Source organism: Leopardus geoffroyi, chromosome E2 (assembly GCF_018350155.1).
Source record: "Leopardus geoffroyi isolate Oge1 chromosome E2, O.geoffroyi_Oge1_pat1.0, whole genome shotgun sequence".
Taxonomy (NCBI): domain Eukaryota; kingdom Metazoa; phylum Chordata; class Mammalia; order Carnivora; family Felidae; genus Leopardus; species Leopardus geoffroyi.
The window spans coordinates 49795105-50055946 of record NC_059335.1 but is presented as its reverse complement, the minus strand read 5'-3'; the positions used below and the strand labels follow the sequence as shown (position 1 = coordinate 50055946).

Genomic DNA, 260842 nt, shown 5'->3' with positions numbered 1-260842 from the left:
TGCTTACAAGTGACGACTCTACCTGTTCCTCAAGTCGATAGAATTTGGTGATGGGATGTGGATCAGGAGAAAAGAGTCCAAAGATGATTTCAAGGTTTGGGGCCTGAAGAGTTGGCCTTTATGAAATGGGACAAACAGGAAGTGCAGTTTGAGAGGAAAGGTAGAGTGTTAGGTTTTGGACATCATTTGGCCTCAGGTGGGAACCGTAAGTATGATGCTGAATGGTGAGTCTGGAGTTTTATCATTACTTTCGGCTCCTTTCATCTAGGTTAGGAATGACACAAGGTCATGGCTGAGGCCGTGCTGTTATAATGGAGTCCCTGACCCCTGATGCACAAGGCAGCTGGGGGAAGCCTTCCAATGAGTCCTACCACAAAGGACTTGCCTTGTGCATCTCAGCAAGGCCTGCAAGCAGCCCAGTTTAAGAGTCTACTTTCACAGAGCAAGGTTTTACTTCTGTAGCTGGTACAATGATCTTAGCATGAGAATTACCTCCCTAGGAATTAATTCAGAGTTTTGAGCACCTCCAACCCTTGCTGGTGTTTAAACACAGGCTCTAGGAGCACTTGACCGTAGTGATAGATGACCAGGTGTAATTTCAAAAGAAATTTCCATATGGCACATCCCCCAGCAAGATGGTGTTAAAATGAAAATCATTCCCCGCCCCCCACCCCAAAGGAGAGGGTATAGGGTCAAGATGGGGTACTGGACTTCAGGCAACACTACCATTAGAAAAAGCCACAAGAACAATGAGGTCACGAGTGACCTTTAAAGGACTGTTTAGTAGGCTGGGGGCAGAAGCCAGCTATCTGGCCTCAAGAAGACTGGAGATAGAGATGAACTGAAGCAGTAGCAACTTGTCTGGGATTTAACAGGAAGAATAACAAACAGGATGAAAGCTAGAAGAAACAGGATTGTAATTATAAAGTCCTCATTACTTCCTTAAATGGTTGAAGGCTCAATGTGCTATCTGCCGTACTGTGGTGAACAGAAAGGCACGGTCCCAAGCTTCATGGCAGCTCTGATAAATGCTTTGAAGGAGATGTCTGTGGGGTATTGAGAAACTCTAACACACCTAGTTAAGGAAGGTTTCCCTGAGGACACGAGAATCTGAGATCTGAAAGAAGATAGAGCATTAACTAGTCAAAGAAGGAGGGCTTTCCATGATGTAGCAACAAGTGCAAGGGCCCTGAGATAGGGAAGAGCATAGAAAAGGCCAATGACACCAGATAGAGTACAGAAGACTGAAAATATGCCACCAGATGAAGTAGGAGGCAGGCCATACAGGGGTATGAGCCTTATTATGATGGCATTTTATGTAGTCTCAGCCCTACTATAGGATTTTGTATTTTAAGAGTGCTGGAAAGCCACTAAAGTATTAAAGCAAGACTGTAACATCACATTTGTGTTTTTAAAACATGTCTGGGGCACCTGGGTGGCTCAGTGGGTTAAGCTTTGACTTCGGCTCAGGTCATAATCTTGCAGTTCATGACTTCAAGCCCCGTCTCAGGCTCTGTGCTGACAACTCAGAGCCTGGAGCGTGCTTTGGAGTCTATGTCTCCCTCTTTCTCTGCCTCTCTCTCTCTCTGTCTCTCAAAAATAAATAAAACATTAAAAAAATTTAAATCAAATAAAACATCAGTCTGGCTACTCTGTGAAAGAGAATTGGAGTTGGGCAAGGAAAGGTGAAAGTCTAGAGGTTAGCATAGCAATCCAAGAGGGAGACATCCTGGGCTGTTGCCATGGAAGTGGACAGAAGTGAATGGATCCAAGAGACGGAGTAAAATCAACAGGATTTTGCAGTGGATTATATTGTGGGGGTTATGGGAAGGAAAATGATGACAAGGAGGGTGACTCACTTTTCCATTTATACAACTAGATTGATGGTGGTACTGATCCCTGAGATTGATGATCTCCCCCCCCCCCCCCACCGCCATCAGTGCTTCTTTAAAGACAGAAGAGGGAGAGTTGCAGATTAAAGATGTTGGAGAGACAGGAAAGAGGAGCAGAGTCCTTAGCCTTGAAGGAGTCTTGTGGCCCTTTTCTTCTGAACTAGAAGGAAGGACAGGGTCAAGTAAGCTGCACTCTAATTTGTAACTTCTGAGATGTAACAAGAAGAAAAGTCAATTTTCTCATCTTTAGGAAATGAGGTATACAATTGTTGGATGGTACAGGTTCCTGAATTATCCAGACAAGTTATACTACCTACTCCTGGCAATCTGAAGATTTTAGACCTGCACTACCCAATACAGCAGCCACTAGCTACATGTGGCTATTGAGCATTTGAAATGTGGCTGGTTCAAACTGAGATATATTGTAAGTATAAAATACCAGATTTATTAAACTTAAGTATGAAAAAACACTGTAAAATACCTCAGCTTTTTAAAATATTGATTACATGCACCCAGCAATTGCACTACTAGGCATTTATCCAAGGAATACAGGTGTGCTGTTTCGAAAGGACACATGCACCCCCATGTTTATAACAGCACTACCAACAATAGCCAAAGTATGGAAAGACCCCAAATGTCCATCGGTGGATGAATGGATAAAGATGTGGTATATATACAATGGAGTATTACTCAGCAATCAAAAAGAATGAAATCTTGCCATTTGTAACCACGTGGATGGAACTGGAGGGTATTATGCTAAGTGAAATTAGAGAAAGACAAAAATCATATGACTTCACTCACATGAGGACTTTAAGAGACAAAATAGATGAACATAAGGGAAGGGAAACAAAATAATATAAAAACAGGGAGGGGGACAAAACAAAAGAGACTCATAAATATGGAGAACAAACTGAGGGTTGCTGGAGGGGTTGTGGGAGGGGGGATGGGCTAAATGGGTAAGGGGCATTAAGGAATCTATTGAAATCATTGCTTCACTATATACTAATTTGGATGCAAATTTTAAAAAATAAAAAATAAATTTAAAAAGCTAATTTATAAAAAATAAAATATTGATTACACACTATTTTCACCTATTTCTTTTGACTTTTTTTAATGTAGCTATTCGAAAATTTTACAATATTTGTCTCAAATTATATTTCTGTTGTACAGCGCTATTTTAGACAGAAATTTAGACTAGTGATCCATGATAGGACGCCATTCTACTAGTCGAACCAGAAAGTCAGCTTTCATCAGGCCATTTCACCGGTACCGACGCTCCAACACTCTGGATTATTATCGTTTTCTTAAATCTTTATTTTTGAGGGAGAGACAGAATGAGGGCAGGGGAAGAACAGAGAGAGAGGGAGACGCAGAATCCGAAGCAGGCTCCAGACTCTGGGCTGTCAGCACAGAGCCCGACGCGGGGCTCAAACCCTCGAACCCTGAAATCATGATCTGATCCGAAGTCGGACGCTTAACCGACTAAACCACCCGGGCGCCGCAACACGCTGGATTATTAACCTCAGTTCCACAGTCCCCAGCTCCAACCCAGTCGGACTACAAGGGCCAGCGTGCACCGCGCGCCTTTGGGGGCGGAACCTGAAAGACCAGCCTCCTTGTGACATCACGTCCGCTACGCCGCGCTGTTCTCCCTCCTTCCCAGGGCGCGCAGCTTGGAGGTGGGAGGGGAGCATCTGGGAGGTGAAGAGGTAGCGGGGGTAGAGGGCACGCGAATGTGGGAGGCCCCAACCCTGCTGGGTGAGCTGCCCTCGGTCTAACTTCCCCAGCCCATATTTGTCCGAACCGGTTGTGAGGATCGTGTCTCCCGCGTGGAAAGGGCGGCTGGCTTCCCGGAAGTGCCGGTGTCCGCTGCGGGTGGGCGCGGGGTGTGTGACCTCACGGCAGCGTCCAGAGCACCCGAGGAGGCAGTCGCGCGCCGGGGCTCTGCTTCTCAGGCCCAGAGCCTCTCCCGTAACTTCCACAATGGGTGCCAATCTATTCTAGAGCTGACCGAGGTAGGGCCGCGGCCGAGAGTATTGAGGAGGGGGGCCTAAGGCGAAAACCTTTTCTCCCCTGGCAGCCGACTTGCTTTAACTTTTCTTTGAAAAGGAGAATTCTTAACGCTCCGTGCAGCTGTTGTAATGTGCGGTCTTGTGGGCAAAGAAGTGCCTGTTTAAGTGACCTATTGTTTCCTATGAAGTTACTCGAGATATAGGAGAATGTATTTGAATTTTAGTGGACCAAGTTTAACAAAACATTCATTTCAACTACTGTGCACGCTCATCCATACAACCTCGCGAATGAGATGATGCTACAGTTCTGGGCTGCTTCATCTTAAGGAGTTGATGTTACTTCTGGCAAGTTCTGTCTTCCCTGGCTATTATAGTTGGTGGTATGTGCCTCTGGTTTAATTTCAGGTTGATGCCTTGTGATGCCCGTTCCCCCCCCCCCTTCCCACCTCCCCGAAATGAGAGGGGAAAAACCCCTTACACATGGAGGATTCTAGGATCTTCCTTGCTTTTCTTTTGCTTTGGGACATACGTGACATGCTGGATCTCTGACTTAAAAGTTACAATTTATGTTAGTCCCTGCCAGATGATTGTTTTAAATCATTGTGGTCTGATTTACCATGGCTTTTTACTGCAGCAGCAGGCCTCCACATTTAATAGATAAATAAGCATATTAAAAATTTTTAAGAGTTTTTTGGGGCAAAAATCAGTTCCAGTTAGCACCAAACCAAAAATGGTTAGGAGGACTCTGCAGATCAGAACCAGAAGAGAGACGTAATAAAATGCAGCAAGAAAGGAAAGTGTTTGGCCATATTTTAAAGGCTAGGAGGCTGTTTGTGATTGGTTATCTTTAGCATTTTGCTTTTGTAACCTAGAAGCGTGAGCAGGCTTAGACCATGGTTTGCTTACACAGGCCACCACCGCTTTAAAGCTGCATCAATCTAATAGCCTCCTTGTTTAATTAATTTGACCCAATGCAGGGGGCTCATAATTTTCAGAAGTTGCATGCATTGGAACTCAAATAAGCCTTTTTTTTTTTTTTTAATGCTTAACTATATCCGTCACCATATGATCTCATTTTCTACTAAGAAGCTTTTCATACATTTGAGTCTAAATGGGATCATTGAATGAGCGCGGAGTCAAGAGTAAAAGAATATTTTATAGCAAAGTGGTCTCTCAAACCTGACCTGCTTAATGATTTTTATGCATAGCTTTACATTGCTATTACAGCCCCTCTGCTCCCCAAGGAGCTTAGGACAAATCATTTAGGAACATGAAATGTTCCTTTTTGGAATATTAATCACAGTTGACATTAATTATGCTTAATATTGTAGCAATTGCTTTTTTAAGATTTTTTTTTAATATTTATTTATTATTGAGAGAGAGACAGACAGAGCATGAATCGAGGAGAGGCAGAGAGAGAGGGAGACACAGAATCCAAAGCAGGCTCCAGGCTCTGAGCCGTCAGCACAGAGCCCGACGTGGGGCTCGAACTCACAAACCACAAGATCATGACCTGAGCCAAAGTTTGACACTTAACCAACTGAGCCACCCAGGCGCCCCAGCAATTGGTTTTTATAAATATTAATCCTCAGAATAAGCCATAGATCAAATACTACTGTTATCCTTATTTTAACAGATAAACAGGATAAGTCACCTACCCAGTATCACACAACTGGTAGCAAAGCGAGGATTGGAACCCAGATAGGGTAACTCGAAAGTCCACACTCTAACACATACTCCTGCAGAGAGAACACTTGACTGGTGAGAAAGCTCTGCGCTTTGTCACTTCCCCCCTCTGTCTCATAAAACATTACAGGAGAAATTTAAGAGTTGTTTTCTTGATGGCATCAGTGGAGTTTTACCAGAGGGAAGTAGAGTCATTCTGCTGGGAGGTGGGGAGAAGGCAGAGAAAAGAAAAATAAAATGTCTGAGAAAGAAGGTGGAAAAGAGCACCTGCCCAGAAAAATAAACCTTGTGTGATTAGAGTCTGCCCAAAGCCGGCTAAGGTCTGCAATAGTTTACATGCAGATGAAATACTTTACTTTCCAAATGAAAGTTGGAGTAGTGGGGAATACTTCCCTCTCATGTGCTTTTATTTTGAGTAGTAGGTTCAGATTCATAGATTCATGTCAGATATCCAACAACAACAACAAAAAACAGCTTTAAGAAAGAGGGTGTCTTCTGGAGCTGATGGGATTTGGGACTTCTTTGATCTTTCCTTAAAAATGAAAAGGGGAGGGGCGCCTCGGAGGCTCAGTTGGTTAAGTGCTCGACTCTTGACTTTGGCTCAGGTTATGAGCTCACACTTGCTGTGTTCAAGCCCCCTGTCGGGCTCTGCACTGGCAGTGCGGAGCCTGCCTGGGGTTCTCTCTCTCCTTCTCCGTCTGCCCCTCCTACCCTGGTGCGCGCTCTTTCTCTCTCAATAAAGAAACTTAAAAAAAAAAAAAATGCAAAGGGGACAGGGAAGTAGCAGAACGTGACCCATAGAGTTCCAGGCACAGAAACCTCAGCATGAATGCAGGCGGGCCACCCCAAAAGCCTCCTGAAGCACCCAGGCACGTTGTAGCACCTCGCATTGGTTCTCCTTTCTGTACTTCTGATGGTTGTGGTTCTTGATTAGGCTCAGCGCTAACTCAGACCATGTGGACCGCTGATGAGATTGCGCAGCTGTGTTACAAGCACTACCAGACCAGGCTGCCCAAGCAGGGGAAGCCTGAGCCCAACCGTGAGTGGACGTTGCTAGCAGCCGTGGTGAAGATACAGCCTGCCATTGACCAGGCCTGTGGCGGCGCTAACAAACCGGTGCAAGGTGAGACCTTTCCACCTCCAAATGCTCTCTCTCCCTGTCAAAGATGGTAGAATTGTTCCTGGCCGTGCCCTGGCTGGGGGCAGATGCAGTGGTGGGAATGTTCCCCTGCTCTCCACCAGGTGCCGCAGTCCTTCCGGTGGTGGGAGTTGGCCATGACAGAACCACAACCACAGCCCCCGGTTGGGTCAGCCTGTAAGAATGCTCTGGAGGAGTCTGCAGACGTGAAATCTGAGGAGGGGGACCATTCACATTTTGAGAGCTCACTTAATGATTCATTCTTTTCCTCTCAGTGACAAAGGAAGTTGTCTCAGTGGGAACGGGGACGAAATGCATAGGCCAGTCCAAAATGAGGAAGAGCGGTAAGCCCAGGTGGGGTCTGGAAACCACTGTCCATGTTGTCCTTTCCTCTTCTCAGCAAGGGGCCGTATGGCTGAGGTGGCCAACCTTAATGTTCCCGCTGACTGTCACTCCAGATGGAAGGACAGAACTCATTTTTTTTTAAGTTTACTTATTTCGAGAGAGAGAAAAAGCGTACGCATGAGTTGGGGAGGAGCAGAGAAAGAAAGAGAGTATCCCAAGCAGGCTCCACACTGTCCGCACAGAGCCCGATGCAGGGCTCACGAACCGTGAGGTCATGACCTAAGCCAAAATCACGAGACAGCTGCTTAACTGGCTGAGCCACCGAGGCACCCCATAGAATTCATTTAAAGAATGGAAATAAACTGTGAAAGCAAAGGCCTCCAGGAACATACTTTCTGAGTAGATTGAAAGTTGGCCAATATGTTCATGCTCAAACCAGAAGTCCCCCGGACTTAGCCACCCCACATTTTATCTGAAGCCTCCAAAAGCAATCAAATGGAGATTTGGGCACCAGCAAGAATATGGAAATCCCTTAGAGATCTGGCATCTTCACCTTCTGCTTCCAGTTAGCAGATTCCTTCTCAAGTTTGCTTTCCTCATTTTCCCCGCCTTGCCTCCCGGTTCCAGGACCATTATGGATTGAATTTGTTGAGGTTATATCACCATAAGAGGAAGTGTGATACCAGAGTACAAAAGACTTGGACCCCTGTCCTCCAGATATTTTCCTATAAATCAGTAGTTCTTGGCTATGGGGCGATTTTGCCCCCCAGGGGACATTTGGCAATGGTTGGAGATATTTTCGGTTGTTACAACTAGGGGGAGGGGGATATTGTGCTACCTGCCTCTGGTAGAGGCCAGGAATGCTGCTAAACATCTTACATATCCACAGGACAGACTGCCCCAACAAAGAATTTTTTAATCTAAAACGTACAGTAGCATTGAGTTGAGGAGACTCTGTATTGCCTTTAATCGTTGCAATACTTTCTGACAAAGTCCTCCAGGAGCTACGTGGCCATTCTGGCTGCTGGGGAAACCACTGTGTTCTACTTCTAGGAAACAGGGCCTCTCCATGTTCTATATGTCTTCACTAGTGTCCTGTCTTTGCCACAGGAGACATCCTCAATGATAGCCATGCTGAGGTCATAGCCAAGAGGAGTTTCCAAAGGTAAAGCCACATCCCCAGACAATCTGATTTAGCCTGCCTTGGGGGTCCCAGAATGTGCATTTCTAATAAGCTCTCCAGTAATACTGACCATGTCAGTCTGTGAACTACTCTTTGAATAGCACTGGTCTACACAGTGGTTCTCATGCCCAATGTGCATCAGAATTACCTAGGTTTGTGAAAACCCAGATGGCTGGGCCCACCCCTAGAGATTCTGACTCAGCAGGTCCAGATTGCATTTCTAACAGATTCCAGATGATGCTGATCCTGCTGGTACAAGGGCCACACTTTGAGAACCACTGGTCTAGATCAGTCTCGTAATTCCAGATTCCAGTGCCAGTCCCATTGGGCTGCAGTAGCTCTTTCTTTCTTAGAAAATCACCCAGCCAGTCTTTCCCTGTATCTCAGTGATCGGTTGTTCATTCTGATAACATCTTGCACCCCATTAGGTACCTTCTGCATCAGCTCCACTTGGCGGCTGCCCTGAAGGAGAATAGCATTTTTGTCCCTGGAACTCAGAGAGGGCTGTGGAAACTCAGACAAGGCATCTTGTTTGTGTTTTTCTCCAGCCATACACCCTGTAAGTATATTCAAGCCTTTGGATTGATGTTACGTTGTCTTTTTCCTTGTATTTGTCTTATCCATAGATGCATTTCCCAAAAAAGCTCTTCTGGCTCAAGTGTAGCTACAGCCAGTGGACAGTGCCTTTTTCTGAACAGGCCATTGTGCCTAATCACTTCTCTACCAAGGAAAGGCTCAGCTCCCAGTTCTCAGCTCCCAACAGGATTGTGAAGCTTAAACCTCCTCAAGGTCTGAACCCAACAATAGGGCTTAGAAGTCCAAAGCCTTGAGTTCTATAGAGATTTATGCTGAAACTCATTCTATTCATTCATTCATTCATTCATTCATGCAACAGATATTTTCTGCTACTTGTCAAGTACAGTATGATATACTAGATGTATAGCAGGGAATAAGATTAGCCCCTTGCTTAGCCTCATAGAGTCTTTTAGGGAATGTAGACAGTCATGATTAGTTAAGTTAAATTTTGATGAGTTATAAGGGGATTTTCAGGTGCTGTGGTTGTATTAGGCAGGAAAACCAGGCATAGCCTAGGGGTGGCCACTCTTTTTTTGTCTTGAAAATAATTTCTACCCTTTGTAGATAGCAATTCAGGGATGGCAGTAAAATTTCCTTACCCTAAATCCTTTGAAATAAGAGCAGACTATTGTTCTCTGAGTATTAAACTTTAAAACTAACACATGCATTTTGATCAGATACAGGCACTCATTCTAAAGAGCATAGCTGCCAAGATTTGGTCATAATTCAAATAAAAAATGTGATATAGCTTAAGAAAGAATGAGTCTATCAGAAAATAATTGGTTGAGTCAAAGGCCAGAAAAACGACATGCAGAGTGAGGTAGGCAGGGCTCATCCATGCTTAGTTATTAGCAGCAGAAGCCAAAGAACCAAAGGATGTCCAAGAACCAAAGGATGTTTCCTAACTCAGTGCTTCTCAAACAACAATATGCATATGAACCACCCGCAGGTCTTAATAAAATGTGGATTGAAGTTCATTAGGTCTGGGATAAAGTCTGAGGTTCTGCATTTTTAACCAAGTCCCCACAATGCCAGTGGTGTTGGCCTGTGGACCATACTTTGAGTAGCCAGGGCTTGGCTGATCCCAATGGCAGGCGTAGCCTTATTGTGGAGAGAGAAGCATCTGCAGGTCATGGCTATCCAGACCACATAAATCCGTGGTCCACAGGCTGGTCCATAGCCAGATGGGAAAAATCAGGACTATAATGAGTTTTTCAAAAAGCTAATTCCTTTCCATGTGAAGGTTATAAGATTTTTCTTTTATTTTTAATCATAGTAATTAGGATTTTTAAAGATCTTACTTGATGGAATACAAAGTAATCTGTTGATCTTAAATTCTACTGGAAATTTTACTGGTCTGTGAAATCAAAATCTAGAACCACTGTTCTAACTGTCCTGGGCTCATGGGTAATCTTTTAAATTGTGATGTCCACCCATGCATGGTTTGTCTGCAGGAGGAAAGAACACTACCTGGAGAATTTGACTATCTGGCTCCCTTGGCATTTATTCCTCATTGCTAATTGATAATTTGGTGCCTGGGTTAGCTACTTCCGGCCCTTACTTGTGAGTTTGATTAGCATGAGTCAGCCTCTGGAGCTTTCTGAGTGGGAGGTGGGCCCCAGTCAATTCTCCAAAGTCACTGTCACCTTGTGAGACCTCTGGAAGCCTGCCAGCCAGCCTTTCTGGCAACACGCCCACATCTACCTCTTTTGCCTTTCCCACTCTGAGGTTATAAAGACTACAAATGTATTATTTACATGCTTTAAAAAAGCAACACACATTAGGTTAGTGTTTGAAAAAGTAGCTCCTTTTTCACGGGGAAGCTGTGCTTTTTACTAACCTCTGGTTTTCTTTGATTCTGTTTAAGCATAGAGTTAGGTGAGAAATCTCTAACTGACTGCAGGGAAATGCCAGCTATATAATTCACTGCAGAGTCTTTACTGTGAGGACATACACAAAGATCTCCGAGATGGGGAAACTAAACATTTTTGCCAAACGTGTTTAACCATGAAATCAACCTCCCACTTTGGTTTTCCATCTCATGGGATAACATCCCACAAAATGTGCTGGGGAAACTGTGCTCGTTGTGAACCAAGGTTCTTAACTCAGGACGGCTTTGCTCCTCAGGGGACAGTTAGCAACATCTGGAGTCATTTTTGATGGTCAGGCTGGGAGGTGCTATTGGTAGCTAGTAGTAGGTGGAGACCAAGGAGCTGCCAAACATGTAATGGAAAGGAGAGCCCCCACAGCAAAGAATTGTCTGGCCCAAATGTCAGTAGTATGGAAGTTGACAAATTGTGATCTAAACTAGTGTTTTCAGAACTTCCTGGGATGAGAATTACTTGAGATCTTTGTTTAAAGTATTCAGTTTTCCAGATCCTCCCACCCCAGCGTTTCTAACTCACTCGGTCTAGATAAGATAGAGTCGCAGAAGATTCTTACTCAGGAAGTTTGGACAAGTCTTCCTAATACATCTCAGGGCAACTGGAAAATAGAATTAAACTCCATTTAAGACAGTGGTTCTTCGTAGGGCTCCTGGGTCGCTCAGTCTTAGGTTAAGCTTCCAACTCTTGATTGCAGCTCAGGTCATGATTCCAGGGTGATGGGATCGAACCCCTCATCGGGCTCTGGGCTGAGTGTGGAGCCTGCTTAAGGTTCTCTCTCTGTCTCCCTCTGCCCATCTCCCCTGTTCTCTCTCTTTAAAAAAATAAAAAAATAAAAATGAAAAAGCCAGTGGTTCTTAAACTTGAGCCTGCATCAAAATGACCCGGAGAACTTGTTGAAACACACATTGCTGGGTACCACCTCCAGAGTTTCCAATTCAGCAGGTCCACTGTGGGTCCCAAGAATCTACAGCTCTCACAAGTTCCTAAGGGATGTTGATGTGGCTGGTCTGGGGGCCTCACTTTGAGAACCACTGGTTTTTAAGGGGTTCCTTCTCCTGCAGGTGGGGATGCCTCCATCATTCCAATGCTTGAGTTTGAAGATCAGCCCTGCTGTCCCGTCAGTAGACATTGGGCCAATAAGCCATCAGAAGAAGCCAGTGGTAACCCAGAAACTCCTGAAGATGAAAAGAAATATGAAGACCTGGGTAGTCCTGTGACCAAAAAGATGAGGCTTGAACCTGGGATTCCTGATGGTATGACTCACTGTCAGAGTTTGGACAATCAGGAAAGTGGTCCAGTCCCACCAACTGTCAGCAGCTCTAATGTCCCCACACAGGAACTGGCCACTGTCGCCGGAAGGGCCCCCAGTGGTGCCAAAGTGGTGGACATTTTTAGAACTGGAGCCAAATGTGTGCCTGGAGAAGCTGGAGACTCGGGAAAGCCTGGTGCAGCGTATCACCAGGTGGGCCTGCTCCGGGTGAAGCCAGGCCGGGGAGACAGGACCCGCTCCATGTCCTGCAGTGACAAGTTGGCACGGTGGAATGTCCTCGGATGCCAGGGGGCACTGCTGATGCACCTTCTAGAAGAGCCTGTCTACCTGTCAGCCGTGGTCATTGGGAGGTGCCCGTACAGCCAGGAGGCCATGCGGAGAGCTCTGACTGGGAGGTGAGAGGGCAGGGAGGGGAGGGCTCAAGTGGAACAGTCTTTCTCAGAAGCAGTCTGAGAATATGTCCAGAGAGCCTTAAGGACATCCATATGGGGGCGCCTGGGTGACTCAGTCAGTTGAACATCCCACTCTTGATTTCAGCTTAGGTCATGATCTCACGGTTCTTGGGATTGGACCCCATGTCGGGCTCTGCACTGACAGCATGGAGCCTTCTTGGGATTCTTTGTCCCTCTCTCTGCCCTTCCCCACTCACACATGCATGTTTTCTCTTTCAAAATAAATAAATAAAAACTTTAAAAGAAATCCATGCATTTTGTTCCAGTGGTTCCATTGCTAGGAATTTGTCCTAAGGAGATAATTAAGAAAGTGCTCAAACATTTAGCTTTGTGTGTAGTCATTTTTTTTTTTTTTTAAGCCGGATCCACATGCAACACGGAGCCCCAGCGTGGGCTTGAAGTCAACCCTGAGATCAAGACCTGAGCTGAGATCAAGAGTCGGACACTTAGCCAACTAAGGCATCCAGGCACCCCATGTAGTCATTTTTAAAAAAGAAAAGGAAACAGCCAGCAAGAGATTTTTGTTAAAACTAATATTGATGAGGGGCGCCTGGGTGGCGCAGTCGGTTAAGCGTCCGACTTCAGCCAGGTCACGATCTCGCGGTCCGTGAGTTCGAGCCCCGCATCGGCTCTGGGCTGATGGCTCAGAGCCTGGAGCCTGTTTCCGATTCTGTGTCTCCCTCTCTGTCTGCCCCTCCCCCGTTCATGCTCTGTCTCTCTCTGTCCCAAAAATAAATAAACGTTGAAAAAAAAAAAATTAAAAAAAAAAAAAAAACTAATATTGATGAAAATTTGACTTGGAAATGTTCATGATGTTCAAAGAGCAAGTCAAAAGATACAATAAGTTCATTTTGGTCTTTATATATTTATTTTAAAAGAGAGAGCACGTGTGAGCAGGGGAGGGGCAGAGAGAGAAAGAGAATCCCAAGTAGGCTCCACACTGTCAGCACAGAGCCCTACTCAGGGCTCAGACCCACAAACTGTGAGATCATGACCTGAGCCAAAATCAAGAGTTGGGCGCTTAACCAACTGAGCTACCCAGGTGCCCCTGGTCTTAAAGTATATGTGCACATAGAAAAAAAACTGTCAAAGAATATATACCAAATTATTAGAATGATTACCTCTGAGTTGTGATATTATGGGTGTTTTTTTTTTTTTTTTTTTAAGGTGCGTGAAATCTTCTTGTCATTTTCTTTTTTCTTTTTTTTCTTTTTTCTTTTTTATTTTTTTCAACGTTTATTTATTTTTTTGGGACAGAGAGAGACAGAGCATGAACGGGGGAGGGGCAGAGAGAGAGGGAGACACAGAATCGGCAACAGGCTCCAGGCTCTGAGCCATCAGCCCAGAGCCTGACGCGGGGCTCGAACTCCCGGACCGGGAGATCGTGACCTGGCTGAAGTCGGACGCTTAACCGACTGCGCCACCCAGGCGCCCCTATGGGTGTTTTTTTCTTCTTTGCAATTACTCTTGTCTTCTAATTTTCCTGCAGTACCTATATATATATATTGTTATAATTTTTAAAAACGATCAACATCAGTGTTAATTTTTTAAAAGATAAAAGACAAAGCTTCATCACTGAAGTGTGGTCTCCCTAAAGAAGGACAGCCAGACCCAATTAAGGCTGTGGTAACTGAGGGCAGGATGAGGCCATGGCTGGAGGGGAAGCCTGTCGTGTCAGATGTGCTGCTCCCCCGAGGCTCAGTCCAGGGAGCAGCTGCAGGGTGTGACCCACTAATTCCACTCCTGGGTACGTACCCAGGAGAAATGAAAACATACATCCACATAAGAACTTGTACACGAATGTTCATAGCAAGGTAGGTCATAGTAGCCAAAACCTGAAACAGCCCAAGTGTGCGTCAGCTGGATAAACAAAAGGGGGTGGACTGTTATGGTGGAATATTAGCCCCAAAAAGGAGTGAAGGCCAGATACAAGCTGCGACACGGATGAGCCTTGAAAACTTTATGCCAAGTGAGAGGAGCCACATAGTGTATGATTTTATGCAGAGAAATGTCCTAAACGGGCAAATCTAGAAGGGGTTTCGTGGGTGCCAAGGGCTGGAGAAGGGTATGCGGAGTGACTGCTAACAGGTGCAGGGTTTCTTACTGAAGGGATGAAACTGTAAACTTAGACTGTGGTGACGTTGGCACAATTCTGTAAATATCCAAAAACAAAATGTATTTTACACTTTAAGTGGATGAATTTTATGGTATATAAATTATATCCCAATAAGATGTTGGGTGTTTTTTTTTATTTTATTTTGTTTTACAGAGAGCATGTGCGAGCCAGGAGAGGGGCAGAGGGAGAGAATCTGAAGCAGGTTCCATGCTCAGCGCAGAGCCCAGTGCAGGGCTCAGTCCCACGACCCTGGGATCATGACCTGAGCCGAAATCAAGAGTAAGACACCCAACTGACTGAGCCACCCAGGTGCCCCCCAATAAGATGTTTTTTAAAAATAAAGCAACCCAGGGGTGCCTCAGTGGCCCAGTCAGTTAGGCATCGGACTCTTGATTTCTGCTTAGGTCATGATCTCACAATTCATGAGTTCAAGCCCCACGTCGGGCTCTGCACTGACAGCATGGAGTCTGCTTGGGATTCTCTCCCTCCCTCTGTCTCTCTGCCCCTCCCCCCACTCATGCTCACGTGCATGTGCACCCTCTCTCTCTCAAATATATAAACTTTAAAAAGGCAACTCTAGGCACTGTGTGCAAGATATTTTCTGAGTTTCCTGTGCTTTCTCCGTTCTGAGACCTTAAAGTTGCTGTCTCCTCAGTTCCAGAGCAGCACCACGTTGGCCTGTAGATTGTGTGAAACATACAAAAGGAAAAAATGAAACTTTTATATTATAGTATGGTTTGGGTTTCTGGTGTGTGTGAAAGATTCCCTAGGAAACAGATGCCACAAGTTAATATTTCTGTTTAAGGTTCTCACATCTTTCAAAGCCGGTACCAGGAGTGGAGTTTGGAGTCACTAAAGTCACTGAGGGGTGGTGACTCAGTTCATCGTTTTCACTTCAGAGTGGTGGGAAGGGATCTCCCTTCAGCCATGAGGTTCATATGATCTAGATTCTGTTCTGTTATGCCCTCTCGCCGAGACTCAGAGGTGAAGTGGTCCACAGTCCTCCATATTCTCTTCCTCGAACAGAGGGCCTAAACCAAATGCATTTTCCCTCACATTAGGTGTCAGAACGTCTCAGCTTTACCCAAAGGCTTTGGAGTTCAAGAAGTGACAATACAGCAGTCCGGTTTACTGTTTGAACAGAGCCGCGGCGCAGTGCAGGCAAAAAGGGCTGACAGCCCAGGCCGACTTGTTCCTTGTGGCGCAGGTAAGGTATCCTGGTTCCCCTTGCCCTGGAGTGACTTTTCCCCAGACCGTGGGGTGGCCTGGGAGGCACTGCGTCCACCCAGCCTGGGAAGGCAGTTTATTACCTCAGTGGTCAATAGTGTGGGCTTGGGGGGTGCCTGGGTGGCTCAGTTGGTTGAGCGACCGACTTCGGCTCAGGTCATGATCTCACGGTTTGTGGGTTCGAGCTCTGTGTTGGGCTCTGTGCTGACAGCCTGGAGCCTGCTTCGGATTCTGTGTCTCCCTCTCTCTCTGCCCTTCCTCTGCTCGTAGCTTGTATGCTCGCTCGTATTGTCTCTCTCAAAAATGAATAAACATTGAAAAAATTTTTTAAAAAAGTAGCGTGGGCGTGGGAAACACCCACCCTAGGTCAGGTTCATGCTCTCCGTGACTCTGGGCAACTTACTTATCCTGTCTTAGCCTCAAGTTCTTCATTTTTAGGTAAGAATATCATTTCGTAAAGAATCTAATTTTAAAAAATGGGCAGAAGACATGAATAGACATTTCTCCAAAGAGGGCATCCAGACGGCCAACAGACATGTGCAAAGATGCTCAACATCATTAATCATTAGGGAAATGCTAATCAAAACTACAGTGAGCTATCACCTCAGGCCTGTCAGAATGGCTAAAATCAACAACACAAGAAACAGGTGTTGGCAAGGATGTGGAGAAAAAGAAACCTCCTTGCACTGTTGTTAGTAGGAATGCAAACTGGTGCAGCCATTGTGAAACACAGTGTGGAGGTTCCTCAAAAAATTAAAAATAGGGGCACCTGGGTGGCTCATTCAGTTAAGCATGCGACTTCAGCTCTGGTCGTGATCTCATAGTTGGTGAAATCAAGCCCCACATCAGGCTCTCTGCTGTCAGTGCAGAACCCACTTTGGATCCTCTCTCTCTCTGCCCCTCTCTCTCTCTCTCTCAAAAATAGATAAACATTTAAAAAAAAGATTAAAAAAATTAAAAATAAAACTACCCTATGATCCAGTAATCATACTACTGGGTATTTACCCAAAAAGTACAAAAGCACTAATTCAAAGGGATACATGCACTCCTGTGTTTACAGTAGCCAAATTATGGAAACAGCCCAGGTGTCCACTGGCAGATGAATGGATAAAGAAGAGGTGGTGTATAGACACAATGAATATTAGTCATAAAAGAAAATGAAATCTTGCCATTTGCAACAGCATGGATGGAGCTAGAGAGTATTATGCTAAGTGAAATAAGTCAGAGAAAGACAAATACCATATGATCTCACTCATGTGGAAGTAAGAAACAAATTACACAGGGGAAAAAAATGGAGACAAACCAAGGAATGACTCTTAACTATAGAGAACAAACTGATGGTTACCAGAGGGTAGAATGAGGGAGGATGGGGAAAATAGGTGATGGGGATTAAGGAGTGGAAGAAAAGTCTATCATTCTTTATTAGGGCTGTTATGAGGATTAAATGAGAAATTCTATTTCATTCAATTACCTTGTGTCCAGCATATGATAAATGCTTAATGGTTATTAGATTTGATGATGATGATGATGATGATGATGCTGGTGATGAATCACAAACCACTTTATATTACCATATTCTGGAGGCCATCCATCAGAGTGGCAACCATTGACTCTGATGCCATGTCCAACTCTCCTGAGTCTGCAGACGCAGGGAAATATTTTTGTTAAAACACTTCTGATGTTCACAGGAAACTGAATGGTCTTAATTGCAGAATCTTGTCTTTTCATAGCCATCAGCTGGAGTGCGGTTCCTGAGCAGCCGCTGGATGTCACTGCCAATGGCTTTCCACAGGGAACAACACGGAAGGCAATCAGGTGCCTTCAGGCCAGGTACAGCATATTGGGGCGGAAGGAGATGGTGGCTGTGCAGTCCTGTGTTACCACTATCTAGTTCCAGAACGTTTTCATCTCCCCAAAAAGAAACCCCGCACCCCCTGGCTGTCATTCCCCATGCCCTTCTCCAGCCCCGTGAATCTCCTTTATGTCTGTGGATTTGTCTGTTCTGGACTTCCCACTACATGAAATCATACAGTATGTGACTTAACTTACTTAGCCTAAGTTTTCAAGGCTCATCCATGTTGTAACATGTATCAGTCCTTCATTCCTACATTCCATTGTCTGGATCTAACCACTTTTTGTTTCTCCACTCTTCTGTTAATGGATATTTGGGTTATTTCACTTTGGGGCTGTGGGAATAATGCTGCTGTGAACATTTATAGAATCTTTTAGGTGGACATATGTTTTCAATTCTCTTGGGTATACCTTGGAATGGAATTGCTGGGTCATATGATAACCTCGGGAGGTTTTTTTGTTTTTGCTTTTTTTGAGGAACTGCCAAACTGTTTTCCATAGTAGCTGCACTATTTTAAACTCCTACCAGCAATGTATGGGTTTCAATTATCCTACATCCTTTACAACACTCATTATTGTCTCTTTTTATTGTAGTCATTGTGGGTGTGAAGTGCTATATGATTGTAGTTTTGCTGTGCATTTCCCTAATAATTGTTTGAGCTTCTTTTGATGTTGAGCATCTTATCATATACTTATTAGCTCTTTGTATATCTTCTTTGGAAAAATACCTATTCTGATCCTTTGCCCATTTTTTAACTTGGTTTTATTTATCTTTTATTGTTGAGTTTTAAGGTTTCTTGATATATTCCGGGTACTAGTCCTTTATCACAGATGTATTTGAACGTATTTTTTGTCAATTCTGCGGGTTGTCTTTTCACTTTTTGAAGGTTTCCTTTAAAACGTGGAAGTTTTAAATTTTGATAAAGTCTGTTCAATCTGTTTTTTCGTGGGTGGTTTGTGCTTTTAGAATCACAGGTAAGAAACCATTGCCTGATTCAATATCACAAAGATTTGCTTTGTTTTCTTCTCATAGTTTTATAGTTTCAGCTCTTAGGTTGAGGACTTTGATCCCTTTCGAGTTAATTTTTCTATAAGGTGTGAGGTAGGGGTCCAACCTCATTCTTTTGCATGGGGGTATCCAGTTGTCCTGCCACCATTTTTTTTTTTTTTTTTTTTTTTGGAAAGACTGTTCTTTCCCCTGGAAAATGTTGAAAAGAACACTTTCTTGGGCTTTACCACTAGGGATTCTGGTTTCATAGGTCAAGCTTGAAGGCCAAGAATCATTTATGAAGCTCCGGAGTGATTGGCCTGGCAGAAAGGCAACCATGAAAGCAGGACTTTTTGTCTTCATATTGGCTTCGACTGAAATGTACAACATGTAGTCTGCTAGACATGAGACTCCCTGTGTGTTTCAAGGGTCATGCATCTGCCGTACTGGTTTTTCTTCTTCTAAATGCTCAGCAGATCCTACTCTACTTTTCCCTCCCAGTGAGCCACTGGTAGTCTTCAGTAGCCTGTGGGTGGGACAGGCTATAGGGAAATGGCCTCTCCACCAAAGGCATTTACATCTCAGATGGACTGAGCTGCCACTGAGTGACTGTTGTAGGCTTTCTACCTTTTACAGGTATAGTTAACCCTTGAACTATAACCCTGGGGGGGTTATGGGTTCTGACCCCCCTTACAGTTGAAAATCCAGGGGCGCCTGGGTGGCGCAGTTGGTTAAGCGTCCGACTTCAGCCAGGTCACGATCTCGCCGTCCGTGAGTTCGAGCCCCGCGTCGGGCTCTGGGCTGATGGCTCAGAGCCTGGAGCCTGTTTCCGATTCTGTGTCTCCCTCTCTCTCTGCCCCTCCCCCGTTCATGCTCTGTCTCTCTCTGTCCCAAAAATGAATAAACGTTGAAAAAAAAAATTAAAAAAAAAAAAAAAGAAAATCCATTTATACCTTTTGATTGGTGAAAACCTTAACCGCCAATAGCTTCCTGTTGATTAGAAGCCTTACTGATAACATGAACACTTGATTAGCATGTATTTCATATGTTGTATGTATTACATACTGTATTCTTACCATAAAGCAAACCAGAAAAATGTTATTACAAAAGTCATAAGGAAAAGACATGTATAATACTGTATTTATTGAAAAAAATCCTTGTGTCACTGGACCTCGCACAGTTCAAACCCATGTTATTCAAGGGTCAACTGTAGTTCTTTTCACTCTTGAGTTGCTTTTCCATTTCTTTACTATGTCCTTAAAAAAAAAAAATTATAATTAAAGTTCACAGGTGGATTTGTTTCTTCTTTTTAATATGCTTATTTGCCAGCCTCAACACAGACAAAAATAACTTATATAGTTTTAGACCTTAAAAAAGAAGGTTTTGTTCTCTGCAGCCACTCAGCAGGGTCCAGATGGCCCAGTCTGCAGACCCAGACCCTTTCCTGTTAGCCCAGGCTGTTGAATTGAGTGATATTAACAAACTTGTTAGGGGTGGAGGTTTTGGGACCAGTTTTTCCCCCGAGGACCTCCTAACTTCAGGCCACTGTTTGCATCTCCCAAGGGGCCAGCTCTCAGCCACAGACCAGGGTGTGTGAGCAGAGCAGGTGCTGCCTTCACAGGGACCATGTTTCCTGCAGAGTTCCAGCTCTGCTCTAAGGCAGCGACAGGCCCGCAGCAGCTCCCCCTGGCCCCACCCACCTGACGGTGTCTCCTGTTTGTGCTTCGCTCAGGTCTAAATGCTCTTCTTCTTCACTAGGAGTCCACACCCTCTTTTACCTTGAAAGTTCAGCTCAACCACCACTGCCTTCTGGTTGCTGTAGGTCCAGAAGGTCCAGGTTCGCTGCCTCCTGGAACCTCTCTTCAAACTCCTGTAGTGCTATATTCTCTGGCTTATCCCGATATGTTAGTGCTTTCTGTTGATGAGGAGTACCTCATGTTCCCAAGCTCGCTCTGGCTCCAGTTACCCACATGACTTTGAACGAGTCCAGTTGCATTCCGGGCTTCCGTGTGTCCATATCTGTAAGATGAGGATGTTGGAGTAGATGATCTGAGGTCCCTGACGCGTTGTAGGTGTCTCTCCATTTAGGAGGCAGACTCCTTGCAGGGAAGAAGTGTATGGGGGAAAGAGCAGGAGCTTTGCAGTCCAAGAGACTGATGTTTAATTCCTAGTTCCCTTTCTCTCCAGTGTGTGACGCCTTGGGCAAATTACTTTACTTCTCTGAGCCTCCGTTTCCCCAACAGCAAAGCAAGGGTAACTAAGAGTATGTGTCACCCAGGAACGTGGTGAGAAGTGAAAGCGAATGTGGTGCAGGCTCGCAGCAAACACCTTGTTAAGGTTGGTTTCCCCTTCAGTTGCCCAGTGAAGCTTCATGTTATGTGCAGAAGAGTCAGCGTTTCTTTTATTCTAAAGAGTTACAGCTGCTGGGGAGAGAGCAGGTTCTCTCACTGCTCATTCCCAAGCCCTGGCATCCTAGGACCACCTTCTTTACCACCGCGGGGCATATGAAAGCAGACAGATGTTAGAGACATTTAATATGCTAACACAACACAAGAAGAAAATACTTAAGTCTTTGTGTTCTTTTCCAAACAACGCGATGATAACAGACACCAGGTAAAAGACCCTCATTTTCAAGAAGCTTCATTTTGCTCTTTTCCCTAAAGTGGCAAATCCTCATTCCACCCCAGAGCATCCTGGAGAGATCATTTACATGGCTCATTGGATTATAAAAGAAAAGCATGAGGGATTAAAAACAACAACAATAACCCTAAGTGTGCCTAAATATGTTAAAAGATAGGGCTAGATTAAGAACACCTATGTAAACCTGTGTCATCTTTAAGAAATTGTTTATGTATATATAATTTTCCTAGCTCTCTGATGCCCCAACCAGCAATGTCAACCAACTTACCAGGGAGAGCCTAATATCTAAGAACATAATTGTTGCTGCTGAAAGGAACGAGGGCTCCTTGGAGAGAAGTAGCTAGCAGCCAGGAGGATTGTTATGTTCCACAAATGACATGAGTGGTTATTACTGAGTAGGTCTCATTGACAGAGGAATTACGAGTATGGCCACTCTGTTCTGCTGTTAATTAGGTCTTGAGAAAGGCCTTTCTTCTCTGGAGGGAGTTCTTGTTCAGCAGAGGAGTGGTTCCCAGCATCCCCCGTCTGTATAGATATAATACCTTAACATCACTCACAAGGCCATTCACTTAGGCCAGAAACATTCATAAGAGAAATGCTGTTTGTTCCTCCAGAGGGAAGAATGCTGGAAACATTTTCAGAGCTGGTCTCAAGAAGCTGTGAAAGCAATGCCCTTGTCTTTTTTTTTTTTTTTTTTTTTACCATTTATTCATTTTTGAAAGGCAGAGAGAGACAGAACGCGAATGGGGTAGGGACAGAGAGAGAGGAAGACACAGAATCCGAAGCAGGCTCCAGGCTCTGAGCTGTTAGCACAGAGCCCGATGCGGAGCTCGAACTCACAGACCGTGAGATGATGACCTGAGCCGGAGTCGGCCGCTTAACCGACTGAGCCACTCAGGCACCTCGATGCCCTTGTCTTATTCTTGATTTTAAGGACATGAATTTGCTATAGGTTTTTAATGATACCCTTTATGAATGTAAATGCTGTCTTTCCTAGTCCTCGTTTGCTAAAAGATTTTAAATCATTCTGTGGCTGTTGAATTCTCACAAGTGCTTCTCTGCACATTTTTTCCTCATAATGACATTACATTTCTCTTTTAATCTGTTAATGAGATAAGTTTCATTAGTTTCTTGGCTTTGGGTTTTCTTTTTACCATTAAAGGAACCTTACATTCCTAAGCGCCGGCAGCCACTCGGGCCCAGTTCAAGCCCAGGGAGAGTGTGAGGGCTCAGGACCCCCGCTAAGCGATGATTGCTGCAGTGTAGCCTCCGTGCCCGCCAGGTGAGGGAACTCTCTGGCAGAATGTACACGTCCCTACTTCACGTATACCTACTATGGCCACAGGGTCCGAGCTGATGGACAGCTCACATGGACAGTCTGTGAGGACGGGGAAGGGTATGGTGTGTAAAGATGAGACAGCAGCTTCTCGGCACACACATCTGCCTCCTCTGCATCAGCTCGTGAACTGCGTATAGCGAGGAAAGAAGGAGGCGCACACGGTCCAGATCCCGGCAGCCTGGATGGGCAGAGCCAGGAGAGCCCAGTTGGGCTGGTGAGGTATCCGCACTCACTTCCTTCACTGTCCCGAGCTGTGGCCTGCACGAAGCTTCAGGTTAGAAGCAAAGGAAGGCCCACAGTGCCCGCGGGGGAGTCTGGAGGCTCTGCCTCCGGTGCTTGTCCGAGTGGACTTTGTAACCGAGGTTCACGTGGGGAGCACCACTCAAGCCTGAAACCCAGCTTCACTGTCGTGAGCGGTATCACCCGCAGGGCCGGTGCCCTTTGGAAGAAGTAACCCAGCATGGTTGGCAGGGGTCCTGGGGGGAATTTAGTAATCCCACCTCTGTTGTCACCCCATTTGAGACTGTCACCTTCATGATTTCACGGCTGATGACATTTCTTAAGAGGAGATTCACTTTTTTAACCTCACCCCAATCAGGTCTACATTTTCTTCATGTGAAGAACAGGTGGAGGCCGGGGGCGGTGGGGGGTGGGGGGGGGGGCGTTCCTGCACGTTCAAATTTAAGAAAGATACCAGGGGAAGCCTGGTGTCCCTGACAGGGGCCTGGTGTATATCAAACACTCATTAAAAATCTTCTTTGTCTTGTCTTTCCAAACAGATCCCAAATCAGCAAAGTGGAACTCTTTAGATCATTTCAGAAACTGCTAAGCAGTATTTCAGAGGACAAGTGGCCAGACTCCCTCAGGTGACTCTGTTGACCCATTTTTTTTTTTTTTCATATTTAGGACGACTTGTGGTTTAATTCTGGTTTACAAATGGCAGGAAGCTTTGGCAGGAGTGGTGGCTCAATGGGCCAGTGGGCACTTAGTTATCACCCGCATGTGCCTCTGTCCCGATTGCAGGTGCAGATCTGAGGTGTACAGGAGGGGTGGTTTAGTGGTGCAGGGTTACAGAAGACTGGGGGGGAATTGGGGCTTGGTCTGTTCCAGGCCCCCCCTTCGCCCCCCTCCAGGTGGAAGACAGGGCAGACATATGGGGCTGGCCCTATTGCTTAGAGGGCAATAGAGTCTATTAGGAACATCACTCTTCTCTTCCTCTGCTGCAGCTTTACAATTGAAATTGCTCCCAAACAGGAATGTAGAGAACTATAAAACTGTTCCAGGGGCCGGTGGGTGGGTAGTCCAGACACTTAGCTACTCAAGGTCAGTGCCCTCACTTCATATGCCAGATGCAAGCTCCAGGGCCCCCAAGCCCCTCACGCTTGGGACCACTGACTGCAAACTCAGGGGCTCCTGCTACCCCCTTAAGTTCACTAATTCACTGGAACAACTCAAATTCAGGAGTGCACTATACCTACAATTACTTTTTATTCTGAAGAATATAGATCAGGACCAGCTAAAAGAAGGGACACACAGGGCACAGTCTGAGAGGGTACCAAACACAATTCGTCTGTGTCCTCAGGATGTGTCACCCTTCCAGCACATCACTGTGTGTCACCAACCAGAAGGGGACCCAAGTTTCAGCGTCCAGTGTCTTCCCTGTGCTTGTGTTACATACACCTGAATGACTCATTGGCCACATGATGTGACTGAACTCATTCTCCATCTTCCCCTCCCATCAGGAGGTCAGACCAACTCCACTCTGTGGTTAGTCTCTCTGGCAGGGCCAGCCCCATCCAGATCTCTCTAGGGCCCACCAGGAGTCACCTCGTTAAGTATAAACTCAGGTGTGATCAGAGGGGTCCACCATGAATAACAAAGACATTTCTTTTTTTTTTTTTAATGTTTATTTCTGAGACAGAGAGAGACAGAGCATGAGTGGGGGAGGGGCAGAGAGAGAGGGAGACACAGAATCCGAAGCAGGCTCCAGGCTCTGAGCTGTCAGCACAGACCCCGACACGGGGCTCAAACTCACAAACCGTGGGATCATGACCTTAGCCGAAGTCGGTCGCTCAACCAACTGAGCCACCCAGGTGCCCCAACAAAGACATTTCTACCCCTTGGGAAATCCTGGGGGTTTGAAGATTCCCTCCCAGGAACCGGCAACAAGACCGGCCAAATTCTTTATTGTACAGCAGAGGGGAAGCCAAGGTGTTGCTAGAAAAGTCTATTTGAAGAGGCCGACCACTTGTTATCACCGTCATGCGTACTGCTGTTGGTAGTGATGCCCTCCAGTCAGTTTGGTCAGGAGTCACTCTGCTTGTTTTTTTTGTCTGGAAAAATGAATCAAACTGACCAGGAGGTTTCCATACATTTTATGTGTCGGTGAAAACAAATCTGGACTGAGGTCAGGAGAGACTTTACTCAAAAGGATCATTGCAGTAAGAGAGGGGCTGTTAACAGCAGCAGCAGGACTGATGCCATAGCAAAGACACTCCAGTCCTAAGGTCTGTAAGCCTCCAGGGCAGGCGGGAAGGAGTAGCCCTTTGTGGGGAGCAGTGAACAAGGCCGGAAAGAACAGGGCAGGGGGCATGGAATGCGCAGTTGGTGTGATGGGGCGAATAGACAGGAAACATCTTTTCTTGAGATCAGTCAATTGTCAGGAGGAGCCGTTAAGAATAGGTCCCTGCATATTGTAATGCTGGCTCAGGCTGAGGGTGGGTCATAGTTCAGGGTTGGGAGAAGGACAGAAGCATAACTAATGTTGGTCAAGGAAGCAAGAATTTTGTCAAGATTGGTATGTGGATGGAAACAGTTCAGCTAGTCATTATGAGACAGAGAATGGGAGTTTGAGGATCCGTCATAGGTAAGCCAAGGTGGGGCGTCCATGAGTCCTATCTGGGTCTTACAGGGAACGGGAGTGTGCAGTAAGCCATTTCCCAGAACTCTTTAAACCAAAAAGTAGATAGTTATTCTTGTGTTATCTGATACCAGGAGGACCAGACAAGACTAGCATTGTTTATTCTCACCTGGGTTTTTTTTTAATGATTATTTATTTATTTTAAGAGAGTTCACACGCAAGCGTGGCGGGGAAGGGAGGGCAGAGAGAGAGAATCCCAAGTAGCGTTCACGTGGTCAGTGCGGTCAGCGTATAGAGCCCAACATGGGGCTCGATCTCACAAACCATGGAATCAGGACCTGAGGCAAAAGAGTCGGACGCTTAACTGACTAAGCCACCCAGGTGCCCCCTTTTCTCCCCTGTTTCAATCCGTGTTGCTTTCTAGTGAATTTCCTACATTGGAGAGAGAGTAGCTGGTGGAAAGCGTACCAAAATCCTCCCATTCCTAGATCTGTTCCTAGTCTCTGCTTAGACATCTGTCCAGCTGATTGCTCAGTTGGCCACCACGTTGAGCTGATCAGTGAGAACCTGTGTGCTTGGCGGTGTGTGTGCATTAGGGCGCAGAAGCTAGAGACGTACCACGAGTACAAGGAGGCTGCGTCTACTTACCAGGAAGCCTGGAGTGCGCTCCGAAAGCAGGCCTTTGGATCCTGGATCAGAAACCCACCGGATTATCACCAGTTTAAATAAGAAAGGCAAACTGCAAAGAGCTTATTAGTAGCAGAGTGTTTTTCAGCTGCTCACACTGGACAGCTTCTTCCTTTGTGCTGGACAAGTCTTAGCTTTTCTTGTGGCTGAGTCAGGAAAAAAAAAGTCTGCCATCTACCAGAGTGACATATCTCTTCTGGGTAATATGGACAGAGTCCTGAAACATGGAACTATCCATACTTGACTGACGTATCTCTCTCTGCTAAAACATCACCTCCCTGATGCCTTTGGCATCTGTCCTAACGTGTGTTATTGCTTCTCTAAAACATGGAGTAAGAACTTGGAATGTGACGCTTGAAAGGTACTCTGCAGCAGCTCCGCTCTGTGTGTTCCCACATTGATCTGGCAAGTATTTCTTGGGCTGAGATGGTGTCCGGACCTCTGCAAGTTTTAGAGCTTCCCTTGGCATAGTGGACATGTGCCGTTTCTTCCCTCGGAGGGTCATCCTTTCCTGCTCTATCCTTGGCACTTGGCTGAAGCAAACCTCACTCCCCAGCTCTCGGATTGTGAGGCAGCGCCATACAATCCTGGATCTACTGCCAGGGCGAGCAGGAAAGATGCTGTCTTCTCTCGGATCAGAAGCTCCAAGGACCACAGACTCGTGGGACTGTCTGTGGCTGCCTTTGCCTCCACACAGAGGCAGCCAGCTTGAGAATGAAGGCAAGAAAACAGGAAACAGCCAAAAGCATCGGCTCCCGTGACCTTGTTTGGATGCCTGAAGCCAGTGCCCAGCCTGGACTTCAAGTATGTGAGATAAATTCATACGGCTGTTTGGGTTAAGCCTATCTGAGTAGGTTGTCTGTGGCTTTCAAATGAAAAAGTTCTGTCTAAAAGGCCAAAAGTCCGTATAGCAAATCAGCAGCAGACCTAGCTACCCATCCTCTTTTAACCACTATCTAATATTTAACTCTCAACCTCTCTGCTCCTTAAATTATTGATGGAAAGGGAAGTTCTCCGTGTCAGGATTATCCAAAGCTCTTCTCAAAGTCCTTTAGTATCTTGGTATAGCTTTTTTTTCTTTTAAGATTTTATTCGTAAGTAGTCTCTACACCCAGTATGGGGCTTCAACTCATGACCCCAAGATCAAGAGTCACACACTCCACCGACTGAGCCAGCCAGGCGCCCTGTCATTCTTGTATGGCTTTAAATGTTTTTTAGTAACAGCTTTATTGGGGTATAATTTACATTCCATAAAATTTACCCATTGAAAGTATACAATTTAGTGGCTTTTAGTATATCCACAGAGTTGTACAACCATCCCCATAATTGTAGAACATTTTTGTTCTCTGTTAGAGGTGGGGGACCCTCATCGACCCAGTATGTTCCCATTAGCCAGGCACTCCCCATTTTCAGTCAGCCCCACCCTCACCCCAGTCCTAGGGCTTCTTAGGTGATTCTGCGTACTTCTGTTGCACCATATCAAGAGGAACAGGACATCTGGTTGTCCTACTTTCAGCGAGTTCGCAGTGGGCTCAGTGGGCTCAGCTTATCTATCCTGGTAGGAAGTTCCCAGTCACCCTTTCACCTCATGGTTTTAGCAGCGGTGCAAGGGATCCCCGAGACCACCCTCAGGTTTGATGGTTCACTGGACACTCATGGAATGCAGCAAAGCTATTGTAATTATTATTTATTTCAGCGAAAAGATACAGATTTTTTTAATCTTTTTTTTAAAATATTTTTTGGGGGGAGAGGGCAAGTGGGGGAGGGGCAGACAGAAGGGGACAGAGGATCTGAAGGAGGCTCCGTGTTGACAGGCTGACAGCACCAAGCCCGTTTGGGGCTTGAACTCATGAACCACAAGATCATGACCTTAGCTGAAGTCAGATTCTTAATGGACTGAGCCACCCAAGTGCCCTGAACGTTTTTGAGAGAGAGCAGAGCACGTGGCGCACGCAAGCGGGGGAGGGGCAGAGAGAGAGGGAGACAGAGAATCCGGAACAGGCTCTGCTCCGACAGCCTCAAACTGTGGGCTCAAACTCACAAACTGCAAGATCATGACCTGAGCCACCCAGGTGCCCCTGAAAGGACACAGATTAACGCCGGCAGAGAGAAAAGGCACACGGGCACAGTCCAGGTGCAAGACTCTATCCTCCCTGTATCAACCATGTGCTTCTGATGCTTTGACGTCCAGTGCCTTGCTCACCCTGGAGAGACTGCCCACGGAGGCTAGCCAACTCCCAGAGATAGCAAAAGATTGAAACTGAGCCCTCCAGGGGCACCTAGGTGGCACAGTTGGTTAAGCGTTTGGCTTCAGCTTCAGCTCAGGTCATGATCTCACGACTTGTCTGTTCAAGCCCCACGTCAGGCTCTGTGCTGACAGCTCAGAGCCTGGAGCCTGCTTCGGATTCTGTCTCCATCTTTCTCTCTGCCCCTCCCCTGCTTGCACACTGCCTCTCTCTGTGTCTCAAATATAAATAAACATTAAAAAAAGAAAAGAAAAGAAAGTAAGCCCTCCAGAGTTCATACCCAGCCACGTGCTTTATGGGGCTCTCCCACTCTGGGCCACACTTCACCTGCCCTGATCGCCCCAGGTCCAGGTACCAGAAAACCAGGGACAGCCCTTGTGCCTCAGAGACCACTGAAACGAGTCCAACTAGCCAGTCCCAAGTCCGCTTACCCTGCCCCGGCCCTTCCTCCCCTTTACAATAACGGCTGTTGCACGCATGTCCTCGCTCCTTCTGCCTCCTGACCCACCCTGGTGCTTCTCCGTGTGACTCCTTGTGGCCTGGCATGTCCTCTCCTCCTGCATTTAAAAACCGCCTCCCGTGGAGTTGCACACACAGCACTGAATTCCCCCAGAAATGATGTGTGACAGTATGGGCCAAGCGTTGCCAGCCTTGGGTGCTGCTAACATGCTGCAGTGCACAGGACAAACCCCGTAACAAAGGAGTATTTGGCCCACAGTATCAGTAGTGCTGACGCTGAGAAACCCTGATCTAGAGATTGTTTTCAGGTTTCATGAAACACCTCCTTTTGTGGTTACTGCTCCAAATCTGTACACAGTTAACTTTGTTTCACTTTTCTTTTCTTTCTTTCTTTCTTTTTTTTTTTTTTTTTTTTTTGGCGGCAGGGGACAGGGGTGGGGAGGTGGCTTTTTAAAAAACTATGTAAGGGGCACCTGGGTGGCTCGGTGGGTTAAGCGTCTGACTTCGGCTCAGGTCGCGATCTCATGGTCAGCACGGAGCCCAATTCAGATCCTCTGTCCCCCTCTCCCTGCCCCTCCCCTGCTCGCTCGCTCTCTCTCTCTCTCTCAAAAATAAACATTTGTAAAAAACAGAAAACCGTTTCTGTATTTTAAACTATCGAAACAGCAGAAAGTCCTCAGAAGTGGCATTGTACAGGAAGAGGGACTCCCCCAACAGATTTTAGGCAGCTGCGCTTGTAATTCCAGAGGGTAGTCTAACAAAACATCTTCTGAGAAATTTGGCTCTTGAGGGAAGTTTACACTCCAGCATCATTCCTTTGTTCTTGTTCACAAGTGGATTCTAATGTGTCTATGTTTGCATAATTTTTAACTATTTTTCTTCAGACTTTTAAAAATGTGGCTTGATTTAAATAAGTGTGTGTGTATATTCCATGTAGTCATTTCTGCCTTAAAGCACGGGGTGAAATGCCTTGTTTTATGGAGTTTGCTAATGCCAAGCATTAGCTCACTGTCTGGGGAAACGAAGCCGCTACGGAGAAAATGACCCACGCTGGCTGCCAGCTCGGCCTGGAAGAGAAGCAGGCCCGTCTGATCTGGCCGTGTCTGTGGCTGGTGGAAAGCCGCCTCCACCTGGACCTTGGCAATACTTGTTGGCTTTAAGACAGTGTTCTGAGCAAGCCTTAGCCAGAGTTTTCCAGTTTCTAAAACCCGGTTCCCTTGCTAGCTAGTTAAGTGGTTTAGGACAACGCTAACGTTTTCAACTACCACCGTCCTCTTGTGATGCCCGTGGGGAAGCCAGATGAGCTGGTGAGAGGAGGCCCAGTGAGGCAGGAAGGTCCCCAAAACCAGGAAGTGCCTTCTAAGCAGGAAGATGTGCCTGTGTGCTCCCTTTCAAGGGCTCAAGCAGGTCTTCCCAAAGACAGCTGTCCTGAAGGAGAAGCGGGATACAGAAAGAGCCAGGAAAGCAGAGAGTGTGAAGAAAACTTTATTTTCCAAAAGTTCTTTTCGGACCGCATACTGAGGAATCGTAGTTGGCCTTCACATCTCGAAAACGTGAATCCCTTCAAACCTAAATGTGTCTGTACTGGGGTTAAGACTGACTTCCTGGAAGGCGTGGATCCAAAACAAATCTCAAGTAGCACCTGTGGTCCAAATGTGCAGACACACTAAAATGTGTGTCTGACACACTAAAAGTAATCAAGGGGGATAGAAATCAAAGAGTGGTTGTTGCCTGGTGGGGGAAGATGGGGGATGGGAGTTGAGGGAAAAAAGGCCTAAGGGGCCTTTCTGGGATTTGGGGAATAATCTGTTTGGATTGAAGTGTTGATTACATGGGTGTCAATATTTGTCAGGATGTATTAAACTCTCCACTTAAACCCTCTGCGCATTTTATTGTGTGTAATTATACGTCAACTTAAAAATGTAAAAAAAAAAAACCCAAACCAAAAACCTAGTCCTGTTATTTGCTATGGTAGAATAAACTTTGATCTGGATATTTAAGTAATTATGTTTTTTTTTTCATCATCTTTTTTTAGAAGTTTATTTTGAGAGAGCGTGCACTCGCACACGAGACGGGGAGGGGCAGGGGCAGAGTAAAAGGGAGAGAGAGAATCTCAAGCAGGCTCTGCACTGTCCGCGCAGAGCCTGACGTGGGGCTCGTACTCACCAACCGTGCGATCATGACCAGAGCTGAAATCAAGAGTCACTTAACCAAGTAATCATGTTCTAGTACCAACTCTACCATTACTCCTATGTGGGTGTGGGGAAAATATTTAATCTCTGACTTCTAACCTGTCACCGGTTGTACCAAATGGGGTCCCAGCAATTAGGATGCTTAGTTTTTTCAAGTGTGAGGTAGGACTTCTCATAGAAATTCTTAACGTGGTAAATAACGCAAAGAGAAATTTTCTCCAGGAAACTGAACCCATTGGCGCTTTGAGATACGAATGGCCTCAGGCATGTTAGTAACTAGAGAGGGATGGAAATAACTCTGTGTCTTCACCTAGTAACTCGGGTTCTGAATTTGGGTGTGGGTTTTTTGTCTCGTCTACTAACGAGCCAGCAGGGGTAGGAACCAGCTTTTAGAACTAAGCGTGTTCAGCGTTGCTTTCCAGTCTCCAAATTCAGCAAAGTGTCTTAATAGGAAAAAGGCAAAGACACAGTCACTCCAAGTGGGGACCCAGGCTGCCAAATGTTGGTCTCAAGCACATGTTCCCTGAACTTGGGCTTGGCTCCAAAAGGAGAAGAGCTCACAATGGAAACAGTGATGGCTGTTTGCTCAGGCAGCCAAGAGAATGAAAAGCGCATTGAAACCCAGCAGTGTCTCCATGGGGAGAGGTACGGTGGGCCCCTGGGTGGTGAAACCAACCTGACAACAGAGCAGGAGAACAGGGCCCATTCCCAGCAACCCCCTTCAGTTCAACAACAAGACCTTTCTGTGCAACCTCAGGAGATCTCTGAGAAATTATACCGTGGGCAACCCAAGCTTGGCTCGGCAATGGTGCTCACGCAATCCAGTTCACCCGTGGCTTGGTTGAATTCGATTCTGTTATTTGAGAGAAAAGAGCTCTTCTCGATGTACATTCCCTCATCCCTGCCAAGATTTCACCAGATTCCTTTTTTATTGCTACTCCTTATGGACCGTTTTGACCTCCAGTGAGTCCCTTTTCGGCTGGGGTTTTTGTGTGTGTGTGTGTAATTTTTTTTTTTATTTCCTTAAGCAATCTTTAAGACCAACATGGAGCTCGAACTCATAACCCCGAGATCAAGCGTCGCCTGCTCCAACTGAGGCAGCCAGGCGCCCCTCAGCCGATGTTTCCACGCTGTACTTTTTGTTCTTGGTTTATCCAGTACCACTGTGAACCCCCCTCTGTCCTTGGCCCATCATAACTGCCAGGCTGAGAAACCAGCTGGCAGTGGGAGAAACAAGGCTTCAGGGCGATAGAGTGGCCAGATCCAGACCACAGCGTTCACTCGCCTGTGCGGACGCGGGCAGACCAGGCCGTGCAGCCCATCTCTTTGCCTCCTTCACGAAAGAGGAGGGCCAACATGGGTCAGTCTTTTGCTTCCATACAGTTTGGAGGAATTCTGTTCTAAAATGGATGGTGGGGCACCTGAGTGGTCCAGTTGGTTAAGCATCAGACTCTTGGTTTTTCCTCAGGTCATGATCTCACAGTTCATCAGTTTGAGCCCCGTGTCTGGCTCTCCGCTGACAGTGTGAAGCCTGCTTGGGATTCTCTCTCCCTCTCCCTCTCTGCTGCTCTGCTGTTTGCTTGCTCACTCTGGAAAGGAAGGAAGGGAGGGAGGGAGGAAGGAAGGAAGGAAGGAAGGAAGGAAGGAAGGAAGGAAGGAAGGAAGGTAGGTGCATAAACTATGGTGCAATGGTTGCAAACCCAAATATTTCCAGGAGTAGGAAACTTTGTAAAGAAAGTAGGTGCAGTGAGCTGAGAAGTGTATTCCTTGTCCAATGAGGCGCCATTATTTTGTTCCAGCTGATTGTTGTCAGACGTTCAGAATCTGGATGTTTACTTTTATGTCTAGGGGCCACAGAGAGACACAGGCCTTCGATGCGTATCCTCTGACCTAGCAGGGCAAGGATGGGTTGTGGCCATAGACATGACTTGGAACTGCGGCTCCAGGATGTACTGGTTGTGTGATCTCGGATCGGTCAGAACATTCTCAGAGTGTCAGCGTCGTCCTCTTTGAAGCGAGGGCAACGCTGCCCCCGGCAACAGGGTCTCAGGGATAAGATCAGATCACGTAGAACACAGCCATGAGGAGGGCCGCCTAGCCGGCACACAGGAAACACCATCCTTGGTATTTTAGCTCACAAGTGACTCTTCAGTGGGCGAATCCTGATTTCCAGAGCTTTTGCTAATGAACCTAAGAGACTGTCCTTAGGAGGAGCCTACTGGACACGTGTTTGTGGAGCCTCTCGCTGCACACCAGGCACGCACGTTTTCCAGCACAGACCGTCTCCGCTCCACATCTGGAAGCAGCGGCCTCTCTCCAGCTGCCAACGGGGCGAGGAAGCGAAGCTGTTGATCACAGAGGTATCTGTAGATCCTCCCACTAACTGTGGCTTTGCCTCCCTGATGTCAACCACCAGGATTGGGGTTTTCCTCCCTAAGGCAATCAAGATGAAAAGGGGAGCCAATTGTACTTTTTAAAGCGTTCCGACATTTGGTCTAATGAAGAGCAAGCCTTCTGAGAATAAGAAAATTGATATTGCCTCCTTCCAAATTCTCCTTGGAGATCTTTGGGCCACCTTTGGGACTGGTGCCTGGATGCCCAAAGCTGCCCTGTGCCCTCCCTGTGGCCACCGTGTGTTTCAGCCACTGCTGCAAAATTAAGACACGTCAGTGCTTGTTACATAGCCTCTCGGCCCCAGGTCGACCAGCCCCCTGTGCCTTCTGAACACAATCAGCATGGCAGGCATGACGCTGTGCGCCAGAGGTGCAGGGATAGGGACGGTCCTCTTGTTCCTCCTTGACCGACGGGGAAGACGGGCAGGTGCCTTCACGGTGGAACAGCGCAGTGTGAGGGTGGCCGTGATAGAGACCTAACACCCAACTGGGGGAGGGGCGCAAGGCGGACGGTAGGATCACGGGTTAGCGGGCAGAGAGAAATGGTGGCACCTGCAGGACAGTTTGCGAGAAGATCTGAGGTCCAATCACCACATACAAAGGCCAGCGAGGAGAGCAGGGCACGACTGGGCTGGCGGAGTATGAGGAGCTCGAGGGCCACCTGGGGCAAGTCAGAGAGGACTTGGGGTTTTCTCCTGAAGACTCAGCACTTCAGGGATGGTGAGAAAAGGGTGTTGGGATGGAAGCGGCATTTTAGAAAGATCGCTCTCCTCTGCAGCAGGGAGGCTAGAATAGCAGGGGCAGGGATGGTGGCGGGGAGACCACAGATGGGGGGTTACTGGAGTCATTAAAAGAGGAATGCTGAAGCCCAGACAGTAATGGTGTTAGGAGCCATACGGAGAGGACCAAGCAAGAAATACACAGCAGCCAGTGGGGCTGATTGGCTGGTTGCAGGTAGGGGATGAGCAGGAGGGAGGAAGGAAGGAGGATGCTCCCAGGTTACTGCTGGGTGACAGGACAGACGACGGAATGTGGTGCCACGTATCAGGGAAGGGGACCCAGGAAGAGGAGCCGCAAGCCGAGGATGATGAGCTCAGTTTCCGAGTACTACCTCGGGATAAGGACCAGGGGTGGGCACTTTGAAGGGAGTGGTTCGGGGCTCAGGAGACAGATGGACTGCAGACAGAGATGGGGGGGCCATCTATTTCTAGGAAGTCCTTGAAGATGTGAGTTAAGGTAAAATCATCCAGAGAGAATGTGGGTGGAATGAGAAGAAACGGGGACCCTGGCCTGAGGCCATGGAGAGCTCAGGAGAAAGTGGAGAAGCACAGAGAAGAGTGTGACCAGCCAGTTAGTAGCTTCATGGGGGGGGGGGGGGGAATAATCTCTCCTCCCCCACTGGGGGACAAGGTTATTTTTGGCATCCTCAGCAAGTGCAGGGTCAGGGAAGTAGGAGCCAGCCTCTCCTGGGCCGAGGAGGGAAGCGGAAGTGAGGGATCGAGTCCCCCTCGTGCTCTTCCTCCAGAAGGACCCAGTCTCTGTTCTTGCCGGTGTAACTTAGAAACAAAAAGCTACGAAATACTTCAAACATAACCATAAAAAGAATAACACCCACCACACAATCAGTGGTAACCATCTTGCTACATTTGCTTTGTGTTTTTATTTTGTGGAGAAATAAAATAGGACTAGTTGTTTTTGAGCCCCCACATTTACCTCCTGCCTCCCTGAGGCTGTTCCCCTCCCTCTGTTAGGTAACCACCCTCAGTTGTGTGGTTTCTGCTTCCATTACGTACGTCTGCATCTGTAAGTAATACGTACGATTATTCCGCATGTTTTTAAATTTGATAGAGATGATATCATGCTGACTGTTTCTGCATCTCGCTTTTTTCCTTCATCAGCACCATTTTGGGGGTCTGTTTCTGTTGACACATGTAGCCGTAGCGCATTCACTTTACTGCTGTTGTCGTTTCCTTTATATGAATATACCACATATCATCCCCTCTATTGTCCTGTTGATGAATATTATACATGGGTGGGGATATTTCTAGGCTATATACCTAGATGTGGACTTTGCTAAGTCATGGGTTATCTGCATTTTTAATTTCACTGGATATTGTGAAATTGCTTTCCAGTGTGATGGTACCAACTTCCACTCACAGAAGCAGTTGATGAGAATTCCAGATGTTTCACATCCTCCCACCATTTTTATATGCTGCAACGTAATTTGGCCAATTTGAGGAGTGTGCAATGATATCCCATAGTTTGCTTTCCATTGCATTTCCACAGTGCTACAGATACAACCAGTGTAAGATTGCATCTTTTAGTATAGAGCTTATGCACTGAACAACTCTAGGGGGCACTGTTCACACTGTAATCTTTGTGAAAAGCACTCTCTAGAGTTGGTGCAATGTGCCAGAGACACAGTGGCCTTGAGTAAAGTTAAGGATTTTCTGTTGTTCTCCTTTGCCTGTTGTTCTAATTGGGCTGTTATATCTTATTCATTGGAAGAGTTTTTTATTTATTCTGGATGTAAATTTTTTTTTAATTTATACCTGTTGCAAATGTGATCACTCTGTGGCTCCTATTCTGTTATAGTACTTTTTTTCTTGTACAAAAGTCATTTTTTAATTAAAAATTTTAATGTACTTAAAGTTATCAGCTTTTCCTTTTATCATTTGTACTTTTGTATCTTGACTAAGAACTCCCTCCCTAGTCCAAGGCCATAGATATTCTAAACTTCTTGTGGGTTTTACTTTTCCACATTTAGATATTTAATTCCTCTTGTTATTTTTTGCATGGTGTAATATGGGGATTTTTTTTTTTTTTTTTTTTTTTTTTTTTTTTTTTTTTTTTAGTATTTGCTTATTTAATCTCTATCTACACCCAACATGAGGCTCAAACTCACGAACCCAAGATCAAGAGTCGCATACTCTTCCAACTGAGCCAGCCAGGTGCCCCAGGATCCATTTTTTTTCCATATATAGCCAATTATAGAATATAATTAACTAATCCATCATTTTCCCTTTGATTTTCATGTCATATATATATATATATATATGTGTGTGTGTGTGTGTGTGTGTGTGTGTGTGTATATATATATATATATGTATATATAAAACCTTTTTTTTAAGTTTATTTCTTTTATTAGGAGAGAGGGAGAAAGTGTGAGTGGGGAAGGAGCAGAGAGAGAGGAGCAAGTGAGAATCCCAAGCAGGCTCCACACCGTCAGCACTGAGCTGGACATTGGGCTGGAACCCCTGAACCATGAGATCATGGCCTGAGCCAGAGACGGATGCTTAACTGACTGGGCCACCCAGGCGCCCCCGTCACTGTTATGTTTTAAACACAGGTCTGTTTCTGGGTTTCTGTTGTGTTTCCTGGTTTATTTGTCTATCTCTATTGGCATATGGTGCAGTGTTAATTACTTAACTACTGCTAAGATAAGTCTCCCCAGCTTGTTTTTCTCATCACCTCTTGGTTATTCTTGGCCTTTTGCTCTTCTAGTTGGATTTTGCATCAGTTGTCAGATTCCACAAAAAACAAACAAATAAACAAAAACTCGTTGGGATTTTTATTGGAATTGTATTATAGGTTAATCTGGAGCAATATGCATCTTTACAATATTGGGTGTTCTCATCCTCGAATATGGTATATTAGTGTATCTCTCCTTTTGTTTAGGTCTTTCGTGTCCTTCAATAATGTTTTGTCATTTTCTCCATGAAGGTCTTGCATATGACATTAAATTTATTCCTCTGCACTTATAGATTTTTGCTCCTATTGAGAATGAGATCTTTTTCCCTATTATACTCCCTAAGTGTTTATAGCTGGTATGTAGAAACAATATCCATATTTGTAACTCACCTGATATCCAGCAACCATGCTGAACTTTCTGACTTGTTCTAAGTTTTACAGATCCTCTTGGATTCTTCTGTGTAGATTATCACTGTCTACATTTAAGAACAGTTTAGTCTTCCTTTCTGATTTTTGTGCCTCTCATTTACTTTTCCTCTCTTACTGTATTGCTTTTATGCCAGGACAGTGTTGAGGAGAAGCAGAGCAGTGACAGCAGTCTTTTTTACAGCTTTAATTGAGAATATTGAGATAAAGTTCACATGCCATAAAGTTCATCCCTCAGACTTCACAGTACAATTTATATTTGTTGACTGGTTCTTCATTTCTCTCCTGATTTGTCACGCCACCTCTGACGTATGTTTTCTATACAGATCTATTTCTGGGTTCTGTTCCATTAGAGTACTTGTCTATCCCAGTATCAGTACCTATCATATTACCTTATTTACCATAGCTTTAAATATTTGCTGTCAGGGCACCCAGGTGGATCAGTTGGTTAAGCATCTGGCTCTTGATTTCAGCTCGGTTATGATCTCACCATTTATGAGTCTGAGCCCTGCACTGACAGCGCAGAGCCCGCTTGGGATTCTCTCTTGCTCCCTCTCTCTTTCTCTCTCTCTCTGCCCTACCAGAGCATGTGTGTGCATGCACTCTCTCTCTAACTAAACAAACATTTAAAAAATGATAAGTCAGGGGCGCCTGGGTGGCGCGGTCGGTTGAGCGTCCGACTTTAGCCAGGTCACGATCTCGCGGTCCGTGAGTTCGAGCCCCGCGTCGGGCTCTGGGCTGATGGCTCAGAGCCTGCAGCCTGTCTCCGATTCTGTGTCTCCCTCTCTCTCTGCGCCTCCCCCGTTCATGCTCTGTCTCTCTCTGTCCCAAAAATAAATAAACGTTGAAAAAAAAAAATAAAAAAATAAAAAATAAAAAATGATAAGTCATATTTGTAGTCATATTTGTAGATTTTTTATGGGTTCCCTTTATCAAGTTAAAGAAGTACCCTTCTATTTGCTAAGAGGTTTTTTTAAAAGTTATGCATGGATTTTGAGTTATTTCTGGCGTTTTTTTCTTCATCTATGAGATGATCATATAGTTTTTCTCCTTCAGTTATTAATTTGGTGTATTTTTTTTTAAGTTTATTTCTTATTTTAAGAGAGAGAGGGGAGCCTGGGTGGCTCAGTCGGTTAAACGTCCGACTTCAGCTCAGGTCATGATCTTACGGTTTATGAGTTCGAGCCCCACATCTGGCACTGTGCTGACAGCTCAGAGCCTAGAGCCTGCTTCGGATTCTGTGTCTCCCTCTCTCCCTGCCCCTCCCCCACTCATGCTTTGTCTCTCTCTCTCTCTCTCTCTCTCTCTCAAATATAAATAAACAGGGGCACCTGAGTGGCTCAGTCAGTTAAGCATCTGACTCTTGGTTTCAGCTCAGGTCATGATCTCCTGGTTTCATGAATTCAAGCCCTGAATCAGGCTCTGTGCAGCACAGAGTCTGCATGGGATTCTGTCTCTCTCTCTCTCTCTCCCCCTCCCCTGCTTGCTGTCTCTCTCTCTCTCTCAAAATAAATAAACTTTAAAAATTAAAAAAAAAATAAAAAAAATTTAATAAACATTTTAAAAACTTAAAAAAAAAAAAAGCGAGTTGAGCATGCGTGCGAGTGAGGGTGAGGCAGAGAGAGAGGGCGGGAGAGAGAGAATCCCAAGCAGGCTCCGCACTGACAGCAAAGAGCCCGAGGACATGGGGCTGGATCCCACCAACCGTGAGATCATGAGCTTGAGCCAAAATCAAGAGTTGGATGCTTAGCTTACTGAGCCATCCAGGCACCCCAGTTTGGAATATTTTATTCATAGACATAATGATGGACTATATAACCCATTCTTGAGCGAAGCTCTACCTGGTCATGATTTTTTAGTACACTACTAAATTTTATATACTAGTAATTTATTTAGGATTTTTCTCTGTTGATAAATGAGATCTAATTTTTCTCTCTTACAAAGTTTTGGGCATTGAGATTTTAATTCTCAAAATGAATTTGTGATTATTCCCTTTTTCTAATCTCTGCAAGCTTAAGAAAGGGTTAAGGATTCTTTACATAGTTCGATAAAATTCATCTGTAAAATCTTGCTAGCGTATTTTAAGGACTAGAGTTGGGTGAAACTAGATGCTACTTTTTAAAAACTTTTCAAACCTTTATTCAGATGCTACATTTTAAAGGCAAGATTGACAAATCCATTTTTTATTAGTATTACATATAAGACTGCTTTCTTCAATACTTTGTTTCATAGATAATAGCTACTCCTTCCTCTGTTCCAAGAATACTTTCTAATATTGCTCGTTATTATTGATTTATGTATAGGTTTATCCCCACACTGTAAGTTTCTGAAAGACGGGGTAACATTTTTATTCCCGTTTGTGCCTCAGTATCCAGCAGTTTGAGGCATACTGTAAATAGAAAAAAAAAAAACAAGCATTATGAAATGATTTCACAATGCCAACTCTGTCTTTCCTCTTAAATCTCGAGTTTTAAATCTCCTTAACTCTGTCACTTGATAGCAGTGTAGCTGTGAGAATTACACTACCTGTCTCGTAAGTGCTTTTTGAAGACTAACCACGATGATATATGTAAATCATCTGGTATCCAGCGCATGTTCAATAAAAGTTATAAATTACTTTTTTTTAATTAAAAAAATTTTTTTTAAGTAATCTCTATGCCCAACGTGAGGCTCGAACTCACGACCTGAGATCAAGCCGCGTGCTCTACCAACGGAGCCAGCCAGGCACCCCTGTAACTTAATTTAACTTTTCTTTAATGTTTATTTTTGAGAGACAGAGCACAAGCAGGGAAGTGGCAGACAGAGGGAGACACTGAATCCGAAGCAGGCTCCAGGCTCTGAGCGGTCAGCACAGCGCCCGACACGGGGCTTGAACCCATGAACTGCCAGATCCTGACCTGAGCCGAAGTCGGACACTTAACCAACTGAGCCACCTAGGTGCCCCAAATTACTTTTAATTTTGAAGGAAAGCAAAACACAGCTGACTTAGAGACACTTGCTTTTTGATTTTCTTCTTCTCTCTACTACTGTTCATTTGTGGGTTTGTGGTTGTGAAACAGAAACAGGTCAAAATGCCTTTGAAAAGCTATCCCTCCTCCGCTGCTCTATAGTCCTATCCTGTTCACATGGTTAAAATGAGGGTTTTTTACCACTCCTTCCTACCAGTCCCTGCCTCAGGCAGGGATGGGCGAGAAGCTATTTGGTAATTCAAGTGAAGCCAGAATCCTCCTGGGGACTTTTAACATTGTCCTCAGAAGAAATGCTGTCCCACTGGACTTGCAAAGCTGACGGGGCCACTTTGCCATGACATGAGAGGAATCTGCCTGAGAATGAAGTCAACACAGAGGGAAACAAAACCAAGAGGAAAGAGTTTTGATGTTATCGTTTGATCTCTGGTTCGAGCTATGTCTGAAGCCAATGAACTATCCCTGTACAATAAGTGAAATAATAAATTGCCTTTTTAGAGCTTAAGCCAGTTTGAGTTGGGTGTATGTCACTGCAAACAAGATTCCTTTTAACACAGAACTTGTTCCTTCTTTTTACCTTGCCCACTCAGAGGTCAGTTTCTCCCTGTTTCTAGTTTAAAACTACCAGCAAAGAGACTGCAGATTTTATTGGGTCAGGTTTCAGAAAGACCAACATGATGCTTAATGACAAGAGTTTCTTCTGATCCCACCTGGGGAGCTGAGATCAGTAGAGAGCTTTGACGGGTTGCTTATATAACTTGGTAAAGTTATATTTCCTCTGTAGAAAGTTTAAGGCAGTTATTTTAACTACATGTTCCCAGATCGTGGGCTGATACCTAGTTGCTTTATTCTGATTATCTATGTAGGGCTGTAGCCTCCAACACAATCAATCTAAGGAAGATTTGGGAAAGTAACTAAGTTGTTCCTCTTAGATGGTGTGTTGTGCCTCCACATGTATACTAATTTGTGAGAAATCATGCATTTCATGGACATGGAAAATCTAATCGTGACTTTTAGGAAGAAGAGACTGGAGAGCAGCACTAGAAAGAGTGCGGGTACATTTAAGAGTACATTACGGGAGCGCCTGGGTGGCTCAGTAGGTTAAGCGTCTGACTTTGGCTCAGGTCATGATCTCACAGTTTGTGAATTCGAGCCCCGCATCGGGCTCTATGCTGACAGCCTGGAGCCTGCTTTGCATTCTGGGTCTCATTCTCTCTCTGCCCCTCCCCAACTTGTGCTCTGTCTCTGTCTCTCAAAAATAATAAAAATATAAAAAAAAGAAAAAAAGAGTACGTTACGGTCTACAGTTATTGTCCTAACACTGTATAAAATAGTGAAAGCCTGTTAACAACCCAAACACCGTTAATGGGACTAGGCACATAATAATGGTATATTCACACAGTGCAATACTATTTGTCTATAAAAATGAACGAAAAGGCTCCCTATCAACTGATATGGAAAGATCACCAGGATATACTGTTAAATGAAAAAAAAAGCAACGTACGTAAATATATATGGTTTCTTTTGTAGAAGAAAAGAAGGAGTAGTGGGAGCAGCACTTCTCAATGTCTGGCACACAGCAGTGCTGAGATTGGAATGTCTATCTTTCTATAGTTTTTAAAGCTGAATATATCCATGTGGATATATTAACCATTAAAAAAAAAAAAACCCTCTTATGACACAGACCCCTGCTTCCTGTCCTAGGCTGTGCTCCTGTGGGCCCCACAATGCCTCCTGCTGGCCCAGCAGACACAGGGCTACGGCTCTCACCCATCTGTAAGAAGGAAATAAACGACATGGTCACAATGCAATGCCTTTATAAGAGGAAGTTTTATTGTTAATTATTTACCTTAATATTTTCAGAAAGAGGAACAGATAAGCTCAATCCAACATGATTGGCAGTTGGCAAAATCTAGTGAAGCAAGTGTTCTGATTGCTAAGGATTTAATTTGGGTGCTTTTAATACTTAACCATCTTTAACACTTCAAACATAATCCAGAAGAAATGCATCATCTCCCTCCCTTTGACTTTAATACCCCACCTACCTCACTTTAATATGGAAATATCTTCATTAAATAGGATCCCCAGAGGAACAAGTTCCCTGGAGTATAGCCATGAGGACAGTGCACAAAAAGGAAAACTCAAAATAAAACTCTGTATGATAATTTACTAGTCTAAGGAAACAAAACCTTCCAATATATTAAGAAATAAATCCAGTTACAAATGCACTAACAGGTCTACGTGAAGAGGTCTGGTAACTGAAAATGGCCGGCTATTTACAAGATACACAAGCAGGAGCGGCGCACCCAGCCCAGCACTGGCCCTCAGAAGCCAAAAGTGTTCTCTCCACTGTAGGCCACATACAAGAATCCGTCTTCATCTTTTTCCTTCTCGTAAAGCTGTCCCATAGTTAGGCTTGAAAGAGAAAAACAAAAAACAACATTGAAAATTGGGTTTGGTCACTGAGTCTACCCACAAGGTGCCGGGAGCAAGTCGGTTTGAAGATAAGGGACGTGACTACTAAAACAAGCTGCCTGGGGCGTCTGGGTGGCTCCGTAGGTTAAGCATCTGTGCTGACAGCTCAGAGCCTGGAGCCTGTTTCGGAGACTGTGTCTCCCTCTCTCTCTCCCCTCCCCTACTCGCGCTGTCTCTCTCCGTGTCTCTCAAAAATAAATACACATTTAAAATTAAAAAAAAATAAATAAAAACTAGCTGTTCTACCGTACTTTTGGTGGTAGACAAGAAAAGTAATTGAAATCTTAGCACTGCCGTGTGCCGACAATCCAGCTTTACAGAAGGGAAATGGAGCCAGGATAAATTAGGCCTCTGGCAATCAGTAGACAAGACTAGAATCAAATGTCCATTCTCCTGCCCTGAAGCAAGGCCATTTAACCCACCCTCACACCAAGTTATTCCTTCAGAGGCCAGCTCTGGTTAGTACTTGAATGCTTTCTGGATGCCGAGGGCAAGACAAAAAAACTAAGCAAAATTAACAGCCTAAACAGCCCATCCCTGTGTGGGTGGAGGGCCAAGGTAAAGAAGTGTACAAGGAGCGTGCTTCTCCTTCAGGCTTATTTGAAGGTGTATCATTTGTACCTAATGTAAGTACAAGTGGGTTCATTCTTGTAGACGCTCCCCCACCAAAAACCCTGTGCCCCAGAGATCGGCATCAATGCCATCAAAGAGAAGTTATTTTCCTCACACGTAATGCAGAAAGTTCTCAGAATATATCTGGAATCCAGAGAAACTCTGCCCAACCTTCCAAAGAACCCTCCAGAAATAGGTATTGTTTAAACATGTGTGGGTGGGAAAGCTGGTTTTCCCTAAGCCATAAAACAGACTGCAGTACAGGAGACCTAATCTAGTTCTCTGCCATGAAACTGAGCTGTACCGGCTCCAGGGTAAGACTAGTAACACAGGGAACCCCAGGCGAGCTCTGGCCACGTGACTGTTCTATGAGAGCCGAGGAGGAGGCACAGACATGTGCTCAACATCAGTGTGACCACACGCGTGGGGTCAACCAGAACCAGCAGTAAGATACCAGTCTGAGAGCCAGCTGAAGACATCAGAGGTCACTAGCTGGACAGGTCACAATAGGTGCTCACATGCAGGATTCAGTAAAACTGAGGCAGGGGGGCGGGAGATGGAGGGGTGCAAGGCCTCAAGCTGGTGAAACAATCACAGCCCCACCCTGCTGCTGTGTTCCTAGCAGGCCTCATGGGACCTCCATATAAACAGGGATACGGGCCACATTTTTATAAAGGGGAATTTTTCCTTTTCTCTTCTTCCTGCCCAATTGCAAGGTGAGCCTGGTTGCCTGTGTGGGCAGATGAGAATTCTTAAGTAACAAGTGGGGGTGGATAGGTATGAATACAAAGGACCTGTCACCAGCATCTGGTAAACAGCGCTCCCTGTGAGGACCTCCTAACCTGGACTCCACAGAAAGACTTCCTGGAATGGCCCTATCCACTAGTGCTATTTCTGCCATGAGAGAAATGTCCTGTATTTTTGCCGTCCCATACAGTAGCCGCTGGCTACATTCAGCACTTGAAATAAGACTCCCTGAATTGGGATGTGCTGTAAGTGTAAAACATACACACGATTTCAAGACCTGATATGAAAAAAGGATGTACGAATCTCAATTTTTATTACCTGCTGAAATGACATTTTAGATATACTAAATAAGGTATATTATTAAAATTAATTTCACCTGTTTCTCTTTAAATGTACTGGAACATTTTAAATTACATTTGTAATTTAATTTGCACATGCCATTTCTCGACAGCACTGACCTGGAACATGTGAGGACTTGAGGGACGGTGGGTAGAGACAGGAACCCCATCCTGGGGACCCCTAGAGTGTTGGGTCTCAACCTCAGCTACACAACAGAATCTCCGGGGAGCTTTAAAACCTCTCCCTGCCCAAGCCCCACCCCAGACCAATTAAATCAGAATCTCTGGAGGTCGGAGTGGAGCCAGGCATCAGTATGTTTTAAAATGCCCAAGATGATTCCAGGTGCAGCTAGGTTGAGAACCGGTCTCCCTGCCAGAGGAAGACACATGCTGGTCTTTGCCTGTTTGAGACGGTCATCTTTAAGAGCCATGTGATCTGGGACTGGGGTAAGGAGCCAGCGGCTAGCAAAAGGCTTGACATGGAGCTCAGTCTCTCAGGAAGATTCTTACCCTGGTGGTTGGGAATGCCCTGAGGAACCCTGCTTTTCTCTGAGACTCCTTAGAATGAGGCCACAGGGAAAACAGCTACAGTTATTGCCACAGATCTCTTAGCCCCACGTCATCCTAGTATCCAGGATGACCATGACGAGCACCTGTCCTCCCCTCTCCCCACCACCAGTACCAGAGGGATTTAGAGGCAGAGGTCAAAGACACTGTGTGCAGTTCAAAGGAGGCCACCCCTTGATGCCAATGTCAAGTCTGGCTCCATCTGAAGACTAGGTGTGCTCTTTTCCTAGCAAGTTAGCAGCCCTAGTGTGATGGCTCTAAATCCCACTTCTGAGTAAGAAACACTCGAGGAGCTCATAAATACCAGCGGCCAACCCCTGACTCTGCCTAATATGAACAATGACCACCGGAGCCACGCTGTCTAAGGCAGGCTCTGAGACCGAACGCAGAGGCCCATCATCATGCGGCTCTCGTTCCTTCCTGCTTTTAGATTCCATCGTCTTCTAAGTAAAACCTGCATTTATAAATCTCTCTAACCAGTGCCCCGGCAGCCATGGAGGGTGATCATAAATCTCCTAATTATAATAGCACTTACGTGCCAAGCACTGTTCTGTGTTTATATTAACTCTTTTTTTTTTTTAATTTTTTTTTAACCTTCATTTATTTTTGAGACAGAGAGAGATAGAGCATGAACGGGGTGGGTCAGAGAGAGAGGGAGACACAGAATCTGAAACAGGCTCCAGGCTCCGAGCTGTCAGCACAGAGCCTGATGCGGGGCTCAAACCCACGAACTGCGAGATCGTGACCTGAGCTGAAGTCAGACGCTTAGCCGACTGAGCCACCCAGGCGCCCCTATATTAACTCTTTTTATCCTTACAACAATCTTATGAGGCGGCCTAAGTTTAGAAATAATAAAAGTGAGCCACAGAGAAGTTAAGTGACTCACCCCAGATCACACAGCTAGGACACACTCTTACCACTGAGCTGGGCTGCCTCCAAGTGCATACACAGATCCGTTCTACTGGCCGAACGGCAGCATCCCGTAGCTCCCGCAGAGGTCTCCCTGAGAAAAGCGCCTCTCACACACACAAACGTGCATACAAAATCACTGGCACTCTAGTTCAAGTGCCCATCTGGATTCAGTAGGTCGGAGTGGGGCCTGAGATTCTACGTTTGTAACAGCTTCCCAGGTAAGGCCGCCGCTGCCAGCCTCTGCGTCACACAGAGCTCCCTCCTTCAGATCCTGTAACGTGACAACTGTTGTGCCTGGTGACTGCAAGATTCCTCTCCCTGCCCCGCGTGGAAACTTTCTCTGTCACGCAGCCTCGTGTGGAAACTTTATTTAGTTGGCAGCAGCACTGGGTCCCTATACTCGGGACACTACCTTGGGCAGAAACTTGGAAACTCAACGCTGGGAGCTGAACACTCCATTCAGCAGCCTGTGAGCGAATGCCCGGTTTCGAGGTATCGCTGAGCGCCAAGAAAGAAGACTGACACATCTGTACGGTATGATTTCAAAATAGCACTTATGGAATCGGGTGACACACATACAAAGTCAGAATAATTTGGCCTGGAGCCCCAGAGAGCCAGGCCACAAACAGTTTAAATTTTAAGTCCATTAAAAAAAAGAGTTAAATGGAAGTCAGCGAGATAAAACAGCAGGAGGCTGGCACATCAGTTTAGGACAAGTTCCACAAGCCTCTGAGAAGATGTGCTTCCCTCTCAGAGGTCACAGAGCCCAAGCCACACAGCGCTGGGCAGGCTGCCGCCAGAATGCCCGGGGGATCCTCACACGCATGCGCCCGTGAGGCCAAGCCGCACAGACCTGCTGAATGGCCTGATCACTTACGAGCAACACTGCAACTCCAAGGCCTCCTGCCTAAGTCACTGGCTGGGGAAGACACCCACAGATGACCTCCAGTCCCTGACACTAAAGCACACCGCTGTGGCATCAACTATTACATACATGCACCCAACCCAGAAGGGTACCGCTGAGTACCAGAAGCACTGCCACCTTCCAAACTCTTGAGTCTGACCAGGAAAGAAATGGAAAAAGCCAGTGGCAGATTGTAAGTCACGAAGCCAATCTAAGTAAGGTATGGTGATACCCTCAAGTACTGTCACCCACCCCTCCATTCAGAGTCACACAGATCGAGACAAATGAGCCTTTCATAACGGCACCTTTCAGAAGGATCCACATCCAGAAATAGCCGAGCTGCTGAGGGCAAACATTAGATTTAAGCTACTCAAGAGCCTCTGCGCTGGAGGAGGCTGACCTAGAACTGTGTGGGTGCCTGATCCCTGCAGAACCTCCCCCAAGGGGCAAGGGCCAACCAAGGGCAGCTCATGAAGGCTGTGGGATCCAGCTTGACTCATGAACCGGCTAGACTGATGGGCACACACCTGGTCACCCATCTGCTTTGGAGCCCACGTGCTTCCACCGGACCTGGATTTCTCTCTTTCCCAGCAGGGGAGGGCAGATGGGGTGAGGTGGGAGGACAGTGGCCACTGCTATGGACCCTGGAAAGGCAACCACCTCAAAGTGAAAGTTAATTTAGCCATGAAGGTTCCCTGACATTCTACAACATAAAAATTAACTACTGGCTATTCCTTTTATCAGATTTTTCTCTGATATAAATCCCATTACTTCTGGAATGAATCCTGTTCTTGAATAAGTATTTACCTAGAAATGATCAAAAGTGCTTAATTTAAGTACATTTCTAAATAAAGGATGAATGCACTGTAAGATCTCACAACTTCCCTTTACTTAGTATCTCTTTAAGATCAAAAAGCAACTAAGCACCACAATCTTAAACACAGGTTTCCAAAGGTAACATTCCTAAATTATAACATCTTACAGATAGTTTATTTAATAATATACTACTGTTTCTATTTTAAACAGGGATTAAGAAGACTCTGTGTTCTAAACAAAGACCAAAAGGTAGGTGCCACTGCCAGGTCTGGGCTTCCCTGTAAGGCCATGACTGGGAAGCGTGTACGGATATCCTTTGAGTTCTGTCTGCATCAAGGCACAATTCTCCTTCCGTTTCTGGCCTGATTCTGAATGCAGGCACATAGGCAGAGAATTTAACTTTCCAATGCTAAATGGGAAAAAGGAGCGGCGATCCTACCCCCTCTGCCCTGCTTTTTAAAAAAATGGAGAACTTGGGGCGCCTGGGTGGCGCAGTCGGTTAAGCGTCCGACTTCAGCCAGGTCACGATCTCGCGGTCCGTGAGTTCGAGCCCCGCGTCGGGCTCTGGGCTGATGGCTCGGAGCCTGGAGCCTGTTTCCGATTCTGTGTCTCCCTCTCTCTCTGCCCCTCCCCCGTTCATGCTCTGTCTCTCTCTGTCCCAAAAATAAAATAAAACGTTGAAAAAAAAAAATTAAAAAAAAAAAAAATGGAGAACTCAAAGAATTTAGCAAGTAAAACTCTCAGGGACTTGCCTTGGTCTCTATTTCTAGAATCAACACTTAATACTAACTACTCTAAACAATGACCACATTTTTACGACCACAATTTTTAGCTGTGTTATAGAACGCTCTCCCAAAGTTCCACTCCAAGGCAAGAATAACTGAAGTTGCTTCTGCTCCACCTCTCGCTCGCTCCACCAGTGACCCTCACGCAGATCCGTCATGGACAGGGCAGGGCTCCTGCAGGCCTGGACTCCTCCCTTCCCGACTATTCCTCTAGCTGCTCTTGGAAGCATGCAAGCTCCGGCAGAAGGCTAAGGGAGGCCCCACACTTCCTAAGGAGGCTGGAAGGAGCTGAGGAAGAAGCTGCTGCTCAGGTGCCTCAAGGAGGAGATGGCAAAGTTGAGTCACACATGGGCTTCAGGGGGAGACCCTGTGACAGTTCTGTGTGTGCTACCATCAGGTGATTACCGTCAGGATAAAGCCCAATGATGTCACATACCTCTTTTGTTTAGAAACAATTTTTTTTTTGAGTTTATTTATTTATTTTGAGAGAGAGAGTGCAAGTGAGGGAGGGGCAGAGACTGAGGGAGAGAGAGAGAATCCCAAGTAGGCTCTGCCCTGTCAGCGCAGAGCCCAAAGCAGGGCTTGAACTTATGAACCATGAGATGATAACCAGAGCTGAAATCAAGAGCCAGAAGCTCAACCGACTGAGCCATCCAGGCGCCCCGAAGAACAATTTTTCTTAATAAAACCCCCCAGCAAATAACTGCTGCATTAAGCCTGAAGCAGAAAGCCTTTAACTGGGGCCACAGGCCTAGACAGAGGAAGCCTGGTTAGTGACTCTCTAAAATCGGGACTTGGGTCACTGCTGCATCATCTGCTTTAGGGCAGATTCTTATCAGGTTGGAAAGGCAAATGGGACTTGGAGAGAAAATGAAGCAGCCTCTGCTGCCCTGAGAATCACTCTTCATTTCCAATTCTATTTATATCTCAGGGATAATGGAGGGAGGGGGCAGTTGCTAATCTGTAGCCATTTTAATTGCTAGATTAACATGGAGCCCTCAGAGTAACAGTGTCTCCAGAAGCCTACTTCATTTCCTTCAAGAAATATCAGAGGATCAGAATCGAGTAAAATAAATTCAATGCCACAGGTCTTAGTCGCCTACTTCCTCCACCTAAGAAGCCACCTCCAGGAAGGAGGAAACACAGGGTCACTAAAGCTCTACAGAAGCTGCAGGCGGTATGGGTAAAGATTTACCTCCCCCACAGCCTTAAGGGAAGCTGAGTATGACCACAGAGGCCGAGGGCTTCCGCCCCTGATGAAAAGTACACCCAGCACCGCAGTGCCTAGAGGCCTGGGAAGAGAGGCTGGAAGAGCCCCACCAGGTGGCTAGACCGCCTCTGCCAACACCACAGCTTCCCGAACTATAGCTGCGGGAGACCCACAGCACCCAGCAGGCAGGGCTCAGCCTACCTTCTCAGGCAGGACACCGGCCTTACTGAAGAACCTTTCATTTGTCCCCTATCCTGCTTCTCTGCCAAACACAGGAAATGGAGGCAGTGGAGGTTGGGAAAGCAAAAATCAGACCAACAAGTAGCCAGACCTCTCTACTTTTCATAGGAAGAGGAATGGAGTTTGGCTTAGGCCTTTTCTGGACCTTCCAAGGATTTTCAAAGGAAACATACTTTGGCCACACTGGGCTAGTTCCCAGGGCTTCTGAAAGCCTTAGCTTTTAGAAGTGCTACTTTTGGGGGGTAACAAATGAGACTTAGTTTGGGTCGCCAAGATGACACGTAGCCAGGGAACCCACACTCGGCAGAGGGACTAGCATCTGGCTCAGGGTCTAGAAGCACTCAACCAGTAATGGGAAACGACTGACCAGGAATTTAGAATGAGTCCATTTTCTTCTTTCCATAGGCAACTAAAGCTAGGCAGTCAACTACACAGAAGAAGGGAATCGTAATGCCCCTGCCTTGATTCAGGTCCCAAGTTATCCCAAAGAATGCTTCCAGGCAGCCCAAGAGCTGGAGCGAGGGGGCGGTTACTCTGTCAGTGAAAGCAGGTGTGACAGGGAGGTGGAAGTCTGTAAAGAGACCACGGAGCCTTTTGCTGGACAGCAGCCATTTTAGCATACCTGAGGATCAGGCAGCTACACACTCTGACTCTGACAGTGGCACCGAAATAAGTCTGGAGAGCAAGCAGCGGGGTGATTAACTGAAGCTGAGCCTCAGGAGGGCCCACAAGCTCCCAGTGGAGAATGCCAGGACTTATTTCATGGATCATTTGAAGAAAATCTCATTTTAGGCTTCAGTTCTACTGATGGCTTAAGCCTAAGTAAGTCCTCAACTGTGTTAAAGGATTCGTGAGGGTCTGAGGCTGCATTTCTTTATTATTATTTTTTTTTTTTTTTTTTTAAGTCCAACCTTGTTCTGTTTTCTTAACCCAAAGGACATTCCATGTACTGCAGCTCTTTCTTATTTTCCTTGAACTCCTCATGTCACGGAGCACAAAATCCAGATTTCCAGTCAGGACATTTACAAGTTTTCTGACCTTCAAAGTTTTGAGTTCTGTAAGCAGCTAAGCAGATAGCCAATGCCAGTAAACACTTCTTACCTGGACTGTGGGACTGTCTTATCCACAAACAGGAAGATTGCCTTTTCAGAAGGAAGCTGGATCCTTTTCCTGATGATCCACATGAACTGAGCCACAGTGATGTCAGATGGAACCAGATACTTCCGTTTGTCAATGTCAACAATCTGAGAGCCTGAGACTTTTTCCACAATCACCTGGGAAAACAAAGAGAGGTCAGGATTGGGTTTCTAAAGCGAGGCTCTGGCCCTGCACTGCTCTAGCCTTGCCCTGTCAGGGAGCTGATGAATAGTATGTGGGAAAGAGTGGGTGGGAAACTGTACAACACTGGAAAACATGCCCTTGATTTAATAAACCACAAACTCTTAACTCTGGAGGTTAAGAACTGATATAAATGTGTGACAGGCAAACAGTAAGTGCTTTTCTGTGGTCAATTATATTTATCATCCTGGATCTCAGCATGCATGAGAGAAACACAGCCCTTACTTGAAAGCTTTTCCACATTTTGTCTGAGTAGACCTGAGAATATCTGCTGAGACTTTCATCTATAGCCAGTTACTGCAGGACCTCAGAATGGGTCTGCCTTCACACTACAGGGGAAGTATGATCCCAAGGAACACAGGAAACAGGAACGGATAGACTAATGGGAGTGAGTGGCAATCCCAGCCGGCCAAGAACCAAGCTCCTCATTTGGCCTGTTCCTACTCTCCCTGAACTAGGTTTCAAATGTGTCCCTCCTAACCCCTCCCTCAAAGTAGCTATTCAAAGTGCTACAGTAACAGACATGCATGTCCTTTAAAACTCAGTAAGGATTACAGAAACTTTATCTCCTACCACAGAAGTAATATAGGAACGTATTTATTACTGATTAAGGAGAAACCAGGGAAGAAGGGGTTCTCGGACGCTTTTAAGATTTTTTGGTCAGGAAAGGATGACCGGGTCAAAGTGAAGAAAGGCAGCTAGAAGGCAGGTAAAGACAGAGGCTCAAAGTTAAAGATGAGTGTCCTGCAACTAAAGTACCGCTTCGAAGACCAAAGTGACAGTCTTCCCCCATCACTGTTCCCAAAAGTGGCAGTGACCTGTTGCCCTGTCCTAGAACATCGTTCCTTACATAATTGGCGAGGGAGCCCAGAGGCTGCAGGCAGCTCGCTGGCCTAGATCGGGAGATTCAGCACTGAGTCGCCCTGAACAGCACCAATTCAAGACCCTCACGTCTGGGCCCCGGAAGGCCCCTAACCCAGTCTGGCCTGTCTGCTACTATAACTGGGACTGGAACCTCAACTTGTCAACTGTTGAATGGTCCGGGGCCCTGTCACTAGTCCTAGATGAAGGGGTGACAGAGAGGTGAGGGGGCGGGGAGTGCACTCACCGGAACCCGGTCGGGATATTTCGCTCGGATCTTCGCAGATTCCACACATCTGTGTTCTGTGGGAGACACACACCGGACTGACGGTCGCGCCTGCCCGTGGGCCGGTTCCCGGGCCCCCGGCCCCCGGCCCTCCTCCCCCAGCGACCTGCGTACGCCCGGGGCCCTTGTTCCGGCGTCCCGGCGGCCTCGGTCCTCCGTACCGAGCCACCCGGAAAAAAGGCAAAAGGCGGTACAAGGTCCGTGGGCAGCCGCCGGGGGCACCGGAGCCTCAGCGACCCGAGTCTGAGCGCGGCCTCCGCCCCGCCCGGCCGAGCCCAGCCCAAGGCGACCCGAGTGGGGGAGGGGGCCCACCCGCCGCCCCGACCCCCCACCCTCGGCCTCTGACGGAGCCCTTACCCAGCGAGTGGTCCTCCTTGAACATCCACTTCATGGCGGCGGCGGGGAAGGGATGCAGCCGGCTCTCGGAGCCGCGGAGCTCAGCGCACCAACCACAACAACAACGACGGCAGCGGCAGCAGCAGCGGCGACTACACGACAGGCGGGACTTCCGGCTGCCGGAGCCTAGCAACCGGCTGGGGGCGGGGCTTCCGGCGCTCCTAGCCAGGACCGCGAGCCTGCGAGCGGGGCCACACTCAAGGAGGCGGGGCAGGAGGTGGCTCCGCGAGGGGCTACCGGGGGAAGTGGGATGACGACGGTGGCTACAGGACCGTGTTTGAGGGGTTTTGGTGACTGGGAAGGAATTGATGTCGGGAGCTGGTAAAGGAGTGGGGTCTCGGTGGCCGTTCGTAACGGGAAGAGGAGTTTGGGGGTCTGGCCGCTAGAACAGGGCTCGTATAGAGGACTTTTCATGAGGGAAGTCTCATTGATGACAAGGGGAGGGATTTTGGCGGTGTGAATGCCAGAAGAAGAGTCTCTGGTGTTTGGTGACGGCGAGGGGAGTCTGTTTAGGGCATTGACAGTCTGGGAGTATTGTTTGGTAACAGGTTGGGGGCTCCATACAGGGAGTGTGACTAGTTTGAGGGGATTGGGTGAGGAGAGGTACTGATGACAAGCTGCGGGTTCAATATTAGAGACAGCCATACTAGGTTGTCATGGACCAAGAAATGGAATTTAAAGAAATTCCATTTCCTTCCTTTATTCATGAATAAATGTTTGAGTAAACATTTAAGAAAAGGTATCACAATTATGCATTTGAAGGTAACATCGCACTGATCACAAACAGACCCCTGAACGTTAACTGCAGAGGAGTTAGAGGTGATTGTCAGGCTGGGAGAATTCCCCTGAGGGTTGGTCATAAGACAGGTGTCTATGGCAGTTCAGCAATCACAGCCTAGGCTGTGTGTATGTGTGTGTGTGTCACCTGCCTGAGCATATGCCTGGAGGTTCTCCAGTGATGTCATTCCTTTCTTGCTAGCAGAGTCATCAGGACAGTCTGCTCAGGGTCAACATCTGTTTATGAGCTGATGAATATTAATAAGAATATTCATTTAATTGGGCACATGATCCTTGCCATGTGCTTGTGATTCTGATGCATCTGAAAGGCTTGTATGTTTGAACATTGTCATTCAGCATTTCCTGCAGTTGTAATTCCTGATGGGTGCTGTGGGATCTAGCTTCATTCTAGAAGTATTTTGGTTATTTTAAGATTGAATGTCTGAGCAACCAAAATAGATTTTTGTTTGCTTGTTTTCTTCTAATGAAATGAAAAATCCTTTGAATTTCATACCTAGAAATTATTACTGTTGCAAACAGGAGCACTGTTCTAGGTGTTAGGGAAAAGCAGTGAACAGAACAGACAACCCTTCTCGCTCCCATGGAGTTTGCATTCTCATGGGACAAGACAAAAAATAAATGTGTCAGGTAATGGTAGGTGCTGTTTAGAAAATAAAGCAGGGTTGCTGACAAGAGTGATGGTAGAATAGAATGCTAAATAGGTGAAGTGGTTGGCATATTCTAGCAACAGGAAGGAAGCCCTTGTGGCAGGAGCTGACTAAACAAGGGGGGGTGTGTTAGAAAATGAGATCAAAGAGATGTATAACAAAACTGTGTTGAGCTTTGAATTCCTCGTGAAGAATTTGGGATCTTATTTAGAACGAAATGAGAAGCCAATGGAGGGGGGCGCCTGGGTGACTGAGTCGGTTAAGGGTCTGACTTCGGCTCTTGTCATTATCTCACAGTTCGTGAGTTTGAGCCCTGCGTTGGGCTCTGTGCTGACAGCTCAGAGCCTGACGCCTGCTTCGGATTCTGTGTCTCTCTCTCTGCCCCTCCCCCGCTCATGCTCTCTCTCTGTCTGTCTCTCTCTCAAATCAACATGAAAAACAAAAATTTTTTTAACTTAAAAAAAAAAGTCAGTGGAGGTTTTTTTTTTAGCAGAGGTGTGACATGTTATGGCTTTCCTTTTGAAGTGATCAGGCTAGCTTCTTTGTAGACTGTAAGAGGTTGAGAATGGCAGCCAGGGGAACAGATAAGGCTATGGTGATAATCCAGGTAGAAGACAATGTTGGCCTAAACCAAGATGGTGTCTGTGGAGGTGGTGGAAAGCAGTTGTATTCTAGATATATTTTGAAGGTACAGCTGACACAATTGATGATAGATTGGATATGAAGTGTGAGGGAAAGCCAAAGTCAAGCACTTTGCAAGGATGGAATTGCCATTTACTGAAATAGGGTGGAGCCAGCTTCGGGGGGGACATGAGAATCAAGGTTTGGTTTTGGCTGTATTGAGTCTGAGATGCCCAAGAGACACATCCAAGTGCAGTTGTGGAGTAGGTGAATAGATCAATGAGTCTCTCAAGTTCAAGAGAAAAGTATTTCAAGTTATTGAACTGGATGAGATCAGCTAGAGGGTAAGTGGAAAAAAAGTGAAAATACCTATTTTACAAATAGAATTAAACACTGAGGAATGAAGGTGGATGTTCACCATCTGATAATCAGCGAATCAGTGGAGGGGTTAGAAATTAGACTGAAGGGCGCCTGGGTGGCTCAGTCAGTTGAGCATCTGACTTTGGCTCAGGTCATGATCTCACAGTCCGTGATTTCAAGCCCCACGTCGGGCTCTGTGCTAACAGCTCAGAGCCTGGAGCCTGCTTCGGATTCTGTGTCTCCCTCTCTCTCTGCCCCCTGCCCTGCTCACACTCTGTCTCTGTCTCTCAAAAAGTGAAAAAACGTTAAAAAAAAAATTAAGAAATTAGACTGAAGACCCCTGCTTCCTTTTACAGAGCAGGTCATTTTGTTCTAATCCAGGGCCTGCGTATACCATGTTGCACCTGGGAGACCTTAGTGTTTACTTCTTGAGGGAAAGATGCCATCACTCACCAACTTACAGGCATGTAACTTGATGGTCTCACTAATGTGCACTTTCTCTCTTTTAGTTTACCTACTTTCTTGATAATGTCCTTTTCCGGTTCACTATTCTAATTGGCTTCTTCGATCTGCCCTGATGATATACATCACCTTCTTTACCTATCAGGCCATTATACTTAGCTTACGGAATGTTCTGAAAATACTGAATGCCTTCATTGAGGGGGTGACAAGTTGAAAAGGTGAGTCAAAAGAAAAAAATAGGATAAGGAAAATGTGCAATTACATATTAACAGACATATAAAACATGCAGAATAAATGGCAAATATTGGAGAGGTATGTGAACATGAATGTTGAGAGATGGCTAATGCCATGGAGGCCAACACAAAACCAAGTGAGGTTTATCAAGAAAGACTTCACAGAGAATGTGAATCTTATGTTTCAGAGAGAAGGGTACCTTTTCCAAAGAGTAAACTTCCCTTAATAGATAGAAACAAAGGCTGGGTTGGAAGAGGGAATTGGGAAGCAATATAGATAAATACTGGTGAAAGGAATGTTGGAAAGCCTGGAAGCAAGCATTTAGGCATTTGAAACTTTTTCAAGATAACCCTGAATGAGAGCTTCTAGAAAAGATTAGAACATGGTCAAAATGTGTAGTTTTAAGAGAACAACTCTCTTTGTCCTTAAGGTAAAGTGTATGAAACATGAGACAATTAGGGAAATGGAAACTGAGAACTCTGGTCTCAGTTACAAATATATGAAAATGGCACAATATACACAGACCTTGAGCATTTTTAAAAACTCACATTCCTTAAACCACAAAAACTAGCTTCTTCAAATCATGGAATCAAAGAGTAAATATTTGTATCCATTATGATTTTTTTTTAATTTTTAATGTTTGTTTATTTTTTAGAGAGATAGAGCATGAGCAGGGGAGGGGCAGAGAGCGAGGGAGACACAGAATCCAAAGCAGGCTCCAGGCTCTGAGCTCTCACCACAGAGCCCGAGATGGGACTGGAACTCACAAGCCGTGAGATCATGACCTGAGCTGAAGTCGGTTGCTTAACCGACTGAGCCACCCAGGCTCCCCTTGTATCCATTATTAAATACTTTTGCAAAGCTCATGGCATCCCAGGGGAGGTACTTCATACACCTAAATTCTCAGCAGTCACCTCCCTGTGTTTGAGCTGTGACTAAGCTGACACTAGCTACAGTTTGTGTTTCCTTCTGTTGAAAGAAGGAACTTTGAAGGCAAACACCTCTTCCTCAGTGTAGAGCCACCCTCAGGAGGCAACTAGAACCATCTATTCTGGAGTCTTATTTTAATGGTTATTTATTTATTTATTTATTTATTTATTTATTTATTTCAGTGATGTTAACATACAGTGTTATATTAGTTTCAGGTATGCAATATAGTGATTCAACAATTCTATACATTACTCAGTGCTCACGAAGATAAGTGTACTTCACCCATCTCTCCCATCCCCCCACCCACCTCCCCTCTGGTAACCACCTGTTTGTTTATATAGTTAAAAGTCTGGGGGCGCCTGGGTGGCACAGTCGGTTGGGCGTCCGACTTCAGCCAGGTCACGATCTTGCGGTCCGTGAGTTCGAGCCCCGCGTCGGGCTCTGGGCTGATGGCTCAGAGCCTGGAGCCTGTTTCCGATTCTGTGTCTCCCTCTCTCTCTGCCCCTCCCCCGTTCATGCTCTGTCTCTCTCTGTCCCAAAAATAAATAAACGTTGAAAAAAAAATGTTTAAAAAAAGAAGTCTGTTTTTGGGGTTGTCTATTTTTTTCCCCCTTTGTTCTTTTGTTTCGTTTTTTAAGTTCCACACATGAATGAAATCATATGGCTTTAACAGTTATTTAAATAAATGAAAGTCATTCACCTAAATCACAGATATAGTATAATGTCAGAATCATAATATAGATTTCAGCCGTACAATTGCTGTATTTAAGAGCTGTGTTGCCGCCCCAGAAAAGGTTTTTTTTTTTTTTTAATTTTAAATCCAAATTAGTTAACATAAAGCATAATAATAATTTCAGGAATAGAATTTAGTGATTCATCACTTACATGTAACGCCTAGTGCTCACCCCAACAAGTGTCCTCCTTAATGTCCCTTGCTCATTTAGCCTTTCCTCCTACCCAACACCCCACCAGCAACCCTCAGTTTGTTCTCTGTATTTAAGAGTCGCTTATGGTTTGTTTTCCTTTCTGTTTTTATGTTATTTTTGCTTCCCTTCCCTTATGTCCATTTGTTTTGTATCTTAAATTCCACATATTAGTGAAATCATATGCTACTTATCTTTCTCTGACTGACTTATTTCGCTTGGAATAATACACTCTAGTTCCATCCACATTGTTATAAATGGCAAGATTTCATTCTTTTGGATCACCAAGTAATATTCCATTGTATACATATATACATTCAAGAGTGGCTGCACCAGCTTGCATTCCCACCAGCAGTGCAAAAGAGATCCTCTTTCTCTGCATCCTCGCCAACATCTGTGGTTGCCTGAGTTGTTCACGTTAGCCATTCTGACAGGGGTGAGGTGGTGTCTCTCTGTGGTTTTGATTTGTATTTCCCTGATGATGAGTGATGTTGAGCATTTTTTCATGTGTTAGTTGGCCGTCTGGATGTCTTCTTTGGAAAAGTGTCTATTCGTGTCTTTTGCCCATTTCTTCACTGGATTATTTGTGTTTTTGGGTGCTGAGTTTGATTAAGTTCTTTATAGATTTTGGATACTAACTATCTGATATGTCATTTGCAAATATCTTCTCCCATTCTGTCGGTTGCCTTTTAGTTTTACTGATTGTTTCCTTTTCTGTGCAGAAGCTTTTTATCTTAATGAGGTCCAAATAGTTCATTTTTGCTTTTGTTTTCCTTGCCTCTGGAAACATGTCAAGAAGTTTCTGCAACCGAGGTCAAAGAAGTTGTTGCCTTTTTTCTCCTCTAGGATTTTGATGGCTTCCTGTCTTACATTTAGGTCTTTCATCCATTTTGAGTTTATTTTTGTGTATGGTGTAAGAAACTGCTCCAAGTTCATTCTTCTGCACGTTGCAGTCCAGTTTTCCCAACACTATTTGCTGAAGAGACTGTCTTTTTTCCATTGGATATTCTTTCCTGCTTTGTCAAAGATTAGCTGGCCATATGTTTGTGGGTCCATTTCTGGGTTCTCTATTCTGTTCCATTGTGTCTGTTCTTGTGCCAGTACCATACCGTCTTGATGAATCCAGCTTTGTAGTATGGCTTGAAGTCTGCAATTGTGATGCCTCCAGCTTTGGTTTTCTTTTTCAGGATTGCTTTGGCTGTTTGAGGTCTTTTCTGGTTCCATACAAATTTTAGGATTGTTTGTTCTAGTTCTGTGAAGGATACTGGTGTTATTTGGATAGGGATTGCTCAGAAAAGTTTTAAAGCAAGGATGAGTAGTACCAGACCATATATGTCAAAATCTTATGGCTGTTATTGTCATCTTAGACTATGGGGAGGACCCTGGATAGTTTTCCCAAATGATCATGTCTTGACCTCTCAGGTGTCTGTGTTGTTAGGATCTCAGCTATTCTCTTCATCTAAAAGACATTTCTAGGTTGCCTTCAAAATAGAGGCATCAACTACTGGATTTTTCTCTGAACACACTACCTTTTGGAACTGCAGTGTGATCCTTCAGGGCCTCCTTCTGCCATGAAATACTGGCTGGGGGGGGCGGGTGGCGGTGGTGATAGTGGTGGAAGCATTCAATTAAGTGATGAGCCAGTGTCATCTCTGTGGAGGACCCCAGCTTCCCTTAAAACCGGTGGCGAAGCTTGTACCCAGTATAAGGTAATGAAGTATAGCCGAGAACCATGTAGTAATTATCTTTTATCCCTCGAAGATCTCAGAGATTTGTGTCCCGTTTCTCTGTCCTGTTAAGGAGTATAGTGAAAGCAACAAATTTTGGAGACAAAGGGACCTGGCTTTGGTCTTAGCGGGGCCACCGCCAGAACTACAGCCACATTTGTGTTTTCCTGTAATGTATAGTGTGCTGTGACTGATTGGACTTAAGTATGCACAACATTGGGGATTAACAGTTGACACATAAGCAGGTAGTTACTTCAAGTCAACTTTTAGGAAAATCCTGTTTTGCGCAAGTATTAACACAGGGGATGGCGACGATTCTGGGCTCGGAAATACCCTTTTTCCACTTAGCGTTTGGAAAAGGAAAGTAAGGCCGAAAGGAGGTCTAACGCCCACCAGCGGGCACCGCCCCCTCTTAGCCCCACCCCTACCAAGGCCCCGCGTCCTTGCTATTGGTTCCTTTCGCTGCGCCGTCCGTTGCCGTGGAGACCAAGGCTATGGCAACCAGGAGAAGCCAAACTTGGTCCTTCCTCTGGAACCGCGAGGGCTTCAGCACAAGGGGCTGGACTACGCGCGGAGTTCATGGCGCTCTACGAGCTTTTCTCTCATCCGGTGGAGCGCGGTTACCGCGCGGGGCTCTGCTCCAAGGCCGCGTTGTTCCTGCTGCTGGCCGCCGTGCTCACGTACATCCCGCCGCTGCTGGTGGCCTTCCGGAGCCACGGTGAGCTTGCCCGCGGCCGCTGAGCGCACAGTTCCCCGCGGCCCGCTGTGCCGGTGCCCGCCTTCGTGACCTCCCCATTGCCCTCTCTGTCTCAGGGCTTTGGCTGAAGCGGAGCAGCTACGAAGAGCAGCCGACCGTGCGCTTCCAGCACCAGGTGCTACTCGTGGCCCTGCTGGGACCCGATCACGGCGGGTTCCTGGCCTGGAGCACGTTCCCCGCTTTCAACCGACTGCAGGGGGATCACCTGCGCGTCCCGCTGGTTTCGGTAAGTGGTTCTCCCTCAGGCCTAGAGGCCCACCGGGACTGGGAGAGGGTGGCGGGGGGAGGGTGAGCGGGCCCGGCCTGGGGAAGCCCAGTTTGGGTCTTAAGGGTCGTGAACCCACGAAAATTGTGTACACAGGCACATTGGCCTGTGTATATGTTTAATTTCCCGGGAAGTGACTCTGTTGACTCATTTGACTTCAAGCAGTCCGCAACCCCAAGAAAGTTAGCCACTGCTGTTAGCATGTGTCCTACACAGAGACCCGAAGCCTGGGGATAGCCTGTGTCTCGTCCCCGTCATTTCCGTGGGCCTGGCCTGATGGATGAGTGGTCGCGAAAATTCCTTTATGAATCACAAAGGCCGAAAGGTGTTCTTATTAATTACCCCACTTTGTCGCTGCATTTGTGCATCGCCCCAGAGACCGGCAAGGGCATGCATTTTTATTTTATTTTATTTTATTTATTATTATTTTTTTTAATATATGAAATTTATTGTCAAATTGGTTTCCATACAACACCCAGTGCTCATCCCAAAAGGTGCCCTTCTCAATACCCATCACCCACCCTCCCCTCCCTCCCACCCCCATCAACCCTCAGTTTGTTCTCGGTTTTTAACAGTCTCTTATGCTTTGGCTCTCTCCCACTCTAACCTTTTTTTTTTTTTTCCTTCCCCTCCCCCATGGGTTTCTGTTAAGTTTCTCAGGATCCACATAAGAGTGAAACCATATGGTATCTGTCTTTCTCTGTATGGCTTATTTCACTTAGCATCACACTCTCCAGTTCCATCCACGTTGCTACAAAAGGCCATATTTCATTTTTTCTCATTGCCACGTAGTATTCCATTGTGTATATAAACCACAATTTCTTTTTTTTTTTTTAATTTTTTTTTTTAACGTTTATTTATTTTTGGGACAGAGAGAGAGAGAGACAGAGCATGAACAGGGGAGGGGCAGAGAGAGAGGGAGACACAGAATTGGAAACAGGCTCCAGCTCTGAGCCATCAGCCCAGAGCCTGATGCGGGGCTCGAACTCACGGACCGCGGAGATCGGGACCTGGCTGAAGTCAGACGCTTAACCCACTGCGCCACCCAGGCACCCCTAAACCACAAAATCTTTATCCATTCATCAGTTGATGGACATTTAGGATCTTTCCATAATTTGGCTATTGTTGAGAGTGCGGCTATAAACATTGGGGTACAAGTGCCCCTATGCATCAGTACTCCTGTATCCCTTGGATAAATTCCTAGCAGTGCTATTGCTGGGTCATAGGGTAGGTCTATTTTTAATTTTCTGAGGAACCTCCACACTGCTTTCCAGAGCGGCTGCACCAATTTGCATTCCCACCAACAGTGCAAGAGGGTTCCCGTTTCTCCACATCCTCTCCAGCATCTATAGTCTCCTGATTTGTTCATTTTGGCCACTCTGACTGGCGTGAGGTGATACCTGAGTGTGGTTTTGATTTGTATTTCCCTGATGAGGAGCGACGTTGAGCATCTTTTCATGTGCCTGTTGGCCATCCGGATGTCTTCTTTAGAGAACTGTCTATTCATGTTTTCTGCCCATTTCTTCACTGGGTTATTTGTTTTTCAGGTGTGGAGTTTGGTGAGCTCTTTATAGATTTTGGATACTAGCCCTTTGTCCGATATGTCATTTGCAAATATCTTTTCCCATTCCGTTGGTTGCCTTTTAGTTTTGTTGGTTGTTTCCTTTGCTGTGCAGAAGCTGTTTATCTTCATAAGGTCCCAGTAATTCACTTTTGCTTTTAATTCCCTTGCCTTTGGGGATGTGTCGAGTAAGAGATTGCTACGGCTGAGGTCAGAGAGGTCTTTTCCTGCTTTCTCCTCTAGGGTTTTGATGGTTTCCTGTCTCACATTCAGGTCCTTTATCCATTTTGAGTTTATTTTTGTGAATGGTGTGAGAAAGTGGTCTAGTTTCAACCTTCTGCATGTTGCTGTCCAGTTCTCCCAGCACCATTTGTTAAAGAGACTGTCTTTTTTCCATTGGATGTTCTTTCCTGCTTTGTCAAAGATGAGTTGGCCATACGTTTGTGGGTCTAGTTCTGGGGTTTCTATTCTATTCCATTGGTCTATGTGTCTGTTTTTGTGCCAATACCATGCTGTCTTGATGATGACAGCTTTGTAGTAGAGGCTAAAGTCTGGGATTGTGATGCCTCCTGCTTTGGTCTTCTTCTTCAAAATTCCTTTGGCTATTCGGGGCCTTTTGTGGTTCCATATGAATTTTAGGATTGCTTGTTCTAGTTTCGAGAAGAATGCTGGTGCAATTTTGATTGGGATTGCATTGAATATGTAGATAGCTTTGGGTAGTATTGACATTTTGACAATATTTATTCTTCCAATCCATGAGCAGGGAATGTCTTTCCATTTCTTTAAATCTTCTTCAATTACCTTCATAAGCTTTCTATAGTTTTCAGCATACAGATCCTTTACATCTTTGGTTAGATTTATTCCTAGGTATTTTATGCTTCTTGGTGCAATGGTGAATGGGATCAGTTTCTTTATTTGTCTTTCTGTTGCTTCATTGTTAGTGTATAAAAATGCAACTGATTTCTGTACATTGATTTTGTATCCTGCAACTTTGCTGAATTCATGTATCAGTTCTAGCAGACTTTTGGTGGAGTCTATCGGATTTTCCATGTATAATATCATGTCATCTGCAAAAAGCGAAAGCTTGACTTCATCTTTGCCAATTTTGATGCCTTTGATTTCCTTTTGTTGTCTGATTGCTGATGCTAGAACTTCCAGCACTATGTTAAACAACAGCGGTGAGAGTGGGCAAGGGCATGCATTTTTAATGCAGACCGGACACGTGGAAGCCGAGGCGCTCATTGGTCAAGCGACCTCCCCAGAATGTGCTGGGGGCCCAGTCCCGCCTCCCTGGATTTGTAAGGGTGGATGCTGCTCCATTTTGCAGCTGTCCAGGATGAAAAGGAAACATTTTACTGTCTGTAATTTAGTATTTGGTTCAGGATGAGTGTTTCCTCTACATTCATCCCCTTTCTGCTCATTTTCTGAAAACATTTTCCTTTAGAAGTATAAAAATTCTATTTTTTCTTCTTCCAAAGTTGAATCTCTTTACCCACCAAAAATTTTTTAATCTGATTGGACATATGAATAACAACAAACAAAATATGAATTCAGATTGTTTTTTTCTGATTACTTTAAATTTTCATATTTTTTTCTCGTGGTAAACATGCATGCTCATTGTAAAATATTAAAGAATTACAAGTATATATAATGACAAAATTAAAGGTACATGTTAGGCATATGTATACTTGTTAATTAACCTTATTCTTTTTAAAATCTGCATAGTATTTCACAATATGGAATAACTGTAATGGATTTAACAATTCTCTCTTGGTGAATGTTTGATGTGCTTTTACTTTTTCACTGTTAGAATACTGCAGTGAACAAGATTTTGAGTAAATCTTGCACCTTTAAACATCAAATTGTAAGGAATTGGAATACAAGCTGTTTGTTGAAATTGTATCAGTAAACATAAAACTAACCAAGGAAATAATTACTAAATCCAGTGAAATAAAAAGTAAGGAGAAAGGTAAAGGATTTACTTAGTCATAATTATGGGAACACTGAATATAGATTGACTAACCAAAATGAGAGTTAAAGTCAGTTGAGGAGTGGAGGGCAGAAAACTGACCTTTCATCTCTCCTTGTGGCAAGTCAATAGAGAATGCCCAACACTGAGAAATACAGAAGTGCCTGTGTCAATGTTATTTAAAGACATGGAGATACATTTCTACATAATCAGTAAATGAGATGAAAATATTTGCCATGGGGCTGGAAGTCTGCTGCGTTTTGTAACAAACATTGTTGAACACCTTTGATTCTTTAAATGATCAGGTATTTTAAATTAATTTTAGAGGCATCTGGGAGGCTCAGTTGGTTAGGCGTCAGACGTCGGCTCAGGTCATGATCTCACAGTTGGTGGGTTCGAGCCCCACATCGGGCTCTCTGCTCTCAGCATGGAGCCCGCTTTGGATTCTCTGTCTGCCTCTATCTCTGTCCCTTCCCCATATCTGTTTCCAAATTGCATTCTCCCTCTCTCAAAAATAAATAATAAAAACATAAAAAAATTACCAGATGGGATTAAAAAATTGATTTTAAAACATAGAACTGGAGTAGGAGATAAATCTCCTTCAATAACTCCTCACTAATCATTACATGTTGCCCATTTTTATTCTTACTGGAGATGATAATGCCTGTGGAGAAGGGTGACTATGGATGAGAGGCTGTGTCAAGATGTGCTTACTTTTCACTGTATACCCACTGTATTTCTCGTGTTCCACATGCATGTGATTACTTTCCAAAAGTGGAAGCAAAAGCGTTGTTTATTCCAAACAAAAAATTAACTTGCTCGTTTTACTTTAGATTAGTATTCCCTGTCTTTTAAGTTTTTGGTAGAAGATTTTTTTCGTCACATTTGTGTATTCCTCTCTATCATACTCCCTGGTTACTTGAGTCTAAGAATTAATTAGGAAAACTTAAAAATAATCATGAAAACGAGGATACAACATTAGGTTTTATTCATTTGTTCATCCACCAAATGACTGGCTTCCCCAACTGACTGGCTTCCCCGACTGACTGCTAGTTAGTGAGGCTCTTATCTCTGTAACCGGAAACTACTCCCTCAAGAACACTGCTCATGTTCCCCCTGCTTCGCCAATTTTTCATCCACGAAACCAAGACAATCTCTTATTTTTATGGTGCCCAGAACTATTAATCCTTTTTAATACTAGGTAATTTTACACTGTGTAACACAAAGCCAAAGCTCCTTTTTCCTAGTCTTTCTTTTCCCCCCATTCCAGGCCAGTGTCTATAAGTAATCTATGAGTATGTCATCTGTGTTCTTTCTCAGTAAATGATTTGCTTCATTCTAGCTGAGCCCTTGGTTTGAGAATAATTTCCAATCATAAGATATAAATCAATGAGCTGGAAGATATAGTGCAAGTACCGATCTCAACAGCAACTCAACAAATAAACTCATTAGGAATAAGCTTAACAAGAAATGTACAAGATCTATGTAAATAAAAAGACTGGTGAATGACACAAAAGAGATCAAAAGAATGGTGATTTCTGTCATACTTTTGGATAGGAAAATTCAACATCATAAAGATACCTCTTCGCCCTTGGTTAATCTATACTTTCAATGCATTTTCAATGAAAACATAACAGTTTGGAGGGATAGACAGAAACTCTAGGACAAAGAGAAGGGTAATACAAGGAGAATAGCTCTATCAGATAATAAACTATACGTTAAGGCCATAATAAGTAAAGCAATGTGGTTTGAAGAACTTGTATAAAAAGTATAGAAAAGGACTCATATATCATAAAGGTGGCATTTTAAATCAGTGACGAAAGCTGACTTACATAATAAAATGGTGTAGGGACAACTGGGAAGCCATATGGAAAAAGTTAAAATGGAGCCAGGTCTGAGACTCTACACCAGAATTAAAGTCCAGACAGATAAAAATTCAATTTAAAATGTGAAATAAGGGGCATCTGGGTGGCTCAGTCGGTTAAGCCTCCAACTTCGGCTCAAGTCATGATCTCACGGTTCGTGAGTTGGAGCCCCGCGTCAGGCTCTGTGCTGACAGCTCAGAGCCTGGAGCCTGCTTCAGATTCGGTGTCTCCCCTCCCTTGGCCCCTCCTCCACTCATATTCTGTCTTTCTCTGTCAAAAATAAACATGAAAAAAATTTGTAATGAAATAATAAAAGTAATGAAACAAATGGCAAGAGCTTTTATATCTTGGAATAGGAAAGGTTATTCGAAGTGTGACATTAAATCTAGAAGCCATAAAAGAAACTTTTGGGTAAATTCAACTCTATAAAAATAAAAATAATTTTTTAAAACTATTGGCGTGGTAAAACCATAAGCACAGTCAAAACACAAATGACAACTAGGAAAAAGTTTTATTATTTGTATCACTTGTAAAAAGCTCCTTTCCCTAACATAAAGTGCCTACAGATCTATAATTAAAAGACCAAGCACCCACTAGAAAAACAAAGAATGTAAACAGTTCAGAGAAAAGGAAACACATTTGACTCTTAAATATATGAAATCACACGCACGATTAGAGAAATGCAAAGAATATATTGAGATGCCATTTTTTAATCTATCAAATAGGCAAAAATTGAAGTGTGACGACACCGTGGTCAGGACGTAGGGAAGTGTGTGAGCACTTTCGTATGCCACTGATGGGAGTGTAGATTGGAACAACCTCTTTGAAGGAATACATGTCCTTATTTATCAAAATTACAGATGTACAGGCCTGCTTCAAGCCTGCTTCCATTTCCAGCGAGGTACCCTAGGTTTGTGCACACATGTGAAACGAGTTATGTAAAAAGTTGCTTATTGCAGCATTGTTTGTAATTAGGTAAACAACCCATGTAGTAATAGAAGACTCAGCAAAGAAATTGTGGTACATCTGCCCAGTGGAATGTTGCATAGCTTTTTTTTTTTTTTTTAAGTTTATTTAGTTTGAGAGAGAGTTCCTGTGCAAGTGGGGGAAGGGCAGAGAGAGAATCCCAAGCAAGCTCCATTCTGGGCTCAATCTCAAGAATCATGAGATCTTGACCTGAGCCAAAATCAAGAGTCCTAGGCTTAACTAACTGAGCCCAGGTGCCCGGCATAGCTATTTTTTTAAGTTATTATTTTTTTAATTTTTAAAAAATATTTGTTTATTTTTGAGAGAGAGAGAGAGAGACAGAGTGTGAGCAGGGGGAGGGACAGAGACAGGGGAAGATACAGAATCTGAAGCAAGCTCCAGTCTCTGAGCTGTCAGCACAGAGCCTGGCAGGGCTCGAACTCATAAACCGTGAGATCATGACCTGAGCCAAAGTCGGATGCTCAACCAACTGAGCCACCCAGGCGCCCCTAAGTTGTTTATTATTATTATTATTATTATTATTATTATTATTATTATTATTAGAGAGAGAGAGAGAGTGCATGCATGCACACACACAAGTTGGGGAGGGACAGAGAAAGAGGAAGAAAGAATCCCAAGCAGGCTACACTCTAAAGCAGGTTTGACACAGGGCTCGAGCCCACAAACTGTGAGATCATGACCTGAGTTGACATCAAGAGTCAGACGCTCAACGAACTGAGCCACCCAGGCACCCCTAGCTATTTTTTTAATGAAGTGGATCTCTATATATTGAATTACCTCCAAAAGAAATTGGTAAGTACAAAAACCAAAAATTATATATTGTAAGCTTCCATTCATATAAAAATAATAGAAAAAAATAGCAACATATGTATGTGTGGTTGTATACACATATACACACATGCATGTTCTTTCTCTGGAAGGATTCAAAAGACACAACATTGATTGCTCTGGGGAAGGAATTAAGTAGCTAAGGTTAGGATGGGAGAGAAACTTTTTCACTATACCCTTTTACCTTTTAAATTTTGTATGATAAGAGTGTAATACATATTCCAGATATTTAGACTATAACTACAACAATTTTTAAAGGAAAAAATTTAGAAAGTGCCCAAGTAAGGCAAAAACAAACCAAAAACAATAACAGCTGCTAAGTATATAAAGTGACACAGCCGCTTTGGAAAATAGTTTGCAGTTCCTCAAAAAGTTAAACTAGAATTACCGTATTTTCTAGCACCTCCATGCCTAGGTATATGTGTACCCAAGAGAATTGAAGACCTATAGCTAAACAAAAACTCATGCACAAATGTTCATAGAGGCTTTATTTCTAATAGCAAAAAACCCAACCCAAATGTCCATCAACAAATGAATGGATAAACGAAATGTGTTATAGCCATACAATGGAACATTATTCAACCACAGAAAGGAAGGTTCAGCGTGGATGAACCTTCAAAACATGCTAAGTGAAAGAATCCAACCACAAAATAGCACAGCGTATGATTCCATTTATATTAAATGTTCATAATAGACAAATCTGTAGAGACAGAAATTAGGATTCCACAGGCTTGGGGAATTGGGGGAGGGGAGAGATGGGTAGTGACTCATGTGCTTGGGGTTCCTTTTCTGGATGAAGAAAATATTTTGAAATTGGAACTTAGATAGTGGTCATAGTTGCACAACTTTTGAATATCCTAAAATCTACTGAATTGTATATTTTATCATATGTGAACTAAGTCTCAGTTTTGTTTTAAAGCAGGTGGGTGATCTTATGGTAATACACCAGGGAAGCAGTGGTTTTAGGTCAAGGTTTGACCAAATGCTGGGGAGTGGCTTTGTGGTTGCTAATTTGGGAAAATGCCTCAGCAGTCAGAAACGCCCTTGCTTCTCCTTTTGGTCAGATCACCTTGCCCGGCGTCTCTAAAGTCCCTATGCTTTAAATGCTTTCAAAGTCTGAGTTTCTTGTTGTTGCTATTGTTGCTAATGACAGAAGGGAAAAAAAAAAAAAAGCACAGGGTGACCTCTCTCTTCAATAAGGTGAAGGTGACTTAGCTCTTTAAGGCATGTGTGGACCCATAGAATATGGGGGCTGAAGGCTATAAAGGGATTCAGGAAGGTGAGTGGAGAGCATCATGCGTCTGAGATACCCATTTTGTTTTCACATCTCTCAAATCAAAATCTGTCCTCTCTAAGGTATCTTACAATAGCTGCTGCCGGGAGACAGGCTTGGCATAGTCCTCATTGCCTACCCATGTGCAAACATCAGATGTGCCAGGGTCGAAACTTCCAGAAGGGACAACAGCATCTTGAAAGAAAACCCCAGCAACAGTAATTAAACATTATCTTAACCCTGAGAACCAAATGTTGGCCATTTGGAAGGTTCAAGAGGCACTTAAAAATAGGCTAGCTCTACATAACTTTTAAAATTTGTATTTGAGGGAGAGAGAGAGAGAGAGAGCACGCATGTGAGCTGGGAAGAGGGGCAGAGGGAGAGAGAGAGGCTAATTTTAAGCAGGCTTCATGCTGAGCATAGAACCCAACGCAGGGCTGGGATCATGACCTGAGCTGAAACCAAGAGGTGGATGTTCAACTAACTGAACCACCAAAGCGCCCCATAATTTTAAAGCCTGCTTAAGAGCCCAGACCAATGGATTTTAGTTAATTTTTAAAAAATATTTTATCAGAAAAAAAATTTCATTGGGGCATCTGGATGGCTCAGTCGGTTAAGCGTCTGACTTTGGCTCAGGTCATGATCTTGCAGTCGGTGAGTTGGAACCCCGCATCAGGCTCTGTGCTGACATCTCAGAGTCTGAAGCCTGCTTCGGATTCTGTGTCTCCCTCTCTCTCTCCCCTCCCCACTCACACTCTGTCTCTCTCTCTGTCTCTCAAAAATGAATAAACGTTAAAAAAATTTTTAAAAATATTTTACCAAAAGACAAAATTCCATAGAAAAGCATGGCTAACATTGAGTCACAAAGTGATGCAAGAGTATCAAAACGTAAAGAAGTTTTAGGAATCCCTAGATCAATTTATTATGTATATATATGTATATGTATATATATGTATAGTATATATACATATAATAATATACATATATATGTATGTACATATATATATATAAATAAGTATATACATATAGTTGTATTTGAGAGAGAGTGGGTGAGCAGGGAAGAGGGGCAGAGAGAGAGAGAGAATCTTAAGCAGGCTTCACACTCAGCACCAAGCCTGATGTCGGCCCCAATTCCACCATCCTGGGATCATGACCTGAGCGGAAATCAAGAGTCAGACACTCAATTGACCAAGCCATCCAGGTGCCCATATAATAGGCGCTAGGATATAAAGTAACGGTGCATTTTATAATTGTTGGTATCTTAGGTTCATTGAAATGCAGGTAGCAAGGATTTGATGAGTCTAGGGGCCATAAAGTATTGGTCCCTACTTTGCTGGAGACCGAAAGACTGTGCCAAAGAATATTTTCAACATTAAAAGAAAAAAATGAAACACCTAATGATGACAAGTAATACAGGACGATGGACACTGGTATACACTAAGAAATTAAACTTGGGGCGCCTGGCTCGCTCAGTTGGTACTCCATGCAACTCTTGATCGTGAGGTTGAGCCCCACATTGGGTATAGAGATTACTTAAACATAAAATCCTTTGAAAAAAATTAATAAATTAACCTTTGATGAAAGAATATGATATGAAAGAATTAAAAGGTATGAAAGCAAACAGGGGCCTAACAAAATTCCAACAAGCCATCAAATACTATAGAATCTCCGATGGGGAAAATGTTACAAGTTGGAGCCCTCCGGAAGTAATGGCGGTGATTAAATTTACAGCAACTCTCACAGTCAGGTGGTGTGCGTGTCAGTGGGTCTTGTTCCGCTCCCCACCCATCCTCCTCCACCCTGCTTTGTCGTGCTCTCTGAGTTGCTGAAAACCACATCCTCCTTTGCCCACTGGCTCTCTGTGAGGCTCAGCCTGTAGGAGGCATGATGAGCTTACTTCTGGGAGTGGGAGAAAACTTGAAACTGCATCCAGAGGGAAGAACCATTGCCCGGGTTAAGCAAACCGAAGGAAGAAGTCTCCAGCCTTATTGATTCCCTCTGGTGGGTTCTTTCTTCCAGGCTCCTGAGGTCTGGGTCCCAGCTCCTTGAGGTAATGCCAGCCTCTTCCCTTCCTTCTGCAGACCTAGGAAGGGGTCTGCTGCTTCCTGCCGTCACCCTAACTTGGTACTCCCCTCCTGCCTTTCTGATCCTCTAATACCTTTGTTACTAATGAATCCCTGTACTACACTCCCTCTGTTAAAGTTATTGTTTACTTTTGTTTCTGTCTTCCTGATTGGCCCCAGATGTCTCTAGGCACACTGATGAGAATTGACTAAACCTACCAATGCCTGCATTTATTTCATCTAGTATATTTGTATTGATTTCACATATATCCTAAAGGATTATCCTGCTTTAACCACCAGAAATCTTTAAAATTAGGGTTCTTTTTTTTTTTTAAAGTTTATAATGTTTATTTATTTTTTTGAGAGACAGAGAGAGAGAGAGTGGGGGAAGGGCAGAGAGAGAGGGAGTCACAGAATCCAGAGCAGGCTCCACACCATCAGTGCAAAGCCTGACGTGGGGCTCAAACCCACAAACTGTGAGATCATGACCTGAGTCAAAGTCAGATGCTTAACGGACCGAGCCACCCAGGCACCCCTGAAATTAAGGTTCTTGTGGGCTATTGTAGAAGGAGCCCTGAATAGAGCCTGTAAATCTAAGTCCTAGCCCCAGTTCTGTCACTGGGTCCCATACCCTTTCTTAGCCTCAGTGTAATACTGTAAAGAGCTCTTTTTAATTATTGCTAATTTTTACTATAGCTGAGGTATGCAGAGGAATCAGATGGGACAATCAATGGATATACAGATTGCTTCAAATTGCACATATGCCTTGTAAAAATAAGGTACTGGTGTAATTTATGAATTCTCTTAGCCAAACACACCAATTGGGTTTTAGATACTAACCTTGAACTTGTGTTAAAGAAGTATTAGCTCTCTGAATGCCTGCCTTTAGACCTGTTGCACATGTGTTAAGCTTGATTTGAACTCAGTGGAATGAAATGGTGGATGTCATCCGTGGTCCAAGTGCTGGCACAGAAATGCAGCCCACCCTGCCCACCCTGCGGGGGTGACAGCCGGACCTGGCGGCGGGTGCTTGTGGGAGATGCAGTGCATACATCATTCGTTCACCCCCCCGCTGCCTTGGCCTCAGCCTCCACCTCCCTCCTCACCCACTCGGCGGCACTGGCCTCGTCGCTCCCTTAAGCACTGACCCACTTTGCACACAGCGCACAGCGCGGAGCCGGTGAACTTTGTCAGCAGGGATCACTCTTACCCCAGATATTTCTGTGCCTCATCACCTCACTTCATTCCAGCCTCCCACAGTCAGATATTCCTGAAAATTTCCTGTAAAAAATGGCTGTGAAATCCTACCCTGTCATTCTTTCATTTCAGCCTATTTTATCTCTCTTTGTGGCCCTTACCACATTTATTTGTTTATTGATTTATCTTCTGCCTCCCTGGCCGGGAACAAAAGCGCCATTAGGGTAAGGAGTTCATCTGTTTTGGTTGCCATTATATTTCCAGCACCCGACAGTGCCTGGCACCTAGTAGGCCCCTAAAAAAATACTTGACAAAGTAACGTGTGAATTTAACAGGCAGACACTAAATTATTCCCCGGTGTCAGATCCCTGTCCTGTGTGAACTTGAAGCAGAAGTGTGTGCACAGACAGAACACAGACTTACAAACTTTGATGCTGGCTTTTTGCAAAAAGATTTGTCCTACCCAACGTTTTTCCCTTGAGTGTTTGGTTTTTTAAGTCTGGGCGTTTTAGTCCTAGAAAGAGGACGAGATTCTAAGTCAAAGATGAGGTTTCAAATCCAGTCTTTACCACTACTAGCCACACATGACAAACCCCTCCATCTCCCTGAACCTCAATTTTCTCATCCATACAGTGGGGATAATACTCGCTCTGCTTCCCTCAGGCTTTATTGTAAAGATCAAATAAAAAATGCATTTCTGTCCCCCCCACACTGTGCTGGGGTCTGGATTCTTCTAGCAACTCATCCCAGCCACTCTCCTGTCCTGCAAGTGGAGACGTTTGATCTTTGTCTTCCTCTCCAATCCTAAGATCCAGAAGGCAGGGGTCCGCTACATAGAGTTAACGCAACTTTGTCTCGCCAGTCTTCCCAACCAAAGAAAATTCACGGGAAGACAAGGCAGCCTGTTCCCCATCCTACTCAAAATTGCTAATACCTCATTGCCTCAGCGACTTGATCGCCAGCCTTGTAACAGATATCTCTCCCCTACACCTGTGAAGCTGATGGAACAGGACAGAGAAAACAGAATCCGACAGAAGAGAGAGAGGGTAAGCTTCTCTGTCACAAGGCCTAGGATAAGGACATTATTGTCTAGAAGGAAAGACATGATTGAAAGGTCCTGAAAACTGAGCTGGCTTCATCTCAAACAACCGTAGTAGCCCGAAAAAGAACAAAGAATCTCTTCCTTGCATGGTAGTCATGGCAGAAAGCAAAATGAATCTGTTCACAGAGCACGCCGATGAGAATGTTGATATACCATAGTAGAATCTTTCTGAGGACCTACAGGGGAAAAGGGTCACTTGTAGCAACAGGATCCAGAGCCGTGCCAAGGAATCGTGTCACAGTGATCTTATTTCAGTGACCATCTTCCCGGTTACTCATTTTAGGGTCACTATGGGGTGGGACTATGGGAGGCGAGGCCGGATTCTGGTGTTTTTTATGAGCCGTCATTTGCCTTTTTCCTTCCTTAGGTCTCTGTTTTCCCTACTTTCATGTCCGTAATTTATAAATCATCTGTGTAGTTTTAATGCCTCACTGATTTTACAGAGCTTCCTTTTTCATTGTGTTGATTGGTACTAAAAGAGGTACTCAGCTAGCTTCCAAGCCCCGACATCAATGATGAGAACGAAGTCCAGTATCGATAGTCTAAAGCAAAGACGCTCGTGGTTAAACAAAGTATAAGTAGAGCTCGGTGGTTTTCTTCTGAGTCTGTTTGGGGCAATGCGTAACGAGGAAGATTCATTTCTTTTCTATTTAAAACAATTATTTTAATGTTTATTTACTTTTGAGAGAGAGAGCAAGAGTACAAGCAGGGGAGGGGCAGAGAGAGAGGGAGACAGAGGATCGGAAGCAGGCTCCGCACTGACAGCACAGAGCCTGATGCGGGGCTCAAACTCACAAACTGTGAGATCATGACCTGAGCCAAAGTCGGATGCTCAACTGACTGAGCCACCCAGCTCCCCTTTTTTCTATTTTAAAAAGCTGACTTCTAGGGGCGCCTGGGTGGCTCAGTCGGTTAAGCGCCCAACTTCGGCTCAGGTTATGATCTCACAGTTTGTGAGTTCAAACCTCGCGTCGGGCTCTGTGCTGACAGCTCAGAGCCTGGAGCCTGCTTCACATTCTGTGTCTCCCTCTCTCTCTGCCCCTTCCCTGCTCATGCTCTGTCTCTCTCTGTCTCAAAAATAAATAAACATTAAAATTTTTTTTTAAATAAAAATAAAAAGCTGACTTCTAGAGAAGCAGAAGGCAATTCTAATGTGCTATTTAAATATTCCACGTAAACTCAAGATGTGTTTCCAAAGAAAAAAGAACACGCCAGCAGCACAACAAACCAAAAAGATCAAAGGAGACAACGAAAAAAGAAAAATGCCATCCCGGTGCTGTTGATCTTGCCGCTTCAAGCTCCTCTTCAGTTTGAGAAGCACTAGTACGAAAGCTCAGGGGCCACGCACATGGCGTCTCTTTCCCTGATATTGATCCATTTATACCCATTTATTCCTTTGTTTCTTTTGGTGGGGGAGATAAATCCTGTGAATAGCAAAGGAATGGGTCACGTGTACAACAGTGGCTTCTTCCCAGACTCATTAAGGACCAGGGTCATTGGCCCTCTTTGGGTTTCCTAGACTCGAGAAGAAGACAAGAACCAGGATGGGAAAATGGACGTGTTACATTTTAAACTGGAGCTTCCTCTGCAGTCCACGGAGCATGTTCTTGGTGTGCAGCTCATCTTGACTTTCTCCTACCGATTGCACGTGAGTCCATTCCTTGCGGCAGCCCGTCCCCTCCCTTTTGTCTTTTAATAGAACGGAGCCCTCTCCCTGATCTCTAGGAAAACTCATGCTGCAGAAGGCTCTATTATGAGGTGTAGTTTGGGGTTTAATTGAGGCAAATCGAATGCTTCTCATCGGGGTCCTATTAATGTAGGTGAGCTGCTAAGACGCTCAGAGGGTTTTCTGGGCGGGGTGCTTCCTGCATGGCTAACCCTGGTGTTTAAGGGACTAGTAGGCAGCAACCACAGACAGGGATGCTGGGAACGCAGAGTCTTCCGATGTGAGTGAAATGGCTATCGTCTCTCCTTGTGATGATTTCAGAGGATGTCGACATTCGTGATGCAGAGCATGGCGTTTCTCCAGTCCTCCTTTGCTGTGCCAGGGTCCCAGCTCTATGTGAACGGAGACCTGAGGCTGCAGCAGAAGCATCCCCTAAGCTGCGGTGGCCTCGACGTTCGGTACAACGTAAGGGTGCTTTTTACTGTCCACCTCTTTTGTTTCTCTCTGTTACCGTTTCCCAAGTTCTTTGAAGAGGGAGGACATGAAAGTTGGAAATAGCATTTTTCTGTGGGTGGCACAGAAGAGGATTTCTGAGGAATTCTTGCCATGAATTCTTTCAAAACATAGAGACAGATACACCTGTATTTGTATCTAAAAAGAGGGGGGCAATCTGTCTTTAAGAACTAAACTGCGTGTTGTTTTTGGGTGCCCATGTGCACACACACAGCATATTCCAAGCAGTGTTTTGCAGTTCGTGTAAAACACTGGGGGAATCGTACTAACCACCGTTTATTAAGCACATAACATATGCCAGCCCTGTGTTAAGAGGTTTAAATATATCATCTCATTGAATCATGACAGCAGCCTCGTGAGATGCCTGCTCCTGTCATTTCCCAGCTCTCCAGCCTCTTGTCCTATCACGGTCCCCCTGGCTGCTTTCTAGCCACACGAGCCCTTTTGCTTTTCCTCAAGCCTGCAAAAGGAAGTTCCTGCGCGCCCCCCACCCTCCAAGGTTATGCACTTGGCCTTTCCCTCTGTCAAGTGTCCACACAGCCTGCTCTGCTACTGCATTCGGGTCCCTGCTGGAATATCCCTGAGCACAGTCCTTCCCTGACACTCCTTTCTAAAGAGCATTCTCCTCCCTGCCCACCACTCCACACCCAGATTTCTTTTCTGTACTTCCACTGGAAATATTGAAGATCTGTTTTCAGTTCTTTGCTAGCTGTTTTTCCCCAGTGGCAAAAGCACTGACATCTTCTATACTGTCACTCCAGTACCTAAAACAGGGCCTGGCACACTGAAAGCACTCAGACAGATTTGTTGAAAGACTGAACTCTCCTTTCACACATGAGGAAGCTGGGGCGGATAGAGACTAACGAATTTTCCCCAAATCCTGCTGCTTGTAAATAACAGAACCATGAACTGTCTCTCCGGGGCTGGAACTCATGCATATGATCGCTCATGACTAACCTTTCTTTTACCACATGGGGGCCCACATAAGTTGGGCTGCTCTACTTTTGAAAATGAAATTCAGTGTTATCAGTTATTACAGGCATAAACCAGGACTGTTCCAGATAAATGTATTTATGGCCACTTTAGCCATAATCAATATAAGTTAAAAAAAAAAAAAGAAAAGGAGGGGGACTATAAGATATAAACCTTTTTTTTTAAGCTTATTTATTTTGAGAGAGAGAGAGAGAGAGCAGGCATGCACGAGCAGGGGAGGGGCAGAGAGAGAGAGGGAGAGAATCCCAAGCACGCTCAGCAACGTCGGCTCAGCACAGAGCCCAACACGGTGCTGAAGACTGCAGCTGAGTCTGACACTCAACCGACTGAGCCACCCAGGCACCCCAAGATATAAACATTTTATATGAAGGTTTATATAGTAGCATATGTCAACAGGAATGTGATATTAGAAGGCAGGAGATCGTTTCCTTCTTCAAAGGATCAGATGCTTATTATTTGTACTTTATCCTATTTCCATTTCTACACTTAAAAGCGATAAATTACAGAGCATTCAAGGAAGAGCAAGAAAAAGACAAAGGGGTTGAAAATATGGTCTCCTTAAAAAATGTAAGGAATTACTGCTCCCCTTGGAATAGAGAGGGGTATTTTATAACTAGCTGTAAAACCTGTGAAAGGTGGATATTGACCCCTGTTTCTATCCCTGCAAAAGGGAAGACTGAACATAGATGATTTAAATTATTGGGGTGGCTCAGTCGGTTAAGCGGCTGACTTCAGCTCAGGTCATGATCTTGCAGTTCATGAGTTTGAGCCCTGCATCGGGCTCTGTCCTAACAGCTCAGAGCCTGGAGCCTGCTTCAGATTCTGTGTCTCCCTCTCTCTCTCTGCCCTTCCCACTCTCTCTCTCTCTAAAAAATAAATAAACATTAGAAAAAATTGTTGCAGGGGCGCCTGGGTGGCTCGGTCGGTTAGGCGTCCAACTTCAGCTCAGGTCACGATCTCGAGGTCCGTGAGTTCGAGCCCCGCATCGGGCTCTGGGCTGATGGCTCAGAGCCTGGAGCCTGCTTCCGATTCTGTGTCTCCCTCTCTCTCTGCCCCTTCCCCGTTCATGCTCTGTCTCTCTCTGTCTCAAAAATAAATAAACGTTAAAAAAAAAAAAAAAGAAAAAAAGAAAAAATTGTTGCATGGGAGGTCATCCATCCTTGAAGAAAGGGTTACTGATGCCTGAGCAGGCTACCATGCACGACAGGCCAGTCTCAGCTGTGGGTGGGTGGGAGGAGAGAAGGATGAGTGGAAAAGTGGCTGGGGGCTCACTCCACACCCTTCTGCCACATCCCAGGTGTCTGTAATCAACGGGACCAGCCCTTTTGCCCGTGACTATGACCTCACCCACATTGTTGCCGCTTACCAGGACAGGAATGGTGAGTCACGGGTACAATGCATTCAGCTGCTTCTCCAGGACCTTCCAGGTCAGTGGGAACATTGGACAAAACCACAACTGGAGCTCTTGTCATGATAAAAATGTCCAAGCCAGTGACTACTCAGTGATGGGAGGGGGACAGGCTACCCAGGGTCTGTCCTTTTCCTCCTGATCTAAAGACCCCCGCACCCCGCCCCTGCCACCGCTACTCTTAACGTCCAGCAGGTGAGTGCTCATTTATGTCCCATGTTTATTGATCACTAGCTTGATGGATTTCTTTTTTTCTGTAAACGCCTAATTGAGTTGCTCCCCCACCACACCTGTAAAAGGAGCCAAAGACAAATTGCTAACCCTGGCTTTCAGCTAGAAGTAGGGAATGTGACTGACTTACCCCCAAATAAGCAGCTGAAGTAGAGCAGGGGGCCCGGCGTTCTGGCAGGAACGCGGAGCGTGTCCATCCCTCACAGAGGAAAGGCTCTCGGGCCAGTGTGTGTGCTTGACTCAGCACATTGGTCTGGTTGGCCGTCTGAGGTTTCCTCTCAAGGCATCTGAAGCATTACGTGGCAGCCGGACATTGTAGATACCACCCACACACATTTATCAAGTTGTGAGGACCGCAATCCCAGTACTTCTTCCTGAATTTTTGTAATACACTGGTGGCATTTATTCCCAAACCAGAGGAATGTTAAAAACACTCATCTACAGCTTTTCTTTCTTTATTCCTTCCAGTCTTTGTCCATATGCAGATTTTTTTATACAGCTCTTATCATAGTTTATAAAACATTTTAGGATCCAACTTTTTTTTTTGTACTTCGTAATGTAAATATTTCCCCGCGCTACTACAAAGTTTTAATTGGTATTATTTTTAGTGGTAGCATAGTATTCCTTTGCTTAGCCATTCAACAGTGGAAGAACACAGACGGTTCCAAGTTTATAACATAAATATTTTGACAAGTGTTTCAACAAATAATTTGTGAGCAGCTTTGCACAGTCAATTCTCTTTCCTTCTGAGTCATTTTTTTGGGAAAAGTTCTGATGTGCAGAATTTGCATGAGGGGTCAAAGAGTACTTTGATAGTCCTTATCATTTTATTGAGAGAGCATTCATGGATTGATTTAACTCCTGCTTGTGTTGCAGTAACCACCGTCCTGATGGACTCCAACCCCATCTGGCTGGTGGGAAGGGCCGCCGAGGCTCCATTTGTGATTAACGCCATCATCCGGTACCCAGTGGAAGTCATTTCATATCCTTTCTGTTAAAGAGCCATAGTAGCTCAGTTTCAAAAACAGGAAAGTGCCTCCCTTGTCCCAAGAAGGGACAGATATGGGAAGTCTCAGATTGGAAATTGCTTAAATGACTCCGTCTGCTGTTCGTGCAGGGACAGAAAACAAACAAACAAAAAAAACAACCTCATTTCCTCTTCATATCTCTGGATGATTCTTCAGACCAGAATCATCCATATGTATGTATTAATAATCTTCTATCGTCCCTTTTATCATAAGGGCATTTGAAACATTTTTGCCATTTCCTGTCTAAACTAAACCTTTGGCTTAACTTCCACTTAGAAAATATCATCTGTGACTCCTTAACTGGCTGTACTTATCTACCAGGATTCTGGGAAATGATAAAGTTTGCCTGGATCCAGTATGTCAGTATCCTGCTTATCTTCCTCTGGGTGTTTGAAAGAATCAAAAGATTTGTGTTTCAGAATCAGGTGGTGACCACGATCCCTGTCACCATAATGCCCCAGGGAGAACCGTATAAGGAGCACTTATCATAAGAAGACCATTTCTGAGAACTAAGCAGGACCCTGGCTACCTCAGCCTTGTCTTCTGGGAACGGCCATCTTAAGAAATTTTTGCAAAGAGCTCCTCATGGACACGTGCCCGTGCGTGTCCTTTTCCTATCAGAGACAAAGGACAATCCGTTGTAAGTTTTCTCTACGCAAATTCCATGTCTTCTAAGCACCTCCACAATCTTCAGGGACTAGTTTGTGGAAACATCCAGAGGTTCCTGAAGGCTATAATTTGCTTTTTTTTTTTTTTTTTTTTTTTTGCCTTAGACTTGAATTTCAGGAGAAAACTGCAGTCAGTTCAGAACTCTTGGAAAGAGTCCCATCTCTGGTCAAGCAAAGACTTTTCCTCTCTTGAACTGAGAAACATGCTATGCATTTCTTCCCACTATTGTAAACCACATTTTACTCTTTTCAGGCCTCTCTTGTGAGAGATATGCAAATCAGTAGTACTTTCCACTCCTGAGCATCTAAATTTCCCATTCAGAACTTTGGTTTCCAGAACTGAGAGGTCCTTGAGGGGGAGAATGGGAGCGAGAGAAAGGGAGCGCTGGAGAGCACATGCACGCACACGTGTCCGGTGGGCGACTCCAGGACACCGGGACCATCCACCTGCCCTCAGGCTAACAGACAGTGGTCTGTCATCAGCTGGGCTGAGCAGCCCTTTATCCCTGCCCTGCTGTGGCTGGCTTTGTGCCCTGCCTTTTGCCCTGTCTGTGCCCCTGGAACAGCAGGCTGAAGCCAGAGTGCTCTTTCGTTCACAGTCCCCTCCGCAACAGTGGGGGAAGTAAGGATTGTAACAACAGTTTCTTTCTCTCTGGCCCTTACCCAACAGCCTGGACACTTGCCACTCCTCCTCCTTGACAGCCCTCCCCCACTTCTTGAAAAGGACGCGGGTGACAGAGGACCTGTTGTTGGTATTGGCTCCCACTGCCAACAACCACAGAGTTTGTTTGGAGGGCTAGCAGGAGACCCAGCTACTTGTATTTCCCGTGATGAAGGGACAGGGTGCCCGTCAGAGTGAGCAGCTTTGGGGAGAACGAACAAGGGGGTTTACCGAGGGGGTAAAGAGGATGCTTGCCCGCCCAGGACAGCCTAATCCGGCCTGGTTGTTAGCAGAATGACAAGCGGTCCGACAGGATCAACCTCCTGCCTAAGTGAGTGTCATCAGGATGGGACTGCTGAAATGGGCCTCTGTTGCCCACGGAAGGCTAGTTCGCCGTTCCTGGCCTGAGGAAATGAGCTGTCCTCAAAGGACAGATGGATCTACTTTATGATCCCAAGATGTCACTGGCACTGGAGACACGCCTGCTCTGAACCATGCTTCAGGCCCACTCACCCACACACTCCTCTACACGTGTATGCCTCAGTTTACCTTGGAGATTCAGTTCTCATTTCCAAAGCACCTTTTCTTTCAGGCTGACCAAGATAAGAGTTTTGGAAACAGCCGCTTTGAAGTATTCAAGCACAAAACTAGCTTAACACTGGCCCCTCTGCCTTGTCTTTTACTATCTAGGGCTGTTTATATACCTACACGTTTTTTCTTGGGATTTAAATGAAAAATGGTTTCTGGTTTGAATCACAAAAAGGTAAGGAGAAACGGGAAGATAGCTAAAGACATGAATTAACACCGCTTTGCATTTTGTTAAATTATTTTCAGGCAGAACTTGTATAAAGAACCATGATGTTTTGTACCTTTCTAATTAAAATATTCAAAATGGAAGGCTGCACGTGTCTGTTATGAGAAGACTTCGCAAAGGGGGTGGGGATGGGGAGGGCAGAGGTTGCGCACACTTCTCCGAGTTACTCACCGGCAGCCTTCCGTTGCCAGGGCTCTGCCCAAAGACCTTGGAGCTTTTGTTAGCTCTTTGGCAACATCCCCTGGTCCTGCCCCAAGTAAATGTGAGTTTTTGGTGGAATCCACATGGCATGTGGAAACCCACAGGCTGGAAAATTACAACTGTGTCTGGTGAATATCAAATTATTTACGGATCAGATGTTGGTAGCTTCCAAAGGGGAATGACACAGTGTAGTTGGAAGAGGGGAAAGGTGAGAAATATACAGGATTTTATCAACCCAGCTGTAACTCACAGCTAAGTCAAGGTTTGAGACAATTACTCAATATGTGGGGTGTGGCGAGGGGGGGGGAGATCTCTAATTTTGGTAAATAATTTTCCAGTTTCTGTTTGAATCAGGTGAGGCTCCCTAAGGCCCTGCTTAGGTCCCACCATGGAAGATTAATAAGGCAATTCTCTGTCTTCTTTTTTTCTTTCTCTTCATGTTCATGCTTTTTAAAAGACGTCTTGTTTCTTTCTGACCAGAGAAGTTCTAAATGCCTATTGGGGAAAATGTAAAATTACAGAAACCTAAAGAAAATAAGTTGTCTGTAAATGTAGAAGTTATCACGATTGGCATTCTGGCACACATCTTTCTAATCTTTTGTAGTCTTTCTAATTTTTTCATTATCATAAACAACACTTCTCTGAACCTTGTGTATAAATCTTCCTGCCAGTTTATTTCCTTAAGTTAGATGCTAGAAAGGAATTACTAATTCAGAAAGCTTATGGCCGTTCTTAAGGATTTAAATTCATCTTGCCAAACCGCATCCTGGAAAGAATGCACTAATTTATACTCCCAGCAGCAGAGACTTCTTTTAGATCCCAGCACGGATTGTAGGAGGTCAGAATTTTTTTTCAGATGCCTGGACACTGTTGTTATCTGGGCGGGGGAGGGGGACGGACTGCTTTACTTTTTGAAATTTATCTTGTATTTACCCGGACTTGCTACCAAGCCTGTGCCTCTGGGATGAGACTAGAACAGGGAAGGGACGGGAGGAGGGGGCAGCCAGCTCTGGGCTTAGGTCCTGAGGGCCACCTGGCGTCTCGGCCCCTCCCAGCTGGGCTACTGGCTGGGGAGGCTGCGCTGTCCGCTCGGCATCAGGATGCCTTGGACTTGGCTTACTTAGGTCTGAGGCTGGGGGCTTGGGAAAGCGGCTTGGATTCCAAGTCACTTCGCTTCGAGGATGCCACAGAGAGCGAGGAGGGGCAAGATTACGATTTGATTTCCCTCGCCAGGGCCTTTTGTGCTCCCCGGAGGCTTCGCTCTCCGCGACCGGAGCGGGAGACAACTCTTTCGGTCAGCTAGTCGGGTGAGGGGGTGAGCGCCAGCGCCCTTTGACATGCTCCCGCTGCCCCCGGGGCCCACCTGCGCCCGCCCTCACCCCGCCCTCCCGCGCCCGCCCCCGCCCCCGGGCGGCCGCCCCTCCCCCGAGGTGGGGAGGGTAGTGGGAGCCGGGGGCCAACCGGCTCCTTCCTTCCTTCCGTCCCTCCCGCCCCGGCTCCCGCCCGCCGGCTCCGGGACCGCAGCCACGTCTGAAAGCGCCTCATTGTGCGCGCTCTTCTCGGGCAGCGGGCGGCTGCACTGGCGGCGCGGGGCGCAGGGCGCGGGGGGCGCGGCGCCCGGCACGGGTGGGGGGCTCCGGGCAGGGGCGCCCCAGTCCGTGTCTTGTCGTTGCCCCACGACTGCCTCGCACGCACACCCCCCGTTCTTACGACGCCTCTCCGTTTCCAGGACACGCCTGCCCCGTTTCCAGCTTCCCCCCGGCCTGAGCTCCCCAGGTGCCTCCAATATCGAGGCATCTGCTGCCCCCGCGCCCATGCCTCTCGGAGCCTTCTCCCCGGGGTCACTGCGTGCCCCTTAAGAGCCTTGGGAGCCTGCGGGGCACATCAGCTCCCGAGGAGTCTCCCGGTGAAGACACAGCCGGCCGTGGACTGGAACTGGGAAGAGGCGAGGTCAAGGAGCCCCTGCCGAGCCTCAGGAGAGAGGTGTCCGCTTCCCGCCGCGCCAGCTCGGGCAGGGTCGCCAGCTTCGGGGTACGTTGGTTCGGCCTGTCTCCACGCAGGATGCCCCCAAACCGGGGCATTGATCTTGCAGCCGAGGAGTCGGGTCTGGGGAGAAGAGCTGAGGGTGGTGGTTCTAACCGAAGGTGGAGAGGGCATTGCAGCCCCAGGCGCTGGTTTCACGGTGTCTTCCCGGGGCTTCAGCTGCACCGGAGATCGCTACTGGGGATCCCTAATCTCTTAAAACGGGAGTTGCCAAGGGCTTTAATCCAGAAAGCTTTTTCCACGGAACTCTTTTGAGAAAAGCAGCTTGGTGAGTGAATTGAGAACCATATGCAGCTGACCTTGGAGCCTGGCGGCCTCTGTTGGGGCTGCTGGATCTTGGCCTCAGCGGAGGTGCCCGGCCAATGTTAACTCTCTTTTCTGTACCCTCTTGCGCCGGAGGCATGAGGATGGGAAGACTGAGGCCTAGAGAGCAGAAAGGACTTGGCTTCCCTGAGGCCCGGAGTGAGTTGCCAAGTACCAGAGGTAATGAGAATAGTGTGTGGCTGCTTCAGCCCGCTAAGGGTTGGCTGTGTTGAGGGCTCTACAGATTGACTCCTCTCCGTCGCGTGTGGTAGGGGCTGTCGCGGTGTCCTTTGCAAAGGAGCCAGAGGAGGAAGCGCCCAGACGTTAGGAGTGCCCTGCCCCAAGTCACACACCTCACTGGTGCAGAGGCAGAATTTGAACCCAGTCCGGCTTTCAGAAGCCAGTCTTGTAGCCACTATTCACCGTTTTTGCAGTACATGATCTGACCCTGCCTGGGCTTGCCACATTCTGTTCCCAGGGTCACCTGAACCAGATCAGGCTGTTGTCCTTGAGTTTTCCTTATGAAAAGGCTTTCGCTCGGATTCATAGAATATAGTTGTCACCCAGGATTTGGAAGATTTCTGAGCAAATACTAGTGTACTGTGTGACAGACCTTGTTCTAAGTTCTTTATAAATATTAACTCGTTCACTTTTCACATCGAGCCCTGACTTGGGTTATATTATTTCCCCCATTTATTTTTATTTTATTTAAAAAAATTTTAATGTTTATTCTTGAGAGAGAGAGAGAGAATATGCAAGGGGGGGAGGGGCAGAGAGAGAGGGAGACACAGAATCTGAAGCAGGCTCCAGGCTCCGAGCTGTCCCCACAGACCCCCATTGCTGCGCTTGAACTCACAAACTCATGAGATCATGGCCTGAGCCAAAGTTGGATGCTTAAGCTACTGAGCCACCCAGGCTCCCTGAGTTTTGCTTTTTTAATGCTTAATTTATTTTTGAGAGAGAAAGAGAGACAGAGAGATGGAGCGCGAGCTGGGGAGGGGCACAGAAAGAGGGAGACACAGAATCTCAAGCAGGCTCCAGGCTCTGAGCTGTCAGCACAGAGCCCAGATGTAGGGCTCAAACTCAAGAACTGTGAGATCATGACCTGAGCCAAAGTTGGATACTTACCTGACTGAGCCACCCGGCACTCCCATTTTTTTTCTTTTTTTAAGTGAGCTCTAGGGGTGTCTGGATGGTTCAGCCGGTTGAGCATCAGATTCTTGATTTTGGCTCAGGTCATGATCCCAGGGTTATGGGCTAGAGCCCAGCATGGAGCCTGCTTAAGATTCTCATTTTCTCTCTCTCTGCCTCTGTCACTCTCCCCCGCTCATGCATGCTCTCTTGCTTGTTCGCTCTCTCTCTCTCTCTCTCTAAAACAAAATAAACAAAAACCTTTTAAAGTAAGCTCTAGGCCCAACATGGGGCTTGAACTCATGACCCTGAGATCAAGTCGCATGCTCTACCCACTGAACCAGCCAGGTGAATTTCCCCCGTCTTACAGATTCAACAACAACAATTGGCACAGAGAGATTAAGTATCTTGTCCAAGGTCACCCAGTAAATGATCAAATGGAGTTCATCAGCCACTGTGCCAGCACTGCTCCCTGTCATGAGACAGAATCCTGCTTCTGGTCTAGTAAGGGGACATAGGTACAGAAATGCGTGAGCAAGAGTATTCTGCACAGTGATAGTAACATTAACGGTGATTTCTCAGTATCGCCTAATACTCAGGCAAGGTGAAATTTCTCTCATTGCCTCAAAGATATCTTCTTGTACTTGGCTTGTTTGAATCAGAATCCAAACAACATTTACACACTGCATTTGGCTATTCCATGTTTTGAGTAGTTTTCTTCTAAAACAGCCCTTTCCTTTTTTTTTTTCTTATGTGATTGAATTCTAAGAATGATTTGCTTTTCAAAAATAACAAATCAAAATAAAATGTTAAAAAAATAAGCCAGAGAACTTTCCGGATTATCCCTGTAATAAGAGGGCTCTGTCAACACCTGGGGGAACACAGGAGAATGTTCTCAAGGTGCATTCCCTACCCCCCCCCTCCCCTGCATGAGTTATTTCAGAAAAGAGGTGGGAGTCCCCAGACTTCAGGTCTCCCCAGCTGTAAGGTTCTATGATTAGGTCCAGCGCAAAATGCATTTTGAGGATCCCCAAAGTTCAGAGCCAGAGAAAGGTGTTATGTGTTACCTGCTCATCTGCTCTGAAATGCCCCCTGGGGTGGCTCTGAGCCAGGGGGACTTGAGGCTCCTTTCCCAGACAATTTGATTTCATTTCCCAATAGATTCCTGCCGGCAAACCTGTTTCCTCCAGCAGCATCTGGGCTGTGTGACTCCAGCTTCCTTGCCTCTGGCTGATGCCACGAAGCTGCTCATTAGGGCTGGCAGAGAGCAGATGTGGCCAGGGCTTGGGGCCAGGAATGTCTCCCGCCACAGCCTGACCCAGTCCACAGCCCTGAGGCTGAGGGTGGGCTTAGGGATCTTCACTCCTTGCAGCCTCTGGGAGGTAGTTCTCCGTCCTTGCCCCTGTCCTACTCTGGCCAGCTGGTACTCGGGTCAGCCAGGGGACTGATCTGCCGCACTCCCCGTCCTGCAGCGAAAGCTGGAGCAGGCAAGCTCCACCCGTGCCCATGCCTCCTTTAACCAAGTTTATGAGTTTACGATTACCAAAGTAATGCAAGTCTGTCGTAGACCACCTGGAAAACGCAGCAAAAGCACTAACAAGAAAAAAATTACTTGTTATCTGGCCATAGAAGGGTAACTACTATTCAGCACACATCGTTCCAACTTTCTTTCTATGCATTTTTGTGTATTTTTTTAATAAAAGCTCTATTGAGATACAATTCACGTACCCTAAAGTTCACCCTTTTACGGTGCACAATTCACTGATGCAACAGTATACACATGTTGTGTGTTAATCACCTCGGGGTTTATCCATGTTGTAGCATGTATCAATATTTCATTCCTGGGGTGCCCGGGTGGCTCAATCGGTTAAGCGTCCCAGTTCGGCTCGGGTCATGATCTCATGGTTCATAGGTTTCAGCCCCCACATCTGGCTCTGTGCTGGCTGTTCAGAGCCTGGATCCTGCTTGGGATTCTGTGCCTCCCTCTCTCCCTGCTCCTCCCCCACTCACACTCTGTGTGTGTCTCTCTCTCAAAAATAAATAAACGTTAAAAAAAAAAAACTTTATTCCTTTTTATTGCCAGATAACACTCAATTACAGTTGACTCTTGAACTTGGGTTTAAACTGTGTGAGTCCACTTACATGCAGATTTTTTTCAGTAAACACACTGTGGTAGTATAAACGTATTTCTCTTCCTTAAGATTTTCTCAGTAGCATTTTCTTTTCTCTAGCTTACTTTAATGCATATAATATGCAAAATAGGTGACTGTTCGTGTTAAGGCTTCCAGTCAGCAGTAGGTTGTTTGTAGCTAAGTTTTCCGGGAGCCAGAAGTTACACATGGGGGTGGGGGGGGGGGGTGGCGCCTGGGTGGCTCAGTCGGTTAAGCATCCGGCTCTTGATGTCAGCTGCGGTCTTGATCTCGGGCTTGTGAGTTCAAGCCCCATGTTGGGGTCCTTGCTGGGTGTAACACTACTTAAAAAAAGTTGCACGGATTTTCGACTGTGTAGAGGTTGATGCCCCAACTTCCACATTCGCCAAGGGGAAGCTGTGTATGGATGTACCACACATTTTGTTTATCCGTTTATCAGTTGATAGGTATTTGGGATGTTTCTACTTTGGGGCCATTATGAATAATGCTGCTATGAAAGGTGATGAGCACATTTTTGTGTGGACATGTGTTTTCAGTCTTCTTGGATACGTATTTTATTTTATTTAAATGTTTATTTATTTTTGGAGAGACATTGCAGGCAGGGGAAGGACAGAGGGAGAGAGAGAGAGAGAGATTGAGAATCCCAAGCGGGCTCCTCACCGATACAGGGCTCGATCCCACAAGCCATGAGATCGTGACCTGAGTTAAGATAAAGACTCAGATGCTCAACCACCTGAGCCACCCAGGCACCCCTGGATATATATGTATTTTAGAGTGGCGTCTCTGCACCACGTGGTAACCCTGTGTTTAACCTCTCGAGGAACTGCCTGTTTCCTGCAACACCTGTACCACTTTGCACCCCCCAGCAGTGTCCACGGCTTCCGGTTTCCCCACCTTCTCACTAATGCTGCTGATCTACCTTTTTGGTTCTAGCCATCCTACTGGATGGGGAGTGGTATCTCATTGTAGTTCTGATTGCCATTTCCCAAGCGACTAAAAATATCAAGCATCTTTTCATGCGCTTGTAGGTAATTTGTATATCTTTGGAGAAATGTCTACTCAAATCTTTTGCCCATTTTTATGTTGGCTTCTGTGTCTTCTGTTACTGAGTTGTAAGAGCTCTTTGTATATTCTGGCTCCCATTCATATGATTTGCGAGTATTTTCTCCCATCCGGGGCTGTCCTTTCATTTTCTTGATGAAGTCCTTTGATACTGGTGTATTTTTTTTTTAATGTTTATTTATTTTTGAGACAGAGGGAGACAGAGCATGAAAGGGGGAGGGTCAGAGAGAGGGAGACACAGAATCTGAAACAGGCTCCAGGCTCTGAGCTGTCAGCACAGAGCCCGACACGAACCCACGGACCGTAAGATCATGACCTGAGCCGAAGTCGGCCGCTTAACTGACTGAGCCACCCAGGCGCCCCATACTGGTGTATTTTTAACATCCTCGTATGTGTTGGTACTTGTGGTTTTTCCACTCGAAGTTATGTAGTTAAGAGCTCTAAAGTTAGGTGGTGAGGACTTAAATTCTGACTCCGCTGCTGTGTGGGTCCTTTAGGCAAATTTCTTAACCTTTCTAAACTTCACTTCCCTGATCTGTAAAACAGGGAGGGGTATCAGGTCCACTGCATAAGGTTTGTTGTAAGGATTAAATCAGAAGATGGGCACAAAACTCTTGGCACATAGGAAGCCCTCAGTGGATGGTGTTTACGGGTGCTCCGTGTTTCCAGCCCACTGTAAACATTCATCTTCCTCCTCTCTCTCCTTTTCTCCCTTGCCTCCCCCCCCCCTTTTTTTCCCTCCTTTTCAGCCTTCTTTGTAACAGATGCCCCGGGCTCCATTAGAGCTGGCTTGCCCCCCAGGGGTGGCCCTTGATGCCAAGAGTCCGCTGATCCCTCATCTGGGATCTGTTTTCTGTAGCCTTTGGGATTCCTGAACAGGGATGGCCTCCAGCTGATGCCAAACTGAGAGAAAGCTGAGCCCTGGATTTGTACTTAGTATTACATTTCACTCCCTTAGATGCGTTGCCAGGGCTGGGAAGGGCTGATGACAGGACATGCTGCGGAGTCAAGGGCACGCAGAGCTGGGGTGCAGGTGAGGGTTTCCCAGAGAGCTGGATTCCTGGGCTCCAGGTCACCCCCCTCCTGTGGCACACCGTCCTGCCCTCAGGTTTCCCCTTGGCAAGTCAGGTAGAACAATAGCTCCTTCGTGTGTCTCCCAGGCCAAGAAACAGTCAGGGATATTTAGAAGATACTGTCACTTAAAAAAATGTTTTTTTAATGTTTATTTATTTTTGAGAGAGAGAGAGAGAGACCGAGCATGAGCGGGGGAGGGACACACACACACACACACACACACACACACACACACACACACTCTGAAGCAGGCTCCAGGCTCTAAGCTGTCAGCACAGAGCCCGACGCGGAGCTCAAACTCACAGACCGTGAGATCATGACCTGAGCCGAAGTCGGACACTTAATCGACTGAGCCACCCAGGCACCTCTGAAGATACTGCCACTTTAAAATGCTCAGGAGGACACTGCAGAGCCTGCTTGGGACCCTCTCTCTCTCTCTCTCTTTCTCTGCCCCTCCTCTGCTTGTGCTCTCACTCTCAAAATAAATAATTAAACTTAAAAATAAACGCTCAGCAGGAAGAAATATGGGACACGTGGGGGAGTTCCTCCCTTTGGATTTGGATCATAGAGTGTCTGACTTAAGTTAGGCAAATCTTTATTAATATCATCTACTCTTTAGTCTTTGGGACATTCCCTGACATGACACTTACTGCCTTATTCAGTCGGGATTCTGAACTTTTTAATGAAATATAACATACATACAGAAAAGAGCATAAAAATACAGCTTGATGGGGTGCCTGGGAGGCTCAGTTGGTTAAGCGTCTGGCTTCAGCTCAGGTCATGATCTTATGGTCTGTGAGTTCGAGCCCTGCATCGGGCTCTGTGCTGACAGCGCAGAGTCTGGAGCCTGCTTCAGATTCTGTGTCTCCCTCTCTCTCTGCCCCTCCTCTGCTCACAATCTTTCTGTCTCTCAAAAATCAGTAAACATTAAAAAAATTGTTTTTAAATACAGCTTAATGACTTTCCACAAATCAAACACGCTCAGGTACTTAGCACCTCATCAAGAAACATGGCATGACGGGCCTCCAAAAGCTCTGTCCAGGCTTCCTGAGGGTTCGGCCCACACCCCACCACACCCCACCCCACCAACAGGACCCACTTTCCAGTCAAAATGCTTGGTTGTAAATGGCAGAAATCGAACTCGCATTGGCTTGGCTAAAAAAGGGGGTATTTTCCCCGACTGAGAAGTCCACGGGTGAATCTCGCCCAGCTGGATTCAGGTGCTCATGGCTCGGACTTTTTTTTCTCTGCTCACTTCTCTTCTGTGTTGGCTTTATACCCAGGCAGTGTCCCTCTCCCCTGCAGAGCTATAAAACTCCTGGGATTGGACTTGGGGCAAATGTCCATTCCTAAGCCTGTCGCTTGGTTGGGGGATGACGTGCAGAATATACAGATGAACCAGGCTTGGTACACATGACTCCCTACGAACTGGGAGGTGGGTGGTCGGCTCCACGCAAACCACGTGCACTTTGTGTGAGTGAGGGGTGGCTCTCCAGAGAAAAATCTAGAGGCTGTGAGCAGAATAAGGAGGAACAAGTACTGAGTGGACCCAAAGAAACTCTGTCTAGTGCACTCGTCCACACTGATGCCTGGGAACAGACAGTCGTGAAAAAACACAGTGGCAAGGAGGCGGGGGCAAAGTGTCACTCAGGGCAGAGTGGTACCTGGCTTGAGAGAGGCACAGGTGAGGTGTCTTCAGAGGAAGCGGGGATGGGCACTCACAGCAGAGAAGAGAGGAACATGGAGTGTTGCTTCCAGGTCACCTGACCTGTAGGATGCTGGGTCGGAAGTGCGGGAAGCGAGTCTGGAAAGCTGAAGGTTGCTGCACAGGGGAATGACGCGATGAAATACACGGCATAGGTGGCGATTCTGTCTCCCTCTCCCTCTCTGCCCCTCCCCTGCTCACACACTCTCAATCTCTCAAAAAGAAATTAAAACATTAAAAAAAAAAAAAAAGGTAATTTCTACCTTCCAGGAGTGTTGGGAGGATGCAATTCACTCATGAAAACTAAGTCCTTGTCCTGGTAGCTTTCGCACCCGTTCTTAACTTTGAACCCTGAGGTAACTGGGTGTGCTATACACAAGGCTCCTTATCAGGAAATCTCCCACAGGACCTGGTCTTCCCTGGGCTCCCGCATGGGGTAGGGTGTGTCAGTCCCCTTCCTAGTTCTCGAGTTCCAGTAATAAGATCAGATATCAGCTCCGGTATTGTGTGAGTCACTTAATGTCTGGTTTCCTTGGAGTACATCGGCCTGTGGTTGAGACCCTCCCTAGCCAGAAAAGGGCTGGGCTGGCCAGGGCAGCTGTGTTTGGGCCAGACCTCAGGGTCCTTTGCTCTGCAGGGATCCCCCAGGACATGGGAGAGGCCAGCTGCTTGGGATCAGAAAATGCCAGGAGCTTAGAGACGGAAGTCCTGGGTCGGGGTCCCCCTTCCCCTACTATCTCTCCAAGCCTTGGGTCCTTCACCTAAGAAGTTGAGATCACAATGTCTACCAAAGGGGCCATTGAGTCAAAACAGCATCTAGCACTCGTATGTCAGCAAATGCAAGTTGAGTTCCCTTCCTCTCCTGTGCCCTGTTCTCGTGGAGAAGCACATCTTTGAGGAGAGGAGATAACACGTGCAGAGCAGGAAGGCGGCTGCTCTCCTTATGTTCCGGGAGTGAGCGTAGGGTCCGGGACTCGGGAGACAGCGTCGGAGTCAGCAGATGTCAGGTCCGTTGGGTGTCCTCCACCCACTCCTGCAGCCTCTGGATAAGTGGGATCAGCTCACGATTTAGACCCAGCTTCTCCCGGTGGTGATATGGCTGGGGGGTGGGGTGGCTTAGTGGGGAGCAAATACTGTGGAAGCAAGGAGGAGACTTCCAGGCTCCTCCTTCCAAAGCAGCTCATCTTTGAGACCTCGGGCTGTGCGAGCTTGGCTCAGGGTTCCTTTCACTGTGCAGGACAAGAGTAACATTCTTAAGATCCACCACAGGACCCAGGAGTGGCTGGGGAGTAGAAGTGGGCTTGGGAGATGCCGGGATTCCAAATGTAGGTGACCTCAGGGTGTCTCATCTGCGTGGAGAAGTCATCTGCCCCAGGTCTCCTAGCTGCTAAGTGGCACCAGAGGGCTCAATGCCAGCCCTCCCTTCTCCATCCAGCAGGAGAGACCACCCGTTCGCACCCATTTGGAAAAATGTACCCTGCCCCTGGTCTGTGCCCAGCTCCAGGCGGGGGCTGGGCAGCTCTGTTCCACCAGCAGGGACCTTTCGGTCAGTAAGGGAAGGCAAAACCCTCCCCCTGTGCGGGGTTATCTCCTCCGGTGAGACGCTGACCCAGCCTCCCTCCTGCTTCCTCAGGCCCTGAAGAACCCGAGGACATCTTCCATGGATTTGTGATTGAGGTGGGCAGCTCTCCCAGCGGCCCTGGACTACCGTGAGTAACCTCAGCATGGAGGCAAACCATGGCCAGGGGCCTGACTGCTGTCACCTCCTCCTTCCCTGGTTCTGTCCCACCTCCCCCTCAACTGCTTTCTTCTGCACATTCACGCAGCTCCAGAAGGGTACCTTCCCTCTGGAGTCCCAGCATCCCGCAGCACTCTACTCCCTGCAGGTGGCAACAGTTGGTGTTCTTTGTCTCTGTAATTTATTTGTTTACTTTTAATAACAAAACCTGTAGCTGCGTGTTTAAAAGAAGTCAAACAACACAGACCGCGCACTCTGTGGAAAGTGCAAGTTGCATGTTATGGAATTTGCTACATGCCCTGCCCCATGCTCATTCCATTACTCCAATGCCAGTATCAATCCCCTTTTTACAGATGGGTAAACTGAGTCACAGGCAGATTAAGTGTTTTGTCCGAGATCACAGGCTAGGAAGTGGCTGAACCTGGGGAGGGAGCCAAATGACTCATCAAGCTGTTTAGCTAAATAACCTAAAATTGTCCCCCAAAAAGGAATTCTTAAGCAAAAGGTGGAGATTCTGTTTTTAAAAAAGAGAGAGAGAGAGAAAGAAAGAAAGAAAGAAAGAGAAAGAAAGAAGGAGGGAGGGAGGGAAGGAGGGAGGGGGAAGGAAGGAAGAAGGGAAGAAAGAAAGAGGAGTAAGGCAGAGAGAGAGAGGGAGATAAAGGCAGGGGAGGGGAGGAAGTAAGGACCAACATACATTTCCCGCAGTAGTCTGCAACTGGCCTTTGCTCAGCAGGGTCTAGATCATGGCTGATGTCTTAAAGTCCTGTTGCCGGGGGAGCGCCCAACGAGACGGCTGTAGTCCAGGGAGCCCCCCACAGGTCGGGGGGGGGGGGGGTCCAGACCGAGGGCCCGCTCTCTGCAAGCACCGGGCGGGAGTTGGGCTGCGGCGCGGCTAGCGGGCCGCGGTCCCCAACGGCTGCACTCTCCTCCCGCAGGCCCCCGGCCGGCGGCATGTGGCTGCCGCGCATCTCCAGCACGGCCGTGACCGTGCTCCTGCTGGCGCAGACCGCCATCCTGCTTTTCCTGGTCTCCTGGCCCAGGCCGCCGTCCCCGGTGGGCGGCAAAGAGCGGGTGCACGTGCTGGTGCTGTCCTCGTGGCGCTCGGGCTCGTCTTTCGTGGGCCAGCTCTTCAGCCAGCACCCCGACGTCTTCTACCTGATGGAGCCCGCGTGGCACGTGTGGACCACCCTGTCGCAGGGCAGCGCGCCGGCGCTGCACATGGCCGTGCGCGACCTGGTGCGCTCCGTCTTCCTGTGCGACATGGACGTGTTCGACGCCTACCTGCCGTGGCGCCGCAACCTGTCGGACCTCTTCCAGTTCGCGGTGAGCCGCGCGCTGTGCTCGCCGCCGGCCTGCACCGCCTTCCCGCGCGGCGCCATCAGCAGCGACACGGTGTGCAAGCCGCTGTGCGGGCGGCGGCCCTTCGGCGTGGCGCAGGAGGCCTGCCGCTCCTACAGCCACGTGGTGCTCAAGGAGGTGCGCTTCTTCAACCTGCAGGTGCTCTACCCGCTGCTCAACGACCCCGCGCTCAACCTGCGCATCGTGCACCTGGTGCGGGACCCGCGGGCCGTGCTGCGCTCCCGCGAGCAGACGGCCAAGGCGCTGGCGCGCGACAACGGCATCGTGCTGGGCACCAATGGCACCTGGGTGGAGTCCGACCCCGGCCTGCGCGTGGTGCGCGAGGTGTGTCGCAGCCACGTGCGCATCGCCGAGGCCGCCACCCGCAAGCCGCCGCCCTTCCTGCGCGGCCGCTACCGCCTGGTGCGCTTTGAGGATCTGGCGCGGGCGCCGCTGCCCGAGATCCGCGAGCTCTACGACTTCGCGGGCCTGAGCCTCACGCCGCAGCTCGAGGCCTGGATCCACAACAGCACGCACGGGTCCGGGCCCGGCGCCCGCCGCGAGGCCTTCAAGACCTCATCCAGGAACGCGCTCAACGTCTCCCAGGCCTGGCGCCACGCGCTGCCCTTCGCCAAGATCCGCCGCGTGCAGGAGCTGTGCGCCGGCGCGCTGCAGCTGCTGGGCTACCGGGCCGTGGCCTCCGAGGCCGAGCAGCGCGACCTCTCCGTGGACCTGGTGCAGCCGCTCGGCACTAGCAGCTTCAGCTGGGCGTCGTCCACCGCGGCGCACCCCCGACCTTAGCGCAGGCCGCGCAGGCTGTGGAGGCGGGGGAGGGAGCCGGTCACGCAGCGCCCAGGCTGCTAGTGGAGGGGCCCGGAGTTGGGGAGTCTTCCTCCGTAGTAGGAATGGATTGAGTCCCCAAAACTCCATGCTTCTTTCTTCTTGCTTTTCCTTTGAATCCTCCTTAGGAGCTGGGTTCCCGTCGGGTGCACGCTTCACGGAAAGCAAAACTGTGTCCACGCTTTCTGTGGGCACCGCGAATAAGTTCAGACCACTCGGCTGCTACTGGAGTGCTTTCTTCCTAAGTCTCTTTTCCTTTTGGATGCATCATCCAACAGCTGACAAGGGGGTCCCGGCCCTACCTGGGAGTAGAGGGGGCGCTGCGGTGAGCTGGCCCCTCAAGTCCAGCCCCTCCCCCCCCCCCCCACACCCCAGACTTGTTGCCCCCAGGTCCCACCACCACACTCTATCAGAGCTGTTGGCATTTATATTGCTTGTTTCTTTCAGCAAGAAATCAGACAAGATGCCTCTTATCTTGTGGTCTCCCTCTAGCCTCTCTCTGCCCCATCCTCCCAGGAGCCCACATACCCCCATCACCTGCCCTGACTGTAAAGGTCCCACCCACAGAAATAAAAAATTAATGAATCTGTGTGATACTGGAGTTTACAGTCTGTGAAGTTTGACGGGCAGAACACAAAACTGAAGGGACTTGTCCGAGGTGACACCATGAGGAGGATGGAGGCAGGAGGAGGGTTTTGCTCTGAGGCTACAGCGGGAGGTGGAGGGGTGAATGAGGCTTGCAGAGACCTGTCACTTTTACGAAGGAAGGGCAGATTCTCCCGTTTTACTCGCACTAGGGAAGACCAAGCAGCCATGGCTGGGGCCACAGCTGCGGGCTACAGGAAGCGATGAGCTAACCGAGCCCAGAGTGCAGCAGCTAGAGAGCCTGCTAGATGAGGCTGGTGGGACGCCTCGGGAGGCCTGGGCAGCAAGCCAGGCAGAGCATGTGGCAAAGCAAGAAGTTGGCATCAGGATCAGTGCCTGGAGGGCAGGTCACAGGGCGACTGTAACCAGATAAATCTGGCCAGGAGACTGGAAGGAAAAAGCCTGCGGGGTGATTGTCTTCCCTTGTTCCTCCCAGGCCAGGCCCTAGACGAGAGCAGAATACCATTCCTGCCTGCAAGCCACAATACCTGGCTTCGGCTGCAGAGACTTATTAAAGGGATGCTGGGTGTCCAGACGGCTTAGTCCTGAGCTTAGCAAATGAAAATGAGAGTTAGCAAGCACCCAGTAAGTGTTTAAAAGGAAAGGGGGGGGGGGGCGGGGCGGAGCTCACAGACCCTCTGGGAAGAACAGGGCAGCAGATCTGAGTGCACACAAACTTTGGGGCACAGTGTTGGTGTGGGCCTGACAGTTGCCAGAACTTGTGTGCCCATCACCTCTGGAGATAAGGGAGCTGCCCTCACTGTTGCCGTCACTTGCCAGAAGGGGTTCTGGAGGCCGCTAGCTTCTTTTTCTCCGCCCAGGTATGGCCTTGGATTGATGGGACCTTGACTGTGGGCCCCCATCCTTGCTGCAAAGCAGTCAGGCAAGAGGGAATCTGGCATTTTCCATGTCTTTTCTGGCAGGGAGTAGAGACATATTGACCGTGAAGCTGAAGCTTCAGGACCCCTCACTTAAGGAGCCTTCAAGCTGTAGAAGCTTCAGGCCTCATAAAACCTCCATCTGCTCCTTCACAGTAACATGGGGAAGGTATTTAAACCCCCACATTTGTTAGTGGGGATTCTGCAACTTCAAAAGGCTCAGGTCACATAGCTTAATATACAGGACAGACCTCGGGGCGCCTGGGTGGCTCGGTTGGTTGAGTGCATCCGACTCTTGATTTCACTTCAGGTCATGATCTCACGGTCTTGGGATCAAGCCCTGCATCGGACTCTGTGCTGGGAGTGGAACCTCCTTAAGATTCTGTGTGTGTGTGTGTCTCCCTCTGCCACTCTCCCCTGCTCGTGCTCTCTTTATCTATCTATCTATCTATCTATCTATCTATCTATCTATCTATCTATCTATTGGATATTCGATAGATAGGAGAGAGCTCAAACTCGCATTTCTGACTTCAATGCTTACAGTTCTAACAAACTGAACTGGGATGCAGTGAAGGACCCCACTACCAGCCTGGAGAGCCAGATCATTCCCCTGGTAATGACATAGGTCTCTAGGTGTTAGGGAGCCATCCAGGCATTTGGCTGCAAACATCTCAAGGACCTGAGTGTTGAAGGGTATGGTAGGCAGTGGGCTGGGGCATCGGGGCCCCTACTATTGGCCCCTCTTCTCCCTGCCTGCCCCTCCCTGTCCTCTGCCCTGTGCTGGCCACTGGGGATAAAAGTAGCCTGCTGGCCCTGCCTGGAAGGATCGCAGTGCCAAGTGGAGGTGTCAGCCTAGGAATGGTCCTGGACAATGTGGTATGTTCAGGCAAAGAGGGATGAGCAAGATGTTCATGGTACCAGAGGCCAAGAATAGGGAGATACTGATCCCTTGTGGGGCCCAGGAAGGCTTTGGGATGGCTCAGAGCCCAGCCTGACAGTGGCCTCACACAAGTTTCATTTGCCCTTGCTCCGGTCGCAGACCGTATGGATGGCCACCATTAATGGTCTTTGCTCTGTGATTCATCCATTCTGGATGTACACCCCAGATCCCAGAAAGGGGATGACTGGCTCCCAGACCTGGCTCCCTGCATATAGTGTACTCTGGGCAAGCCTCTGGGTGAATGTATATATGCCCGGTGTACCTGGTTCTAAGCAAGGCTGGGGGTGAACCCAGATCAGGTTTCCGGACAAGGACAGGCAGTACCCAATTGAGTGTTTCAATGAGTCAGGACAGTTCAGACCCTGGAGACATAGTGAGGGGACAGAGCTGTCACAGACCTTGCTCTCGTCGGGAGTACAGACCCAAAGTAAATAGTTCCACAGATAAACCTGCAAACATAAATGTCAATTGTGCTCTAAGAAGAAATAATAAGACTGGGGAGAGGATGACCTACTTTAGTATGGGGAGTCAGGAGGACCTCTTTGAAGAGGAAACACTGATTCGAATAAATGAAGGAAGAATGGGAGCTCATCAAGCATAGAATGAAGAAAAGGAGCCAGATTAAAGACAGGGATTCGTCCCCCTTGGAATCAAGTTTCCTTGACAAAATTAAAAACTCACTCGTGGGTCCAGGCTCACGAGATTAGAGAAGTCCCCAGGAGGTGACCAAGTTTTTGTGTCTATAGTGCAGATTCCTAGAAGTCGAACTATTGGATGAAGAAGCATGTGTGTCTTAAACATGAAACTACCAAATTACTTTAAAAATGGAGTACTAACTTAAAGTCTCTGGAATGGTGTCGAGAATGCCCTTACCTTCCTCTCCTACTGACCACCCCCGCCCCCCCGCCGTCACCTGTACAGGGGTAAGTCAGTCATTTTCATTTTTACCTACCCGATGGAATATTATCCAGTGATAAAAAGAAATGAGCGATCAAGCCATGAAAAGACACAGAGGAAACCAAAATGCCCATTACTAAAAGAAAAAAGCCAATGAAGAAGTTGTATGCTATATGATTCCAACTAATATGACATTCTGGAAAAGGCAGAACTATGAAGACAGTAAAAATATCAGTGGCTGCCAGGGGTTGGGCATGGGGAAGGGAGGGATGAATGGATGAGGCATAGGGTTTAGGGTCAATGAAAATACTCTCCATGATACTATAACTATGGGTATATGTCATTATATATTTGTCTAAACCTGTAGCATGTACAACACAAATAGCAAACTCTAAGGTACACTATAGACTTTCGGTGATTATGACGTATGCATGTAGGTTCATCCTTGGTCACAAATGTACCACTCTGGTGAGTGATATTGATAATGGGAGAGGCTACCAATGTGTGAGGGCAGGATGTATATGGGAAACCTCTGTACGTCTCCCTCAATTTTGTTATAAACCTAAAACTGCTCTAAAAATGTTAAGTCTTTAGAAAAAAAAAAAAAAAACTGGACCAAAAACACTGGTAGCCTCAGGAGGGAGTGGGAATCTGCTGAAATGAGAGGGTTTGGCCAACGACACAGAGACTGAAGCAACCACTGCAGAGTGGACTCTGAATCTTCCTGGGGTGGCAGGTCATTCTGCCAATCATGCTTTCTCCCTTGGGGGTAAGATTGGAGAACCTGGCTGGCCCTGCAGTCCTGGTGCCATTCTGATCCGAGTCTTCAAGTCCGCCACACCTCCATTTGTTTGTTCAACACACATTATGAACTGAGCAGTAACCAGTGCAAAAGTAGGGAAGAATCACCGGTATTAGGAATGTGTGGGCATGGGGGGGGGGGGGAGTTGCAATTTTTAGTAGGGTGATCAGCGTAGGTCTTGTTGAGAAAGTGACATGTGAGCAAAGTCTTAAAGGAAGTGAGGCAGTTAATTAAGGGGTGACGATAGGTAGAATGTCCCAGAGCAGGAAAGGGACAATACAAAAATCCTAAGGAGGGAACCCATTTGGCATATTGGAGAACAGCAAGAGGCTAGTGGGTCTGGTCTGGGAGGCCAGAGGAAGAGAGCTAGGAGATGAGAAAGCAAGAGAGAGGGAGTCAGATCATGTAGGACTTTGTAGGCCTTGGTGAGGACTTTGGCTTTTCCTTGGAATGAGATGGAGGGTGTCCAGGGCCACTCTCACTCTGTGGTACTCCTCAGTCAAATAACTGTGCATATAATATCATATATGTATGTAACATGTCAGATGTTTTTTAAACAATAGATCATTGCACTGCCTACGTTAATATCCTTATTTAGTGTATTGGCTAGTCTTGCAAGTTTCTCAACTGGATCGAGTCAATCACACTGTGGCCTTCTTCTGTAACTTCGATTTTCCCCTCACTTTATATTCCACAGACTCATGTTGTTGCTTGCAGCTTTAAGTAACTTATTTCAATGACTGAGTAGTATTTTATTGAAAATTATATCACAATTTTGTTAACTCATTCTCGTCTTGATGGATGTCCAGCTTGTTTCCAGCTGTTTGCTGTTACCACGCTACTAGGAACCATCTTGTATGAGCCTCCTGGTGCCAACGCTAGAGGATATTTATCTGGGAGCGAACTTGCTGGATGGTGAGACTCTTCATTCGACATTATTCCAAAATGGTTGTCAATTTACCGCTCAGGAGTTCAGTTGCTCTACGACGTCACAAACAACTGGCATTTTCAAGACTTCAAATTTTTTGGCTACTGGATGGTTGATAAATGATCTCATCGTGACTTCATTTTGGGTTTCACTGATAAATAATGAGGTTAAGCATCTTTTCCTATTTTTGTTGGCAATTTGTGTTTTCTCTTTGATGAGGTACCTATTCAGTTCTTTTGTCCCTTTGTCATTTTCTTACCTGGGTTTCAGGAGTGCTTTATAGATCCTGGATACGACTCCTTTGCTGCTTACAAAAATATCGCAAATATCTTTTCCCAGTTTGTGGTTTGTCTTTTTGCTGTTTTTATGATAACACTTGAATAACACGTTCTTTTTTTTTTTAATGTTTATTTATTTTTGAGAGAGAGAGAGATACAGAGTGTGAGCAGGGTAGGGGCAGAGAGAGAGAGAGACATACACAGAATCCGAAGCAGGCCCCAGGGTCCGAGCCGTCAGCACAGAGCCTGATGCCGGGCCCGAACTCACGAGCGGTGAGATCATGACCTGAGCTGAAGTCGGACACCCAACCGACTGGGCCACCCAGGCGCCCCCACAAGTTCTTAATTTAAAACAAATTTATCAATCCTTTCCTTTATAATCTTTGATTTTTCTATGTAGTTTAAGAGCTCCTTCACTATTGTGAGGTCATAACTATATTCGACATTGTCTTCTACAAGTTTTATAGTTCTGCATCTCTCTGTAAGTGAAACAAGTGAGATGGTTGGTAGAGTTCTAAAAACGAAACAAGCGAAAATCTAGTTGCTTCCTAATTTTCTTGCAGGCTTGTGTCTCCTGGACTTTGTATTGCCTTTCAGGTTTGGTTTTTTTTTTCCCACTAAGAGAAGAAAGAGGAACTTTCTTCACCCTGCCATTAAAAATTTGAGCTTCTTAACCATTTCGTCCATAGCTTGAGGTCAATTCCACTATTTTTCCTAGGACACTCTTCTTTCTGATCTAATCTGGGGAGGTGGCTGCTAGGACTTAGGCACAGAAGTCAGTCTAACTCTCCAGGTTAAGTCCATGATTTCTTGTTTTGCACATCTTTCTCTTTCTCGGTCATCACTCCTTAACTTTGCCAGAGGACATACTCAGCTTCCTTAGAAAGGGCACATATGGGGTGCGTGGGTGGCTCAGTCGGTTAAGCGCTGGACTTTGGCTGAGGTAACGATCCCCCCGGTTCATGGGGCTGAGCCCTGCATTGGGCTCTGTGCTGACAGCTGAGCCTGGAGCCCGCTTTGGTTTCTGTGTCTCCCTCTCTCTCTGCTCCTCCGTCTGCCTTGCCCTCTGTCTCTGTCTCAAAAATAAACATTAAAATTTTTTTTTTAAATTTAACGTTTATTTATTTTTGAAAGACAGAGAGAGACAGTGTGAGCAGGGGAGGGGCAGAGAAAGAGGGAGACAAAGAATCTGAAGCAGGTTCCAGGCTCTGAGCTGTCAGCGCAGAGACTGACGTGGGGCTTGAACTCATGAACCGTGAGATCATGACCTGAGCCGAAGCCCACACTTAACCGACTAAGCCACCCAGGCGCCCCTAAAAGAATGTTTTTTAAAAGAAAGGGCACATCAAACATACATTTTCTGAGTCCTGCAAGTGTAAATGTCATTTTTTTTAACCTCTCAATTCAGAATTTGGGGATAGACTTGTAAATTCAAAATAATGTTTCCTAATGTGATACACTATTGATTGTTATATAACCCTAAAATAATGTTTCTTCCACTTCTTACACACTCTCATGGTCTGAGAAATGTACCAGAAGATAGCATTAAATATTTCATGACTTTTCTTAATACTTACTATTTCCATTTTAGATGTTTCTTGGTTGATGCAAAATCCCAGTTGCAGTGTTGAGGAATGGACATTAGCTCTCAAAACAAAATCTTCAAGAGGGAACTCTAATAAACAATCTTGCTAATGTTCTTGAATTAATATTATGTAAAATACTATGAACTTTGCAAGCAATGCATTTCTTTAAAATTTGTTGACGTTTATGTTGAGAGAGAGAGAAAGAACAAGCTGGGGAAGGGCAGAGAGAGAGGGGAACAGAGGATCCAAAGCAGGCAGGCTCTGTGCTGACAGCAGAGAGCCAGATGCTGAGCTTGGATTTCCCCAACTGTGGGATCATGACCTGAGCTGAAGTCAGATGCTTCACCGACTGAGCCACCCAGGCGTCCCTGCAAGCAAGGCTTTTTACTTTAAAGAAAGTTAAGCTTTCAAAAAATTCACTTTCCCTCCAAATATTGGAGGTGTTGCTGATGTCTTCCAGCCTCCTTCACCTGGCTGCTGAACCATCGGATTCTCATTGCTAGATCCGTTTGAAATCTACGCGCCGGGTCTGGGGAGGGTATGCAATTCCCCTACTGTCTTATAGGTGGCGCTGCAGAGAAGGGCAGAGCTTAGCACGTCCTACTCTGGAGCAGGAGACACTTGCCCAGTAGGGGGCGTAGCCCGTGGGTGCCAGGTTTCGGTGAGCCGTACGCAACGTCAGGGGAGGGAACAATTCTCGCCCCGCCTCTGCCATCTGCAGCGTCCTGTGATTGGAGGAAGGTCCCATCACTTGGCCGAGCCGTTGAGGTGGGAGGAAGAGGGCCCCATCCGAGGGTGACGCTGAGGAGGTAGAGTCAGAGAGCGCTTTGGTCTGTGAGTGAGAGCGAGCGAGCCTCGGCAGCACTTCGGACGCTCCCCCACATTTCTCTGCGGTGAATGGCGGCGGGATGGAGCACGAGGGGAGCGGCGGCAGCGGAGGGTCGGCCGGGCTCCTACAGCAGATCCTCAGCCTGAAGCTCGTGCCGCGGGTGGGCAACGGGACCCTGTGCCCCAACTCCACTTCTCTCTGCTCTTTCCCAGGTACCGGCCCCGCCCCGCCCCGCGCTTGCGCACTCCGCGCTCCGTCGCCGCCGCCCGGCCGGGGGGCGCCCCTTCCCCCGCGGCGGGGTCCTCTCCGCCCGGCTGTCCCACTTTGTCGGGGCTGTATGCCTCCTGGAAGGAGGTTCCCGCTCCCTCGGCGGGGAGCTGGGGGATGTAGCTCTTCCTCCGTCGCTTCCCCGCCGGCACCTCTGGCGGACCATTCCGACTCTGCGCTGGGGGCCAGAGCGGAGGGAGCGGCCGCGAGTGGACCCGTCAGTGGAGGGAGCTCGGCCTCCACCCGAGCTGATGTTGCTGTTTGGAGTTTCCAGAAGCTCCAGGGTCAGACCGGGACCCGACAGAGCCCCGGAGGCGGTCGCGCCTGCTAGTTAGGGGCTCGAGGCGCCTGGCCCCTGTGGTCCGCGCCGGCCGCGCGGCTCTCGCAGCTCGGACGCCGAACCGTCCCGGCCGGGCTGAGGGGCGGTCGGCACTCCGCGCTGCCCTGGTGTGTAATTTCGCCCCAGCCCCGGGTGCCCCCGGGTTGTCTGCCGATCGCTCCCACCTGCGTCCAAACGCACCCACTCCGCCAGCTTCTCTTTCGAGGAATCACTTTCTGAGACCTGTTGCCGAATTCCCCACTCCCGCGTTCGAGATCTCTGACACAGATGCGTTTTCACTCTCCTTAACGCCCGCCGGAGCTTCTGCTGGGCCTGATGTAAGGGTTTTTTTCAAAATTATAAGAAGGTAGAAAGCTCTCCATGCTCAGAAAACTGAGAGGAGGAGAAATGACTGGGGGAGGCTCATAAAGGCTTTGAGGGGAGGGCGCAGTTCTGTGTTGGACCTTTAAAAGGCCAGGAGACAGAACAGTGACCATGGAAGGGTGAGGTTGGGCTGTCCGGCAAAGGTGACTGGGAGTAAACAATTCGAGAACTGGGCCAGGGACCTGCAAAAGAAGAACGATTGGATTACTCACTGACTGCAGTCATAAACAAGGCACCTGTGATTTCTCTTCCACGGGGAAGCGACTGCCGGGCGCCATTGAGTGGACCTCCGGGACTTGGTGTGTATTTACCTGCCTAGTAGTTTCCCTGACAGCTTTGTGGGACAGCTGATGATAATAACCCGTTGGGGCAGATGCAGATGTTAGTTTGGAACTCTAGCTAAAATGATAATCTGGCAGCTCACGTTGTTTCAAAAGGTACTAAGAGCACATTTGACCGTGACAACAAATCTGTGGCATTCTGGAGACACTATGAAAAATGCAATGTACACACAGTCTGGAGGTTCTGCTGGACCAGATTAGTCTGTTTTTGTTTCCTTATTTAGAAATTTTCAAACATACTGATACATTGAAGTACTTTACTTCCGACTCATTATTAACGTTTTCATTCTTTTGCTTTATCTCTATATGCATATATGTGTGTGAATTGTGTATGTACATACATACACACACGCACACATTTTTATTTTCTACAGACCCATTTGAAAGAAAGTTACCGAAGTGATGATACTTGGTGCCTAATACTTCAGCATGTATCTTTTTTTTTATTTATTTAATTTTTTAATGTTTATTTTTCAGAGAGAGAGAGAGAGACAGAGTGTGAGCAGGGGAGGGGCAGAGAGAGAGGGAGGCACAGAACCCAAAGCAAGCTCCAGGCTCTGAGCTCTTAGCACAGAGCCCGACGCGGAGCTCCAACTCACAGACCGCGAGATCACGACCTCAGCTGAATTCTGATGCTTGACCAACTGAGCCACCCAGGCTCCCCACATAGCTTTTTTCTTTAAAAAAAACCAAACAAACGAAAAAACCCAGATCTAATCCAGGATCACACTGTGCATTTAGTTGCCATGTCTCTTTAGTCTCCGTGAATCTAGAACAGTTACTCCATCTTTGTTCCTTCACATTTTTGGAGAGTCCGGCCTAATTTCATAGAATGTCCTATAATTTAAGTTTATCGATCATTTTTTTCATGCTTACATTCAGATTAAACATTTTTGTTTAGAATCCTATCTATACAGGTGATGTCCACTTCCCAGTGCATTGTATCAGGAGACCTTTAACATCACGGTGTACCTTTACTAACACTGCTGTCAATAATCATTTGGTGAAGGTGGTGTTTATCGGATCTCTCCACTGAAAGGGTACCTTAATCCTTTTGCGATAAGTCATATGTGAGGTGATACTTTGGAGCTGAATATTCTCCAGTCTGTCTATCTTTTAGTTGCCTTTTCTTTAAGATCGAGATAAGTGGATTTGGGACAGTAGTTAGACATTATGTCATAGCAGCTATGACAGCTATGAGAATTGTTTTGCTTTCAGAAAGTATTCTGAAAACAGGAAACTGCCACATGAGTTTATGGGTAGTTCTATTGATATATATATAATTTGGGGGAACTATTCATTCATATTCAGCAAGTATACATTGGGCCCAGTGCAGGCTCTGGGCTTAGGATATAAACATACATGAGATATAGCCCTTGATCTGAAGTTGATCAGAATGGGATGGGTAAACACAGAGCCTCCCTGCTGTGTCTCATCTTTAACTGGACTAATGGATGTCATAGGTACGTGGAGTTTGATCCTTTTTGAGGCACCAAAGCCTGCTTACAGTGAGTTCTATTCATTGACCTGAATCTGGAATTATTTCTGTTTTGGCCTCACAGAAAAGGCTACTTGCACTTTACGACAAGTCAATATGGCAAAATCGTTGCTCTAAAATACTCTGTGGTTTGTCACCATCAGGAAGCTTTGAATTGATTTTTTTAACCTGCATTTGCAATTTAGCCACTTAGATTGCTGCCTAACCCTCCCTATTCCAGGTTGTTCAGATTTCTTTTGTCATCGTTTTTTAGCAAATCTGAAAGGCAGATCTTGTCTTTTAGCAGGAATGATACGAACTTTCTGAAGGTAGGAATTTTTATTAATGGCAGTGTTAAAGCGTGTCCTGTGATAGTTAAACTGAAACCTACCTAGGGTTTGGTTGTGCCGTTGCCGGAGCCAAGAACGGGTCACACTCAAGACCAGTTATTTATTCATTCACTCAGTAAGTATTTACGCAAGTGTCTGTTGCCTGCCTATTATTTTCTAGGTACCAAGTAAAGATGTGTGGTGAGCAAAACAAAGGAGGATAGAGAGAAAATGAAAGTATGGAAAGGAAGAGCTGGTGTTGTCAGACAGGAGGGAGATAGTAAGTGGCAGGTCTTGTGCGTCAGGTGGGGGAATGCCGTTTTACTTAGGGTCATGAGGAAGCTCTTGATGATGATGCTATTGGAGCTGCAATCTGAAGGACGTGAGGCACGAGCCATGCAGCTGTTGGAGAAGCTTCTGGACAACGACACAGCAGGTTCAGAGCCCTGGCTCAGGAGTTTACTTAGGAAACATAAAGAAGGCCACCATGGAGGACGGAACATTGTGGGCAAAGCAGGGAGGAAGGGGTGAGGTCACCTCCCAGAGGGTGGTATGGGAGGGTTTTGAGCAGAGGACGGATGATTTGACCAACTCCTGAGTGTTCAATTCAGTGGTTTTTAGCATCTGCAGAGTTTGCACCCATCATCACATCTAAAGTAACTTTAGAATATTTTATCACCCCAACAAGAAACCTCATACTTGGGGCGCTGGTGTGGCTTAGTCAGTTGAGCGTCCAACTCTTGATTTCGGCTCAGGTCATGATCCCAGGATCGTGGGCTCAGGCCCCACGTTGGGCTCTACGCTGAGCATTGAGTCTGCTTAAGATTATCCATCTTTCTCTCTCTCTCTCCCTCGCTTGTGTTTGCGCTCTCTCAGATAAAAATAATAATAATAAAACAACCCCTCACAATATACTTCATACCCTTTAGCACTGATTTTCTGGCTTTGTGTGAATAGACGGAAGGCCAGATCAGGACCAAGAGGCCGCTGGAGTGAGACAGGCCAGAGGGTTACACTCAGAAACCAGCAGTGAGCAGGCAGTCAGGCAGTGGTGTCAGAAGAGAGGTGATAGCCCGCAGCGGGCAGTCCTGGTGGGAAGGCCATCACTGTTAAGGAGGAGTGGAAAGGTCTCTTGGGGAAAACTCCCTGCTTTCCTTTATTCTCACACTACTCCCACGTTCACCACATTCTGACACCGATCGTAGGGTTTTCTACACGTCTATCAATTCTGTGACACTAGTTGGGTGTCCTGAAGTTCAGTTCCTACTCTGTCTACCTGGAGTTAACACTAGATCCCACAGGTAAAGGGCTCAGTTTCCCTAGTTCGTATGCCAGTTAGAAGTCTAGGTGGTTGGCTGTGCTTCTGACCGGCCGGCTCTAAGTTGGAGGTTCCTATGACCCTCTTCCTTGGTTCAGTTAATTTTCTAGAGTAGTTCACAGAACCCAGGAAAATACTTTACCTACTAAATCACCAGTTTATTACACAGGATATTAAAGGATACAAATGAACACCAGATAAAGAGTTACATAGGGTGAATTCAGAAGGGATTCTGAACAAAGGAGCTTCTGTCCCTGTGGAGCTGGGGCCTGCCACCCTCCCAGGACATAGGTGTAGTCACCAAACCCGGAAGTTCTCTGAACTCCCTGCTTTGGGGATTATATGGGGGATTAATCACGTACACGTGATTGATTATTAACTCCACTTCCAACCCTTCTCCCTTTCCAGAGGATGGAGGGTGGGGCTGAAATTTCCATGCTTATAATCATGGCTTTCTGGTGACCATCCTGGAGCCTACCAAGAGTGCCTTCTGCGAACAAAAGAGGTGCCTGGAAATTCCAAGGGATTTGGAAGTTCTGTGTCAGAAACCAGGGTCAGAGAGTAAATATTAGGGGGTGCCTGGGTGGCTCAGTCAGTTGAGGGTCCTGTCATGATCTCACAGGTGCATGAGTTTGAGCCCCGCGTCGGGCTCTGTGCTGACAGCTCAGAGCCTGGAGCCTGCTTCAGATTCTGTGTCTCCTTTTGTTTCTGCCCCTCCCCCTGCTCATGCTCTGTCTCTCAAAAATAAATGTTTAAAAAAATAATAAAAGACTAAATATGAGAACAGAATATTTTCTAGCACCATTATTTTTTTCTTAAAAAAATTTTTAAATGTTTGTTTATTTGAGAGGGGGGTGCGGCAGAGTGCAAGAGGAGGAGGGGCAGAGAGCAGGCTCCAGGCTCTGAGCTTTCAGCACAGTGCCGGATGCAGGGCTCAAACTCACAAACCGTGAGATCATGACCTGAGCCGAAGTTGGACACTTAAGCAACTGACACTTAGCACCATTATTTAAAGGGTTTTAGGAACTCTGTCAGGAACTGGGGGCAGTAACCGATATATATGTATTTGATTTTGCAGGGGACCAGATAGACCCCATGGTGGGTAGGTGGGGTTCAGTAAGAGAGGGGTCTCACAGTGGGCATTGTGGAGAGATGTAGGCTGATGGGCAATTAGTATGAAGGCAGTCCAGCACTGAGTTGCAGGACCAGGTAGGACTACAGTTCCCAGGTTCCCTTAGAACCCTGGCTTCCGAGAAGCTGACCTTGTTCATTCGGTTGTTTGACCTGGAACATAAAAAGATAGAGTGGGGCCAGCTAAAAGGATGGCTGAGTGCTGAGCCTTACCCTGCCCGCTTGGCTTAGGCTTCTTCTGCTTCTCTGACTGGGGCCTGGTTGGTCTTGAGGCCTTGCTTAGAAATTGGTTGACTCAGTTGTGGAGATTAGATAGGGAGCCAGCCATTACAAACCCTTTCTGTTAATAAAGAACTCACCTAGAGGAATCTGCAGTCTGTGTGGCTTATCCCTTTAACTGAACCGTCTGTCTGAAAAACAGATTCTTAAAGGTAATAAGCTCCTTGTGGGCAGCATGTTTGTCTTGTTTTGTTTCACTCAAGTGCCTGACATAGGGGATGGGCTCAGTAAATACTTGATTGTTGAAAGAATAAACTCTTGGCGCTTGTATTAGTTTGCTATTGGCACAGTAACAACTTACCACAATTTAGTGGCTTCAAACATCGTAGAGTTCTGGAGGCCTGAAATCCAAAATGGGTCAGCAACGCTGCCTTCCTTCTGAAGGTTCTAGGAAGAATTGGTTTTCTTGCCTCTTCCATCTTCTACAGGTCACCTGCATTCCTTGCCTCTCGCCCCCTTCCTTCATCTTTAAAGCCAGAAGCATAGCATCTTCCAAGCACTCGGTCTCCAACCCTCCTGCCTCCTCCTACAAGCACCCTTGTGATTACATTAGGCCCATTTGGAAAAGCCAGTCTACTCACCTATCCCAGGATTCCTAACCTAATCACCTCTGCAAACTGCCTTTGCCACCTATTCATGGGCTCTGGGGATGAGTGTGTGGACATCTTTGGAGCCCAGTCTGTCACCAGTGCTTAATCTGATTGCCCCTTATAATTTTTTGTTGCAGATTAATTTTCTGATTTATACTTCAACATCAGGCAGTGCTAGGACTTCAGCCGTCAGAGTAAGCAAAGCTGAAGATAATGCGCTTGATTTGAAATAGTGAACAAAGAAATACTGTAAGATATGTAGACACAGATTTTTGACAGCATATTGAACCGAAGAAATGAAAAGTACTATATGATGATCCATAAGTAGCTATTACATAGATAGCAAATTAAGGTGCAGTAGGTTAAAGGGAAATCGCTTAGTTTTTTTTTAAGTGTTTTATTGATTGGGGTTTGCCTTTGCTATTAAGAGTCCTTTAATAATCTCATCCATCTGAAAAGTGTTTTATAAACTAGACTACTCACCTAACATAATAAAGCCCTTTTTTTCCTCCTTAATGTGACTTAAGTGATGTTCTATAAGATTTGTAGGCACTGATGGAGCTAATGGATGCAGCTCAAGGTTGTAGGAGGGTGCGTGCGGTATGCTTCCCCTTCTCAGAAACTCCGGAAGTGCTGACCTGCTGTGCCACACCTTGTTTACAAATAGGCTTCTCAGCTTTCAGGAAAATTAAGATGTGGATTGGTAGCCTAGCAGTCCTCCTCAGGCAGGTGCTGTGCACCAGGAAAATAGGGAAGGAGTGAGGGTTGGTGTTTTAGGCTGCTGTAACAAAATGCCATGGGGTGAAGTTTTTTTTTAAACATTTTTTTTTTTAATGTTTTTATTTATTTTTGAGACAGAGAGAGACAGAGCATGAGCAGGGGAGGAGCAGAGAGAGGGAGACACGGAATCCGAAGCAGGCTCCAGGCTCTGAGCTGTCAGCACAGAGCCCGACACGGGGCTCGAACTCACAGACTGTGAGATCATGACCTGAGCTGAAGTTGGACGCTTAGCCGACTGAGCCACCCAGACGCCCCTAGGCTGAAGTGGTTTAAGTGGCTCAGTCCATTAAGCTCCTGACTCTGGCTCAGGTCATGGTCTCACGGTTTGTGAGTTTGAGCCCCACATTGGGCTCTGTGCTGACAGCTCAGAGCCTGGAGCCTGCTTCGGATTCTGTGTCTCCCTCTCTCTTGGTGCTCCTCCCCCACCCGTACTGTCTCTCTTTATCTCTCAAAAATGAATAAACTTTAAAAAATTTTTTTAAAAATAAAAACTTACTTTCTCACAGTTTTGGAGCCTGGATGGCCTTGCTGTGGTGAGGGCCCTCTTAGGCTGCCTTCTTGCTATGTCCTCACATGGTAGGGAGAGAGAGTGAGAGACAGAGAGAGAGGTCTCTCTTCCTTTCTCATCAGGCCTCGATCCTCTCGGACCCACTTTTATGCAGTTATCAATTTGGTATGTCTCTGGCAGATCAAGGCCTCACCTCCCAGCTCAATGCCCTGATGGTGCCAAGGCGTCCAGTATGAAGCCAGGCTCCAGCACCGCCTTGAGTTGTGCAGTGCTTACCTCTAAAACTTGGGGAGCTCCAGCAGGGCCCGAGAGTAGTATCGGCTCAGTGGCGGGGTCTGAAGTCCGTTGTGGCAGCCAGCAGCCAGAATGGCAACTGCTCTGAGTTCTTAGAGGCAGATTTTGCATCCCATTGTCCACCTTGGGACGCTGGCGTTCCTGGTGCCATCATAGAATTTCACACGCTCGGTGGTGGGATAGAAGTCAGAGTCTCCACGTGATTTGGGGAGTAGCTGGTAAGGACTGTGGGATTGAAGATGGGGTTACTGCTTTGGAAGGGGACAGCATGGTTCTGTGCCATGGCGTGGGGTCAAGCTGGTGGCGGTGGAGTACGAGGGGGCTTAGGCTGAAAAGACCAAGCTGCTGTCACTTGAGCCAGGGTGCAGGAGAGGTGTGTGGGCACCAGAGCTCTGGCGGGGGCACACGTATTCGAGGGGCGGTTTCTGGACACTATATTTTTACATATATTAGCTTTTTATGTTACATATATTTAGTTTTTAAGTTTGGGACCTTACTATGTAATCACTTTATGCCCCATATTTCATGATCTAACTTGGCTTAGCAGAATTTGGCAAACCCTGTCAAACAGACCAGTTTCAACAGTATTATGAAATTTTTCTGAAGATAGATCTTGTTCGGCGGGGGGTAAAAAAAAAGTCTCACAAACGGTTTGAAACTTTTTATAGCAATCTGTTTTTCACCAGAGCAAAAGTGCCAAAACACCCTCAGTCGTTTGTTATTTTTAATAAGCATTGAGCCCTAGATGGGGCACACCTGATACTTTCATTCAACGCATGAACTAGGTGTCCTAATTCAGGTATGTGTCGAATATAGTGTTAATTGAAGCTTTAGGTGAGTCAAAATGAGCAAAGAATTAGTATAGCCATCGGTGACAATGCCAAGGGTGGCTTGGGGGCATTTGGCTCCCACCCACAACAAGAATAAGAAATTGGGAAGGAAACATGCACAGCAGTAATTCTTTTTTTTTTTTTTTTTTTTTGAAAGTGAAGCGTGAGTGGGGGAGGGACAGAGAAGGAGAGGATCCCAAGCAGGCTCCGTGCTGTCACTTGGGAGTCCACCTCACGGGGATCGATCTCACGAATTGTGAAATCACAATCAGAACTGAAATGGAGTCTGACGATCAACTGCCCAACCGTCTGAGCCCCCCGGCGCCCCCGCACAGCAGTCATTCTCACGACTGCTTCAGATGCAGCTTCAGATACAGCTTGGAGAAGAGCCCTGGTCCTGCCCTTCCCGCTCTCCATGCTCCCCAAGCCAGTTAGTGCTCCTCGTCATTTCTGTAATTGTTCATTCCAATCCCACCAACCTTCCCAAACTGTTCTTTTGGAAGCAAGAACCTTTTTTCTTCTTTTTCTACTTTCTTTTAATAATAATTCTGTAAAAGCCAGTAAGCAGCTAGAAAAGCTTTTTAAGCAAAATCAAAGTAAAAAGTGAATTGTCATTAGCCCTACCCCAACCTGTCCCACTCCCCAGAAATAAGGCTCTTTTGTAGCTTGCCAGCATGGAGCATGCGTGGGGCCCAATAGGGCTCTGCCCCAGCCCCCACTGGCACTGTGGGCTCTGGCAAGTTCCTTCCCTCCCTCTGCCTCTGTTTCCTCAGCCAAGAGCCAGGGATATCATGTGCCTCACAGAGTTGTTTAGAAGATTGCACTGGTTAAGATTTGTAAAGCACTTAGAACAGCGCCTGCACATGTCCTCAATATTTATTAAGTACACCTACATCCAGACTATTTTCCGAATTCATAGACTTACACACACGTTTGTTTCTTTTGTTTTTATAAAAACAGAGTCTTCTGTACACTCTTCTGGAACTTGTTTTTTTTTTTTTTACTTCCCACTGTGGCTTGGGCATCTTATCCCTTCAGTATATAAAGATCTATCCCATGTTTTTACGTGATAGTATAATGTTACAGTATGTAGGGGCACCTGGGTGGCCCAGGCGGTTAAGCATCCAACTTCAGCTCAGGTCATGATCTCACGGTTCATGAGTTCGAGCCCCGTGTTGGGCTCTGTACTGACAGCTCAGAGCCTGGAGCCTGCTTCGGATTCTATGTCACCCTCCTCCTCTGCCCCTCCCCCACTTGCACTGTGTGTGTGTGTGTGTGTGTGTGTGTGTGTGTCTCTCTCTCTCTCAAAAATAAAAAAATTTTTTTTTAAATGTTACATTATGTAGCTGCACCAAAACATGTTTGACAAGTCCTACACTGATGGACGTACAGTTGGCATCTAGTCTTTGCCATTACAGACAATGCTGCCGGGAACCCCTTGTTATCTCCAGCCTTGCCTGCATGTGTATTCCTGTCGGATGTATTCCTGGAAGTAAAGTCTCTGTGGCAAAGGTGTGCACACTGGACTTTCTTGGATACACCCTTCTAAATTACCCTCCAGAAAGGTTTTCTAGTTTGTACTCCTATTGGGAGTGTAAGGTGGGGCCTGTGAAATAGTGTCCGGACAACCCTTTACTGCTCAAAACCTTTAATGGTACTTTTAGGGCTTTCACACTGAAGTCTTTAGTCTGGCCTTGAAAGCCCACCATAGTGTGACCCCATCTGTCTTTGTAGCTTTTTTTTTTTTTTTTTTTTTTAAGTAGTCTCCATGCCCAATGTGGGGCTTAAAGTCATGACCCTGAGCTCAAGAGTCACATGCTGTACTGACTGAGCCAGTCAGGCGCCCCTATCTTTGTAGCTTTAACTGCTTTTAATCTTATAAACCCTCTGTTTTAGTCAGGACACTCGTTTTTACTCCGGGAAGTTTTGCCCCAGGAGGACATCTGGCAAAGTCTGGAGATAATTTTGGTCATTGCAACTGGGGGGAGGCCAGTACTGGCATCTAGTGGGGAGAGGCTAGGGTGCTGCTCCGTGTCCTGCGATGCACAGGACAGCCCCACAGCAAAGGGTTGACTGGTCCAGATGTCGGTAGTGCTGTGGTCCGGAATCTCTAAGTTTAAGCTGTTGACTGGTCTCTGAAACTGCCTGTTACTTACCTGCTCCTAGCGCAAGGATGGACAATATATTTTATCTCACATGACACCTTCATTGTATCCATGTGGGTAGCTAAGGGGCTATTTTGAGAATTCTGAAGGCTTGCCTGGGTTCACTGAGGGGAATTGCTCTGTCTGCTGTTTACCAGATTGCAAAGTCTTGAGGGCAGGGTGGTATCTCCTCCTTTTTTGTATTTTCTGAGGTGGCTCATGCATAGGTTTTTAGACATAGTTGGTGATCATATATTTTAATGTTGCCTAAATTACAGTCATCTTAAAAGTCAATTAGACATTCTCCCTAGGAACTAGTTGCGCTAACCTGCCCCCTCACTTATGTGCCGTTTGTCTCCAAGGCAGACATTTATATTTTCTGGTATTTATTTCATATCTTAAAGAGCTTTGCTATTCTAAGACGTGATGGCCTGATATGAATTTATGTATGTATGTATATATGTATGTATGTATGTATGTATGTATGTATGTATGTATTTAGGACCTTTATCCGTGGTAACCTATATTAAAAACATTGATCACTTACATGTAACACCCAGTGCTTGTCACAAGTGTCCTCCTTAATGTCCATTACCCGTGTAGCCTGTGCCCCAACCACCTTCCCTTCAGCAACTCTGTTCTTTATAGTTAAGAATAGTTACGAGTCTCTTATGGTTTGCCTCCCCTTCTGTTTTTATCTTATTTAATTTTTCCTTCCATTACCCTGTGTTCCTTTGTTTTGTTTCTTAAATTCCACAGGGGTGAAATCATATGGTATTTGTCTTGCTCTAACTTACCTCGCTTAGCATAATGTACCCTAGTTCCATCCACGTCATTGCAAATGGTGAGACTTCTTTTTTTTTTTTTTGATGGCTGAGTACAAAATGATTGTTGTGGAGTACCTGGGTGGCTTGGTCAGTTGAGCTTTCAGCTCTTGATTTTGGCTCAGGCCATGATCTCATGGCTCATGAGCTCAAGCCCCACATCAGGCTCTGAGCTAACAGTGCAACGCCTACTTGGCATTCTCTCTCTGTCTCTCTGTCGCTCTCTCTCAAAATAAAAAAAATTTTTAACTTAAAAAAATTAAAAAAAAAGGAAATGACTGTTGAATGAATAAAACTGTAAAGCTTTTCCATCGTAGAAGTCTAAAATGATTGATCATTTTAGAGGTTGACCAAGTTCTTCTGGAAATGGCCAGATAGTAAATATTTCAGACTCTGCAGGCCATGTGCTCTTTGTCACTGTTTCAGCTCTGCTCTTGTAGCTGGAAAGCAGGCCTAGACAAGATTTAAATGAATGGGCATGGCTTCGTTCAGTGAGAGTGTATGCACAAAACCAGGTGGTGGCCTGAGGGCCATGGTTTGCTAATCCCTCTAGAACCATCAATATTTAGATATTTGACTGCTGAACCTACCTGGCATCTGGATGGCTTTGAAAATGAAATAAGCGGGTATGATGACGAGCCCTTGGTAATTCCTGTACTAGGAAAGTCTGTGACTTGTGACCTTTCTTTGCTTTTCCTTGTAGAGATGTGGTATGGTGTGTTCCTGTGGGCACTGGTGTCCTCTCTCTTCTTCCATGTCCCTGCTGGATTACTGGCCCTCTTCACCCTCAGACATCACAAATATGGTAGGTTCATGTCTGTAAGCATCCTGTTGATGGGCATCGTGGGACCAATTACTGCTGGAATCTTGACAAGTATGTTAGACATTAAAATACCAGTCATACGTTTCCTATGACTAGTCACTTAATTTCAGGACCCATTTTAGAAACATGTCTGTGTGAAATGAAGAAAAAAGGGTGGCTTTTAACCATGGGCGCTTTCTTTAGCGTACTGTTTTTCTCTTATCTCTAACTCCCGCCTCCCCCTCCTATGATTTGGCTAACATCTTTGACTTCCTAAGTTGTATTTTCTCTCACTGGCTTCAGATAAGCCATGTGAGGCTTTTGAGATGTAGTAAAACTACATTTTGAAATCTAGTAAAAGGTGTTTATCTTTTTGGAAGCTACTGCTCCTTTCTTGTCAGCTATCAATTGACCGATGGCACCGAAAGATTGTTGACGAGGTCCTTCTCCTCACTCAGGATGAATAATAATTTTTTAAGGATGGAAGAATAATTCTAGTTCAGAAAAGTACCTGATTTGAGGCACCTGGGTGGCTCAGTCGGTTGAGCATCCGACTTCAGCTCAGGTCATGATTTCATGGTTTGCGAGTTCGAGCCCCACACATGGTTTGCTGCTGTCATTGCAGAGCCTGCTTCAGATCCTCTGTAACCTCCCCTCTCTGCCCCACCCCCACTCGTACTCTTTCAAAAAATTTTTTTTTTTTAATGAATGGTACTTGATTTGTCTTCTGGTTATTTTTTTCCCCTGTCAAAACTTTCTGAATAAGAATTGGAGGGGCGCCTGGGTGGCTCAGTCAGTTGAGCGTCGGACTTCAGCTCGGGTCATGATCTCATGGCTTGTGGGTTCGAGCCCCATGTTGGGCTCTGTGCTGACAGCTCAGAGCCTGGAACCTGCTTCAGATTCTGTTTCCCTCGGTCTCTGCCCCTCCCCCGCTTGCACTCTGTCTCTGTCTCTGTCTCTCTCTCTCAAAAAATAAATATAAACATTTAAAAATAAATTGGAATAACACAGGCACCTGGGTGGCTCAGTCGGTTGAGCTTGGCTTCAGCTCAAGTCGTGATCACACAGTTCGTGGGTTCGAGTGCCTCATCAGGCAGTGTGCTGACAGCTCAGACCCTGGAACCTGCTTTGGATTTTGTGTCTCCCGCTTTCTCTGCCCCTCCCCGCTCATGCTCTGTATCTCTCTCTCTCTCTCTCTCTCTCTCTCAAAAATGTTAAAAAAATTTTTTAAAGAACTGGAATAACAAATTATAAATTGTTTTTACTTGTTTTTGGCTTTTGCTGATATCATAAGGATGAGAATCAGTTTAGGTCATTTTTAAGCTCATGATTAAATATAAATATATTTTATATAAATTAAAAGCTCCAGAAACCAAAACTAAAAAACACTGCATTATCACATCCCTAAGTGAAAACCTCAGTTTGCATTTTGGTATATGCTTTCAGACGTTTTTCCAGGTGCACATGTAAACATAAATACATGCTGAAAAGATAGAAACACAACATTCCTGCTAATTTGTAATTTTTGTGTGAGTGTGTGCATTTAAGCCTTAAGCTCTAAATGGAACTGCCCCTCTGCCTTTTCTTTGACTTGAGGTTTTTTTTTTTTTTTTTTTTGAGGACAAAGTGGCCTCATTTCTTTGTGTTCTGTAGGTGGTGAAACCTTTGTGATAACAGGAGGAGGAGGAGGCCAGTTTTCTCTTGTCTGCATTAAGGTGTTTCCATAACTGGCTTTATATAGTATTTTTAACTGTATCACCTGCTGCTGCTCTTTAGAGACCCTCTGTTCCAGTTTCCTTATTGGATTACTGGCTCCTAGGAGCTGTCTCAGATTTCTCATCAGTAAAATAAGGATAATTCTACTCTTCTCAGATGCTGTGTGATGATAAAAGGAAATAATGTTTATTTAAAGTACTTAACATAATACCTAACACTTAGGAATCGTGCAATAAATGTGTCCATTCTCTCTTTAAGACTCTGCTGAAGAGAGTCCATTTCCTTCCCATTTTACTGCTCCTCCTGGTTTGCTTTTTTCCGTTGTTCCCTTCTTCGTCATCTAGGCCCCACCTTAGGGCCTACTTCAAGTCTCTTACACTTCTTTCTACCCAACCCACTTGTTTTGGAGCTAAATTATGAAGGGCCCGATGCAGCAGGTGCCTTGCAGATGTTAATAACACAGTACGTATGCATAGGCACTGGAGGTGGGCATTTGAAAGTCACAGATGTCCCAGGCAACCAATACAGATACTGGTTAATTTGCTCTTTCTTCTTCTTCGAATTTGTTAATATGTTTTCATATCACATGTGTAAAATGTGTAGGCATTTGATTGAGATGCTGTATGTTGTCTTGTATTATTCAACATCTTTTTCATGCTGTGCTTTCTCTGTTCCAGCTTGATCTGAGTATCATGAGAATAGGGATCTTAGAAAACATACAGGCAAATACCTGTTTGCAGGAATGAACACACTGACCAAGGAGGATTCTGTTTGGAATGGTCTTTGAGAGGAGGGTCATCTGGGAACTTTGGATCTATTATTGTCAAACTAATGAAATCTTGGCTCTCTCAATACAATGCTGAGTCCCTGTAACAATTCATCTGGGTTTCTAGGGAGGTACAGATGTTTGTGTTTGGTTTACTCCGTTTCTAGAAAGTTGTGGTGACTTAACGTAATAAAGACGATTAATGATGTGGGGAACAGAAAGGACCCCCTTAGCACCTCTGGCCTCATGCCCTTTGAATTAGTAACAACTTCATAAACGTAGAGTCACCCTTTCCTTTTCCCTCTGCTCCTCCTCCGTCCACTTTGGGAGGGGAGCTGAGTACAGTAGAAGGCAGAGCGGGCGTCTCTGGCTTTTTCTGAAATATTTCTTGCTCGGTTTCCCTGGAAAGTTTCATTGGCATTCATTACCAAAATTTTATTAGGTACCTGTTAAATGCTAAGCATGGCAAATAAGAGATGTTTTTGTGATGAGTTTGTAATCCGGTCATGTGGAAATTTGTGATTTGGGTTATGATTTCCAGATTATTTTATTCAGTAAATCCAGGAGACTCCATTTTAAGGACTCACTTTTCAACGTCTGAAAGCACTAATCAGTAATTTATAAGTCTTATGGAGAATACTTAAAATCTAGAGAAAAGTATAGGGAGAATAAGACATTTCTATGATATTTAAATTTTAATGTAAAAAAATCTGGAATATTCTACTTAGGGTAGGATTTTAAGTACTGTATTTTCCTGATTATATTAACCTTGATTTTTTTTTTTTTTAACACTCTTGAATTTTTAAACAGGTGCTGCAATTGCTGGAGTGTACCGAGCAGCAGGAAAGGAAATGATACCATTTGAAGCCCTCACCTTGGGCACCGGACAGACATTCTGTGTAGTAGTGGTCTCCTTTTTACGGGTTTTAGCTACTCTATAGCGAACACCCTTATACCCCGATGGCAAACCTCAGTTTTACAGAATCCTCAAAAAGAATACATTATGGAATGTAGTGTTTTCTTAATTCTTCAAATGGAAGAAACTTGGATGAAGAAATACGTGTGAAGAACGACATTTCAGCCCTTTCTGCGATTTGAAGCTCCAGGAATTGAAGATCTTACCGGACTCTTATTGTTCTCAACCAAAACAAATCAAGTGGTTTTTTTTTTTGGGGTGGGGGGTGGTATTTAAGTAGTTTTACAGGTGCACCTTTACCCAAGCTAGGTCAACAATGCTTCTAGATTGACATCCTTTGCACTGAAATGTATAATAATCTGTGAGAAAATGCAATGTTGCCTATAACAGAGAATCTATGAAAAATACTGGTTTCTTTCCGAACAGAGTATACCATACTAAAACCTTATTTAATCTAATCTTGATTAGAATTTGGCAGACTCTTCTTTTGCTACATCTTCATGACAGTAAGTGCCAAGTAGGTTTTGGTTGAGTAGAGCTTTGAGAACAAATTTGGTGAAACAGAACAGGAAAAAACCCTACAACACAAGTAGTGGCTTCAGTTCCACTGCTGAAAGAAAAAGAAGATGATGTGACATTTTATGGAAAACTATCTTGACCTCTGATTACTTAACATATTTTAAGAGATGTGAATCTATTGTTTTGTACATTTTATCAGAATAAGCTAGCTTACTGAGACTTTTTTGCCTCCCAAGTTCCTGTACCCCTTTTCTTGTCACTTTCATTCTCTTGATTTTGGTTAATTGGAAATAGACCCTATTAAATAGCTTGAGTTCAAAATTTTAAGCCAGATTGGTTAGGATGCTGTTTGGACAGTGAGGTACCAAAAAAATTGTTTTTTGTTTAAACATTGTTACAGTTTTTCTTAGTGACTTTAGTTGAAATTGTTGAAATGTAGCTTAAACTAGGGTAGAGGTTATTGATTTCTTAGTCTTAATATGGTTACCACTTTTACAGTATTGGGGGTCACTCCCAGAAAGTGCCTAAAATTTCATTTTCAGATATACTTCCACATTTTACATTTCCCTTCAAGAGACTCTGTTTCCTTACAGAGAATTAAACATCGTTTCTTTAACCCAATTTTAGCTATCTTAATTTTTCTTCTGCCTAAATTGCTTTTTTATTAAAATGTCTGAAAACTGTGACCTTCAAAAGAAAAAGGATAGCAAAAATTAGATATCTAAATTGATCCTTACCACCTAACTGCGTTGTATGGAATACAGTCATTCTGTTTTCAGAATAGTTTCTGATTCATTAAACCTGATGTTTTTAAAGGTAAGTTTTCATTGTGACAGTAAGGCTAACAGCCCGTGAGGTCATGTACACACAAACAATATCTATTCCATTTAAAGCAATATGCCCTCCAGCTTCTGATTAAAAATAGCCTGGAAGATGAACTTATCAGGGAAAGTCAAAGAGGAAAAATTACAAAGAGGTCACAAAATTAACTGGAGATTTCCTTCTAACTAATAGGCCATTAGACCACTTATCAAAATTACAGTGACATATATTCAGACTAGGTGGAAAATTACAAGAAGACTTGGAATGCCAGCAAATGTTTTTATACATTCCCCAAGTTTTCTCTCCAATGCTCAAATCTTTCTTTCAAGCAAATGTAGCCTTTTTTTTTTTTTTTAAGAGATTGTATTTTTAAGTAATCTCTACACCCAACATGGGGCTCAAACTCACAACCCTAAGATCAAGAGTTGCTTGCTCCACTGGCTGAGCCAGCCTGGTGCCCCTAAGTCTTTAAATAAGACTCCTTTTTCCAGTTCAAGGAGCTGTGATTTTTGCAAAGTAGCCCTTCAATTTAAGACACTTGGGGACAGGGGTGCCTGAGTGGCTCAGTCGGTTGAGTGTCTGACTCTTGATGTTGACTCAGGTCATCATCTCACGGTTTCTGGGTTTAAGCCCTGCTTTGGGCTCCTCACGGAGCCTGCTTGGGATTCTCTCTCTCTCTCTCTCTCTCTCTCTCTCTCTCTCTCTCTTTCTCTCTCTTTCTCTCTCTTCCTCTCTCTCCCCCCTCCTCCCTCTCCTCCCTGCTCTCTCAAGATAAACTCTAAAAAAAAAAAAAAAAAAGTGGGGACATTATATCCTTTATTGTAGAAAGTTATTTTAATCATCTCTCTTGAAATATACCTCTTATTAGAATTCTCACCTAAAACATTTTGGATAGAATTTCACAAGCTAAACATGTGGGCCTATGGTTGGTAGGCCCCTCTTCCTGAATACTAATTTTTGAACATACTGATAGATGATTTAAATATTTGGTTATTTTTCTTTTAGAGCCAAGACACAAAAGTTAGTGCATTTTGAAAGGTGTTTTTGTTCCCATCTTTGTTTGTTTGTTTGTTTGCCATATTTTGATGATCTGCTTTTTTAAAACTTCAAATATAAACTATATCTTTAAATTACTGAATATTTCATCCATCCCCATATGTGAACATTCTACTGTGAATAAATTTCTATAGACCTTTGTATAGATTGAGCTTTGTAGCTTGAGATGTTTTTAAGGAAAAACTATTTGGATGATAAAGAATGTCTATTCTTTTTTGGATTTTTTTTTTAATTTCTAGTCTCAAATACACAATTATTTGGGGGTGGTCACTCGTGGAAAAATACTGGCATTTGTGGCTGAACATTTTATTTTACCATATATAGGTTTGTAGAATTTTTGCCAACAACTGGCTTTCTTAGTGGCTATGCAAACACCCCTTCCCAGCTAGATATCCACTTTTTTTTTCTAGATATCCACTTTTTTTTTTTTTTTTTTTTTTTTAGTATTTTTTATGCAGGGGAAGGAGGCAGCTCGCAGTCATAAAAGCTGGATTCTTTAATACGGGGGCTTGGTGGGGGTGGGGGAGGCATTTCACGAAAACTTAAGTCCATGTACCAATTGCAATGAATATTCCACAAGAAGGATGTCTCTTTGTGCTCTTAACTCATTTTTAAATTTTGCAGCAGAACATTTACTGGAAATGTCTAAACCAGTGAGAAAAAGTTGATGTAAATCATTAAGCCATTCCTTATGTTTTCTAATTTTTTTTTAATGTTTTATTTCTGAGAGAGAGAGAGAGAGAGAGACAGAGCGTGAGTGGGGGAGGGACAGAGAGAGAGGGAGACAGAATCTGAAGCAGGCTCCAGGCTCCGAGCTGTCAGTACAGGGCCTGATTTGGGGCTCGAACTCCCCAACTGTGAGATCATGACCTGAGCTGAAGGCAGCTGCTTAACCGACTGAGCCATCCAGGCACCCCATGTTTTTTAAATTTGGAATTGTATGTTGGCTTTCGGTTTCAGTGTCCTTTCTGACTGCTCTGGTGTGTATTAAGTTCTTACTGCAACTGCAGTGCATATCGACCTTCCCCAAGAAACCGTTTCCTGGGAGGTGAGGCCGGCCGCCATCATCCAGCCCCAGGCAGGAAGTGTGGTGTGTGTGCATTTCTGTTTCGTGCATTAGTTAGGCTGGTTGTCACTAAAATCAGCTTAGCTTTTGTATTAGATTATTTCACCAACTGCTACAGTCCAAATGATCAAATCTTTGTACAACAGAAAATTATTTAAATTTTATTTTTCTACTGACATTTCTAATTCTGGTATAAATGTTTATCAATAAAGAATTTCAATTCTGTGAACTGGGACTATTATTTTTATATTCAGTGGCCAATGAACTGAATCTTGCAGTAACGTCTGACTTAAATTTAGGGAGTTTTAAATAACTTACTACTTAACATATGTTTGGCTGTATTCCTTTTATGTTCAGCGTCTTACTAATTTATGGTAAAATTCTTGTTCAAAGGTGTGATTAAACTGTACTTAATATGTAATCTTGAGTCCTCTTAACTGCACTTTGTGGGCTAGATCTTATCAACTGGAAGCTTTTTGTATGATACCACACTGGCATGGACAAAAGCTGATAAGATGTATGAAAAAGAAATATTTCAACAGTAAATTCACGTGACGAGAGGCTCCCAACATTGGTTTAGTACTCTTCATTGACATTGTAAGTCTTTTTCTGTTCTGCCATTTTCAGCAAATTGGATTGGCCTCTTTGAGTAGCTTACATCATGGGCACAAGATGACCACTGTAGTTCCTGGCATTGTAGACAATGTCTGGCAGTAGACTGCCCATCCATGTCTCTGTAGTTTTTATTGAAGCATAATATACGGTAAAGTGCACAAATCTCAAATGTGTAGCTTGATGAACGTGTATGGGTTCACACATTTATGCTGAATACGACTCAGATCAAGGTACAGAACAATATTTAGCACCCCAGGATAACTCTACATGCAGAGTTTGGCCAGAAGCCCCCAAGACTGTATGGACCCAGGACCTAAGAGGAGGAGCTTGTCTTCAGTTTTCAAAAGGTGATAACCCAAGATTGGACAATGGAAAGAGACTGTAGAAGAGGAGGGGCTGAAGGTGCTGAGTATGGGGGCACCTGGTTGAGCATCTGACTTCGGCTCATGTCTTGATCTCACAGCTCATGGGTTCGAGCCCCACGTCAGGCTCTGTGCTGACAGCTCAGAGCCTGGAGCCTGCTTCGGATTCTGTGTCTCCCTCTCTCTCTCTGCCCCTCCCCTGCTCACACTCTGTCTCTCTCTCAAAAATAAATAAAGGTTCTGAGTATGGTAGAGAGGACCCCATAAACTCTTGCTAAGACAACACCGTAATAATGAACCAGGAATCTTCTAGGGAGTTTGTACTCTGGCCAACTGGAGAGCCCTGTCTAAAGGGGCCAACCATTACTTAGTCCCTTACTTTATGGGATTTTGAGCCCAGTATGTCCAGATTTTCCAGTTTTTCAGGGGAAGTTGGAAATCTAGGTTGACATCTCAATTTTTAAGTGCTTGCAACAAACTTGAATTCACATAAAATGCTTTTCGGGTCAAACAGTGCATGCCTTTGAGCTGGATTTGGGCTCTGTTAAACTATTTGAAATAATGGAAACTAGCTCCTACCCTGATTATCCTTAAAGTGGCTGGAAACTGTGAATTTGAACAAATGCATGGAGTGACAGCTGCAAAGAGACTGGGAGAAATGAGATGATGCTGGGGGAGAGTGTGTTGGAGAATTCTAACGCATCCTTTTCCCCAGGGGCAAAAGGCTACATCCCAGTTTGTCACTGCAGGGTCCATTTACAGTGTCCAAGGAAAGAGGCTGGCATGGTAAACTCCCAAATACTGAGTCCTAATTTCACATCTACTTTTCTCTTATCCTCCCATAAGGACGATCTACCTAAAGCACAGACCCGAATGTAAGAACTAAAACTATAAAGCTCAGAAGAAAACGAGAGTATGTTTTGTGATCTTGAGTTAGGCAAAGGCTTCTTAGATAGAACCCCAAAAGCACAAGGGACCAGAGAAAAATAAATTGGACTTGGTCAAAATTTAAAAATGTTATGCTTCAAAGGATGCCATCAAGGGTGTAGAAAGACACGCCACAGAATAGAAGGAATTATTCAAGTCCTGTGGTTTATAAGAGACGGCTATTTAGAATATATAAAGAACGCTTAAAACTCAATAATAAAAAGACAAATGATGGGGCACCTGGGTGGCTCAGTGGGCTAAGTGTCCGACTTCGGCTCAGGTCATGATCTCGTGGTTCGTGGGTTCGAGCCCCGCGTCTGGCTCTGTGCTGACGGCTCAGAGCCGGGAGCCTGCTTCGGATTCTGTGTCTCCCTCTCTCTGCCCCTCCCCTCCCCTGCTCGTGCTCTGTCTCTCTCTGTCAACAATAAATAAATGTTAAAAAAATAAATAAAAAGACAAATGACCTGGTTTTAAAATGGGCAAAAGATCTGAATAGACATTCTCCGAAGAACATATATCATGGCCGATAAAGACATGAAAAGATGTTTAATATCAGTCATCAGGGAAGTACAAATAAAAACTACAATGAAATGCCACTCACACCCACTAGGATGGCTTTAATAAAAAAGACAAGGGGTTTGGCAAGGTGTGCAGAAACTGGAACCTTCAGGCATTGTTGCTGAGGTTATAAAATGGCACAGCTGCTTTGGGAAGCAACCTGGTGGTTCCCCGAAAGGTAAAGCATATGATTTCCATATGATCAAGCAATTCCACAGGTACATCCCAAAGAGAAATTACCTCCGAAGATGTGTTAAGTGAAAGGAGACAGTTACAAAAGACCACATGTTGTATAATACCATTTACATGAAAAGTCCAGAATAGGCAAGTTTATAGAGACAGATTAGCCTGAGGCTGGGGATTGGGGAGAAACGGGTCAGAGGCTCATTTTTTTATGTGATGGCTGCACAAGTCTGAATTTACCAGAACTATTGAGTTGTGCACTTTAAAGTTTATTTATTTAGGCAATCTCTACACCCAACATGGGGCTTGACCTCACAACCCCAAGATCAAGAGCCACATGCTCTACCAACTGAGCCAGCCAGCCACCCCTGAACTGTGTACTTTAGATGGGTACCTTTTATGGTCTGTGAATTATGTTTCAATTCACTGTTTTTATTTATTTATTTGTAATGTTTTATTTTATTTTTGAGAGCGAGAGAGAGAGAGAGACAGAGAGCGAGCGCACAAGTGTGGGAGGGGCAGGGAGAGGGGGAAACACAGAATCTGAAGCAGGCTAGGCTCTGAGATGTCAGCACAGAGCCCGATGCAGGGCTGGAACCCATGAACCACGAGATCATGACCTGAGCTGAAGTTGGACATTTAACTGACTGAGGCACCCAGGTGTCCCCAATTAGGCTGTTTTTAAAAGTTTGCTGCGGGGCGCCTGGGTGGCGCAGTCGGTTAAGCGTCCGACTTCAGCCAGGTCACGATCTCGCGGTCTGTGAGTTCGAGCCCCGCGTCAGGCTCTGGGCTGATGGCTCAGAGCCTGGAGCCTGTTTCAGATTCTGTGTCTCCCTCTCTCTCTGCCCCTCCCCCGTTCATGCTCTGTCTCTCTCTGTCCCAAAAATAAGTAAACGTTGAAAAAAAAATTTAAAAAAAAAAGTTTGCTGCTATAGTGCCACCACAGTGCCCCTTTTTAACATTTATTTTTATTTTTATTTTTATTTTCAAGCTAGTTAACATACAGTGTGGTCTTGGCTTCAGGAGTAGAACCCAGTGAGTGATTCATCTCTTAGATATGACACCCAGAGCTCATCCCGAAAAGTGCCCTCCTTAATGCCTGTCACCCATTCACCATAATGTCCTTTTAATCACAGGTGTGTTCATCTATTTCTTAGATTAACTCTAGGACTGGGTGACTCAAACCCAGACTAGTATAGAGTAACAATGAAGAGCAATTTTCAGCTGAGAAAAACCCTAAACCTGAACAAAAGGATGTTAATTGTTGCGATCTCCTGTGTGTCTGTTTCTGATTACTGCTTCCCATAATTGGATTCTAATTAAGAAAAATTTTTAATCTGATAAAATGATAGAGACCATAGGTGGCCGTACTTCCATGTGGACTAACTTGAAGGATGCATGTGGGTGTTGTCTGAATTCTAGGATTCAGTTGATTCTCGTTTACAGTACTTATGTTTATAAAGTCATCGTGCACATTCAGTTAGCAATTCAGGGTTGGGTTCCTGTTAGTCTCCGGTCACAATCTTTTTTGTCAACCGATTAATACATAATCTCGTTTCATGTGTGTTTCTGTTCAAGAACACCTTATTTAATACATCTTTCTTACAATAATTATGTGCAGTGTTTTTATATAATAAAACACGGTTTCAATTACAGCATTTTTGTATAACGTCCTCTACAATACTGAGATTGTATTACTTAACTCTTTTCCTCAGTCAGACACACACATGCAGTAATCATGTGTAGTACACGTAGCAAACACACAGTATAACATACAATATTCACATAAACACAGAGTACGTCAACACATACTGTATATTTCACAGTAATGCAAATAGAGTCTGGAAAACGTTAGAGATTTCATTAAAACATTAACTAAAATCTTACTGTTGCTGGAACTGCAGGATGTGTGATGCTACAGCACACAGTGTGGTTAAACCTCTTGACCTTGGTTTGCCCCACGATAACCACGGGGGAGGTAGGTGGAGTTTATTCTGCAGAAGAGGAAGAGGGAAGCATGTCAACATTTGGCAGTTCAACCTCAGGAGTTTGCCTCTCGTGACTTGTTGACGGAGTCGGCGATTTTCCCTCCCAAACTGGCTCAAAAAGTTGGGTCAGCCTTGTCTGCTTAGCTTTTTGCCTCAAATCTTTAAGCATCTCGGCATAAGGGGCAAATGCTGTGGAGGTGAGGCGCTTAAATTTGAGGCTGCGATCAAGCATAGGGTCACACTCTATCATGTCATTGAAAATTCTTTCCAAGGCAGAATTCCATTCTGATATTTTGGTCGCTGTAAGAGGGTCAATTCTTGAAGTCTTAGGCTGACTCTCATCGCCGTCCTCATCACTGCCGACCCCAATGCCTTGTTTTGCCATCTCGTCCAGGTCTTCGTTGGTGGGTTCTACTGCCTTCTCTGCCAAAATTTCCTCCACGTCTTCCTCCTTCATGTCGTCAAAGCCTTCTCCACTTATTTGCCGTGCGATATGCATTATGTTTTCGACGCTGTTCTTTATGCTTTCTGCAACACCTTCAAAGCCTTCGAAATTTTGCACACAGTCTGGCCAAACATTTTTCCAACAGCTATTGATAGTAGCTTGTTTGATGCTGCCCCAGGCTGTCCCAACATAATCAATAACGTTACGTATGGTAACGGACTTCCAATAGTCCATCATGGTAGTTTCCTTGTTGGATTCGAGAGCCTGGAAACCTTTGCTATAAAGCTCCCTGGTATAGTGTGCCTTGAAAGCTTTTATTATACCCTGATCCAGGGGTTGGATGAGAGATGTAGTGTTTGGGGGCATGAAAAGAACTTCTACGTTGGGGTGGGCATTTTTGAGTTCTTCACAGCAATGGACTGGGGCGTTATCCAAAATTAATAAAACCTTGAAGGCAAGGTTTCTGCCCTGGAGATAGCATTCAACTTCTGGTACGAAGCAGTTGTGGAACCAGCTGGATGTCATCCACGCTTTTTTGTTCCATCTCCAATGGACAGGCATATGGTTGACGCTTTTCCCTTTAAGTGTTTGTGGATTCTGGGCTCTGTATAGCATTAGAGGTTTGCACTTGAAGTCGCCCTTGGCATTAGTGCACAACAGCAAGGTTGCATAGTCTTGGAATGATTTAAAGCCAGGGGCTTTGCAGGCCATTTGTGTTATATAGGTTCTTTTGCCAACGTCCTTGTAAAATAAGCCAGTCTCATCAGCGTTGAAAACCTGCTCTTCCACGTATCCTTTGTCCTGTATAACACTCAGCAAATGTTTTTTAAATTCTTCTGCAGCCTCCCGATCTGCAGAACTTGCCTCACCTGCAAGTTTAACATTGTTCACACCATATCGCCTTTTGAAACGTGCAAGCCAGCCAGCGCTGGCGGAGAAAGGTTTAACGTTTTTCTGGCCTTGGGTTACATGACCGTAAATTTCTTTGGCTTTCAGCCTCACCACAATGCTGTCCACCACGCCTTTTTTATCGGTTGTCATCTCATGAATCCACAAATTTAGCCGCTTTTCCATCTTTTCCATAGCTTCCTCACGCACTATAGACGTTACTTTAGCACTTTCCGGAGCAGCCTCACGTACAGATCGGCGAATTTCCTTTTCCTTTTTCTTGATGTACCGGATTGTTGATTCATTAACATTGAACTCACGGCCAACAGCACTACAACTCATGCCTGAACGAAGCTTATCTAGCACACGTATTTTCTCCATAAGGCACATGACAGCCTTCTTGCGCTTAGGAGCACTAGGCACCACTTGACCACTACGCTTGGGGGTCATTTTTAACAGCAAAATCACCAACAAAAAGCACGGAAACGCAAAAAACGTGGCACCAAATAGACTGCAAATAGGACAATTATTTACAGCATGAGAGATGAGGCAAGAAAGCCCATTGTCTGCCTTGTTCAACCTCTGCTAGTACACCGCACCGCTGGTTGACTCCAGCTTTTCATCCCCTGCGCATGTCCGCGAATAACCCCAGAAAGCACCGCGAATATTGATTTTGGGGTTACAGTAAGTTTAAGCAAGTAAGCGATTCGAAAATACCAAGCTGTAAATAACGAACGTCAACTGTAATACCACAGACATATAATTTTGTTTAAGCACATTTATTAAATCAAAGCGTCCAGACAGTTCTGGAGACTACAAGTTCCATCAGGCACCGCTTCCACGCGGAGCCTGTGCTCCGTCAACCACCACAGCAGCGCCAGGCGCTAGGCATTGGCCCGGAAGTGTCGCGTTTGGAATACGTAGCCCTTTTTGCGCACGCGCACACATTGTGGGGGCCGCCCCAGCCGCCGGCTCCCCCACCGCAGCTCTATGGTCTCTCCCTAGAGCTTTGCCGTTGGGGGCAGCTGCTGCGGTCCTGTGGCTTCGTCCGCCCGGTGCAGCAGCAACATGGAGGAATTCGATTCTGAAGACTTCTCCACCTCAGAGGAGGACGAAGACTACGTGCCGTCGGGTGAGCGTTTGGGCCGCAGGCGAGAGGAGGCTTGCCCCGCCCCGCGCTTCACGTGAGGCGTGTTTGGTCCGGCGTGCGTGGCCCGGGGCCCCCGGTGGCGCGGGTCTCGAGCGTCCCCACCGCGCGAGCCCTGCCTCCTCGCCCGCGTGCTTTCTCCGCGCGGTGGTGCGGGGCCGAGACGCGTGCACGCGGGCGTCTCGTACTGCCACTGCCCGCGGCCTGGCTCGAGCCTCCGCCCCTTCCCGGAGCGCGGGAACCGGCACGTGAGCACCACCCTGATCTGGGGACGCTGGCGGTGGCTATCGGTACCCGCACCGCGCTAGTACTGAACTCCCGTGAAAGGCAGTGTGAGCGTAGGATGTTGTCGTCAGACCTTTCGTCCCGAGGGGCTTGCCAGCCGGCACCACGTCCAAGATAAATCTGTCTACTCTCTGCCCTCGCATGGGATCTAGTTATTAGAAAGTTCACGTATGATGCATTTTGTCCTTTTGCGACGTATACCTGTTACTCTCTTTTCAGCTCCCCCCCCCCGCCTTCCTCTTTTTGGCGTAGGTTTGTCACATTTAAAGGGGTCATTCGAACCTACCCCTTCCCAATCCTGCGCCTTCCCTCAGACCGCCCCATCTCATTGAAAGGATCTACCTACACAGTCGCTCCAATCAAACAAAACCCTTAGGACTCATCCATCCTTACTTTCTCTCCTGGTTCAAGCAGTGAGTAAGTGCTGTTGTGTCTACGTGGAAAATCGTTTTCTGACCGCTTCCTCGCCAATCTAACTCACTGCTACCGAACTGCCGTTCTTCGCTGGGATTAAGGCATAGCTTCCCAACTGGTTTGCCCGATACCATTTCCATTCTTGTCCACCAACGTTGGTTTTGTGATGGCCAGAGTGGTTATCTGAAAGCTAGTTTTCGTTTTAATGAAAGTTGTGCACCCACATAAACATAGTCAAATATTTCTAAAAGGCCTGTCTTGAAAACTAATGGTTCCCATCACCCTTCATCCCGCTTCATTCCCCCGCGGAAGAAACTGCTTTCCAGTTTTTAATTTGGTATTTTCATTGTGTGTGGGCTTCACCCAGGCGCGGTAGGTCTTATTTTAATACCCTCTTACTTCTTCCCCCTCATTCCCAACACACACCCTTCCACCATCAGGCCCTCCCCAACTCCCCAGCCTGCCCTTGTTACCATGTCTAATTTTGGTTAGATCAGTATTCCATGTTTACATTTTTGTACTGACTGTGAACAACCCCAATTTTGTACTGACTGTGAACAGCCTGGTTCAGCTCTGAACCAGGTGATAGATCTTGTGATTGCTTTTCCTACACTACTTGCTTTCTGTGGAGTTAATAATTGCCATTTTGCTGTTGCTTAGGTGTCTATGTCCTTACTATTAATTTGACCCTAAATTCTCAGAATTGTATAAAAATCATCTCCCAAGGTAATTTGATTCATTAAATAATCTTTTACTTTCATCTTGAAGTCCTGTCTTTGCCCTCTGACTTCCGCCTTGCCTTGGTTTTACCACTTTTAAACCTAGTATCTTTGTTACCATCACCCCTCTGGGTGTTCCATTCATCTATCTCCTCCCTTTTCTGTTGGATTCCGTTTCTTGGGTCCTGTGTTGTCTTTTTTTCCTTAGCATGTTCCACCGAAATGAGAATAAATCCTCAACTACTTGAGCACGGATGATGCATAGTAGACATTCAAGGTGTGAAAACAGTATTTCTAAAAATAATGATGTTACCCTAAGGCCTAATTGGTGCTTGTTTGGTATAGAATTCTGTTTTGTAATAATAATTCTAGGATTTATAATGATAGCTTTCAATTAGAATGTTAAAGGAGCTGCTTTATTGCTTTCTAACTTCCACTGTTTCTATTAAGAAGTTTGTTTTGCTGATTTCTGCTCATACATGTAAGGTCTCTTTATCTCTAGAAGCTGATAGAACCTTGTCTTTGTTCCTGATTTTTCTGATATTTCACAGCGCTATAACTTGGTAGGAGTCTGTTTTCATCGATTGTGTTTGGCCTCTGGAACTTTTGGGGGGAGGTATTCTCCTTTCTTCATTTTCTGTCATTTTTTGGAAAACTCATTATTCAGATGTTGAATCCTATGTTAGATCTTCTGTACTGGCCCTCTAATTTTTATCCCTTGACTATTTTCTAACCCTTGACTTTTTTCCACTTCATGGGAAATTCTCAGTATCTTCAACTCCTGTATTTTTTCCTTTCATATTTTTACATTTGAGTAACTTTTTTGTTCCTCGAATAGTCCTTTTTTATAGCATCATGTTCTTGTTTCATAGTGCTGAATCTTAGTGCTCTGTGGATATTAAAACTAATTTAAAATTTTTAATGTTTAATTTACATAAAGTAAAATTTAGTCTTTTCAATGTACTGTTCTATCAGTTTTGATAAATGCTTAGAGTTGTGTGACCATCACCAGAATTAACAGTTCCAAGGCCACCCTCACCCTTTCCTCTCCAAATAAAAGAGATTATGAGGGACACCTAGGTAGCTCAGTTGGTTAAGCGTCTGCCTCTTGATTTCTTCTCAGGTCATGATTTCACAGTTCATGGGATCTAGCCCCATGTTGGGCTCTGCACTGACAGCGTCGAGCCTGCTTTGGATTCTTCCTCTGTTTTTCTTTCTGCCTCTTCACCCACTCACGTGTGTGCTTGTGTTCTCACTCTCTCAAAATAAATAAATTAAAAAGAGAGATCATGATGTCTGTATATAGATAGAAGTCATTTTAGTTTTTCTTTTACAATAGGTATGCCTTTTATTTCTTTTGCTTGCCCTTCTGCTCCTGATAAGACTTCAAGTATGATGTTGAGTAGGAGCGGTGAGAGTGAACGTCCTTGTTCCCATTTTAAGAGGAAATTATCAGTGTTTCACTAGTATGTTAGCTATACATTACACGGGCCTTGTGTGTGTGCTTTAAGCACTTTACAGGGACTAACTCATTACTAGCTCAATCACATAACACTAATGAATATGTGCTGTTCTCCACGTTTTACAGACGAAGGAGTTGAAGCACAGAGAATTAAGCAAATTGCCCAAAGTTGTTCAGCTACAGAGTAGCTGAGGTAAGATTTGAACCCTGGCAGTCTGCATATACTGCTCCTTACAGATGCATTTTATCAGGTTAAAGAAGTTGCCTTTACTCCTAATTTGCTGAGAAGTGAATTTTGTCATATGCTTTTCCTCTGTTGAAAAGATTATGTGTGATTTTTCTTTCTGCTAATATGGTGAGTTAGTGATTGATTTTTGAATTTTGAACAGCCTTTTATTTCTGGGATAAAACTCACTTGGTCATCATGTACAATTCTTTTAATACATTGCTGAATTTTATTTGCTTATACTTGTTGAGAATTTTCGCATTTGTTTATGAGGGATGTTGGTCTGTAGTTTTCTTGTAATTTCCTGGTCTCGTTTTAGTAGCAGGTATTGCTAGCCTCAGAATGTGACGAAACATTTCTCTAAGGTGATTTTTATTCACCCTATATGTTTGCTTTTGGCTTTACTAGAAGATTTTCAGTGATTCATAGTTGTTTGGCTCAGATTTAAGCATGGGGGACTGAAAAGGTGATGGGGAGCTCTGTCTTTGGACAAGATGTATTCATTTTGTTCTTTATTATCTACAAGGATGTTATTTGCTTCTTACCCTTTTTTTCTTTTTTGTCATAGTAACTGCATGGGATTTGATCTTTTTGTGTGTATGTATAATTTAAAATTTGCTTATCTCTTATCAGTGAGATTGAGCGTCTTTTTACATATGTAAGATCCAGAGTCATGTTTTTCTACTTGTCTGAGCTGTCTGCAACATTTACCCATTTTTAGGATGAAAAATAACCTTATATTACTATAAAAGGACATGAGCTTTGTAAAAAAAATTAGAAAATTCAGGCAGTTAAGCATAAAAAAATAGAATCATTACATTCCCACCACCCAGAGATTATCAGTATTAATCCTTTAGTGAACGCTGGTCTTTTTCTACACTCAGGTGTAGGTAATTGTATTTTAACCCCAACCTGAAATCATATTTTTTCATGTTACTTTGTTATCTGCCCTTTTCAGTGAACAGTCTCTCCCTGTCCATTCCAGTAAACATTTGACACATCTTCACATACAGACTTTACTCAAATTTTCCCATTTGACCCAGAGTAGACTGTAGCTTGCTTATTCAAATCAGTTAGGTTCAGCGCTACCCATATCACCTAGTTGTCCCATCTTTTAAATTTGTTTTAATCTAGCATGCTCTGTAATGACATTGATTTGCTTAAGAGATCAAGCAGTACGTCCTGCAGAATGTCTGTCCTGCAGAATGTCTTCTAGATTTGTTTGGTTGCTCCCTCCTGGTCTTTTAGGTTGTTCCTTTGTCCTTTGAATTTTCTGGAATTCTGAAATTCTGAAATTTCTGCAAGTTAGATCTAAATGCTGGGTGGGTTCAAATGAAGTATTGTTGGCTAGAATGCATCATAGATGACTGTGTGTTTCAAAATGCCTTAACATCAAAGACACACAATCCAGGTTGGTCACCTTAGTTGCAACTCCTGACTCCAGATGATGAGAGTCTGACCCCTCTATTGTGTAATTGTTTCTTTCCTTTAGGGCGCCTGGGTGGCTTAGTCAGTTAAAGGTCCAGCTTTGGCTCAGGTCGTCATGTGACAGTCCCTTGAGTTCAAGCCTTGTGTTGGGCTCTGTGCTGACAGCTCAGAGCCTGGAGCCTGCTTCGGATTCTGTGTCTCCCTCTCTCTCTGCCACTCCCTTGCTCCTGCTCTGTCTCTCTCTGTCTCAAAAATAAATAAAAACATTAACAAATTAAAAAAAATAAAAATAAAAAAAATTGTTTCTTTCCTTCAAACTGAAGAATTCTGTGTCGTAATACACTTAACTGTTAAAACTGTGTGTTTTGAGAACATTACTTGATAATCTTTGCTTAAATTGCTATCATTACAGCGTGAGAAGTGATGTTTTTCTAATTCTGTGGTTTTTCTACATTTTTTAGTTAATGTTCTTCTGTGATGTATTGCTTTCTCTCATCAACTGGGACAGAATAAATGTTTGCTTCATTTTCCTTAATTATTAACTTCCAAAACAGGGAATAATTTTAATAGTAGCTTAAGTAGTACAAATCATTTTTTGTCTTAAAAATTTTTTTTTAGGGGCGCCTGGGTGGCGCAGTCGGTTGAGCATCTGACTTCAGCCAGGTCACGATCTCGCGGTCCGGGAGTTCGAGCCCTGCGTCAGGCTCTGGGCTGATGGCTCAGAGCCTGGGCCTGTTTCCGATTCTGTGTCTCCCTCTGTCTCTGCCCCTCCCCCGTTCATGCTCTGTCTCTCTCTGTCCCAAAAAAAAATAAACGTTGAAAAAAATAAATTAAAAAAAAAATTTTTTTTAATGTTTACTTATTTTTGAGAGAGAGACAGAGTGTGAGCCGGGGTGGGGGGGGCAGAGAGAGGGAGACACAGAACCCAAAGCAGGCTCCAGGCTCCGAGCTGTCAGCACAGAGCCTGACGCGGAGCTTGAACTCACCGACCGAGATCATGACCTGAGCCGAATTGGACACCCAACCAACGGAGCCACCCAGGCATCCCTATTTTTTGTATTTTTTAAAAATATCATAAAGGGTGTACAGATTTTTATTGATTCACTATATGTACTCATACTTGTTCCTTTTAATGCTCAAGTCGTCACTTTGGCCACTAGAAGTTCTTTCAAGCTGGATCTTATATCCTTTAAATGTGACCCATTATTCTTAAGTAACTACCTTGCTTTCTGACACCGCAAGATGTCCCAGTTTCACCTTGTGCTTTCCTTCCCTCATACCTGAAATTGCCTGTTTTTTTCCCAAGGAGCCCTTTTCATGATGAGTCATATCAAGGGATATAATCTGGACCCTGAATAGATGCCCATTGCTACCAGAGTGACATTGTTTCTGTGCCATTTCAGTGAACAGAGTAAGAAAATATTTATCTTAAAAAGAGTTAGAGTTCATACTAATGTTTTTTAAAGATTTTATTTTTAAGTTATCTCTGCACCCAGTGTGGGCCTTGAACTTATAACCCCGAGATCAAGAGTCACATGCTCTACCTGCTGAGCCAGCCAGGTGCACCCTCATAGTGGTATTTTTTTTTTTTTTTTTAATTTTTTTTTTTTCAACGTTTATTTATTTTTGGGACAGAGAGAGACAGAGCATGAACGGGGGAGGGGCAGAGAGAGAGGGAGACACAGAATCGGAAACAGGCTCCAGGCTCTGAGCCATCAGCCCAGAGCCCGACGCGGGGCTCCAACTCACGGACCGCGAGATCGTGACCTGGCTGAAGTCGGACGCTTAACCGACTGCGCCACCCAGGCGCCCCTCTCATAGTGGTATTTTTAATGCAGTTTTAACATTTGAATTTTCATCTGATTTCTTTGATTTTATAATTGTGCATCATTTCTCTTACTCTGAAGATCTGGATCCCTAACATGATCAGCATAATTACTTGCTTTAACCTACAACATGAAATAGGTTCAAAATACCAACATTGATGTTACTACACGGAATAGAGTTTTTTGTTTTGTTTTGTTTTTTGTTTTTTTGTTTGTTTTTTGTCTTCACGATGGATCTTGCTAAGGGTGTACAGTCAAAGTACTGTGTTTCTGAAGTCCTTGGAATAAATCCTTTCTTTACCAGTTACGTTATTGTTTGGGTGTAGAGTTATTTATTCAAATAAGTATTTGTTTATTCCAACTGTTCTTAATTTAAGGGATTTTCAAAATTCTTCAGAAAGATAAACACAGAATTCTTGTTTTTACCCCTTGCTATCTCACTCTGTTCAACCCTAACCTTACAGGTACCTATTTTCATTAATTTTTTTGTTTATCCTTCCAGTGTTGTGGGTTTTTGTTGTTGTTGTTTTGCAAATACAGTGCAGCTAGGTACCTACCTAGCTTGTAGGTTTATGTTTTTTGCTGTAGTGATTTTACTGGGCTTCCAAGGGAAGCAAAATGACATTTGTGTGTTCAGACTGCTGTCTTAGTCTGGAACTCAGTCCTTTGTTCGTGCACCACTTTCACCTGTCACTTGGGGTCGAATGCACATTCTGCACATGAGAATGCCCACGTGATGGGCTGCTTCTCATCAGCTTTGTCCTGCTATTGTATTTGTAGTTTTCAAGAGTTTTTAAAGTTTTTTTTTAATGTTTGTTTATTTATTTATTTTTAATATAATTTATTGACAAATTGGTTTCCATACGACACCCAGTGCTCATCCCAACAAGTGCCTTCCTCGATGCCCATCACCCACTTTCCCCTCTCCCCCACCCCCCATCAACCCTCAGTTTATTTTTCAGAGTGAGAGAGAGCATGGATGCATGCAAGTAGGGGAGGAGCAGAGAGAGAAGGAGGGAGAGAGTTCTAAGCTGGCTCTGCACTGTCGTACTGTGAGATCATGACCTGAGCCAAAGTCGGACACTCAACTGACTGAGCCACCCAGAATCCCTAGGTTTTTTTAAAGTGTTGGGAAAATGCTGAAGTCATTATGTCGTGATGGGAATACGTTCTTTTATCTTTTTGAAGATTTTATAAAGGCTTTTTTTTTTTCTTACTGTGTTATCTCTGAATGACTTTCATGTTTTCAGTCTTGCCTTTCATATTGGAGTCTTTCCTCAAATGTTTGGTGGTCCTTGGTTCTTTGTGAGTGAAATGTTTAAAAGCTGATTGGATGTACAGGAATATTTAAAACAGTACTATTTGTAGTAGTCCCAAACTGGAAACAACCTCACTGTTCATCAGCAGGAGAATGGATAAATACATCGTGGTCCAGTCATGCGGTGAAACACTACTTCAGAATGGGAGTGAATAAACTGAGCTACAGTAGGTGACCTTCACACAGCATGTTGAGTGAGAGAAGCTGGACACTCAGGAGTCAAATTGTAGGCTTCTGTTTGTTTAAGGGTGGAAACCAGGCAAACCTGATCTGTGGTGTTAGGAGTCACGATGGTCCTTGGGACGGGGTGGTGGCCAATGACTGGAACAGGGCACAAGGGGCCTTCTGGGATGCTGGTTCGTGTTCTGGTTTTTGAGCTAGGTCTTGTTATACAAGTGTGTTCTCTTGTGTAATTTCATTGAGCTGTACAGTATATTTGTGTGCTTTTCAGTGTGTGTGTTATGCTTCAAATAAAAGTTTACATGAAGTAAAAAAACTACTTAAATCTCCATATGGATAGGATTTATTGACTGATGCCTATAGAGCGTGGTCATCCTGGGCATCCAGGTAACACCTTCTCGTTGGGAACCCCTGAATGTCAGTGTCTGAGGATGGGAACTGGACTTTTTTTTTTTAATGTTTATTTACTGAGAGAACGTGTGCACGTGTGAGCAGGGGAAAAGCACAGAGGGAGAGAGAGAATCTCAAGCAGGCTCTGAGCCAGACACGGGGCTCAATCCATGAACTGTGGGATTGTGACCTCAGTTGAAATCAAGAGTTGGACACTAACTGACTGAGCTGCCTAAACATCCCTAGACATGTTTGTTCTTTCTGCTGTGTCTACCTGGAAGTCTTTAGGCCTCTTTTTTTGTCAAGGTCTCTTTTGATTACTTTTTTTTTTTTTTTTTGAGAGACAGAGACAGAGCTCAAGTGGGGGAGAGGCAGAGGGAAATGGAGACACAGAATCTGAAGTAGGTTTCAGGCTGTGAGCTGTCAGCACAGAGCCCAACATGGGGCTCGAATCCACTAACTGTGAGATCATGACCTGAGCTGAAGTCAGACGCTTAACCTGAGCCACCCAGGTGCCCCTCGTTTGATTACGTTTGAAAGATACCCAAGTTGTGGTGGGAACAGTAATTTCTTCTTTGAACAGTACAGTAGTAGAGTTGGAATTTCTATTCATTCATTCATTCATTCATTCATTCATTCAGCAAAGACTTAAACAAGATCTGTGTCCTCATGGTGTGGAGAGCATAATAGATATTGCAAACATCAAATATAAGCAGGTTGACTTATGGAGGGAAATATGGATGATCTGGAGGCCTAGAATAGGGAAGACTTCCCTAAGGAAATGATATTTTAGTTAGACCAAGAATAGAGGAAACTACTAGACTTTATTTTTAATGAAAATGTCTTGTCTCGATGTGTCTGACCACCCTATTATGTGTGTGATTTCAGGTGGAGAGTATAGTGAAGATGATGTAAATGAATTAGTGAAGGAAGATGAAGTGGATGGTGAAGAGCAGACACAGAAAACCAAAGGGAAAAAAAGAAAGGCTCAGAGCATTCCATCCAGGTGATGCTGCCCTCAAGGCCCTCGGAAGTCAGGGGCTGTTGTCACAGCTTTCCTGATGGCTGGGATTGGTCTGATGAGTTCTTACTACCAGGGTTTCTTATCTTTGTCTTTCCAAGGGAAACATTTGGTGACATTTAGGATTAAACACAAAAGACCCCACAAAACAAAGAGTGGCATCCTCTGTGTATGGTTTCTTGTTTTCACTGTCTCACATCTTGCAGGTGGTAGCACAGCAGTACAGTTAGCTATACCTTCTTCTTTTTAGTGACTGCATAGTGTTACGTTAGGTGGTTACACCTTGTTTTAAGCATTCCCTTATTGAAGGACATTTAGATTATACCTTGTCTTTCCTACAGCAAACAAGACTGCAGTGAGTATTCTTTGTTACGTCTTTTTGTACAAGTACATCTGTGAAACAGATCTGTAGAAGTAGAATCGTTTGACCCAGGGTTTGTACAGTAAAAAAAATTTTTTAATAAATATTAGCAAATTGCATTCCATAGGCCTGCTACTGAATTACACCCCCGCCACCACCAAATTATGAAAATTTTGACAGGCTATTTAGCTCAGATAAGAGAATCTTCCATAGAAGTCTTTTATCTCTCGTTGATTAGTATTTATATCTTTTTGGGCATTGAAGCAAAAAAGTAGATTATCATTTATAAAAAAGGGAAAGAGAATTTTCATAATGAAAATTGAAGTCAGAATAGTCTAAGAAGCAATTCACTCTTTTAGGTCTTGGGGCCAGTTCTCTGGTCCTTGAGTTTTTCTGTATGCCAGCTTTCATATTTTCAGAAAGTGGGAAAAAACATGGATTTTTTTTTTTTTACCTCCTGAGAACTCTAGGAAGAAACAGTGCCAATAAATTTGATGCTCTCCTCAATAGAACATGTTCTCCAATTGGAGTATATGTTCTTGGAACACGCTTCCTGGACAGATTGATTCTGTGAGGTGATTTTGGGTGTTTTCTTCGTGAAAATAGCTGGTCCTGATTTAGAAGTAAATCACTATATTTTGAGTCTCAGTGTTTGGGGAAATTGCTAACTGTATGAGCTCAATTCTTTCCTTCCACAGAATCTCAGCTTACCTCCCCTGCCTTCCCCAGGGGGGTGGTGGGGTGTTAATCAGTAGTCCTCAGATTTTAAAGTTTTCTCGGATTTGCAACAGTATGTTTGGAGTCGAGGAGGGGATAGCTGAAATAATTTCACATTATCTGTCTTGTCTTTCCTTTTCCTTGTGACTGTTGGTGATTTAGGAAGAGGAAACAAGGTGGCCTCTCATTAGAAGAGGACGAGGAGGACGCCAACCAGGACTCCGAGGGAAGTAGCAGTGAGGACGGAGATGCAGCTGCGGAGCAGGAAAAGGACATTGGCTCAGATGACGCGAGGAGGAAGAAGGAGGATGAGCTCTGGGCCAGCTTCCTCAACGATGTAGGACCAAAGCCAAAAGTGCCCCCAAATACACAAGTTAAAGTAAGTCGATAGCCAAACGAGGTGTAGACTTTCCGGAAATACCCTAAGTTCCCCGGATAGACTTTTATTTCCAAACTGAGATTTGATGCTTATAGCAGAAGTCAGACCAGATGCCTTTTTTTTCCTTTTTTCCATTTATTTATTTTTGAGAGATTGAGAGAGGCAAACTGCAAGTGGGGGAGGGGCAGAGAGAGAGGGAGACACAGAATCCAAAGCAGGCTCCAAGATGACAGCACAGAGCCCAATGCGGGGCTTGAACTCACAAACTGTGAGATCATGAGCTGAAGTTGAACGCTCAACCGACTGAGCCACCCAGGCACCCCGTGACCGGATGCCTTTTAAAAAGAATTCTAAGCAAAAAGCAAAGCATTCCCTATGGTAGAAAAAGCAAGCCTTTCTAATCAAATACATTTCCAGTAGGTCTTCAGTTTGGAGGTGAAACATTTCAGAATAGCCCAAAATAGCATGTTGGGATGGTTCTTTTAGGTTTCATCCTTATGTGAAACTGTGATGGTATCTCTTACCTTTTTCATAGAGTGGAGGGAAGACTGAAGGGACGGGTTCAAGTAAATTGTTGGTCAGAGCAGAAGAGCTGGAGAAACCTAAAGAAACTGAAAAAGTTAAAATCACCAAGGTGTTTGATTTTGCTGGTGAAGAAGTCAGGTAAGGTGACCGTTACAGACTTTGAACCTAGTTTGTTTCAAAATGAGCATCTTTCTGAATGGTGTTAGACATCTGGCCTCATTCTACTCTATCATCATAATATTTTGGAAGAGTTTTGTTTTCCACTCCAGGGAAGTGGTGGTTCCATGAATTATCAGGGAACATGATGTAGTTGTAGGTATTGTGAAGTGTCTGAGAGAAAAAAAAAAAAGAGTCAAGTATTTGGTTCCATTTATTGCCATGCCTTGTGACTTTGGCTGAGTCATTTCTCGCAAGAGTCATTTCTCCCATTTTCTCCCCAAAATTCATATTGGAAAAAAGAATTTGGCATTATTAGTTTTACAAATTGTGTGGAGCAGAACTTTTTATTTTTTTAAAAATATTTTTCCCCAACTTCTTCTGAAAGATTTCACACAGCATTATGCTACAATAATTAGTATTACAATGAGTACCCGTATACCTCTTATACACATTCACCACTTGTTAATGTGTGGCCTCTGTCTCCATCATCTAGATCTGTATTACTGTCTTTTTGTTTTGGCTGAACCATTTGAGAGTTGCTTGTAGTCATCATGATGCTTCACTCTTAAATATGTCTGCACAGTTTCCTAAGAACACGGGCATTCTTCTTCATGGTATAACATAACTGTTACATCCACTAAATTTCACATTAATGCACATTATTACCTAAATCTGTGGTGAAGGATGCTGATTTACAATTTTCAACTTGCTGCAGACCAATACTCTTATAAAACACAATAAAAAGGAATTGCTAGAAAAATAAATTTAAAAGATATAGAAAATACAAGCCCAAATTTTTAACAATGAGATTCAACAGCTACAAATATACATTTCAATAAATATAGTCTAAATGAACATCAGATAGGAATAGGAAGAGATTTATATAGTTCTGCATGCTGTTTATTGAAGGTGGGAGTATAAATAATTAGTACAGGGAATCACTGTTCTGTTTATACGTTTACATTATTCTATAATAAAAACAAAACAAAAAGCCAGGAGTAAAATATCAGTTCTCAATACTTAACATCTAGATGCACACCTTGAATACATACTTGTATATGTTAATTTTTAGTTTTTAATGTGACAAAATAGCTCATTTCTTTGTTAATTTATTGTGTCTATGATGGATACATGATCGCACTACTGGAGGATAATGGATATGTAAATTCTGTAGGGTTTTTTTTTTTTATGTTTATTTTTGAGAGAGAGAGAGACAGCGTGAGTGGGGTAGGAGCAGAGAGAGAGGGAGACACAGAATCCAAAGCAGACTCTAGGCTCTGAGCTGTCAGCATAGAGCCCGACGCAAGTTTCGAACCCACATACTGTGAGATCGTGGCCTGAGCCGAAGTTGGATGCTTAACCGACTGAGCAACCCAGGCGCCCTGTCTTTCTTTCTTTTTCTTAATAATCCTTATCATAAACCCATCTCACAGATATTTTCATGAGGATGGAAATATAGATTTTAAAACTGTTTCAGTTAAGTTCAAGATTTTTATTTTTACTTTTATACAGAATGAAGTCAGTGATACTGTATTTTCAAAGTTTATCTTTAATGCTTCATCAGTAGCCGATTCCAACAATTTGTCCTGTCAGGTTATAATTAAATTTAAGTTATATTTCAGTGGAAAACAGGAATTCTGCATGCATGAATTCCCTGTGTCTGGCTATTCTTTTGACAGAAAATAGAATTCAGAACTTTCAGTGAGACATGTTAATCTGCAGAAACTCTGTTCTTCCAGGCTTCTGGCTTTCATTTTTATTTATAATTTATTTGCTACTGAAATCATGTTGAATCATTTCCTTGCATGGAAGTACTAAGATTATTAAAAATACAAAAGGTCAGACAAATAAGCCAAGTTATACTGTCTGATTGAGATCTTTAAAATTGGAGACCAACTGGTGTTTTTCTTTTAAAGACACTAAGTTTATTCTGAAGCTCATCTTGTCAACAGCATTTTTCTCTTTCATAACCATTGTACCTCAGCACGCGATATAACATATGTACATTTCCGGTCAGCTTTCAGCTTAACACATATAAAGACAGGCATTGAAAAAATGTAGTGCATTAGCCTTACATAATTTACAATTTTTACTGCTGTACCAAGAACAGTGGAGTTGTTTGTTTTGGTGGCAGGATTTTTCTCAGTGAAGGAAGCAGTGTGTTAATTTTATGTTCTAGCACAAGCTCCTTAATCTAATCTGTTCTCCTGTCTTGCAGCTGTGCCATTAGAACATACTCTTCGATACACTTAAATTCCAAATCACATTGTTAACAGTGCAATCTTAGTGTTATTATACAGATTGGTGTGAGTTAATGTTTGTCAACCAGAAACTGATAAAAGAATCCTTTGCATCACGATCCTCATGTTTAAATCACACATGTATCATAATTTTCATGTTAATAATAACCTGGCATTCTTCAAATGCATTGAAAAAACATTTTGCTAACTTTATTATCATTCTCACTATCATAAACTAGATCTTGAAGCCTTCAAGCTGTGGTGTTATTGGAAAGTTGTACTTGAATCACCTTCTTTATCACAGATTCACCAAGCTTTCCAGGCAGACATTTTCCATAAAGTCTGACTGATGTCTTGGCGGTGGCTCATTCTTCTTTAGTTAACCAAAAGTGCTTCTTTCTTGGAGGACTACAATACACTAATTAACGTTAATGTATGGAATTTGGCACCTGTTTCTATTGGCTTTTTAGATCAGTACTCTTTCTTTCAAAGAATTCTTTTGATTTTGGATTTATGATTTGTATATAAATACCAATGAAGTTTTGATGAATTCGTTGCCTCATTAGCCAAAACATCTGCGAAGAACTCACTATGGTTTTAGCACTACATGATCAAAAACCAAACTCCGTGTATGAGTGCTCATAAAGTAAAAGCAGTTTGACCTTCGATTGGCCTTGTTTCTTTGGAATTGCTTCCATCATCACGTGGTTTACTACTGCTGCATTCAGAAAAGCTTTGTTTTCTTTAGAGAAATACCCAGGGAGGCTTGTTTTGCCATCAGTACATTAGGATTAAGAAAATAATACTGATTTTACTTTTTTTTATATGACAATTTTTTTTTTTTCAACGTTTATTTATTTTTTTTGGGATAGAGAGAGACAGAGCATGAACGGGGGAGGGGCAGAGAGAGAGGGAGACACAGAATCGGAAACAGGCTCCAGGTCCCGAGCCATCAGCCCAGAGCCCGACGCGGGGCTCGAACTCACGGACCGCGAGATCGTGACCTGGCTGAAGTCGGACGCTTGACCGACTGCGCCACCCAGGCGCCCCGACTTTTTTAATTTAATTATTTAAAAAAATTTTTTTTAAGATTTGTTTTTCAGAGACAGAGAAAGAGAAAGCCTGAGTGGGGGGAGGGGCAGAGAGAGAGGGAGACAAAAAAATCTGAAGCAGACTCCAGGCTCTGAGCTGTCAGCACAGAGCCCGAAGCGGGCCTTGAACCCACGAACTGTGAGATCAAGACCTGAGCCAAAGTTGGACGCTTAACTGACTGAGCCATCCAGGGGCCCCGTCTTAATTTAATTTTAAACTATAAATTTAAAAAGTCACACTCGGTTAACAATTAGAATGATTGTAAAAATAATTTATAAAAATAAATGCTTATGTTTTATCACATTTTGGGGTTTTGATAAAATAACCCTAAACTATCACACGCATTATAGTGTTGCACTGTGTGTGACTAATACACTGATGTCACATGTGACCACCTTGCGAGTTTGACAGTATCCAAATTGTTCTGTATTCATTGAGTCCACTAGTCGTGTCTTGAATATTGTGACATTGTCAGATTGCTAAACAGATTTTCAAATACTTACATTTTCTGTACCCATCTTGTCTTGGACCAATAACAATTAGTTTTGTAGCCCACATTTTAAGTAGCTCTATATGCAATACTACTCAAGTTTTTTACCAGTTTTTCCAATGGTAAATTCTTTTATAGCTGTATTTCTTGTTCAAGTCCAATATCTAATCCAAGATTACACTCTGCATTTAGTCTTTTTAGTCTTTTCTTGTTAAGCCCTTTTTTTAAGCCTTTCATTTAAGTATTTCGTGACACTGGTATATAGAGTTGACCCTTGGACAACACAGGTTTGAACTACATGGGTCTGTTTGTAAGTAGATTTTTGTTTCCACTAAATACAGCACAGTACCATAAATGTATTTTCCTTATGATTTTCTTAGTAACATTTTCTTTTCTCTAGCTTATTGTAAGAATACAGTATGTAATACATATGCAAAGTGTGTGTTAATTGTTTATGTTATCAGTGAGGTGTCTAGTTAACAGTAGCCGTTTAATGGTTAAGTTGGGGCAGTCAAAAGTTACATGTGGATTTTGGACTATGTGGTGGGCGGGTAGCAGCACCCCTAACTGCTGCTTTTTCAAGGGTCGATTGTATGTTTTTTTGTTTTTGTTTTTTAATGTTTGTTTATTTTTGTGAGTGACAAACAGAGCGCAAGCCAGGGAGGGCAGAGAGAGAGGGGAACACAGAATCTAAGGCAGGCTCCACGCTCTGAGCTGTCAGCACAGAGCCCGACGCGGAGCTCAAACTCACGAACTGTGAGATCATGACCTGAGTGGATGCCAGACGCTTAACTGACTGAGCTACCCAGGCGCTCCAGCAGTTGTATGTTTTTAAAAGTCCATCTGTTTTGCAGGATGGTCCTTAGTTTGGAATTGTGCATAGTTTACTCATGATAGGCTTCAGATTTGTCACCTAGACAAAAATGCTAGGTGATGTTTTTCTTCCTAGTACATCAATAACAGTAAGTTAGACCACTTAGGCAATATCTATCAGAATTCTCCATTGTAAAGACGCTCATTTCCCTGATAATCAATCATTTTGGGATCCATTAGATAATTCTTGATGATGTGAATTAGTAATGTTATTTTGCTGCCAGAAATCACACTGGAAACTATATATAGAGTTCTCCAGTAGAGGGTAGCAGAACACTGACAGTAAGCCTTTAATGGTTTGGAAATCGTACAAAATAATGCAGAAAGTGTTTGATACACCATTAGGAATATATAAAAAGTTTTAGAACTCTTTCTTGGCTTGTATTATTTCCCATGTGTCATATAGGGTAGCCAGGAAAGATTTACAGCTTTATGATCAGCCCTACACAGGGAGTAAGAAAAGCTGGTAAATAACTGTTGTTATGAGAAATCATTAAATTTTCTGATCAAATAAATTTTGTGAATGTATTAGTATTTATATTAATGACACAAATTTCCTATTTCATTTTATAAAGCAAAGGGATGGGAATTTCAAGTACTGGATAGGTATTTGGGAATCTGCTATTTCTATCATTTGTCAGAAGAGGGCAGCATGATGTCTTTTAAAAAAAAAGAAACAAAGAAATTGCTCAGGGAAGCACCTTTTTTTCCCCCTACAAATGTATACATTCTCATGTATACATTTCATATTCAGAAGTAATGTACATTTTTTACTTAAAAAAGTATATTGCAGAGATACGTAATGGGACAAGCAAACGTTCTCTGTAACTCCTTCCTCCTAAAGAAAATAAAACCCTGTTAATAATTGGCATTTGGCAGGATTTTTTTTAACTTAGATTATTTATACTTAAAATTTAGGTATTGTAAGAAGTCCTCACATAGGAATTTGGGAGGCCTGAATTATAATTGACAGCCAGATGCAAACCTGACATATGGATTTGAGCATATCTTTTAATCCCTTGATGTCATTATTCTGCTTTTTCTTTTTCCCTTTGTATCAAGTTAAGAGCATTGCTGCATCTAAGAAATGTGAGAAAGAGCTAGGGATGACTGTAAGAATTTGTAAGTATAAGCATAAGGTAGTGTTAGCACAAAGTTAGTTTTTTATGTTTAATTATGTCTTAATGATTAAGCTTTGGATTTTTATCTTTTTGTTTTGTTTTCTTTGCCCTTGAAAAATGTGTAGCTTGTAATCCTTTAGGAATGAGGAAAAATTGTTTGTTTGTTTATTAATGTTTATTTATTTATTTTTGAGAGAGAGGCAAAGCACCAGAGGGGGAGGCAGAGTGACAGAGTGAGAGTGAGAGTGAGAGAGAGAGAGAGAGAGAGAGATTGATTGATTCATTCTGAAGCATGCTTCAGGCTCTGAGCTGTAGCACAGAGCTTGATGTGGGGCTTGAACTCAACGAGTCTCGAGATCATGACCTGAGTGGAAGTCGGACATTTAACTGACTCAGCCTCCCAGGCACCCCAGGAAAATAGTAGTTTTTATTCTTCTGTATCACATAACCAGCTGAGCCAGTTAGCTCAGACTTTCCCAAATGATTCACCTTTTGGAAAAGGCCAGTCATGGAAAGTTTCTGCCTAAATAAAGACTTTTTAGGAAGTTCTGAGGAAGTGAAATGAAGTTAAAATGACATTTCTGCTGATAACGCTTGAACTGACTATTGCTAATAGTGGGTGTTTCCTGTCAGGGTTCCCTCTTGTATATTTGAAGTGGTCTATAATTTAACTGTTGTCCTTTTTTTTTTTCTTAAGTTTATTTAATTTTTTTAATGTTTATTTTTGAGACACAGAGACAGCATGAGTGGGGGAGGGGCAGAGAGAGAGAGAGAGAGAGAGAGAGAGAGAGAGAGGGAGACCCAGAATTTGAAGCAGGCTCCAGGCTCTGAGCTGTTAGCACAGAGCCCGACACGGGGCTTGAACTCACGAACCATGAGATCATGACCTGAGATGAAGTCAGGCGCTTAACTAACTGAGCCACCCAGGTGCCCCTCTTTATTTGTTTTAAGACAGTTTGTGTACGTGAGCTGTGGAGGGGCAGAGAAAGAGAGAATCCCAAGCAGGCTCCCTGGCTGTCAATGTAGAGCCTATTAGGGGCTTGGCCTCTGTGAGATCATGACCTAAGCAGAGACCCAGAATTGGATGCTTAACTGACTGAGCCACCCAGGCACCCCTAACTGTTCTCTTCCTTGAAGAAGATATTTTGAGAGCTGAAGTTCTTACTGATTATTAAAAATGGATTTCTTCCAGGGGCACCTGGGTGGCTCAGTGAGCTAAGCATCTGACTTCGGCTCAGGTCATGATCTCGCCATTCATGAGTTCAAGCCCCGCGTCAGGCTCTGTGCTGACATCTAGGAGCCTGGAGCCTGCTTCAGATCTTGTGTCTCCCTCTCTCTGCCCTTCCCCCATTCGTGCTCTCTCTCTGAAAAATAAACATTAAAAAGAATTTTTAAAAAAAAGGATTTCTTCCAGACATAACTATCAATGAAGAGTAAAATTCTGCTTATGTTTTTTCTTGTTGATTCCTAAAGTCCCTGAGAGAAACATAACAGTTTATAGATGTCATTTCTTTGTGACTGTGGAAAGGACCTTGGCATTAAGAAACTAACAGAGATACTCCCATAGGCTATGCTTTTTTCATGGTTTCTTTGTGGAACTTACTGTATATCCTGTGTTGTCATGATTTATTTCATGGTTGGCTGTCCTGATGGACTGTGAGCTCCTAAAGGGCAGAGACTATGCATATATTTTTATTTATACGTTCCATATCTAACACAGCGCCTGGATCTAGGGTCTAGGTTGCTTTTCAGAAACTGTTGACCAAATTGCTTTAGGCGGCCATGGCAAGAGCTTTGTCGTTGTTGTGGTAAAACAAGTGAACAAAACAAAACATGCTTTGCATAAAGGCTTCTTTTACTTTCCTTATAGCTTGGACCGCTTGATCTTCATCTGTTATTGTGCACATTCTAAGATCTTACAGTGATGTGCCTTGATGTGGATCTTAAAATTTGCGATGTCAGCTATGCTGTGGGAAGTCAGTAGTAAAGTTTCTTTTTTTGTTGACAACCTCTAACGTATTTTCTCTTTTTCTGAAATTCCTATTCAGTTGATAATAATCATGAAGCTATGCTAGGCTATGCTGTGGAAACAAACCCAGAAACTCAGCAGCTTAACACAGTACAGTTGACCCTTTGAACAGCACAGGTTTGAAGTGTGGGTCCGCTTCAGTGTGTATTTTTTCTTGTGTGATTTTTGTAATATTTTTTTCTCTTTAGCTTACTTTATTATAAGAAAATGGTGTAATACATACACAAAATGTGTGAAATCGTTTATGTTATCAGTAAGGCCTCCTACCAACAGTAGGCTGTAGTTAAGTTTGGGGAAGTAAGAGCTTATACGCATATTTTCAGGTGTGTGGGGGGTCGGTGCTCCTAACCCCATGTTGTTCGAGGGTCAGCTCTATATACATATTTCTTACTCGTGCCAAGTCCAGTCCACGTGGGCAGCCCTCCATCCTGTAACTAACTCAGCCGTGTGGAGCTTTCGAGGTTGCTGTGGTAAGGGAAGAGTGAATAAATAGATTTTCATTTAATTACCCTGTTTTCACAATGAGACTTCAGCCCTGCCCAATGAGTTTGGAAATTCTGTGGTTTTCATTTCTCCAACGAGTAATGGGGTTTTGCCAGGTTGGATGGGGGACAGCATATGGTATGAGGTTCAAGAAGGGGGTCTGGGATCTAGTTGCTCCTGATACAGACTTGCAACTCATGTTAGCCCTGCTCCTCTCCTTCTCCCTTCAAAGGTTCCTGGTATTTCAATTTACTGAGCCATTCCGGAATAGCGTAGTACAAATCGGCTTGCTTGTTCGCCGTTCCGTATGGCTATAGGTTTAGGTCAGAGAAAACAAAAACCAAAGCCAATTTCTACTTGTTTCTTTACTTTCTACCTTTAGAAAATTTGAGTGGCATCTTTTTTCTGTTGCATCTTTTCATCGTATCCTTGTGTAATTTTGCCCTTTGTAAATTTATTTACCACTGTGTAGTAGGGAGTGGAGAATCAAGTGTGTGTTCAGACCATCATTTCTAAGTGCAAGTATCTGCTTGTTCCTTAAAAAAAAATTTTTTTTAATGTTTGTTTATTTTTGAAAGAGGGAGAGAAGATGAGTGGGGAGAGGGCAGAGAGAGAGGGAGACAGAATCCGAAGCAGGCTCCAGGCTCTGAGCTGTCAGCACAGAGCCCACTATGGGGCTCGAACCCACGAGCCGTGAGATCATGACCTGAGTGGAAGTCAGACGCTTTACCGACTGAGCCACCCAGGCGTGCTGAGTATCCACTTGTTCTTAATGAGCCATCTCAGGTCTGCCCCCAGAGTCTACCCAGGGCAAGGAGATGCAAAGCAACTCTTTTTAGTCCAGTACCCTGGGACTCTGCATTAAGGTTTAGGTTTGGGTGTGGGTTTGTTTTGGTTGCCTGTATAGCAGTGTAAGGAATTACTTCAGAGTTTAGTGCCATAAAACAATTGTTTTATTGTAATTTCTCATAGTTCTGGAGGATAGCTGGGCTCAGGCAGCTCTTGCGCAGGGTGTCAAGCAGTTGTAGTTAGTGGCTGGATATGAAGCCACCTCGAAAGTTTCCTTGTTCTCATGTCTTAGGCCTGGACCGGAGCAGGCTCTTCAGGAATCCCTTTCTGTGTGGTCTTCCTGTATGTTCTGCGTAGCGTGGTGGACCAGAGGAACCAGGCATCTTGCATGGTAACTTGAGGTTTAGAGGTTGCATTCTCAAGAGAGAGCGCCAGGTAAGAGCTGTGCCATCTTCTCAGCTAGCCTCAGGAGTCATGTAGTGCCACCTCCACCGAACTCTGTAAATTGGCAGCACAAAGGCCCACCTGATTAAAAGGAGGGGGTGCCCTATACCTCCCTTCTCATTGAGGTGATGTCGGGTTTTGGAAGAGCGTGTAGAATGGGTTGTGGCAACCAAATTTGAGAAACAGAGTCTAGTATGGAGTTTTCTCTAGCATTGCTGCTTAATCTCTGGACAGTCTTGGAAAAGTGACTTAACTCCTTAGATTTCCTGTTTCTTGCTCATGAAATGTAAATGTGTCAGCCATTGCAACAGAAACGCCGTGTGACAAACCATCCCCAAAACTCTGGTATACAACAAGCGTTTGTTTGTTGCCTGTGTGTTTCTGAGTATCTGGGGTTCAGCTGATCTGGATTTGGCTCTAAGCTGCTTGTTGGATTCAGATCTGCAGTGTGTGTCTTTCAGCCATCTTGGACCAGCTTGAGGCGTATTCTTCTTATGGGGCCAAACGTGGGGAACTCAAGGGGCAAGTGAAAGAGCACAGACACGTTAAACCTTTTCCTGTCAGACATCTCATTGACCATTGAAGCGTGTGCCCAAGCTCAACATCAGGGGGTTAGACAAGTTTCTTCTTGCTTAACAGGAAAGGAGTGTATATTTGCTGAATGATGATCTAATCTGTGGTATAAATTCTCCGTCCTGTTTTTGACTCTTGACTCTCATTACTGAGAAGTTCATTGGGAGAGTAGAGAGACACACACACCCATTAAGCCTGATAAAGAGTAAGGTAGGACCAGATTTTGGAAGGTCTTGAATGGGAGGTTTGGCAATTTATATTTGATCCTCTGAGTAATGCTGAGCCATCGCAAGAATGGGCAGGAGAGTAACAGAAGGTAGTGTTGCTTTAAGTCACCCCTCAAGATTAACTTGCCAGTCTTTCCCGGTGAAGATTCTCAATACAAAACTCTCCAACTCTTACTCTGTGCCGCTTAAGTGGGTGACACAGCGCTGAATGCAGGAATGAGATGGCTCTCAATAAGAAAACTTGCTTCTGCTCCCAAGAAGCCTGGATGGAAGGAGAGAAGAGACAGGCTTACATTCCTGCAAAGATGGAATTTATTGGATTCACCTGCCATTATTCTTGGCCAGTTTACTGGAGGACCTGGTTGAACATTTAGAGTACGATGACCTTAATCTTGGGCCCTCCTACAGATAGATTGGAATTTAAACAAAATTCCTCAGATGTTTTTATTGACTTGGCAAGACTGAGCAGGCATTAGACACTTCTCTCTTTAGCGGAGATTTCAGACAGTGTAGATAACCTTGGCTCAGTTTTGTTGAGGTCCATTTTTCCAGGTTTGAAATTGGACAGGATTCTCAATCCTGCAGCTTTTTTCCACTCCCAAATGGGTGTTGATCTAGCCAGTTTTAAGGTATTTTGTTTCATCTTTCAGTTATTTTAGCTGTAAAATAGGAGCATTCTGCGGAGTATTTCCAATTGTTTATACTGTTGCTCTTCTTGAAATAATGTAGTGTTTTCCTCGCAAATATTCCATCTCCCTATTCCAACTTTTACTAGACCTTTAAATATGAGTCCTCATCTCCACGTGAGGTGAGTGGCAGATCCTTCTCAGCCATCACGTCGGTAGCCACGGGCTGTGAGTCAGCAGTGACTGCGGGAGCGTGTGGCCTTCTGGCAGAAGTAATGGAGGGGATTTTAGGGACATGAGATACATTCGTTGTTGTTCACTTAGTAAGGGAAAAATGCCTTTCTTTAGAACTGTTGTAGTGGACTTGAATCAGAAACCTCACTCAGTAGCCAGAACTCATCGTAAGCTCAGTGGGTGTTTTCCTTTCTTAGTGTCATTTATTCCCCTTAGATTTTGTTTCTCTCTTTTTATTCTTCTTGTAAACTTGACATCTGCTTCCTTGCAGGGTGACTAAGGAAGTGGATGCAACATCTAAAGAAGCCAAATCTTTCTTCAAGCAAAACGAGAAAGAAAAGCCACAGGCGGCTGGCCCCGCAGCTGTGCCGCCACTCCCTGCGGGTTCTGGGTGAGTGTCCTGCTCTCGGGCTCAGGTGCGCCTGGCGGCTGGCGAAGCGGCTTTCAGGACACGGACCCCCTTTAGCTCGTGGGACTCGCTTCCCCACAGCAGGAATTCTGCCGCCGCTTTGCCTTTCCTGAAATAGTCGCCAAAATGGAAGATGCAAAGGAAAATTAGCCTTAGGTTTCTCGTTTGATTCCAGCCTGAAAAAAGTGCTGATTTCCAGTGTTGACCACAGAGCTGAACATGTAGTAGACTTTACTTTTAAAAATCATTTTTGTATGAAAATATCAGCAGTTTATTAGAACTTCTAGTGGAAATTGGGATAGAGTACTCGGTCCCATCCCCCAAGGACCTCAAAGGAACATAGGAAGGTCAAAGCTGATTTACAAATAATTCTGTTAACGCGTTGTCAGGAACTTAATAATTTTTCTTTCTTCATATTTTCCATATTACTTGAGTTATTTTTAGCTGAAGAGTTGAATGTTTTCCTTTGGAGGAAATAAAAATTCCCTTCCTCTTACCATGTACGTAAGATGTAAAGCATCACGGCCAATATGAGAAGGCAGGGCGCTAGCATACAGGCATGGGAATGCGGATCCCGGCCCGGGGCCAGTGCCCATCGGCCAGCCGCTGACTTCTGTGGGAAGGCCTGTGTCCTGGAGGGTTTGAGGTGGAACAGGTCACTTCCAGGGGCTTCTCCGACCCTTCGGTCACAGTCTGTCACTTCTTCCTTCCCTCCCTAAACATACCTACCTATCTCGTCGCTACGAACGGTAAAGTTTTGTCTGGGTTTTTACATTAAAAAACAAAAATTGTTGGTTTTCTTATCAGACTATGGGCTTTTCTAGGGCGGTCCTTTCTCATCTTTGCAGCCCTGGCCCCAGACAGTGCTGTGTAACCGGGTGTGTGCTCATCTAGGTTGCGTTTACCCAGAAGCAGACCCCAAGAGAAAGGTTTGAGTACGAGTCATTGATGTGAGAGGTGACTCCAGGGCTTCTGGAAGGAGGTGGGAAAGGCTGAGAATGCAGCCTGGCCGGGATGTATGTTCTAGCAGGTTACTGCCGGTAGTGGCTGGTACTCACTTGGTTTTGCTAGGCATCTCAGGATGGTGGTGAACAGCTCAAAGAGGGCGAGGAGACTGGAATAGTTACCCTCTGGCTTCCACGTGTCACTGGCTCAGGGCTGCTTCTGCATGCCCGCCGCGCTCAGGCTGTGAGCTCAGGTGCTTGAGGAAGATCCTGCTCTCCAGGTGTGCCGTGATGGTGAGCACGAGGACGTGGCCAGGCCGTGTTCCGCATCTGCCCCGGCCTCTTTATCTGCTCCTTATTCCATGTGTTTCTCTCCCACTGGAGTGAGTGGGTACCAGAAGTCATGTAGCAGTTACACCGAAACTTGAGAAGGAAAGGGATTTGAGAGCTTGCTACCACGGCGGAAACGACGTGAACAGAGTGCTGTGAGCAGAGTTCTCCACACTGGCCCTGTTAATATTTTAGGCCAGTAGCTTTCAAGCTATGGTTTGCAATCATTGTTCAAAAGAAACTGGGGCTCCTGGGTGGCTTAGTCATTTAAGCAATTGACTCTTGATCTCAGCTTAGGTTTTGATCTCTCAGGGTCATGAGTTCAAGCCCCGCATTGGGCTCCACACCCAGCAAGGAGCCTACTTAAAAAAAAAAAAGAAAGAAAGAAAATGGGATAAAAAAATATCATACTGTATTATATGGTAAGTATTGTTTCATAAAATTTTTATTTTGGTTATTGATGCAGCTATGCTGAGTGACAAATGATATTTTTAGTACGGGTTGAGATTTCAAAAAATGTGAGGCTCTAGGCTGAAACAGCATGTTTTTAGCCTTATAATTGTTAAGTTGTTTGAAAGGGATTCTCTTCAGACCAGTAGCTTTCAGACTTTATTGACTGCCACTCACAGTAAGGAATACATTTTACAGTACTCTATACTGTGCTCATAAATATAGGTGTGTAAGAAAGTGAAATAAAGTTTGGTGAAATATTTACCTGTACGACGTATGGTGAATTCTGATTTTCTGTTTTACATGATTGTGTATAATAAGTGTCACTTAAAATGTCATGGGCCACTGAACTGATTTCAGAATCTATCATCTGAATTGACAGATACTCCCAAGTTACATAGTCTTCTGCAGGTTTTACTTGGGTTACCAGGCTTATGTCTGGTATTAGTAAACGGTGTCTCTTGCATTTATTAAGTGTTACTGTAAAAGTTACCTGTGGATCAAGTACCAGGTAGAAATGCAGAGTTTCTTGTACCTTAGCGTCCTAGCGTAGTTCATTTCACCTAGCACAATTTTTACTTCTAATCGCTTGGTATTTCTTTAAATAATCCCCTATTGATGCTTAGAGATTCTCCTTGGAAACTGTGTGTGTTTCAGAAAACACTCTGTTACTATAATTACGAAGATAACTAGAGGAGGGAGAAAGTAGGAGCTTAACAGGGTCATCTTGTTTAAGTCACTAAGTCACTCATGGAAATCTCACAGCATTCTATATCCATGCCTTCCTTTCTTAGAAAGAGCTAATAGCTCTCAAGGATAAATTGCTGAGATGGTATCTGTATCAGGGAGACCCAGCAGGAAACAGATGGCATTGTCAAAGTAGGATGCTTTGAGGAGAGTTTATTGAGGAGAGTTTAATAACTCACGAAGTGATGAAAAACCACAGGGATGGAATAGTATGGTGAGCCTGGGGCTAGTAAGAATGAGGCTCCATTACCTCCTCTAGACCTAAAGGGGGCAAAAGGGGGAACAGTTTTGATACTGGAGGCAGGGAGGGCCTCGTGATGGGAGCTGAGACCTTCACTTGAGCAGTGGATTCTCCAGGGGGAAGCCAGGGACATAAATACCCAGATCTCTCACTCCTCCTTCTCTTCCATCTCTTACCAGGGCATTCCATTCTGATAGTTGTTAAAATGGTTAGGAAAACTCACTCGGGATTATTGCAGCAAGTGTCAAGACTATCACAATAACGTAGAGAGATTGGGCTCAGCTGTCAGTACAGCAAAGACAGTTGGGAATTTATGGCCAGGGAGCCAGGATGAGGGCAGTGGAGAGGGTGTCAAAGGATGGAATTACTAAGAGACACCAGGGATAGGGAGATTCTTGCTAAGCCGACCTAACGGGATTCTTGCTGAAGGCAGGCCGAGTGCTTACACATCAAGGCTGGGGAATGAAGAGCTTCATCAGATACCAAGAGTGGGGAATTCTCTTAAAGCTGGCTTAGCAGGATTCTTGCTGAAATTGGGCTAAATTGCTCAGATACAAGCCCAACAAAGATTGGAGCCGAGATTGAGGCCTCGTTGAGGAGAGGGCTCAAAGGAGCCTGACTAGGTTTGAAGAAGAAGAGGGTCTCTCTCTGGCTGTCCGTAAATGACAGACAGCATCTGGGGCAGAGAACAGAAGTACAGACAGAATGTGGAAGGGCCTACAGGTAAAACGCTTTTCATTAGATGAACAGACTGCTGACTCCCTTTGAAAGAGTCAGGTAAAATTTAATTAAAATCTGTTTCTTTGAGTGCTGTAATGGAATGTAACAGATTACAAGAATGCGTCTGCCTGGGTAAACAACGTGTTTAGAGTTGTACGTGAAAATGAGGACACATTTAATTCTGATGTAGTACACCTTGAATTTCTAAATAAATCCAGGAGATGGCCTTCAAGGTTGGCATGATCATCTTCCTGAAATGTATCTCAGAAAGCTTCTCCAGTTGTAATTGTACTTGGGAAAAGATGGTCAAGAGGAATTCATCTGATCTGGAGGGTCTACGTGGGCACATTTTATCAGTGCAGGTATTAGTATCTGCTGCCGGCCGTGCGTGCCTGGCATGGGAAGTCTTTTCAGGAGAAGAATCTGTAGGGATAATCCAGTTGATTAAAAGAAAATTATTGTAATACTTTCTGCAGATGTTTTTCATTTTCATTTTTGGAGTTGCTTCAGTTTATAGATTTGTCCAACAAAAACACTTTATTTGTTTATTTTTCTTCTCTCTAAACAGATTTAAGCAATACAGGAAAACCAGAGCAGGAGGGTAAAACATCCTGTCTCACATCCTTTGCTAGCAAGTAAGAACAGATTCACAGGAGCAAATGTTTGTAACTGAAAATGCATTTCCTCTACATGTTTAAAATAGCACACTGCTTGGGCTATAAAAAGCCAAAGTTTGTGCTTTGGGAATGAAGTAAACCAAACACCCAATTTTAATTAGAGGCAGGAATCAGAGATGATAAGAAGCGTTCTCTACAGTTGGTTGTAGAAAGCCCAGTACTCTGCTTAGCGTGTCTGAATTTCCACAGTTCTATTGTTCTAACCTCTTGATCCATTTCTTGCCCTCCGCTCCTCCTACCAGCCCCCCCAGTCTCCTGCCCTAGCCCTCATTCCAGCACCGATGACCCTTTGAATCCAGCTTTCATGGGTATTTGGCTGGGTCAGCCTTCACCCCACATTTACTACTTGCTTTCAACCCTAACATTTATTACTCACCTCTTCCAGCAGTAGGTTGCTAGCGGGCTCTCAGACTTGTACAGGTTTATAATCCTAGCTGCAAGGTATCACCTTATTTTATTAAGGGCTTACTATTTAGTTGCCTCCTTATAGATTGGGAATGGCCTGAAGCAATAAAACATAAGAGTGAAAAACATTGTTTTCCCATATAGTTTTGTCTTCTTGTTCTATTGAGACTATTGAGAAAACAAACAAACAAACAAAAAAAGACCTTACTATTGGAAGTCTCCCTCGACATCGTGGATTGTGCCAGTTTAGCAACGATTGCCCCGAGATAGAAGAGTCAGAATTGCTCATAGTGTCTTGCTGAAGGTAGAAGACCCAGACTAAAAACCTGGGAAGACAGTTGTTCCTGACTGTTCCTGTGGTTTGTCCGTGTTCAGTGTGTTTGACCAGTTGGTCCCCAGGAGCCTTTAATCCATGCATCGTTCTTCCTGCCTGAGCAGGTGATCTCGTCTTCTCCCAGCCTCTTGGACAGGAGCTAACATTAACATGACCTTGTTGACTTTTAAGTTTTTACATTTTTTAATACATGGTATTCTGGTAGAGAGCATTGAACATTTCACTTAAAGTAACCAAAAGTAGGCATAACCACAATATTAGGTGGAAATGTTTTTAATTTTTATCCGAATCTCTTGTAGTGATCAGTCAGACCTCTGACTTATGTTCATCTGTGTTTAAGCCCTTTTACTTTTAAAGGAATTGCTTTCATGTTGAGCATTTCAAAGCTAGATCTGATTTCACTTGTTTTCACTAACAGAGAAGAAAGGACCTCCAAGTTATTCACTGCATAGGTGTTTATATCAACAACAATAAAAACGACCAGCTACCTCACAAATCTGACTTTACCTCCTGATTTGATGCCCTTGTGAAATGTCTGATCATGGGGCACGTGCCCATGTTCCTGGTGGACAGAGGTACACAGTGAGGTTACTAATAATGCCTAGAGAATGGCCATTCCAAGAAGAGGAAAATCAGCTTGTTTCGAAAGAGTAAATATTATGAGTAAGGGCTTATTTGTAATTATTATAATAATAATTAAGATACTTAGAACAAAGTGGGTATTCCAGCAGACATGGTTTGTGATATTGTTTAGTCTTTAGGAGAACAAACAGTATTAGTCAATTTAATGATTTAAAATTGGATGTGCCTTATTTATTTATTTATTTATTTTTATTCTTAAATGTTTATTTACATTTGAGAGAGAGAGAGTGAGAGAGAAACACAGAGCATGAGCAGGGGAGGGGCAGAGAGAGAGGGAGACACAGATTCCGAAGCAGGCTCCAGGCTCTGGGCTGTCCGCACAGAGCCTGATGGGGCCTTGAAGTCACAAGGCTTGAGATGATGACCTGAGCTGAAGTCGAACACTCAACCGACTGAGCCACCCAGGTACCCCTTTTTCTTTTTAAAAACCGCTTTTATAAGCTGTTTTTATTTACTCATCTGTTTAAACTCTACATGTCACTGGTTTTTAGCATGGTCACAGAGTTGTGCCCTCACGAGGCTATGCAGCCATGATAATTTCCATCACCCCAGGAAAGAAAAGCAGTCCCTCTCCCTTCCCATTTCTCTCCCACACACCTCAGCAGCTACCACTCCATCTATGTGTGTCTAGGTTGCCTATTTGGATATTTTATACAGTTGGAGCCATACAGTATTTGCCCTTTTGTGTCTGGCTTCTTTGACTTAGTGTAATGTTTTCAAGTTTCATTCATGTTTCTGTGCTGTGTTCCTTTTTATGGTCGAATAGTACTCCATGGTATGAATATACCACATTTTGTTTATCCATTCATTAGTTGATAGACGTAGAATTGTTTCCACTTTTTGGCTATTAAAAATAATGTGTCTGTGAACATGTGCAGGTTTTTGTGTGGACATGTGGTTTTATTTCACTTGGGTATATATCTGGGTGTGGAATTGCTTGGTCATGTTGGTTGGACATGCTCTTGAATAGGAGAACGAGCAATGAGAGAAAAATCCAGGAATGTTACCGAAGGGTGGGTGCCGTGGGTGCCCAGATTTCTTCCACGGTAATTTCTTTGAAGCATGAACTGTTCTGTACGTAAGCTCCGGCTGTTAGAAACAAGATCAGTGGAAAACTGTGAAGTTCAGTAATACTACTAAAGCGATGACTAGAAAAAAAATGAGGCAGTTTCCTTCTGTCTTAATTCTAGAAGTAGGGAGAGGGATTTAAGCCTTTTGATTTGTTCCCACAGCCAACTCCAAGCTTTCTACTTAGTGAGATTTCCTGTTTGATGATAATTTGGGATTTGTAGTTTAGTTTAGTTTAGACTCAGGGCTGGCCCTGTTCTTATTTTATTGCTGTTTGTAAATAGATGTTCTTGACCTTCCCACTAACTTTTGAATTTAACTTTGTTATTCTTAGTGGTTGTGGTGCTGCTAGTAGGAGGTGTTCAGAAATGTGTGGTGAGATATTTTGGTTGTCACAAGACTTGAGGAGACCACTGGTACTTAGTGGGTGGGGTTCAGGAATACTAAATATCTGCAGTGCTTAGGACAGTTTGTACAGAGAAGAATTTTCTTTTCCAAAATGCCAACAGTGTGCCCTTTGAGACACGCTGTTTTAGGGAGCTGAAGTCCCTTGGTTATATAACTACTGGGCTTTTCTTCAGTTTCTAGTTTGAGACTCCATTCCAGGGCAGGCATTCACAAACTGGCAGTTCGTGGACCAAGCCTGTCCGTAGATGTTTTTATTTGGCCATTATTTAAAAATCAGGAGAGTTGACATAAAAATCTGGGTTCCTGGCTTTTCTTGAGAAACGAGAAGTCGTGCCATTGCCCTCCCTCTTTTCTTACAGCAGCAGTCAGCCAGAGCAGAATAGATGGGGTTTGCCCTTTCCTGGTCTCGACTCAGCTGCTTCATTATTTATGTCACCTGCTGGGTTCCCGTAGTCAGGAATGGGGATGACACGTTTCCCTTTAATGACCAGGTCAGTTTCCTTTGGGGACCAGTTCTTTAGATTAAATATCAGACGTATTATCTTTTCATGCTGCATGTTAAATGTTCTTTACCTTTTTTTAAAAGGATAAATAGCTCCTATTGACAAATTACCAAATTTAAGGCACAGTGGTAAGTGTTTTATATGTATTATTTAATCTACACAAATACTTTAAGAGGTGGGTGCTAACTGTGTGCCCATTTCATAGACCAGGGAACTGAGGCCCAGGAAGGTGCCGTTAACTTGTGGAGATCTCGTAGATAATGGATGGCAGAGCCAGGATCCCAGTCCAGATCCATTTGAGACCCGAGCCTGAGCTCTCAGCCACTGTGTTATGCAACCATTCTTTCTTACACACCTGGTTGGACTTTTTGGGGGGTAAGAAGTATCTCTTCAGCTTTATAACTGATGAGGGACTCTTTGAAAGCTATTTTGAATTTTGTAATTTTTGGGGGGAAATTGGATGACTCTTTCCTCCCTTTTCCCCTGTAGGCCTTTTCCCCATTAACCATGGCTAATCTGGGTTTCCTGTACTGTATTTCAGTCTCGTTACTATTTTAGGAGATTGCAGGGGCAGCACGTTTTTAAAAACGAGTTCCAGGTATGTTTGTACATTGATAATCTGTCAGCAGACAATGAAGCTGTGGACAAGATGCGATCAGTCAGCTGGGGTAATGGTTATTGCCGCTTCTGTCATTGGTTCGTACTGAGGGCTCAGTCCTCCATCGTAGGCAGCTGATGTGAGGGCGTTGCCAGGAGAGCCGGGTAGGGTATCTCAGTTCAGAGCATTTCTTCTGGCCGTCATTTGTTCCAGGGTAGGGCTAGCTAGAAATAGCTTTTCAGATGATATTTCAGGGACCTAGTGTGACAGTAGAAATGATTGATTCTGGCAGTGTTGGTGGTCCTGCTGTTAACTTCCTTGTCAGCTCCAGAATGATGTGTTTTATACTGGGGCAAGACTACTCTGCACTGGACTTTTACCTTCTTGTCCTTCAGTGGATGCTAAATACTCCACTTCATTCAGTTTTAACTTACTCTTAACTTGCTTTTTCAATATACCTCCCTAGGTGTTGCAGGTATAGAGTAAATGAGTTGACATTGACGTGAAATTAATTATTGAAAGATTTTCCCATAAGTAGTTGGAATATTTTGAATTTATTAAGGATTATGTCATTCACATTCTTGATTTGAAGAGATTATTCCAGGCTATTCTCAGAACTGGAGTAATTATGAATGGAGAGACTAGTAGTAGTTTTTTGGTTTCGGTTTTTGTTTTTTGTTTTTTGGTTGGGGAGAAGGGTAGAATAGAATATTTGACCATTTGGGTCAAACAGTGAAGTGCCGGCCAATGTGAGCATCTAAAGCAATCTCAGACATAGAAAAGCTTTCAAAGCAAGAACATTTTTCATTTGTGGTTACCGGGATGGGGTAACCTGTGTCAGTTTGAACAGAATACCTACAGCAAATACTATGAACCTAAGAGGTGCCCCTACCGGTTTTCAAGGTTGCCCCGGGGTGGAACAAATTCTAGTGTTCTTAGAAAATCCTTAGGGATTTGAACTTTATTAGAGTGGTCTTCTTCCTTTTGCTCTTAGTGTCGAGTCACAGTTTCAACAAGCTTCAGTAATCTTTTAAAAGTCAGATGTCTATACGTGTTAGAAACTTTTAAAACGTTATTTTGCTATATCCTATACCCTTTATCAGGAAAATGCTTTGGGTGCTTTGCTGGGAGTGTCGGGAAGAACAGACAGCTGAAGTTATTATGTTCACAGAGTTTTATTAAGTATGATCATTGGAAATTGATTTGGAAACAAGGTTGTGGACATCTTCGTTCAAAGAGAAAACTGTGATGCTCTAGGAATGAAGTGAAACTATTTTGGTTAAGTAATAAAACGCTGATGTGTTGCACTGATAGTTTCATTTGCTTTAGCTTCTCTCAGTGTACGCTAGAGGGCAGAACCCCCGCCCCCCCCTCCCCGCGGAAATGGTTCTTCTTTGGCTGCATACAAGGAACACGAAGCTTTCCTTGATTTCGTAGATTGAGTGCTTTACGTTTTTCTTGGCCTACTTAGGTTAGTCTCTTGCGTGAGATTTCTAGGTACTATACAGTTTCTGCATTTTCTTTAATTAATATTTGTTTTGTTTTCAGCTCTGCCGTTGTGTTTAGAAAGTGAAAACTGGTTTTTCTTCTTTCATTTTCTTTCTTGAGATACAAAAGCTTTTATTGTTGTATGCTTTTTAAATTACAAATAAGAAAGTAAAAATGACCCGTAGTTGCATCACTTAAGTTTTTTTCAGAAAGGAGACAGTGAAATTTCCTTGCCACTTGCCTTCATTCCCAACTCCAGAGGCTAATACAGTTTACCTTTGAACAACGTGGCATTTAGGGTTGCTGATCTCTCTAAGCAGTCAAAAATCTGTGTATAACTTTTGACTCCCCAAAAACTTAACCACTAATAGCCTGTTGTTGACCAGAAGCCTTACTGATAACATAGTCGATTAACACATATTTTATATGCTACGTGAATTATATACTATATCTTACCATAAAATAAACTAGAGAAAAGAAAGTGTTAAGAAAATCATAAGGGAAAAAATGCATTTATAGTACTTTACTGTAAAAACACTGCGTATAAATGAACCTGTGTGGTTCAAATGCGTGTTGTTCAAGGTTGTTCAGTACAGTTGCTGATTATCACTTTTACACGGATCCTTCCACTGTGCTAATGCATTGTCATTGTATATACATGAAAACAAAAATGGACTCTGTGTTAGTCTGCAACTTGTATTTTTACTTAACTGTCTGTTTTGGGCATCGTTTCAGGTTCAGTATGAACATGTATATTTTTTTTTGTGCCTGCATTGTATTACATTATGTAAATATTCTATAACTTGAGTAACCATTCCCTTATTGATGAGCATTTAGTTTTCCAACTTTCACAGTTACGAATAATTCTGTAGTGATCCTTGCATATTTTTATGTTCTCATGCTGTTATTTCTGGGGGACAGATTCTTAGAAATGGGATTGCTGGGTCATCACGTATATGCAACTTAAATCCTAATAGATGTGGCCAAATAGTACCAATTTGAAGTCTCTCCAGTGTTACGTGAGAGGGCCCATTTCTACACACCATTACTGGTATTCATCAAGGTCTTCTGCACAGTCATGACATTAACTAGATTTTCGTAATGTGCTAGTTTGATTTGTGTTTCCCCTCTAAAAGCCTTTACCAAAAAGAGACTTTTCAAGAATTAAAGTAATCCTAGGATGCCTGGCTGGCTCATTTGATTAAGTGTCCAACTCTTGGTTTTGTCTCAGGTCATGATCTCACAGTTTGTGAGTTCAAGTCCTGAGTTATGCTTGGGATCCTCTCCACCACCCCCCCCCCCCGCCCCTCCCTCACTCATTCTCTCCTCTCTCTCTCTCTCTCTCTCTCTCACTCAAAATAAATAAATGAATAAACTTTAAAAAAAGGAATTAAGCTACTGCTATATTTCTGTGTATTTGCCAAATGTTACAGAAAGAATAAATTAAGATTTGAGTATCACCTGTAGGTAGTCTCCATACTGTATCAAATCATCAAAGTTAGTTAATTCTCATCTAGGAGTTCAGGTAAAAATCTGAATTTTATAAACACTGAGAGAAATTGTGAGCCAGCTTAGGAACTGATCTATATTATAGATATGTATAATATATACATAAGATATACATAGATCTGTAATATAGATATATATAATTATCTTTATTATAGATCAATTAAAATGCTCTGTGCTGTTTCTTTCTTAGGTCCTTAATGTTGGAAGTTACTATTCCCAAATGTTTTAAAGACAGTGAAGAATGTTACTTATCCTAAGCATAGCAATCGGTGATTCTTATTTTCTGATCAGGTTCTGATACAGGCATCTTGCTGCCTTTTCATGGAAGGTTATGATTACATAGAAAGTTTTATATTAGGTAAATATTTTAATTTGGATCAGGGAATTTTTCTTATGGGAGAGGCCAAGCAGCTGTGTTCTAATTATTTTGGTCAGGGATTGAAAATCAATCTGATCTGAAGTCCAGCACTTACTGTATTCATTTGCTTAGCCTTGGATTCTTGCCAAAACCTTTACCCAAGGGAACCTATGATAAATTTAAGCTGAAATAACTTAAGACTTCTGAACTAGGTTAATATTTCTGTATCATTGCGAAAATGGAAGATTCCAAACCAGCATTCATCTTTAGGTCTAGTAATTTTAGATGCATATGACCATAAAAAGTCACAGCCTTTTGATTATTAGCCTCTCCTTGAATTTGAAATGTACAATTTCAGTAGCTGCTAATTTGTGAATGAGCAGGAAAAACTCATGTGTTGCCTTTGCTTCTGCTTTAAATTGGAATCTTTTAGCCCAGTTGCTTGTGAGATGGTGAGCTGTGAGAGGGAGATGCCAAAGGAGGAGAGTTTTCTCTACAGTTAGATAGTGACTTATTTGGACCAGAAGTGAGAATCAGATTCAAGGAATACCATGTGCAAAACACTCTTGATCTTGGCCTTTCGTCTACTGTAGCGAGCTTCAAAAAAAGATGGGAAAAGTTTCCTTCAGTGCAATAACCACAAGCATCATGTCTGCTTTCCAATTATGTTTCTGTGTTGCACTGTGGGTGAACTGAATCCAAGTTTTTATACCGTTTCAAAAAGCCATTCCAATTTCACTTTTGTTGGACCAGTCTGGACCTCAATTTCTCAGTCTTGATGTGGTGAAGCCAGCTTTCCTATTGGGCTAACTCAGATCAGCTGTGTGTTACACGACAGCATCGTGTAAGAAGGAGCCAGGCAGAATTCCAGCTGCATGAAGGGTTAGATTATAAAGAATCTGCCTTTATGAAATTGGAGTTCTATTTTTTTTTAAGCTTCAGAAGAGTAGAGCTTTGGTTAATACCATAATGAAAACAAAGGATTAGTGTTTTTTAGGTGTAGTATGGAGAGTTTGTGATAAAGGCTTTTATTTTCCTTACATTTTATCAGTTGCTGACGAAATTGGTTGGCAATGGAAAATCAAACACCACTCCTTTCTCCCTATGGTACTCTGTCTCAGGACACTCCCTGATAAGACTGGTATGCCTCTGCGCTTCTTACTGCCACCTTTGCTTTATTTGTTTAAGGGTTTGTCAAGATTCCCAGGTGTCTTCTTTTTATTCATGTAATAATATCATTCATCTACTCTAAAGCTTTAACCATCTCTTTTATGTTGGTGATTCTCTGCTCTGACCTTCCAGTATGGCCTTTCTTCTGCGCTCCAGACCCATATTTCTTACTGCTTGCTAGAAGTTTATTCTGAATTTCCTTGACATGACATTGGTCCAGCATTCAACTCATTTCCTCTGAGTGCTCCCATTTTACAGAGCTGAAGAAATGGAGCCTGTGAAGTTAAGTAGCTTGTCCACGAGAGAGAGCCTGGACTGGAATCGAAGGCTTCTTTCCAATCCATCGTGGTCATCTGCTGAGCCAAATGCCTGTCTGTCTCTGGAGGAAAGAATGTACCGCCGTGGTTTCCTCCATCACTCAGGGCATCTTCCGTTATTTCCCTTTCTTTTCCTTGCCTCCCCACCTGCCCAATCCATTCAGTGCTTTTAATTCTGCATTCAGAATGTCTGTAGATAATCATTTCTTTTCTTTCCCTCCCTCCTCTCCCCTCTTTCTCTCTGTATTTCACCTCCATTCCCATTTGCCTTTTTTCTGGGTATTAAGCATCTATCTCTGTGTAATTGGACTGTTTTCTAAAGGTTTGGACTATTGTAATTGTTTCCTAAGTTTACTGGAAGCCTGCAGTCCCTCTTCCTGTATCCATGCTACATGCCACTGCTGAGATAATTTGGCAGAGATTCAGTGTAGATTATGACACTTGCTCAAAAATTTGATACTCGTCTACCGTTAAGTTCACATTCTTTGGCCTGATATTAGTGAACGCCATACTGTAGTCAACCACACCTTGTTGGGAGTTACTCTGTTTGACAGAAAAGAGTCTTCTCTACCCATATTCTCCTCCCTCAGCTTTGTTCAGCTGTTCACTCTTCTCCCCTGGTTGCCCTCATCTCTCCATCTATTGGAATTCTGCCTCTTTTTCAAGTCCCACCGCTGCCCTCCCATACTCTTCCCTGGCACACACTCTCTTTGGATTCTTATTCCACTAATGGGCCCATTAAATGTTTGACCATGAATATAGTTATTTTATTCTTTCTTATTCATGCCCTATGAAGAATAAAGGCTCTTTTAAGCTCTTCTCTTTGACTTAGATTTCTGCAGTTTAAATACAATGTGGATTCATGGCTTTTGAAAGTCCCGAAAAATTCTCAAGTCTTATCTCTTTGAATATTGCCTCTTTTGCATTGTGTCTCCTACAACTCCTATTATTAGCTTTATGTCAGATCTTTGCAGTCTGTCTTCCATATTATTTCACATCTCCTTGGTATTTTTTATCACATTATTTCTCTGAGTTGCCTCCTAGTAATTTCCTGTTTTTCCCATGCTGTACGTTTTCTTCAGCTGTGTCTAATCTCTCTTAATTTGTCCACTAATTTAATTTCAGTGGCTGAGCTCTTTGTTTTTAGAAATTCTATTTGGTTTGCTTTCAGATCTGTGTGTTCTTTTTTCCATAGGATCTTGGTTTTGGGGCTTTCTTTTTATTATTATTATTATTATTATTATTATTATTATTATTATTACTTTTATTATTTGAGAGAGCGTGTGTGGGGGAGAGGAGCAGAGGGAAAGAGAGAGAATCTCATGCAGGCTCTATGCTCAGCGCAGAGCCCAACGTGGGAGTCACTTCCACAACCCTGGGATCATGACCTAAGGTGAAATCAAGAGTCGAATGCTCAACTGACTTAGCTACCCAGCTGCCCCAAGGCTTTCTTTTTATATGTAATCATTGTAAGTGTATACTTCTTTATAGTTCCTGTCTGATATTTCTCTTATGAGAAGTTCTTGGGGTTTTAAAGTTATCTTTATTTGTTGCCTCTCTTATGGTAGTTTATTTCCTTTTGTGTTTAGTATTTTGTATTCATATTTAGCAAGGTTTTGTCTGTGGGGTGATCTCATATGGTGGAGGATGAAGTTGTATTTCTCAAAAGTGGAATTGAATTTGTTTCTTCTAGATGACCTGACTTGGGCTAATTTTTATGTTAATTTCTTGCTTTGGACCTCCTGGAACATTTAGGTATTATCATTGAAATTAGAATTGTGAACCCCAAATCCATGTGACTCCAGGGTTTCAGTTCTTAAGAGAGACTTTCTCCCCTATCCCCCGCAGCCCAGGCAGAGAGGCTTTCTTGTCTCCTCCCTGGGCTGTTAAGTGAATTTTTCCTGATCTGTCCTTTCCCTGAGTGTGCATAGAGTTTCCACTTTATTTAGGATTTTAGTTCTAATTCTCCACCTCTGTAAGCCCAAGACAAGTCCTGTATGTGGATATAACAAAACCCAGGCGGAAGTTATTGAAACTTCTTCTCACTCCCCCATGGCCACTGTATCTGCTCATGTGCTACTTCTGTGGTTTTCAGTTCCTTCTTTGATCTTGATACTGTGGGGTTTCCCTTTCTTTCTTGTGAGCTTAGCTATACGTTTGAAATAATTTGGGGTATATCTAAGAATCTAGCATTTCTAGGTCTTTGTTTGGAAAATGTTCCGGTTATATTAAGCATCCATTTTGCCTGAAATAGACATTTATCATGAGCGCTTTAAAGATGAATACCCTATATTGCTGGTTTTTTTTTTACATTTTCCTGCAGCTAGTACAAAGTTGTCCATTACATTTGTTGAATTTGAAATTTCCTTTTTAAAGGAAACATTTTGACCACTGTGAGCATAGGAAGGAATACCCAGTACCTTTTAAAACCCATCAGATGATTTATCTTTCATATTAGTTATGAGCTGCTGCTTCTCCTACCCAAGACCTATTGATACACATCATTAAAATACCGTATCTTAAATGTTCAGTGCTGGGGTGCCTGGGTGGCTCAGTCGGTTAAGCATCTGACTTCAGCCCCCACCCCACCCCCGCCCCCGCATCAGGCTCTGTGCTGACAGCCCAGAGCCTGGAGCCAGCTTCTGATTCTGTGTCTCCCTCCCTCCCCCCTTGCCCCTCCCCCACTCACACTCTGTCTCTCTCTCTCTCTCTCTCTCAAAAATAAATGTTAAACATTTTTTTAAGAATAAATAAAATTAAATGTTCAGTGCTTTATCCTTTTGAGCTATTGACATTGCTCTGTTTGTTGGGTTTCCCTGTTCTGTTTAGAAACAAAATATCTGGAAATACTTTCTGATATAATTTCTAAAACATCCATGAATTTTCTTATGTGAAATTCTCTTATATCTATCTCACTTTATTTATAACCCCCCTTTCATCTCCATCTTTCTGTTTTGAAAATCGTTATCCATCATTATTGTGGACCTTCTTTTTGTCTGTCTAGTGTCTGACCCCCTCGGAGATCTTCAAGAAAACTTGTAGATGCCACCCTTTGTGGGAGGCAAGGAGCTGAAAATTCAAAACTTTTGATTTCCCACCCTTCTCAGCTCTAGTTTTTAGTTAGGAGCTTCGACTTCATGAGTCAGACATCTGCCCAAGGTAATGAACCCAGGAGTGCTGAGGCAGAGGCCAGGAGCACTGCAGATCTCGGGCCCTCCAGTGGGGGGGGGGGGGGGGTCCAAGGTGGGGGAGGCCAGGTGGAGCACATACAGAGCAGCCATGACAGCTGTGTCCTCACCAGCATAGGTCTGTGGTGTGATTTGGGGACATTGTTTCCAGCCTCTGAATGTAATTTTTTAGCCCTCGTGGATTTTGTGAGTAACCCAGTACCTTTTTATTATGGTTATTGTTAAGCTTTTTATTTTGAGAGATTGTAGATTTACATGTAGTTGTATAAAATAATACAGAGAGATTCCTTGAGCCTTGGCCCAGTTTTCCCTTATGGAAACATCTTCTAGTGCCCCAGCCAGAATAATGACATTGAGACGGTCAAGATAGAAAACATTTCCAGTCCACTAGGATCCCTCATGTTGCTTTTATAACCACACCCACCTTCCTACTGCCCTCTGGCAACACTCATTTGTTCTCCATTTGTATAATTTTGCCATTTCAAGAATGTTTTATAAATGAAAGCATACAGTAAAAGCCTTTTAAAATTGGCTTTTTTTCCACTCTGCAGATTCATTCAGGTTGTGGTTTTTTAGATCAGTATCTTTTATTGTTGACTAGGATCCTGTGCTATGGATGCACCACAGCTCCCTTCACTGTTCATCCACTGAAGGACGTCCGGGTTTCCTGTTCAGGCTATTACAGATAAAGTGCTATAAATATTCGTGTACAGGTTTTTGTATTGCCACTATGACAAATTACCACAAATGTAGCTGCTTACATAGCACAAATTTATTCTTTTAACTTTTTAGGCAGAAGTCCAAAATGGATCTCACTCTATTAAAATCAAAGCAGGTTTGTGTTTCTTATGATTGTAGGACTTAGGTTCTCATTTCCTTGCTGCCTTGTCAGCTGTGGACCATTCCCAGTGTCAGGAGACCATCCCCATTTTTGGTTCCTGGCCCCCTTCTTCTGTTGTCAAAACCAGCAACAACTTGATTTCCCCCTCAAAGCTGTGAATCTCAACTCCTTACATCTGTTTCATCTCTCTGACCCAGCTGGGGAAGGGCCTCTGCTTTTAAGGACTCCTGTTTAACACAGGAGTGATTGGGACCACACAGATAACCTAGGATGAATCTCCCCTATCTCAAGATCCATACTCTTAGTCACATCCCTTTTGCTGTAAATGGTAACTAATTCACAGATTTGGGCCCGGGGGTGGGGATACGGTGTGGGCATCTGTGGTAGCCCTTATTAGAATTTCATTTCTCAGAGACAAATACTCAGAGGGGTGCAGTTGCTGGGGCCAATGGTGGTTGCATATTTAGGGTTTTTTGTTTTTGTGGGTTTCTTTAATCTCAAAAAAATTATTTTAAGTAAACTCCACGCCACATGTGGGGCTCGAACTCACAACCCTAAGATCAGGAGTTGCATGGTCTACTGACTGAGTCAGCCAGACACTCTACATGTTTAGTTTTTGTAAGAAACTGCCAAACTTTTCCAGAAGGGCTATACCATTTTACATTTCCACCAGCAGTGTATAAGGGATATAATTTCTGCACATACTCATCAATATTTAGTATTGTCACCATTTTTCATTTTAGTCATTCTGATGATAGTCATTCTGATTTAGTCATTCTGAAGCATATATAGTGATGCTTCATTATGACTTTAATTTACATTTCCCTAATGCTAATGGTGTTGAACATCTTTTCAAATGCTCTTTTGCTATCTAGATATCTTTTTTGGTGAAATGTCTGTTCATGTATTTTGCCCGTTTTCTAATGGGATTATTTGGGTTTTTACTGTTGAGTTTTAAGAGTTCTTTATATATTCTAGGTATCAGTCCTTTATCAGTTACGCGATTTGCAAATACTTTTTTTCCAGTTTGTAAGTTGTCTTATCCTTTTAAGAGGATCTTTTACAGAGCAAATGTTTTAATTTTGATGAAGTCCAATTTATCAATTTTTCCTTTTATGGATTCCACTTTTGATGTCAAGTCTAAGAATTCTTTGCCTGGCCCAAGATCCCACATATTTTCTCTTTTGCCTTTTTATAAAAGTTTTAGAGTTTTATGGTTAAGCCCATGATGCATTTTTGAGTTAATTTTTATATAATTTAGCAAGTTTAGGTCAAAGTTAATCTTTTTACCTGCGCTGTCCATTTTCCAGCACCATTTATTGAAAAGACCATCTTTGAATTGTTTTTGCACCTTTGTCATTGAATTGCTTTTGCACTTTGGTAAAAAAAATTAGTTTGGTATATTTGTGTGGGTCTATTTCTGGACTCTTATTCTTTCCATTTACATGTGTCTATCCCTCTGCCAGTACCACAGTCTTGATGACTAACGTATATAGTAAGTCTTAAAATCTGGTAGATTGACTCCTCCCACTTTATTCTTTTCAAAATTAACTATTGTTTCTTTTGCCTATATATATGTTTATATTTATATTTATATATTAGAATAATTATGCTTCTGTCTACAGAAATACTGGGAATTTGGTAGGAATTGCATTAAGACTTGTTATGGACTGAATTGTTTGTTCCTTCCCCAAATTCTTAGGTTCAAGCCTTAATCGTCAGTGTGAGTGTATTTTGAGATAGGGCCTTAAGGAGGTAGTTAACATTCAATGAGTTCATAAGGGTGAGGTCTTAATCTGTTAGTACCAGTATCTGAATAAAAAGAGGAAGAGACACCAGAGATCGTTCTCTCCAAGCATGCAAAGAAGAGGCCATGTGAAGACCTAGCAAGAAGATAGCTCTGGTAGCCAGAAAGAGCAGACACCTTGATCTTGGACTTCCAGCCTCCAGAACTGTGAGAAAATAAATTTCTGTTGTTTAAGCCACCCAGTGTATGGCATTCTGTTATGGTAGCCCAGGCAGACTAATACAGACCTATATATCAATCTGAGGGGAATTGATATCTTTGCTACGTTGAGTCTTCCAGTCTATAAACATGTTATATCCATGTCCTTCCATTCATCTAGATCTTTGATTTCTTTGATCAGCATTTTGTAGTTTTCAACCTACAAATCCTATACATGTTTTGTTAGACTTATATGTAATGTTTTTCTTTTCAGTGATTATAAATGGTACTATATTTAAATTTTCAGTGGCCACTGGTTCATTGCTAGTATATAGAAATATAATTGATTTTTGTATGTTTATCTTCTGTTCTGCAACCTTGCTGAACTGTGTATTAGTACTATGAATTTTTAATCACTCCTTGGTATTTTCTGCGTAGGTAATTATTATTGCTTTTTGCTTTCTTCCCTTGTTGCACTGGCTCAAGGTTACGGCACTGTGTTGATTAAAAACAGTGAGAAGCCCTGTTCCCGGTCTTAGGGAGAAGCGTTCAGTCTTTTGGTTAGCTTTAGGTGTTTTGTAGATGTTTTTAATCAAGTTGAGTAAGTTCCTCTCTACTCCTAATTTTTTCAGACTTTTATCGTGAATGGGTGTTAAATTTTGTCAAATGCTTTTTTTGTGAAGATTGATATAATCGTGATTTTTTATAACAGCTTTATTGATATGTAATTTACATACCCTACAACTCACCCATTTAAAATGTACAATTCATTAGTTTCTGTATATTCACAGAGATTTGCAAACATCATGATGGTTAATTTCAGACCATTTTCATTACCCTAAAAAGAAATCCTGCACCTGTTATCTGTCACTCCCCCATTTAGCCGTCGCTCTTCCATTTTCTCCAGCTGCCCCCCCCCCCCCCCCAGCCTAGGCAACCATTAGACTTTCTCTCTATATGGACTTCTGTATTCTGGACATTTCATGTAAGTGGTATATACAGTATGTGGCTTTGTGTCTGGCTTCTCTGAATTAGTAAAATGTTTTCAAGGTTCATCCATGTTGTAGCATATTTCAATACTTTGTTTCTTTTTATTGTCAAATTTTTGACATTTTTCAGTTGATAGGCATTCAAGTTGTTTCCACTTTTTGACTAGTATGAATAATGCTATGAACATTTCTACACAAGTTTTACTATGGACATCTGTTTTCATTTCTCTCAGATGGGAGGAAGTAGAATTGCATGGCCATATGGTAACTCTTTTCAGCTGAGAAACTGCCAGACTTCGGCAGGCAGTGGCTGCACTGTTTTACATTCCAACAAGCAATGTATTAGGGTTCTAGTTTCTCCACATTCTCATCAACACTTGTCATTATCCCTCTTTTTGATCATAGCCATCCTAGGGGGTATGAAGCGCTATCTCATTGTATCTCATTTGCATATCCCTGGTGGCTTATGATGTTGGTGATCTTTTCACGTGCTCATTAGCTCTTTGTATATCTTCTTTGGAGATGTATCTATTCACAACCTTTCCTCATTTTTAATTGGGTTATTTGTCTTTTATTACTGAGTTGTAAGAGTTCTTTATATATTCTAAATATAAATACAAATTCCTATCAGATAAATGATTTCTAAATACTCTCATATATGGGTCTCTTTTCGCTTTCTTGATCATGTCCTTTGCAGCTCAAATTTTTTTTTATAAAATCCAATGAATTTTTTTTTTTTTTTGCCACTCATGATTGCATATCTAAGAAACTTTTGTCTAACTTAAGACCATATTAACCCTTATGTTTTCTTCCAAGAGTTTTATATTTTTAGGGCTTAACATTTAGGTGTTTGATCATTCTGAGTTAATTTTTATTTATAGTGTGATGTAGCAGTCCAGCTTCCTTCTTTTGCATGTGGATATCCGGTTGTACCATTTTTGAAAAAAATATTCTTTCCCCATTGAACTGTCTTGGTACCTTTGTTAGAAGTCTGTTGACTTTGGAGTGCCTGGGTGGCTCAGTCAGTTAGGCATCCGACTCTTGGTTTCAGCTCAGGTCATGATCTCACAGTTTTGTGAGTTCGAGCCCCACATCGGGCTTTGTGCTGACACTGTGGAGCCTGCTTGGAATTCTCTCTCTCTCTCTCTCTCTCTCTCTCTCTCTCCCTCCCTCTCTCCCTCTCTCCCTCTCCCTCTCCCCCTCTCCCTCTCCCTCCCACTCCCCCTCCCTCCCTCTCTCTCTCTCCCCCCCCCCAAAATAAATAAACTTAAAAAAATTTTTTTTTCTTAAAGTCAGTTGACTTTAACTAGGTTTATTTCCAGAATCTCAGCTGTATCCTTTTGATTTCTGTGTCTATCCTTATGCCAGTATACATTGATTATTTTCAAATATTGAACCAGCCTTTCATCCCTCACTTGGTTATGTTGTATAATTCTTTTGACTGTTGTTGAATTCTATTTGTTAATATTTTAAGAATTGTATGTCTGTTTCTGAGAAGTGTAGGTATTAGTTTTCTTATTTTGTTTTTGTACTGTCTGTCTGTCTGGTTTCAGTATTAGACAGTGTTAACTTTATAAAATGAACGAGTAAGTGTTCCCTCCTTTTCTGTTTCTGAAAGACATTGTGTAAAATTGATAGATTCTCCAGTGAAACCATCTGGACCTGGAGATTTCCTTTTTGATAGTTTTAAAAATATAAATTCTGTTTCCTTAATAGTTACAGAGCTTATCAAATAGCTATTTCATAGTGGATGTGTTGTGGTAGTTTGTGTTTTTTGAGGAGTTGGCCCATTTTGTCAATTTAAATTGCTAAATTTATGTGGGTAGGATTTTGTAGCATTCTCTTATTATCCTTTTGAGGTTTGTAGCGATTACTAGTTTTATTCCTGATGTTGGTAATTTATTTGTTTGTGTGTCTTGCTAGAGACTTTTCCATTTTATTGATTATTTTCAAAGAAGTGACCCTGTTTCATTGATTTTTCTCTGATTTCACTGACTTCTGCTTATTATTTCTTCACTTCTGCTCACTTTGCATATTGCATTTATATTGTTGTTGGAGAGCCTCCTCTTTATGATTTCAACTCTTAAATTTGTTGACGTTAGTTTTATGGCCTTGGATATGGTCTGTCTTAGTATATATTCTGGGACACTTGCAAAGCCCAGTATTCCTTTTTGTTCCTCTCAGTATCTTTTTAATAAATTCCTTTTCTGTCTTAATTCGCCAGAGTCAATGTCTGTGTCTTACATCTAAAAATTCCAACTAATACCCCTCTCTACCTGAATTTGTTAATAGCCTTTAGTTTAGCACTTACTGCACTCTCCCAACTTATATATGTCTCTACCACTGCACAGAGAGCTTGAGGGCATAGACCTTGTATCTTTTTTTTTTTTTGTATGTCCACTCTGATACATGGTAAATAACTTACAGGTGTTTGTTGAATGAATGAATAAATAAATGAATAGCTTTTATTAATGACCACCATTTTTTAAAAGCCTTGGGTAGACTTTGATCTATAGAGATTTCATTGTTATTTCTTTGGTTGTGTCTATTGTGTCAGTCTTCATCCTAAAAGTAGAGTGCTTTTCACCAGAGGGGCTAAAATGAACAAATCAGGAGACTATAGATGCTGGCGAGGATGTGGAGAAACGGGAACCCTCTTGCACTGTTGGTGGGAATGCAAATGGGTGCAGCCGCTCTGGGAAACAGTGTGGAGGTTCCTCAAACAATTAAAAATAGATCTACCCTATGACCCAGCAGTAGCACTGCTAGGAGTTTACCCAAGGGATACAGGAGTGCTGATGCACAGGGGCACTTGTACCCCAATGTTTATAGCAGCACTCTCAACAATAGCCAAATTATGGAAAGAGCCTAAATGTCCATCAGCTGACAAATGGATAAAGAAATTGTGGTTTATATATGCAATGGAGTACCACGTGGCAATGAGAAAGAATGAAATATGGCCTTTTGTAGCAATGTGGATGGAACTGGAGAGTGTGATGCTAAGTGAAATAAGTCATACAGAGAAAGACAGATACCATATGTTTTCACTCTTATGTGGATCCTGAGAAACTTAACAGAAGACCATGGGGGAGGGAAAGGAAAAAAAAAATGTTAGGGAGGGAGCCAAACCATAACAGACTCTTAAAAACTGAGAATAATACATACATATATATATATATATATATATATATATATATATACACACACACATATGAAGGATACATTCTTTAAAAAAAAAAAAGTTGGGGCGCCTGGGTGGCTCAGTCGGTTAAGCATCCGACTTCGGCTCAGGTCATGATCTCATGGTCTGTGGGTTCGAGCCCCGCGTCGGGCTCTGTGGTGACAGCTCAGATCCTGGAGCCTGCTTCAGATTCTGTGTCTCCCTCTCTCTCTGCCCCTCCCCTGCTCATGCTCTGTCTCTCTCTGTCTCAAAAATAAATAAAACGTTAAAAAAACTTAAACAGTAGAGTGCTTTTGGTTCCACACCTGTGTTCAGCAAGTAACTGACCCCGGAAACAGACTGTGATATTTATTGTATGATTGGAATGACATTTTATTTCAGCTTAATCATACCATAGTTCAAGCATAGACATGTGAGAAGTTCCTTACTCATTCCACAAGACTCATTTTGCAACTCCTACTGTTTCCTTTATTTCAGGTTGACTTGTCCTTTGGTAGAACTGTTGTTTGCACAGCAGTGCATTTCACAGCACACGTTCTTGTTAGAGTGAGCAAAAGCTTTGATTTGTGCCTGGAAGCCTTGTTTCCTAGCCAGGGAGCACATGGTATTCCCTCAGCCTTTCCTGCACTTAACTTTGGGTTTCCTTATGGATAAGGAAACAGTTGTTTTCTCCCATTTAGCCTAGGTGCCAGATTAAGCTGGATCTGAGGGATTTTGAACTATAAGGTGTCCCGTGACTAAAGTGCTCAGGCTGTGACTGGTGACTGCTGGGCTGGGAAAATTGCTCTGTGGAATAGATGGGATACATGTGGGAGACATAGCGGGGACATAAGCTAAATATTCTGCCACTTGGCATGTTATCCTATTTATTGGTAAGGCAGTTTGGAGTGACTACCTCTTTGTTGCTTTGGGGGATTTTCTTATGGCTTCTACTGCAAGAAAAAATAGAACTGAGTGAACTGATGGGGAGGGGCAGTGGAGAAATAAACTTGGGCTTTTGGAGTGACTCCCTGACTTTCATTCGTGAGTACATTTAGTGGCTTCATGTTTTTCCTACTTTGAAACTAAATTGACTAGATTGCGCTTGAACACAGGAAGTCTTTTCTAGATCTTCTCTCATACTTAGTTTCTTATCTTCTTTGCCTCTTTCTTGCCTTACCGTTTTCTTCTCTTTTCTTTTCTTTTCTTTTCTTTTCTTTTCTTTTCTTTTCTTTTCTTTTCTTTTCTTCCTTCCCTTCTTCCCTTCCTTCCCTTCCTTCCCTTCCTTCCTCCCTTCCTATCTTGCTTTCTTTCTTGTAGTTTCAGCTAGATGACTTGTTAAGTGGACATTCATTGAAAATATTCAAGAAAGGGGTGAGATACAAATAAAGCAAAGTTTCAGAGAGGTAAAGATACCATTTTAGTTGTGATTAGTATGCTTTCATCTCATTTATAAATTACAAACTACAGGAAAGTACGTTGAGATTTGTGGTGACTCACATCAGTATAGTGGTAGAAGAATGAGGGAGAGCAATTTAATGACAGTTCTCCATATTCCAGGCTTTAATATTTTCTCAATCTTTGTTCACAAGATGTATCTGATGGCATCCGTTAACTAGTGCCTGTGAGTTCCCCATAGCATTTGACCTTCATGGCAGGAGATAACTTAGTCTTAGGAGCCTTCAGTGTTCAATTCAGTCAATTTTATACATCCACATAGCCACCACCCAAAATAAGATCTAGTATGATTCCATCACCCCAGAACGTTCCCTCGTGTCTCTTTCCAGTTGGTTCTCTTCTCCCACTTCCTCAACACCCTGTGCTTCAGGCAACTACTCATTTTTATTATGATGGATTAGTTTTGCCTGTACCAGAACTTCATGTAAATCAAATCATACATTGTGTAACTCTTTTGTGCCTGGCTTCTTTTATTTATTACATTGTTTTTGAGACTCATCTGTGTTGCTGTGTCTATCAGTAGTTCATTTTTTTAATTTCCATTCTATAAGAATATACCAATTTATCCAGCCATCCTATTGATGGGCATTTGGGTTTCCGGTTTTTCTTTGTTTTTTTTGTTTTTGTTTGTTTTAATTTTGAAGACCTATGTTTTTATTTCTCTTGGGTAAGCAAGTACCTAGGAATGGGATTTCTAGGGCACGGGGTAGATGTGCATTTAATGTTATAACAAACTGCCAAACAGTTCTTCTGAATGATTGTGCCATTTTATGTTTCTGCCAGCAGTGTATGAGGGTTTCACTTGGTCCATTTCCTTGTCCACATTTGGTGTTATCTGTCTTTTTTATTTTAGTGGATGTGAAATGCTATCTGTTGTGGTTTTATGTTTTTTTAATATTCATTTATTTATTTTGAGTGAGAGAGATGTGTGTGTGTGAGCGGGGCATGGGCAAAGAGCGAGGGAGAGAGAATCCCTCGCAGGCTCTGCACTGTAGACGTGGGGCTCCAACTCACGAACCATGAGATCATGACCTGAGCCAAAATCAAGAGTCAGATGCCCAACTGACTGAGCCATCCAGGTGCCCCTCTCTTATGGTTTTAAATTGTGTTGCTCTAATTAATAATGATGACATCTTTTCGTGTGCTTATTGGCCATTTGTATCTGTTCTTTTGTGAAATGTCTCTTCCATTCTTGTTTTGTATTGGGTTGTTCCTCAGTCTATTGTTGATTTGTAGAAGTCCTTTATGTATTCTGGATAATGAGTACTTTGTCGGTTATAAATGTTACTCAGTATTTTTCCTGGTCTGTGTCTTGCCTGTTCACTTTTTTCTGGTGTGTATTGATGAACATAAATTTAAAATTTTGATGAAGTTCAGTTTATCTGTTTTTTCCTTTTATGGTTAGTACTTTTTTGTTTCCTAAGAAATCTGCCTATCTTAAGGTTGAGATTTCTCTTTCTCTCTCTTTTTTCTCTTCTTTTCTTTCTTTCTTTCTTTTTTTTTTTTTTTTTTTAGAAACTTTATAGTTCAGGGCTAAAGTTGAGGTTTTTGCTGTCTTGGATTTTTATATAGGGATGGATTTTAGGTTTTTTTAAAGTGTCATAAAAGTAATACCTGGCTATTGAAGAAATTCAAACAATACTAAAAGATGTAGAAGATGAAATGAAAGTTAGTAGTTTGACATTTCTTTTTCTAGGCCGCCTCTGTCTCGTACAGCAGTCAGTCTTGAGTACCCATATACAATCAGTGCTGTTGGGCACCTGAAATGTGGCTAGTCCAAATTCAGGTATGTTATAAGTGTAAAATACACACTAAGTTTTCAAGACTTTGTAAGAAAAACATAACCAAACCATTAAATATAAATAATATTTATATCAGTTACTCTTTTGAAATGGTAACACCTTTAACATACTGGTTAAGTGGAATCAATGATTAAAATTCATTTTACCTTTGCATTTTTTAATGTGCTTTCTATAAAGTTTCACATTCTGTATATGGCTCTCATTATATTTCAGTTGGACAGCTCTATTCTAGATCTTTCCCTAAGCTTTTAGTATCTGTGTATATGTATCTGTGTATGGAATTTCTTTTCACATATAAAATTGCTTTCATTTATATAATAGTATCATCTAAGCCTACTTTCCTGAAATTTGTCATTTTTGCTTAAAAATGCAAAATACATAGACTAATACATTTCATGTTAGTGCATGTAAATTTATCTGATATTCTTATTAATGGCTGCACAGTGTTATCTTTTTAGTGTTCTATAACTTATAAAGAGACATTTCCCCATAAAAGACATTTAGCTTATCTGCCATTTTGCTCTCTGATAAACAGTGAGTTTGTAGAGACAGCTTCATATTTAGAAAGGCAAGAAAACCCATATTAGAAATTTCTTCTCAAATAGAAATGGTTTTTACTGCTAGGATGGGTGAATTGTATAGAGGAAGTCAAGGTTTCCCTTATAAAGGACAGAATGGCTTCCTAGCTATAATCAGAACAGTCTTAAGGAGGGCAAATACAATATAGTGTATTTCTCCCACTTGAGTTCAAACTGTGCCTCTCTTATGTTCAGTGAGTTTAGGCAGGATAGAGAGGGTCACGAAGGCAAAGAACCCAGGTTTCTGTGTCTCAGCTTAGGGGAGGTTTTCTTTTTTTAATGTTTTTTTTTTTGTTTTTTTGAGAGAGAGAGCACGTGTGAGATGGGGAGGGGCCGAGAGAGAGGAGAGAAAATCCCAAGCAGCCTCTCTGCTGTCAGTGCAGAGCCATACACCGGGCTCTATATCACACCGAGATGATGACCTGAGTAGGAATTAAGAGTTGGATACTTCAACCGACTGAGCCATCCAGGCGCCCCTCAGCTTGGGGGAGTTTTTAATGCCTGCTATGTGAAAATTCTTGCGAAAAGCTTCCTTCTTCGCCAATTCTTTTTTTTTTTTTTTTCCATAGAGCAAAACGACTTTCCTAGTATTTATAAAACATTATGTGAGCAGTCATTTTGTGGGAACAAAGACCCTGGAAAGAACGAATCTGTAAGCATTAGCAAGAATGAATGAGATGAGATTATTTAAATATACTTTGGTCAATTTAACATCTGTTTGTGAGTGGTGAAATGAGTCATCATTTTATTTCCATAAATGTGGCCTGGGAAATATGCCTCCTTTTCAATTAGCACATGGAACTGATAAATCCAGACCTTGGAGTAGTTTTCAGAGGCAGGGAGAAAGTAGACAGATGGGAGCAGCTGTCCGGCAGAGGTGTCAAGCACATCGTCACTGTTTTATCCCCAGGCCAGGGTTGTTTCGGTTCCTAAACAGAGAATTAAGACTATGATCTAATTCTGTGCCTGGGAATGCCTTTAAGACAACAGGATCATGAACTTTTTCATCTTAACACTTGATAAAATTAATTTTCCCTTTCACTTAGCAATTTGCCTTTATTTTTTGTAATTTTTTTTAGTTTTATTTACTTTGATAGCAAGAAGCGTGTGTGTGAGAGGGGGAAGGGCAGAGAGAAACCCAAGCACGCTTTGTGCTGTCACGTGCCCGAGGTAGGGTTCCATCTTCATGAGATCATGACCTGAGCCAAAATCAAGAGTAGGATGAACCAGCTGAGCCACCCAGGAGTCCCAGCATTTGCCTTTAGAATTTTGGAACTAAAATGTTTCCTTGGCGAGGCTTTTATTTTCTTCTCCCTGACACCTGTGTTCTAGCTTATTTAGGATTCAACCAAGCATTCAAATGTGTGTGTGTGCACGTGCTTTTAAATACCTGGGAGATGGGTGCCAGGAAGAAAAGTTAGCGCTCTCTTGTGTAAAGGAGCGGTGGTTTTATTTTTCTTCATGAAACAAAACCTGGAGGAAAAAGTTGAGGGAACTTTGCAAGCAGTTGAAAAAGTAGACTGACTTCCAGACCTTAGCCTGAGTTAAGGCTTAAGTAGAGTACCTCTCTTAGGTTTTCTCTTGATTCTTTCATGAAGATACTGATGCTCTGATCCTGGTCTTGAGTTTTTAAACATTGCTAGTTCTGTTTGGATTCTGGAGCCATTTTTGCAGGCATCTATATATTACTTTCTTAAAGAACTGGAAAGTTCCACTGATCTAGATTCTTTGACAGAAGTTGACGTTTTATTGACTCAGCGCTCCCAGCTAGAGTCTTGAAATTGTGGTTGTGTTCCTGCTGCCTGATGTTATTATTTGTGAACAGATATGAAAACCTTATACATCTGAATTTTTTTACCACTAGATTGTGTTAACTTATTTTTATTTGGAGATTCTTAGTTCTTCATCAAACTCTTCAGATTAAGACCCTTCTTGTAACTATTACTTTGAGCCTCTGGTATATTTTACAGTAAAGGGAAGAGAATGCTGTCATTAATGTTATTCTTGGCTCCTTCTTTGGAAGTAGGTAGAGTATAATTATATGTGATTTTGACTTGGGCAGTCCTGCTTGGTTCAAACCCTAGTTTCACAGAATTCTTTAAGCTGTAGAATGAAGATTTTAATTCCTACCTATGAGCTGTTTTGAGAATGATATGAGATCAAGTGTCTTGATACCCTTGTTGGCACAGAAGGGCTCAATAAAAATTAGTTCTTGATCCCTTTTACCCCTTCTCAAATAAAAAGGTTCACTTACTAGTTAATATTTGGACAAAGAAATTATAAAATGATCAGGAAAATCAGAAGCAGAGTTAAATAGATGAAACTTAAAACTGATGAAAAACCTACATAGGTTTATTCAATATTTACCTTCCTTCTTCTAAGTGAAATATTTAAATTAGAAGAGAATGCTCTCTGGCTGAAGTTTCACTGACTTTGCTCATCTTAATGTATAAAGAGACATCTGGGGTGCCTGGGTGGCTCACTTGGTTAAAGTGGCTGACTTCAGCTCAGGTCATGATCTCACACAGTTTGTGAGTTCAAGCCCCGTGTCCGGCTTTGTGCTGACAGCTCAGAGCCTGGAGCCTGCTTCAGATTTTGTGTCTCCTTCCCTCTCTGCCTCTCCCCAGCTTGTGCTCTCTCTCTGTCTCTCAAAAAATGAATAAACACTAAAAAATAAAAAAATAAAAATAAAGAAGGGAAGGAAGGAAGGGACTATCTGAGGGGAGTCTTAGAAATAGGTTCGGGGCGCCTGGGTGGCGCAGTCGGTTAAGCGTCCGACTTCAGCCAGGTCACGATCTCGCGGTCCGTGAGTTCGAGCCCTGCCTGCGTCAGGCTCTGGGCTGATGGCTCAGAGCCTGGAGCCTGTTTCCGATTCTGTGTCTCCCTCTCTCTCTGCCCCTCCCCCGTTCATGCTCTGTCTCTCTCTGCCCCCCCCAAAAATAAATAAACGTTGAAAAAAAATAAAAAGAAATAGGTTCTTCCTGGGGCGCCTGGGTGGCTCAGTCACTGAAGTGTCCAACTTCAGCTCAGGTCATGATCTCAGGGTTCGTGAGTTCAAGCCCCATGTCAGGCTCTGAGAGCCTGGAGCCTACTTCTGATTCTGTGTCTCCCTCTCTCTCTGCCCCTCCCCTGCTCATGGTGTCTCTCTCTCTCTCTCAAAAATGAATAGACATTAAAAAAAATTTAATTTTTACAAAAAAATTTAATTTTACAAAATTTTAATTTTTTTATTTATTTTTTTTATTTTTTTAAATTTTTTTTTTTTTCAACGTTTATTTATTTCTGGGACAGAGAGACAGAGCATGAACGGGGGAGGGGCAGAGAGAGAGGGAGACACAGAATCGGAAACAGGCTCCAGGCTCTGAGCCATCAGCCCAGAGCCCGACGCGGGGCTCGAACTCACAGACCGCGAGATGGTGACCTGGCTGAAGTCGGACGCTCAACCGACTGCGCCACCCAGGCGCCCCAAATTTTAATTTTTTTAAATGTTTATTCATTTTTGAGAGAGAGAGTGAGACAGAGTGTGAGTGGGGGAGGGTCAGAGAGAGGGAGACACCGAATCGGAAGCAGGCTCCAGGCTCTGAGCTGTCAGCGCAGAGCCTGATGCGGGGCCTGAACTCATGGACCACAAGATTGTGACCTGAGCTGAAGTCGGACGCCCAACCAACTGAGCCACCCAGGCATCCCGAAAATTTCTTTTAATAAAAAAAAAAAGAAATAGGTTCTTTCTGTGAATGTTAGGCTATATTAGTGTTTTTATGTGTTGGAATATAGAAACATGTATTCAGAAAACAGCCTGAATTAGCAGAATAAGAACTTCTCAACTACAGAAGAAGCTTAACTGTAGGATTTATGAAGATATTTGCCATAAAAAAAATTCATTTGAGTTTGTGGAAATCTTTAAGCTTCTTAGTTTGCTTTGATATCACTGTTTTGTAAGTTCCCAATTTCATTTATTTAAGGTATCATTAATTAGCCAGTGTTTGATCATTTACAGTTATGTATACCTACACATACACAGAAAGAGAGATCACTAATTAGGAAGTTGTATATATTTCTGCTGGCACCGTTGAAGTAAAATATTTTAACTTGTAGCCTTTCCCAGGAAACCTTTGGCAGTGTCTGTAGGCACTTGTGGCTGTCCTACCCTGGGCTGGGGACAGGGGAGAATACTACTGGCATCCAGTGGTTAGGTTAGAAGCCTGGGCTGCTGCTAAACATCCTGTGGTGTTATCCAGGACAGCTCTTCACAAGAAGAATTGTCCAGTTTGAGATCTCGGTGCCGAGGTTGAAAAATCTTCAGCCTACGGTGACGCCCATGTGAATATTTAGCTATTTGTTTTTTACAGTTGTAAAATTTGCCTTTTTCTGTACTTGCACAGTACATGCTTATATATAGGACATATTTGATAAATAAACACATAAACTAAGGCAGGTCCCATCTTGAATTTCATCGTGGAGAAGTCCTTTTGCAAATGAGTTGATTTCTGCAAATTGATCTTTAATTTTGTCTAGTAAGATTTATGGACTGTTTGTTATCAGCCTAGTGCCAATTAAAGGCTCCTAAGGAATATTAATGAAATGCTTGATAATAACCTTTATATTAAAAGTATGTATAATATATGAAGCCTCTCAAAATATAAGACAGACCATGTTTCAGTGCCAGAATATATAGGACTAAAAAGAAATATTTTAAAAAATTTTAAGAGGGGGATGCCTGGCTGGCTCAGTAGGGCATGTGACTCTTGGTCTTAGTGTTGTGAGTTTGAGCCCCACGTTGGGGAGTAGATTATACTTAAAAAAAATTTTTTAAGCAAACTTTTGGGGCACCTGGGTGGCTCACTTGGTTGTGACCGACTTTGGCTTGGGTCACGATCTCACGGTTCGTGGGTTCAAGCCCCACATCGGGCTCGCTGCTATCAGCCCAGAGCCTGCTTCAGATTCCCTGTCCCTCTCTCTGCTGGGACTCTCTCTCAAAAGTAAACATTAAAAAAAAAAATCAGACTTATATTTATTTATTTATTTATTTATTTTTATTTTTATTTTTTTTCAACGTTTATTTATTTTTGGGACAGAGAGAGACAGAGCATGAACGGGGGAGGGGCAGAGAGAGAGGGAGACACAGAATCGGAAACAGGCTCCAGGCTCTGAGCCATCAGCCCAGAGCCTGACGCGGGGCTCGAACTCACGGACCACGAGATCGTGACCTGGCTGAAGTCGGACGCTTAACCGACTGCGCCACCCAGGCACCCCACATTTATTTATTTTTGAGACAGAGAGAGACAGAGCATGAACGGGGGAGGGTCAGAGAGAGAGGGAGACACAGAATCTAAAATAGGCTCCAGGCCCTGAGCTGTCAGCATAGAGCCAGAGCAGGGCTCAAACTTGGGAATAGTGAGATCCTGACCTGAGCTGAAGTTATGCTGTAGGATATATCAGCTGAGCCACCCAGGCACACTGACTGATGAGTTTTTGAAGTCTCATTTGTTTCCTCTACCCTACCCCTTCCTCCTAGCAATTTTTTGTTTTTTTAAACAAATGTTTTTATTGTACCATAAGATTCACCCAATATAATGGTTTTTAGTAAAGTTTTTAGAGTTGTAACCTTCATCATGCATGATTTGGTTTTAGAGAACATGTTCATCTCCTAAAAAGCTCCCTCTTGCCCGTTTATAGTCATTTCCTGCTCCCACTTTAATCCTGGGCAACACTGGTCTGCTGTCTGTCTCTGTAGATTTGTCTTTTCTTTTTCCCTTTTTTAAAAACCATTTTTTAAATGTTTATTTTTGAGAGAAAGTGCCAGCGAGGGAGAGGCAGAGAGAGAGAGGGAGACAGAGGATCCGAAGAGCACTCCACGCTGACAGCAAAGAGCCCAGTGTGGGGCTTGAACTCGCAAACCATGAAATCATGACCTGAGCTGAAGTCGGATGCTTAACCGACTGAGCCACCCAGGAGCCCCAAGATTTGCCTTTTCTGGAAATTTCCTGTACTAAAGGAAATGTCTTATCACATCTTTAGTATAGTCTTTTAACGTCTTTCTTCTTTTACTTCGTATCTTGTTTTGGAAGTTATGCTGTAGGATATATCAGTAGTTCATTCTTTTTATAACCAAATAATGTTCTTTTTAAAAAAAATTTTAATGTTTATTTATTTTGAGAGACAGAGAGCAAGCAGGGGAGGGGCAGAGAGAGGGAGACAGAGTCCCAAGCAGGCTCTGTGCTATCAGTGTGGAGCCTGATGCAGGGCTCAAACTCACAGACTGTGAGATCATTACCTGAGCCAAAATCAAGAGATGCTTAACCGACTGAATCTCCCAGGCGCCCCAATAATGTCCTTTTCTATGGATAAGCAACATTTTGTTTCTCTTCATTTGGATCATATCCACTTTTTGATTATTATGAATAATGCTGCAGTGAACATTTGTGTTACAAGTCTTTGTGTGGACATGGCCTGTCGTTTCTTTTGGGTTGATAGGAATATAATTGCTGGGTAGTATGGTAAATTTGTTTAAAGAAGTTACAGAATTGTTTTCCAAAGACACTATACCATTTTACATCCCCACTGTCAATGTGTAAGGGGATTCCTGTTTCTTCACTTTTTACGAACACCTGGTATTGTAACTCTCTTTGATCTAGTGAGCGTGTAATGGTACCTCATTGTATTTAATTTACATTTTCCAAATGACTAATGATTTTGGGCATCTTTTTGTGTGTTTTACCAACCCTTTGTGTATCATCTTTGATGAAATGTCTTAAAATTTTTTTTTTTTGCCTATTTTTGAATCAGGTTATGGATTGTGTATCTTCTTAATTGAGTTGGGACTTACCCCCTCATTTTCCAGCTGTTCTGACGGCCAAACTCAGTACTCTGTCTCTTCAAGCCATGAAGATGCTTTCTGCTTGAGGTGTCGCCACTGTAACTTGACTTACACAGTAGATTCCCTGCTGCTGCTGCTTTTTAAGTTTATTGATTTTGAGAGAGCGAGCGAGAGTGGAGGAGAGGCAGAGGGAGAGGCATAAGAGAATCCCAAGCAGGTTCTGCTTTGTCAGTGCAGAGCCCACCTTGGGGCCCGAACTCACGATCCATGAGATAATGACCTGAACCGAAATCGGGAGTCGGCTATAGGGCAGACAAGTAGCAACAAGACAAGACACTTGGGACCCAGGACTGTCCTGTGTGGCTGTCATCACCTAATTTGTATAGGTCGTACACTGTAGGAACATGCAAGTGTTTGATACCAGTAGAAGCACCTCCGTGGAGCGCCTAAGTGGCTCAGTCAGCTGAGCGTCCGACTCTTGATTTCAGCCCAGGTCATGATACCAGGGTTGTGGGATCAAGCCCCGCATTGGGCTCTGCACTGAACATGGAGCCTACTTAAGATTCTGTCCCTTTCTCCCTCTCCCTCCTTCTGTCTCTCTCTCAAATAAAAAATAAAATAAAAAAGCACCTCTGGGAAAGAGCAACTTCATTGGACACTTGGGTTTTTCTGAGCTTTCTTCATTTTACACAGTTTCCTGAAGGTATGGGAATTACTGGTCAAGGCAGGCTCTTTTACTGTTTTTCTTAGGCCAGGCTTCCATCCCATGCCATAGCTATACACCGTGGAGTAGGAGAAGGAAGAGGGCAAAGAAATAACAGAACTTTTGAAAACAAATACAAGGAAACCAAGGGAACCAAAAAAGAAACAGGCATGAGAAATTTAGAAAGAAACCAGACAAGAAGAGAACACGTCCGTGTGTTCAGTTATTTTCTACAGTGTATTTAGGGAGGGTACAGGTGCCTTGGCAGTTCCATTGTGTGTTGTAAAAGTCTTTTCATTCTTTTAGCTTTTCAGATATTCCTTTCTAAGTTTTTGTGACATCAGATCTACATTCTGTTTCGAAATGAGAATTATAGTTCCTGTTGGGCCTCTTGTCCTAAAACAGCAAACTGTAACACTGAAAGCGGTCATCATTCTAGGAGGCATTTACGGGGACCTGAATCTGAATTAAACCCAGAATTTCACCTACATAAGTGCTCATTGCTGTGGTTGGGTAGTGTTGGGTATTACGGTGAACAGGGCCATATTTGTATAATGAAGTCATAAGCTCCAAGACATGGAAGCCAGTCTGCTTTGTTTACTTACCTTTATATCAGCAGCATTTAGAACAGTTTATGTTAAAAATAGACAGTCAAGGGGCACCTGGGTGGCTCAGTCGGTTAAGCGTCCGACTTCGGCTCAGGTCATGATCTCACTGTCTGTGAGTTCGAGCCCCGCGTCGGGCTCTGTGCTGACTGCTCAGAGCCTGGAGCCTGTTTCAGATTCTGTGTCTCCCTCTCTCTCTGACCCTCCCCCGTTCATGCTCTGTCTCTCTCTGTCTCAAAAATAAATAAATGTGGGGCGCCTGGGTGGCTCAGTTGGTTGAGTGTCCGACTTCAGCTCAGGTCACGATCTCGAGGTCCGCGAGTTTGAGCCCCGCGTCGGGCTCTGGGCTGATGGCTCAGAGCCTGGAGCCTGCTTCCGATTCTGTGTCTCCCTCTCTCTCTGACCCTCCCCCGTTCATGCTGTGTCTCTCTCTGTCTCAAAAATAAATAAATGTTAAAAAAAAAAATTTAAAAATAAATAAACGTTAAAAAAATTAAAAATAAATAAAAATAGACAGTCAATAAATACTTGTTAACAAATGGTTGGTTATAGGAAGAAAATTGGGGAATGGGTGGTATGTTTCAAAAGATACTCAGAGGGGCGCCTGGGTGGCGCAGTCGGTTAAGCGTCCGACTTCAGCCAGGTCACGATCTCGCCGTCCGGGAGTTCGAGCCCCGCGTCGGGCTCTGGGCTGATGGCTCAGAGCCTGGAGCCTGTTTCCGATTCTGTGTCTCCCTCTCTCTCTGCCCCTCCCCCGTTCATGCTCTGTCTCTCTCTGTCCCAAAAATAAATAAACGTTGAAAAAAAAAAAATTAAAAAAAAAAATTAAAAAAAAAAAAAAAGAAAAGATACTCAGAAATGTATCTTAACGATTATTCAAGAAGTTGGATTAATACTAGAGATCGTGTAGACAATCACCTGTTACTTCTTTATTGCTTTTTAAAAAAGAAGTCTTCTGTACAACTTTTAGACATTTTACGTATGTCATTTCTGTGGTTTGTTTCATATTTAATTTGTTTACTGAAAATGTTTAAATATTAAACATTAATTAAAATGTAATGTGGCTTGTTCTTTTAAACACTTTAAACAACTTAACAGATAAAATGTATTATACAACTTATCACTGTCTGGTTTAGGAGTAAACTGGTACTAATTTCCCTACAAAATTAGTTTGTTTCAATTAACCATGGTTGTTTTCTTTTGACTCTAAATGTCACAGTCTGACTAAAGCTTTGTCTTTAAGCTGACTCCTTTGTCCTTTCAGCATGACTCGGACAGACTTCCGTATTCCTGCTTTCTGGCAGTGCTAAAAGGTGCCAGAACAGTCTTGATTGTTTTCTTGCCCTAAGACCTGGAGTTGCTTCCCTTCCAAGAGTCCCAATTCCTTTTAGTAGAGAGTAATAGTATAGATCATTCCGGACTCCAGGGAGCTCGTGAGTTTTGGTGACCAGCAAAAGTGCTTGAAAGCTGTTGCTTTTTTTTTTTTTTTTTTTGACATTTATTTATTTTTTAGAGACAGAGAGAGACAGAGCATGAGCAGGGGAGGGGCAGAGAGAGAGAGAGGGAGACACAGAATCCGAAGCAGGCTCCAGGTTCCGAGGCATCATCAGCACAGAGCCCGATGCGGGGCTCAAACTCACGAACCGCGAGATCATGACCTGAGCTGAAGCCGGACGCTTAACCGACTGAGCCACCCAGGCGCCCCGAAAGCCGTTGCTTTTAAACTGATTTTCGTGACAGCTTTGTTTTCCTGTTCATTATAACATACTCCCTATGTACAAAAAATATGTGTGTAATGTATGTATAAGAAATACATACGGAGCAAACACCCTCATGCTCACTACCCAGCTTCAGGAAGAGTGCGTTATTCAACTTCAGAAGTTCCCTGTGAATCCTTGTGTTTTGCATCTCTTTTCAATCCCAGAGAGGTGCATAACCATCTATCTTAATTTTTGTTTTTGTTGTTCTCTTTTCTTTATAGTTTTTTTTTTATCACTTATCTGAGTGCCCCTAAACAGTTGTTAGTTTTCCTTGTTTTTAAACTTGAAATAAGTGCTGTCTTGTAATATGTATTTTTCCCTTTTTTTCACTGAATGTTATTTTCAGTTATGTGTTGATGCAGTAGCTTTAGTTCATTCGTATTCACTGCTTTGTTATGTCTCATTGCATGAATATGCCACAATTCTTAATTTTTTTTTACATTGTTTCCAGTTTTTTACTCTTGGAAAAATAATGTGAACGTTCCCATACACATTTCCTCAAGGACACACATAAGAGCTCGCCCAGGTCACTATTTTGGGAAGCGTTTTTAGCTATGAGCCCATATTAAGAAATCATTTTCATTATGACCCCAGTACACACACACACACACACACACACACACACACACACAACCTACACACACTACTGAAACAAAAATTCTAGTGTATAATAAGGTAAAATGCAATACTTGTCTGTAGTAAGGTAAAAATACAACATTCTATTCCATTCTATTCTGTTTCATTAAAATAAAATACTGGTCGTCACCCACTAAATTGATTACTGATCCTTTGGGTTATAAGCATCAGTTTGAAAAACTGCTCTAAGAATGGTAATAGACCATGTTTAAATTTTAACCTAAGAAGATTATGGCGATTTGGGGGCACGTGGCTGGCTCAGTTGGTAGAACATGACTCTTGATGTCCGAGTTGTAGGTTTGAGGTGCACATTAGGTGGAGAGATTACTTAAAAATAAAATCTTCTTTTGAAAAAAAGTTATGGCAGTCCTTTGTTTTTCAAAGTGGTTAATCAGTCTAGCAGTAGTGAAAGTTCCTGTTTCTCCAGTCCTTGGCAGACTCATTGTTGCCAGTCTCACAGGTGTGAAATGGTATGTCCTATAATTTGAATTTGCACATCTCTCTTTCCTATTACTGATTGGATTATCTGGTGGAGAGACAGTAGTTTCGTCTGCTATTAGAATGCACTTTGATGTTCATCTAAATATAAAGTAGGTCTTGACCTTTTTTAGATCTTGAGGCCTTTGAAAATTGAATGGGTATTATGGACCTGTCTCTTAGAAAAATTACATATATGCACATACGTAAATTTGACATGAAACTTCAGAGTTCTTGACCATTCAGGACCTTTGGGAGAAGGGATTTCTTCCAGGAGAAGTTCTCCCAGGAGAGCAAAAGGAGAAATGGTGAATTCTGTATTACAAAAGTCATTTACTATGCTGGGTTGAGATTTCTCCCCTCCTCCGTGCCAAAGCTCTCCCCTGCCCCCATCCTGAAACCTTCTGTAAAGATTTGAAATGACCTACAGCTTTGCATCCTGGCAGAACTGAATTGGTGTCCATCTTGGGGCTCTCATATATAGAATGTTGTGTGTATAGTGTGTGCTAAAGATGAGTGACAGAGCAGAGATTATAAATTCCACACAACCAAAAGAATTGAAGAGAGAAGCAACTAATAAATGAAAGATCCTAAGCATATCCAGGAGAGAGTGAGTAGGATGCATGTTTTCCCTAGATACAAGATGACAAATCAAACCAATTTTATTTCCATCTTAATAGGATAATCCAGTAGCCTTGAGGCCTTGCTGACACCTTGGTAACTGACAAGAATTACATGGACCCCATTTACACCCAAGCTAATTTGTTCATGTTACTGGTAGAATTAGTGAGGTTCAGTATAATTCTACATGTGTAAATTGATCTTAAAATAGTTTATGCTTTCTTTATCTGCCAGTACCATAGCTTTGTTTCCCCTCGGGCTTCTCTTATTCTTCTAATGCCAAGATTTAGAATTTATCTCACTACTTTGGCTCTAAGGAACTTTATTCACTACCCAGCTATCTGACTCAACACCCAGTCAGGGCTTAGGCTGATTGAGATTCGTTGCTCTCTTTGGAGCCGGCTTCAGCTCTACCCTGCTGTCTACCTCAGAGTCCCCAAGTCTATGGAATGGAGCTATATTGTAGTGTAAGGACCCGTGTGTTTAGTTTCTGAAACAACCTCCTTCCAGAAGCCATCTTTTGTCTGATACGATAAGCATGTGTGGGTAAGTCACAAAGCAGGCATTCCAAGCTCTGTTGGAAGATGAACTTTGAAAAGGTAGAAAGTATACAAGATTTAGCCAAGTAGACACTAGTGGGTTTCAGTTTTCTTTGGAGAGTAGGCATTAACAATGTAAATGTGTGGCACAATAAAGAAAACACTGAAAACCTTAGATGGTATTTACAAAACACTGGCCCTCAGAGAAATTGAATTTGGTTAAGTAGACAGCAAAGCACATCCCTGTTGTGCCAGAGGTGGTTATCCTTTTGTTCTGAATTCAAAACCAATTTTTTTGCTGGGGTGGGGGTGGGGGGTCAGGGAGGGTTAAGTTTATTTATTTTGAGAGAGAGAGCACATGGGGGAGGGAGAGGGAGAGAGAATCCCAAGCAGGCTCACATGCCATCTTTGCAGAGCCCGATGTGGGGCTCAGTCCCCTGAACCGTGAGATCTTGACCTGAGCCAAAACCAAAAGTCGGATGCTCAACTGACTGAGCCACTCAGGCGCCTCCAATTGTTTTTTTCTTTTAAATAAAGTAGCCTCCACACCTGCCTAACATGGGGCTTGAACTTACAACCCTGAGATCAAGAGTCACATGCTCCACTGACTAAGCCAGCCAGGTGCCCCCAAAACCACTTATTTTTAATGGTCCTGACTGTGTCCACATTTGCTTTGGGCCCTTATCCCTGGAGAAAGAGAGGAAAATCTGATAGAGGATGAGCACTTGAATTAGTGCTAGCTGGAGGTGGTGATGGTCAGTGACACTGCTTACAGGCTGCAAAGGCTTGGAATCTCAGGAAAGATCAACTTGCCAAACCCAAGGCATAAGATTTTGGTTGTTTTTTTTTGTCGTTTTGTCTTTTTTTCTCTAAGAGTAAAAAATCAGTATACGAACTAACTAAAAATCAGCACTTAAACCACTTCACTGTGTATCAGTGTCTGCAGAGCTTTGCTATTTTGGAGCCAGTGGTGTGAATTATTCTCTGTTAGTAAGAATCTGGCCTTTTTTTCCCCTTATTGCAGAAAAGCAGCTTGTATGCACATATTACCCTAATCAGCAATTTTCAAACTTCTTGTTATCAGGACCTCTGCAACTCTTCACAATTATTGAGTGAGTTATGAGTGTCATTTACAGTGTAAGAAATTAACACTGAGAACAATTTTTTTGAGTTAACAAAAATATAATCATTGCAGGGTAGAATCTAGAAATAAAACAGAATCTTCCACCTGCAGCAAGAAAAGAGAACAGATGTAGGGTCTAAAACTGAGAACAGTTTAAAATATTTTTTAATTCATTTTGAAATAGTAATAAACCCATTACATATTAATATAAATAACTATATTTTCCCCCAAAAAATTATCAAGGAGAGTAGTATAGTAGTCCCCTTTATCTGCAGGGAATACATTCCAAGACCCCTAGAGAATACCTCAAACCACAGATAGTACTAAGCCCTCTATATACTATATTTTTCCTATACATACATACATATAATAAAGTTTAGTTGATAAATTAGTCACAGTAAAAGATTAACAACAATAATCAGTAAAGAACAATTATAACAATACACTACAGGGGCTCCTGGGTGACTCGGTCAGTTGAGCGTCTGGCTTCAGCTTAGGTCGTGATCTCACGGTCTGTGAATTCGAGCCCTGCATCAGGCTCTGTGCTGACAGCTCAGAGCCTGGAGCCTGCTTCGGATGCTGTGTCTTCCTCTCTCTCTGACCCTTCCTGCTCACCCTCTGTCTCTGTCTCTCAAAAATAAATAAACATTAAAAAAAAAATCCTTTAACAGCGCACTACAGTAAGAGTTTTGTGAATGTGGTTTCTCTCCAGAATATCTTATTCTACTGTTACTGCCTTCTTGTGATGATGTGAGATGATAAAATGCCTGGTGAAGAGAGGAAGTGAGCTGAATGACGGAGGCCTTGTGACGTAGCATCAGACTGCTATTGACCTGGCAGTGGGGCAGGCGGAGGGCAGTCTGCTGCTGGACTGGTCGGCTGTGGGTGATTGAAACTGCAGAAAGCAAAACTGGATAAAAGGGGTTGCTGTATTGTCATTTTATCCCTTTAGTGTCAGGCTTAAGAGAGGATAGCTGGATCTCAGATCTGCTTCTCTCATCAGTTTGTTTTGGTACATTATTTTGGTTGAATTACATGAAGAAAATGTAGCCTTACACAGGTATGTAGTTGCAAGAAAGGGAGTATTCTAATAGCTGTTTAGATAATTTTGGACATCATCTATGATACTGCACCAAAATGTGAACGGTGGTAGTTTCTTAGTTTGGTTGCAAAATGGGATCTGAGACCAAATCAACTTTTTGTTCTGTGACATTAAAATCTTGGCTTCACTTGTACTTGGAATGAATTATTTTTTGTCAGTATGCATGGTGCTCTAAACCATGCATTAGTCATTTGGAAAATACTAGTTTACTGGGTTATATAGGTCTAATATTGACTAATTTCATTAACCAGCCATATTCATATCACTGCCAGTCTCATCAGAAAGTCTTTAAGTACTGGGAAGTTGTCCAGCTCACAGTAGTAGATAGAAGTTTTCCAAAATTCTAAAGCTCAAAATTTATAATTGGCAGCAAAGACTGTTGTTCTCCTTGAAGTGACAGACTTCGTTCATTTTTCAGAAATGAGAAAATGTCTGCCAAGCACCCAAGTATGAATAACCGTAGTTTACCTGGAAAAAGGTATTTAGACTGCAACTCCGGTGCACGAAAGCTTTTCCTAGAGATCACCACACTAGGCAGAAGAGTGGCCTACTTACCATTTTATAAAAACATATTAGAAACATAACCTATTTAAGAATTAAGATTTAATAAATTAATCTCATTTTTAGAAAACTATATTTCATTATAAATACAATTATATTTTAATATATGGTATGTAAAATATTTGTTTTACTTAATTTTTACTCTTTGTTCTTTTTTATAAAAAGTAAAGTTATTTTAGGGATACCTGGCTGGCTCACTTGGTAGAGAATGCAACTTTTTTCTTTAAAAAAATTTTTTTTTAATGTTTATTCTTGACAGAGAGAGAGAGACAGAGCTTGAGTGGGGGAGGGGCAGAGAGAGAAGGAGACACCGAATCTGAAGCAGGTTCCAGGCTCTGAGCTGTCAGCACAGAGCTCAACGTGGGCCTCGCTGAGCTGAAGTCTGATGCTCAACCGACTGACCCACCCAGGCACCACCCCCCACTTTTTTAAAATTAATTAATTGGGTTTTTTTTTTTTGTTTTTTGTGTTTTTTTTTGAGAATGCAGCTCTTAATCTCAGGGTGATGAGTTCAAGCCCCACACTGGGGATAGAGCTTACTTTAAAAAAAAAAAAAAGTTATTTTAGAACAACTTTTTATTGAAAATCTGAATAGATTATGGTTTCAGAAAAGTTGCTAAAATGATGCAGAAGTTCCCTATTCCTTTCACCCAGCTTCATACCACCATGGAACATTTGTCAAAATTAATAGATTAATAGACAAAACTATTAACCAAACTCTAGATTTTATTCCAGTTTTCTCACTAGTGACCTTTTGCTGTTCCAGGATCCAACCCAGAATACCCCATTGCATTTAGGTGGCTAATTCTTAAACCACACTTTCCCCTTTTGCCCTACCATATTTAAGAGCATAAATAAGTTTTAGATTTATAGAATAGTTGCAAAGACAGAACAGGGGGTGCCACTGTATTCTTCACCCAGCTTCCCTTGAGGTGAACGTCTTGCCTTAGCCACAGTGCATTTGTCCGAACTCACAGATCTATGAGGCCACCATGTTTTTGTATCCTCATGAGGACGCCTCCCCTGGAGATGTGTCATAGATTTTTCAGGATCTCCACATCTGTGAGCCTTGAGATCACGCAAACCAGGCTTTGCATCCCACCTGGCCATGTCCTCCTGTGTGACCTCCCTGAGCCTCAGCTTCCACTTCCATAGATGGGCGAACACTGGTGCTGATGGCAGGAACCCAGCAGACCTGCTGCTTCCTTCTTAAGTGAAACTGGCTCCCTTTCCTGTCCCCCGCTTCCCTCCCTTCTTTCTTCCTTTGACTGCCTGGCAGTGAAGGATACTTTTGGCAAAGCATTGTGCTAAGGGTACAGAGAAGAAAGAAAAAAGTCTCTGTCCTCAAAGAACTCAAATCCTAGTGGGAAAGAGAAAGATCTCTTCAGCTAACTCTAAAACAAGTCATTCTTAATTGTTGATTGGAAGCAGTGGTCTCTAACCCACTTCAAGAATCATTTGGCTACGGGTGCCTGGCTGGCTCAGTCGGTAGAGTATGGAACTCTTCATCTCAGGGCTGTGAGTTCAAGCACTTCATTGGGTGTAGAGCTTACTTTAAAAAATAATAAAATAAAAATAAAATAAAAAGCCCATCTAAAAAAAAAAAAAAGGATCGTTTGGCTTGTGTACATCCCTGTGTGTTCTTTCCTCACCGATGACCAATTACTGCAGGGCTTCCACATCCTCCTTCTCACACAGGCGTGGGTCTCGGAGGCAGATAGTCTAATATTTCTTTGTGGGCTGGTATCTCCTTTCCCCCAGCTCTGCAGGACGTTCTGCTGCCCTTCAGGTAATGGTAGCAGTAATGGCGTGGTACTCTGTTCCTTCAACAAATTTCAGGAGAGAATGATGGTAATGGTTCTTTAATTTTACAGATAAACAGGTTGAGATAGGTTTGTCAATCTGCTCAAAGTAATTAGAGGCAGAATCCAGGTTTGTCTGACTACACAGTTCAAAATCCTTCCATGATCTTATGATGCTTTTCCAAGGAGGGGGGGAAGCTAGGAAGCAAAGACATGGTTGCTAGTTATTTGCCATTCCCGCTGTAAGTGATAATGTTCCCTTTGGACATTTGCCCTATTAATTTTCCTTTTTTTTTTTTTTTTAAATCAAGTTTATTTATTTTGAGAGAGAGAGAGAGAGAGAGAGAGAGAGAGAGAGAGAATAAGCAGAGGAGGGACAGAGAAAGAATCCCAAGCAGGTTCCACGCTGTCAGTATAGAGCCTGACGTGGGGCTGGAACTCACAAACCATGTGATCATGACCTGAGCTGAAATCAAGAGTTGGACATTTAAGGGACTGAGCCACCCAGGCGCTCTGCCCTGTCACTTTTCTAAATGAATGGCTTTTGTGCTGTTTGGACTTTAAATATTCCCTGAGAAACAGGAATTACATAAAGGTTATGATTCACATTTAACTTTTTTTTAAATATTTTTTTAATGTATGTTTATTTTTGAGAGGGAGAGAGAGAGTGCGAGTGGAGGAGCGGCAGAGAGAGAGGGAGATGCAGAATCCAAAGCAGGCTCCAGGGTCTGAGCTCTCAGCACAGAGCCTGACACGGGGCTCGAACCCACGAACTATGAGATCATGACCTGAGCCGAAGTCAGACGTTAACCAACTAAGCCACCCAGGCACCCCTAACTTTTCTTATATTTAGGTATACTCCCAGTGAAAACCATTTAGTTCATTAAAGCACCAAGCTTATTTTTCTGTTAACTTTTCCTTTATGTTACAGTAAAAAAGTCTTTATAATATTGGTATCAGGGAAACACCTATTCCATTGGAGACATGGTTGTATAGTTAAGATTCTTTGAATGGATTTCTGTAGTAGTTTCTGTGGAAATTCTTCTTTTAAACACAAAATAAGTACAGCAGAGAGTGTAACCATTCTACTTCAATTACAAATAGTCTCTTCTATTCCCAGAGAGAGGCATAGAACAGACTAAGTAAAATGATTCAAAACCTTAAAATAGAACAAAAAGAGGCTTTAAAACTTTGATAACGAATTTTTTATTGTTATTTCTCTAATATCATGGTCCATTATTTCTTTTTCCTTTTTTGCGCACCTTCAGTAATTAAGCATTAGTGCCCAGTCTTAATTCATCAAATCCCAGAATATAGTTATAGTCATAAATCTTGTAATACATATCTCTAAAAGAAAAATATTCATAAATATTTAGTATGCATGTCTTCTTTTTAAACATAACCACACCTGAAAGTCACACCTGAAAAAAAAATTTTCGTAATATTACCAATTATCCAATCATTGGTTAAATACCTGATTTGTCTCGCATTTGGTTATTTTTCTTTTTTTAAAAAAAATTTTTTTTTTCAATATTTATTTTTGGGACAGAGAGAGACAGAGCATGAACGGGGTAGGGGCAGAGAGAGAGGGAGACACAGAATCGGAAACAGGCTCCAGGCTCTGAGCCATCAGCCCAGAGCCTGACGCGGGGCTCGAACTCCCGGACCGCGAGATCGTGACCTGGCTGAAGTCGGACACTTAACCAACTGCGCCACCCAGGCGCCCCTGGTTATTTTTCTATATAGTTTGTTTGAATCAGGATTCAGTAAGGCCCAGGCTTAGCAATTGGTTGCTATATCTTAGTCCCTTTTAATCTTAAAATTTCCATTCTATTTCTTCTATTTTTACTTAAAATGTGTTGATAAAGAAACTAGGTTGTTTGTCCTATAGAGTTTTCCACATCCTAGATTTTGCTGTTTATATCCCCATAGTAGAATTTAACATGTTCCTCTGGCCTGTTTCCTCTAAATTGGTAGGAAGATTTGATTAGGTTCCAATTAGATATATATGATTTTTATTTCCAAGACTTCATCAGAGTGATACGTAGAAGATATAATGTCTAGTTTTCTCTTTTTGTGATGCTAGTAGCTATTGATGATCCTGGATCCCCTTGTCGTTGCAAAATGGTGACTGTCTTAGTCTGTTCAAGCTGATGTAATAGCTTACTAGAGACTGGATTGTTTATAAACAACAGAAATTTATTTCTCACAGTTCCAGGGACTAGAAAGCCAAAGATCAAGACACCAAGATTCTCTGTCCGGTGAGAGCCCACTTCCTGGTTCTTGGCCTTTCACTGTACTCACATGGCAAAAGGGGCAAGGGAGTTTTCTAGAGTTTCTTTTCAAGCATACTGTTCCCATCTATGAGGACTCCACCCTCATTACCTAATCACCACCCAAAGGCCCCACATCCAAATACCATCACATTGTGAATTAGATTTCAACAGGAATTTTGGAGAGGCACAGACAATTCATTCTATAAGATTGACAGTCTGATTCAGTCATTCCTTCTTCATTTATTAGCTGTAATACTTCTATAAGTATAAACTTCTCTGTACCTGTTTAGTTCCCAATTCATATAGGAAAGACGGGATACATGCTTGATTCTTTTTAGTTACCTATTTTCAAAATGAGTTGGTTCACTAACATGCTTCAGTAGTATCCAATTAGTGTTTCTTATGAACTCATGAAGTTAAACACGTGATGTTATTTCAATCCATTGCACTCCTTATTCTTACTGATTCTCAAATTGTTTTCATTTGCTCAAAAAGTACTTCTTCAAGTGTTTGCAAGTCCTTTTAACAGTGACCCTAGCTTCCATGTTACCTGATAGGACAAAATATCCCAGGCCCATTTTGTACATTTCCTGCCTTAGGCCTAGTATCCGCTCTCTAACATAGGGAGTCCTGGTGCCTTTTACTGGGAAACATTATTTCAACACACTAGGGACATAAGGAGTTGCTAGTTGTTACTGAGTAGGCATTGTCACAAGAACTTTTCAGTACACAGAGCAAAGAATTTTGTTTTGGTTTCCTTACTCTAAAGACAGTACTGCTACTTCCAAATCAAATTTAGAACTCTTTTTTTGTTGTTGAATTATTATTCTAGTATAATTAATGTACAGTGTTATATTAGTTTCAGGTGTACAGTATAGTGATTTAGCAGCTGTGGAAAACAGTACGGAGGTTCTTCAAATTTAGGACTCTTGAGTTCTCTTACATCTGAAGCTTCTCCCTTCCTAAACTGAGGTCAAACAGGAGGAATGATAGAATATCACAAAAGTACCTGTTTGCTTTATTTCACAACACAAACAGTAGTCTCAGAATGACAATACCAACACCACCACCCGAGTGTGATTAGTACAAATGGATTAAGTTGGATTGTTTTGTTTTTGCAGTTCTTTTTGTCCTCAGGATACATTTCACTAGAAATGTAGAGTCAAATTACTGTGTCTGAAGACACCTGGAATAGGTTTTCTTTTTGTAGTAATGCTACCAGCTGGATTCATATTAGGGTCATTTGTTATATATTTTATTTTTAGAGTTTGCTTTTGTTTCTACTTAAAATTTTATTTTGTACTTAATGCAAAATTTCTAAAAACAAGCTTTCTAATGAGTTTATCTTCTGTCTCTGTTCACTCCACCTATTCTCTTTTTACTGTAAGTAGTAATGTTTTAATAGTTTATCTTTCCATTAAAAAAAAAATACATTTAGGGCACCTGGGTGGCTCCGTCGTTAGGCATCTGACTTACAGTCAGGTCCAGATCTCACAGTTTGTGGGTTCGAGTCCCACATTGGGTGAACTTGTGCTCTGCTTCAGGTGAGCATGAGCCCCAACTTCCTCTCTCCCTCTCTCCCTCTGTCCCTGTGTCCCTCTCTCCCCCACCTTCCCCCTTGTGGGATTCTCTGTTTCTCAAAAAGAAAAAAAAAAATACACTTATCTCCTCTGACTTAATTAACAATAGTGTACTATATATACAGTTTACTGTGCCTTGGTTTTTTATGTTTTGTTTTGTTTTGTTTTACTTAATGATACATTCTTGATAGTAATAGTTAGAGTTTCCTCATTCATTTCTTTTCACATGCAGAGTGTCTCATTGTATAAGTGTACCAGAGTTAGCTAGTTTTCTTTGATAAACATTTGGGTTGTTTCTAGTCTTTTGTTGTTATCAAGAGTCCTGAAATGAATAATCTTATGCCTATGTGTTTTTGTGGTTTCTGGCCAGGATTTCAATGTGATTTTAAGCTATTCTTGCTTAGGTTGTATCCAGTTAAATGTCTGCAGTTATTTTAAATAACATTTAATTAAAAAGCGATTGCAGTTATTCATTCAGGAAATGCAAATCAAACCACAATGAGGTACCACTTTACACCCGCTAGGATGACTATGATCAAGATATGGAAATAGCTAGTGTTGATGAGGGCGCAGAAAAATTGAAACCCTCCTTCACACTCTGCTGGTGGGATGTAAAATAGTTTAACTGCTTTAAAGAATTTGGAAGTTCCTCAAGTAGTTAAGCACAGATCTATCATATGACCCAAAAATTCCACTCCTAGGTATATACCCCCAAAAATGAAGACATAAGTCCACTCAGAAACTTGTACACAAATGTTTATAACACTATTCATAGTAGTCAAAAATTCGAAATAACCCGATGTCTGTTAACGAAGAATGGATAAACATATATTTATTCTGGAGTGTTTTCCAATACCAACAGCCATTTCTCTGATTCTCCAGAAATCAACTGGGTGTTCAACAATTCAGTTCTGACGCTAACTACTTGGAGTTAGTGTATACCAGCAATATAAGGACTTAGTTCCACAAGACTGCTCCCCACTTCGGATGCCAGTCCCTACTTTTGACCAGTTATCTGTAAATTACAATCACAGTCCTCTTCCAACATTTTGTAATGGGCTAGAATGGCTCACAGAAGTCAGGAAAACACTTAAGTTTACCAGTGTATTCTAAAGGATACAACTTCAGAACAGCCAAAAGGAAGCCCTGCATAGGGCCTGGTGTTGGGGAGGGTGCACACAGAGCTTTCAGGCTGTCCCAGCTGCACCTGGATGTGTTTACTAATCTAGAAGTTCATCACATCTCAGTCTTAACAGTTTTTATGGAGCTTAATCTCTGCTCCCTTTCCCGTTTCCTGAGGTCAGTGGGTGGGGCTAAAAGTTTCAACACTGTGATCATTTGGTCTTTCTGGTGACCAGCTCTCTCCTGAAGCTATCTAGGGGTCCTACCTTAAGTCACGTCATTAGCATAAACTCCCAGCGTGATCAAAAGGAGGTCTTAGTATGAAGAACAAAAGACACAACAATGCTCAAAAAATTCTGAGGGTTTTAAGAGCTCTCTTCCAGGAACTGAATACACAGACCAAATATGTTTCTCACTATACCACATCCATACGGGAGAATATTATTCAAAAATATTATTGCAAAAAAAGGAATGAAGTAGACTCAACACACTAGGAATGGAAGGGAACTGCCTCAAGCCGATAAAGGTCAATTTATGAAAAAACAACTCTCAGCTAACATCTTACTTAATCATGAAACACTGGATGCTTTCCCAGGATAGGAACAAGACAGATGTCCCTTCATGCCTTTCTATGCAGCATTGTGTTAGAGGTTTTAGTCACAACACTTACACAAGAAAAATAAGAGGCATCCAAATTGGAAAGGGAGGACTTAAACTGTATTCACAGATGACATCTTCTGTATAGAAATTTCTAAGCAGTCCTGTAAAAAACTATGAGAATTAATAAACAAGTTCAGCAAGGCAGTATACAAGATCATTATGATGTGAAATGTTGGGGTCTGGGAATGAACTGTCAAAAAATAATTCTTCAGATATTTTTCGTGCAAAAAAGGTGGTTTTATTAAAGCACAGGGATGGAACCTGTGGCAGAAAGAGCTGCCCTGGGATTGTGAGAAGGGACTGATTCTGTACTTTCAAGTTGGGAGGGCGTTAAGGGTAGGTAGTGTAAACCTCTAAGGAATTTGGAAGCAAGCCTTCCAGCACCTTCAGGGGCTAGCTGCTGTTAAGATAAGGTTCATGAGACCCCTCAGATGTATGTCAGTGGGGTATTCATTTGAAGGATGATTGCTAACACACATTTTGGTGGGTGGAGAGAAAAGATGTTTAAATGTTAAGACTTACAGGATCCCGGAGGTTGGATTAATGACAAGCTAAAGTTGCCTTTCACCTCTAGCAAAGTACTACTGACATTGAGGTGGTTGACGCAGTTGAGCTCCTGGAAGACGGTCACTCTGCATGCCTCAGGTACTTGTCAATGGGTTGCAAGTTGTAAGGAAATTTAATTTTTCCTGCATTTCTTTTGCCTCTCTTCTCCATGTCAATTATATTTTGACAAACTAGCAATGAACAATCTAAAGATGCAATTAAGACAATTCTATTTTAAAAAGCGTTAAGAATAATATACTTGGGAATACATTTAACAGAAAATCTTTAAGATTTGTACACTGAAATCTCTAAAGTACTGGGAAAGACAGGAGCGATCTAAGTAAATGGAAAGGCATCTACGTTCATGGGTTGGGAGATTTAATATGGCTAAATGGCAGTACTCCCAAAATTGATGTACAGATTCAGTGCAGTTCCTATCAGAATCCCAGCTGGCTTCTTTGTAGAAATTGATAAGCTGATTCTAAAATCATGTGGAAACTTAAGGGATCCAGAATAGCCAAACAGTTTCGAAAAAGAAGAACAAAGTTGGAGGATTCACATTTTCTGACTTCAGAACTTCCTACAAAGCTACAATAATGAAGACCGTATGGTACGGCGTAAGCAAAGACCTATAGAGCGTGGACTTGAACTGAAAGTTCAGAAATACGGTAGTTCCTCCCCCCAACCCCATGGTTTCGCTTTCCAGGGTTTCTGTTACCTGTGGTCATTTGCGTTCTGGAAGCAGGTGATCCTCCTGACATATGGTCAGAAGGTCACTGGTAGCTGAGCACTGGGTCACAGTGCCTGTCTCCTTCACCTCACTTCATCTCCTCACATAGGCATTTTATTATCTCACATCAGCACAGGGTGATTACAGTACAATGAGATATTTTGAATGAGAGAGACACCACACTTCTTGAATGGTTATTAGTAATTATCTCCTCTTAATTTATAAATTAAACTTTGTCATAGGTATACATGTATAGGCAAAAAACCGTATATAGGGTATCTGTACTATCCTTGGTTTCAGACATCCCCCATGGATAAGAGGGGACTACTGTAGACGCTCATTTATGGTCAGTTAATTTTTTATCATGATGCCAAGACAATTTAAGGGGGATGGTATAGTGTGGTCGTTTCAACAAACAATACTGGGACAAGTGGATATCTCTTGTCCACACAGTGTTCATAGCAGCATTGTTCATAATAGCCAAAGGGCGGAAACAATCCACATGTCTATCAGCTGGTGAATGGATAAATAAATTGTGAATGGATAAATAAAATTCATGTGATGGAATATTATTGGCCACAAAAATGAGTGATTTCGTGCTATAACATATAGATAAACCTTGGGAACCTTATCCTAAGTGAAAGAAGAAGCCAAAGGGCCACATAGTTTATGATTCCATTTATATGGAGTATCCAGGATAAGCACATCTTTACAGAGAACGCAGATTAATAGTTGTCAGGGGCTGGAGAGGGTAAGGAATGGAGGCTGCTAATCATTACAGGGTGTTTGTTTGTTTGTTTTTGGCAAAGGGGAGGGCCAATGGAAATGTTCTCGAATTCAGTGGTAGTGATGTTTATACAACTTTGTGTCTATACTAATAATCACTGAAATATGCAGTTAAAATAGAATGCATTTTATGATGTATATGTCTCAATCCTTAGAAAGAGTTGGCAATAAATTACTACCTCATTAGTTTGGTTTAAGGCAAATCAAAACGAAAAAAAAACAGCTTGTAGTTTACCCCAGTTTTTCATGTTAAATCAGCATTTCTTTCCCATTCAAAACAAGACAGTCAATGACTTTCAACGCAGAGATCAAGAAATTTTATAGGCTTTGGGCTTAAATTTATTTATTTTTGTTGTTATTTTAAAATTTATTTTGAGATAATTTTGGATTTACCAAAGAGCTGTAAGACAGTATAGGGAATTCCCATGAGCCCTTCATCCACTTTTCTCTAATACATTTATAAGGCTAAAACATTAACATTGGTGCAGTTTTATTAACTAAATCGCAGACTTTAGATTTCACCAGTTTTCTTACTAGTGTCCTTTTTTTTTTAATTTTTTTTTTTAACGTTTATTTATTTTTGAGACAGAGACAGAGCATGAATGGGGGAGGGGCAGAGAGAGAGGGAGACACAGAATTCAAAGCAGGCTCCAGGCACCGAGCCATCAGCCCAGAGCCTGACGCGGGGCTCGAACTCACGGACCACGAGATCGTGACCTGAGTTGAAGTCAGACGCTTAACTGACTGAGCCACCCAGGCGCCCCTACTAGTGTCCTTTTGTGTTCAAGGTCCAAACTAGGATTCTACCTTGCAGTTAGTTGTCATGTCTCCATAGTCCCCTCTAGTCTGTGACAGTTTCTCAGTCTTGATTTCTCCTGACTGACACTTTTGATGAATACTGGTCAGGTGTTTTGTAAACGTCCCTCCATTTGAGTTTGCTTCATGATATCTCATGATGAGACTGGTTTTGGATGTTTGTAAAGACTGCCAGAGAGGTGACGTGTTTGTATTGCGCATGACATTGACATTATTAGTGGCGATGTTAACCTTGATCATTTGTTTAAGCTGGAGCCTACCAGGTTTCTCAACCGTAAAGTTACTATTTTTCCCTTTAAACTGAATTTTTTTATTGCTTTTATTTTCAGTTCTTTTCAGGGTACTTTAGGTCAGTGTTTTCTTGATATTAGTAAAGGAATATTGACACTAGCTACTGAGTTTGAGCTCCCAGAGTGTGTGTTGTGGCATCAGTTACTTGCTGTTATGTAGGGAGGTTAGAGGAGACCGTCCACATTTTCCCAAAGGAGCGAAGTCACTTTTCAGGGACGGGGTGGAGGAAGTCCTGATGACTGACTGGATTTCCACATCTTTATTAGGCAGCAAGATAGTACCTCAGAGGAGAGGAATGGAACACGTTTATTTCCAGAGTTTGGATGGCATACTCAACTTTTTTGCAGGGAGTGTCGACTTTTTTTTTTTTTAGTAGTAGTTTTTAGAGCTATCTTGGAAAATCAAAGTATGCCTGGTGTAGAATATCTAGGAATGTGGTAGTTTATTCTTGCTTCTTTTTTTTTTTTTTTTTAATAATTTTTTTTTTCAACGTTTATTTATTTTGGGGACAGAGAGAGACAGAGCATGAACGGGGGAGGGGCAGAGAGAGAGGGAGACACAGAATCGGAAACAGGCTCCAGGCTCTGAGCCATCAGCCCAGAGCCCGACGCGGGGCTTGAACTCACGGAGCGCGAGATCGTGACCTGGCTGAAGTCGGACGCTCAACCGACTGCACCACCCAAGCGCCCCTATTCTTGCTTCTTTGACTCTACCTGTCCTTCTGGTACTGTATGCAATAGAGCAGCTACTCCCAGAGAACTTTAGCAAATTAACATGGTTATTTCATTTACATTTCACCAGGAGCTTTTATGTCAGGATCCAGGACGTAATCTCTTTTCCCTTATTCACACTAGACGGTAAGCAGGATGTGTGTCCCACGGGGTGTAGGCAAGATGAGTCCTCATGGGGGATGTACTGGAACCCTGCACGTTCACATTTGAGCCATCACTTCATTCTGCTCACACTGCCATCCAGTTCTGTTATTTTCTGTTAATGGATATGCAGATTTCTTCTTGGTTAGAAACCTGGAAGCTTCCAGACCTCATCTAAAGACCTTAGTTATTCCCTATTGTAGCCTCAGTACAGTCACTGCCCCAAGACCAGGCCTTGGGACCAACTTAGGACCAAATAACGTGTCTTAGAAAGATCGACATTTCAGAGCGCCTGGGTGGCTCAGTCAGTTGAGCGTCCGACTTGGGCTCAGGTCATGATCTCATAGTTCGTGAATTTCAGCCCCAATCTGCCTCGCCGCTGTCAGCACAGAGCCCACTTTGGATCCTCTGTCCCCTCGCTCTCTGCCCCTCCGCCACTCCTGCACTCTCTCACAAATAAATAAACAGTAAAGAAAAAAGAAGGGTGCCTGGGTGGTTCAGTTAGTTATGTGTCCAGCTTCAGCTCAGGTCATGAAATCACGGTTCATGAGTTTGAGCCCCGTGTTGGGTCTCTGTGCTGATAGCTCAGAACCTAGAGCCTGCTTCAGATTCTGTGTCTCCCTCTCTCTTTGCCCCTCCCCTGCTGGTGCTCTGCCTCTCTCTCTCTCTCTCTCTCTCTCTCTCAAAAAAAAAAAAAAAAATTTTTTTTTTTAATTAAAAAAGAAAAAAAAAGAAAGATCAGCATTTCTCAAGCTCTTAAGATGCACTCAGTTACATTCCTTATGGTCCAGCTTCCACATTTGGTCTACCTCAAACCAAGCACCATAGGAAAACAAACGATCTTAATCTGTTACCAAATTCTCTCACAGGTTTTAGGGACCTTTTACCAAGAAGGTATTGCTTCTGGGCTTTTCTTAAAGGTATTATTCTCATTCTAAAAGTTTATTTTGAGTAGTTTTTCATTCAGCTTTCCTTTTTTTTCTTTTTTTTTTCTGCTTCTCATGTGAACACACTACTCTAAAACATCTGAACATGAACTAGTATAATAGGATTGTTTGGTTGTTAACTGTACCATTATTATATAGATATTTTTCTAACAGACCTACTTTTTGTGATTTGTTTTCTAAAGCAATTAAACGGATTTAACTCCTGATTCCTTTGTTTTCTTACTGAGGTGAAATTCACATAACGTGAAGTTAGTTTAAAGCATACAATTCATTGGTATTTAGTACATTCATATTGTTGTGCAGTCATCATTTTGATTCGTTTTTTTGTGGCTAGCAATGAAAAAAATACGTATAGGCCCCCAAAGCCTTCTATCTGCCGACAGGGCAAGCTTTCATTGGCTTCCAAATTTGTGCACTACTGCTAGAGGCTGGTTAATTTCATCCAACAGCCAAGCAATTGATCTATAGGGTTTTAAGCAACTGTGGTTTATTAAAGCCCATTTTCCTACCATAATTGCACCAAATAAAAGCTCTAAAGTCATTCGTGCTTTTTTAATTTGGCGATAAGGAGGAAACTGTTTCTTATTAGAGATTCTTGAAATGTCCTCCTAATTAAACAAATTCCTTTAAAAAATTCTGCATGAAATGTTGCATATTCATTACCCAGTCTACTTAGCTCTCCAATCATTCACTTTTCTCTATTCCCTTTTCTTTACCTCCTGAGGAAATCAAACTTGCATGAGCTGATCTTACATTGATTGACTGATTTACAGTGGTATGGCAGGAAACAGTAGTGTTACTCAGTATTAAGAGATTAATCATTTTTAGCTCATCAGGCCACCTTTAAGAGTCCTACTTAGTTTACCAGCCAAGGCTGTTCCAAAGTTTAGTGCTTGGTTTGTATTTAGAAACTTTTAAAATAACTGAGCTAGTAATGAGGTCATGAAATCCCTCCCAGGCTTCTGTCATGTGCTGTAGGGCCTCATGCTCCCCTTCAGACTGTGGGAATTTCCCCAACTGTTTTGTCATGGACATATATTTTCTGTCAAATTCCCTTCCATCTTGGAACAGTTCCATTAGCACTTGTTTCTCATCTACGTGATGTGGACTGACACCTTTTTTGCTGGAGAAAAATGGAGTCAATACATTACTGTGAGGGAATTATAGCCAGGCTTTTCCCAGGCCACTTGAGGGCTGCTCAGAGGTGGATTCCTCAACAAAGGAACTGCCATTAAACCAGGGAGAAGAACATGTGCATGCAGAGAAAACTGGCTGTCTAGCATTTTGTTCTCTAACCAGCTAAAATGTAAAAGGGTTTTTGCTGATGGTATTTAGAAATGTTTAATGTCATGCAATCGAATCTTTATGTTCAGTCTAGAGATTTTTTTTCCATTTTCCCAAGAACCAGGCTAGTCTCCCATTTGCCCAGGAACAACCAGAAGTTGAAGCTCATAGATCTTAAATCTGGATTTCCTCCAAGGAGCTCAGAGTGCTCTATCAGAGAGACTGCTGTGCTCATTTTAGCAGCTCTGCAGAGTGCTACCATTTATAGAGGACCTGCCATTTCACCTAGGGCGGAGCTTCTCAACCTCTGCACCGCTGCCATCTGGGCTGGATAGTTCGTTCTGGTCGAGAACTGTCTTGTGCATTACAGGGTGTTTAGCGTTATCTCTAGCTTCTACCTACTGGGTGCCTGTCATACCTCTTTCCTCTTCTCCAAGTTGGGACTACCAAAAATGTCTCCGGATGTTGCCAGATGTTTCTGGGGATAAAATCACCTAAGATTGAGAATTCCTGACCTAAAGTTTCTCAAAAAGGCAAGATGAAGATGAGGGTTGCTGACTCTTAACCCAGCCACCTAAACTCAAAATGCTTTTTTTCTTGGGGAGCCTGGGTGGCTCAGTTGGTTAAGTGTCTGACTTCTGCTCAGGCCATGCATGATCTCACGGCTCAGGAGTTCCAGCTCTGCACCAGGCTCTGAGTTGACAGCTCAGAGCCTGGAACCTGCTTCCATTTCCGTGTTTCTCTCTCTGCCCTATCCTGCTCGCTCTCTGCCTCTCTCTGTCTCAAAAATAAACATTTTTTTTAAGTAAAAAAAAAAAAAAATGTTTTAAAAAAATGTTCTTTACTTGGGGAGCCTGGGTGGCTCAGTCGGTTGAGTGTCCGACTTTGGCTCATGTCACGATTTCATGGTTTGTGGGTTCCAGCCTCGCATCAGGCTCTCTGCTGTCAGCACAGAGCCCACTTAGGATCTTTTGTCTCTCTCTCTCTGCCCCTCTCCCTCTCACTCCTGTGTGTGTGTGCTCTTGTGCGTGCACGCACACTCTCTCAGAAATAAACGTTAAAAATTTTTTTTCCAATGCTTTTTCTTTTCTCCCAAGTAAGAGCCTAGAGAAAAGATTCCTCTTCTGCTCTTGTGTGCATATAGACAGCGGGGATGCTGATATATAAGAGTTGGTCAGAACTGTAATTGGATTTGGCTTTGGCAACCACTGGGGATGGGAAGTGATGAGCAGTATGACCCCCTTACTACCTGCCCCTCTTACTCTAATTAAACACATTTTTCTGGTCTTTCTGTTAAAGAGTCAGCTGGTAAAGAAGAGACTCTTCTTTTGCCAAAGCTGTTGTGAGGCAGAGACAGCAGAGTTTTGTGCACGTAAGTGCCTGTTGTCCTAGTGACTTTTTCTTCCTGGAGAGTGGGGAGAGGTACCAGTGGAAATACCAGGTGTCACCATGGATTTGTGAGTAGTAGTTTTCAAAATAATAAATCTGAGATTTTGCCCCAACAGTAATAATTAGAAAGTACCACTGATCTCCGCATCTTCCGGTAAAAAGTAAACTCTGATGTCCACAGAGGATTATAAAGCCCGTAGCATGGCCGGCTCCACGAGCTGGACGCGACAGCAGGCTAGAAGCTGGGAACATCCTTGGTGAGGCCCGTGTATCCAGGCACCTGAGGTGCATATTTGAAGTGGTGAGCTTGGAAGACACGTACTGCGCAAGTATCGGGAATCGGGAAAATGCCACTAGGGTTTTGGAAGTGAAACAGACCCCGGGAGAGCACAGAGAGTCTAAGGACCAGAGCAGGCGTCTCGATGCCCGCATCCGGGTCTTCTCACTTGCGCGCACTGCCTCCTCAGCTGGCGGCTTGGGAAGAGCAATACACTGAGCACAGAAAGGGAGTCTTGGAAATGGTCACAAAAGCAGGGAGTGGAAAGGGAACACAACCTCTCTCCCCCCTCAGAAATGCTGCGGCTGCCTTTCCTTCTCTTGGCGCGCTGGAAGCCGCGTCAGCACTGCTGGTTCAGGGTTGCTAGGGGAGGGTGGGGAGTCAGGTCTTTTGTTCCTCATACCCTGCTGAAACCTGCTATTTGCAGCAAGGCCATAGAAGCCTTTCCAAGGCTTAATTGCCAGAGCAGTGCCAGATACACAGGAGCTCTGCTTATAATTTCCCCACTGGGAGCTTTTACTTTGGAGTTTTGCTTTAAGCTCTGTGTTACTCCAACCAATCGCTTATTTTGGAGAGAAATTGCCAGCCTTTTGACAGTGCGAGGATTGCTCGATCTTTCGTGGTTTCCCCCTCAAGGTAGATGCCAGGCTCAACACTACAAAAGAAGGCCTTTCTGAACATTATAGCAAAACCAGTTGGGTTTCCATAGGGTTATTAGTAGCTTTCACTCTGTTTTGGACTATGAACAGTAGGTCACAGTCAGGAACAGGAGCCGTCAAGGAGAATTGTAGCTGCTAGCACACGGTGAAGGTGGATGGGCAGGCAATTACTGCTAAAACTTGCCTAATTTACAGCTATTAACATTTACATAAAAATTCACTTAAAAAGCAGTGCCTTGTTAGTAAAACCCAATGAGGTTACACATAACATCATTAGAACATAATTAACTGGGAACAAAAAGCATTAGAAAGTCTGGGAGTAGAAGCCCCATGTCTGCCCATTGGGCCTTTGGGCCAAGTGTAACACCAGCCTGAGAAAAAAACAGTCATCATGAAAATATTTTCTTTCCTTCCAAGCCAGGAAGCAGACTCACAATGGAGTCTGCTTCTCCATTCTGAATTTTGAGATGTGCAGGAAACAACCGGCCATTACCAGCTGAGGTTTTCCTGCTGATAAACGAACCCTCAGGCCACCGTGACCTGTCTTGTTAATGAGTTAGTGAAGAATCTAGTACTTGCGTTGACCCTATTCTTAAAAGCTTTGTGTGGAGCTGAAACAACATTCCTCTAATTTATGAGTTAACTCTTTCTTACTTAGCAAATGAGAAACAGGCGGGAAGAAAAGAACCCGTGTGGCAGAGAAGTGGAGAGCCTACTAATTGGCTTCTACTTCTAATTTCTTTATTTCAGCATCAACTTCACTTACAGAAGAAATTTCATTTAAAAAATATTTTCTTTTTACTGCAGAACTTTAATAAACCTGATCTTCTATTTGTCATGTTGCTTTTTACCCCAAGGCAATGACATTTTATTGAAGAATTTCCCCACCCATTACTCTGACAAGAAACAGCTTTAAGTTGAGCAACATAGGTATTTGAGTTTTATGTGTGAACATTTCAGTGCAAGAAGAAATTTTAACTTCTGTAAGTAACGGTATTTTTTTTTTAAGTTCATTTATTTTGAGAGAGAGAAATAGAGCATAAGCAGGGGAGGGGCAGAGAGAGAATCCCAAGCAGGCTTTGTGTTGTACAGAGCCTGACATGGAGCTCGAACCCACAGATGGTTAGATCATAACCTGAGCTGAAATCAAGATTCGGACACTTCACTGGCAGAGCCACTTGGGTGCCCCTGTAAGTAACATTAGTAACCTAGCGTGTATTAAAGGAGGTATATCCGCTCTTCCGTTTACTAGAGAAAGAACAGTCTCTTTTAAATTGGTTTATCTTGGAGAAATAGAAATTATTTCTTTTCCTGAATTATTTTTTCTTTTAGTGACTGGTTGTTGGTGATGTTCCATGGTTCAGAGGGGCCCCCAGGGTTATTGTGGATACCTCTGTCCCAGGGCCCTTTCTCAGCTTCGCCATTCTGGAAATGTGATTTTATCAGTTATTTAGATACTGGTGACATGGCTCATGACAGCCATGCTCATAAGGCTGGTGTTACATTTGGTTTAGAAAATGTTTGTTTGTTTTAAAGGAAAAAAATAAAATGTTTATTAACTTGTACTTACTATTTCACTCTCCAGAAGAGTTTGTCCTATTGAGGCATCTCAAAACCAATACTTGGAAAATCATAGAAAGTAACCAGGCTTTGTTTGGTAAGCAAAAAAAAGAAAACTGATCCATCATATTAAAGATACCTCCTACATATGCCCATTTGGAGACTTGGAAGGAATGTTGGCTTTTTGTTGCTTTTTTGTTTGTTTTAAATGTTTATTTTGAGAGAGAGAAGAAGCAAAAGCAGGGGAGGAGCAGAGAGAGAGAAGGAGAAAGAGAATCTCAAGCAGGCTCCATGCCTAGCACAGAGCCCGATGCCCAATGCGGGGCTCAATATCATGACTGTGAGATCATGACCTGAGCTAAAACCAGGAGTTGGATGCTCAATTGACTGAGCCACCCAGGCGCCCCTAGGAATCTTGGATTCTATCGTAAGGGATGTATCTATCAGGTGCTTGGTATTAGTGGTTCAAATGTAGAACACTCTGTACCTGGTCAGTGCTAAATGGCTACTGTTCAAGTGGCTTAAGACAGTAAATTGAACACATGCCAGGACTTACAGGCCCCAAACCCCCTAAATATATTAGAAAGATATATCTTTAACAGTGCTGAAAAAAATAACGTCCTGAGTAGTCTAGAATTGAGGAATTTCTGAAGGACAGAAGGCAATGGAATCATATTAAAGTAGAATTCAGAGTCTGAAAGCCCTGTGTGTCCTGCCCCTCCCTGTGATGACTGGTTACGGGGTGTGGCACCTAGATTTACACTCTGGGGATCTGAAACAGCAAAGAGCAAGCACATAACTCAGAGTCACCAAACGTCAGAGAAAAATCAACGGTCACAAAAGAGAAGTTCTAAACTCAAGAAATTGAAAAACTAATTGTGGAGGGTACAAGTAAATAGAACATAAAGAAGGAGACTTTAAGGAAAGCGTGTTTGTACCCTGAAAGGGATAAAAAGAGAATATATTGCATTCATGAAACAAGAGAAAGCTATTACAGGAAAGAATGAATTTTGTTTCCTGGATCTTAGAAATAAAACATGGTTGTTTAGCTAGAGCCTCGTTAAAGGGGCTGCATAGCATAATGGGTACAACTAAAGGGAATTCACGAACAAGAGGAAAGGGCCAAAGAATTCTCCCGGAGTACAAAATAATAAAAAGAGAAAGAGTGACAGAAAGGGTGAATGCGATAACGGGTCATTTCTGAAGTCCCAGAGTTTATCCAGGGAGTTCTGGGAAAAGAAGAGAGAAGATGGTGGGGGAACATGCCCAAAGAAATCACGGAGAAAATTTCCCAAATGGAAGACAAGCAAGAAACCTTAGCATGGAAGGCTTTGCCAGAGTGTCACTGTGAATTTATCAGTGTGAGAAGACTCACATCTCATGCTGTCAAAAAGAAAACTACAGGCCCAAGGTAGTCAGTCACCTGCAGAATTAATTGCGGAGTCAGCCTCTCTAGGAGTGGAACTTAGGACAGTCAATCTGGACTTCTCTGATTGGCACTTATGAAGTAGTCTGTCCCATGCACTCTCTGTCCCTCCGAGGAAGATGAGGTAATGTGCAGAAGACCTCAGGGGTGCTCATCTGGACTTAAATGGTCCTTTTCTTTTGCCAGCCCCGCCTCCTCTTATATCTCCCATTTTGTAGAACCTCTAGGAGCTCCCCTCTGCTTGCGAGAAAGGATGCCACCCGATTCATAAATTGATTAATAAAGCCAGTAGATGTATAAAATTTACTTGATTGAATTTTGTTTTTTAAAAACCCATATGGGGCACTTGGGTGGCTCAGTCAGTTAAGTGACTCTATTCGGCTCAGGTCATGATCTCATGGTTCATGAGTTTGAGCGCCACGTTGGGTTCTGTGCTGACAGCTCAGAGCCTGGAGCCGTCTTCAGATTCTTTGTCTCCCTCCCCTCTTCCTCTCCCCCGCTCTCTCTCTCTCAAAAATAAATAAATATTTAAAAACATACATATTTTTTTTTAAAACCATATAATCGAAGTCTTAGAACGCTAACGATAAGAAAAAATCCCAGAAGCTTCTAGCCTATGAAGACGCAAAAATCAGGTTGGCATCAGAGTCTTATTGGCAGCACTGGGTGCCAGAAGATGATGACACAACAGACGTATTCCTGGTTCTGAGAGAAAATGATGTAGACCCCAAGCGTCCATACCCGGGGAAGCCGTCCCTTGGGTATCAAGGGCAAATGACGTTTTTCGGGTGTGGAAAAGCTCAGTTTCCCACTTGTGATGCCTGTTTTCTAGAAGTGCCAGAGGGATGTTGCCCAGAAAAATGAAAAGGGAAACGAAAGAAGCACCGATGAGGAGGGGTGAAACACCAGAAAATGGGTTTGGTCAGTAATAGAACTTGAGCAGCTGCATGCTCTGGACAGCAGTGACATCTGTGTACACAGGCAAAAGCAGCCACCAGAGGTCCCTCACCATGGTGTGCTCTGACATCCATTGTGGCTGTCACCCCAGGTCTAAGCCTCCAGGTAACACTCACCGGTCAGATGCTCATCCCCCGCCCTCCCCTCCCTATCTTCTGGTACCCTTGGGCACTTTGGGGATGAGTAATCTCTCTTCCGTTTTGTAGGAGTGAGGAAATGTCCCCTTCTTCCTTTCTAGGTTCTTCAGCTGGTCGAATAATTAAATTGACATAAAACAGATTAACAGGAGAAAATTTTAATTTTGTATGTTTGGGAGCCCCATAAAAAAAAATGAGACTCTGTGAAGTGACCAAAGCAGGAAGGTTCTCTGTTCTTTAGACAAAGAGACAAACGTGTGAAGAATTGACAAAATGAAGGAGCGTGGGCTTGGGGTAGTGAACTGGTGAAGAAACAAGACTTATTTTTTTTTTTTTTTTTAATTTTTTTTTTTCAACGTTTATTTATTTTTGGGACAGTGAGAGACAGAGCATGAACAGGGGAGGGGCAGAGAGAGGGAGACACAGAATCGGAAACAGGCTCCAGGCTCTGAGCCATCCGCCCAGAGCCCGACGCGGGGCTCGAACTCCCGGACCGCGAGATCGTGACCTGGCTGAAGTCGGACGCTTAACCGACTGCGCCACCCAGGCGCCCCAAAACAAGACTTATTTTTAATGCCCTTCTCAGTCCTGAATTCCCCCACCCTGGTGGTGAGGATGCCCCCTACCCTTCCGGTACAGGGAAGGTACCTTTCAAGTGGGAAGTTTATCTCCTGCTTTCAGGGGGATGGAGCGGGTCAGAGTGTCTGTCTTACACTTGCTGTTTCTCAAGTGCCTTTAATTAAAAATAATCACTGTCACGGCAGCATATTTGGGGTATGAACTCTGAACCCCCTACAGTTTCAGTTTCCCTGATGAATGATTCCGTGACCTTCTGCCTTGGTGGGAAACAGGGCCCACAAGTTCTCTGGAGCCTCCTCAGGGAGAAGCAGGTTTTTTCTCCCGCGCTTCACATTTCCCAAGACCTGAAGGTGAAATTAATGTCTTCCTTGTACCCTGTCACTGCTTGCAAATTCTCTTTCCTCCTCCTCCCTGGATTTGCTATTGAGGTTAGTGGAAATACTACTGTATTTGAGCCTCAGAGAGTAGGAGGAAGTGATTGGAGAACAGAAGCTTTGAAATAAGGTTGTGGAGGTTTGTTGGGGTCAGAGAATGCCTGCGGGGATAGGTGGTTGAGTTGGGCTAAAGACAAAGTGACTGGGCTCTGAGAAAGGCAAAAATTGAGAGACCGGGTTTGAATCATCTGTGGATGTTGAAGTCCCCTGACACGAGGACAGGAGGAAGCTATGGGGCTGAAGTCGTGAGTCCATGACAGCGAAGTGGCTGGAGAAGTTAGGACGCGGTAACAATGAGGAGGGACAAAGGGCAGCAAAACTTGATGACCGTTGTTTCAAATTAGGACAGTTGGGGGCTAAAAAAGGAGAGTTGGGAAGTGGTGGCTCCACAATCCCTCCAGCGCCTGTCCAGGCAGAGGCCCCGTTCCTGCCTTCCCAGCACCCTGCAGGCCCTGCGGTGTGCGGCTCCCCGACTCCTTCCTGCGCTCATTCCCTAGCTGCCCTGCACCATCATCTTCTCCCTTCAGCTGGATCATTCCTAGCAGCAAACACACTCTTCTTCTTCTTTTTTTTAAAGTTTTTATCCAAATTCCAGTTAGTTAACACAGTGTAACATGAGTTCCAGGTGTACAGTATAGTGATGCAACACTTTTATACAACACCCGGTGCTCATCAGGACAGGTGCCCTCTTTAATCCCTAGCACCTGTTTCACCCATTCCCTCCCACCCCCGCTGACATCAGTTTGTTCTCTAAGAGTCTGTTTCTTGGTTGGTCTCTCTTTTTTCCCCTTGTTTGTTTTGTTTCTTAAATTCCACATCTGAGCGAAATCATATGGTATTGGATTTCTGTGACTTATTTCACTTATAATACTCTCTGGTTCCATCCATGTCACTGGAAATGGTGAGAATTCATTCTTTTTATGGCTAATATTCCATTGTATACATGCACCACCTCTTCTTTATCCGTTCATCAGCCAATGGACACTTGGGCTGTTTCCGTAATTTGGCTATTGTAAATAATGTTGCTGTAAACATCTAGGTGCATGTATCCCTTTGAAACAAACTCTTCTTAATGTTTAATATTAATATGGGGAAGTCTGTTTTAACTAAGGCCCAGCATCTTTCAAAGCCTTTTTAAAATTCATAAAAATAAAAATGGGGTGCCTGAGTGGCTCAGTCTGTTAAGCATCCAAGTCTTGATTTCGGCTCAGGCCATGATCTCACGGTTCATGAGTTTGAGTCTGAGTCGTGCTCTGCATTGACAGGGCTGGAGCCTGCTTGGGATTCATTCTCTCTCTCTCTCTCTCTCTCTCTCTCTCTCTCTCTCCCTCTCCCTCTCTCTCCCTCCCTCTCTCCCTCTCCCTCTCTCCCTCTCCCTCTCTCCCCGCTTGCATTCACACTTGTCTGCTCTCTCAAAATAACATTTAAAAAATAATAATAAATAATAACTTCTTCATAGCAAAGACCACCATAAATAAAGACAAATAACAAACTAGGTCTGCAACTCAAATCCAAACAAGGTGCAAATTTCCCTAATAAGAACCTACACAAATCAGGGCACCTGGGTGGCTCAGTCGACTTTGGCTCAGGTCATGATTTCATGGTTTGTGAGTTCTAGCCCTGCGTTGGGCTTTGTGCTGACAGCTCGGAGCCTGGAGCCTGCTTCTGATTCTGTGTCTCCCTCTGTGTCTGCCCCTCCCCTGCCCATGCTCTGTCTCTCTCTCTCTCTCAAAAATAAATAAACATAAAAAATTAAGAAACCCAAAACCTATACAAATCAATAAAGAAACATCAACTGCCAGGTTTTTACAAGGGCAAAGAAAGCTCACCAGAGAGGAAGTACAAATGCTCTTATACATTAGAAAAGATGCTGAGTTTTGTAAATAAAAAGAGAGACATAAATTGAAATAACAAGGAGATGCTGTTTTTCACCTGACGGGCAGAGATCCCAGAGAGTTTGATAATAATGCTTTGACAAGGGTGTGGCGCTCCGTGTTAGTAGTGGCAAAAGATCATCGTTGATAGCCTGTCTGGAGTGACTGCCTGATAAATTACGATTCTTCCATACAGTAGAACAAAGGGATGAGAATATATGCTTTATGTACTCACAGGTAATATATAAATAAGTGAAAAAAGCAAGGAGCAGAATAGTGTAGGGGGGGCATACAGTCATTTATGTTAAGGAGGGAGAAAGAATATATACAAATATGTATTGTTTGGATATGCATGAAATGGCTCTGGAAAGAGGAAACAGGATTTTTAAAATCTGATTTGCAGAGCTTTATTTCCAGACTCAAACTATAGGGAGATCTGCCACAAATGATCAGGTAGGAAGTTAAGTTCTACCTACAAAACCAGGAAATCAGCTACTGGAGGGTAGTCTATGAATGGTCGGATGTTTGCAAATACAGAGAACAACTCTGGAAGGACACAAGAAACCGGTGACAGCAGTTGCCTCAGAAAGAAAAGAATTGGTGACTAGGGGACTAGTAAAACATGTTCACTGGGTCTCTTTTTGATCATTTAGAGTTTTGACCACTTGCATAATCCAAGTAAAGGTTTAATCCAGGTTAAGGTTCAATACTTCTGGCAAATATGAACTTGATATTCTAATAGCTCAAACATTTCCTTGTAAATCAAAATATCTGGGTGTTTGAAACCTGGCCAGAGGGCAGGTTACAGCATGTATAAGATGGCAAGGCCAGCTGTGCCTGGGTGGCTCAGTAGGTTGAGTGGCTGGCTCTTGATTTCGGCTCAGGTTATGATCTCGTGGTTCATGAGTTTGAGCCCTCTGCTGGGCTCTGTGCTGACTGTGCTGAGCCTGCTTGGGATTCTCTTTCCCTCTCTCTCTGTCTCAAAATAAATAAATAAACTTAAAAAAAAAAAAAAAAGATGTCAAGGCCAACACAAAATAGATGGCTGGCTCTGGAAGGATCACTGAATTAGTTGAGTCCATGGACTCTCCCCACCAGGAGACTAATTTTAGGGACACCTGAGCCATTTCTCAGCCCCCTCCCCGCCCCACCCCCCCACCCCCAGTGTGTGTACCCTTGACCCATCGATTGATTCGGTGAAGAGGCTTTTTTTCTTGGTCTCCAGACTTGTTTCAGTTGGATAGAGCTTAGCTTGTGCAGGAGTGTCCCACCTTTCATCTCTTTTTTTAGTCTTTTTTGACAATTTCATGTCAATAGTATAAGATCCCACCTTTTTCCCCTTCTCCCCCCCTTCTGATGGAAACCTCCCCCACCCACTGCACCTGCCTCCAGCTGACGGCTTCTGCTTTGCAGCAACAGACCGGCTCTGCAGCCTTTTTCTGGGGTTTGCATCCCGAGGAAGTACAGATGTTCTCCAGAGCATTCCAGGCCGGCAGGATTGTCTGGACAGGTGGGGTTGCTGCAACAGTTTATCCTTATTATTATCCTCGTTCGTGTTCCTTTTCACTTGTTTCTGTTTTAAAGAGTTTTGTTTGGATTAATTACAGGAGAGGGAAGAAAGCAAACTGCCACAGCTGCAAGTAGGTCAGGTGCTACAGGAGGCGGCAGGTCTTGGGTCAGCGGGCGGCCGTGATTGTTGGCCTTGCCAGATGATCAGGAGCAACTAATACTGCAACGCCTCTGTCCGGTGGGCGCTCTCGCAGAGCATTAATGATTAATAATGCTCACGACCTCTCACAGTTAAATTGGTCGCTGTGTCTCAGTCACTGAAGTAGAAAATGTGAAGGGGTAATCGATCCAGGGCCGGGGCAGCCCCCACAGCAAATGAATTAGATGAATTGGAGGCCAGAAGTCGTTCTATCTTAACGCCTTGCTCTAACCACCACAACTTCCTTATTTTTTAATCAGCTTGTGGAGGGAGTGAAAAAAGGGGAATGGGCTGTATAATAACCAGAATGTGGTATGAAGCTTTTAAAGACTTCCTTGCCTTGCCTTTTTCACTTCCCTCCCCCTGTTTAAAACAAAAACAGAGGCACCAGGGTGGCTCAGCCGGTTAAAACGTCTGACTTCTGCTCAGGTCATGATCTCACGGTTTGTGCGTTCAAGCCCAGCATCACGCTCCACACTGACACTGTAGAGCCTGCTTGGGACTCTCTGTCTCTGCTCCTCTCCCCTGCTGGCTTGCTCACTCGCCTCTCTCTCTCTCAAAATAAATAACTAAAAAAACAAAACTTTCTGATTTGCTGACCATCTTGGTGGCATTTTAGGACTTCTCGCCCTGATTCTCATTTGATAGAAACATGTTGGTTCCATTTTAGTCATTTCTCATGCTTTACTTTGGCTCTGCAGCACAACATCTATCTGAAGGGGAGGCCATCAAAGATTTTGTCTGTCTAAAATTTAGCTTACTCTTAGGCAATGGAATGAATATGATGGTTTTGCATTTGCTAAAGAAGAAATGCTGATCAGCTTGTTTCTTTAAATCTCTGACGTTACTACTTTTTTCCTTCTTATGTTGACCCAGTAACTCTCCTCCTGCTCATTTAGAGACATCATTAAGTGGGCAAGTCACAGAACAAAAGGAAATATTTGCAAAATATGTGTCTGATATATATACATAAAAGACTATGACAAAACTTTTTAAGGGAAAAAAATGGACATTACACAAAAGAATACAGGTGTAAGCACATGAAAAAAAAGTGTTCATCATCATTAGTCATCAGGCACATGCACAGTAGATCTCAGGTCACACCCCCTGAAATGGGTGAAATGAAAAAGACTGAGAAGACCATAGGTTGGTAAGGATATGGAGCAGTTGGAACTGTCAGTGCACTGCCGGTGGGAGCCTGACCATGAATGTTAATCATTTCAGCTGTCTGTATCACAGTTTGGTAAGTTTAACATATACTTACTCTGTGACCAGCATCCTACTTTTTATAGGTTTTCATTCAGGAGAAATTAAAGCATGTCTACAGAAAAAAAAACCCATATAGGGGCGCCTGGGTGGCTCAGTCGGTTGAGTGTCCGACTTCGGCTCAGGTCACGATCTCACGGTTCGTGAGTTCAAGCTTCACGTCGGGCTCTGTGCTGAGGCTCGGAGCCTGGAGCCTGCTTCGGATTCTGTGTCTCGGTCTCTCTCTGCCCCTTCCCCACTCATGCTCTGTCTCTCAGAAATGAACAAACGTTAAAAAAAAAAAAAAAAACAGTTTTGTTTTGTTTTTTTTTTTAAACCCATATGAGAATGTTTATTCATGATAGCCCAAAACTTGAGAGAGCCTAGGTGCCTCTCATCCAGGGAGTGGATAAGCCAAGTGTGGCACAAACAGGGAATAGGCCGCTGGACACCCAGCACAAACTGGTCCACGTGGCTCCGATGGACCTCAGGATCGTGCTGCATGAAAGAGCCAGATACAAAAGGATAAATACCATATTATTCCATGAGTTCGAAATGAGGCAAAATTAATCTGTGATGGTAGAAGTCAGGATTGGGGTGGTAATTGACTGGGAAGAGAACTTTCTGGGATGATAGAAATGTTCTGTATTTTGACTTGGGCCATGAGTTACACAGGAGTGTACATGTACTAAACTGGTGGAAGAGAAAGTGCACTGTTCATCTGTGCATTTTCACTGTGAATTTCAGTGCCAAAAAATGGGGGGGGGGTGCTGCTGGAAGTGACAGAAGTGACAGCCAGAGGTCTCTCTTCCTTTTCCCCTACTATTAGGGCAGGAATCCTGACCCGTGCTGAGCACAGGATAGGAGCCACAGTGGTGGGGCTGACTGCTTTTGCCCCCCCCTTTGGAAGGGGGGCAAGTTTGAGGCACTGTGGAGTTTGATTTTTCCTCCTAAGCACGTGGCCATCAGTGCCTGCCGCCCCACACAGCAGGGGGAGCGGTGCCTGATGGAAGAGGAGGCCCATCCTGAATAGCTGTGGAGTAAGTGCCATTGCCCCTTGTAGCCTTGGTGGATAAGGCCCGCTCTGTTTTTCTTCCAGCTTTCAATGACTGGAATTCACTTCACTTCGTCATCATAAGGGCCGGCTTGTCTGCCTGAGAGGCAGTCTTCAGAATAATGGCAAAATTGTGCTACTTGGTGCTTGGACTCTGTGTACTTGGGATGGACCGTTGATAAAATGAGGGGCCTTCTCATCCCATGAGCGTTGTGAACACTTCTGTGCTCTTCGTATTCTAGTTAACAGCATACGAAACCTATGGAGAAATAAGCATGATTCTCCAAAATCTTTTGTATCAAGCGTTGGAAGAAATGTTCTCGCTTTCATCTGTCTCATTCTTTCAGCACTGGGGAACACATTGTTCCACCAGCTTTTCTAGTGGAGTGATTCTGCCTAATGAGTTCAAACCCACCCTCCTCCTGGCCTCCCCTCAGTCCTAAATCTATGTATCCACCATTATTCCTGAAAACCAGCCTCGTGACTCCTCAGTGACTTGGCCCTGCTGACCCAGATTGAGTCCACAGCCTTACCTGAATGTTTGCACGGCCCATTCAGTTTCTCTTCAAACCATAATGTTTGGATAATTATTCGAGTGGTAATGTGCTTCAGTGGGAGGTCTTGGGGACTTTCTCTAAACTAGCAGCCTTCAAATCGTCCTGTACTCCTAGTATATAGAGAACAGCTGCCAGGGCCCCTTGCCCGGAGGTTCTGATTCAGGATGCAGGATGGGCCCTGGAGTTTGCATGTTTAATAACCACAGGGACTTCTCCAACAGTATTGAGAAACACTGAAAAGTGTTATGCCAGGTGTTTGCGGGAGGAGCAGGGAGAGGATTTCATCCCTGAAATTTGTCAGGTGCCCTCAGGGGCTGTAGCTCCCTCAGAACCCTGATGAGTCCATCCTTTTCTTTGTATCCCTGGCATCGGCATGGCTGCTAGCATATGGCACGAGTGTGAGACATTTTGAATGAGTAAATACATTAATTGAAGCAAAGGAACAAGTGACACACACAGAGAACGCTATCAAATACAGCTCAGTTCAGGTACTTCGGTGTTATGGGAAGGATTGCACATGTAGAAAATCTTTATTAAGGATAAGCAATAAGGGGGCGCCTGGGTGGCGCAGTCGGTTAAGCGTCCGACTTCAGCCAGGTCACGATCTCGCGGTCCGGGAGTTCGAGCCCCGCGTCGGGCTCTGGGCTGATGGCTCAGAGCCTGGAGCCTGTTTCCGATTCTGTGTCTCCCTCTCTCTCTGCCCCTCCCCCGTTCATGCTCTGTCTCTCTCTGTCCCAAAAATAAATAAATGTTGAAAAAAAAAATTAAAAAAAAAAAAAGGATAAACAATAAGAAACATGTTAAATGACAAGAGCAGCAAAGGTCAAAAAAGACACACTGCACATCAGGGGGGCCAAGAGCCTAATACTGCCAGACTGCTGGCTACACATAAAAATCCCTTTCTCTTCTGCTAAAGGGACATGAAGGTGTATTAACCCCTACAGATACATAGTTGGTGAAGTCAAATGTACTGCTCAGTCTTCTGACCCAGTCCCAGGCCCTGCTTTCCAGAGACTACTGCTTTACACTCCATTAGCTAGTTCTGATTTGGTCCAGATTTTATTTCATTTCATTTATTTTATTTTATTCATGTCTATTTAGTTTTTGAGAGAGAGGTGACAAGTGGTGGAGGGGCAGAGAGAGAGGGAGGCACAGAATCGGAAGCAGGCTCCAGACTTTGAGCTGTCAGCACAGAGCCTGACACGGGCTCAAACTCACAGACCATGAGATCATGCCTTGAGCCCAAGTCAGACGCTCAAATGACTGAGCCACCCAGGCACCCCTGGTCCATATTTTAAACTCATGTGTTTAGTGTAGTGTTATTTCTTGGTTTATCATTTTTAAGCATGATTTATTAACTTCCTGTTAACTAGTTTTTTTTTGTTTTTTTTTTTTAAATTATTTTTTTCAATGTTTATTTATTTTGGGGACAGAGAGAGGCAGAGCATGAACGGGGGAGGAGCAGCGAGAGAGGGAGAGAGGAAGACACAGAATCGGAAACAGGCTCCAGGCTCTGAGCCATCAGCCCAGAGCCCGACGCGGGGCTCGAACTCACGGACCGCGAGATCGTGACCTGGCTGAAGTCGGACGCTTAACCGACTGCGCCACCCAGGCGCCCCTATGTTAACTAGTTTTTAAGAAGCCCCAGCTCTCGGGCCCCTAAGTGGCTCAGTTGGTTAAGCATCCAACTCTTGATTTCAGCTCAAGTCATGATCCCAGGGGCATGGGATCGACCCCTTATCAGGCTCCTTGCTGAGCATGCAGCCTGCTTAGGAGTCTCTCCCTCTGCCCCTCTCTCTCCCCTGCTCACACTCACTCTTTCTTTGTCTCAAAAATAAATAAACATTAAAAAAAAAAAAAGGCATCAGCTCGTGTTTTAAAAGAAGAGGACTGTTTTCTTGTGGCACCTGCCCCTAAGCGTCCCCCGTCCTCCTTCCAGTCTCCCAGTTTCGTGACAGTATTGTCACTGTAGTATTGTTCACCACTGAGCCAGGATGTGGACTGATGTTATATTTCCTTTCATGTATATATATATATATATGTGTATTTGTTAGTTTGCTTGGTTTTCTGTGTCCCCATCACAAATTTTTTCCAAACTCTTTCAGCAAGCCTGTAAAATCCCTCTCAATACTCTTCTGGACTATGTCAGAAAAATCTGTCATTTCCTTCCCCACTCCCCCTTCCCCCCATCTCTTCTGGACCCTTCCACCCTCATGCTCCAGTTGGGGCTCTTTGTTCTCTTGGCTTTCTGTCCAGCTGTTGTTCTGGGCCTGCGTTTTATCCCTCTTTGTGTAGCTACTGTGTTTCTTGGATCCCTTGTTCTCTTCTTTCTAGGTTTATTCTCCTGTTTAGACAGAACTCATCCTCCAGTAACATCCTGAGGAAATGGTTTATGGGGGATACATTTTTGAGACTTGGCATTTCTGAAAGTGACTTTGTTCTAACTTCACATTTTGTTCGTGGTTTTGCTGGGTATGATATTGTAGGTGGAACATTATTTGTCTGTACAATTGTGAGGACATTGCTCCACAGTCAGGCTTCTTCTAGAAGTCTGAAGCCATTTGGAATTCTTGCATCTTTGTATATAACTTCATTTTCCCCTGCCCCTGTCTCTTCGCAAGTTTTGAAGTTTTTACGATCTTCTTTTTATCCCTGGGATTCTCACCTGGCCCCAAGAACTTTTTGGCATCTTTTTCTAGCTGCTTTTCACCATCTTATGCCTTCCATTGTGTATACTGGCGCAAATTCTTGCTGAACAAGAAAGTATCTGCATAATTCTCTGACGTTGACATGGTTCGTGTGACAGCTAGCGGGAGTGCTCATCTCCGCTGCAACTCCATTTGCTGCCTGTAGCTCCTCTGTACCCCTGGATAATTCTGGCAGATTCTGACAAGTTGTTCAGTTGGCTGAGTATTCAGTTAGCTAATTGCACCCATTACATCCATTCAGTGTGGTTTTAGCTTTAAAGCTGGATTCAGGTATTGTTTCTGGCTTGTAACATAGTTCTGTATATGACTTTAAAACTAGCCCCCAAAACTAACCAAACAAAAGCAGCCCAACATAAGGTAGCCAGTCACAAGGAAAAAAACTCGTTTGCTGCACATAGCAAATGAGGTCCCTGACCTGATTGTCCCAGAACTGCATTTTCACATAAAATGAATCCAAATACCACTTTTTTTTTTATTGTTCTCTTTTGTTTGCAAATGCTGTTATCATGGACAACAAAGGGCGGGGGGGGGGGGGCAAAAGATTCATTGAGGATTCCCCTTAATTCTACCCCTTCCTTACTTACATTTCAATTAGGGTATCTTACTCTCTGGTCCCTCAGATTGCAGTTTATGACAGGATTGTTGAACATCCTGCAGGCTCTCAGGGTGGTGCCGAGGCCAGCCTAGGACAGATTCCACGCTACTGACAGCCAGTCGAAGGGGGCCTGCCATCTTTTGCAGTGAACAAATGCTTTTCCTGTGCCTGCTCTGCAGGACCTAGTGCTTAGTGCTGGGACCGGCGGCAGCTACAGGCTTAGCCAACACAGAATTGTTACTTTGGTAGGTATCGTTATTGGAATCTATTTATAATGTGCGAAGTTGATATGTTTTCTCAATATTCATACATTCTTCTAACAAATACTTATTGGGTGCCTACCATGTGCTTGGCACTGTGCCAGGTGCTTGGGTTATATCCGTGAACAAAACAGACATTGGTTCTAGCTTTGTGGAGTCTTCATTCCAGCACGAAGCTAGACAGTAAACATGACAGATAAATTACGTGGTGTGTCAGAAAATGCTAAGTGTTAGGGAGGGAAGAAAAATCGGAGGAGGGTAGGGGATCAGGAGCGTGGGCCGAGGGTGAAGTGTTGAATAGGATGGTCAGGGTAGTCCTCCCTGGGAAATTGAGATTGGAACCAAGACTTTACGGGGGTAAGGAAGTGAACCAAGACACTGTCTGGGAAGAGAATATGGAGGGCAGAAGGAGGGGCTTGCAGGTCCCAGAGAGTGAGCATGTGCGTGAGGTGGGATGATGGGGGGTAGTCTCAGGAGAGGAGGTCTTGAGAGGTAAGCACCGCCAGGTGTCGTTGCCCTCGACAAAGATGTGGCAAGCTGCTGCAGACGAAGCCCACTGCACAGGTGGGTATGGAAGGCTGGAGTTAGGGACAGAGGTCTGGGCCAAGGATAAGAAAGACACTGGGGAAAGGCGGCACATAACTGGTATGTAAGCCTTGGGTCTGGACGAGGTCACTCGGGAAGTGAGTGTAGGTCGAGAAGAGTGGTCCAAGGATCGGGTGCCAAAGAACTCCCAGATGCCCTCAAAGATGCTGACAGTAACAGTCAGAAAAGTCCAGACTGTGGGCCATTCTGCCGGTGGGGGAACTATTCTAGATTAAAGCAGATCAGCTTCTCTTGGCTTGGAATTTTTCAGAATGAAAAGTTTGGGGTAGGGGAAGAAGTCGAAATTTAAAATCTGCTTTGCCGCCAAATATGAATTAGCCTTGGAAAAAGATAGAAGAAGCAACTCCTAAAGACCTAGATCCACTAATTTTTCTCTAGCAGCAGCATGATTTTAATTTCTTTCTGGATTCCAGAGCATCTTTTCAAAGATTTAGGAGAATAAGAGTGGGGACGACAGGAAATACTGATTTTCTGCTCTGTGCCAGACATTGTGCTAAGTTGCCTTCACGTGTAGTGCGAGTGTTATTACCTCTTTCTGAACTTCTTTATCCCAGTTTGTGCTCCTGGCAAGTTCCTTCTCATCCTTCAAACTTCAGATACCCACCCCCCCTCCCCCACAGCCTTCCCCAACTAACACCCTGACTCCTAGTGCACCTGCTAAGTAGCACTTCTCTCCTGGTGTAATTACTTATCTGTGTATCTGTCTTGGGTGGATAAACTGAGTGAGGGTAAGAGACCTGTGTCTCTGTCTCCCGTGGCCAGCAGAGTCTCACCCACTGGAGGCTGTCAGTAAAGAAGAGCTGACCGGAGGAATATCTCATTTAATCATCATCCTTCAAGGCAGTTAGTATTATCCTCGTTTTAATAATTGGTTAGTTGAGACTCAGATTTAAAAAAGAAACACAAATTAAGTGGTAAGGGCAGGTTTTTGCCCTGCGTGTGCCCGGCAGCTTTTCAGACAAAGCTCCAAACTGGCACTGGTGATGTGCAGGACTTGGTTCCCCTAGCAGCGCGTAGATACTGCCGTTGTCGCAGGTCTAGGTTTCTTATTTCCCTGCCCTTCACGAAATTTCTGTGTGACCATCAGCATAGAGGACGGAGTGGGAGGATTGAGTTTCCTGTAGGAAGATGTAATAGGTATGACCTGAGAGACGTGTTGTTGCCTTTTTTTTTTTTCTTTATTTGAGACATGTTGCTTCAGAATTCAGCTTTAAGATCTTAAACCTAGGATTTAAAAAGTATTAGTTGAGAGAATAGATCAATAGAGAAAGTAGATTAGTGGTTGCCTAAGGCTGAGGACCTAGGGATGGCTGCTGATGGGTATGAGGGTTTTTTTAAGGGCATGACAGAATGTTCTAAAATTAGGTTGTGGTAATGGCTGCATAACTGAATATACAAAGCACCACTGACTTGCCTACCTTAAATGGGCGAATTCTTTAGTATGTGAATTGTATCTCAGTAAAAGGTTTTTAAAAGTATTAGCTGAGAATCAGAAATGATTGGTCATCAGATTTTCCAGCACTCTTTCAAAATACAAATAAACTTAGTAGCTGATACATTTGGGTTATTGTCTCCATCGTCTTCACTCTTAGAGAAACCTCTTCCCAAGTACAGCTGGGCAGTTTGGGCATTCTGTTTTGTTGTGTCTGCTGGTTTTCATCTCAGCTGTAGCATTTGGATGAGAGTGGCAGTGTTTCCTAGCTCCCAGCCTCCTTCCCTCGCCTGGGTAGTGAGAATGAGGAACACGCTCATGCTGCTGAATTACCAGCTGAGCCTCACAGTGACAGGAAGGGCAGCTTGAAGCCCCTGCCCCGGAGAGGGTCACAGACCCTCACAGGCTGCTCTGCTGCCTCAAGAGCAAGGGGCTGCAGATCAGGGCCTCCGTCTTGTTTTAATTCCCCCGTGGCATCTCTGCCTGGCGAGGCTGGCCGGGTCTCAGCAGACCGTCCTCTCTCAGCCAGCAGTTGCTCAAGCACCTTTTTCAAACGTTTGGCTGCAACCCACTGTGGATCATGGTCATAAAGCACGTGCTCTGAGGGGACGTCCCCCCAGGGTGCAAGCATCTGAATTTGTTCAGGGTTCATCCATCACTCATCAGTAGGGTTGGGTCATAGTTACCTTGTAGAACAAACCTCATTTCTGAATGAAAAAGCTGCTTTAGCAACCCCTGGCTGGCAGAAAGGAAAGAGACTTGTCGCTTTCTCTTCTTGCCGTAGAGATGGAGGGTGGGAATTCTTTTTGGTGGTTAGTGATGCAAAGGGTAAAAACCTTCCATCTATTAAAGAGAAACTATGTTGTGGTTGTACAGATGGCCCAACTGTGGTTAGCATCTATGAAAGCCATTTCCTGCGTGCAGTAAAAAGAAAGTTTTCTGCTTTCTCTACCAGACTCCATGGGAACACATATTTCTCTTTGTTCAAATCTACTGCATCGCCTTAGCAAAGTGACATCCTGGGCTCAGGCAGAAACAGCCCCCTTCTTTTGATCACCCCATGCAGGTAACTGCTTCCCAGGGGCACCTAAGTGCTGGATTGGAAGGCTGCCATGACAGGGGAAGCTGCTGATGCTGATGGTGGTACGCCCCGGCTTTTTGAGGACAGATGAGAGCAGCTCCCGAGAATTGGGAAGGTTGGAGTCTAAGCTTCGTCGAGTTGCCCATTGAGGTTAGCCGAATCACAGCTTCTAGGAGGTGGTACAAGATGCCCTGGCTGCAGAGTGAGTGAGCGATGTTCTAGATGCCACCTTCAGAGAGATCTGGAGTCAGGGCCCCAAGCAGGAGTGCCAGGTGCTGAGAAATGGCCTTTCTTGCCACTTCAGCCTCGTCTGGTGAAAGGACCATAGAGCACACAGCCCTCCAGACAGAACTTGGAGGAGTCGGGAGTCCCAGCTGTGTCCAACTTCCATATCCTCTCATTTGGAATGTGGCATGCTTATATTGGAGCAGTGAGAAGTTTAGGACGAAGGGGAATAATTTTGCAGGATGTATGGCAGCCAACTCGTGTGGAGTTTCATTCACAACCATGTGGTTCATGTGCCTCTCCATGGCTAGAAAGGAGCATGGTCATGACTCCTTTTCCATGAAATCTCCATGATGTAAAACTAAAGGAATATTTCTAGTCTGACTGAGGACACCCCCACATCCTGAAACTTTGACCTGATCTCAATTTGGGATGAATCCAGGAACTTAATTTTATGTTGACATCCTCAGACATTTTCTAAAGGGGTTAGAGATCTGCCTGGGAGAAACAGAAAGCTAAAAGTCAAAGAAAAAGTAGAATGTTGGGGTTTGGGAAAGCATGCCAAGTCCCTCATTAGCAATTAGCCAGAGGAGCCACTGTTGAGGCACATTTCTCTTCTGTGCCCTGTGCTTTGCTTTTCACATTGGCTGGTTTGAGAGACGTGCTGTTTGCTCAACCATGTTTCCTGATGAGAGTGATCTGGGTGAATGTGGCTCCTGCCCTCAGACCAGATGGGCATCCGCACACCCACACGGGCTCAGCACTGTCACAGGAGAAAGCCATCAGGACTCTCCTCTACAGAGGGCAGTGACTTTGGCTACCAGGTCCTGACAGCTTCATCTCTTCTTTGCCTCTGTGTCTGCACTTGATCGGGAGCTGATATGAAACCACTGTCTGGAAAACAAGCCGTGTGTGCCCTCCTCAGTCGAACTCCCAGGCTTCCGCATAAGGAAAAATATCATTATGGGCTTCGTTAGGAGCTGTATTTAATAATTCCTTTAAAATTCTGTGTCAGAAATGTAAATGGTCTATTTATGTTGGCCAGTGAATTATTCTTCCCACCTGTGCCTGATCATACAGATTCAAGCAACAGCAGCTTGCACCTCAGGGAGAAAGCATCCCCTCCCCGGGCATGGTCCTTATTCCAATAAAGTAAAGGTTTCCACTTTGGAGAACCAGGCCTTCTTCACTCTCCAGCTACTATAAAATGGTGGAGGCCCTTCCCTGCTTTGCCATGATCCCTCAGCATGGGAATAGTGTAAGGAAGGAAATTGCTGGAGCAGCGGCAGGAAGGGATGTGGCATTATCTCTTTCCCAGGGAATGGGGTGAAACCACAAGGGAGTGGAGCAGAGCAGAAGGGAAATTCAGGAGGATCATTTCCTAGAGGTCTGGTGGGCGGGCCAGAGGGTTTTTCTTTGTCACTAAGACTTCTGTCACTTAACCCTTAGGCATAGCAGGCGCCAGGCCCTTGAGAAGAGTAACCAGATATGTAAGTGAATGCCTGCATGTTGGCCAGAGAACTCCGTATTCACCATCGGCCTGTGCAGTCTAGGACTCTTTTGACCATCCTGTAATCCTAGGCCTTTTCTCTAGTTACTGCTCTTTGACTTTTAAGAGACTTTCTTACAGCCAGAGCTCTATGATCCCTTTAAGAGTTCCTGAATATTTGTCCTTCAAATAAGATCCTTCACTGTTTTTTTCACTTCAGTCTGTCCACAGACATTTCCAGGGCATTACAGAGTGAGGCACCAGAAATAAGAAGCAGTCAGAACTTGCTGAGCGTCCTGAGAGTAGTATCCTGTGCATCACACACATTAATTACAAATTGGTCACAGAGAGGAGAGTACACCTTTACAGACGGGAGCTCTGGCGGTCACCATCTGCCCCAAGGGACCACACAGATCATCATGAGTCCTGGGCTGACCTCACACTCCGCCCGGCTCTGGGTGGTGGTGCAGTAAGCTGATTCTGACCTCACCTGTGTACCCACCTGGCATAAGAAACAGACAAACCCTAAACGAGCAGTATTCTCTTCTGGACTCAAAAAAATTGGCAATGGCATTAAGGACCAAAAATCAAACAAACCAGAGAAGAGGCAGGACACTGTACTAGATTAAAAAGTAAAGGAGACTAAGGAAACGTCAGATGCTTCCTGCCTGGAAGGAGGGAATGGGGAACGACTGTCATGGCCATCTGGGGAGGCAGTGAGAGAATTGTGAATATGGACTTTACACCATTCGATCAGCTTTAAAGTTCTTGGGTGCAGTATAAAGTGTTGTGTTGATGTGTGAGGATGCCCTTAGGCACCACATGCCCAAGTACTTAGAAGTGAAGGGGCATGATGTCTGCATCTTACTTAAAAGTGGTTTCACGCCTCCAAAAAAGACCGTTTAAATGGAGAGAAAGGGGGAAAGCGGGAGGGAGGAAGGGGGAGAGAGAAAGCACATGTGGCAAAATGTTAATAATGAGTGAATCTAGGCTATTCAGATAATGCTTGTTCTCTGCTTTCAACTTTTCTGTCAGCGCGACATTTTTAAACTAGAAAGTTGGACATTTCTCACCAGACCGCACTGGGGTTCTTGTGCTGAGTGCTGCTGTACCCCGTCCCTCAGAAGCGGTAGTGGAACAAATGCTCATGTTAAAGCTCACACTTGCCCCACTCGCAATGCAAGACTTTTTGCATCTCCATGCAGATCTCTCCCTGCGTTACACACACGAGCCAAGCATCGCAGATGCCTTCGTGCACCAAGGAAGGGTGGGGGAAGAGGGCCTGTTCCTCCCTGACACTTGTTTCACTTTGACCTTCTTTGAAAGGTCTGAACCAGGCAGATTAATAAAAACAAACAACAATAAATAAATAAATAAATAAATAAATAAATAAATAAATAAAACAAAACAATGGCCCTTTGTGGCAAGACACCCAAGCCCACTAAGCAGGCTGGTTTCAGCAGAACAATAGACTCCTAGAGGACACTTCTTCACAGAGAAAAGGGGCGGTAAGTTTCTCTTGGGGTGTGTTGCTAATAAATACACTGCCCGGTAGATCAATTAGCTTGTCCCAGGAAAAAAGTCCTTTTCATTGTCACTGCAGAGCCCCTAAGCCCAGTTACTTGTCCCAAGATGAACGCCCTGGATTACAGCAGGGACCAGGAGACTGTGCAGTGAGAGGGCCTGTACTGCTCTGGGGAGAACAGTTCATGGCTCACTGTGAATGGATGATGCATCCACTCCCGGAAGAGCTATCCATTTCAGTAGATCCGACCGAGTCTGCTGGCGTGATCGGGTTTCCGGCATCAGCGGAGACCTCGGTGCTTCACTGACAGGGAAGGAAGAGTTGGAAAGGGCTTTCTGTAAAACACTGTTTCAGAAGAGATTAGAATTCAGAACTTTTGGGGCACCTGGGTGGCTTCGTGAGTTAAGTGTCTGACTCTTGGTTTCAACTCAGGTCGTGATCTCACAGTTCCTGGGATCAAGCCCCACATCAGGCTCTGTGCTGACATTGCAGGGCCTGCTTGGAATTCTCTTTGCCCCTCCCCCTGCCTTTCTCTCTCAAATAAATAAACCTCAAAAAATTTTAAAAACAAAAAAGAATTCAGAACTTTCGCCACCAGAATAATCAAGTGTGTTTCGGAGACATGTTTTAAAGATCTTGTACAGATGAAATCAAATCAGACTTAAGTGTACTTCATTCTTGGATTGGGATCGAAGCAGTAGAACCAAGTCACAAATCACTTGCTATTTGTATAAAAGCTGAAGCTGCTGCTCTTTGTCAGCCTTTATTTCACCTTTTGCTGATAGATGCCACTTTTGGGGGTGGGTAGCTGGCACAGTATCAACGTTAGTAACAGGTTCCAGAGCACTGACAGTTTTTCAAGCCACAAAATGGTTAAGATCATTTGATACTTCTTGTCTGACTTCTGATTTTCCACTTTCCTGAGCCCATTGGCCTATAGAATACTGCCAGTACATTGTTGGGAAGTGAACGGGATTTGAACTCTCTCCCTAAAGTACCGCTGGCTTCCAGGCTGTTTCCTTGAGTGGTCTGGTCTTGGGCTTTGGGGAGATTACTTAGAGATTTGCACAGATGAAGAGTGAGACTGGCCCAGGGATCGGGGCTTTACTTTTCATTCTTGCAGATTTTAGCTAAATCCAAAGAAGATCTAAAAGAGGACGGCGGTTCCAAGCAGACAGCTCTCAACGAAGAATTATCATCATAAACTTTCTTCCCATTTCTCAGGGAGTACCGTGACAGTTCCGGACCCTTGTATGGCTCTGGAAAATAATCCCATGTGTGAGCTACAAAAAAATCCACTCCTGCCTTGTAAACAGATGACAAATCCTAAGGAAACTGGGTATCTGTGCCAAAGAATCTTTGTTCCAAATAATTTGCATTTTAGTGGTTATGCAAGTTATGAGACGGAAGGCATAGACTAGAGCCGGGCTCCATGTGTTAGAGTTCTAAGTAAAGGTCAGTAGTGCTTCCTTGTACATGTGTTGACCCTATTTTTGCCAGTCTACTTTTGGAGCTACCTTTTCTGACATCTTGGTTCCGGTGCAGTGTTGACTCCTTTTGTCACGAGAAAAAAATTCATTTGGATAAGCCCATCAAATCACAGGGATTTAGTTCATTAAACACGTAGTGATCACCCACGTAGTGTGGGTGAGTCAGGAATGAGTAGGACATGGGCCCTGTGTACAGTGAGCTCCAAGACAACAGGGGAAATAAGAACACCCCCCCCCCCCAAAATTAGCAGTGATAGAAGTCGGAGTATGGAAGGGATCCTCAAAGGCTGTCTGTCCCCAACTCCAGCGTCAACCAGGTAGAAAAGACAGGTGGGGAGGAGGGGGGGTGAGACAGGCCGGAGGTCAGAAGCACAGAGAAGCACAGAGTACTGGTCCCACGTGTCCCCTTGGGAACTTGGGCAGGTTTCTTAATCTTCTTGGATTTCATAGTTAACTCATCTCTAAAATAAGGAAGTTGGATTAAGCAGCCTCTCATATGGTCCCTCTTTTGTGCTCTGAAAGTAAGTATGTGGTTATAATTTGCCTGTATGACGGTCTCTTCTATTACATTGTCTCCTTGAAGCCAAAGATTATGCCTTATGTATTTGTGTCTGGTATACAGTCATTTCTCAGTAATCTCTGATGGAGGAGTACAATGAATGACTGACTCTAAATTCATTCCCAAACCTAAAATTCTATTCTGTGGGCCGGCTGAGTTCCTGAGGCCAATTTTAAAGATCTTGGGGAAGGATGTGCCCACTTTTCCTTCACAGTCAGTTGCAGTGTCCTGCCACCCTCTCTGTTTCCCCTTGTTATCTTCCGGGTTCTTTCCCAGCACCTCTTGGAAATAAACAGCAGGATCCAAAGCATCATGAGGGCAGCTGGATAGAGCAGTGCTTTTGCTACAAAATGAATGGGATCAGTGGATTCGTTCGGGTGAATCTGAGTCCATGCTTCTGAGGCTGGAGCCAAGAAAACAAGTTACTAATGTCTTTCTGACATACTCAACAGGATAGAGCTTATCATTTGGTTGCGGTGAATTTTGTTAAACTTCCATTTCTGTGACTCAAGAGAAGCAGAAGAAGTTCTAGCAGATTATCATCATAAACTTTGAATTGAGAAAGGAAAAAGATGACTGTCATTTTGCCTTTTTTTGCCCCTTTTACTTTTTTGGAGGTTCTGAATCTGTGTGTGCGAGGTCTTCATGGGTGTCTGGTGTTGGCATAGGTCGTTGGGCTGGGTGCTGTGGAAAGGGAACAGAAGAGAATTGCTTATTGAGGGATAATGAGCTCGAATACACGAGAGAAAAAAGCTTGGTAGGAGCTGCTTTCACCAGCAAGCCCGCTGCACTCAGCCAGGCGCTCTTTCGGCGCAGAAGCCTGCTGCTTTAGAGGAGAGGCCATGCGCTTGGACAGGATTAGTCTTCACATCGAACTTACGGTAGTTAGGTCAGTAGAGGACAGTGGCATTCAGGAGGAGGGGGTTGAAAGGCCATTGTTACATTGTGGAAACATCTTGGTAGCCACGTACCGGACATGTCTGAGAATGAGCAAGTGAATGGTGCGTTTCTTTGGACTTGGCCTTGCAACAGGTGGATGAGGAGTCTCTTGAATGAAGTACCGTGGTCTTCGGTGACACAGCTCACCACAATTTAGAATCAAGATCCGAAAATCCATGGCTGGGGAAACAGGTGGTCTGCAAAGGCGACCCTCTGGTAGTACCTTGCCCTTATGACTTAGGATCCAGTACAAAGAGAAATCGGTGGCTCTGTTGATCTGCTGCCTGAAACTGCACTGGTTCCTGCTGACAGCAGAGGGGTCTCTGAGGGAATTCTGACCTCCCCCTTCCCACAGCTGCCAGAGGTCTGTGGGAGGGCAGTGCTAATAGACGCCTCCTGGCGAGCCGCCCCTCTCGGGACCACTGCGGTACTCTCTGCGGCGCTCTTTCCTGGCCAAGAGAGCCAGCCGCCCTTGACCAGAAGCTGAGGCTTTCTTGCCTGCCTCTGCCCTCCTGAAAGCCTGGTTGATGAACCTTAACAGCAGAGCTAGGGCCGATGTCATGGTACACGTGCCCTCCCGAAAGCTGTGATGGAGCGATGCCAGGCCTGTGCCACTGCAGCCCCGTGTCGAGTGGTGGGGCATATGAGTGCTCCAAAGCCTGTAGGGACCCCACGCCCCAGATTCCAGAAGAGAAAGGGCTCTCAGTCGTGATGAGCCTCGCATGTTTTGGCTGCTGCCATAAATGTGTCATTCACTTTGATGTAGCCTCAAATACAAGACAGGTAATTTTGCTTTCGAGACGTATCAGATTAGGAAGTCACAAACCACATTCATGATCCAGTGAAGACAAACCTGGAAGCTTTCCCTTAAAGCATATTAGGCACAGGTGACATTTCGCTGGTGTTCAGTGGTGAGCAAGGCAAAGGGGGATTATGGCTTTTTACTTTTCTCGAACTCTCTTCACTGTTAATGCTGCAAAAGATCATTTTCTCAGACTTCTCAAAGTGATTGTCAGAAAGATGGTATAATTTGGGACTACCATCAGAACTGCAGCTGAGGGTGGGAGATGCTGTACAGAGCTTATGGTGCCGCTCGGGTGGAGGGACCAGGTTGTCATGAGCTGAATGATGAATGAAGGCAAGTAGAAATCACTCCCCTCGGGGCGCCTGGGTGGCTCAGTCAGTTAAGCGGCCGCCTTGGGCTCAGGTCACCATCTCGCGGTCCGTGAGTTCGAGCCCCGCGTCAGGCTCTGTGCTGACAGCTCAGAGCCTGGAGCCTGTTTCAGATTCTGTGTCTCCCTCTCTCTGACCCTCCCCCATTCATGCTCTGTCTCTCTCTGTCTCAAAAATAAATAAACATTAAAAAAAAAATTAAAAAGAAAAAAAAAAGAAATCGCTTCCCTCAGAATCCCCAATTTAAAAGTATTCTGAACACCCTTTATTCTGTAAAGAGCTGATTCCCTCCCTCTAATTGTTTCTGTGATCTGGGTGACGTTGATTGAGTGCCTGCTGTTTGTAACACCCAATCCATGTGCCATAGAGAGATTTGGGGACCTGGAGCTTAAGTACCCTCAGAGAGACGGAGCACGCACGAGGAAAGCAGTGTTGCGCCTAAGCAGTTAGGTTCCCCTCAAAGCAGGACCTCGGATAAGTCCGTTAGTGTAGGTCCTTGTTTGGGAAGCCGTCTTCGGGCAGCAGGAGTGAGGAGGTAGAGGGAGGGGATGGGCAGGAGGGAAAGCCAGTATGAGAGTGTGTTTCCAGGGCTGCAAGGGCTCCTTGCCACCAGGACTTCTAGGAGCATTCAGATGACCTCCTGGAATTGCCTGTGTGAGGACAGGAGTCTGCGCCTTGTAGCCGTAGCCATCTGGGGCCATCAGGGTGGCCCCAATGGTATGACCTCCACCACGCGGCCAGGCAGTGCTTCCAAAATGTAGGCAGGATCAGAGGAGGCCCTGCAGCCAGAAAAGGAAAGCCTCGAGGTGCATGCTTTTGGTAGATGTTGTCAGCAGTGATTCTGAGCCTGCTCAGAAGTGCCCAGTGTGGCGGCAGCTAGAATCAAAGTTCTCAAGCATCTGCTACGGGAAGGATCGGTGCTCAAATGGGTGCCCTAGACACACCACCAGGAGGCATCTCATCCAGAGATTGGCAAAGGGTCGGAGAAGGCTTCCTGGAGGAGTCGCCCCTAAGCTGAGACAAGACCAGATAAATGGGAGATGAACTCTAGGTTCAGGACTGTATGGTTGGACCTTAGCTTACAAGGGTAGATGTGGTGAGGGAAGATGAGGAAGAACTTTGCAAGTTAGGAAGAAATGTATTCTTTATTTTAAGAGCAATGAGGGGTCAGGGAAGGGACATTTAAGCAGAAAGACATGATAAGCCTTGTGTTTCAGGGAATTCCCCTTAATGATGGCACGTGGACTAGAGGCCAGGGTGGAACAGGTGAGTGGGCTGGGACAAAACAGGTCAGGGAGACGAGAGAAGAGACTGCAGAGTGCTCCAGAAGAGATGATAAAGTAGTAAGAACCAGGGCGGTGGCAGTGAGGCCAGGGAGGAGGGGAAAGATGGGGGACGTACTCAGTTTCTGTACCCTCACTCATGCTCTGCTCCTGGTAAAAATACAGCCTGGGTGCGTGCGTGTGCGCGCGTGCTTTGATGAGAGATTGTTGTAGGAAGTGACTTACGTGGAAAAGAATTTTTAGAAGATGTGAAGTGAAAATCACAGAGAGCTGTTTGGAAAATTTTTAAGCAAACTGGGAAGTAAAATAGCTGTCAAAAAATATCTCAAGTAGATTCTCAGCTTAGACGTGAGACCGCACAGGGCACCACACTGGGAGTCAGAAAGACCTTGCTTTGTCCTGGCTCTGCATGTTCTATTGGCTTGACCTTCGTTGTGTCATTTAGCCTCTCTGAACTTTGTTTATGTGTCCAATTCAAAATGAGGACGAGGATGCCTGTCCAGCCTGTCCTGCGTCCATCTTAAGCTAACATCGTGTGGTGGGATGTGACCACAACAGGGGAGTTAACATCCTCCTGACCAGCATGAATAGGATGAGGGTGTGGAGGGTCATGGTTTGGCCCCCGGAGTCTTGTGTTCGGTGTGGACACCAGCCTGTCTGCTCGCTCTGAGGCAGGAACGGGCCATCCTTCACTGGCCCTGTGCTGCAGGGAGGTGGGTTTCAGAAGGGTTAGCATGACACCAGATCCTCTCGAGTGTTCCTCCCCCAATTCGGAGATGCAGTGGTCCTCTTTCACGGGCCATAGTAAGAGTACAATGAGAAAATGGCAAGGGAAGCACTTGGAGAATTAGCATTCTAGGCAAGTGAAAGGTATTACTGCTGATGTTATCAGTAGGACTTATGATGTTAGCTCATACAAGTTGTACATGTTTGACTCTCCTACATAGCCCAGTAAAGCAGAAAGTAACTTTCAGTTTCCTGTGTGGTCGTATACAACGTGTTTTAGTTCCATAAAGTGACCAAAGGCCATGTTCCTTCCATAGTTCTTGGCCCTGATACCACCTTCTTACTAACTAGCTGCATTCTGTTTTCCTTATTTTATCTTCTACATTTAACAGTGACTGGAGACATGTGACCTGCCAAGACTTGAACTTGGGCGTATGGGGTTTCTCCCACAGTCCATGATCGTGTCACCAGCAAGTAGAACACAGGCTGTATACTCCCTCCTTTCAGGGTGAGGAATGTTCTCCACCTCCTGGGAAAATCCAGGGTCCTGACTCACAGGAGTCGAAAGGAAACTGACCTTAGAGTCTTGTTAAGATACTGTGACTTCTGCTCATCAGTGTTGGGATCTGTTTCTCTTTCTCTTAAAGGAGTTCCCTGGGGCTTTAGGGCACAAATGATGACACTGACTCAGGGTGGCTGACATTTGTTACACCTTTACTCTGTGCCCAGTGCTATTTTAAAGCACTTTACCTCCAAGATACACTACAGCCCTGTGAATAACTGTTCACCTGGTAGGTTATAGGAAACCAGGGCAGATGCGGTTAAGTAGGCTCAGGTCACACCGAGCCAGAATATCTACAGAGGCATGTGACTCTAGAGCCGTGTCTGAATCATGCGGCGCGTCTCCCTCTCTGCAAGTAGAGACCTGTCCTACAGAGCAAACAGAGGTCTTTAGGATTTCCTAGTCCTAGGTCCTTAGAGCCATCAGAGATGTTCAGCAGGAAAAGTGCATTCGAATTCTGGTCTACTTAAAGTGTTCTCTGCACCAGACAGGAAGTACTCTAAATACAAAAAAAGGTTTCCATTAAGATAAAAAGCTCAAATCTAGGGAGCCCTGCAACAATCAGAAAAACCATGAATCAAGAGATGATTGTTCTTACATGTTTACACATTTCGTTTTTTCGCTTTCCCTAGGTTAAAAAGATCAAGTGGCATGACCAGCCTTTTGGGGAAAATTGGAGCTAAGAAGCAGAAGATGAGCACCCTAGAGAAGTCCAAGTTGGACTGGGAGAGCTTCAAGGAGGAGGAGGGCATTGGTGAAGAACTAGCCATCCATAATCGAGGGAAGGAAGGGTAAGGAGTAGTAGATTCCGTTCCTCTGAAAATCCTGAACACTCGGAAATAATTCATTACAGCCAGGCTGCCCAGTGTAAGCAGGCAGGCACTTTTCGTAGTGAAACAAAAAATGTGAGCACTTTGGCTTGTCGGTGAGGCTCTGTTCTAATGCGGAGCAGACCCTCTGGGTGAGCAGCACACTGAGGGGCAGCGGGGGAGGGGACACGAGAGCAGCCCTCCTCTGGGGGCCAGTCACACCGGCCCAGCTGCCCAGCCGAGCTCCCTGAATGACTGCTCCCGTGAATTCTAAGTCCCCTGGTTTGGTCACATGGTCAGATCTGGCTCCCGTGTCAGCCTTGGCCTGATCGGAATGGTTTGGCCTTCTGAGAAGCCAGACCAGCCCAGTGCTTCAGGAGCTGAGGCAACAGAGCGCCCGGATGTCGTTGCCTTATCGCGGAATTGGTTTTGCCTGTGTCACTATGGCCCAGGCTGGGGCTTCAACCTGTACGACACACCGGCCCTCACACAGCACCCAGGCTGTCACTTGCACCCTCGTCTTCACTGTGGAATACGGAGAGGGCATCCGTAGGCTCTGTATTGAGGAATTATCAAAAAAGATGGTGTTCGGTGAACACTTAGGAATCATTCTCAGAAGAAGTAAAAAACAGAGTTACTACAGAACAGGGTCCGTGGCTCAAGGTCATCACTCCCTGCCCCCCTAAGAGTGAAAGGAAGTGTTATGTGGCTGTCAGACAGCTCTGGGTCCTCACCACCCCCCTCATCAGGAAGGGCTCTCCCTGCAGCATGCTGGGCGTTTCTGAGGCTCAGCTCCTTTGCCTGTTAATTGGGGTCATGATACCACACTCAGGGTGACTGTGAGGATCTCATGAGATAACGCATGTAACACATGAATAACATACATATCACACACATGAAGTACATAAAACCCTTTGCAGAGCCCCTGTCACGTAAAAGGATGCATTAAGTGGTAGTCATTCAGGTTATTTGTAAGTTAAGTTATAATAAGGACAGGTAAGGGGGTTATTGGGAGGGGGTCACATTTCTAAATCAGGCCTCAAGATTATTTGAATGAACCTGGAAGCTGATCAGTATGTTCAAAAATTTTTTTGTTAAGTGACTTCATGAGCTCATTTAACCATCAGGCTTCTAAGTCAGTCTGTCAAAGACGGAATGCCCCAGGACAGAGGCAGAAGTGCCGAAGCCTCCTGGGGAAGGCCCAGGATACGTTTATTTATTTATTTTTGAGAGAGAGAGAGAGAGAGAGAGAGAGAGAGAGAGAGAGAAAGTGAGAGCGAGCACAAGCAGGGGATGGTAGAGAAAGAGAGGGAGGGAGACACAGAATCCAAAGCGGGCTCCAGGCTCTGAGCTGTCAGTTGTCAGTGCAGAGCCTGACTTGGGGCTTGAACTCACCAACCGTGAGGTCATAAGCTGAGCTGAAGTCGGACACCCAACTGACTGAGCCACCCAAGCGCCCCAAGGGGAAGGCCCAGAATACAGCACGGGCAGGAATCTGTGTTATCTAGAGAAGGCCTCTGACCTTGCCCCAGACCTCCCCACCTTTTTAGCTCTGGTAACTCACAGATCTTTAGCTCTGGTAACTCACAGATCATTTGCCTTCTGATCTAAGGCAGCAAGGGATCTCCCGCTGTGTGCAACTTTATTGCTCCTCTGAATATTGATTGTATGGGTGGGACAATGTTCGTTCTGCTGAAGTTAATAGAGGTCTTATAAAAGTAAGGAGTGGTGCTGTTGAAGATAAGGGAGAGTTAATAAAATGTAGACTGGAAGAGAAAACAAGATTAAAAGGACATCTGCCCAATGAGGACTTTTCAGGCAATGGAAAATCACGTAACTGGGTTAGGGAACTACTAATAGCATGCAGCTCTTAGGTGCTCTGCTTTCCCTCCTTCTCTGAGATCCTCCCCGCCCCCCTGCCCCATTTGATTCTGCTGATCTGATTCTGTTTTTCCGGTGCAGATCTGATGGCTTCTTTGCCCTGCCTCTGGCTGTTCTCACCTTCCCTCTCTAGTGCCCACCCCCACACCTCCCCTCACCTGCCTTTCCTAGCTCTTGTAGTTGTAGTAAAGGGGCTCAACCCCTAGTCCAGGGAACATGCTGTAGCTCCAGGGTCTCACCTTGGTTAAGCGTGAGGATCCTCTGGGGGTGGTTTCCAGAGTTGAGGTGACAAGGCCACCACCCCCATACAGAGCTGCTGAATCAGGAGTCACAGGTATCTGTATCTTTAACTCAGTCCTCAGGTGCTTCTGATACATAGCCAGGGTTGAGAATCACGAGACCATAACATCAAAATTCTAGAGATGAGAGCAAGATAGCCAGCTGCTAGGTGAGCCTTTCCAGCACACACGAAACTAGAGAGCCACCTTCAAAACAGGGAATGTCGAGAAGGGAGAGATTTCTCCTGAAAAGGGAAGGAGCATAAGAACCAGACCTGTAAGTCTGCTTGGGCAGAGGCAGCTCAGGCCCCCAATTCTCCTTCACAGGTGCCAGCAACAGCAAGGACTCAAGGGGAGGGAATCTCTGAGGGAATGTGTGCAGAATCCCAAGAGGTATATCCCTGGAATAAAGGTGATCTTTGCTGAAACCAAGAAGGGGAAAAGTCCTATTTGATAACATCTCAAACGAGGCACCTATGATTGGCCTCTGCCATATATATTTAGAAGACTGTGACCTTTTTACAAGTACCAGATTTAAATTGATCTCATACAAGAATTCAGATCATAACTGGTGATAAAAATATTTCTGTTCTGCATTCTTGATTAAAATAAGATTGGATTGAGATTAAAAGCTTATGTCATGCTTTTTATATTTTGATAGTAACTCCAGTTCAGTACATGCTAACACGTCTTCCCCCTTAAAAAGATTTGATAGAATGTGAAGCTAGCTTGGTCAATTTTGGGTTATTACTGTCCAATTATTTAAAGGCAATTTTGCCATCTTAAAATATGTAAGGAAACAAGGTACCTTGAGAAACTGCAGGCACAGGACCAGGTCTGTTTTAACATGTGTGTCTGCTACTTCCATTGACATTTCATTAAATGTCAATAAACTAAACGCTCCAGTGAAGAGACAGGGATTGACACATTGAATTAGAAAATAAAAAACAACTAATTTACTGGTTAAAAGAGACACATCAGAACAGCGGGATGCAGAATTGGTGAAAATAAAAAGATGGAAGACAAGATAAATCAAGTAGCCACTAACCAGAAGAAAGCTGATGGAGCTGTACTGATATTAGACAAAATAGACTTTAAGACAGGAGCATTTCCAGAAACAAAGAGGAGGTCTCCTCATCACGATGAAAACATCAGTGCATCTGGGAGATTCGACAGCTCATGTTTGAATGTCCTTCTTGGCATTAACCACCGAAGCGTGGTCACTCCTTGCAACTCAGCAGCCCCACACCAGCCATGTTCCCAGCAGAAATTCAGTTGTGTGTTCCCCAAAGACAGGTGTGAAGATGGCAGTGATAGTACCTTTCATAATATCCCCAAACTGGAGGCAACTCAGGTATCTGTCAGTAATGCAGTAGACAAAGTATGAAGGTCGAATTGGCTTTATTAAACGGCTCGTGAATTGGGCAGCCTCCCGTCTACCACGTAGAGGGCTACAGAAAGGAAAGGGTTTTTAAAGGGAGGACAAGGAAGTCCTAAGCAAAAAAGGATTATTTCAGGTGAGGTCACCTCCATTTGATGACAAAACGGTTCTAATAGGTGGATTACCTCATCTTTCTTTGGCAGATAAAGAAGGCCCATGTGACAGATTACCTTATTGGTGCTGACCAGAAAATTCCTGACTGACCGGTTAAAGGTTACATTCCTAGGGGGTTGAAACTGCAGTTAGGTTAGGTATTAAGTCTGGGTTTACTGACCTGGGGCCTTAACCTAAGTGACACCATTTTGGGTCTGAGGTTTTCTTTAGCAGTTCTCACACTGGGGTACTCTTTAGTAATTGGAATGAACATGGATAAATTTCAGCAACGTAATATTCATGCAGTTTGATTCCATTTATATAAAGGTCAAAAACAGGCAAAAGCAGTGCTGTCCACTAAGTCATTTTGTGAAAGAAGCAAGTCGCCAAAGAATTCACACTATAAGTCTACTTCTGTCAAGTTCAGAATTAGGCACAACTAGACCATAATGTCCAGGGAACAGAAACTTCAAAGGCAAGCAAGCCCGCACCTGGCTGGGCTGGCGCTGGTGGACGAGTGACGCAGGGGCCTCCTCCAGGCCACCAGCATTCCGAGTCTTGACCTGGCGATGGCCGCGTGAGGGCTCGCTCGATGAAGATTCGTTTGCCTTGCCCGTTTCGTACACTTTAGTGTGTGTTTTACATTTTACGGTAAAACTGAATTGAAATTGAATTCAAATCTCGCGCTACCAGCCTGCCATGTGCTTTAGCCCATTTCTTCACCTATAAAGTAGAAACTCTTCAGTGTACCTCTCGAGTTGAAGGGGAGATGTCTGGGGTGTTTATAAATATAGTGAGTCCTCTGCTCACTCTTCTTTCTCCATCTGCCATTACTGACCACACCCCATCAGGGGCCTTACTCCTTCAAATTCCCTCCTGATGTATCCCTGCCCAACTTTCAGGAATGCTTTCCACAGAGGTGGCAGATACAGCTCCGTGGCATCTCCTCCCAGTCCCCCTGGCTAGCCTCTTCCTTCTCTGGGCTTTTAAACTTGGGAAGTTCCAGGGCTGAGCCGGGCAGCCGTCTGTCCTCACATTCGCCCCACACCCCACCTCCCCCAGGAGAGCTCACTAGTTCCACAGCTTAGGTACCACTGTCTGCCGACGGCTTCCAGAAAAGCTCTCCCCTGCCTGACCATTCCGCCGAGCTCCAGACTCCCGTATCACCTGTCGGGTTGACATCTCCTGTCGGGTTGACGTCTCTGTTTGCGTGTGCAAGACACACATCAGATTTAACACCCAAAACCGAATACTTGCCTTCCTTCCGTAGACTCCTTCCTCAGACTTCTCAGAAAACGGCACCATCACCATCGATCCACCCGTTAAAAGAAAAACCTAGGAGTCACCCTTGATTTCCTCTTTCTGCTCACTTTCTGAAAGTCCAATAGACCATTATCTCGTAAAATATATCAGTCCGTCGCTTTATCCGGCCCCACTGCCCCTATTCCAGCATAAGCCACAGATATCTGCTGGGCTCCCTGTTTCTCTGTCTGTACCCTTCCCTCCTTTCTCCCCAATAGCAGCTAAAAGGGTTTTTGTGTATGAGCCATTTTTCCTCTCTTCCCTGCTGGAAGCCCTCCAATAGCATTGGCAGTCAGGGTTCAGCTTACCCTGGCATTGTAGGCCCTTCGTGAGCTTTCCCTTGCCCACCTCATATCCCCTTCTCCCCTGCCCATGACAGCCCAGCCTCTGTAGGGCTCCTCCAGGTCCTCCTCCACGATGGCTCTTACTTGTCACTCGAGTGCCACTCTCTAGAGTAGACTCCCCCCCGGGAACCATCAGTCACATGACCGTGTTTGAGTATGTTGTCGTGTCGTTCCATATACAGTGAGCCTCCAACAGCAGGGGCAGGTTCACCACCCCGTCACCAGCATCTAGAAGAGAATCTAGCCCAGGGCAGGTGCTGAGCCATTTCGCTGTCTAAATGTCCATCCCGCCAGCCGCCAGACAGCATGGCTTTGTTTTGGAATTAGAATTAGCCACCTGGAAAAGAAGGGCATGATACATCAGAATGATGTCTCCACCCAGACATCCATTTCCAGGCCGCACAGTTGGTTAAAATGCCTATACCCAAGATGATCAGTCACCTGCACAGTAAAGAGTCGCTGGTCTTGCTCTGAGCCCTGCACTCCCGAGCCAGCCTTGTAACCCGATCACACGGGTTCCCCACAGTGTTTATGGTAGGCCTGGGGCAGGGATCCGTACAAAGTGAATGAGAACAGGCCCATTGGGCTTGGCTGCTGCTGGCGATCAAATTGAAGGTCGGGGGTTCGATGATTGGAAACCAGGTACATTTGTGATGTGGAGAGACAGGAAGGAGAGCCCAGGGAAAATCTTTTTTTCTGCATTCTACCTCTAGGACCCCCAGGAGTCCGTCTTTCAGAACCAGCACAGCCTGGTGAGATGGGAAGAAAGCAGTGGAGATATTTCATTAAAATGTGGCCATTCTTTCACTCTGGGCCTCACACACTCCTCCACCCTGTGGCGCGAGGTAGGGGCACGCAGGCTTGGCGGCCCTGGGCAGGTTGCTTCTGTCGTTGCATTTCTCCGGCAGAAAAGGGCATATCTTATTACGTCCACCACAGGGCTTTATCTTCAGCCTGCCTCCACTGCCGCAGCCTCCTGCTGTTGGGACCTGAGCTGACCCGCGTTTCCTGTCGAGTTTGTGCCGCACGGCATGCTTGCTTGGGGAATTGAACGCTGGCGCTCTTGGAACAGAGCAGTAACGCGGCTGGAAATGTCCTTGGTCGTGTACCTGCTTCACCTGTCCTGGCACCTCCCTGTGCTCTTTCCCTGACTGGTGGGTAGGAGGCCTCTCACTGGCGGAAGACCGGGACAGCCCGCCCAGTGGGCCGTCCCACCCTCAAAGGCCTCTGATTTCTGGGGCGGGTGGAGGGCCATCCTTCCTTTGCAGCGTGGGTACTTAAGGAGTGAGTAGGTACCAAAATATTCCCTAGAAGCACTTTCTACCCTTCTCTTACCTTCTGCCATTTTCCCCTCCCTCCTTGCTGGCCTGGACCTCAAACAGCTGGTACCAGAAGAGTAATTTGGGTTGAAAGATCAAAAAGATGTCAGAGCCTGTTGTATCTAACCTGGTTCTGAAAGGAAAAGCTAGAAAATCCCTTAGGGTTTGATGCTATTAGCATGTTTTATTAATGAAAGTAAGGAGCTGCTTCCTCTTAAATGGGCCACATAGAGCAATAGTAGCAGGAAGGGATGATGGCCCCGCCCCACCCCTGGCTTCCCAGTGGACTAGGCCCAGTCAGGCTGGGTCCCCCAGGAGTGCTGGGCACAGGCCAGAAAAGTGCCATTGCACTTGTCAGCTGGTGGTTCTGTTCTGAGACTGTAACCTGCTTAAGGTGCCTGAAATTTCCTGAGGCTCCATTTAAATAGGCCATCTACCTGGACCACCTTGGAGGAGGTGGCCTTCCCCCCAACCCCTTGCTCTTGGTCTCTTAGTTCCTGTTCCAGCTGTCCCAGGTTTTGAGGCTTTGTAATGATACAGTTAAGTCAGAAGTGGGAAGCAAGCGGGGCACCTGGGTGGCTTAGTCGGTTAAGCGTCTGACTTTGGCTCAGGTCATGATCCTGTGGTTCACGGGTTCGAGCCCTATGTAGGGCTCTGTGTTGACAGCTCAGAGCCTGGAGCCTGCTTCGTGGATTCTGTCTCCTGCTCTCTCTGCCTCTCCCCCGCTCATACTCTGTCTCTCTCTCTCTCTCAAAAATAAATAAAACATTAAAGATAAAATTTTTTTTTTAAAGAAGTGGGAAGCAAGAACCCCTCAGTGCTCATCTGTTTTTGTTTTATTGTTTACAAAGCATTTCTCACAGGCTCACTGCTTTGTCAGGGGTATTGCCATTTTTATTCCTGCTTTACAGAAAAGAAAAATACGGCACAGAATTTAAGTGTCTTGCCCAAAGTCAAACATACATAGTAAATATGAGAGCTGCTCTTATCCTCTGCACCTTTCCTGTCTTTTGGCAGGTGGGGGGAATCCATGTCCAATAGAAGTTTTGTTCCTGGCCGGCTCTCGGCTGGATCCTGTTAGCAGCTGCCTATGGCTGTGAATGGGGAAATAAAGTTCCCAGGCCTGCCTTGATGACTTTTGTCTGAGTTGCCCTTGAGAATACAGTTGTGTTCTGCACATGTGCCCCTCTTGGCTGCCTGAATCCTTCCCTAAACCTGAACTCTGCCTGCAACTGCCTGTACAGCACCCAGCTTGGCTTCACTCGATTGTGTCAAGGTCAGCTGGACCTAGCACAGCTTCTGGAAACCTGCAAGGCCATCATTCGTGCTTAGTGAGCATCCTAATTTAAGTATTACTTCCTCTTTAAAGGAAAATCTAGAAGACCACAAATGCTTAAAGCCAGGTACTTCCCCTTCCTTGCCTCCAGGCACTCTCTGACAGGTAGCACCGGGTGATGGCTCTCTTGCAACATGCCCTAAATTCCTCTCTGACTATGGTTCACCCCCTTTTTTTGCTGAACTTCAAGGGTCATTTAGTTAGAGCTGTCAAAACACTGATTCCCATTTCGATCTTAACCCAGGGCGGGTGGAGTAAGGTGAGGGGTGATGATGGCTGTAGTGTGGCAGAGCCCTTTAGTCGATATTGGTTAGCTGACCCCTCTGGAGAGTCACGGGCCCCTTGGTGATAGATGGCAGGTGAGCTCGTTCTGTCGCATGTCTGCTTCCCTACCAGTCTGCCCTGTCTTCTCCCTTTTATCAAAAGGGGATCCACGGTGTCTGTGGCTTTCCTGTCTGTCAGGGAATCTGAAATTCACATTTAACCAGGCATCCTGTATTTCACTCACTAAATCTGGTGGCCTGACCCTGAGGACTTATATCAAAGCCAAGAGCAGGCTCTGCTGCTGTTCCCAGCCATTCTGGCCTCTGGTTGGTGGTTTAGACACAGCAGCTTAGTTCCTGATCCCTGACCAGGTGGGTAGTTACTAGTCGCTGATAATACCCATCAAGAGAGCTGACTGCTCCTCTTGGATCCTTTGTCCTCGGGACCCTGGCAGAAACCGGCCTCCCAAAATGATGGTGACAACATTAGCTGCCATTTTATTGAGCACCTGCTCTGTTAGGTGTTATGTGTACACTGTTTCATTCAGTCCACACAGCAGCCCTTCAGAGTAGGAATGATTATCCATTTTTCTTTCTTTTCTTGGCAGATTAGGAAACAATTGGCAAAGTTATGTGGTTTCCCCAGAGTCACACAGCAAGTGGCAGAGTCAGGGTTTGAACTCAGAGCCACCTCCGTCTCTGCATTAAGGCATCAGGCTGGTGGCCACAGCCTTAGGCTGGAAAGCAGATGGAATGGACCGCAGGAGGGAAGGCAGGGCCTGAACTCAGCAAAGGAACACGGGCTCCTGAACCTGGTAACATTCTCACCCTAAACACAATGACCTTGTAATGACAGGTGCACATTTTACACAGTGCAACAAAAGAAAAATTAGTGCAGAGATTCAATTATGTCTTCCATTTTCAATGACAGTTTTGCTCTCTCAGTAGATTAATTAGCAGCACAGAACCCCCCCTCCCCCGGGTGAGACGCAACCCACTTTATGGCACGAAGGTGCATTAAAATGCAGCTGTGTCTCATTAAGCTGCCAGCCTCTCCTCCTCTGCTGCCGGCTTCTGCCTTGCACCTCCTTCCCAGCCTGCCTGGGAAGACGTGGGGAAGCTGTGTCTGCCGAACCTGGCCCCCATTAGGGCACATAGCACTGACCTTTTAAGGGGCCCCTGTATGTATGTGGGCAGCTGCGCTCACTCTCCTTCCCTTAGAGGCACTTCAGGGAGGCCTTTCTGGACCCAGTTGGGCAGAGGGCACCGGAGATAAGCAGGGAAGGAAGGAGGGGACTGAAGTCAGGGGCTGAAGTCCGTGGAATCCCTTTTTTATTTATTTTTTAATGTTTATATTACTAATTTTTATTTTTGAGAGAGAGCCTGAGCAGGGATGGGCAGAAACACAGGGGGACAGAGGATGTGAAGTAGGCTCTGTACTGTCAGCAGCAAGCCAGATGAGAGGCTTGAACTCACGAACCATGAGATCATGACCTGAGCCAGAGTCCGACCCTTAACCACCTGAGCCACCCAGGTGACCTGGCAGTGGGATCCCCATAAAGTGAGTGCTTTGGGTGCCCTCTTGAGCTTCACCGCAGCTCCAGGAAGTAGTTTCCACGAAGACCCTGTTCCTTCCATTTTCAGCTGCGCCTTTTTTCCCATTTTGCTGTACTATACACAGGCAGGATGCATAGCTCTCTCTCCCCCACCAACCCAGCACACCACTAAGACCAGGAAACACGGCATCACTGTTTTGCCATTGAAAAAAATGAGGCTTCGAGATCTTCAGTCCTTGACCAGTGTGGCTTAGCTAATGTGTAACAGAGCTACCCACTGAACCTTGCTCAACTAAGCCTGTGTTCTGTCCCTAAAACCTTGTTACAAAACTGCCCCAGCAGCCAAGCCGTGGATGAATTGTTGCCTTCTCTTTTTCATTTTACTTTCAACGACATCTGAACCAGAAGCGTCCTTGTTTAGACCAAATGCCTGTGGCTTGGATGTTCCTAAGAGAGTCGCGGGTGGTCACTTGGTCATTTGTTTGTATGCACTATAACCGGTGATCCTGCCGGCCAGGTGGACCGTTCACACCTGGGGGGATGGGACAGTGTGGGGGAGGCATTGTTCTACAGGATTCTTCTGACAAACATTTTATATTTTCTTCTAGGTACATCGAACGGAAGGCTTTTCTAGACCGAGTGGACCACAGGCAGTTTGAAATTGAGCGAGATCTCAGGCTGAGCAAAATGAAACCCTGATGTTATAGGGGGAAATCAGTAGCAGCTTAATCCTGTTTACAATGTGAGCTTCTTGTGCGTCTGTGAAATGTTTCCGGTGTTTCTCATCACCTGTTTCCCAGCAAGGTCTTTTTTCTACGTTGAACTTTCTGTCTTTGTATCTTGACCTCACATGGTTTCACTCATTTTACTTTTAAAAGTTTGTCCTTACAAAAATAAAAATGAAAGTTGGTCCTACAAGAAGCTGGCGAAGATGAGGGCCCCACTGGCCTTCCCTTGACTCCGCTGTGAAGGCCACACGGAAAGCCCTGGGGAACAGAGCTGACCGGCCTGGGTGTGAATTTCTGGGGCCCTTTCTGAAGTCTGCCCTGCCCCAGAGCCCGAGGGAGGGAGGCTCACTTGTGTGGGTGGAGCACCAGGTCCCTGGGCAGTTTGGTTTTTGTTCTGCTGGAGCTTCTCTCCGGATCTCTTTCTCTCTCCTGAACAGGGTTCCTATTTACGAGTATACAGTCAGGCTGAAAATAAGTACAGGCTGCTGCTGAATTCGGGAGATTTTCCCCCTTCGGCCTTTTTCCTCTTCCTAGAGTTCAGGTCAGTTTAAGATGTGCTCCCACCTCAATAATTCCTTTATTGTTTGTCAAAGAAGACTCTGAAAGACTTTCTTTTTTATACTCCTTAGGAAATCTTAAATTCCAGACTTCATAGTAATAAAGCAGTAAACCCCACAACTTGCTTTTGGGGGGAGGTGGTGTCTGGGCATCCTGAGTAACATGGACAGGTTTAGGGGAAGGTAGAGTTTCAAAGACTGGGAGCCAGTGCCTGCCTGGACATCTAACAGATGTGACCTTGACCACAGCTTGGCTTTCTGAGCCTTCGTTTTCTGGTCTATAAATGGTTTGAATAACACCAGTACCTCATCGGGTTGAGATGAGCTAATGACACACCTGGGGTCCCCCATCCAGTCCTCAAATATGGGGTCAGAAGCTCATGGTAACCAAGGCCTGATCCTCCACACCATATGGGGTCATGGACCTTGTCACTCAGAAAGGTAGTTTACTGGCTACATTTGAACCCATCGTCTGATCATATCCACTCGGTTAAAAAACTCTAAACGTGATAATACAGCCCTTCGGGCCAGCATCAGAGTAGGTGAGGCTTCAGTTACGGTCCTGCACAGGATGCAGGAGTGAAGGAAAGTCCTTTAAGGTAAGACAAGCCAGCGCTTTGGTTAGGGCATGGACATCCGGTCCTACAGGAGCCACAGCCGAGGCAGAGATGCACATCCTGCTGTGGGGCATCTTCTGGGCATCATCGCCTTCTGGGTCCTGATGGCCTCCAGCACTATTCCCTCAACAGTTCTTTGGTTCTTTGTCTCAGCCACCACACCACTGCATCAGCAACACATGAGCCAGCTCCTCGTCTGGCTTGCAAAACGACCTGGAATCCTACAGAATAAATGGTGCTGTGCCCATTGTAAGTTAGGGTCTTTCTTCTTTAGCAAATGTTCACCGAGAGATTAAGACAGTAGCCGCAAGAGCACGCTGGGTTCTTTGTGCCGGTGGGTTTGCTGTTGTTGCTTTGCCCCAGGGCGTGGAGAGAGAAGTCAGATGTGTGGTGAGCACCACGGCCGGTGCATTTGCCCTTCAGTTTGTGCTCGTGATCCAGCCCTCACACCGGCTTCTCCGGCTGTGCCTGCCGTGGATTGAAATTACGGCTGCTGAAAGGTTGGTTCCTTTCAGCTGACTCTTGACCTAGCGAGTGTTCTCTCAGCAGATGTACCGCACACATCTAATCTGTACTCGGTGACTTTTTACACATCCACGTGTCTTCTAGAGAGCCCCTCAAGAAGCAGCCTGGTGGCCAGCCTGGCAAAGCCAACACCAGGCCCGTCCTGAGTGGCCACCCCCAGCCACCAGGTTTCAGGAGGTGCTGTGCTTGTCAGAGCCCCACCCCGCCCCTCCCCGTCGACCAGGCAGGCTGCAGCAAGCAGAGGCAGTTGGGTTCTTTTATATCAAAACAGCAAAAGGAAGCGAAGAGAACCCCACTCTTTACTATCCAAGCCACACGGAAGCCTTCTTGACACCCTGCAACCGTGTGCCTTGTGCCACGTGGAAAATCCCAAGCAGCCAGTACAAAAGATCAAAAGCCCCTCCAGCCTAACCCCCTTTTGACAGAATCTGGCAGCCTGTCAGGGAATGCATAGCTATTTGCACCATTCTGGTAACAGATGCCCTTCCTCCCGCCTTTGTGCATCCTGACTTTCACATTTCAAATAGTTTCATTTGCCTTGACTTCAGCCGTCTCCCTCTTGATCTGCATGTAACCTCTTTAAGAGCTGCCTGTATTGGGGCGTCCAGCTGGCTCAGTTGGTAGAGTGTGCAACTCTTGATCTCAAGGTTGTAAATTTGAGCCCCAGGTTGGGTGTAGAGATTACATAAAAATAAAAAATCTTAAAAAAAAAAAAAGCCACTTGTGTTGAATAAGTTCATCATATTGATGAAGCGGCTTCCTCTGGTTAGTACATGTGCACATGTGTGTAGGTGCACACACATGTATCCTACAGTGAGACTTTTCAAAGCAGCTTCACAGCAGCCTTTCATGCATGTCTCACTGGCCACGGCTGGCTCATCTGACTGCCCCCGGCTGTAGGGGAGGCTGGAAAAACCTGTCGTGGAAGATGGGGGGTGGAATTAGGAATAGGTGATAGGTCTGGAAACCAGCGGTACCTGCAACACTCAGTTGTTTTGTAATAAACCGACAGGCTTTTCTCCGTTTGGTCTTTAAAATTGTCACTAAGGAGTGGGTGGGCTCAGAGATGGAAAGAGATGGGCCATGTGTTGATAATTGTTGGACCTGGGTGAGGAATACATCAGATCTTTCACACTATTCTGTTTTTATTTGGACTTGAGTTTTTGATAATAAATTGGGTTTTTTAATTGGACCACAGAGCTAGAACTGAGCTGTGTGTCAGAAAGGACTGTGAAGTGTCCGGGCTCTTCCAGGACAGAATGGGCAGCTCCCGGAGCCCCGTTCCCCACCCTGAAATCTGACAGTGGCCAGGAATGTAGTGGCAGGGACCCCTGGTCTAGGAAGAGGTGCTCTCCACCTCCTAGGATCCTGTGCTTGTTTTAACAACTCGGAAACCCATTTATAGACTGTATGTTGTCTCCTCTCCCAGACTCCTCTGACCCCTATGTTCACTTACTGTTGTGGATCAGTTCCAAGGGGAAGGAACTGGCCAGCGAGACCGGTGCTTGGGCACCGGCACGAATGGCTGTTTCTCGTAAGGGTAAGCCAGGCCCCCAGAGACAGGAGCCTTCTCACCCCTGCCGGGCCATCTGCAGCGCGCTGAATGAGCCCCTGCTGCCAGCCAGGGACCCAGCAGAGGACTAGGATGCTCACACAGAGGAAATGGCCCAGCCACTAATGAGCAGGCCTGCATGATTCAGCTGGTGTTGAAATCTGGAGTGGGTGAGGTGGCTGCTTCTGGGGGCGCTTGAGGCAGGCAGAGACCACCCTTGGGCCTTTCTCTTGAGTGCCCATACTCCTGTCTGAGCCCCATCTGTGCCTTTGGTGGGACCTACCTTCCCAGCCAGTGTTGCCACCTGTCCCGGCCTCTTCCTACCTCGCTGTCTAAGGCCTGGGAGTTGTCTCAGCGAATGCCTGGCCTTTCTTGGTGAGCCCACTGAGGCCAGGCTGGGTGGTAGGGCCGACAAGGGTGTTACCGTTTTCTATCAAAAATCTCCTTTTTGGGGGGCTTGTGGGTGGCCAGTCGGTGAAGCGTCCGACTTTGGCTCAGGTCATGATTTCACAGTTGGTGGTTTCCAGTCCCGCGTCGTGCTCTGTGCTGACATCTCAGATCCTGGAGGCTGCTTCAGATTCTGTGTCTCCCTCTCTCTCTGCCCCTCCCACTCCCCTCCCTCCCTCCTCTCTCTCAAAAAAAAAAAAAAAAAAAAAAATTTTATTAAAAAAAACTGCTTTGCAGCAGATAATGTATAGCCCACAGTGTTTCAGAACAAGTGTACAGTATTTTATCTAGCTCTTCACATCCACATTTAGTGAAAACTTCTGCCCAACCCCAAAGGAAATGATTTCGCTTTATCCGGGAGTCGGGAATTGTCACGGAAAACGTGTGTGGAAAGTGGAAAGACTGAGTCACTGCCAAGAGGCACCTGGGCAGGGGCGCTGAGGGCCCCTGGGCCGTGACATGAGTGACTAAGGAGACGGGCCCAAGGACACTTCCTGGCTGGTCCACGGAGTCCCGAGAATCCCTGAAAGTTAATTCCTGACCTTGCTCTGCCATCCGTCTCTGTCTTCTCGCCCCAGATGGGTGGGTCAGATTTCCAGGGCATCTGGTGCCTTGCCATTACTGAAGAAACTGCCCCCAACCAGCAGGAGGTCAAAGAAGAAAGCAAGCTTCCTTCTGCGGTTCTGCTCACCTATTTCCCGAGGAACACAGCGCTCTAATTAGGAACTGGGCGGCAGGTCTCCAGGGAAGAAGGGACCCAAATAGCGCTAAGTCTTGAGAGAGCTGAACCCGTCGAGGCTGAGGAGGAGAGCCTGGAGGACAAGTGGTGGCAGCTTCCTTGAGAGCCATCTGCAGATCCCCATTTTTCAGAAGAGGAAACTCTGAGGTCACACCGCCAAGCCGCCAGTCACCACACCTACATCTGGTGACTGGAGGGCCGGATGGGGGCGGGGAGAGCGAGGCTAAACTGCCTCGCCTCATCTTCGGTGTCCCAGCTCACTGTTGGAAGGTGCGTGTTGGAAAGGAAAGCCGTGAGTGCGAGGGGACGGCAGAACCAAACACGGGGAGACGGCTGGCCCGCCCAGTGTCAAAAGTTTGTGTCAGGAGTACGCCACAGGTGTGGGCACACCGCCTCCCTTCGGTTTGCCTCCGCCCGGGGCAGCAGCCCAGCCGCCCTCTGCAGCGGGAGGGGTGCCCCACTAGACCCCCCGGGGCCTTATTGGGACAGGCCTCTGCAGAGGCACCCCTCATGCCTAAGCGCTGCTCCAGGACCACACTCCGTGCTAAGCAAGGGGCACATGGTTGCCCCCTCCTCCGGGGTGCCGCCTGGAAGGAGGGACTGGGTGCCTGGATGACCGTTCCTTGGAGTCGAGGAATGTAAATGCCTCTCCCACTGTACCTCCTTCCTTGGGTGTGTGCACAGTTCCTGCCTCGGACTTGTCTGCGAAACCTTTCTTTCATGCTCTCCTAGAGCAACTTAGATCCCCAAATACTATCAGATGTGGTCTTTGTGCACAGGCAAGTCGGCCACAGCAAGGAAAATGGAATATGGAAGTCCAGAAGATTCTTTTTTTTTATGAGCTATTAATTAATTAATTTAAGTTTTTATTTATTTTTAGATAGAGTGCACAAGCAGGGGAGGGGCAGAGATAGAGAATCCCAAGAAGACTCCGTGTCATCAGCATAGAGCCCGATGCGGGTTCAATCACAAACAGATCATGACCTGAGCCGAAATCCAGAGTCAGACACTTAACCAACAGAGCCACCCAGGCACTCTAGTCCAGAAGATTCTGCCCTGCTTCCCGCCACTGGAGTGGCCCAAACCACAGAGACCCTCTCTTTAGGTTCTCCTCTCCATGGTCTGCCAGTGAGCTTTTGTTGTGTTGTTCCCTCAGAAAGCTGATGGGGTAAACTGTGATCTGCGCTTAAGTAAGGTATGAGGCAGCTGCGAGGGGGAGGGGACAGAGAAATTAACATTGCATAAGGAGACCACCACCCTAGTCTGACACACTGGGGTTGTTTGCCCTGCCCCTCACCTGAAATCCTAGCGTTCTGCCATGGGGACCCAGGTGGAGTAGCTCCGAGTCTCAGATTCCTTGTTCAGAAGGTTGCCGACAATGGTGAATAACCCTGCTCTGCCTACCTCACAGTGGTTTATTAAATGAAGTACATTATCCAAGTGTTGAGTTACTATAATTGTGCACCTGGCCCACAGCTCCCCAAGACAGCGAGGCTTATGTGAGTATAAATTAGCACTTTGAGGAACACCCTGGCAATGTCTACTCTGGAGCTGCTCTCAGCCCATGACATAGCAACTTTACTCCAGGGCTGATATCCTGGAGAAGCAGCACAGGGAGCCAGGCTTGTTGATGGTCATAAAAAGCTGGAAACCACCCATCAGGAGAAAGGATCAGTTGTGAAATAGTCACGCAGTGGAATATCGTACAGCAGAGAGCCGAACGAGTAGGGCTGCACGCCTCAGCACAGATGAGCCTCGTAAGCAGCATTGATGCAAAAAGCAAGCAGCAGAAGTCCTAATGTCTGATCCCAGTTATACAAGTTCAAAATCGTGAACACGTAATTGTTGCCCAAAGCTGCAAATGCAGTAAGTGCCACTGAATTTTACACCTTAAAATGATTGGGTTTATGTTGGGTGAATCTCACCTCAAAAGCATATTTCAACTTGCAAAAGATATTATACCTCGGTTCAGAATATGTAGAGTATACAATTATATATATAGCATACATATAAATTATAATTATATATAATGAATGGGTGATCGACACGAAACTCAGCATAGCGGTTACCGCTCATGGGATAGGGAAGGTTATACGATCAGAGAAAGACAAGGAGCTTCATTTACAGATGTGGTTTTATACCTTGAACGGGGAGGTGAGGACACAGATATTTCTTACATTATTCATGATACCTTTATTTTCTGAAGTATTTCAAGACTTTTTTTCTTTTTTTAAAAAAAGACAAGCTCACATTTAAACTTGCATCACCCGGTCCATTTTACAGGGAGATGTCCAAGGGATGCTCAGGGATGCAGGGGTTGCAGTAGTGATGAGTTTACATCCCTTCCTGGGCTAGCAGGCATTCCAGAATGACATTCCCAGATGGCTCCTGGAACGTCTCCTAAGGAGGCCAATGACTCGCTCAGGTGAACTACCAGGTGCCCCCCAACTTCCCTTTCTCTGAAAAGCAGGTTGGGCAGCGAGGGGAGCTGGGGGTGGGGGGTGGTCTGTGCTTGGACTGTGCCCGCCCGCAGCACACCCAGTGGTTGGAGTACTGCTGAGTCAGCCTACCCCTTGCCCACATCGCCTTGACAGATGCATACAGGACACAAAAAGGCCATATGTCGGAAAGATGCTGCAGCAGGCCTTGACTTGTTAGATGCAAATAAATGGTTCTGACCCAGATAAATGAGCTTAAAATGTGAAGACACCGAAATGAATGACAGTGTGTGGGTTTTCTAGTAGAAGGTCTGGAGCTGCCTATCTTCAGACTCCGCCCAGCATCCTGAGCTGTCCTGAGGGCCCTTGGGCCACAACTGTGACATGGGGCTCCTGTGGGTGTCTGCTGTGGGTGGTGTGGCCAGGCTCCTCAGGGTGTGACCACTGCCGCCCAGCTCTCTTTGGCTTTACCTCCTCACCTGACATCTTTGCATCATAACCTAAGTCTGTCTGTGTTTGAGGCACCAGGACTGACAAATGGGAGACATTTTTTAAGTCTGGCAGATCTTCGGGGCCCTGAATCTGGGGCAGGGTTGACCCTCCGTGTTCTGGACGCTTCAAGATTGCCTCATCTTTACTGCTGTCTTTGGCCGGACCTCGCAGTTCTGTCACAGCTCTGCCATAGAGCTCCATTATGGGAACTTTGAATTTGAGGTTGGGATCCTGAGGAGAAGGAGGGATTCTGCTCATTTCCAATCGCATACCCTCCAGCCCTCCTACACCAACAGTGTCTGGTATGATCCGTGTGTGCCCTTAAGACTGCTGTGGACAGCTGGAGCTGGAAATGATGAGAATAAGCATGGGCTGCTTTTGTCTTTGCAATGCAAGTGGTGTTTTCCACAAAACTGCAAATACCCCATGTGGTATAATAGAAAAATAAATAAATATTTGGTTTCTGTGCAGTTCTGGGTTGCTAAAACCCTTGGGATTTGTATGCTAGTGGAAGATTCCCTGGAAAAGTTCAGGATGGGGACTGGTCACCAGCAAAACCACCCCTGTAGCTAGAGGGTTAAAACTTTCAGCCCCATCCCCGGACCTCTGGGGAGGGAGGAGAGGCCAGAGATGGAGTCCAGCCAGACCAGTGATTTAATCAGTTGTGCCTGTGTTATGAGACCTGGGTAAAAATGCCTCAAGCACAAAGTCTGGGGAGCTTCTGAGTTGGAGGACACATCCATGTACCGGGAGGGTGGTGCACCCCAGTTCAACCGGCACACAGGCTCTCGCGCGAGGTCCCCTTTTGGGCCATCTTGGTCCATTTCACTTGTATCCTTTATAACAAACTGTAATAATAAATAGAGCACTTAACTGAGTCTGTGAGTTCCAGCAGATTATCAAACATGTTGGGGGTGTTTGCGGGCTGGACAGGGTGAGTAGTCTGAGCACCCCATTTGCAGCTGGCGCCTGAAGTGGGAGCGGTCTTGTGTGACAACCTCTCATCTGTGGGGGACGGGGAGGGGGGGGCCTGTGCTAACTCTGGGTAGTCAGGGACAGAACTGAATTGAACTGTTGGACAACCAGGTGGTGTTAGAGAATTTGTTAGAGGCCTTTTGTGTCTATTAACACCAAACGTCTACCACAGGTGACCTAGAGGCAGCGTAATCTAGCGAGACACCCCCATTGGAGAGTGACCTGGATGAGCACGTGGCTTGGCCCCCTGCTTCCCCTGCCCCCATTTGTGCATCTGTAAAGCAAAGAAGAAGGATTAATCCTGGGGAGTGAACGCGAGGAATCTGCATTTCTGACAAACAGCCAGGTGATGCTTATGCACTGTGAAGTTTGAGAACCTCTGCCCCTTGCCTCCCTACTTATTAAAAATAAAAAAGCCTCCGGCTATGCATTTAGGAAAATTCCGTCTTCCTTTATTCTTGCCACTTCAAATAATTCAAACTCCTAAATTCCTGACGCATCAGCAAACCGGAATGAGTAAGCCCAGGTTCCTTCCCTGCCGTCTGCTGAGACCCACCTGCAGGAGCTTTCTCCTCCTTGGAAAAGCCTTTGGAAGCCCAGCAAAGAGCTTAGCAGGAAGCCCCGGAAAGTTACCAGCAACTTGGAAAAGCAGCTGAAGTAAGGCCTGGGGAAGCAAGCAAGAAATTCAAACGACAAAATCCACCCAAGTCCCAATAAACACAGCTGAAGAGTCAACGCTTCGCTGCCAGGTCGGCCCCAGATGGCGGGGCCCACGTGCACACACGCACGTGCTCACACCAGCTAAGCTGAGTGCGTAGTGTGTCAGCCAGGTTGCCCTGCAGCTTGGAGAAGACCCAAGCCACCAGAGGCACAGCGCGCCTGTCAAAACAAGCCCCGCAAGAGGCAGATTACCCCAGCTCCCGCCAGCCGAGCCAGCGCGGGCCTTCCTGCCAATGTGAGCTTTGCCTGCACCAGGCTGTGCCTCTCTCTTCTCCCTTCTGATCGTAAAAGGAAACTGTTCATTGTTGGAAAAGCAGAAAGCAGAAAAATTGGAACAGAATTTAAATCTCTCATCATCTTACTAACAGAGAAAACTGCTATCTACGTTTTGGGATACTTAGAGATTTTTTCCTGTATTTTTACATACCTTTTCTTAAGGCAGTTGGAATTATGCTATACCTGTGCCGCTCAACACAGAACCCACCAACCACATGTGGCTGTTTATAAATAGGGGCGCCTGGGTGGCTCAGTTGGTTAAGCGTCCGACTTCAGCTCAGGTCATGATCTGAGTTCATGAGTTCAAGCCCCGGGTTGGGCTGTGTGCTGACAGCTCAGAGCCTGGAGCCTGCTCGGCTTCTGTGTCTCCCTCTCCCTCTCTGCCCTTCCTCTGCTCACTCTCTTTCTCTCTCAAAATAAACATTTAAAAATTTTTTAAAATAAATAAATGAAAATTAAAAAAAATTTAAGTAGACTCCACGTCCAAAGAGAGGCTTGAACTCACAACCCCAAGATCAAGAGTTGCATGCTCTACTGACTGAGCCAGCCAAGTGCCCCTAAATTTAAATTTTAAATTCATTAGAATTCAAAATTAAAAAAAAAAAATTCAAAATTCAGTTTCCCAGGCACACTAACCAAAGATTTCAAGTGCTTAGTACTCACATGTTATTAGTGGCTACAATATTGGACAGTGTGGACACCCAGCATTTCCATCATCACAGGATTCTTTTGGATTGAACTCGTATATGCAGTTTTGTATTCTCTTTTGTTTGCCTGTGGTATATACCATGAGTGTCTCCCCCTTGACTCAAGCATTCTTTGCGAAAACGATTTTAACGGCTGAATAATAAGCCATTACGTGGTTGTACTGTAATTTATTAATGCTGGCCTTCCACTGTTGGTCACTTTCTGTTGTTGTAAATAATGCCGTGATGAAGTGCCTTGTCCTTAGATCTTGATCTGCATCCTTGGTGATTTCTACATCACTTCTACAAGTGGAGTTATCATATCAGGGAGGGCACACGTTTTCAAAGCCTTGAAATATCATGTCCAATTACCTCCCAGGAAGGTCTCCCTCCTCTCTCCAGGGAAGTGGTTGTCCTCCTCTCTTCCTGTGTAAACCTTCTGAGAAGCTGAGATTCAGCAAACACCCTGCCTGCCTGTCTCTGAGCATGTATCCCAGTGCTTTGGGTGAGATGTGTCTGGAACTAGGAAGAGAATGGCCATTCATGGAGAAGACTGGACTAGGTCATGCCTGAGTGCCAGAACCTTCTGTGGTACCAGCCCAGCCCAGCTCTGTCTCTGGAAGACACATTTGAACAAGGCAGGCATGATGGTTAATTTTATGTGTCAACCAGCCTGGGCTAAAGGATGCCAAGATAGCTGGTAGTACATGTCTGTAAGGGCTTTTCTGGAAGAGATTAGCATTTGAAGAGGTAGATTGAGTAAATGTCATTGTCACCAGTGTGGGTGGGTGTCATCCAATCCATGGAGGGCCCTGAAGAAGGCAAATTTGTTCTCTCCTTGAGCTCAGACATCCTTCTCCTATCCATCAATGCTCCTGGTTCTTGGAGCCTTTGCACTTGGACTGGGACATACACGGTCAACTCTTCCTCCTGGGTCTCCAGCCCACAGATAGCCAAACGAACATGGGACTTCACAGCCTCTCTGTCTCCTATTGCTTCTGCTGCTCTGGAGAACCCAGCTAATGCAGCAGGAATATGCCTCAGGACTTGATTCATCACAAACCTAGCTTTGTGGTACGTTCCTCTGTGAGTTGC

General features: G+C 44.3%; 6 protein-coding genes and 1 long non-coding RNA gene across 29 annotated transcripts; 6 read left to right on the top strand and 1 right to left on the bottom strand.

Moving 5' to 3' along the window:
- Window positions 1-3310: 3310 nt before the first annotated feature.
- Window positions 3311-42120, top strand: ADAT1 (adenosine deaminase tRNA specific 1). Of its 14 annotated transcripts, none has more exons than XR_006702783.1 (11): window positions 3311-3650; window positions 6525-6713; window positions 7004-7072; window positions 8184-8238; window positions 8685-8815; window positions 11780-12383; window positions 15618-15763; window positions 17514-17613; window positions 22721-22875; window positions 23381-23467; window positions 26058-26073. XR_006702783.1 is itself a non-coding variant. In XM_045443583.1 (11 exons), exons 3-11 carry the CDS (start codon window positions 6545-6547, stop codon window positions 26188-26190), a joined length of 1494 nt encoding a protein of 497 aa, XP_045299539.1. In that variant the 5' UTR covers window positions 3313-3650; window positions 4129-4284; window positions 6525-6544; the 3' UTR covers window positions 26191-26993. The 14 variants fall into 14 exon arrangements, 12 of the variants coding, with proteins under 12 accessions (XP_045299542.1, XP_045299543.1, XP_045299546.1 ...); XM_045443583.1 differs by lacking the exon at window positions 22721-22875 and adding an exon at window positions 4129-4284 and having other exon boundaries at window positions 3313-3650; window positions 26058-26993; XR_006702782.1 differs by lacking the exon at window positions 26058-26073 and having other exon boundaries at window positions 23381-23478.
- On the bottom strand, window positions 42113-52917 carry GABARAPL2 (GABA type A receptor associated protein like 2). Of its 2 annotated transcripts, XM_045443596.1 has the most exons (5): window positions 52750-52916; window positions 52354-52409; window positions 51009-51181; window positions 47384-47500; window positions 42113-42716 (listed from the first exon to the last, which is right to left on the bottom strand). In XM_045443596.1, exons 1-5 carry the CDS (start codon window positions 52781-52783, stop codon window positions 42626-42628), a joined length of 471 nt encoding a protein of 156 aa, XP_045299552.1. In that variant the 5' UTR covers window positions 52784-52916; the 3' UTR covers window positions 42113-42625. The 2 variants fall into 2 exon arrangements, with proteins under 2 accessions (XP_045299552.1, XP_045299551.1); XM_045443595.1 differs by lacking the exon at window positions 47384-47500 and having other exon boundaries at window positions 52750-52917.
- A 2126-nt stretch (window positions 52918-55043) lies between these two features.
- On the top strand, window positions 55044-57186 carry LOC123579470. The gene is made up of 3 exons (XR_006702781.1): window positions 55044-55198; window positions 55571-55894; window positions 57050-57186. It is a non-coding gene; the product is annotated as an uncharacterized LOC123579470 (long non-coding RNA).
- Window positions 57187-57448: 262 nt separating this feature from the next.
- On the top strand, window positions 57449-81422 carry TMEM231 (transmembrane protein 231). The gene is made up of 7 exons (XM_045443580.1): window positions 57449-60208; window positions 60304-60473; window positions 74877-75005; window positions 75345-75488; window positions 77827-77908; window positions 79045-79150; window positions 79507-81422. Exons 1-7 carry the CDS (start codon window positions 60070-60072, stop codon window positions 79685-79687), a joined length of 951 nt encoding a protein of 316 aa, XP_045299536.1. The 5' UTR covers window positions 57449-60069; the 3' UTR covers window positions 79688-81422.
- An 11224-nt stretch (window positions 81423-92646) lies between these two features.
- Window positions 92647-95518, top strand: LOC123579467 (carbohydrate sulfotransferase 6). The gene is made up of 2 exons (XM_045443572.1): window positions 92647-92717; window positions 93682-95518. The coding sequence occupies exon 2, from the start codon at window positions 93698-93700 to the stop codon at window positions 94883-94885; it is 1188 nt and encodes a 395-aa protein (XP_045299528.1). The 5' UTR covers window positions 92647-92717; window positions 93682-93697; the 3' UTR covers window positions 94886-95518.
- TMEM170A (transmembrane protein 170A) lies at window positions 92672-122606 on the top strand. 6 transcript variants are annotated; one of them, XM_045443578.1, is made up of 3 exons: window positions 92672-92717; window positions 115226-115396; window positions 118617-120416. In XM_045443578.1, exons 2-3 carry the CDS (start codon window positions 115228-115230, stop codon window positions 118745-118747), a joined length of 300 nt encoding a protein of 99 aa, XP_045299534.1. In that variant the 5' UTR covers window positions 92672-92717; window positions 115226-115227; the 3' UTR covers window positions 118748-120416. The 6 variants fall into 6 exon arrangements, with proteins under 6 accessions (XP_045299534.1, XP_045299533.1, XP_045299530.1 ...); XM_045443577.1 differs by lacking the exon at window positions 92672-92717 and adding an exon at window positions 102599-102919 and having other exon boundaries at window positions 115226-115327; window positions 118617-122606; XM_045443574.1 differs by lacking the exon at window positions 92672-92717 and adding an exon at window positions 102601-102919 and having other exon boundaries at window positions 118617-122606.
- A 6472-nt stretch (window positions 122607-129078) lies between these two features.
- CFDP1 (craniofacial development protein 1) lies at window positions 129079-249913 on the top strand. 4 transcript variants are annotated; one of them, XM_045443569.1, is made up of 8 exons: window positions 129112-129283; window positions 135138-135243; window positions 138435-138552; window positions 139808-140024; window positions 140560-140687; window positions 152201-152320; window positions 239006-239164; window positions 249604-249913. In XM_045443569.1, exons 2-8 carry the CDS (start codon window positions 135192-135194, stop codon window positions 249692-249694), a joined length of 885 nt encoding a protein of 294 aa, XP_045299525.1. In that variant the 5' UTR covers window positions 129112-129283; window positions 135138-135191; the 3' UTR covers window positions 249695-249913. The 4 variants fall into 4 exon arrangements, with proteins under 4 accessions (XP_045299524.1, XP_045299527.1, XP_045299526.1 ...); XM_045443568.1 differs by lacking the exon at window positions 135138-135243 and having other exon boundaries at window positions 129079-129283; XM_045443571.1 differs by lacking the exons at window positions 135138-135243; window positions 239006-239164; window positions 249604-249913 and adding an exon at window positions 178525-178618 and having other exon boundaries at window positions 129084-129283.
- The last annotated feature ends 10929 nt before the right edge of the window (window positions 249914-260842 follow it).

Excerpts from the sequence above, each read along its gene's own strand:
- TMEM170A (XM_045443573.1), top strand. The coding sequence starts at position 111,834 with ATGGAGTCTGACGATCAACTGCCCAACCGTCTGAGCCCCCCGGCGCCC. Across the intron at positions 111,985-115,225 it reads TCTCCATGCTCCCCAAGCCA|AGATGTGGTATGGTGTGTTC; the intron begins GTTAGTGCTCCT and ends TTTTCCTTGTAG. Across the intron at positions 115,397-118,616 it reads TACTGCTGGAATCTTGACAA|GTGCTGCAATTGCTGGAGTG; the intron begins GTATGTTAGACA and ends ATTTTTAAACAG.
- LOC123579467 (XM_045443572.1), top strand. The coding sequence starts at position 93,698 with ATGTGGCTGCCGCGCATCTCCAGCACGGCCGTGACCGTGCTCCTGCTG.
- GABARAPL2 (XM_045443596.1), bottom strand. The coding sequence starts at position 52,783 with ATGAAGTGGATGTTCAAGGAGGACCACTCGCTGG. Across the intron at positions 52,410-52,749 it reads CAAGGAGGACCACTCGCTGG|AACACAGATGTGTGGAATCT; the intron begins GTAAGGGCTCCG and ends TGTCTCCCACAG. Across the intron at positions 47,501-51,008 it reads AAGACAGTCCCACAGTCCAG|GGTCCATAGCAGTGGCCACT; the intron begins GTAAGAAGTGTT and ends TTGCCTTTCCAG.
- TMEM231 (XM_045443580.1), top strand. The coding sequence starts at position 60,070 with ATGGCGCTCTACGAGCTTTTCTCTCATCCGGTGGAGCGCGGTTACCGC. Across the intron at positions 60,474-74,876 it reads TGCGCGTCCCGCTGGTTTCG|ACTCGAGAAGAAGACAAGAA; the intron begins GTAAGTGGTTCT and ends TGGGTTTCCTAG. Across the intron at positions 77,909-79,044 it reads CGCTTACCAGGACAGGAATG|TAACCACCGTCCTGATGGAC; the intron begins GTGAGTCACGGG and ends CTTGTGTTGCAG.
- ADAT1 (XM_045443581.1), top strand. The coding sequence starts at position 3,626 with ATGTGGGAGGCCCCAACCCTGCTGG. Across the intron at positions 6,714-7,003 it reads CGCTAACAAACCGGTGCAAG|TGACAAAGGAAGTTGTCTCA; the intron begins GTGAGACCTTTC and ends TTTTCCTCTCAG. Across the intron at positions 23,468-26,057 it reads AAGTGGCCAGACTCCCTCAG|GGCGCAGAAGCTAGAGACGT; the intron begins GTGACTCTGTTG and ends TGTGTGCATTAG.
- CFDP1 (XM_045443568.1), top strand. The coding sequence starts at position 129,220 with ATGGAGGAATTCGATTCTGAAGACTTCTCCACCTCAGAGGAGGACGAA. Across the intron at positions 129,284-138,434 it reads CGAAGACTACGTGCCGTCGG|GTGGAGAGTATAGTGAAGAT; the intron begins GTGAGCGTTTGG and ends GTGTGATTTCAG. Across the intron at positions 152,321-239,005 it reads CCACTCCCTGCGGGTTCTGG|GTTAAAAAGATCAAGTGGCA; the intron begins GTGAGTGTCCTG and ends CGCTTTCCCTAG.